This window comes from Puntigrus tetrazona, chromosome 16 (genome assembly GCF_018831695.1).
Source record: "Puntigrus tetrazona isolate hp1 chromosome 16, ASM1883169v1, whole genome shotgun sequence".
NCBI lineage: Eukaryota > Metazoa > Chordata > Actinopteri > Cypriniformes > Cyprinidae > Puntigrus > Puntigrus tetrazona.
Window position 1 is genome coordinate 22,106,064 of NC_056714.1, and position 288,358 is coordinate 22,394,421.

General features: G+C 37.0%; 8 protein-coding genes across 9 annotated transcripts; 3 read left to right on the plus strand and 5 right to left on the minus strand.

Moving 5' to 3' along the window:
• Window positions 1-18,632: 18,632 nt before the first annotated feature.
• On the minus strand, window positions 18,633-23,446 carry trhra (thyrotropin-releasing hormone receptor a). The gene is made up of 2 exons (XM_043260245.1): window positions 22,164-23,446; window positions 18,633-20,903 (listed from the first exon to the last, which is right to left on the minus strand). Exons 1-2 carry the CDS (start codon window positions 22,935-22,937, stop codon window positions 20,472-20,474), a joined length of 1,206 nt encoding a protein of 401 aa, XP_043116180.1. The 5' UTR covers window positions 22,938-23,446; the 3' UTR covers window positions 18,633-20,471.
• A 7,058-nt stretch (window positions 23,447-30,504) lies between these two features.
• LOC122360094 (transmembrane protein 74) lies at window positions 30,505-33,764 on the plus strand. The gene is made up of 2 exons (XM_043260421.1): window positions 30,505-30,671; window positions 31,914-33,764. Exon 2 carries the CDS (start codon window positions 31,973-31,975, stop codon window positions 32,813-32,815), a length of 843 nt encoding a protein of 280 aa, XP_043116356.1. The 5' UTR covers window positions 30,505-30,671; window positions 31,914-31,972; the 3' UTR covers window positions 32,816-33,764.
• Window positions 33,765-73,587: 39,823 nt separating this feature from the next.
• emc2 (ER membrane protein complex subunit 2) lies at window positions 73,588-102,541 on the minus strand. Of its 2 annotated transcripts, none has more exons than XM_043261302.1 (11): window positions 102,440-102,541; window positions 101,241-101,354; window positions 98,666-98,730; window positions 96,112-96,197; window positions 94,659-94,716; window positions 87,090-87,175; window positions 86,858-86,917; window positions 83,206-83,287; window positions 82,439-82,549; window positions 80,147-80,251; window positions 73,588-74,186 (listed from the first exon to the last, which is right to left on the minus strand). In XM_043261302.1, exons 1-11 carry the CDS (start codon window positions 102,477-102,479, stop codon window positions 74,100-74,102), a joined length of 894 nt encoding a protein of 297 aa, XP_043117237.1. In that variant the 5' UTR covers window positions 102,480-102,541; the 3' UTR covers window positions 73,588-74,099. The 2 variants fall into 2 exon arrangements, with proteins under 2 accessions (XP_043117237.1, XP_043117236.1); XM_043261301.1 differs by having other exon boundaries at window positions 102,397-102,488.
• A 12,269-nt stretch (window positions 102,542-114,810) lies between these two features.
• On the plus strand, window positions 114,811-152,703 carry eif3ea (eukaryotic translation initiation factor 3, subunit E, a). The gene is made up of 13 exons (XM_043261628.1): window positions 114,811-114,940; window positions 115,631-115,748; window positions 116,247-116,364; window positions 121,820-121,862; window positions 124,177-124,281; window positions 130,878-131,003; window positions 132,160-132,284; window positions 136,582-136,708; window positions 139,073-139,174; window positions 145,135-145,244; window positions 149,811-149,913; window positions 150,973-151,107; window positions 152,497-152,703. The coding sequence occupies exons 1-13, from the start codon at window positions 114,851-114,853 to the stop codon at window positions 152,533-152,535; spliced, it is 1,341 nt and encodes a 446-aa protein (XP_043117563.1). The 5' UTR covers window positions 114,811-114,850; the 3' UTR covers window positions 152,536-152,703.
• A 2,534-nt stretch (window positions 152,704-155,237) lies between these two features.
• rspo2 (R-spondin 2) lies at window positions 155,238-206,962 on the plus strand. Its single transcript, XM_043260352.1, has 5 exons — window positions 155,238-156,129; window positions 176,289-176,477; window positions 186,453-186,596; window positions 187,076-187,264; window positions 205,651-206,962. The coding sequence occupies exons 1-5, from the start codon at window positions 156,027-156,029 to the stop codon at window positions 205,770-205,772; spliced, it is 747 nt and encodes a 248-aa protein (XP_043116287.1). The 5' UTR covers window positions 155,238-156,026; the 3' UTR covers window positions 205,773-206,962.
• A 17,153-nt stretch (window positions 206,963-224,115) lies between these two features.
• On the minus strand, window positions 224,116-225,971 carry cd83 (CD83 molecule). The gene is made up of 5 exons (XM_043261610.1): window positions 225,863-225,971; window positions 225,669-225,784; window positions 225,277-225,511; window positions 224,893-224,990; window positions 224,116-224,799 (listed from the first exon to the last, which is right to left on the minus strand). The coding sequence occupies exons 1-5, from the start codon at window positions 225,903-225,905 to the stop codon at window positions 224,674-224,676; spliced, it is 618 nt and encodes a 205-aa protein (XP_043117545.1). The 5' UTR covers window positions 225,906-225,971; the 3' UTR covers window positions 224,116-224,673.
• Window positions 225,972-229,099: 3,128 nt separating this feature from the next.
• zgc:113232 (uncharacterized protein LOC541546 homolog) lies at window positions 229,100-238,037 on the minus strand. The gene is made up of 23 exons (XM_043261611.1): window positions 237,979-238,037; window positions 236,996-237,270; window positions 236,843-236,896; window positions 236,712-236,765; window positions 236,562-236,615; window positions 236,391-236,444; window positions 236,188-236,241; window positions 235,991-236,044; window positions 234,284-234,337; window positions 234,145-234,198; window positions 233,989-234,033; window positions 233,763-233,816; window positions 233,608-233,661; window positions 233,351-233,404; window positions 231,783-231,854; window positions 231,616-231,651; window positions 231,448-231,492; window positions 231,306-231,338; window positions 230,732-230,878; window positions 230,445-230,621; window positions 230,268-230,358; window positions 229,920-229,997; window positions 229,100-229,843 (listed from the first exon to the last, which is right to left on the minus strand). The coding sequence occupies exons 1-23, from the start codon at window positions 238,034-238,036 to the stop codon at window positions 229,641-229,643; spliced, it is 1,854 nt and encodes a 617-aa protein (XP_043117546.1). The 5' UTR covers window position 238,037; the 3' UTR covers window positions 229,100-229,640.
• A 3,549-nt stretch (window positions 238,038-241,586) lies between these two features.
• Window positions 241,587-244,980, minus strand: snrnp48 (small nuclear ribonucleoprotein 48 (U11/U12)). Its single transcript, XM_043261609.1, has 9 exons — window positions 244,747-244,980; window positions 244,251-244,358; window positions 244,088-244,148; window positions 243,898-243,966; window positions 243,138-243,320; window positions 242,666-242,787; window positions 242,412-242,512; window positions 242,172-242,324; window positions 241,587-241,786 (listed from the first exon to the last, which is right to left on the minus strand). The coding sequence occupies exons 1-9, from the start codon at window positions 244,894-244,896 to the stop codon at window positions 241,723-241,725; spliced, it is 1,011 nt and encodes a 336-aa protein (XP_043117544.1). The 5' UTR covers window positions 244,897-244,980; the 3' UTR covers window positions 241,587-241,722.
• Window positions 244,981-288,358: the final 43,378 nt, after the last annotated feature.

Below are 288,358 nucleotides of genomic sequence, written 5' to 3' on the forward strand. Positions count from 1 at the left end.
CAGGACCATGTTGTCTGCTTTATTAAACCTAATAAAAATATATTGCACTACTGATTTATGCCCCAAAAATGAAGCTTGTAATCTTATCATTATCATTTACTCACTATTATGTCATTCCAAACCTGTCTGACTTATTTTCTTCAAAAGAACATATTTTGAAGAACGTTGGTGTACCAGCTTTAGTTCCTATTGACTTCCGTTGTATTTTTTTGTCCATACAGTGGAAGTCAATGGGAACTGAAACTGCTTTAAAATGATTTCAAATTCATTAATTTAGCTTTCTGTATATTCCACAGAGTAAATTACATTATTTGAGTGGACTATCTCTTTAAGGATGCCAACAGAATTTAGTTAATTTACATTCACCTAGCAGGATTTTAGCCTGAAGACATAGTTTGTTTTCCTTGGTACATTGTTGTTGTTTTTTAGGATGTTGAAACTTTACCCGACATATCAAGTTTCAACTCCTGACAGATGAATGCTTATGGGTTTGCTATCTGTCAGGAAACACTGTCGGACTACAAAAACAAAACAAGCTCACCTGACAAAACTCACAATTTGGCTGTTTGTGGGAGTGGGATTTAGTGAGCATATGAGCCCTTGTTAGAACAAAGAATCAAAGTACAAGCCAAATTTGCAGTCCCGCTTTTGGCAACTCTTTCAATCACAAATGGGTGTATACAGCGACCATTATAAGTGCCTAAACGCAACCTGTGCACTTTATGTTTAGTAAATGGAGTGTCTGGAAGTCATTAAGGTGTTTGGTTAGGACACACATGAGCCAGGGTGGCATTAGTCCACTTAGGTGGTCCACTCAAAGCTGTCTTAGAAACTTAAGACGACGCTAAGGGTGAGTAAATGATGAGAGAACTTTCAATTTTGGTTGAAGTATTAAGGATACTGACGCGTTACCTCAACGCAACCTCTCTCTTTTACCCGCATATGCAATAAAGCTGGAGTCACAGTGCCTCACCATGTCATCAAAGCAAAATAAACGGATGAATAAAGAGTTAAACCAAGTGTAAACCTATGAGACATTGCAGGGAATTGTTTTTTGTTTGCGATTCGTTTCAGACTTTCCTCTGTAGCCATCTGCTAAAGTCAGTAACTGTGTAGTCCCTGGAGCCATGTTTATTCAAAGCCTGTATTTTGCATCTCTTAAGACATTTTGTTTTCTGCACACTTCTTTGAGTTGATGAAGTCTGAGGGTTCAGGTAAATGTGCAATATTTTCGTTTTAATAATTTCAAATATTGCAATATATATTTTTGCATTACATAAAATACAACCCTTGAGATTTTTCTTTCTCATTTGCTGTTGTATATATATATATATAAAACACAATTTCCTTAAATTAAGCAACAACCCTGCATAGTTTATTCTTGCTCTTTTATGCAGGTTTGTTCCATTTGTTTTTGCATTGACATTCAATCATCAATTCTTTATTATATTTCAAATGAAAAGGCCTAAAATTGTCAGCACCGATAGCCTCATTAGCACGAAACAATAAAACTTTACAATAAGGTGTCATTTGTTAACATTAGTTAATGTATTACCTAACATTAAAACAAAATAAGGAACAATACATTACCACATTTATTCATTTTTGTTAGCATGAGCTAATAAAATAAAATCATTAATTGTTAGTTCGTCTTAGCTCAAAGTGAATTAAGTAATGTTAACAAGTGCAACTTGTGATTTTAATAATGCATTAGTAAATACTGAATTTAAAATGAACTAAGATTCATTAAACAGCAACCTTTTTGTTCTGTTTCTCTTTGTGAATTATTTACCAAGCTTGTTGCTTTATTTTTTACACATATATTGTGTAAAATAATTGATAAGTCACTTGTTCCATTGTTCCATTGTTGGTTAATTTAATTATTTGAATAATATTAAAACTATGCCAAATACAGCAACACCCCTTAGCTATTTTGTAGTTTTTTTCCCTTCTTCTTTCTCTGACTCTTTTCCTGTTTTGCTGTGAGAACTAAATCCGTCTTTTCTTAACCGCCATAATGATGCTTTCCCGCTTATATATTTTCATATGAGGCCAAAGTGAATGGGCACTCGTTCCATTTTCAATTATTTAGTTTGCCTTGTTAAATATTTCTTTAATTATTTAATTAAACATTACCTCTCCATCTGCTCTCTCATATACACACTTGTTAAAAAATATTGCGATTTCGCGGCCACTTGCAAATGCGTTTAATTCTAAGTTGAGTGGCAGCATAAGAGCAGGCCTGCTGGTCCAGCGCTGTCTTCTCTTGCAGCTGTGTCCTGATGCACGCACTTCACTGAGAGGCTGATCAGCAGTCCACCTCTGCTCCTTTTCCATTCCATTAACATTTAATGCTGTCATCCCCGTCCTCTGATAAGCACATCTCCCCCACACCGAGTTGATGAAGGCCACTCACCCACCACACTTACTGTTACTCTTTTATTTGATCGTATGAATGCACTATTAAGAGATGGAGAGGGAGAATGGGTTTGGAGGTGAAATTAAAATGGATTAAGTTTAATGAGTTCTCACGATCTTTATGCAACCGTCCAAGTAACACATGGTCGACACTTTTTTTTTTTTCTAATAAAATGATGTGATTAGATAATTACAGTGCCGGACCCATGGCAACATGGTCACCATATTATATGTATTTTTTTTTTGTAATGCTCTCTTATCTTCTTTCATCAACGAGGTGAGGTCAGAATCCGTCGTTTCAATTGCTGTGGTTATTATGATGGCGATGGGTAGCCTCGCTCAAATCCCTGCTCGCCTGATTTCTGCGGTGGTGGTAACAGCGTCCATAGTGGCGCACTGCCAGCTAGCATCGATTCAGATATGCCTGACATTTTAGCCCGCGCTGTGGCAGAGCGACAATAACAAGAATGCCCACATCATGCTCTTAGCAGAAGGCTTCGGAGGTCGATTTGGCATTGTGCTGGTTCTCTACTGTGTTTTCGGAGGAGGTCAAAACGGTTCTGTGTAGAGCAGGAGTGCGTGTGTGCGAATGCAAAACTCGCCAAAAGTCTTTGTGATGCAGACTCCCCCACAAAGGATCCTCTCTGCTTTATTAGTGTGTTGTTGTATTACTTTTTAAAAGACGTTATTGTTTTAATTTTTATAAAGAAATAGTTCACCGAAAACGAAAATTCAGCTTTTCCAAACCTGCATGAAATTCTTTCTTCTGTGGGACTCAAAAGGTGCATTTTTTTGAAGAATGTCATGGATTCAATAAGAACTAGGGTCATGCGAATCAGTACTGGGTCAAGCTCCAAAACGACAAAAGGCACCACGAAATTATAGTACAAATGGTCAGCACGACTCTTTTACTAAGTCTATATTGGGTACATCACAACTTGAACAGAATAGTGTCTAAAATAAAGTTACTGTTCCCACTTTTGCTCTAGCTCTTTTCACAGAATAGAAAATCATTGTGTGGATGAATTACTGATTTTAACTGATTCATAAAAATCACTCTGAATGGTTAATTCGTTGATTGAACGGAAACTCCTTGGAGGGGAATTGCAGTGAATAATGATTTCAGTCTTTTAATCACACAAAGCTATTATACTGTATAGCTTCAGAAAATGTGGAATATAGAGCACAAGTCAGTTTATGATAGCTTTTAATGCTTTTCCTTTGTTTTAAGCTTCAAAGCATCAGGGCCTATTATATACATGTTTAGAACATGCGTGAGTAATTTATTTAATGGGATTTAAAATGCAGTGCTGGGAAGGTTACTTTGGAAGTGTAGCAGGCTAGAGATTACAAGTTGCTTAATTTAAAATGTAATAAGTAGCCAAACATTTTCAATAACTAAATGCTAGATAAATTCAGAAACACTTTATTTTAAGGTGCCTTTGTTACACATGTTTACTATTATAATAACAATTGCATGATTACATTATGCATTAATTGTGCACGATTGCATTAAAATAACCCTAAACCAAACCCAAATCCTAACCCTAATATAGTAAGTACATATAATTGATTAATATTACATATTAACAAATAATACCAACATATTAACATACAATACAAAAAGATATTATATTCACACTAACAAGGACACAATAAAATAAAGACTACTTTTCCATTTATTTTTACTTTAGTGCCTTTAGCTTTTTACTTTGAGATAAATGTTAAATAATAGAAGATATAGTTTAACAGTTAATGAATAAATAGTTTTTGAAATGAAATCCTTGTATAGCTATGACAGGAAACCCTGACATCTAACAATGCCTCGGAAATAACAGTTCATTTTATGAATATACATTTAATATACATGAACCCCAAAACAATTATTGAATAAGCATGTGTCTTATATTCTGTGTCTTATTTGTGCCTCATATTTTAAAGCAGTCAGTGCAATTTGGGAAATAAATCAATCATCTGTACGTGTGTGAAGATATTCAGATGTAACCCCACTTTTCAGTTGTTCACACTTAGAAAAGTAACTGTAATTTAATAATAATAATAATTTAGTAATTTATTTTGACAGGACGCAGTTACGTTTAGTTTGTAATTTAAATTACAAATTCTTTTCTATGTAGCTGTAGTTACATAGCGATATCTCAGGTAATTTTAGATTGGTTCCAAATGATCTGACGGAGGAGAAACCTGTCTGAAAATAGTCATTATTTTTGCTGTTCTTCAGAGCGATATTAGTGGCACAGAAATGATACTGATACACTTTGCCTGTAAATTGATGGCTACTGTATTTGTCCTGGCGACGCCGTGGGTGCTGGTTTGTCATAAATATGCCAGCGTTTATTTGGAGAGCTGATCAATGTAATATATGAATTCTGGTAGATTTTCATGTCACTTTTCCACGTAGGAAAGGTATGATCTGATTATTGGCTGACAGCAGAATCCACGTAATGCCCACTGAATACTGAATGAACATGACAAATATACTCTGAAAAGCACTTTAACGTGACCTTTAACCATTTTGGATCATCACAAAATAGGCACTCTCATCAGTATGAGCAAACAATGCCTGTGTAGTTGGATTTTTTTCTGGGAATATGTCCAATGTTTTAGGTTTATTTTGCACTACTGTCTGTCAGACTGTGTGCATATAAGAACCTCTGGAAACGGGCAACTTTTTTGATGAATAAAAAATAAATAAATAAATAAATAAAACAAAACAAATACACAAAAAAGCCTTCTTACATTGTGGGTGCACGCTGCTTTCTTTTCCTTTTTTCTCTTAGTTTATCAGTGCAGCTTTGATGAGTCCTTTTGTGTGCGCTCTGTGTGTTAGACAGACTATGTGAGGAGAATGTGCGCTCTCCTCCCGGTGTGACTCCAGCATCCATTAACCATTCTTAATCACAATAAGAGCTTCCCAATATTCTGAACATCATTGGGAGGATGAAAGGAACCTGCTGGGCTATTTTTGCTAGATGTTGTAAAGATGTACCACCCTCAGAAGTGAACGTCTCAGTTTACTGTTTGCATCGAGGTTTGTCTAACCTGCACTGTGGGAAAATGGTGGAAGTTGTTGAAAATTGTACTGACCTTAACATTTCAGTGAACGTTGCGTGTGCTCTTATGGTCTGGCTTCTGTTCTGCTACGCAGGAAGAGACGACTGACATGCAGGGTCTTTTTATTTGCGTCTTCAAAAATGTTCCTTTCACTTACGTCAAAACCTCACAGAGCTGAAAAAAAAAAACTTCCATGTTCCCACTGAGATGAAGTCCAATTACAGGAAGTGCTCTCTCAAAACAATAGTGTCAGTATGATTTTTATTTATTTATTTATTTTTTGTGTGTTCGTGTGTATCCTTGTGGGATAATTAGGGATAATTTAAGCCAGAATGCATTCCAGCATATAAATGAAGGCAGGGATTTAAAGAGTTTACACAAAAATGCTAATTCTGCCGTCTTACTGTTATGTCTTTGAAATTATTTATTTTAAATAATATCACTGCGTATTGATTTGAATATTAGTAATAATTATAAGGATTGCATTGCCTTATCAGTATCAGTTACACACACACACACACACACACACACACACACATATATATATATATATATATATATATATATATATATATATATATATATATATATATAATATATAGTTTATTTGCAAATATCTTAATTCCGAAAATTAACAACGGTCTTACAGGATTGGAATGACATGAGAGTGAGTAATTAATGACAGAATTTCCATTTTGGGGTGAACTAAACCTTTAAATATGGATTTTCTCATCGAATGCTGATGTATAGATATGATATGATATGATCAACTCAGATATGATCCTAACACACATTTAAAAAAATGTAAGCATTAGAATTTCCTCATTATATTTGAAGTCAGACTTTAGACACCTCTGGGATTTGGCTGAGAGCTTTCAGATCCCACAGGCACATTACAGTGTGGACTTCTGACAGTTCAGATGCCAAAGAGGAATCCCTTTGGGACTTAAGGAGAACAGGAAGTCAAGAGGTGTGTATATTTATAAACATTGGAGTCGGTGTTTGTGTGTGGAACTAAAGTTCCCGGTTTGTGACAGAGTGAACGCTGAATGTTGTTTTCCATGTTATATTTCAGTGCAAAACCTGCATCTTGTTTACCATCACCCACCATCTAGTTTAAGCAAATATAGTTTCATGTTAGACCTATACAGTGATTATTTAAATTAAGTAATTAATTTTCCCGGCACAAACACAACTCTTTCTATGTTAAATTAGACTTATTATAGATCATTCACAAAACTTTTACTACAATTAACGTCATGCTATTACGTCACAGGGAAAGCAGGTGGGTTTTGTACATTTAAAATGTTTGTGTACGTTTGCATCTTCAAATGATTATTCAAATCATTCAAAGACAAGTGTGTTTCAGCACTTATTTATTGTCATTTATTTAAATTATATTATTATTTTATTTATTTAGCTTTTATTTATATATTTTACTTTGATCATGTTTAACATGTATGTTTTTAAGATGGCTGCATATTCTGTAATTCATATGAGAAATTCATATAAATCCATATGCTACTTCTATATTAGTAGTTGCCATTCATTCATTCAGTGATTTCCATTAAATCATTTCCAGACTTGTTCACCCAGACATTTTGGATTTTCAGAATTTACTTGCTTTCAGGCCATTCGAGATGTAAATAAGTTTGTTTGAGATTTTACATCATTGATTGTTCGCCAGTGGATTGTTTGTATGTGAATGGGTGCCATCATAAGAGTCCAAAAAGCTGATAGAAAACCTCTGTAAGTAATTTATAAACCGGCCAAAATACAAGGCTTTCTGCAGTGAAAATGTTGTGTCATCTGAATGAGGAGAGAAATTTTTACAGATCACTATTTCACTGTAGCGATATGGATTAAGCAGTTTGCATTAGAGCAAAAAGTGATGGCTAATAGATGTATTGGTAGAATTATTTTGTACACACACTAATTACAGGACATTAGCAGTTTGGACTCTAATTCTGACGGCACCCATTCACTGCAGAGGATCCATTAGTGATACAATGCAACATTTCTGCAAATGTTTCAATGAAGAAACCTAATGGATGGCCTGAGGGTGAGATTTTTATATTTGGGCAGACCTTTCCTTTAAAGAATTTTTTTTGTTTTGTTTTGTTTTGTTTTGATATCATCTTTAAAAATGCCAGCACAGACAACAGACTTTGCAGAGCAAAAGGATTATTGGGCATGTTTTGTGTTCCATAGTGTTCCATAGTTAGTATCTATCCTGAGGATACATTCAGCTGTGAAAACAGATAGCAGGCAAGCATCTCGGAAACAGAAGCGAATGTGTTTGTGGTCCCCAGTCCTTCACAGAGCATAAAGATAAAGCGGGACAGACAGCCTGCCTGGTAGTCGTGTACACAAGGATACACCCTGCCGTAAATCAATTACGCTGTTTAAAAGAACAGGCTAATGTTTCCCTACAGTCAACTCCAATACCTTACAGGATTTTGGCCTTCTAAACATCCCTGTATGGGTAGCAAATATTTATCTTGTTACCATTAAGAGGGAGAGATATTTTTGATAGTGACGATCCTCCTTTACTTCCTCTTTATAAATGATGCAAGCGAGCGGAAGCACATTCTAAAAGTTGCATGTAATGAATTTCCATGTCAATGTGACAGCCACAGTACAGTTAAATGTCATCTCGTTGCCATCATTTAATTTTTCATCGTCCTATAGAGTATCTAAAAGCTAATCATTTTGTGCGAGGCTGTTGAAGTACTTTATAAAGCAAAATATTATTATGATTCATGTAACGATTAATTGAAAGGGTAAGAAGAATCAATATCTCCCTCGAAAGGGCTTAATTTAGTTTCTGCATTTCATCTCGTATATTGAAATTATTGATATCCCATAATTCTATTCCTCTGCTGTCTAGAAGAACTATAAATCTCTCAGCACTGCTGAATCTGGCCCGTCTGTGCAGTGTCACTGTAAATTAACTGCTCTGATTACAGGGGTCTAACAGACTATCACATATCCTGCAGTTATCCAGCTCAACAATGATAATGTGGATGGACAGGAAGAGCTATTTGGGGCTCCGCTCACAAAGTGAGCAATTTTTGGGGTCTATTCTAGCAACATGCGGTATGTGGAATGCCATATGATCTGAAGTCATATTTTATTTTTACCCTGATATTGATCTAGTGAGCAGGATCAGGCAAAGCACGATGCAGTGGCTACTGCTTCATCGTTATTAAGTGTCTAATGAGACTTCAGCGCGAAGCGAGTAAGCATGTTTTCGCGTCCGTGGAGATGTCATAATTATCATCATCATCAGGCCTGTTATTTACTTAGCAAGCTAAGTCGAGTTCATTTGCATTCGCAAATGAGCAGTCTAGCCAGTTGGGACATTTGCTAAAATGTTCATAATGATTTAATCGACTTCAGCTGTGCTGATTTAAGCCAATAAGGCCAAGGCAAAGTCAGTCATGTTTAGTATTATATACAGTATATAATATATGTATGTATGAACACACACATTAGCGATTAAAATTAGAGAGCAACCTTCAGTTTTCTTCATTTCAAGGTCACTGCTATTTAAAGTTATCCTATGCTATCCTAGCATATTTTGTGAATTAAATATTTTCTAAAGCGCAGCATAAAAAACTTCAGATATTTGAAAAAGGACATTGATGAAAATTAGAGAACACTTTCAGATACTTCAGTTATTGGTGTTATCATTAAAGCATGACATGTATGAAATATAAGTTGAGTTATAAGCTGTAAGTGCTACTGAGATAATATTGTTTTACGTATCTCTGGTTCTCATTCTTTAGAAATCAAATGTTAATATCAAACTGATCTGATACCAACATCAAACTACACTTCGCAATCATAAAATACAACCTTAACCATAGCTGTCCTAAAACTAAGCCTGTTCTAATCTAAGTTCAAATGTGATCTTTCGAAAAAAGGACGTTTTTGCCTCGAGAAGCCAGTTTAGTTCCTGTCAAGAACCTGTTTGTATTGGGGTTGAAATGAAAACGATGCGCATATCAGTCCAGTCCGGCGTGAGTCAAAGATGATTCGCGTCCTTTCATCTTCTCACGAAGAGGTGCATGAGTCACAGTAGCATATTAGTGTTTCCTTGGCAATGCAATATCTTTATTAGAACAGGAAGGAACAGGAAACATGGTTATTGGTCTCATATCACCTTTGTGTTCTTACCCTGGGCAACCCATAGGAACTCAAAGACCTTGAAAAAGAATTTCTTGGAAACTACATTATCTAAAAGTCCTCTGTCCAGAGCATAAGACGTCAGTGTATGGGGAAGCACATCTTGATGGGTTTTTTTTCAATCTTTTCTTGACATCCCAGGACTGTTTATCATGTTCAAAAACATGAACAGTACATTTTATAGAAATATCGCAATTCATTCATTTCTTAGCTAGCTGCGTAATACAAGTCACCTATGTTTAATAAACAACAACAGAATACAGCTGAACAAGATTCTCTAAGGCCTGAAGCCACACCCACTGTGTCTGTCATTTGCTCCTCCCATCACAATATATATAGAGAGAGAGAGAGAGAGAGCGAGAGCATACTCTCACTAAGCCTAAGAGCAGCTTAAGACACACATATAAGCTATTTCTGATGGTTGTGGATAATATGGACATATATTGTGTAGGAGGAGTCTTGTTGATAAGACATAGTGTACGATAAATGGGAACAATCTATAGGTCATCATTAAGTTATCTATGAAGCTTACCACCAAAATGTGATGCCAGGGAAAGTGTTGTGTATGCACAGACTTATTCTGATACATGGAGCTGTGAAACTGCTAAAGATGTTTTGCTGGATACAAATAAATTTGTCAATTTATTTTAATATATAAAATACAAATTCTTTACCATATTATGTAAATTCTGTACCAAATCATCAAAGGATTAATGGTGATTGATCACATTCAAAATTATTTTTTGTTCAATATATACACATATATTATGCAAACAAGTTTTTTTTATTTTGGATGGATTAATCGCGATTAATCGCTTGACAACACTAAAAAGTTCTAAATGATAAAATCATTTGCACTGTTCATTGGTTGAGCGTTTTCATGAATATTACATCCGTCAGGTGAGTGAATTGTGCTACCAGCATCTGTGATTCAAATTAGAACAAAAGGGAAATTGCTATTTTAGTTTCTAGCTTTCCTTGAAATTCCCCACAAGACGACTTTTAATATAATTTCAGTGGTTCGTTTATCGTAAGCACTTTGGTTAAGCCATTTTTCATTATCTTTTTCCACCAAATAAATAACAAGCGTTATTTCTTCCCCTGGCACAGTGTGGCATTTTAGACCACATGCTATCACATGCACAACAGCATCAGAACCATAATTCCACATGATCCATTCGTATGTGAGTCACATCCACAGTTGTTAGCGAGAGCTTTGAGCTGCATGGCTCTAATATGACAGGAGGTTAATGAAAAGGACTACTTGACATTTGAAGTCTCTGTCATTTTTAAAACATGCCTTTACCTGAGAAATTGCCAGCTACTTAATTACAAGTAGTAATTGCCTTCTTGCCACATGCAACCTCAAAATCACTGTAAGAGGATACTGGTTAGGAATATATGTTATTACTCTGGAAAACCAGATGGTCGCAAGTCAATAAAATAACACAATGTAACAATCACTCACTATATATATATATATATATATATATATATATATATATATATATATATATATATATATATATATTTATATATTTAGTTTATGATGCAGAGCAACATAATAGTTGCATTCCTGAATTAATAAGTGTTGTCGAACAAATCGGTTCAGTGAAGCAAAGTGGTAGAGTAAGAGGGGGGACTGGATTGGGTCTGTGAGCTGAAAGGTCTGAGAGCTAGGCCTCGAAGTCGTGATGCCAAAAGTGCAACGGCGCTAAATGTCCATGAGGCTACTGGTTAAGTTGTCCATGGTTGTCCACTGGGTAAATGTCCATGAGGCTACTGGTTAATTGGTTAAGTGAATGATTCAATGATTCACTCATAATCCACTTGGACAATTTCTGAAGCCGCTTGGGTAATTTCTTAATGAATTGGTCCGGTGACTGAATGAAAGGAGTCACTAATAAAGAATCATTTGCATCTTCCCTGAATAAATTAGCCTTTTTTAATCAACTGGTTGAGTGAAGTTGTCTCTTGAAATATCCTCTCAGAAAGTACTTTTTTTTTGTTATCAAGTAATTACATAGTGACCATAAAAAATATAGTATAGTATAGTATAGTATAGTACTATGCAGACATAGTACATTCATCATGTTTTCATTGTCATGTGAACTAGCAGTCATATTACTTCACTGCCATTCACAAATAGAGAGATTTCAATATTTATTTTTATAATTGTGTTAATGCTTTAGCAAAATTGTGTTACACAGTCATGCTAATAAAGCTTACTGAATTGATTTCAACTGAACTGAGTGAGAAAGAGAGAGAGAGAGAGAGAGAGACAGATTGTTCCTTATTATTTTCATTTCATAATTTTAATGTGTGGAATTATATTCTGTTCTTTCATTTGCATGTAAACCATCTAGTGGTGAATAACTAAAATGATAAAAAAATCACTCGCATTTAGCACTTGCCTGATCGTTCATTTTAAACACCCTGACATGCGCAAAAATATACATCACAGCAATTTATTCTTCTTTTTACTGACTTCAAAGGTGTATTATAGACCTCCACAGTTAGTGCTTCTTTTCTAAAGGCCAGACAGAAGAATTTCACTCTTTGGCGTGACCTGTCAAGTAGCCATTAGCTGACCTTTTGATAAATGACCTCATCAGTATGCAGATGAATGAACTCCAAGCAACTGACTCAAAGCTTGAGGCGACAGGGGTCAACATAAAGCCACTCACCTCTCCTAAATGCGTCTGAAGAGGTCAAAATTCAACACATTTAGACTTCTGTACAGGAGGATTTTAAAGCAGTCTGTGAAATGTGAGGCACTAAGGTTGTACAAACTAAGAGATCAGCAAGGCTGTGACGCACCAAAACCAGGTATGCAAGAACAAGAGACAGTGGGAGATCTAGCATTCGGCCAAAAATGGAAAATGAGATTCCACTGGGGGTCCAGTCATGTGTAAGGAAATATAATTCACACTAATGGATTAGATAATTAAATATAAAATGGTTTTCAGTTATGTGGAATAGCTTCATATGAGAGGCGTAATGTGATCAAATGCTTCGTATGAGAAGCATAATGTGATCAAATGTGAGGTATAAATTAATTCTTCGAAGCAGTCAAGGCTTATTCATCTCTGTCTGCATCAAGAGCTTTCGGAGGGGTGTAACACTGGTTTCACGCTAGCACTGCAGTTCAAATCTGAAGAAATGATTTGTTTGCTAATAAATCTTAATGATTATTTCTGTCACTTAAAACGCACATTTAAATGAACAGACACCATTGCCATCACAATGCTTCAGTTTGAAGAAAATTATATGTAGAAGAGTTTTTAAACATTTCAGGACGATAGTTTCATTTTATGAAAATTGTGTGTATTAAAAGTTAATAACTATAATATACCATGCACACTCTATCAGTATTGATCAAAGTCTAAATCCATTTATTGAACAAAAGATAAATGACTAAAGTAATCTTCTTTAACCATTGAATTAAACATGCATAAAATATCAATATCTGTCTCGTTCGACAGAAAGATATAGTGTATTTAATTTATACATCAGTATTCATTGTTGGCTTGAACATTGTAGATATTTGTTATGACTTTCAGCTCATATCTGGGTGTTTTTTGTTTCGTTTTGTTTTATTTTGTTTTGTGCAACATTTAAAATCTCCTTGACCTCCTTTTTTCATTGTTTTTCTGTTTAGTAACACAGAAATTACGGTGGATAAGAATCACATTTGCTTTGGCAAGAATCATGTAGGCATCACAGCAGCTCAAATCATTTTTTTTTTTTTTTTTACAAAAGATGGGAATTAAAACTCACTTGTCCATGAGTGTGTGTCACCTGAGCCCCCTCTTTAGTAGAGCGTTTGCTCTGCGAAACCTTTTTCATAAAGCACCTGTGGCTTTTTGTCAAACCCATCTGTTTCGTTTATTTTTATTTTGTGCATATATGCATGAAAGAATTGGTTGTTGAAAAAGTTGTAGATGTGAAATTACTTTCACCTAGATTTTTTTTTTCTGCAAAAAGCTTTTTGCTCAAGGTATCTGACTTTCGTTTGTTTTTGTTGTGCATGCATGTGTTAAAGAATGTGTTGTGGAAATCATTCAAAATGTGAAATTACTTCTAAATAGATATGTTAAATCGTGTCATCATCTTTAGTCTTTGAGTCTGAAATAATTTGTTTCACAGATAATGCTGTGAAAAAAGGGTAACGTCATTTTGATTTATTTTTATAATGCTTAATCCTGTTTTGTTTGATATACAGTAGCTAGAGGTGATTGACATTTATATTCTGGGCTTATTACAAAATAACCTTTACGGCAATGCTATGATTTAGGCCGAGTATGATTTGATTAATCTGTAGTATATGGCTTGTTTTGGCAGATTAGTCAGAGATAATCATGTTTTGTTGGATTTGTCCATCCACAGTCCAGCTTTTAGCACCTGAATGGACCTATCTGTGCTCTCTCGACCGAGTTCTTTTCCTCCACCAAGTTTCTTCCACAGCTGTCCACAAGAAACCCATCAAGTCAAGCTTTGACGGATAGAAATAATTGTTGCCTAGCAACACTGGTTTGAGATTTGTGAATGCCAATGAGGCTTTACTGTTCATTCATTGCCACATGGGAAAGATAGAGGTTAACCATTAATTTTAGGCACAGTTCAGGCAGAAACATCTGCTCAATCTCCCATCCTACAGTATATTCCAAGCACACTAGGTGAAGTGTTGCATGACACACCGTGATAAATTCAGAGATAATCCACAGAGAAAGTTTGCGTTTTCATTTCCTGTCCATGACACCAGCTTGGTTTATAAATACGATGACAACAATTATTGAGGCACATTAGCCTCATTACTGTTCATTTTATATGGTGAACTTAAGTAATGCTTGTTGTTAAACTAAGATATATATATATATATATATATATATATATATATATATATATATATATATATATATATATATATATATATATATATATATATATATATATATGGGCAGAAATACTTTATCAGGGGTAAAACACCTGGAATGTTCCCAGGGTCTTTTTTTTTTGATTATGTGATAACCGAGCTGTTGTGAATTTCCTTCAGGTGCTATAAAATGCCACACAAGTGCAAAGGAGCATATTTCCATTGATGTCAGGTTTCCGTATATACGTTTAAAGGTTACGGTTAAAAGCAACCCCATAGGTCATTAGTCACATATGTGTCTTTTTTCACAGCAACACCTTAGAATCAGAGTTACTTTGAAGAGCGAAGAAAGGCTTTAGGGTGAAGTTAGTATGTATGGTATTTATTCACACTGTATCAAGTGTATACTTAAGGTCTGAATGGCACTTTTGTTCTCGCTTAGTTAACAAAAGCCAATCAGAGGGAACTAGCCAATGACCACCGCAGCAAACCATTATTATACAGTCTCGACTCACTTTGTTGCCCTTGCGATAGCAATGCAGTGATTGCAGCTCTATTTAAGGTCTTTTGCATAAGCGCGTAACATCGCATGAGTTCATTGATAAAACTGTTCTTTAGATATTCTTAGAATTTCCTATAAAAATATTGTTAATGTGATATATTTAAGGAATATTGATAAATAGCCCTGAAGTACCAAAATGCATTATCACTTAGTATGGTTTATTATTTCTTATGACAACGAGAACAAAAAATTGTTTTCTAAGGATAGTTGACCCTAAAGTATTTTTTATGTAAAACATAACACAAGATATTTTGAAGGTTATTCTAATGCGTATTAATTTGTGGTTATTATAATAGGTGGGGAGGCTATTATAATATGTGTTTGTGCGTTTTGTATAACTGAATTTAATTAGCTGCATTATAATAAGAAATGGGCAGAGATAACATTAATGCTTCAGTGAGTTTGCAAGAGAGGAAGTGTGTCTTTGTGAGTGTGTATATGTGCATCACCCCTCACCAGCCCGGCTGACAATTTGAGCTACTATAAAGCTGAGGTTAGACAAATGTACTTACCTTCAGGCCATCGGATATGTAGATGAGTTTTTTTCTTCATCAGACCAGATTTGAAGACATATGCTCACCAGTGGATCCACTGCAGTGAATGGGTGCTGAGAGAATGAGTCCAAACACCTGATAAAAACAACACAATTTTATTTAATTTATTTCCTTTAATGCGGATACAGGCACTTAAGGGGTTACTCAACCCCAAAATGAACATCACTTTCCCACATGTTGTTACAAACTAGTAAAATGTTTAACTTCGGAACACAATTTAAGATATTTTGGATAAGAACTGTGAGGATTGTAACTGACCCATTGAAAAGTATTGTAAAGTATGAAAGACATTGTCAGAATAGTCCATCAGTGCTTCAAATGTAACATTATGAAGCTGTGAGAATACTTTTTGCATGAAAAGAAAACAAAAATAAATACTTTATTCAACAATTCATCACCTTAGTGCCATTTTGGAGAACATTTTTTGGGGGTAAGTTATTAATCACAGCATTTTTATTTTGGGGTGGAGTAACCCTTTAATGTATTTAAAATTAATTCATTGTCATTTTCTTGGCCTCACGTCATGAGATTTGTGTCTGTTGTGAAATCAGCTGGAAGTCAGAAACGGAATATGTCCAGTTCAAAGCATTGCTTGCGGTACTGAAGATCCCGTGTTTCAGCTGCGGATAGTTTTTAATATTTACCAACCGAGATGTTCTTCATTCTAAAATCTGCATGATTTCATTTGCATGTGTTGTACTTCTGACAGAAAAACATGAGGCCAACAATAATTTGATTTGAGCTTAAATTGCAGTCCCAGTCTCATATAATTGAATGTTAAGTTTGACAAGCTAGTCATGGAGAGTTGACATTTTTATGTGGGCGTTTGTGTCACTGCAGTATTTTTGTCGTGTTCTTATTTCGTTTGGACCGAAAAAATGTACAAGCCATGCCAACAGATTTCTCTGTCTATTATCCTGTAGGAGTTTAAAACATAGTTTTTTTTGTCTCATTTGCAATAGCGAGCAGCCTGGAAAGGGCTTTTTTGTGTTCTTAAGTCAATATTTGTTGGACATATTAGAACACAAACAGTTAATGTTTATCCTTGTTAAATCTGGAAAGGATTATTTCCAGCATGCCAAACACCCGAACCTCACGGCTTGTCCTTGTGTTTGATAGATCGCTTTGTATTGAATAAGCACTTAGTATGAATGGCAATGTATTTCAGACTCTTTATTCCAGTTGAGGCCATGATGTTATACAATGCAGCATCCTAAAATAGAAGTGGAGCGTACGTTATCTCCACTGGGTCAAGTGTTGACATAAGTGCATGAGGCTGAACTGGGCTGGAGCTGTTTGCACTAATCAGCCCCGTCCTGCTAAGCTCTGTTGCTGACTCTTGTGTCAAGACACCATTGGTTCAGATTAACATTCGGTCACTCTCACCACATCTGTTTGTGTCTTTTTTGGCCCTAGGTGTGGAAACCCAGCTGGTACGTGTATCCAATTAGAAAGCGCAACAGAAAATGTGGGAAAAGAAAGAAACATATACAAAGAAAGCGTGTTTTATTTTTTTGTAGGATGTAAATAAAACAAAGATTATAAGAGCATTTTACGAGATCATGAGTGAAAAAAGTTTCTGAACGATTTGTGTGTGTGTGTGTGTGTGTGTATATATATATATATATATATATATATATATATATATATATATATATATATATATTAGAATGTGATGTGTTACACTGATCGATTCCTGCTTTATGTTTTTATACCTTTACAACAAATCAAAATTCATTTAGTTACTTAGCATTGTTGTTTAGTTTTCCAGCACAAATATCTAAACATTGTTAAAGCAAAAAGGATTTACTTAAGATGCAAAAGGACATATAGTATATGACCCATGACCGCAAAAGAAGTCCACTTTACAAATTATAATTATAATAATAATCTTTAGGACAATATTTGGCTTTGATATAACCATTTGAAAATGTGGAAGTTCATATCAGTGCATATTATTGATAAAACAATTATATACTTATAGTAGGAAATTCACAAAATGTCATAATGGCTCATGAATTTTATTTATTATCCTAATGATTTGTGGCATGAATGAAAAAATCAATAATGTATTGTGTGTAATGTTGGCTATTGCTACATATACACATGTGCTGACTGGATTTGTGGTCACATATTAAATGTTTTCTAAAAAATGCATAAAAAAATTAGGTATCAAAAATGCAGTTTATGCTTAAAACGAGGAAATCAATATCTGCCTTTGTGGTAAGAAATATAATTTTAAAGGTTCACAGGCACTTTTCATACTTCATTAATAGATATATCTTCTTGATTTAATCATAAACAAGAATCAAACTAGATACCTTTAAGAATATTTAAACAAGATTTATATTGCTATGCTAGAATAGAACAGAAAACGATTAAAAGTGAATGATTAATAACAGAATTTTTATAATAGATGTAATAGATGCAAGGTCATGCTCATGCAGGCCAATTATACTTCACTTGCAATTTCAATCACTCTAATGTTTGTTAGTGCTCTTTAATTTATTACCCCTCATAAATTACTTTGTTGATAACCCACTTCTCTATACGGAGTGAAGATTTATTGTTATTGGAGGGCAGGAGGGAATGGTAATAAATGGCCGTTCAGGCTCATCCTCTAGAGCTTTCATATCCATCTTCTAGCTAAAAATCCGCCCTGCTCCATCATTTGGACTGATTCTTCAACAGAATGGGCCTGACAGGAAGGAGTTTGACCCGGAAACTCACGATGTCATAAACAAGTGTGAATCTTGGCTGTTTTTGTGTCACTTGGTAATCTGTGACAAAACAGTGATTTCGAGGAAATGAGCTGAAATCCGTTTGATGGGATTTTATGTTGCTGGATTACTGTCATGAAATTCTGATCCATTGCAGCTTCTCCACTAACAAGATATCTGAGTAACATTTAAAGGATGTTAAACCATAAAAATGAAATCAGGCAAAGAGGAATTTCCAGAAAACATTTACTACGAGTTTATTTTAAACAACAACTGTACAAAATACAAATACAAAAACGTGTTTTTTAATACAGCAATTTAAACACTACTAATAAGCAAATGTTACCTCCATACACGTTTTGCTTACATCACAACAGCTGTACATTTCATCCACTTAAGTGTTCACTGATTATGAGGGGGAAAAAAAAATCACAATCCATGTCCATGCAGATATTTTACAGCAGCCAAGTACCGAAAACTTACAGATAGAGAGCTGAAACATGTTGTGTTTTTATTTTAGAGAGAGAGCAGTATATATTTACAGCGGAAAATAATTAATTTACCTTTCCTATCCATTATACCACAAATATGCAAATGATACAGATACAAACGTCCAAATTCACAATCTTTATCTCCCCCTTATTTTTGCAGTTTATCGTCTGCAAAATTGAGCTCTGCTAGGAAATCTCATAGCCAGTGCGAGTATCATGTTTAATGTGAGAAAACAGCCTCAGCTGATGTTGCACAATACATATGACGAAAACAACAGACGGTTATTTACTCTAGTTTTAGACGGATATATTTGTGAACTGGGTGTGAATCTTGACTGAAATGCTAAAAAAATGTCTCTGGGTGGACTGTTGTATTTGAAATTTCGTAACTGTGTCTTTTTATACTTTGCAAAATAAAAAAAAAATGATTGGACAGGTTACTTCTCTATAGTAACTGAAACGACCAAGAGCCAAAAGGTAATCATCTGTCCATTTTTTTGGAGTGCTGTGACTGACAATGTGACAAGTGTTCCTGGAACGAGTTTTCCAGAGTGATTATTTGGTGGTGATGCATGCAGCAGTTGCCACAGTGACCACTGGCCATCGCTTTGAGTCCGCAGGTACAAATCTTCTGGCTGGAAGTACCAAAGAATTCACCCTTCAGCTCTCATTAGGGCTTTGGAAGAAAATGTAATTGTGATTGTATTTTGGCAGAGGGACAGAGGTCGTTAAAGGTTTTTTTTATGCCTTTAAACAGAAAGCTCATAAGTTTATCACAGTTTGGGAAGATGCTTGGCGTATGGTCTGTGCTCAAATACATGAAGGCACCCGAAATATGCAGAAACGCACTTGTGTAGAGAAGCTTTAACTGCAGACAAAGCCACTTTGAGATACTGAAAACACTGTCACGAGCTGCTCGCATGTAACGGAAAACAGAGCCTCGCTTCACAAAGGCTATTTCTAGTTCTTGTGCACTCACACTCCTGCTTCTTTTGTGGGCACGGCTCTTTAAAATATGAAACGCACAGCCATATCACAAATACAGCTGTTATTACAATTAATCGTGTGGCCTGATGGTCATTGCACTGAGTCCGAAATTTTCGTTGAGTCAATCACGTTTGCACGCTTATGACAATTTTTTGTTCGCCATAAAAAAAAAAAATCAATGGATCTTGGATCAACTGGATCAATTTCAATTTATGCATTTTTGCATCCGTAGCATGCGTTTTGATAGCAAATTATGAGGAATGTGAAGAAGAAAAAAAAACGCACACGAAAATTGATACTCAGTTTGCAAGGACCTTAACTTAACTCAATCGCCTCCAAATCAATACCATCACCGGGTCATGTTCAATCATCCATCAATAATCTGTCTATCGTCACCCATAATTGTTTCAGGAGCATTACTTCTCCTTCACAGACTTGGTCTACAGCTACTATGTAAATCTAGCTTATGGATAAATCTTCTTTGTTTGAAATGATTGTCAAAATGCTGTTTCCGTTGTACGGCAGCCAAACCTATAGGCCACTCAGAGGCACTACGAAAGTGCAAATTAAGGAACCTAATCAAACATACCAACCAAGGATCTAAGCACTAGCCAATCTGTCCTGACAAGCTAGTGAGGACTCTTTAAACGACAGCCTCTTCCTCTCGGGCAGAAGCTCTTTGGCGGCTCCACGGATGTCGTCTAGCTCAGTGGTATAATGGTCTGGGCTTTCTCCATTGGAGGTCTCCTTGATGACGCTGTACGTGAGGGCCACGCTATACGTGGGGGGCTTCTCGGAGCGCTGGGGACCACAATGGCAGAGCTTGTGGAAGGCGGCGCGAAACTTCTGAGACATGGCATTGTAGATGATAGGGTTGATGGCGCTGTTCAAGTAGATGCAGAGACGGCAGAAGAGAACAAACCAGGTGTCCAGATAGGCCTTCTCGAGGAAGGAATTGACCACCACCAGTGTCCGATAGGGCATCCACAGCAGAGCGAAGAGGATCACCACCACTGCCAGCATCTTTGTCACCTACAGCAAACAGGATGACAGAAGTTTGCAGTTATGTATGTAACTCTCTGATCCATCATAATTATATAATTTGAAAAATCCTCTATTTTCATAAAGCAAATTATCATTTTTTATATTTAATTCATAAATGCACTTTTTATAATAATATTTAACATGCTGCAGTTTGCATCATTACATCATATATTATTTCAAACCTCAATTGTTTAAATGAAATATAGGTACGTTTTGAAATTAATTTATATTGCTGCTTTAATACAGATTAATGTACGTGACTGTGTTTAAATACACCTGACTATGATCTAGCAGGATACCTGTTTTCTTATTAGAGAGGTACCAGCATGCTCATGTTAATTTCTCAGCCCGTCTTGCCCTTTTGCTACAGTATAAAGGTGATTGTCACGGTACAGCTGTTGTATTTGCCAGATTATTCCCAAAACACACCATAACATGTCACGGTTCATTTATTGTAGAGATTTGCTTCATGGATTTAAGACTGATTATATAAAGGTCATGACTGAGAGTTGTTTTTTTTCTCACCGTGTTTGGACAAGTCAAAAAGCCCCGGAGCAGCAACAACAACAACAACACAAGTGCAGTCGCTACGAGTTTATCAGATGCTGTCTAGCTTCACAATGCATTTGGACCTTTACCTGCTGGAGGCTATGTGAGCATCATTCACAACACATAACATTTCTCAAATAACCAGCGAACGCCTCTGTTCAGTATCAGAAATGTTTCCTGCACTTGGTTTCACCGCAACAGAATCTATACAGCGAGACGAATGACTCTTAAGAGCCGATTCTTTCATTTGAATCCCATACGCTCTTTAAAACGTAGAGCGCGACCAGTGAAGTTATATCCCCAAATGAATCTAATGAGTTTAATGAGATTTTAGGGAATCAGAATCTCGAACGAATGACTCTCAAGAAGGTTCTTTTTAAGTGAATCGCGCGCTCGTTAGACTTAAACAGTGTAGTTATTGTGAAATAAAAGGTTATTAGTCTTGTTGTAATGAGCGTACAATAATTCCTTACATTTATATAATCACATTTGTGTAATAAATATTTGATCTCCACTTTCATTAAAAGTATTTATACATTAAAATAATTTATTTTCGATTGATTGTTTAGATTAGACCGTCCGAAGCAAAGTGAAACGAGAACTGCATTATGTAGACTATGGAACCTGCAGGCGCACAATTACGCACAGAAGAAAACTCACTTCTGCATAAAAACAAAGCAGATAAAATCAGCACTTTACCTGTCTTCGAGAAGCAGCAGTTGTGCTGCTGGATGAACTCCGGGAGTTCCCATGCACGGACGACTCCTTTTTCCAGTTTCTTCGACCTTCCTTGGGATCCGAAGGGAGTGGGTTGAGGAAAAGAATCCTTGCGATCAATCCGTATAAAACGGTGGCCAGCAAAAGCGGGATAACGTAAAACACGGCATAATCTGTGAAATATATTGGCAAATACAGGTTTCTGGATACTTTGTAGGCGCATGTCACGAGGACAGCGTTCTCATAAATGTCCTCTTTCGTGTCGCAAAGATAAAACCACATAACGCAATAGAGGGATGTTAAAACCCAAACGAGAACGATGATCTTTTTGGCTCGGGAGAGGGTGCACATAAACTGCGCTTTTATTGGGTGGCAAATGGCGATGTAGCGTTCAATGGTGAAGGCTGTGATGGAGCAGGAGGACGCGTTGATGCCCAGGTACTGAAAATAAGTGATGGAGAGGCACCCGGCGTATCCGTACACCCAGTGGCCACTGAACAGAATCTCGGTGATGTTGGGCAGCCCGGCTGCAGTCAGGACCATGAGGTCCGCAACCGCCAGACTCACCAAATAACAGTTAGTTGGGGTACGCATGTGCTTGGTCGTTAAGACCACAAGAATGACCATAACATTGCCAACAATCCCAACTCCACAAATAAGAATCACTAAGAGGATGCCAGCGACCTTGTATTCGATATTATAATCAGTCCAAACCGCAGTCCCGTTGTTAAATTTTAATAAAGTGCTGTTCTCCATGTTCCCCTCGGTTTTGTTTTCTCTTTTGCGGAAAAAAAATAATAATATCACTTTTCAGTTCTCCAGGACGCGCGCAAAACGGTCATGTTTCAACATTCCAGAGTAAGAAAATTCCTTTAAGTCAAAATTCGTATCGTTTTAAACGTCCTTCTTGAATAAAACAGCTCACGGCAGACTTTAGATCTCAGCGATGAAAATGAAAGCGTCTGCGTTTGGAGCAGAGCCAAGAATTTGTCCGTGGTAATTTGCGTGATATATAAAAATCCTGTTCCTGGTGCGCATAACTGCAGAGAGCTGACAGAGGTGTTGCACCGCCTAGGGCTGAACTGGCTGATATGGTCTCTCAAAAGACCCCTGTAACCCTAATACGAGACCGAGAGCGTCAGTAAGGGCAGGTTGTGCGGTGCGTAATGCCGCAGCAGCAAACAAGAGAGGAAGTCTCTCCAATACACGGTCTGTTCAATTATAGGTTTCTCTGTTAATCTGCCAAAACCCCCTAAATATAGGCCCATTTCACATTCTAATTGCAATGTTCCTCTGCAATATGGTGTTTGTTTAAAAGTCAGTTTGCTTTGGGTATATCAGAACTGATAGTGCTTGCTTTTACGTTGTTTGTTTCAAGGGTTGTGATAAGGTTATAGATTGATCCAAGCCCAGGAAGACCGGCCAAGTTTGATTTCACCTGCAGAATTTACACCCGGAGGAGAGCTATTATTGACACTTAATGGAGTATTCTGAAAACGCACAGGTCGAAATATTCTGCAGCGTATGCTATGCATAATGACAGAAAAATCACTGCGTGATCTCATATACCTTGGGTGTTACAATTGCTCTTTTAAAATTGCAGTTGTACATACAAGTGAATTATATTTTTTGAGGATGCAAATAAAAATGATATCTGTAAAAAAAGAGGAGCTCCAGAGAAACAATAACCCAGCTGCCATCTTTAGAATTTTGAATTTGAACTTCCGTTTTTGCGGTAGCTCTACAACATCGCTGTTTAAGAGTAGGCTATTTAGCTGGAAAAGTGGATTTACATAGGCCTATTACGGAGTTGACGAAAATTAGCATAATTATTGTAATGTTCGACGCGGATATCACAACAAAAGCCAGTAGGAATGGCCAACGGCTTTGGAAATGCAAACGGAAGACAGAAGACTACAGCAAGCGCTCAAAAGGGGCGGGGCTACACGAGTTCACGTAGCCTAAATGCAGAAATGCGCGCGCGAAGGTTGGCTTTTATTGAAAAACATTATTTTAAAGTGATTTCATTTAGGCTATAATTCTTCTGTGGTGTTTTGTGGCGATTTCTAAAAACTGTATCTTTTCCGGTTATAGCTTGTTGCCGGTCGTCATTAATGCTTGATTGACGGAGGGTTTTTTTTTAGGTTGGTTCATCTTTCGTCTCTCATTCCTAATGTGTTCCTAAATGTTGTTGTTTTTTTCCTGCTTTGAAGAAACCAGACTGACTGCACCCTCGCCCACCTTCAGTAGCACCTCACTAACTCTGCAGCAACATCAAGTGAAGAGTGAACAAAAGAAAGTGAACCCCAGGAACGCATCATGACCTGATTGGAGTACCAGAGAAAGTACTCTTGGTATGTGCAGAGTGCAGACCAGCTTTCGGGGTTTCTCACTAAAGTTTTCAACCTTTCCCTGACCCAAGCCTTCACCCCTACCTGCCTAAAATCGTCTGTTATCATTCCTGTTCCTGAAACAACCACAGACTGTGGCTTGTATAACTTCAGGCCTATTGCTTTGACATCAGTGTTGATGAAGTGCTTTGAGAGATTGGTTTTGCGCCACATCAAGACCTGCCTCACTCCATCATTTGATCTCTATCAGTCTGCCTACGGGGCAAACCGCTGCACTGAGGACGCCATCATCATTGCCTTCCACACCTCAATAAGTCACAAAGAGCATGCAGGAAACTATGTAATTTCAATTTCATAGATTACAGTTCAGCTTTTAACACTAGGCTATTGTTCCTGATATCCTAATCAATAAATGACCAGACCTGCAGCTCCCACCTTCTATCTGGATTAAGGACATCTTAACTAATAGACCACAAACTGTGATCTTTTGCTCTCATGTATCCTCCTCCCTCACCGCTCTCACTATATTTACAACTGTGTTCCAATCCGCCACAAATAAAATGATTTAAAAAAAAAAAATTGCAGATGATATGACATTGGTTGGTCTTATTTAGTGAGGGGATGAGACAACATATAGAGAAGATGTGTGGCATTTAACAGTTTGGTGCGCAGCAGATGATCTCCAGCTAAACGCAACAAAAATGGAGAGTGACATCGTTTAAGTTCCTTGGAGTACGCATTTCAGAGACTCTTTTCTGGTTCATCGGCATCACAGCTCTGATAAAGAAGGCCCAGCAGTGCCTCTACTTTCTGTGAGTACTCAGGTTGGAACAAAAAATGCTGGTGTCTTTCTATCAGTCCACTATCCAGAGTATGTTTACTTATTCCATCACGGCGTGGTATGCTGGGAGTCATTACAGAGGGTCATTAACTCAGCTCAAAAGATCATTGTTTGCCCTCTGCCCCCCCTACAGGAGATCTCCAGCTCCTGGTGTGTCAAGAGGGCCGGGTCCATCATGTCAGACTCCTCCTACCACTTATTTGAGCTGTTGCCTTCAGGTAGGTGCTACAGATTGATTACGACTCGAACCTCTAGACCAGGGGTGTCCAAACTCGGCCCTGGAGGGCCAGAGCCCTGCAGAGTTTAGATTCAACCCTGCTAAAACACATATACTATGTATGTCTGAAGTACTTGAGTAGCTGGATCCGGTGTGTTTAATTAGGGTTGGAGCTAATCTCTGCAGGACACCGGCCCTCCAGGGCTGAGTTTGGACACCCCTGCTCTAGACTCAGGGACAGTTTCTTGCCATGGGCCTTAAGAACAGTAAATAATTTAACTAATTTATTCATCTTATTTTTTTTGCACTGTAATCTCGTATTTTAACACAAGGACAATAAAGCTGAACCGAACTGAATGTATATTAATTTTTTTAAATGATAAACAAAGAGCTACAAGTCATTCCGCTTTTCCATTATGCGGCCAGATCTATTTGTGGAGTTTATGACTGACGGTCGTAAAGACATAATCCATTATGGCCACCTTAAAAATGATCAACAACATTTCAGCAAGAGCTTCATACAGCGAAGTGTTTTTTCAGCTATTAGTCTTTCGAGACATTTGCGAGTGTACACAAGCATGGAAAAATGGAAGCAAGATCCGATTTATTATTCTAAATAGATAATGATTTGTTTGTACAATATATTTTCAACCATAAATTATCTTCGTTATAGATGCTCGCCCATTACCTTATGTAAATGTTTGACTTTTCATAAACGCCTTTACACTAAAAGTGTTTGACTGCCATCTTGTGGACATGTTAAATAACCACCCAAATTCTTTCTAGGAATGAGATTCGTTTAAAAAAATGAAAAGTGAACACTTTACTACTAAATATTTCATTATTAACGTCATTTGTTTAAATGCCTTGTTTAAAAGATTCCTAAAAACGATCACTACTTAAAATACTTATGGGACATTTTACATCACATTACTTTTTGGATGTTTTAGGTACTAGGATGACCAAACCAATAACAGTTCTTACATTATCTGGACTCTGCTCAAACTATGGCTAGGCAAAATTATGAGATGAATAACTTCTGGAAGCTATTTTTTAAATCAAATCTCCTTTTAAAAAGAGATAAAGGAACCCATATTGCATTGATCAAAGTAGACTTCCTGTAATAGTTCATCACCCAACTTCTCTGAAAAGAGCAAGCAAACCCTGCAAGAGATCTGAGAGATTATCAAGCTGAGACTCATGAGTTTATGTATACGGGAGCGTGACAAGCATTCGTAAAGACAGGGCTGTGATTTCATCATTTGTTATGGAAATGTAATGAATAATTCATAGTCTGTGGAACTGTATGAATCATTCATTCTTTAATTGAATTTGATTTCAGCAAACTTCAGAATTTAAAACACAAAGATGTTGTTCTGCTCTTAATCCGACACAATGCCAGCAGACCACTCAAAGCTTGGCAGCCAGCATCTCAAAGGAATAAATAACATTTCTGGCTGCGACTCAGGAATCTCTCATTTTCCTAATGACAAGAGCTCGTTTCTACATCCCACTTTGCACGTCTCCCGTCCGAAAGGCCGTGCACACAATGAGGTGAAACTAGTCATTCTGTGTGCTCCCGTTATTGGCTGCAAAAAAAGTCCATTCATATCAGAAAAATTAGATGAGTGCAGGTGCTTGGTGGTGACGACATTGACCCATTTCATCAAATTAAACTTATTGCAATAATACCTACATGTTCAAGGACAAAGGAGATACTTCTATGTCCAAGATTACTCTTATTCTAATAAAACTTTGGGACAGTGTTGTTATCATATTAAATAGATCAGGATGAGCTCATATTATGATACAATTAAAATATTTTGTTATCCTGTGAGTCACTACTTTCAATGACCTTCATAGATGATTAATAATTAAAAGGAGCTGTCCATCATTCTGTCTCTTTCAGTCTCTCCTTTTAAAAACGTTTCTCCTTTACCACATGCCCTAAAAGTTCTGTCTTATACTGTATGTATTTAAGAGGCTTAAGAGTTTAGAGTGGCCTTTGTCAGAGTATTATTTCTCTTTTTTCCCCCTTTTTTAAGAGCTTTCTTTCAGACATAAACCTCCTTATCCGAGACTTTTTATTTAGAATATCATACTACCATACTATTCTTTATTGCTGCAGTATATAATACTGTGCTCAATATACATATTTTCTATATGCAGCCCAACTTCCAGCATGATGGATGAACTGGAATATCAGTTGTGATTCTGTTTCTCTTTTATATTAATATTTTAAAAATAAATTATCTGTCTGTCATGCAAAATATTAAGATGATATTGGAAAACTGCTTGCTGTATTAAATTGCAATGTCATTGTTCACTGTTATTTTAGTAGTCCAACATATTATATCAGTGTTATTTTAGTATTTTTATTAGTTTTTAACATATATTTTAGTTGTAGTTTTAGTTATTTTAGTACATCAACATATCAAATTTTTTTTTTGTATGTTAATTTTTTCAGTCTAATTTAATCTTTTATTTTAGCTTTATTTCAATGACCAAAAACAATCTGACAATGTAGCTTACTGTATATAATGTTTGCCATGGAATAATGGCTAATGTTTAATTTACTATTTTAATCAGTATGAAGCATATACTGCACAGTGTTCAGTAAGTACCAAGCTAGTATTCAGTTGTGAACATAACTCTTGGATCACATGTCATGTGACAGACATGTTTAGCTCTGTGGGCAGCGTTGAGTTCAGCCTGAGCTCTGTGCTCAGCACCAAGGACAGCTCCTCTGTTCTCTACCTACTCATGTTTGTTTACCTTGTTTGCATTTTTCTGTCATTGAGGTTCTAATAAAGAACAAAATGTCCTCAGCATCTAATCAGTTTCAAAATCCCCAACAATATCCAGTATCCAGAATTATATATATATATATATATATATATATATATATATATATATATATATATATATATATATATATATATATATATATATATATATATATATATATATATATATATATATATATATGAACTTTTTCTGAAGGATCATGTGAATGAAGTAACTGCTTCATTAGCTTTTGCTTCACAACTGTACTTTGGATTTTAAAATATATGGAAATTGAATTTGTTTAATTATAATAATATATTATAATATTACTTTTTACTGTAATTTTTAATCAAATAAATGCAGTCCTGGTGAACACAGATAGTTCGTTCAAAACATAAAAAAATCTGACTTTAGTTTAAAATCAATGCAAAATTTAGTTTCCACTGGATTATATAGGTTAGCAGGTACACAAGTGAGTGTCATGTCAAATCATATCCAGATTTATTTCCTCTTGGCTCCTTTAGGTTGAAGTGGATGCACGTTGACCTCTGGGAGGCAGCTGGTGAAAATACTAACCTTACTGCCACAGACCGCCAAGCAAGCGTCACCACCTGGCTTCACACCCCTGCTTCTGAGAATCTGCCTGTCTTCCAGGTCCTAAAACAAAGATCCAAATGTTATACTCGTTTGTTCCAGTCATCTCATTACGAGGTTTTGCAGTTTAGAAATGATCACGTAATGCGTTTTATTTGTAATAGGTGATTGATGAACCTCTAATTTGCCTTTATTCATTCTTACACACGGATGGGAGAGCAAAGGTATGCGACTGCAGGCTTTTACGTGATGCCTGTGAGGTATTACATATTAGTGCCTACGTACCACTCAGTGTAACCACCTGCTCCAACAACATGAGGATAGATCGGTGAGCTACAGCATGCTTCTATACATTCCAAGGTGACTCGATTGATACCCAAGGCTCTGAAACTCTATTTCGCCCTTGGCAATGCATGCAGGATTGGCTCAGCTGGCAGCTGACGGTATGGAAATCTCAGAGGGGCATGCAGCAGAAAATAAGCTGTTCACTCTTCTGAGATTTCCGTCCTGTTGAAAATAGTCCAAATTGACTGCAGCATACAGCTACTCCACCTATGTTCATGAAGTCTGCAGTGACAGATGGGAATTCATGACTGTGCACCTCATACTCCCTGAGCCGAGCCTCCACCAGTCTGGGACATTAATCTCTGGCTGAGTAAGCCCCACTTCTCTGCAGACTCATCTATTAAATGGGAACTTGTCTGGCTTTGAGCCAAAGTCATTTTTTTGCATTGGTCAACACAATAGCACGTATATGTGGAAATAATATGTGTTCGTTGTCAATAAGGCTAGTTAGTTTTTTTTTTATTTTTATTTTTTTATGTACATTACTGGAAATAATAATTAAAAATAAGAATGTTAATGAGATATTGTGGTTCATGTCTTCAGCTTTTGATAACAGAATAGCAGCCTACACTTTTAAAAACAGGATATATTGTCATGAGTTATATAGTAGCAATAAATAATGTAAAGGTATGTTCTAATGTTAACAAGGTCATTTTGAAGAATATGATCTGGTATAGGCTGGTTGTGCAAATTAAAAATAGACTATACAGACCTCAAACTGACCAGTAATCTTTCAAGCTTTCAAAGGACCACGGAGCAGATGGTGTAGAATGGGTGTGGTTTAGCACAGTCGCTGCTCCTTACTGGTCGTAGTAGGAAATATCTCCAGGCTGTAGTTTCCAGTCATACGCCGGTGATTTGTCAACAAAATAATTACTTTTCGCTACCGAGAACTTAATTTACCATGCTTCCAGTACAATTTTAAACCTCTTATGTTTTACTTGAAAAAGCAAGAATGATGTAAATCAGCGAGGCGTAGATACCGGAGGACAATTTACGAACCTTACTACGACGAAGACTCTCCTTAATATTCATAACACGTCGCTTCGCCATTGGAACGTTTGCAAAAAACGTCACCAACGCCTAATTAATATTCAATGAGCAGGCATTCGCTATAGGACATCAACTAAGAAACGTCAGCGCAGTGCTATTAATATTCATACTAAAACACTTCCCCATAGGAAGGCTGCTGGAAAACGTCACCGCTACCTAATGAATATTCATAAGCAATCCTTTGCCATAGTAGAATTAGTAATTTGGCTATCAAGAGCTCAGTTCATCTTTAAAACGGAGCGTGGGAGGGAGAACGGCAGAGAGCAGCAGCCGGGAGGCCAAAATGTTCAGCAAACGAGAAGGTATTATCCAAGAATTATACCAAACAAGCAATATGTGATTTGCGTCTAAATATAGTGATGCGGAATGTGTCCTGTTTGTGCCGCTTTCGTTGCGGGATATTGTATGACCTATTGATGAGTGTAACGATGCAGCCTGATGGACACGTGCCAAAACTACTGTATTTATATGTGTTTATCGTACACCGGGTTAGCTATTTCTTATCGTATTAGCTATTACAGATGTGATGATTTGTGGGACGACTTTATTGTCATTTTGTTTTCCCAAGTAGTAGCTATATATAGACCTATAATCGATTTGAAACGTTTCTATAGTTACTAATATCCACACTTTTCCAGTTTATTGGTTTCTTTAATGTTGATTCTAAAGATTAAACTTAATTAACATAGATTTTTAAACAACTTTGTATGAACGTGAGAATGAATTAATAATAAAATGGGTACTCATTGTTAGACCACTTACACGTAAAAGTACTGATACTGATATCGGTCGTAAAAATATATAATCGATCTATACTGTGAAGTGTAGAGCTTATATCCCCATCGACCATGAGCCATGCGTTTTAAAAGGACTTATGGCTTATCTTGGGTTTTATACGGATTGCTTTGTTAATTGGATATTGAAGAAGTAGGGCTAATCGGTAACTTTAATCGTCTTTCATTAAAGAGGCAAAGGATTTCGTTCAAATACAGTCATTAACTGTTGCTAGACCATTGTAGTGCGCGTAAATAGGTTAGAGCAGTAAATAGTACGCATGAGTCACAGCTGTGCTTGGGACACGTGCTATATAGTACACTAGACTGACCTACAAAGAAAAATTCACTAACACTTTATAAGTGTAAATTTGGTTAAAATTTTGTTGGGAGAAAATCAGATAACTTATAATCTTTCACATGACAGAAATGATTTGAGACATTTCAGAACAAATCCTTGTGAGATGTGTACGGAAATGCTTGTCACATATATCTTTTTTTTTTACATAGCTTGTCAAGAATGAGAAATTTAATAGCAATAGCATGCTAGAGAAGTAAACAACAATCATGTGGCCATCTGTGCTCTTAAATGATTAGTATTAAAATATGAATAAATGTTTGTTGCAGTATGCTAATTAGATATCATTGCGTTAAAAGAAAAAAAAAAATTAAAACTGCAAATAATTGGTCTTAAACTATTCAACAGTCTACAATATAGACGCTCTGTGAGTTGAATTCTCATATGAAGTATTGTAAATGATGTGTTTGCAGGTATAGTGCGGATGGCTTAATGCAGAAAGAAACCAAAGTGATCCGTGGGAGTGGATCTGATGGCCTCGGTGGAGTTACTCTACATAGATAATAGAGGGGGAAGACCTGATCCCCCAGGGGTACTGGATTGGTCTTCTAGCCCCCTTCATGTTCACAGGCTAAACGGTTTGGTGGAAGAAGCTTCTCCCACTCTGAAGGCGCCTGCTTGTGAGGCACAGTGTAATTCAGCACCAAGGACGGCTCCCGTCAGAGGACAACATGGCCAGCACCGGCATCAGCCCACAGAGAAGGTCAGGGTGTGCTGTGATGAGGAGCTTGAGACCTCGTTCACTTATGTTGATGAAAACGTCAATCTCCGGTTGGCCACCCCGGACACGAGCGAGAAAAGCAACCGCCATGTGGCTTCGCTCCACGACTCCTCAAGCGAAATCCGTCCCGAGGGCCTCCAGGAGCTGTCGATGATGTCCGACATCGACCTCAGCTCAGAGAGTTCGGGCAAATCCGTGGATTACGGATTCATCAGCGCAGTCACGTTCCTGATTACCGGCATCTCGCTGGTGATCATATCGTACACGGTCCCACGCGACGTCAGAGTGAACCCCGACAACGTCTCCGCGCGTGAAATGGAAAGACTTGAGAACGAGAGCGCCAGGATAGGCGCGCACCTTGACAGGTGCGTCATTGCCGGCCTGTGCCTTCTCACCCTAGGCGGAGTGGTGCTGTCCACTCTGCTGATGATTTCGATGTGGAAAGGTGAGATGTACAGAAGGAAAGCCTTCGCTTATTCGAAGCACTCCACAAAGCTCTATGGTTCGATTAATTTAAGAACAAGATCAAGTCCCAGTCGCTCGTCGCCACCACATAGTTTGGTTGAGGAGGAGAATGGCGATGCCATTAGTTGACTGTTTTCTCCTTCTCTATTGGACTGCCAGTGTAATGTTGACCTTTCCAGCATGGCCAAAAGAGCTTGTTTTTTAACCTTGTGTCAGTGACGATTGCTTACTGATGCGGAAAAACACAATATCACGTAACGGATTTCTCAGGCTTCAGAAAGACAAAGCATGATATCATTTGTATTAATCATAAATATAAAAAGTTAATTTTTAAATAAACAGGTTTGAACTTTAGGTTGTGTGGCAGGAAGTTAAATGAGGTTTCTGATAGTATTCCAACCTTTACTTTCCAAGCTGAAAATAAGAGATCTAAAAGAAACTAAAAGTCCTGTTGTACAGAAACCTGCTGCTAATACTGACAATCCTACTGCCTCTTTCTTACTCTTTCAGAATACTGAAATGTTTCCACTCCATTTCGTCATGGTATGTAGAGTGATTGAGGGCCACGGTTTCTGGTTTAGAGCGCTCTAGTGTATTCAGATCATCAGAAAGCATTGTTCTGTGTTACACTGAGAAAATGCCAGCTTATAATTGGGATGTTTTTGCCATTTTTTTCCTCATATTGTCCTTGTTAGTTCAATGCGTGGAATGGGCCATGCAGAAATCTAATACTCCAAACCCCCCCCCCGCCCCCAAGTGCTAAAATATTTTATAAATATTTAATGGAGGAAGCTGCCACACAATGATTTGCTATCTTTTAGAAATTTAAATCCATCTCTCTAAGAGAGCAAAGCATAACTACTGTATCTTTACTGACACTGTATACACACAGTTGAACCTATAGGCTCTCAGTATGTAACAAGATATTGACACAAATGGAAAAAAAAAATGTCTGCACTCACAGGATTTATCATAAGACTTACAATATAGTGTATACTCTGATGAATAATGACAATTCATAAAACTTATAACTTAAGACTCACTTTCTAAAATGAAAATAAAATGATATTATTCTTGATTTTGTGTTTTATTTCTTGTGATAAATCAGTAGCATTTTGACTGCGATAAGTGTGACCACTTAAAACCTATACGGCATGATCACGAGTCGTCTGACTCTTAACTGGTTTTGTCCACGGTATCACTAAGGAAAAGCAAAAAAGACTTTCTGCTGAAAACATTTTAGCTTAAAAACTCCTTACCTAAACACTTTTGCTCTGGTGTTTGTATTGTATAATAGCAATGCCCAAGCAGCAAAAGAGTAGATGTTTCACATTTTAGTACAAAAAAAGTAATGTACATGTGACTGATTGTACGTTGCAGTTTTACAGGAAAATTACTCATGGTTCATAACATCTTCCTCGCAATGAGGTCTAAATTTTAGGCCTTTAAGAGATGAGTCATTGGTAATTGCCCGCACTATCTAGGACGGTCCTACCAGTCGTCTCAAAGGGAAATTAGAAATGTTAATAGAATCACTTTTAATGAGCTCATTTGAAAGCAGCGTGCAAAGGGAACACTTAGTAAGATTAGTAAACCAGAGCGCATATTGGGCAATTACCTGTCACAAAAAGACGCTAATGTCCGTCATCGTCTGCTGGAGATATATCAACAGTCTTTCACGCGCTCTACTGCAGTTTGCTGCGCGCATATCACAAATGACAATATTTTTACAAGCGAATATTTAACGCCATGTCATTAGCAGACGGTAACAAAATTGACGATTGCAAACATAAGACACGGTCTGCAGTGAGGTCCCCAACGTTATTTATAATGAAATTTAGGCTAGAATAACTTACGATATTTATAAACGAATGTACAATTAGACTTTTTTTATCCAAAAGTGAACAGTTACTTACAGAAAAAACACTAAGTCCAGTCAATACAGAAAACAGTAATGCTGTACATTTCAAACCACACTGTAAGGCACACCTAGTAGTATGTGACATCCATGACAGCTTGACTCCATCAGCCATATGTTCTAAGAAATCTGGGTTCTCCTCCATTCTCCAACATCATACATGATTAAAGAGACTGGGGGTTTTTCTGGAAAATGTGCTTAGCGCTGCAGACTTTACGGACGAATTGTATCAACTTAAACACTTGCAGCGTTTCCAATAAAGACGTTTTTGTGCAGTTGTTTGTTGTACACTTGGAACTCCTCAAGATGGAACACATTAACCTTACTGGAAGCTTTTAGTCATCTAGTCCTATTCCCTCATTCACTAACACAGGGATGCCACTTGTTCCTACAGAAATGCTCCAGTATTTGATGGAAAGTTGAAGTGTGTGTACTTGTACCCTTGGAAACCCTGTGGAATATATCCAGTGGTATTGATTTCTGAGAACACTCTACTGAGGCAGCCTCAGGGATCTGACCCCAACTCTTGGCTGCGTTTCCCCAGCATTATTTTTAGTAGCAGCACAATGTAGGTATTTGTATGGCTTACCAAGGTTTATTAACATTAGACTTGATATCTCTTTGTAATGTAAATTCAATCCTTTAATCTCTTTAGCTGAAATGGAACTATGTTCCTCTGCACTCTGCGTTAGCACCTAGATTAGTTTCTCCCATCAGCTCTATTAGCCTGAAGCATTTGTCATTATGAGGTGGAATAAGGATGCTTCTAAAAGCCCACGGGAAATCTCTGAGGGGCCTCTTTGGCTCGGAGAGGTTTCTACCTGTCTGAATAAACAATGTAGATTCAATTGCAAAATGGAAAAGTCAAACTTGAAGGCTCCATGCACACTTGTTTGAAAATGCTACTTTGCTTTCGATGCTGAGTCAGCAAAGACCATCATATTGTTCCACTTGCATTAAAGGTCTCCAAATAGTATCATTAGGAGTCTGTCATCTCATCCGATGCTGAATTAATAATAGTTTGCTTTTAGCTTAGCGGACTATATTAATTTTCCTAGAAATGTACCATCCTGAAACCATTAAAACACCTGAAGAGGATAATCAGAGTATTAGAATTTAATAAATCTTACAGACAGGTGTGCTTTAGCTGGCATCAGGTTTGTTTGTTCTCTTCTAAACAGGGCATTTATTATCGAGGCTAACCCACAAAAGTGCAGCATGCTTGCTTTTCAAGATGGATAGTTATACATAATAGAAAAGGATGCCAGTCGGCAGCTGAGGCTAGTGTCTCCAGAACGGCTCGCTGCGGTCTGTCCTGGCAAAAGGCAGCTGTGAAGAAACTAATGGTCTGTTTAGATCAGACAAAAGTGGCTGAAAATAATGCCCTGTCGTGTCAACACTGATGAGAACTCGCAGAGCATCCGGAAAACATTGCCTTTGTCAAATTTCATTTGCACTGAGTGTTTGGTATCTGCTGTGGAGTAAATAAGAAGTAACAAAAGCAAACAGACGGCAAACAGTGTTAAATTGATGTTAATTTTGTCTATGCTTTCTTACATGGAATGTGAGGAAATCTTTTCTTCTTTTTCATTTTGACATGTTATATGGATTTTTTTTTCTTCAGAAGACCTTCAAGGATCAAAATAACCTGGAATTGGCTTCTCTAGTCAAAATGAACTAAAATAAGCAGCACATAGCCTACTAGACAACATAGGATAATTAACAATTGCAATATAATGTTCTTAAATTTATGTCGGTGTCAGTTCTACTCTAAAAAAAATATTATTTTAACCTATCCTCCTGGCAAATAACTAGAACCACAGTTGAATATTTTTAAATAAAACTCTTAATAGTTTCGATGTGGTACCCACGAACGACCAGCAGGTGGCACCTTTAGATCTGCATAAGCAGAGTGCTGGATCTATAACTTAGCCTAGATTCACAGCTTATTTGATTTCATAAATTGCATGGTAGTATCAGATCCTCTCTGTTATCAGTTTACAGACATTTTATTTCACTCCCATGTGGTGAACTCTGCGATAGCAGATTTTAGATTAGCACATTTTTTGAAAGAATTCAGTTTCGCAAGTCTTTGCATGCAAGTTAACCACATTGTGGCCTATTAATCATATCTGACATAGCCAATGCAAACAAACAGCTTTAAATGTTTCCCGCTTATGCATCTGTAAAACGGCCTCATTACACGTAGCCCATGTAACTGCACAACAACCTTTTCCTCTCGCTGATCTTGTTATAAAACACAAACACATGCATGCAAGGGAGGTGACCTGACTTTGCATCTCCGTGCGCCGACTTTATTTAGGATCGCTTGTGTTGCATCAAGTCTTTCTCTCCACCACAAGAACCCTCAATGGAGCTACAAACAAAGAGTTGAATTATTTATTCCCATCAATAGCTGTTAAAGGATAACAGACCAGCAGGCATGTGGAACGAGGGTTTCCTCTCACGTATCGCAAGGATCAAGGCTTCTTTTGTTTGCATGCAGTGCTCACGCACTGTGTCAAGGATTACTGTTGCGTCATATTTTGTTTAGCGGTGATGTTGACAAGGTATGTGATGCCCTGATGTGATCTCGCTTAGGCCCTGCCTCCCCTCCTCCCCCTCGGTTATCTGTGGAGAGGAGAGGAGCGTTTGCGGGAATCACTGGTGAACGATCGTATCTGGGCCGTTCTCGAGTTTCTCAGCTGCACCGAGAACTGATGCTGTGCGCTGTCATCACTCTTAACCTTGAAGCCGGCCTTTGCGTTCTGGCCCTGACAGAAGCTACTGTAAACCCTGCAGGAGAACAGCTGATAGATTGTATATTTTGTAGTGAACAACTTAAAAATACACCGATACACAAACAATATCTTGTCATGTTTTGAGTCGAGTTAGTCAATGGCCTACACTATGACAACAATGCTTTCAGTCATTTTGAATCAAATCACAGTAAGTCAAGATATTGTTTGAACTACAAAAAAGGTTACAACTGACCTAATCTTTGATACTTTTTTTAACCAACATGCAAGAACATCTTTTGTTGGCATGTGACCAAAAAAATTGGAAAAATATTTATAATATATTATTTCATTTTTCTTTAATTATTGTATTTAAATAAATGTAATACAATTACAATATATTTTTTTATTTTTTTTTAAATATATAAAGCATACATACTCCATCTCCTTACATATCTTTTTTTCTTTTTTGCCCTACTCTCACACTAACAAATTAAATTCAGGATCTTCAGAGGAAAAGAAAGGAATAGTTGGAAATATGCTCAACATAAGGAAGGCCACTAAAACAATAACTCTGTTAAAATGACAGAGAAGATGTATTTGACCTGACGTCAATGATAAACCTTTGACTGGAAACGTGAAGCACCCTTCCTGTTTTGCCCTTATTGACGTATTTTTACACCTCCAGACGTACCAGCCTTTAGCAATATGGTATGAGACACTTGAGGAGACATTGTATATCATTGTATTCTTCTACTAATACTGTTCAGTGCTTTGATACAACCTGTGTTGTTAAAAGCACTGTATAAATAAAAATGATTGATTGATTGAGACATCGCCACTGTTACTGAACTGAACTGAATCAAGACTAAATGACTTAGGTTGAATAATGACACTTTATTATCTTCTGCTATATAGCTGAACTAAACTTGCTTCACATAACATTCACACTGTTATTGAACAAAACTAAATCAACACTGAACTAGATTACGCTGAATAATGCATTGTTGATTTTTTTAGAGCTGTTTTACAGCTGAAAATGTATTTGTTTCATAATAGAATTTTTAAGATATTAAGTGCTTTAATGAATAACAACTACGTACCTTTAACTTGTATTGTACCTGGAAAAATAAATATGCTCTGAGCAACAAAAAGACTGCTGTCTGCCATAACTCTCAAATCCTATTTGTGAGTGTGGATTTTCAAACTTGGAGTAACAAGGCAACAATATGTTCGGCAACAATAATTCGGATTTATGTCTTAGTTTGAAAGCCCTGCTGGCAATGTGCTTCTTTGAACAGAAATCAGAAGCAGGAACATTCTTCAAAAAAACTCATACAGATTTGGAATGACATCATAAATTGTTACAAGTTAGGTCAAGTTGTTGAAGCATCCAGAAACAGATTCCATTACCACAAGAACGAAGGAGTCATTTAATCGTTAATTTGAAATTCCATGAGAATGCATGAACATGACCAGTCTGTGGTATGACTACCAATTAAGTAATCAAGCAATCATTTACTCAAATTTGCCATTAGTTATTCAAATCCTAAAACTATGGGGTAAATTATCATCCAAGCTTCAAGACAATGGGCCATCATGAAAAAAACTATATATACACACAACTTTCTCCATTATATAATAAAATTAATATTAAATAATAACTGAAATCCAATTCTGGGCCCCTACACAATACAATGGGTTTGGAAAATGGATGGATGGATGAAATCCAATTCCTAACCTAAATTAATGCAAGGCAGACTTTGTCTTGTGGTCAATTAGCAATGAATATCATCTCTGTGATAGCGAAACTGATGAAAAATGACATTAGAAATGATAAATCATATGCCTAGCAGAGCTCCACAGAGAAGGGAAAAAAGTCTGCTTTGATTGACAGCATGAGCTTAATGCAAATCCCTACTAAGTCTCAGTTGTTATTGGTTAGTACAGCTGGTCTGATGTGCCGCATCACTCCCAGAAGAGTCCAGCTTTGATAGTGTTTGATAGTGATTGCTCTTGAGACAGTATGGATGATAAATCAGACGAATAAAAGAGAGACAGCGTGTACTTGGTACACTATGGAGTGCACTGACAGGTGTTTGGTGTTTAGCCCATCTATTTTCTTGTCCCAGTGGTTCCAGACTCTGTTAGAACAATGAATGAATCACCGAGGTGAGAAAGCGAAGAGGCTATGAGTCACCGGCCTTGTTTAGAGATAAATAAAAGGACTCCCTCATTTGTCTGACCGTGCCAAACTGGAGGGTTCTTCTGTCTTCTCCTCTTGGCTCAAGGTTGGCAGAAGTTCAGTTTGCGACGGAAGGGCTGGGCGGCGGAAGGGGCGAGCTAAACAAATCTCCGTCCTGACCGATGTCCTATTAGCTAAGGTCTGTCTGAGGCTCAAGATTTGTGTGTGTGTGTGTGTTGGGGAGGATGAGGATGACGTGATCCCCTTTATCCCAGCCAATAAAAGAGAGTGGCCAGCAAAGATCCGGTTCTGTACGTGCCGTCAAATTCAATAAGGTAGTGCTTTAATGTTTTCTTTTAATCAACCAAATTGCATTATACACCAACGGCGTGCTGTACCCCTCGACGGCTGCCCGACGGAGGAGAGGAGGAAACGGCAGGGGGCAGACAGGACACTTCGATCCTCTCACTTTGAACAGCGGGTGGATATGATGTCAGGCGGTTGCAGGTGGGATTTTTAAAGAGTCATGCAAATACAAGTGTAGGTCAAATGAGTGTTTAAACCAGCTCGGCCCTCTCGTCTTCAGTCTGCAAGGGCACCATAAACTGTAAAAGACTTAATTGTGGGAAGAGGCTAAATTCACTGCTGCTGGCATATGAATGTTAATAAAATATAAATGTAGTCTGAGATACGGTCAACCCACTTGACACATGGCTCATTCAGGAAATGTTAGTTTAAAACCTTGAGCATATCTCACTACGTTTTCTCTTATTTCAACTTCATTCTTAATAGTCATAAAAAAGTTGCAAAAAGGTCCAAATTAAGAACAAATAATTGAGAATTAGATATGACTCTTTTGATTCAGCTCTTTTTAGTCAGTCATCAACATACAGTGCATCTACGATTACAAATTAATGATTCTTTTGAATCGGTTCTTTTCAGTTAGTCAGCATTCACTGCATCTTGTGTATCTATCTCACACGTGGTGTGCTTATGAGACGCACCTTCTCTACACCTCTAAACTTAGCCATTGCATCTCTTAAGCCCACCAAAATACTTTCTGTGTATAAATAGCACACCATACAGAAACAGAAAACCATGCCTTTCATGAGATCCGGTCATCTACATTCAGGTTTTCAAAACCATACAGATGAGAGGTCAGTGTATTTTGATTCTAAAACGAATGACTCTTATTAGTCTGGGCTTTTATAGTATAGGCCTAAATAAAACAGCTTACAGTTTACAGCTTTTTGTTGTGCGTAAGCTGTGTATGCAGTTTTTCAAACTCCAGTTTGAAAGAGTAATGACTTTAGATTATGCAATCTATTAACCTACTTCTCAGCAGGTTGGGAGAAGTATTGCAAAGCAATTGCAATGCATGTTAAATGCATAGTTTTTTTACTTCTTGGCTGCATAAACCATTAAAAACTCAAAAATGTATCAAAATATACATTATGATAAGGGATTTTTTTCTTCATAGCACAGGCTATTTCCCCAAAATATTAAAAAAAATCATAGTTGGCCTAGAGTGAATAGAAATGTTAATGTAATTTGATTATATCACCTTGTCGGGAGACTACTACATGTTAAGAAGGCAATCTCAAAAACCTATTAGGAAAAAAGATTATTTTTAGAAACTCTTAAACTTTATTTGCAGCACTGCTACACAGTGTTCTTTAAAAGTATTTGCTGCTCCCCCGTAGATTAAGGAATTAGAATGATGAATAGCATGACAGTACAAGCGGTGCTCTTTTACAGCTTGCGGTGTGTTCTGACTGATGTTCTCAGCATGACATATCAGTACTATGTTGATCGAGTGTTTTTGCTGTCCCACAGACAGATCTCGTGTATTAACCACACACTCGCACACAGCGGAAAGGACTGGCGAATGCATTCGATCCTCGGGATAGAGGAGGAGAAGAAACTAAAGGGATGACTTCAGCCACAAAGTCACTTTGACACAGCGAATGAGGAATCAGGTAACGGGATCAGGCTTCATTAGGTGACTTCAGGCAAGCTGGCAGTCAGCCAGGTGAGCTGGACGCACAAATGGACATTGATTTTTCAATAAGGGCCCCCCGAGCTGTCAGCCAACCGTACCACACCGATACCCCTCCTCTTGGGGATTGGCCTTCGGCTACCTGACTAGCGGGTCTTTTTGGATCCACACTCAGCCCACCTGCTTCCTACCTTCATTCTAACTGAGAAGCAACCGCTCTGACCCCATTTGGAGAAATTGATGTCTTTATTCAAGAGCACAGCAAGAATTGTGGCCCAGGACTGCAGAGGTCATAGTCTGTTGACATCTCAGTCATATTTTTAAAGCTTGAGGTCTGCACCGGTTGCGTTGCGGTTCGTCTGTTCCAGGGCTGCTGGGGCCAGACACCTTTAATGTGTCCCATTCATCAGGCCGTCTCCTTGACCGCAGGGCACCGCTAATACTGGGCTGCCCTCCACCTGAACCCCCTCACCCAGCGGGTAGTACAGTAGTAGTTTGCAAAAGATTTATTCATCACTTTTTAAATATCAATTTGAGAGCAACCATCTACAACACAGAGTTTGCATATAGAAATAGACATTAGCACATTTACATGCCATGTTACCAGATTGTTGTAAGTTCCTGGAATTGGCCCAAGGAAGGCATCCAATGGTGGATGAAGGTTTCCTGTGTGTTTGGTCTTTTTAGTGTATAAAGTTATTCAATTTTAGGTTAAATTCAAATCTGTCCCCATTTTATTATAGCCTCGAATTTAGGTTGAAATACAAATTGGTTGTTTGTCTGTTTCCAATTATTCTTCTTATATTTGATTATTCTAGATATAATTATTTAATTTACTTGTTCATTCGGGTGCTCATGTCGCTAGCAAGGATACAACGCAATCTACTAGTGTCAATAATTACAGAGTAAAACAAAATAATATCAGATCAGGTAAATGTCTATTATGTAAATTACAAATCAAATCATATTAATCCAAAACATCAAATTCTCGATGATTAATTTAAAATATACGCACCTGACTTTAGGAAATACATACTATGGAGTGTAGAGACGCACACTACACTACGGGCCTTCTGGCTACAGAATCGACCTGAGACATTTCAAATGATATCAGACATGACTGTTCACTTTTCATTTTGAACTGAATCAAAGAAAAGATGGGTAGAGGGGTCCTGCACCTCCAAGCAGGGGGGTGTCTCCAGGATGCCCGTACGTTTGAATTGTCTGTTTATCGGGTTCTTTTATCCTTGCATTTGATAAATGCTACATTCTTCTTTTGGAGAAAGCTTCTAATAGGCCTTGTAGGAGAGCGGATGAGAAATCGATATTCACAGCACTGTAAAAATTATACAAGTTTCACTTACATGTAATTATCAGATTTCAAGCCGATTTACCCTGACACTGCTTAATGAAATCGATTATCTGTTGTGCAAAATAACAGAGGGCCTCGCGATCTATATTCAGGCCGGCGCTCTCTTGCAAGCTCATAAATTATGAAAATGCTGTGAAAAGTGGATAATAAATAATATTTATACTAGCTGTGAGGTAGAAGCCATCAGAAGCGTAATAAAACTTGACTTGGCTAATGCTTACTGAAACGGCGTTACTAATGAAAGGGCACTTGTCAACAACTATGAGGTCATTGCAAGCCATAATGAGATTACATAATCGTAAAAGTGAGAGCTCATGCAGATTTAGGGGACGTAACAAAAGTTTGAGGGTGTTTTGGGCTCTAAAATGACAGCAGGTTTTAACTATCCACAGCTGAGAAACTGATTGTCTAGGGAATACAAAAATAAAAAATATGCCAAACTACATCCCGTCATTACGCATGATGCAGTTGTATGTTCCTTTAGGGTACTCTGAGGAATTGCTGAACTGTGAAGAGGTATGTCCAGGTGTAGGGTTGGTGTAGGACAATAGCACATACAGTTTTTACAGTATAAAAACCATTACGCCTATGGAGAGTCCTCACAAACCAAAAATACCAACATGTGTGTCTATATATATTACTATTGTTAGATATAAAGGCACAATAATGAGAGATAAATCGACTGAAAATTACAACCAAAAAAACAACACTATATGGTACCTTATAAGTATTTTATTATCTCAACTCTGTATTCTGAATGGTGCTACAGTAAAAAGCGCCAGTATCTCACTGAAGCTGAATGTACTACTGTGCACATAAAATAATGGCGCCCCCCATAGTTTAAAAATGTTTTTTTAAACAACATGCATCTTTCATTGGTTTACTATATATTTCAGTAAGAGACATCATTAATGTTATATTAAGCTATAAATGTCTTAACACCTGAGAATACCTTTATATTCTATGGCACAATAATGAGAAGTAGTCACAATTATGCAAAAAATATTTGAAACCACAAGATATAAGTTGCTATAGATATAGTCAAACTTAAAAAACTGAGAATTATAAAAAATTGTGAGATATTGCTATTGCTACGTCATAATAAGAAGAAATAAAGTAAAATTGAAAGATACAGTGATGCAGTGTGGTGTAAAGATACAATTGTTAGCTAGAAACTGCAAGAGAAACTGAGAAAAAATTGGGTATAAAGTCACAATAAAAATAAACAAAGCCAGATTATTATCTTTTTTACTCTTACGAAGAAATGGGCTTCCATACTGTATCCCCTTAATTTGAATGACAATACGTCAAAAGTCAATAAATAACAGGATGTATCAATCATAGGACGTCATGGCACGCAAGGTCTCTCTCTGTTTGTCTTAGAGATTTCCCATATTTTGAGTGAGACAGAGAGACGACAGAGTGAACACAACACATTAATGATGTGAAACTGTATTATGTCAGTTGGGTGTAAATCATGCAGGTATGCAGCAGACCGTTTCGGAAATGAGCAGGCCATGTCAACAGTCCTCTGTGTGTAAAACTCCATACTTTCATTTGATATTGGGCTGTTAAAGAGTCACCTGCAGGGTTTTGGAACCAACCGATGCTTTGGCATTGGTCGAGTGCAAAGTGTAATATTCACATCCAGCCAGACGTGGATTTTTAAATACATTTTATTTGAAAACGATTTGCCAAAATAATCTTTTTTTCCCTTTACTGAACCCATCGCTCGCAGTAAAGTCAGCAGACTAGACGTAAAGCTCTCTTTACTTTACTTTGCACAGATTGTTCACTGCCATTTATTGCGCCAAATTACTCATGCTTTTTTGAATGTCACTTTTTATTGGGTTAACTACAATGAATTGGTTTATAGTTTGAAGACCACTTGAAAACCATGACTGTAATGGCTTTAGCAGTATTGAGTTCACTAATACTGCTTAGAGCATCACCATCCAGTTTACTTTGTCAATACAAAGTGTTATGCATAATTCATTCTAAAAACAGATCAAATTGGCCATCCCTTACTTATGTTTATGCTGTTAAAACCTGTTTTCTTCCCTTTCTCAGAAATGTCTGATTTGTGAATTAATTTTCTTGTGTTGATTAATTTCAATGAATCATTTGATCCAACTTACTTTTGAATCAGACTGATACAGGTTTCAAGTTCAACCCAACAGTTAATTCGGGGTGAATATCATGACTTTGTTCTGTTCGGCAAATCTACAGTACAGCTATGTTCGGCTAAGTATGTATGGACAGTACAATGAGTTTGTCCATATTGTAGCTTGAAAGCTCCAATTCTCATTAACTGCAATTAAACTGAGAAGAGCAAACAGTATTAAGTTCAAAATGTCTCCTTTAGTGTTCCACTGAAGAAAGTAAGTCAAATGGGTTTGGAATGACATGAGGGTGAGTACATTTTCGTTTTTGGGTGAACTTTCTCTTTAAAGGTTATGAGAATGTTTCTCATTCAGCAACTGAATTGTTTTTCTTAACATCCTGGATGACTTTTTTTTTAAGCTTCAGCATCAATTATCCTATGGCACGACCTTTAGCAGTCTGTTTCTTCATGTGATCTACACAAACACAAGCACGTATAATTGCCCCAAAATGCTCCTTCTTCACTATCTGGAAAGGGTTTAGCAGATTTTGGTCTGGAAAGCCACAGAAGTTGCCATTAGGCTGTTGAATGGGCCCGGCTCCCCTCACCTCATACGATTACCCACACATTTCTCAAACAAATCTCATCTGAAACTGTCTAGATTCCTGTAGCAATTAAAGCATTTCTCTCATTCTCTGGTCCTTTTCCCCTGCTCCTTTTGGCAGGAGAGGTGACCATGTTGGTCAAGTCATCTTGAGGCTCGCCAGCCAGCGCTGCCAATGTCGATTTGCAGGGCTGCTGAGATCCGACAAACAAAAGGAGAGGCGGATTATTGTGCAGAGGGGAAGTCTGGGGTTCTCGGAGTGTCGAAAAATGTGCAGGGTGTGCCATTGTTTCTCAACCGCCAGTGTTGTTTTGGCAGGTCTACGGAACCCTTCTCTTCCCTTCTGTCAAAAGCCTGAGAGAGCAGACCAAATGAAAATAAGGAGCGTTTGTGGGCTAAGAGTGACGTTGGCCGAGAGGTGGAATGGAGTGATGGAAAGAGGAGCTTCGACAGAGAATAAAGGCTGATGGCTGCCACATCACACAGGAGTCCCACATCCACGTATATCAAAAACAGCCACGCAGCAAACACCACAGACTCATGCAATACTGAATCGTGGTTTGTTTTGACGTTAAAGTGATTTAAGACATCGATTTAAAATATCATTATTCAACCTCATGATACAATACATTGGTAATTGACAGAGGCAAGTGAGACTCTAAGTCTCTGACACGCAGAAGGGACGTTTCTTGTTTTTCTTAAGGGCATGTATGAGCGGGAGAAAAGAAAAATGAAAATATGCCAAGTTAAACAGATTTGAAGTTTGTATTTTCATAATTGTCCACTTTTTCTGAAAAGATGAAGACTTCTTGCTTATGTGAGGTCACAATCTGAGGTCTGATCTAATGATGTTAAAAATGCACAAATAAATTACACTTTAAAATATATTTTAAAAAAGTTCATTTAAAAAAAATTGTATTCCTTATTTCTATATTTTTAATTCAAATTAACACAGCTGTACTGAGACCTCCTTTTAAAAACATTTAATATTAACATAAATAGTGAACACATTTTAAAAAGTGAATTAAAGAGAAAAATTAAGTTACGCACGATACGGGGATGCCACATTATTCCAAACACTGAAACAAAACAGCAGCATGAAGAACAAATAGTTAGAAAAAAAAGAAACAAATAGATGAAGCCATTTCAAAGTTATAGAAAAAATAATGTTAGATACAGCTGGTAATACATCATTTTCAATTCCAGGCAGTAAATAAGTAGACATTGATAATTATTAAATTCTTATATGATGAAGCCAGTGCTGGTATTTAACAACATGCAGACTGGGAACACAATAATATTCCCACCTCAGTGAGAGGTCAGTAAAGTTCGGACTATTTACTCCAGAGTTTTAGTATTTGGATTACGTTTCGGTTTCTCATGGGGAAGGTTTACACCCGAAAAACACAAACGTCCTTGTTTGAACGCTCGGATGCAAATTGACTGAATGATGTTATACTGAGAACTTTTTAATGGCCGCTGCGAGAGCCATGGAACGTACTAATATTACCTCTGAAAAGGATCCGTATTTTTGAAGCGGCAGTACAGTGGAGCAGGCCCGCTCAAACGTGCTTTAATGGACGCTAGAGTGGAGTTGTGTGTAATTACGGGGAAATGAAAGTGAAGGCGATACTGACAGCAGCGAACCTCGCTGTGCTAATGTAACACAACACTTCTCAGTTTAACACAGCAAGAGCAATATGAAAAACATCTGTTTCAACATCTTCCACTTTCCAAAGCACTTTCTCAAGCTGATTGGTGTATAAGAGTACTGATTGTGTTTAGCTTTTATTTGGCTGTTGGGTATGTTGGGTATGCAGAAGACGTTGAAGCCTTGGGTAGTAGGAACCTTTCTGGTATCAATCCACTCATTCTGCACTCTTTGATTTTGTTTTTTATTCTTCAATTGCTGTTGACTCCACACAGTTCAGACTCAAATTTTCAAATATTGATGTCAAAAGAGGAGGCTATGAGTTTGATAGAGGTCTGAGAAATCAACAAAAAAAGCTATCACTTTGAGGATGAGGAACATTTCTTAACTAGCTAAACCAGCAAGTAAATACTCTTAAATGAAAGCACAATAGATTTGGCAAACTACCCAGTGTGTTGTTGTGGCATTGAGCAATGTGGCTAATCACAGACATACCTGTTGATTTCTTTAAAGGCAGTGACCAACCAGAATTCACTCGCCCATCTCACATGTGCAGACATGATATAAATAAGTTTCATTGATTATAATGGGTAGTTGTCAGATTGCTATGAACTAGATAAATGATGTGGAATACGTTTTGCATACTATGATCCATTCAGGATTTGTATGAATCTTTTGTTATTTAGACACATAAGTGCTTCAAGTTTTTGGGAATTACATTCATATATTTATGCTGTAGTCATTCGCAAGATATCACTGATTGACACAGTGATAAGCAAAGGAATGAACGGGACAAAAATACCTTATTTCTAGAACCAGTCCCGGTCAGACTTCCACAGACAGTGTGTGTGAGCGAGATCAACTGACTTAGTTCACAGACTAAAAGTGTGCAGAATTTTATTAAGCTCAGGACATATCAATCAGTTGTTTAATTTCCAGTATTGCACAGTAGAAAGTTCAGAAATTAAAGGTATGTAATTTAAAGAATGGTTCTACAACTGATTGTTTATTTTTTGCTCACGGGTCTCGCCTTTAGTTATGATTCAAAACATTTCAAGTGACACTGGAAAAAGATACGGAAAACTTAGAAGAAAATCAGAAAATCATTCACATTTCTGGTTAAAAATAAAAGCCATCTCAAAACGGGAAGCATGACCATTCAAATCAGCAACAACAGTCAAAGCTCTACATGTTATCAAACGCAGACAACCTCTTCAAATTATTCTTGACTGCACTGTGTGGTGGGGCACTTATTGCAATCATCTGAATAGTTTTCTTTTGCCTATCTATTTATTTTTCTTATTTGTTATATGTGACTCTGAAACACAAAACCAGTCATAAGTGAAATCTTTCAAAATTAAGATTTATACAATACCTGAAAGCTGAATAAATAAGCTTAGAACTGAGACACTGAGAAAATCACCTTTAAAGTAGTGCAGATTAAGTTCTTCGCAATGATTATTACTAATCAATTAATTTAAGGTTTAATATATTCATTGTAGAAAAATTACAAAAAATCATCATGGGGTATGATATTTACTTAATATATCAGTTTACCCTAAGGGCATCTAAGGTGTATTTGTCTTTTTTTTTCTTCATTAGATCCAAGTTTGAGATTTTAAATTCAAAAGGTTGTAGTCTGTTAAATCATACCCATCGTAATGATACACTGATGACCTATGACACGAAACGAGCAGTTATAAACAGTATTTATATTGTTTTTTTTACCTCTTGAACACCGCATGTCTAAATGATCTGAGGGCAAGGATGCCGAAACTTCTCTCAAAAACATTAAAAATAAAAATAAGCAAAAAAGCAAGGTTAATAAAGACAAAGAAATGGGTGGGCAGTCAGGGCACCCTAAGGGGGCAAATTCTCTTCCTGACCATAGCTTTGGGTTCCCACTGTGTTTCCACTTTCACACAGCACTCCAGAACTCCAGGCCTCTCCGATCAGTCTGAACAGACTCAGAGTTACCCAGAAAATACAAATATTATCCTTCAGAAACTTAATATGCGGGCACGACTATGGCAGCTAATAATCTGGCCCCTGCCCTCGCTCCACACCTCCCACGGGTAGATGGCGGTGCAGGCATAAACTCCTACAGAATGAGAAGAATGCCTTCACACAGAGAGAAGGTCATTGGTTACTTGAGGGTCTTCAGCAAGGCCACAAAAACATGCTCCGTCTGTGAGAATCTGCTCACACACACACACAGCTAACAATACACACCCAATGCCTGGAACTGCCGTACGCTCAGATTACAGTGTTGATAGTGTACATTTAGTGGGAAGAAATAGCTAGAGGTGTGTCTACTTCTCCTTGGGCTGTGGCTGCTGGCGCCTCCATTGTTTCCTTCTGTTATTTCAGAGCTTAGAAACGCTTGAAAGTTGATTTTCTCTGGACTTTGGTGTGAGTGCTAACGGCAATCTGGAGGTCTACATCTTTTAGCCACATATCTGATCCTTGGTTTCCTTGACTTGCTTTCAAACAGGCCACACAGAGATAAAAACGTGGCCAACATAGTGTCACTGCCTGCTGTCAAATCCTGTTAGAGAGCTTAAAGGAAAGGGAACAGGCTAGTACTGAGAAGGAAGTGAGAACCTAGGAACTGAGAAGGGTCAAGGTGGAAACTTCATAAAATCGTAGAAAGCAATATTGTAGAAGCTGAGAGATAGATAAAACTACTAAGCAAATTAATAAAAATAAATAAATTACCAACCACATTATTATTATTATTAATTGTGTATATATTTTATACATACAAAATTTGTGGTCAGCAAGATTTTCTAAATGTGCTTGAAAGTCCATTATGCTCACTGAATTTATATGATTAAACAATTAAACATTTAATTTTATAAAATTACATAAATGTGGTCTAATCTGAAAAGACAGATGTTTAAACTAGCTCTGACTAGCTCTGATGTTTAAATGTGACCATGGACCACAAAACCATAAGGGTCATAAGGGTTTTTTAAAATTGAGATTGATGTATGGTTTGTTAGGATAGTATATTTGACTGAGATACAACCATTTGAATATCTGGAATCTAAGGGTGCAAAAAAAACTAAATGCTAACAAAATTGTCTTTAAAGTTGTTCAAATGAAGTTCTTACCAATGCATATTACTAATCAAAAATTGAGTATAAATAATAAGTATTAATGGTATTAATGGAATTTTACAAAATATCTTCACAGAACATTATCTTTGCTTAATATCCTAATGATTTTTGCTATAAAAAAAACTTTGGACCCACATTCTTTTGGCTATTGCTATAAATATACCCCAGCGACCTAAATTAAGACAGGTTTTGAGGTCCAGGGTCACACATATTGATTAATATGAAATAAAATAAAATGTATTGAGCTGTGATATTATCTGCTATGTAATATCAAAATACTGATGATTTGTTTTTCTCTGTATGTAAAAGTCTTTGTATATATTACATATCATAAACCTTGAAAATCTATGGTCTGACCTTCGTACGCCTCAGGTTTTTAAGCATGCATTAGCTACAGTACCCCTACGAACTTGGGATGGAAAGCCATTTAAACAGACTAAAAACAGGCCAAAAAACACAATGAGCTCAGCTCACTTTTAATGCCATTACACATCCTTCAACAGCCAATTTACATAGATAATCAATTAGGACCACCTCGGTAGCGCTTTTATTTCTTGTATAAAAAAGCCTGTATCGATTGTACTGTGAAGGATTGTGGTACATTACTTGGAGGTTGAGCCAGAGGCTGATGAGGACACACTAAATATAATCGCGGTCAAAACGATCAGACTTTTTCTGTTGCTTGAATGTAAATTTGTCGGCAGCTCACGCCTAGACAGCTACAAAAAGCACTCACTATTTTTACTTGCACATCAAAGGATCTCATTGATTATGTCATGCTCGTTGATCTGAAAGAATCGTACAATACATCTATTTTTGACTTTATCCGCTCTAAAGGTCTTTTGCATGCATAGAGGGTCTTTTATCAGGGTTGAATGAACAGAAACACCCTGATGGCGGAACTTTATTTGGAGTCTCTTGGACGTCATCGGATAATAAGTGGCCAGGAGCGGGCCTAGAACCCCAATTTTTTATCTGCCAAGGCCAGGACTATCATGAATGAACAGGGCAGGTTGAGAGGAAGCCCTGTAGTTTTAGTCAAACAGGAAGTGCACATAAGGAGCATGAGTCAATAGAGATATCCTCAGCAAACAATGTGTGAGAATGACCTGATTGCTCATTGATTTGATCTACTGAGCACAATGTTGTATTTTGGGGAAATCACATTGCATATCATGAGCACTAATGACAATATTTGATGTCGCTGATGTCCATGTTTGATTTTAGAGTGAATAAATGACCTGTTCATCACCAAAATCGTATGGCTTTAGACCTGAAATATAGCAGTGATGTAATAGCTCATAAATTAGTAAACAAATAAATACATTAACAAAAATAATAAGAGGCGCATTAAAAAAATTTTATATAAATAATATAAAAATATGATGTCATTTTTGTGGCGCTTATTAGGACATTGTGTATTAAAAGAAAAAAGTTTCACTCATTAAAATGTTTCACTTTTGGCAAAGATAAAATAACAAATGAGTGATAAAGTTTCACACAGAAACTTCATGATGGCATATGACAAATATTATTACTTGTATTTTTGAAAATGTTTAGCAAGAAACCCTACTCTATTACTGTGTTAATTTTGGATTTAAAGAATACAATTTGAAGTAAATAATCAACGCCAAAATAATTAACCACTTGCAGATGACCCACCATCCACTGTCTTTTAGCTTGCACTGAGAAACATTTTTCCATGCAGTTTACCAAAGGTTTCACCTTTTCATTTTACTCACGCTGACTTTGGCTCCAAAATGAAAGAATATATGCATTCCACAGTTCATTTCGGGCTATGTGAAAACATCTCTAGACTGACGTTTTGATGCTGCTCTCACAGCAGGCCTTCAACCAGGCATCCTGGAAAGGATGAAAAAGAAACCAAGAGTAGTTCTCTGGGAGAATCGGAGTGCTCTTTGCTGGCTCTGGCCTAGTCAGGGTTAGGTTTTGGTTTGAACTGCTTTCTTCAGAGTATTTGATTGAAGGCCATCGGGAAAGACTAAAATTCTGCATGGCCTCTCACTGCCATGGCTAGTCTGTGGCCTGACCGTTTGGAAAGCTGTGTACAATAACATTTTACTGAGTTCATAAACCTCTTGTGCATGTAAGAACCGCTCTCCTCCATAAATCTGAAGGTGTTTAAGGCACGGCTGTAAAGTTGATGCAGTGGGAAAGGGAAACGTATGAAAGGGCAAAACTCCAATGAGGCGCACGCGGCCAGATGGATCCTGCCTGAAATAATACACTTATTCTTGATATTAATCAAAAAGGAACATGACTTTTGCTTTCACACATAATTCAAGTGAGGCAGATGGAACGAATCGCTTAACGAATTGGATCTAACTACTGAAAAGGCTTTTTTTGTATTTACAGGTGTGAGAAATGTATTAGAGCAAAAAGTTTAATTTCTCTGGCAGTTTGGAAGTCTTTAATAACACATAGCCATGATTAAAAAATCACCGACTGGGGTCAAAAAGTCAGCCAACCCTATGAGGATATTGGGTTTGACTTGCTAATAGGATAGTAATAGTCCCTCAAACAATTTTTCCTGACTCTTTTTTAAGCAATTACACAGATGACGTCAAAACATCCTTTTTCCCCTTTCTCATTGCTTTCATTCATCTGAAAGCCTCATGTGGTTTTTAACTTGTTCATGTACAGTGTCACGCTGCTACAATACAGATTCTCATGCACTTCCTCTCATCATGTGCCCATGTAACGCATAACACCTGTTTCTTCGATCTCACTCCTTCATGCACAGACTGTGCTGCTCTGTAACTGGTTAGTTGTGCAGTGTGTGTGTGTGTGTGTGTTTTTTTTTTTTTTCTTACGACGCATTCTCAGTGGGGGCACCAAAGCTCATCCCTTATAGCCCAGAGTTTGAGATCCCACTGAGACCCATTTATAAACCAGCGTGAGTCATCCTCCTCCAGCCTGCCGGATATGCCGACTTCTTATTGAGGTCCAATGCAAGACACACACATATCTGCATCTGATCATACGCAGATGTTATGATCACAGAAGAATGAATGAATCATGCAATGGTTTGGAATGAAATGTAAGATCCAACCAGTGTCCAAAATAAAGCTTTTGCTGATAAATTAAGGGGGAAAATTCCATAAATATTTTTAATGGGAATGAAACTGATTATTGTTACATACGCTGTAAAAACATCACCTTCATTTCAACTTAAAAACATAAGTTAGTTCAATTGCTAGCTTAATTTTTTTATATATAATGTACTTGGTTGTACAAGTCATTTACAAATTATAATGTTAATGCAGGCAATTAATGTTTTCAGATTAACGTGTTAAAAATATTTGCAATTAATGCAGGGGCAAAGCTCTTATTTTACTCTTAGTTGGAATTAATCACAATTAATTCAAGAAAAAATATGTGATTAATTTGTTAATTTTTTTAATTGACTGGCAGCACTACTTTAATAACAAAGAAAGTTGAAACTGCTTAGCTAATTTTTCATAAGTTAAAACAAAAAGATGACTGTAATAATGTACAGTGTATTTTGGACCTTTGGCAATACAAATGTTTGTCAAATCCAAGTTATGGTAGATCCATAGACTATAAGGCTATTTTTACTCAGATTTGAGCAGGTTTTGAATCCAAAAGCACACAACTGAGATGAAACATTGAGAAGTTTATGATGCCAAAATAATTATTATTAAATAATTAATAATAAATCATTAATAAATGCAACTTTCTAAACCTTCACGACTTCTATCACATTGCTGTAGGGCGCACAATATGATACTCAATGGTAAGCATTTATATTACTAAACATTAGATGTAAACATGCACGTTTATAAATATATCATCACATCAGTGGATAGCATGGCCAGTTTAAATGTCACATTTTTCATTGCTCAGCATAAAACGATCACATGAAACAGCCCTGTTGCCTGGGAGGGCAGATCTATATATTGATCTGTAACTATAATGTCTCTGGCAGACCATCCTATTATCAGTCAAAAGTTAGTCTTTGAATTCTTAACAATCCGTCTTTGCATTCACCACTTAACAGACCTACCTACTTATAGGCCTAACTATACTTAGCTCCTTCTGGCATATTTCAGTAGCCATTAACATGCTGCAATAAAATATCAAGATTAGAAACTTCTGCGCCCCTTTTCAACAGACAGAAAGCCGAAGCAGGTGAACTGTTCTGCGCGTTACCACAGCTGAAAACACGCCTGCATTATACACCATAGGTGTGCATTTTGTGCATTGCTTGCATTTTGATATTCAGCAAATGTCTTTACTTGCTTCACAGAGGTGTCAAACCTATTTAAGAACCTCTTCATCAATTTAAAATAGTGGGATGCAGTTGCATGTTGGTTTCGGTTGACGGTGAAGGTGACTATTCATATCGGTGAAGGTTCATGTAACTATTCATATCGGTGAAGGTTCATGTAACGCTCTGTCCGTTATGAAACACACAATGGGGTTACTATTTGCAGAGTTAAAACGCTGCATATGAATCAGTGAGTTAATGATTCATCCTAAATTCAGACTGAAATATGTGGTTCTCGAATTGATTCATAGTTTTTTCCTCCCCGTTTTAAAGTAATAATTCAGCCAAAAATGAAAATTACTCACCCTCAAGCCATCCTAGGTATATATGACTTTCTTCTTTTAAACGAACACAGAGGTTTTTTTTCAAGCTTTTGGCACGAGAGCGCGAGGTCCAGCTTCTTGGCTCTAAAAAAAAAAAATATATATATATATATATATATATATATATATATATATATATATATATATATATATATATATATATATATAAAATTATAGGATGCAGTTACATGTTTGTTTCGGTTGCCTGAAGGTCACTACTTATTAAATTTAACGTTCTTTCCATTATAAAGCATGTTTGCATTACTATTTACAGAGTTATAAAATGCCACAAATTGTATTTGTTTTATATTGTAGTCATATATTTTGTTATATTAAATTACTTGAAATGATGTTTTTAAATTTGGAAACCAAAGAATCCAATGTCCTACGTTTATGTAACGTTAGTTAAATTACATCATCTTTCAGTTCTCACGTCAACAGTAGGCCGGTTTTGATCCCTCGGCCAAGAAGTACCAGCACCATTCCGGTGGAAAAGAGGGTTTAGCATTATGCTTCTGCTGGAATTCAGAAGCATGAAGTATGCGTTTGAAGTGATATTCCATGAATTAAAAAGTGCCTTTCGGTTAAATAATGAAAAAATTATGGAATCTACAGGTCCAAAACCTCACTTGGAAGAGATATGGCAGAACAACCTCAAGATTCCTCAGCACTATTAAAAGTGAGGTGCAGATATGTGCTGCCTGTGCATGAATGTCCATAAACAGTGCATTACAAGCCAGGTCAAATGGTAACTGAGAACAGGTGTGTTTTTGACATTCCATCAACTCTTATAGTTGAATTTGAGACATGCATTAAGAAACTGAATTTTTTTTTTTTTTGCTGCTGCTGGGAAAATGTTATATTATATTTTTAAAATACAAGAGTGAAGAAATATAGATGGATATTAGAGAGTATCGAATGAGAAATTATATTTAAATTGCCATCCCACCAGTTGCAGGCAATATTCCATGTGTCCTAAACTTCACGCTCTCTCACCTCCATCCAGAGTGTGCCGTCACTTGTAATGAACCTCTTTAGTAACTGTTCACCGTTCCTACTGTGCTAACATCTCTCCAGGAGATCTGCTTCACACACATCCTTCAGCTACAGTTCCTAATGTACACACGAAATGTTCATGATGAGCAGGCCCACACAGAATCAGAACGTCCACAGAATGCGATATAGAATTTAAGGCGAGACACTGTAGGTGAATAGGGTAAAACAATTACCTAATACATACTTACATAGGTGATTGATTATAAATGATACTTGCAAACAGTTTTTTCTAAGATATTAAGTTTAAATATGTAAACGAGGCATTATTTAATGAACTAATATGCACTAATTTTCTTTTTTTTTTTTTTTTTTGGGACTTTTTTGGGGGGGGGACAAAATGTTGTATATTGTCAATGCTGTATGTTGTCAAGCAAATTATATATGAATTCCTCTGTAAAAACCTTCAGGATACAGACAGGGATAAAAACTTAGTTTAGTGTGTGTAAGTAGTGCTACTGAAGTGAACAGTTTGGGAGAAGAAACTAATTTTGAGAAAAAAACCTATGTATTGAAATTGAAATCTATTGACACAAATTGATAAAGTGCTATGAAAGAAACACTTAACAGTGTCTTCTGGGTGTTTTCTTTCTACTAGTCTGAAAAAATACTAATAAATACTAAATAAAATTTAACAGGTGCATAAAAATACAAGGTTTTTGTCTGCAGTGTCTCCCCTCAAATGCTTCACAAAATTAAACGTTTTCTTTCCCTGGCGTATTTAGATAGTGCTTAATTTTGGTAACACTTTACAATAAGGTGTAATTTGTTAACATTGGTTAACATATTAAAATAATGTATTAACATAAAAAACAATGAACACTACAATTATTACAGTATTTATTAATCTAATGTTAGTTTATGAAAATATAGTTATGTTAGTTCACAGTGCATTAACTGTTAACTAACACAACCTATTTTTAATAATGCATTATTAAATACTGAAATTAGCATGAACTAAAATTAATAAATGCTGTAGAAGCATTATGTTTATTGATATTAAGCTTAAAAAAATAGAAAATATTTTTTTTTAAAAGGAAGAAAGTAATCAACACAGGTGAACAACAGGGTAAATAACAGAATTATTTTTGAATTTTATTCTCAGTGAACTCTCTTTCAAGGTCATCTGTGAAACAAGGTCAGACTAGTTATTTGGCATCACTGCACAGTGAAAAACTAAAAAAAAAAAACATGATTGCAATTCTGGATACTCATGACAAAGGTTTTGGCAATTGTGTGAACTTTAATTTAAGCTTGACGGGAATTACATCTGTAATTGATTATTAATGAAAACTCCAACCACACTGACAGCATGAAAGGAGCAGAAGAACAACATGTCAAAAAAATAACTGATGTGAATAACATTCCAGGATGGCCTTGGATTTCCCACAACCCAGGAAAGTCGTTCCCATCTCTTTATTAAGTAGGAAATATAAGAGCAGTTTAAGTGGACACAGAGAGCTGGCATTTCCTTGCATTACTTCCAGAACATCGTGTGATTGTGCAGGAAGGTGCAGTGGACTCCTGGCACCATTAAGCTACTGAACTATTAAAGGAGTTCTGTCATATTTTTTCATATTAATGTTCTGTCTTCGAGTTCACTTATTTTTTGTGCCAAAAACAATATTAATACAGTTTTTTATTAGCTCAATTTTCCACCCTTTCTGTAACCCTTAAAAATTAAACATTTTGTTTTATTTTTGTTGCCGTTGTGCTGTACATATTCATATTTTCCTCAATATTAAGCAGCATAACTAATTTCTTGATCAACAAATACATACACTATAAAATTATTTTCTTAGTCATAAAAAAATAAGATTATTTCGAGTATGTTTTACAAGTCAATTCTGTTTCAGTTTTTTCTACTAACAAAATGTAATATTTTATTTTAAAAAATATTTTTTCAGTCACTGATTTTTGAAGGATCATTACGTAATTGCTGTTAAAATTAATCTTTTTTATTTTTTTATTTAATTTTACTTTTAATTTAATTTACATTTTAAAACATCTCTTTACTGTATTTTTGTTTAAATGCAGCCTTGTTAAGTATAAGAGATTTCTTGAAACATAATACATAAATTAAACAATACATAATGCACATTAAATATTATATTAAACCCTTTACCCCACCTGCTTTTTTGCATGAAAATTAAATGAAATATTTGTTATACAGACAGAAGAAGCTCATTTTGAAGCTTGGACTTTTTCTCCCCCCTTGAGTCAGCTCCGCATCCCGTCACAATGACAGAGTGAAAAAGGCACCGTGCACCGCACATGCTTGGCTGGTGACATCAACTCAAGTCTGAAATTGTTGCAGAAACCACGTTTTCGCCATAGTAAGGTGGTGTATGTTGCCAGGCAGCATCAAGTATTAAGACAAGCAGAGTGAAATATGCCAGCACTTGATCTGTCAGAGGTGAAGAACGGCAGGGCTGTCTACAGGACGTTGTGGGATATGGAGCCAGGCTCATTAATCTCGTCTGACTGCTCCGTGTGCCGAGCCAGGGTCAGTGTGTGATCTTACCCCAGCACACATGCAGCAGGATTGGGCTTCACTGTAGCAGCGAGCCCTTATCCCTCCTCCGAATTCCCATACCAGCCGCCCCCAAAGCATCCCGCTCCTCCAGCCCAAAAAATGCTCTGGCAACTGGATTTTTCCTCAGATCAAATCAAAGAGTCCATATGGAGCGAACTTCACAATCCAAGTTCTCCTCTGGGCATTGAATGACAATGTGAGCAAAAGAGAGATGTTCTTATAGATCATATGCTAGAAACAAAAGCAAAAAAAACGTATGTGTATATATGTGTGTGTGTGTGTGTGTGTATTTTTACATGTATATACATTATATATAGAAAATGCAGAAATGTCATAAAACTATTAAACTCTAAGCAAAAAATTGGGATTATAGTCACATTAACACAATTTAATTTTTTGTTTAAAAGTTTACGTTTTAGTTATTTTAAAACCATGAATACTCTTTGTCACTTGCAAATGATATATCTGATTTAACTGAATTATTTTTCTCTCTATGTTGACAGATTCCAAGCTAAGAAAAATGTTTGTATTTTTGCATATTTCTTCACATATTATATTACATTATATGATGTTATATATATATATATATATATATATATATATATATATATATATATATATATATATATATATTTTTTTTTTTTTTTTTTTATTTATTTATTTTTTTTTTTATTTTTTTAGATTTGTGTAACAAAAAATGCTTTGTGATCCAACCTAGTTCAATAAAACCAGCAGTGCTCAAAGGCATTAATGTTTTTAAATGACATAATAACTTTGGTTTTTAATCCGTCCTTCTTGAAGGAGAAATTAGTCCAATTTGGGTTTTGAGGAGGCAGCCTCATCCTACCACTGGCTGTGGTTTTGTCCCTGAAAGTCAGTGTGTGTGCTTTCCATCTGTGGGTGAAGGTTCACTTTGGTATAAAATCACTAGATTTAGTAATGACACAGATGTTGTTTTTGGAGATAGTGTTGTTAACATTTTATTTTTATTTATTTTATTTTTGCCTGACATGTGACTAAGACTCATTCTTGATATTTAGAGGCCAACACTTGATTTCATAAACAAAAAGGCAGTTTCCAATTAACTGAAACGTCTCTTAAAGGAATAGTTCACGTTGAAACTAAAATTTGAATTTTATCAAGTTGCCTCAAGGGCATCTAAGGTGTAGGTACTTTTTTTTTCATTAGTTTTAAGTCAAACCGCTGTAGTCTGTCAGTTACATAATGGTCAGTATAGGGAAGTTTCTCTATGAGGTGAAAAAAAACATGCATGGAGAAATCCAAATTAAACCATACCTCATCGTAACGATACACTGATGGCCTAAGACACGAAACGAGCGGTTTGTGTGAGAAAATTAACAGTATTTATATAGTTTTTTACCTCTTGTACACCACCATGTCCAAGTGATCTAAAGGGCGCGCACGTTTCCGCTGCGTGATGTGTGCGCGCGCTCTGGTGTAGTTTGCGCCAGCACCGAAATCTCCAAAAAGAAGTGATCTCTCTGCGTGTATGCGTCACTTATTGTTGACACGGAGATTTTGGAAGTGTTACTAGTAGCAGACAACGTTAAACTGCGAGGACATTGACGACAGTGTCCCATCACACACCTGATTGACTGATTGACTTGCGCGGACTACGGCAGTGCGCGCTCACACGTCACGCAGCGGAAGCGTGCGCGCCCTCAGATCATTTGGACATGGTGGTGTACAAGACGTAAAAACGATACAAATACTGTTCGTTTGTCACACAAAAGGCTCGTTTAGTGTCTTAGGCTATCAATGTATTGTTACGGGTATGGTTCCATTTGGATTTCTTTTTTTCTCTCCTCTCATAGAAAATGTTCCCTATATTGTCCATTAAATGATAGACAGACTACAACGGATCTCAAAATTAGATCTTATGAAGAAAAAAAACACACCTACACCTTAGATGCCCTTAGGGTAAGCTAAAAAACTTCAAATTTCTCACTTTAATATGCGTTCCACGCAATCTACCGAACACACACAGCTTCAAAAGTATTTTAACAGACTGTGAAGTCATTTTTTATTTGCAGAATCCAATGGAATACTTACCTTATCCATTTCACTCTTAATACAAACTACTCAGCTTCTGTTTTATTTATTGTGGTTTTCATTTTTTCTTATCCCGTACATATATTCCAGTCAGTTTCACACTGTGTAATTGATTGAAATTCATATTGCAAAATTTGTATTACATAATGGCATACGTTGGCATAAGCAAACACACTGTAGTAGGTGGGCTATTTAGAGAGAGCCATCTTCCAACAGCCTTTCATTACCATTGTTTTCATTCAACCATCATTTATGTAACCAGCCAACCACTTAAACTGTTTGGTTTGTTGTCCAACTCCTGAATAGCTCTTTATTCTTCTCCATTTTCATTCCAAATGCGGTAAATGTTTTTGGATGTCTGTGTTTGTGCAGAACTCGAGTATCTCTAATTACGTTTTTGTATTATCCTTCCATCAAAAACAATCACTTTAGTCGTGAGAAATTAGTCATGGTCAATAGAAATCGTGAAAAAAAGAGTATTCTGTGGGTGATGAATACAGAAAACCAAAGATTTAATATGTGCACTTGATAAAGACTGTGCTTGGAAAGGAAAAAATCCAAAAGATACACATTTAATTGATCGACAATTAACCCCTAAAATTCGAAACGACACATAACTTCGCCTGCTTTTTCGGCGGTTTCTCGATAACAACAGCAACAAGGAGTTTGATTTTATTATGTTTGGCTCTTCTCGACTTGTTTATTCTGGTTTCCCAACATTAAAATTATTGAACTGTGGCTTTTTTTGGCTGGCAGGCCCTTGCGAAAACAATTATTGCTTTGTAAAATATACAACAAAGAGCGCAGTGTATCAATTACTACAGTTAAACAGGAAAGAAAAAGCAAGAGAGATGGAGCGTTCAGCAGCACTGGAGAGAGTATTTAGCTCTAATAATTGCGGAGGGTAATTGTGACAGTGAATCCTGCAGTTGGCCACGTGCTGCTGATGACTGCGGACAAAGACAGAGACTGAGTGGAACCCTTCACTATTACCTTGGCTGTTTGCGGTGGTCCCTTTGGCATCTCGCTTTCCCACAAACAGATGGTAATCTCTCCCGTCTGCCAACTATTTAGTGAGAGGAGGAGCCGCAATATGCTCCCTGCACCAATATTTTAGCATCAATCTCTTGTGCAGACACCACAGCATCTTCGACATCGTTGTGGACTGCCCTTACTGTGGTGTCAGATGGTATGATCATACTGAATGATATTCATATCATGGTCTGTCTGTCTTTTTATTTAAAAAAAAAAAAAAAAAAAAAAAAAAATTGACTTTTTGATTTTGAAAGTCTCTTGTTTTTACCGAGGCTACATTTATGGGATCAACATAACAGAATATATAGTGAAATACCTTTATAAATTAACTTTTACATTTATTTTTATTTTATTGCATTTTAAAATGTTGTTTATTCCTGTGATGGCGAAGTTGTGCGACACAATCTTTCACAAATCATTTATACTAATGCTCAAGAAAGGCTGTGATGCTTAATATAGCTTAATATTTAGTTTTTGGTTTTTTTATGAATAGTTCAAAAGGACAGATTTTATGTTTAAAATATATGACAATATTAGCGTGTTTGATTATATTGTAGGCTATATGTACATTTTTAACTTAAACATATAACAAATCCTAAAATTAAATATTCAGTTGAAAACTATAAATCCTGCTAATCAATTCAAAAAAAAAAAAGTATTATTGCAATATTTTTGCTTTACTCTGGAATGAGGAAGGGTTGTGGCCAAAGGAAGTGGAGGTAACGAAGCAGAACAACTGATCCATATGGACATAGTTTTCTTTCCTCTTTCTAATCAGTGCTATGAAAAAGGGGTAGTGAGAAAGATATTTACTACAAGAATAGCACATTCCAGACATGTACTTGGAAAAAAAATGGAGAAAAATCCACTGGGATGCATTTCAAGCATAAGCCTGATAGCTGGCGGAGAACAGCTGCTTGAACGGGATTCTGTGATGCCCACGATATCACAACAGCCCACATCAAACAGTTCAATCTCTGGCCTTGCTCGTGCTAAAAGAACGTGTTTGTCAACACGGGCCGACCGTGAACTGTTTATGTAAAAGTCATCACGGTTCAACCGTCACCCTGATCCTTGTATGCCTTACAGATGTGCATGAAAATTTGTCTCTCCGTGCAGAATCAAACATGAGACTTGAGAGGATGCTGAGGCCGTTCAGATCATATCTCTGAGGTTTTTGAAGCCTTCCATGTTTCCCAATTATTATTTTTTAAATTAGCAGTGGCCAATTACCTCTAGTTGTGTGGAGAATCTGAACGTCTTCCAAGAGGAAAAGTAAACAGCCTACTGGTAAATCAAACCATGCGTGTCCACAAATCATTTAGGCACATGTGGATGTCATAAATAATACTGGTGCTGGGTTGAGTGCAGGGAAGACACTGAAAAAAAGAAGAAGAAAGGGAAAAATGGCCTCTTCGTTTTGTAGGAGAGGTAACCGCCACTTTAAGAAAGTGTATGGGGTTATTTTCAACCAGGATGTTACAATCCTCAGACCTCTATCCAAACTACATGCTGCCTTCACCACAAAGGGCAGGGAAATTTGTTCCAAATAATTTAGTTTTATTATGATTGCTGTTTTTATTAACTGAGTCATTCTGCATTATATAACTAAAAGAATGTGTGTCAGAGCAAATACTGAGTACAGAGCAAATAATACAGTGTGTGTGTGTGTATATATACAGTATACACAGTACTGTTCAAATTAGATTTTTAACGTTTAATGAAGTTTCTCATTCATTTCTTATGTTTATTTAATTCAAAAAACAACAAAACAGTAATATTGTGACTCATTATTACATTTTAAAATAATGTCAGTCTATTGTAGTACTTTCAAATATTATATATTTATACCGCATACCCTATTTATCAGTCATTACTACAGTCTTCTAAAATGGTGATTTATCAATGCTGGGAAAAAGTTGCTGCTTAATTTTATTATTATTATTATTATTCTTATTATTATTATTATTAAACCCTGTGATACTTTTTCATGATTCTTTTGAATGAATAAATAAGTAAAAAGGACAGCAAAAATGAGTAAATACTGTTCTTTTTAACTTTTTATTTATTTGTTTCCTTATTATTTTATATCTTTAATAAACATTGCAGTGTTTATTGTACATAATTTATCTGTTCACATTACATAGTTTTTTTGTTTAGTTTTTTTTTTATTAACGTGCCATCATAATCTTCACCCTACAGTACATTCTTTCTTGTTTGAAAAGCCATTTCGCTAAGAATATATATTCTCCAATTCATGCCAAGTTCAAAATCACATCACAACATCAAAACGTATTGGGAATCACTCATAGTATTAACCCAGTACCTTTTAAACCCAGTTTTGCTTTCCAGGACTGAAAATAACCTTGAAAGCTGACATTGGATGTCAGATTTAAAGGTAGTTTAATCTTATTGTGAGAATTAATTGGTGGATCATGTTTCACATGCAGCACTATTGGATATATTAATGCACACATTCAACTGGATGTGCAAAAAACAATTTGCAAGTTATGCAAGTTGTCCCCATGCCTTAAGATGAGTTGAGATCCAATTCTTTCAGGAGAAAAATCTAATTGCTGAGTCACAGCTAAATGTGCGTGCACATGTGCCATACACAGAGACACATCAAATTAGACTTGCGTTGTTCACGAGATATCCAAACCAAGAAGAGGAAGTGTCAGCATCAAAGGAGGGAAATGTAGTGAAATTCCTTTCACCTCCAATAGCTGCCATTATGAATTCTACCTGGCACATATCTAAGACTCCTTTGTCCTTGAGCTGAAAGGCATCATTGTTTTGAAAGAAGAAATGAGGAGCAGAGTGAAATGCTTGTGAAGAAGTTAGTGCGAGAAAAGAGCTGGTGTTTTTTGAAACTCAACACGAACATCTTCTCATATCAACTCGACGTGCCTTAACCTGAACACTATTCACAAAACTAAGAGGATCTTGGTGAAAAAAAAGGAGATTTTCTTGCAAATGTGGATATCTAGTTCCTATTTGTTGATGGCATGCACAGTGTGTGATTAATACACTGACATTCAGGGGGGTCGACTTTTAAAAAAATGTATTTGTAGAGGTACTTTTCAGGACTTTCTACCCATATAAACATTGTAACATCAGATTAAAAACCTGACTGTTGGCATATGCCTATGTCATGGTCACATTAGTAACAGAGGTCTGTACAATCTGTGTAAAGCACTACTCACACATAAGCCACTTTCAAACTTTCGAACAATATCATCTGTTTTTTCTAAGCTCACACGCATCTACCACTTTAAACTGTCAAGCTCGTTATAGCAGGATGGATTTTCACTGGGTGTGAGTATTTTTTTAAATTGTTTATCAGACAAAAAAATCTTGTAAGTGATTTGAACAATATTATTTCTCTGTGCCTTTATCGTTGTAGTTGTGTTGTGGACAGTCATGTATTTTATTCAACAACCACATCAGCTCACTCTGTGCATCATCATGTCAGTAGGTTATCTAGTTTGGGGGGTGGGATGGGTTCTTTGATGCCTTTTGATAGAAAGAGAAGTCTTTGAGAGCTGAAATGCATGAAAACACTTTCACGCTGCATAGTATGTTTGGAGGGTTCTGGGTGAAATGGCTTGGAGGACAGAGTTAAGAGAAGTGTACGCCTATATAAGGAATTTTGTCGAGTAAATTATTGGGAAGATCAGTTCTGAATAAAGAGGTATTGGGGCTTAAGTTGGATCTACCTCCACAGACAACGGTCTGAATTTCTGGAAAGAGAAATGGGAGAGGACCCTGAAATGTGTTTGAAAGTTATATTAAATTGATTGCAAGCGGAAATCCACATGAGGCATCTTTGAAGTGGCATTAGCGCAGGAATGTGTGAACGGATTTAATGCAATGCTTCTGGAATTTAATTCCGGAACCGGCCCTAGCCCAGTGGTACTGTAGATTGAGATGGACATGCACAGCATTCATATAGATGATCCTGATTTTAATAGTGCAATACCTTGATGGTGTACAGTGGTTTGCATTGGAAAAAAATACTTCTGGTGGTATGAGATTGTAATGCTTATGAGCGTCGATTTGGGTGAATGCGAGAGGCTGGAGAGAAATGATGAAGTGAATTTGCAGACGCTTATTTAACCTGTTTTTGAACCAAGCAAATGAAATGAAATATTGAGATTATTTGCGAAAAACTGTTGCGCTATTGTGTAACCATAATATAATTTCTCAATTCTATTACACAAACTTGTATGTTAATCATGCGGTTGAATCCAGTTATTTATTAGTCAATTACTTATTGATAATTTTCTTTCCATCTTGAATAACATGAAGCTTCCATGAAGAATATTTATCCAGCGTTGTTCCCAAAGCTGTGATTTAAAGTACTGTTTCTCTGGCATTATCAAAGACACATAAAACATAATGCTGTGGCTTGGCATGATACACAGTCTAATGGTCTAACAAAATCCAATTTTAAACATCTTTACCAATTTTTGTGACCCTTATATTTCCTATTTAAGCCAATGCAGATCAGTGAAGTTTGATACCATTCGATTGTAAAGCAAAAAGTGATTGGGTATAGTGAGAAAGGTGGCTGGTAACTAATTGGTTTAAGTAAACAGTGAGTGGAATCTAACTTTTTGTGGATTTTTAGTGTGCTTTATGCCTATTATTGTTTCAAAATTCACAAATGTGCCCAGCGGGGGCGATCCACCCACAAATGCATGCAGCGATCTACAGGACACGTTTCACAAAGGAATTTCAGCCAAAGTTGTGTTTTTGAATATGTTTTTTAATTTATTTGATCTCATTTTATATAAAGAGAGAGGAAAAAAAGATTGCTGATACTTTTGCACACTGACAAAGAAATGATCAGTCTATAATTTTAATGGCAGGCTTATTTTAATGATGAGACTGTTAAAATAAGAGAAAATACAGAAAAATGCATTTTAAAAAGTTATATAATTGATTTACATATTAATGAGTGAAATGAATATTTGATGCCCTATCAGTCAGAATGATTTCTGGCTCTCAGGTGTCTTTTATGCAGGTCATGAGCTGAGATTAGGAGTACTCTCTTAAATGGAGTGCTTCTGATCTCAGTTTGTTGACAGGAGAAAAGACACCTGACCACAGAAGCACTTAATCAGTCAGATTCTGTTTTGTCAAGTGGTTTAAGTGGTTTTTGTTAATGTCTTACATTTATTTATGGATAATCTATTTATTTGGAATTATGCAACACTTCTATCTCCAAACTCTAAAGCTCCGGAGCAGGGTTTCATAACTCTAAAACAGTGATAACCCTGCTTCAGGTGCTACATACCTTAACCCAGGAGTAAAAGCGGGTTTTACCATTTACCATATCATTTTTAAGCTTCCGCTATGGGGGGAAAAAAGTCCAACCAGCAAGATAAACACTGCAATAATACCGGCCTCTTAACACGTTATCTCTACAATCAATAACAGGCAAAACATGCCGTAGATCATATTAATATTAATATCTGACCTCTGAATGGCGTCTGACGAGAATCAAGTCATAATCAAGTATGTATATTCATCATGTAGTCATGTAGTAAACATGAATACACAGCCTAGTTTTTAAGATCCCTATTAAGACCCTCAAGATCCAAATAATTAGGGCCATCAGACACCCCAAATCCCATATTAATTTGCACTCTTCAGTAGCACATCAGTAGCTCTTTTTATTGGCTGCAAGGCATCGCATGGGATGAGACACTTACATCTGAGCCCAGAAGATAATTTACTGATGTCTCAAAGGACCATGCCTTGACGGAAAAACTTTGAAATTTGGATTTCCGTTCCCCTCCCATAATTTGACACACGCCATGTGCTGTGACATACTGCTGGATTTGCCATGACAGCGAAGATAGGAAGAGAGCAGGCAACCCTCTCCACCAGCTGAAAGCGAGAAACTTGCATCTGAAGTACAGTGAAAAAAGAGATCATGTATAATTTACAAGTTCTGAGGTAAAACCGTGTTGTTAAAACTGACAGATCTGGCAGAATATATGCTGGACTTTGTACACAAGGTGAAGGATTAAACCTCATGTTACATATTGAATATAAATATTGCAAAGCTCTTTGATTTCGCCACATTCATCTGTGGTACACCCTGGCTGGTAGAACACATCGTAGAATTTTTATTTCCATCACATTATAACTATATTATTCCTTTTTCGAGGCGAAACCGCTGTGTATAATCTGCCAGTTGTCTGAGAGAGCATTCCACTTTGGGCTAATACATGTTTCATGAATATAAACAATAAGATTAGCATTGGCTCTGCTGAACGGCGCATTTTTAGCAAAATGCAGTTGCCTGTTCCAAATGAGTTCTTACGCTGAAACACTACAATATGAACAGCCGATACTAACCGAAAAAGGTATCATTGAAACTTGATTTAGCAATGCATCATGTCTTCTAGATAGACTAAAACGACGAAAGCAAACACTCTTTAAAGAAAATGGATTCGAGAGACTTGCATTTTGACAAATTGGATGGTATGTTTATGTAACGCTGGCATTTTAAAAGCAACACTCATGCGTCTGATTTCACCAGAGCGGAAAACTGCCTCTTGTGATAGCCATTCTAAATCAATAATGCTGAAAATAACTATTTTACCCAGTAGTCAATATGCTCTGGTATTGCATAAATGCATGGACAGTTCAGTAAATGAAGGGTAAATTCATAGAACAACCTTCTGCTCGAAGAGAAGAAAAAAAAACTAAACAAAAAAAAAACCTGGGCCTGTTTTTCATGGCTAGCCCTGTGCTTGAAGGATCATTAAATACGAAAACACATTGTTCCTGGAAATCGCGCATTTCACTTTAAACAACACAAGCGTCCAAAAGACAGATATCAGAGATGTTGAGTGAGTCCACATACTGTAGGTTCCTATGCATTAAGAAATTGGCCAGATAGCAAAGCATACTGTTTTATAAGCATATGGAACGTAAAGCCGCGAGGCGCAATAATATTTGCCTGTAAGTAATCACACGTATAGGCCTTACTGGCACCGATTTTTGTCATCAATACATTTTCGGATGGAAACACGCTTTTGATCCGTAGCTTTATAAAGCTCATGAAAGTCTTTTGATGGATGCTGACGTCTTGCTGTCTATGTGGAGAGTTTCCATGTTGGATATCAAAGAACCTAGTGGACTCACTCCAGCCAGAGAGAAAGAAAGAAGGACGACGGCCCACAGGAACTGCTGTGGTTTGAGAACATTATCTTGTCTATATTTATTTACTTGCTTATTTATTTATTTATTTTGTAGTGGAAATGTATTCACACATGGTGTTAAAAAGAGAGGGAGAAATAAAGAAACGTCCAGGTGCTGAAAAGAAAATCACAAATTAAATTTAAAAGCAAAAACCACAGGCAGATCGTTTCTGCAAACTATTGCCTTCCACCCAGAATCCACCCAGTTGATACAGTTGACAGATTTAGTTTTTTTTTTCTTTGCCAATATTTTATTTGTGGTTTTGGTGCATTCTTTACATCCTCTCTTAATTCACATAAAAGTTCTCTTTATAGTTAACATGGACTGGTATTACTTATATACAATACAACATTTTTTTTTTTTTTTTTGCATAAATTAATTGTATAATGTTTGATTTTTTTTAAACAACAAATTAATTGAGGTCTACCGAAATGGACTTGAAATGTCTGACAGTGCTTTGCAAACTATTGTTTAAATGAGTTGATGTTGGGCAAAAAAACGTTAACCCCAAAGTATGCTCTTTACACAAAATGCTATATTCCAAAAAGCCATACATTTAACTTTTCTATTAGTTAATAACATGCTAAACAATATATCAGACAAACTGGATAAAGGTAGGCACTGAATAAAGCAAAGTTTTTTTCAAACCATAAAAAATATATATCATTCTGTGAGGTGACAGAATTGCTGAATTAATTAGACTTTCTGAATACATCATTTATTTAAATCTGATTCAAAACAAAACAAGAATTACACTAATGTGTTGTTTGCACTTTAAAAGGACAGTTCACCCAAAATGTTCTACAGAAGATAGAAAGTCACACGGGTCCAGAACATGATGATGGTTACAAACAAAAGTATTCCTGTAGCTTCATAAAAACACTGACGCCGCATGGACTAATTTAATGATGTTTTCTAGACCTTGAATGCGGTGGTTACATTGGGGTTAGAAAGCTCTCAGATTTTGTCGAAAATATCTGTGTTCCAAAGATGATTTAAGGTCTTGCGGGGTTGGAACGAAATGGGGTTAATTAACGACTGAATTTTACATTTACAACTATTCCTTTAATTCTGGTCCAGAAATGTAATTAAAGGCGAAACACCTCACTCCGAGGCAAACATTGTTTCTTCACTGCATGGTGCATTGTGATATGACAAGGCAGGGTTAACGTGTCTCATTCATCTTCAGTCCTCCCAGCCTCATCCCTAAACCAGAGAGAGACAGATGTGCCGCGGGGGGAAGCCCCTTGCTCCAATTCAATTCTCTTGCCAATTCCAGCCACCCTGGGAATTCTATGGGGGAACCATGGGGAGACTCCCTCTTTCCTCACATTCATAGGCTCCCTGTGATCACTGCGTTTCTTTTCAAAAAATAGCACAGAGAGAAGTCACTTTCTACACATGGAGATTTATCTCCATTCGCTGTCTGCGGTGCTGAGTGTATGGATTACAGATGATTAATACCTTCACTGACTCATCACCTGGGGAGTATTCACAGGGGCTTAAGTGTATAATGCACAGCAGACATCCAAGTGTCTCCCCTCCGCCTCGACCCACCATTTCCCATGCAGTACTATGGTAGCCTGTTTCTGCCTCAGAAAAAAGGTTGTCACATTGAGTTATAAAGCGAAGTTACGAGTTTCTCATAATTGATTTTGCATCCTACAAAGTCGAAATTGCAAGATGCCAGTATTAAGGGCAGAAGCACTTCCGTGGTGACAATTGGGTGTCTTTACATAAATGAATTCTGCTTAGAGGTGGCATAAATACATTTACACAGCAATTGTAACTTGATACTAGGAGCTGAAAAAAAGCAGCTTCAGACCTTTAATCCAGCGTTACCTAATTTCGAGCTGGCATAAAATCAGGAATATTTTAACTGTAAGATATTAAGTAACAATTTGGTAAAACAAAGTCGAAATTACCATTAATTACCATTCAAAACCCGTAAAAGCTTTGTTTGTCCTCTGAACACAATTTTAGATGAAAATTGGCTTTTGCTCTAACCCATTAACTGCATGAACACCGTCAAGGTCCAGAAAATTATGAAAGCCATCATCAGAACAGTCCATTTGCCATCAGGGGTTCAACCTGTATTTTATGAAGCGACAAGAATACTTTTTGTACAGAAAGAAAATGTCTCATCCGTGTCTCTCCGTGTCATCGTAGCTCTATTTTGGAGAATATCCACTGAACGCAAGCTGCGTACGCTCTTGTGTGTCAGCCGCCCCTCAAACATGTGCCGTTTTTAAACCAAAGCAGAAATACACAGAGAAAATTTAACCTTGTGTTGCAGCTAACGCAGACGAGCATACACAGGTTGCGTACATGGGGGTAACTGATTAATTACAAAATTTTCATTTTGGGGTGGAGTGACCCTTAATGCAAGATTTAAAGTTATATGGAAAGTCACGATGTCACAAATTTTGCATATTTAAAGCTGTAATTTACAATAAATGCAAGTGCAAGGAATAATGCAATTGCAAGATGTAAAGTCATGTTGTGAATGTAAATTCAATTATGAAACAAAGTTATTAAAAATAATATGTGATTACCAGTTACATTTGTAGGTGGAAACTTCATCCATACATAAATCAGTGGAGCAGTTCTCAGGCTTGGTGTTCATGCTTAGACTTCAGTTGAGCTGGGACATAAACTAAAGGAATTAGAAATAACATGGACAACTAATCCACAGTGCTTTGTCTTTGACCTCAATGACATAGTATTTAAATGCCCCAGCTGTTGGATCTTTTTGGAATGAAGGAGAGTCTGGTCCAGCTGATTTTCCATCTTCCTAAGAAGGCACCGCAGAAATTAGAGCTGTGATTACTGGAACACTAAATCAGAAGCAGCCGTTTTCACTCTGTTTCTGTGTTGTTGTTGATGATGAACAACACTGTATAAACATGTTCCCATAAACTGTGTTAGCTTCTACCTGTATATAGCACGTCTCATGTTCCACCAGAGCAGCTTGGCAAATTCTTTTCAAACGCGGGATGAAAGACTCTTTCTAAAAACGTATTACTTTTCATGAAAAGATCCCTTAACTTGGATAAGAGCTAAGAGGAGGAAAAGAAAACCACCCTCCTGACTACAGATGGCACTATTGCGTTAAGTTAAAGGGCGGTTTTGTGGGTCTTGCACATCACTCACACATCAAAGTGATTGACATGTTCTTTTACAGACCACTTACAAGCCTTTAATGACCTTTACAAGAGAGGGCATTGGCTTCTTCCATTCCTAGGTTGCCTGGGAGACAAGCATCCACATGTAAATGATATTCTCTCTCAAATGAACCATCCTTGATGGTTCCTCAAAAAGCTACACTTCAATGCAGCGGTTCCTGTAAAAATAACCGCTCTGTCAGTCTCCCTCCGCGGTCCCCAGGCTTTCGTCGGTTCTGAGAGCTTGGAATGCAAAATCAAACACAGACACATCCACTGACCAAAGTATTAAAACTGATGAGTAAATGACTTTCACCGCTCCCACTTCAGACTTTCAAGCCCCTTAACAAGTCAGTCGGTCCACGAGGGGAAAAAAAAAAAGAGAGGCAATAAAGTCAACGCTCAACTTTTCCACCGGACTGCATGTGAAATTATGAGACAATTGCCACGACTTAATAAACAAAAGAGATGGAAGTAGCAGCTGACCCGGCACGGGTGAGTGAGAAAATAACGCTCATTTAGTTCCGAAAGCGATGTGACCGTTACAAATGAACACAGTAGGAAACCAGACCTACTTTTCACAGCCTCTCTCAATCTTTCCCTTTCAGCCACTTGAGAAAAACCCAAATTTATGCATTCAAAGTGCTTTTGTTTTAATTACCGTCCAAGCTTTTCTGACGGTCTTGCAGTAATTGAGGGGCACGGGTCCCAGTCAGATCGTCGGGAGCGAGAGACTGCCTGCTGCTCAGCCTTCTTTTAATGGGAAATTCTGTTGCTCTTAAGTATTTCAGCAGATCCCAAGCAGCTGCCCAATGGGGTAGTGTGAAGCTGGGGCTCTATCACTTCTTGAAATCTACTGAGGGCACATTATATGACCATAGTAATGGCGATTATTATCCTCTTTATTGCTATTATCATTCAGTGATCCAAGGGTGGTCCGAACAGACTTCTAACCGCTCATTAGATTATAGCGACTAGGAGAAGGGCTGATGTTTGAAAACAAGTAAAACATTCCTAAAAAACATCGGAAGAGAGAAAAATCTATGCATGGAAATAACTTGTCAATAAAAAACTACCAAAGTATTGTTATAATTAGTTAAAAAAAAAAAAAAAAAAATGCAGTCCATAATTTTGCTGAAAAAAAAGCAAAGCAAATCTCACAACTGACAATCTTCCAGTTGTGAGATTTAAAATGATTGGTAAAATATTCCATGAAAACAGAGCAAGACAGAAGAAGTGCTCCTTGGATCATTGCATTAAACATAATTGATCAATGAAGAGACCCACCAAAAAATTGGTATGGTTTGTCAAAATTGCAGTCCTTTATCTTGCTGAAAAAGCAACAGATTCTCAGCTGATCTTCCATTTGTGAGATTTAAAACGACTAGGCAAAGCATTTGAAAAAAACAGGCTGAGACAGAAGAAATGCTGCTTGGATAGTAATGGATAAAACAGATAATTGATCAATGAAGAGACCCACCAAAACATTGATATGGTTAGTCAAAAATGCAGTCCTTTATTTTGCTAAGAAAGAAACTGATCTTCCAGCTGGTTCATTTATTTTGCTAAGAAACAGATCAGTCATGACATCAGTTTCTTGCACATACACTAAGTACATTTCCATCTTCTCAGTTTTCTCTCTAATCGAACCCTTATAAACTATAAGAACTGACCAAACTAAAAACATTAGTAGATTTTCCTTTTCACGCTCACTTCCATCGCAGACGCATTTGATTCCACCAATTGACCCAACGATAAGCTCTTAATAATAAATAAAGGAGTGCTGAAGGTTGAATCAAGAAACTTGTGGAATGGTTCAGGGTTTCTGAAGCCTACCCGGAGACCTCAAAACAATACAAAGATGGAGGAACTGATATAGAGGAGGTTGGGTTGGGTGGTCTGGTCTGAGGGTGGTGGTGGTGGTGTACTATAGTGAGCAGGGAGAGCTGCCATGGTGTTGTGGTGACAGAGGTTGTGGGAAGGAGGGGGGGCAGAGCTGAGGTTTAAGACATGGTGATCTGCATGGACTCCAACATTTCCTCCACCGCCTTCACCGAGCATTTGTTCTCCTTCTTCCCACGGCCCGCCATCTAGGAGAAACAGAAAGAGAGAGAGAGAGGGGTTGATGAAAGGACATCATTCCATTTACAAAGTTTTTGGACGTATTACGTTTTAACACAAACACTGTGGCGCGTCAGACTCCATGACATACTAATGCTAAAAGACAAGTATTTGTGTACGATTCCCATATCTCCTTGCAGGAACTGCATTCATAAAACCCTTCAGACTTGTTCTAAGAAAGTGAAAAGTACGTAATGACCATTGTTACAAATATTTGCAATTTAAAGCCCTATCCCACAGCGGCTAAATTAGTGAATGCAACCAAAATAGTACATGGGATATTTTAAAACTTTATTCCTGGAGACTTTCCAGTACAGGGTGTAAGCAACCAAGGCTTGTATAAATGTGCTGGCCCTCATAAACATTGCATTCAGTGCATTTTAACATGTTCTGTCTGTTTCTTCCAGGAAAACCGAGCAAACATGATGACTTGCAATGGTCTGCGACTTGCAAGTACTCTAGCAACTAAAGGCTATTAGAAGTATTTTTATTTCGTTGACACAAATTATCCTGCAACTTCATTTTCTATTTTGGTTTAATTGAAAACTGGCTCAAAAATAGTTTGAATGGTGATGACGCTTTTGCCTGCACTACTAATTGAGATGCCGCCGCAGATGTCTCTTCGTTTCTCCTTGTTTGCCCTATGAGAGTAAAAGGATTGAAGGGATACTACGGCCTAATGAGTCACCAACTTACAAGCTCACTCACAAAGACCCATTAGCCGACAGCCCCCATGGCCAAGCGTACTTATAGGCTCTTGCCACATCCGCCTGTGACTCATCTGCTAAGAGTCCCTCTGCCTCGCTCAAACTGGACAAATTGAGCATATCGGCCAAAGCTCACTCCTCTATCCTCCCCTCCAGCAATTGACATAATAAACCAATCCACTATCCATTAAAGGCTGTGCTCTCCGTTTCTCCTCATTAGTCACGTCTGACGTCTGCTTCGTTTCCCCATCACCACAGCTGAAGCAGCGGTTGTGTAAGGTGTTTTGGAGGAAATTAAAAGGGCAAGGCTGGTTAGCATAATCCCTGCTGGTAGATGGTGTAACTACACCAAAAATGAGCATCATAAAAATACGGTAAACCTAAATGAAAAAATAAATGCCTTTGGAAACACCACTGGTTTTCTGAAGAAGAAATAGCTTACTTTAAATCCAGTTTTGTCCGTAATGTTTAGGATGGAATTCAAGCTGCTGTGGCAAGGCAGCCATTACTCCAGTCTTCAGCATCACACAAGTCTTCAGAAATCATTTGAATATGCCGATTTACATATATGCTCCATGTAAAGATGTCAGATTTAAATTGACCCTTCGCTAAGACCTGCCCCCCTTTGTTACTTTTCCTATGTCCAACAAGGGAACACATTATGTTTTCAACCAGTGAAAAATACATTGTGGAGCAAAGAAAAACAGAAAAAAAGTCTCTGCTATCCAATTTTGTCATTTTTGTGGCTTTTTAATATGTTGTGCCTCACTTCAAGTGGCACATAAAGCGAACGTCTTTTTCTCTTTACTACTTATAGCACAAAATAAACATGAATGAACATCAGGAATCTGTTTTAACCACAAAAACGTGTCAATACGCACCATTATTCAAGTTAAATTCCACCAAAATTAATCTACTCTCCTGTGTAATTTTTTTACAGATAAAAATGGCAAATTTGGTGTTATGATTGGTCAGATAAACTGTCAATCAAACTCTCTGCGAAGGGTCAGTTGTCTCAGCCTAACAAATGCCATTGAGATGAATGGGAATATTGATAGACAGCTTTCTCCTGGTATAGACCTTCTTTGAGGAAACATCTGCATCGTAATGGGATTTGGGTGTGCTTGTAGAAGGAAGGAGCCATCCATTCCAGTGAACTCATTGGGTAAACAGAAAAAAAGCACACAAAGCATGGCCGAGAGAGCATGGCAGTGCCGTTTCTGAGCTTGGCAGTGCATATCTGTGTCTTTGCAAGTAATTCATGAGTCCCACTGGACATATACACATACAGAGAGACAAATGTTATTTTCTTACTGGGAAACATCGCTAGATTAATAGAGTTGATATGTGGTCTGTGCCAGGCTGCCGTTCCCAGCATTCTCACAAAATCCCCCATTGTTGTGCAAGTGAGCTGTGCGGTTTATTCTGAATGATGAATTCCATCACGTTTTAAATGAGTGCAAAAGTCAAGGGCATCTACAAATGGCACAGAAGACTACTTGATGTTCAGCAGTCCAAGCGTATCATGCATTTCAAAACATGCTGACTCAATGAAAATGTTTGATTGTTTGATTGATGCATTGATTGTTGCAAACAAGCAACTGGGTAATTGTTATTACTCACTCATGAAATTAAGCAGTATGCGTTGTTTCTGAGTGTTCTATTATGATCGGACCCATCGTATCACTCAATCTGCTTTGAGTGAGGGCTATGGCATTACGCATCAGAAGCCCTCTGTAGCACCCTTATCCATCAGCAAAGTGAGTCATCCGTCTGTGTGACTATTATGAAACGTGGACTGACTCAGGCCTTGACAGCCGCTGTGGCTGAGTGATATCACCAGTGAATTATTAGCTCTATATTGAGAGAGAAGGATGAAGATAATGCATTTATGCTCAAAGTCAAGCACAGAAAGTACTAAGAAGGAAAAGAGGAGAAAGAGTTGAGTAGAGAATGTGCCATCAAATTCAATTCTAACAACTGTCCGAGGACATCAACCGTGGCCAGAAAGGCATGCAAACCAACAGAAGTTGGGAGGCACCGTTAACCTCCAGAAGACCTCATCAATCAAAGCTGCTCTGCTAAAGGGTGACTCAACTTCTCTTTGAAAGACCTCAGAAGTTCTTCAAAGCAAGGAATACAACAGGTTATGTTGACCTCTCAATACAACCAAGGTGCTTTCAGATACAGTGAACAAGGTTCAGGGATAAATGGCTTATTCTAAACAGCCTCAGGTTAATTCCTTATTGCATATTCAAAGCAGTTTCACCGTATCTTTGTCACTGGAGGACATGCATGATTCTAGCACAGTATTTCAAGCTTCCAACCTTCTCTTATAAGCAACATCAAAGCCTCTGACTCATCTTGTAGCTTGTCAAAAAAATAAATCAATGTATCATATGCAATACCTCCGAAGCACCAACATGGTCAGCAGAAACTGCTGTTTTGACAAAACAGTGTACATAATTTGTCCTAAACATGTTATGCACGGTGTTCACCAAAAAATAGAAATTCTGTCATTTTTCTGTCTAAACCAGACACAGAACCAATGTAGCTTGACCAATGCATATCATCAAACCAACCTAATTTCTTAATGTTAAAGCATTAAAAGGTAAAATAACAGTATGCCCCTCTGAAATGAATTCTGATACTAAAACGTTCTGTCTACCTAAATGGAAAACAATCTTTATGAACACAGATCGAAATGAGCTATATCACACATAGCATTTGCAAACGTCTTTTTGTACAAAACTCATGGTGTGAGCACTTGTAAATTCAAGCAGATCGAAAAATATGAATCTGTAATGAACAAATACAATTGACAAAGGCAAATTTTGGTTGAGTTTAATTTCACTGAGCTACACTTATCAAGTTCTGATGACCCGATCTCTTGACGTGATCATGTAGATGAAAAGTAATTGGTTTAACGCGTTAACATAGCAGAATTGAAATTTTGTTCAGTTTATTGAAAGGTTTATCCCACGATTATAATTTAATAAAGTATGTTTGTGCATTTTTATTCTGATTGAGGTGTTTATATGGAGCAATTTCATTCAGTTTGGACTTTTAAACCAATTACAATGCTCCATGTAAATGCACCTACTAATGCTCATGCTGTTCCAAAGCTGTTTAAACTTACTTACCCGTATGTGGAACAAAATATACATTCTGTAGAATGCATTGTATTTTTTTGTCCATACAATGAAAGTAAATGAGGTCTAAAACAACGGACCCAAATTAATTGCAATAAAAAAAAGACATTTAAATAAAATCAAAACAAATAACGGAAAATTTTCTTGTGTGTTCCACAGAAAAAGTCATACAGATTTAAATGCCAGACAGGTGAGTAAACTGCACATTAAAGTAATACTACATGACGTTAAGGTTTGAGTGTCAGAGGATTTTTCTGTCCTTACTGAAAGTGTTGTATAAAGTAATTATCAATGAATTGTTATTCAAAAACATATTTTAGGCTTAAAATAAAACCACATGGAGCATGATTTCTTTTCAATAAGATTTCACTGGACTACCAGGCACAACGCGACAAAAACAGGATCCAAGCACCGTCACAAAGTCTTGACGCACAAAGCTGCTGATGTTATGCTTAGGACAGTGTTAGAATGACTGCCATTCATAAGCAGTGATGTTCTTGTGAGCAAAGTTTCTCCTGAGGCATACAGATCAGTAAATGCAAGAATCAGAAGAGAAAAGATACAGAAGATGATTGTGTGAAGCAAGAAAGAAGGAACGAAAAGAACATTAATATCCGTTATTGGGTGGTCTGGAAATTCCAACAGAAACCCGGCCAAGTTTTAAACCACCCTGAGGCTAGTAGACCACAAGGTCAATATGTTACTTTTGAAAGTGGAAAACAGTCCTTGAATGTTTACTTCTATGAAAGAAATTTTAAAAAGAAACAATGCATATTTTATAGGCCCAGAAATTAATATTTGATAAAAGTCAACTGGATCCAAAGTTGTTTTAGGCCTCGTTGTCTCTCATTGTATGAACCAAAACAGTTAAAATATCTTTTTGTGTATGTTTGCCTGTTACAGGTTTGTAACGACATAATGGTGAGTAAAGGATGCCACTAATATTTTTCATTTTTGGATGATCTATGCCTTTAATGACAAGATCTAGTTCATTCTAATAAGACTCTTGTCTGGTGGTGAAACTCTGAAGAACCCCTCTTTGGAAGGGAGATGCCAACCAATATGTCAAAGTAAAGGGGGCTCCATCAAGAGTGTGTGACAAGAGTCCTCCAACCACACAGGAAACACTCCAAGGTCTACATTTGCGTGCGTGTGTGGCCCCTGACGGCCCTACTTGCTGACTAAGGGCCTCTTTATTACACTTTTAACTGTCAATCCTTAAAAAAACAACGTATATCATAACCCTGATGGCAGTTAAGATTTCTTATAAATGTATAATATTTACGTTCTGTGTACCATGGCAACGGTATAAACCGCTTTAGTGATACCATGCGCGCTGCACTTCACTTTTTCCTCTCTTCTGCTATCATTATTGCCTCTCTTTGCAGTCGTGGTGTGCACGCTGCATATTTTCCCCTTGCTAACTCCCGAGGCCTGTGTTTGGCACCAGCTGTTATGCTTCATAGGGATAGTGGCGCTTTAACATGCAGACATAGAAAACAGCTGCGTAACACAATGCCAGGCCCTGTGGGCTTAAGTCAACACATTAGCTGCGCTCTGCCCAGGCACGCGTGTTCAGCACAGACCCAGCGTGAAGGCATGGCATACGCTCACTGTCTGGGGATGTACTCCACTGTCTGTATATCAGACTGTGCCTGCAAGACAGAAAAGAAAGAACCAAGGCAGCCAAATGGCACCGCCAGTAACTAGGGCTAGGCAGCATGAGTAGGTAAAGACGGTATATCTATGGCATGACTTAAAGTGTTCAAAATAAAACAAAATACTGTAATTAGCAGTTGAAATACCATGCATATTTTATTTTATTTTGTTATTTTTTGTAGAAGCCGTTGACTTTTTTTTTTTTTTTCTTGATTCTGTGGTTAATAGAACGTTCAAAGAAACAACATTTATTTGAAACTGATATATAGATATATGTGTGTGTGTGTGTGTGTGTGACTATCAGTCATTAGGGTATTAGTAGACTGACTGCTTAATAACTTCTAACAAATCAATCAATAAATCGATAAATTCAGATAAACTAAATCAACATCCCTAATCATGAACTCTCACCTGATAGGCTCTGCTAATCTGAGAAGTGGCCCACGCTGCGTACTTCATGTTGTCCTTTTTCACCTTTGCGCTCACTTTTGGGCTGGCAGCGATGTGACTGGCCGACTACAGGAGAAGAGACAACGAACAAGGGGGTAAGATGGACCATAGTGTTGGGGGAAACACATGAAGATTAGAGTATCGCCATTCCTGCAAAGCGTCAATAAAGAGTCATGAGATAAATACCCATCGACTCCCACTTAAAGCCCACATAATGGAAGGGTGGCTAAACTCTGATGGCAATGGAGGGTATTTTTTAAAGGGTGGAAAATGTGATGGTTTTGAGCCTGGTTGAGTAGTGAAAAAAAAGCCAGGGCGCTGTGTTAACGCAGCTTGATGTGTCTCGCATCAGAGATAGGATAGGCGGTGCTGACAGGCCTGGGAGTGTCAGGGAGGCGGCGTGTGAACGGCATAGCGCAACGTGAATCATGCTCTCCAGCCGCTACAAGATCTCCGTTCCACAACCACAAATCCTCCATCTTTCCCTCGTTATTGCTATTAGACCCGCTCAGCAGAGCTAGCAGTACTCTGTCGGCTAGCATGAAAGCCATTCCCCATGGATGTGCTGAAACTTTAACTGCACACAATCAACCTCATCTCTGTTTCTGGCAGCAAAGCCCTCGGCTTCTGGATTCTGGGGTGTGTAAGGTTGGTGAGATGCGGCAAATAGGCCCTGTTAAGGAAAACTTTTGGTCATTTTTATACTGCTTTTCTGTTTCAGTTATAGTCTTTTGGTGAAAATGTCCTGCAAATTTAGCCAATATTTTGTCATTTATTCAAATTGATCTCAACTGAAAAATAAAAGCAAATATTCCAAATATTTCATGAACTCAAACATGTATCAACTGGACATTATTTAAATACTATTATTATTATTAATGATACTTTTTTTATTAGCTTAGGTTTTAGCACTGTTTGTATGTTATTAGTCACTTTTATTAGGTTCTATCTATCTTTAGTTCTATATATGAGTAACCATTTATATTAAAGTTTTGTTTTTTAATATTTCTATTTAGTTTTATTATATTTTAGTAGTTAACTTTATTTTATTTCAGGTAGTTTCCAAATCAACAATTACATGTTTTTTTGTCTAATCTTTCATCTAATATTTAAACAAACCAAACCAAAGCAGTCAAACCAAAATTTATTCCGACACCTTCACCGTTTCTCACATTATCACAATTTGCTATATTTTAGAAAATTGAACTCTTAGTTAAACTGTATCAAAACAAATTCATCTTGATAATATCAAATAACGTTGACAGAAAGGCATGTAATGAATTAGTTTGAATAGCTGTCAGTTGTTAGATAATAAATTGGTATTATCACAATTAAGTCAACAAATATCGATCAATGCTTAATTATACAAAAAGTTGTATTAGCAATTACAGAAAAACACTTAGTCAGGTAAAAGTGTTTGAATATTATTATTATTATTATTAGGTATCCTATTAATAAATTATTAAAGCCTATTTTTATTCAAACATAAAATAATTGACTTTTCATCGTAATGCAGGTATTTTTTAATTTCTTTTTGGCTCACCTTCATAATCTTTGACAAAATAATAAACACTCATTAACAAAAAAAATTTGTCAGTTGACAAATTCAGTCATGTTTGCCGGATGGTGTCGTTTTTTGTTACACTTGACCGTGTAACAGGCTCTCGGTTTTGTTGTACTGACCGACATCCTGCTCTTGCCGGCCTTGTTTCACGTGCAAATCGCACATCAAAGAGCGCTGATGACTGTCATGGTTCTGTGTTTGAACTACTGAAGCTTGCGTGTGTGTGTGTATGTATGTTTGAACAGAGGGCCTGTGTGTGGCTCCCTGTGCACCCTCTGTCGGCCTTCTGCCCCTGGCTGGCTGTTTGTGTTCATATGTCAGGAGTCACTTACAAATGATGCATTGGTGTTAATGGACAACTTCCTGTTTAAATAAATACAGATGAAAGGCTTATTCAGCGCACATATTGCTTGAACCTTTCCAGCAGAGCCACGTGTGACGGAGCGGTTGCCATTTCTCTACCATTCTTTTATTGTCAAAGGTTTGTTTATCTCTGGAATAAACAGAGAAATGCCCTACAAAAGGTCCGGCGGGTTACATTACAGCAAAAAAAAAAAAAAGTTTTTCCAACACAGAGACTGGAAACATCAATTGCAGCTGCCCCCGTGTGAACCAATCACTGCCTCTGGATCCCTTCACATGCACAAAAAACAGAAATAGAGAAGGTGTCTGTTTTCTGAACAACTCACCATGTAAAGGCCGAACAAGGCCCTCATGTTTCTGTTGTTAAGCTTCAGTGCCTGCGCAAAATACTTCCTGGCCAGTTCGAGGTTTTCCAGACCTCCCTGGGTGTACTTTACCTGGGGGAGTTTTCAGAGGAAACAGAGAGGTGATGTTGTGTTATAGGCACACTTAAAGCTGACATGAGATCTAAATAAACAGAGCATGATCTAAATAAACAGGAAAATCCTATACAAGCATACAACACGATGCAGCTAGACATAGAGTGCAAAAGGGAGTTCTAGCTCATATGGTTTATAGGGTGATGCAGTTTTCTGTGTCCACATTACAAATGCAGTATTGCAAAAGGCAAAAAAGTGTGTTGTGAATTTTTATCTATTTAAAAAAATATATATAAAAAATGTGATTTTTTTTTAAATACATCTAGAAAAAAATAGTTTGCCTATGCAAATACCGTGTATACACACACACACACACACATAGAATTTATTTTTTTATGTGGTTACATTCATATTTGTACTTTGTAACTCTGACTAATGACATATAATATAAATATTTTTTTTTTTGGATGTGTTTATTTTGGACTTTTCAGATGCCTGTTTTTTCTGATGAAAAACTATTTAAATGTTAATAATTTTTAATTAATTGCTTCAGATCGCACAATGAATCATTCTCAACGAATGCTTAAAATGTTTATTAAAAAAATAATAAATAAATAACCTTATATTAAAAAGTAACATTTATTTTTTGGCAGGGAGAAAGAAAGCTACTATACCTCAGCATACTGTTCGCAGTACAGGTGATTATGTGGATTCGTCATCATCAGCTCTTCAAGACAAAAAGCTGCTTTTGCATAACTGTGGGAAGGAAACAAGAGAGGGAGAAAAAAAATGAAGATCATAGAAAGCATCTCCCAGTAGCTTTGTGGTATAACATGCAAAGCAAAGCTTAATCTCATCAGTCAAGAGTCACATGACAGTCAGATGCTTCCCTTTTATTTGCTTTTATAAGGCTTAATAGACAAATGTTGAACAAAGCTTTGCAACAGAGGTGCCAACCCTGTCCTACATTCACTATCGCCAAAAACAAATCTGGTCTAGCAATCTGTCCCTGGCATCATCTCAAAACCGTCTTAAGCTCATTCTCAAAAGCCGTTTTCACATATCACAGCTGAGCCGCTGACCTCACACTAATTTACAGTTTCATGTCTCAGACACTCTCTCCATTATAAGTATACAACATGGGCCTGCCCTGCACATTTCCACAATGCTCCCACCAAAAAACCAAACAATTTCAAAAAGAACTTCAGGACTATTACGACAAAGCCACAAGACACAAAAATGAGCCAAATGTGTCCAAAAGCTGTGGACGGGGTTGAAAGGCTCGTTACCGCCTCAAGTCCCAAAAACCGCACAGCTTTTTTAGCTACCGTTAGCAAGCTTTCTGTCTCGTCCCATGCTAGGTCCACACATCGAGACCCACATAGTACGTGCTCGCGCACACATATCAATTTATCGCAACACATCAAATCATATAACAGAGCTGGAGTGCGTCCAGTCGAGTTATGGATGGTAATCTTACCACTGGCAGGAATAACGTGTTGACGCAAACAAGACTTTTTTTGGCGGCAAAAGACTTGCTGACTCTCACACGATGATGAGTCTATCTAGGCGTTTAGGAAATGTTCATGGGACTTTTAATGCAAAGAAAGCAGATGAGAGAGAGAGAACAACACAGACAGTCAAAGAGGTTGAAGGAGTGAGCCGGTGAGATCAGGCCACTCAGAAGGTTGAAGGCTGCTTGCAATTACCATTTCCGCTCCATAAAGACTTTCAGATGTGCTCCTGCCGTGGCGTAAACTGCGGCAGAGCAATGCAAAGAGTGAGAGACAGACATATGGAGATACACAAAGAAAGAAAGGCAGGCATCAATACACATCGCTACTTAACTCAACACCCACTACCTGAGCATTCAACATCCAGGGCCAACACAGCCAAAGTCTCCCATTACAGCACTTTTCTGTCCCAGGGTAACTGAAATTTAGATTTTTTTTCTCCTAATTTTACTTTAAATATTAATATTTGTTCGCATCCCAAAATGCTAACTTCAAATTTCACTATGTGATTTTAATTTATAGATAACCTTTACAATAATTCAAGTTATTCAAGTTATAAGTCAAGTCACATTTTAACATGTAAAGCCACATTGGAATTCAAATTTTGAGTTTTAAAATAGAATTAAATTGAAAGTAAGTACACTGAACAGGTTCACTGAAATAGAATATTTTAATCTCGATATACTAAAATAATAATTAAAAATACAATGATAAAAAAAAAACCTAAACGCACATACTAAATACCATACTAAAATTCCCCCATAAAAACATTTTATATGATTAATAAAACTATATTTCCCCGTTTTCCCAATGTTATTGATATTGGTATAAAGTCACACTAAGATTTATTAAGTTTTAATTCTTTCCAAGTTTTTCAAAATGCATAAACGTGCTTCCACTTTTATCTCCTGATGAACCTACAAACCTCTTAACCTAGTGTGGTTTAGAAACTTCACAGATTAGTGACTGAGTATACAGAGTTCCTCAAGACTTTCCTTTCTAGTACGCTCCATCAAACTGACTACAATAATCAACATTTAAAGTGGACCCAAAGAGTTCAACAAAGCTTTCCTAAGACAAGAACATATTTTGGTTTTAGAACAACTTTGATGTACAGTTTTGATCCACTTCAAACCTTTGACACATTTGGTTAATTCTAATTAAAAAGCGTCACCAACCAGTAGCCTACTTTTACTATGGACTTAGTGTGGATAGCCGGCCGTCACAGCTATGTAATCAGCTGGTTGGGTGGCGTTTGTTTGTCTTCATCTTGTTTTGACTGGTTGGGAGAATGGGTGCCACCTCATTCTCTTGGGAATTTCTCGTTTTCCCCTTTCTCCTGTTCTTTCACAGCGTGGAAGAGAGATGTGATAATGCGGGCTTTGCCGGAAGAGGAGGGAAAGGGAAAAAGCGAGTCTGTGACCTGAAATAAAGAACAGAAAGAGAAAGGGGAAAAAGGAAAAAGAGTGACACCGACACGCCTATAGATAGGGGGTTGTCAGAGAATGGTGCGATATTAGAAAAGTTGGGCTAAGTGGGTAGATAATCCTCTCACCCCTGGATTTCCTCTGTCTGCTACAGCAATAAAGCCCTTTACACAAAACCGTGAGGTATCCAATAAGCGGTGCTCTCACCGAGCGGCTGCATTCCTACAGCCAGCACCCTCCGACCGGGACAACCAACTTTCTCTCTCTCTCTCTCACACGCATACTAACACCCCGTAGCCCCCCTCGTGGACAATAAGACCAAAACAATTAAAGAAGGATGGAGGAGAGGAGACATAAAGTAAGTTTCCTGCAATCCTGATGCCTGGCAGAAAGTAACCCCTGGCAAAAGAGTTATCAGCAGGGGAGCACAGTCTTATCCCAGGAGTTGGAGAGGGGGCTCAAGGAACAAATCCTATTATAGCCCTACTCCATAGGACAAACAGACACGGAGCTTTAAGCAGGGCCCCTGGCTGAGACTGGCATTTCACCGTCTTTTACTCCAGAGGGTCCCACAGCTCTGCAGCAACCGTCGCACGTCAACCGAAGGTCCTGAGAATGACCTGCAAGATGCTGGTGAATGTGACCTCATAACCCTCGTAAACATCACATTCCGTGAGGACAACTTCTGGACATTTTACTCCCACATTGGTGGCTGATTAGATGTTTTTTGAAAACTCAAAATTGTGTAACAATACGCCAAAGTCAATCTGAAAACTAAACGGTACACAGTGAATCTGTTGAGATTTGTAATGCTCATCATTTTTTTTTTTTTCTGGAAAGATGTTTAACCAATTCTAGCTAACCAATTGTTTTCAACTAGTTGATAATTATTTACATCTGCCATTTACTGGTTATGCCCATAATGTAAAAATAATTAAGTACTATTTTGTCTAAAAATTATTAATAAAAAAAGGAATTATTTCAAAAGACACAAGTGAATTTAAGGCATCAAAAACTTATAAAAAATATAAAACATAAATATCCAATATCGACTAATACTGAAAAAACAACAACAACTAAAATCTGAAATGGTGCAAAAATAAAATAAAAGTTAATTAATTAATACTGACATCCTGATGAAACAAATTACTGCTTTTGCACGCACTGAAGTATGTATTAACATTAATTTTGCATTTTCCTGTTAAATTCATTTGAGCTAACTGAAACCCGGTACGTGGATATAAATGCACTTTTGCCTGGTTTTCACTTTTTAGAGAAGTGTATATGCTCTAGTTATGTTGACTGTTGATTAACCCTCATGTTTTTATCAACTTCTTGAAAGAATAAAAAAACTCCCAAATTGAAATTAGGTAAAAAATCATTACTCATGCTCATTGATGTAGAGTTCTGACAGCTCATGCCATGCTTCCTGATCTCCCACAAACCTGCAAGACAGAGTAGTGGTAGTTAGCTCATCAGAAAGGCCACTGTGAACAAAAGGGGGTTAGGGAAAGGCTTGGGGGCCAACTCAATCAAATGCAAAACCTTTTTTAATTAAAAAGAGGAGGGGAAGGAAAAAGTAAAGGGGGGGTCTAAATCCTCTTGTAAAACACTCACTGCTCCAGATATTCGTTGAGCTCACGGATGGCCTCACTGCTTTTGCCCTGTGCTCGCAGGATGGAGATCTTGCGCTTCCTTGCTGCCTGTTGAGTTGACCAACAGAGGATTAACGCTTTAGAGTTTCGAGTGTTTGTTAGCAACAGAAAAGAGCAAAAAGTGAAAGAAAGAGGGATGTGTAAATGATCATAGTATTGTGAGAGCTGAAGGAATCTTTGCAATCCCTTGGGGTTCTTCTGATCAGACTCTGAAGACAACAGCGACGGCAAAAACAATCTAACATAGTTGTATTTTACTGTCATCTTCTGAGATTAGATCAGATAAATACTGATTCAGTTTTAAATGCAAAAATCAGTTTAGATATATTACATTAAAGTCAAATATTGTCTGATTGTCACAAAACTATTTCAGTTTCAGAAATGTATCATCTGTCACTTATATATCCAGACTTCTGACTTGCAAATTGTGCTTGCCAAAAATCTGATTTAGCATTTTGTTAGTAATAATTATAGATGGGATGTTACAAAACAGATTTATTTTTGTGGCTTATTTTCTTTTTTTTTTATTTTACACACTTGATATTTCAAATAAAAAGTGGATTATTACAGAAAATATATTTTAATGAATTTCTTTCGAGTTTTAGGTCTGGGTGTACTATACAGAGCATATTTAGGGCTTTTCTGAGATACCAAAGGATGTTTCATCATGACCACTGCCTCTCCATGGTCTTCAAAAATGGCATATAATAAAAATTACATTATTTTAGTGACACTATTTTTAATTATTTCAAATCTGCCTAATTTTTAAATTGTGTCATAAATCAAGATCTCAGGAAAATGTTATGGGGCCTCAAATCAAAATATGCCTTTGTTATGCAAAACAGACTAAAAGCATGTTTATTATGTATTTTGGGAGACATATTTTTTTTGTCTTAATATTTAATATCAAATATTTGATAAAAAGTACAGAAATTTCCTGTCCTAGGTTGTGAATGTTACAATGTATATTTTAAAACAGCCTAAAAGCATATATCTTTCTTTTAAACAGAGTGAAATAAATGCTGTCAGTCACTGGACAGTTGCAGTTCCTTTTTTTCCCCCCTCCCCTGAGGCAGTGTTATAATAAACAGCCTTGCACCATCAGATTGTCCAATATGACATTTCCTTGAAAGCATATTATTACTGCATCCAAGTCATAAGTAATATAACAGCAGATACCAAAAAGTAATGTCTTTATCAGATTAGAAAGTCTGTGGATTCTGGCGCACGAGCATCAGCAAGGATGCTGCTCACATAAGGAAGAGCAAGTACCCATTTCAAGTGGTGAATATAACACATTGCCAAACAGCCGCGGGCCATATGCATTCACATAAACTTACAAAGCCCAGCTTGCATCAGCCACAAATGTCTGCCTTGTTCCGACGCAGAAGTGACCTTCAGGCGGATTAGAATCTCATCAATCTGAATCAGAAAGTATTACGCCAGGTTCGACGACTTTTCCAGGAGCGGCTCTTTTTTCCCCTTCGCTGGTGAAAGCAGAGCGAAGAGCTGTAGCTTTACCGTTAGAAGTGCCCCAGATATTATTTATGAACTGGCACTTGATAGAGTGGGTCTTCCCTACTACCACAGCACGGACCAAGCTCCATCAAGCCGGGCATGAGTCACGTCTGAAAGGCCATAAATCTGGAACTGCTATGATACCACCGCCACTCCAAATCCACTTATCCATCAACCAGGCGGCCAGACGAACCTGCTTCACTGGCTGCTCGAGCTAAGGAGTTGATGAACTGCCAAACCCCTACTGTACGCAAGTCTGATAGTACTTACTGGATCAGCGGAAGACATGGTTTCACATTACCAGGCTGCAGATGACAGGTGAAATAAGGCTAGAGCTACAACCTCAAGCTGTTTGGATTATTGTACGCGTTCTTCATCGCTATATAACTTTATCCTCCAAAAGTATTTAAAGAAACTGTGGAACGGAATCAAACGGCAATTCCAAATAGTTTAAGCGATCAAATTTTATTGTTAATGTTCAGTTTCTGCCAACGAACCGATTTCTTTGTACTCGGTACTGAACAAGACGGAAGGCTGCATGCGACCGCAGGTTATTTACTCGGCCCTCATATCTGTCTTTCGTTTCCTCTTAGTGCACTTGGCACTGACAAAAAACATACGGAGGCTGGTAGACCAGAGAGTCTTACGAAACTTTATTAAACAATGAGCTATTCCAAACCATTTCAGTCTCTTTATTTCTTTCCCTCCCTCTCACTTCTCTTTCGACGTGATCCAGGAAAGGCCAGCATCTCATTTTCATTCTCTTTGCGATTCTTACTTCTTCAGCATTTCTGAGTGGCTCTCACCGTGAAGGACCTGGCTGCTTCTATCAACCCCTGGCTCCACTTTCAGACTGCCGTTGAGAGCCCACCTCTAGGGATTTCAAAGGCAAACGTTGTTCCCACAGGGTGAAGAGGAGTTGACTCTAAGCTCTGTGGTGCACCGACACGACCTGACTTCAAATTCGTCCTCAAATAAAAAAATTACCTTTTAGTGCTTTCACCATATCCAGACCAAAAGGAACAGCTTGAGAAAAAAATTATCAGTAGCAGTCGATGAGTTCTTTCTAATAGTGTTTAAAAGGCTTAACGGTCCCATAACAGAGTTGTGTTTTCACAAAAGAAACTAAAATGTAAAAAAAGTTCAAATTCAAGCAATGCTAAAAGACAGATGATAATTCTGTCATCATTTGCTCACCCTAATGTCACAAATAATTTTAAAGAATGTTCCAAATGTACATGAAGTAAACCCATAAGAGTGTAAACCAACATAAGACTCACTTAGCTTCACTATATAGGCAAAAAATATCTTCTTTTTTGTGTTGCACAGAAAAGTCAAACAGTATTCTAAGAACTGTATGAAAAAAAACAAAAAAACAGTTGGACCAAAAAGTAGTGTCAGTTCAGAAGAAATCTGTTTGACCTTTACAAACTCCATTTTATTCTGCACTGTAATTGCGTGTAATTCTAGGGGTCAACCTCAGGAGGATTCTCATTGACCTCAATTGCTTTCACAAGCACAACCATGTTTATCCTGCTGAATTACAGGCAGAGTCAAAGTGCTGAAATTCAGTGAATGCAGTAAAAGCCTGCTATGTCAATCAGTGTTAAAGTAAACAGCTTGTTAACATTACACTTAAGTGTTTAGCAGTTGGCACTGTTTTAGGTGTGTAGAGGTAGACCACTTCAAAATAGATGATGGATAGAATGAAGAATAGACATGCTATCATAGAACGAGTGATAGATGGATAAATGGAAGAAACAACAAATGGATAGACGGAAAGAAACAGCAGACAGACAGATTGATAGAGATAGAGATAAAGAGATAAAGAAACAGACAGACCGAGAGAAGCCAGGAAGAACTTCTCCAAATCATTGCTGTAGGTATTGGACCATAATGAGCGATGGAAGGGCTAGGAGTTCGAACATTTTTTGGACACCGCCATGGCAGAGAAACCTTGAGCAATTTTTGTTGATTCAACAATTTTGGTTAATGGGTACCACATCTATTCCACAGCCTATAATTACAACAGTTCAGTTTCCAATCTCAGCTCCGCATGCTGGGATGCCTCACAAGTCCTCACAGTAGTCGCCAATTTTCCGCCATTTTCTTGGATCGTGCCCTCATCCCATTCCACTGAACATGTTAAAAAACACAGCGTTTAGATAAGCTTCGCATTTACAGACAGGTGACCTAGATGATGTCATCCCTCCTATACCACAACCTCTTGTCACCCCGCCTGGGATTGGATTGTGGGAAAATAGAGTCTAGCTGCCATCGCACAACAACTCTTTCATGGTTTTCTTCCATTCCCTTCCTCAATACGCATAGGATTTGATGGAAAGCGACATGCGTTTGGATATCAGGAAACAGGCAAATCTCTTTCAGGGCCATCAGAAAAATCTGGGCTGAACCTAAATGTGTCAGGGTGGTTCACATGGTTCGCGCCTACACCATTTCCATTAAGTGGGTGAATCCTACCAAGCCTTCCATGTCCTGTCAATGTGCATTCAGTATGAAGATAAGACATGGGATTTTTCGGCTTTTCACTGAGAAACGTGTCACTGATGGCCTGTTTTGGTTTTTGGACATAGAGAGCCACCTAATGATACGTCCTGAAAGAGTAAACTACTACAGCATGACATTTCACAGAGCGATCAAGCAAATCTTTAAGAATCTGTCAGCCCATTTCACTTCATTTCCCAGACTTCCTGGTTCACAAAAAAAAAAAAAAAAAAAATCATGGCTGTCTGAGTGATCATTCACAAATGCACATTTCCTTTTAGGAGATGATGGTTGCAGCCGGTTTCTGCGAGAGACTGATGAGGTAATGAGACGTGGTTGGACAGTATTTTCCAGCTATTTTTCTGCTGAACTGTGTAAAAGGACCATTTCATTATATTGATGATGACAATTCAAATTTGGGTTGAAATGACAGATCATAAATAAAAACCCAGTTTAATAATATTTAAGTTTAAGTTTACCCAGTAGATTTCACAAAAGGTATGTGTGTAAATATTATATTTCTACCTGCAGGTGTTTAGTAATGAAAGATCATATTTCACCTCATGGTTTTTATTACTATGCAAGACAAAGTTCACTTAAAACGCAAGACTTTGATGGGGACGTTTGCAAAAAATCGTGCTATTGCCACATTCTTTTCCAAAGCGTGTTTGGCTTGGATAACACTAGGACACTGGGAAACATTTCCCTGAGGGGAAATTTGTTTCATATCTTTTGGATGTTAACAGAGGGGCAAAGCGATATGATTACTAGATTGTGAAGAATAATGTAACCGCACTGGTTTGATGATATCCATTTTGCGAAGATCTTCTCAACTTCCCATTTACACGCCGTTAAATGTGCTTGCAATTTAACCTTGATCATGGGAATAGGGAGAGTGCCTCGGTTGAAATGCACAAAAAACAAACAGTGCAGGCCTCTCGTTTTCAGAGCGAGAAAGACGGATGGGAGCAGTTCGGTCCAACAGTAACAGATAGTTAAATAAATATCAATGGTAATGATATAACAAATGCAGGGACGAGAGGACGGAGGACAGGAGGTTTTTTTTGCACCCACAAGATGAAGACGGTGATAGCTCGAAGCAATAGTTTTAAAATGAAAAACGCAAAAATGAAAATCCTGTCATTATTTATTTACTTGTTCCAAACCCGCTTGAATATCCTGGCCACATTTCGTCGTAACAAAACAGAATGAGGACAGAGGCTTTCAGTGTCCTAAATTATTAAAAATAAATTAATTAATTAAAAAGTGTCAAAAAGTAACCCTAAAATCAAAAACGGGCATACAAGTAGTTCTTGCTTAACTTGGCAGGTTTAGTTAATGAAAGCAGCAGCAATGAATTTATGAATCAGATTGATATGGTATTTGAATTCAACTCCCTTGTTCAGTGATGCAGTCAAAATTGTCTGGAATGTTATCCGTCCAATGAAAGAGATAATTATCAGTAAATAAAGCATGTGACTTTAGAAGATTTAAAAAGAAAGTGTAAGAACCAAAATTGAGTTTTTATTATATTTTTGTCCTGTTTTTACATACTTTTTGAAATGTAACAACTCCCTATTCATTATAATTGATAGCAAAAGAGTGACATTAAAAATATATAAAAAATAAAAAAATCATGGAAGAATGAAAATCAGTATATGGGAGAGCAAATGATGACAGACTCTTATTTATGGATGAACTGTCACTTTAAGGCCAAAAGCTCGCAGAGAGAGAGAGAGAGAGAGAGAGAGAGAGAGAGAGAGAGAGAGAGAGAGAGAGAGAGAGAGATCACCAGAGAGAACAGGGTCCCACCAGAGTGCACATGATGGTTTATTGACTTTGCCAGCAAAGCTTCCATGTGTTCAAAACAGACAGACGATGAGGTGTGGAATCCGTGCACGATGTCCAAAGAACAAAACTATCTGCTTCATCACAAATACTTTGCCAGCCGAGAGAATATGTTTAAAACATCTAAGCAGGTCCATGTGTAAAGACGGCGCAAAAAAATGTGTTTGCGCGTCTACAGGGAAGGGCCAAAACAAATAAGGTTATGAAAACATTTTAAAACATTTATTTTTTTGCATGGCTGCACAGCCCTTATGTAAGAACGAAGGGCAGGTACAATATGTTTTGAGGTGATGGTGGAAAAATATTGGAAAAACATGGAGCATACTTGGATACTGTAAACCACTCCACTGAAACTCAATAAATATTAAGTGAATAAAAAACAGGCTTCATGTGTTACGCCAAGACAAGACAAATCAATAGCTAACGGTACATTTGGGCTTTTAATACCTAAGTGATCTTTAAATAATAAATAAAGACTGAACCACATAGTTTAAAGGGAGAGTTCATCCAAAAATAAAATACACTACCGTTCAAAAGTCTGGAGTCAGTAAATTTTTATTTTTTAAATGATATATTTACTCACAAAAGGAGCATTCAATTGATGGTTAAGACATTTATGTCGCGGCAGATTTCTCTTTTAAATAGGGGTTAATTCAGGATAAATGGACAATTTTTCTCCTGCCATCTCAATGACAAAATGTGCCCTAGTTCAACTTGAATTTAACCTAAATGCTGTTGTTTTGAACTCTCTATTCAAAGAAATCTGGAACAAATATATTAAGCAGCAAATATGTTTTCAATATTTACAAGTTGGTTTCCTAGAGCATGTTAGAATGATTTCTAAAGGATCATGTGACACTGAAGACTAGAGCTGGCTGATGAAAATTCTGCTTTGTCAATCCTTTGCCAGGAATGAACTACATTTTGAAATATTGATATTAAAATTGCAATAATATTTCACAATATTACTATTTAATCAGCATTGTTTTTAATCAAATTTTTGAGCATTGGCATTTTGAATGGTAGTGCAGAAAAACAGAACAAAATTTAGTTTGTTATTCACTGATCCTAACTTCACTGTCATTGAGTTGAACTCAAGAATGAGTACATTTTCGGATGAATCATCATGACTGGTTTTATGTACTAGATCAACCAATTCACTCAAACTACAAAAAAAATTGATTTGTGAAGAAACAAAACCTTATGCGTTTAGAATGACATATGGGTGATTAAACGAAGACCGGAATTTCATTTCTGGATGAACTATTCCTTTAGGGTTATCCAAAGGTTAAAGGTAAAAAAAACGAAGGGAAAAAAATTAGCACCCCTGGGACCTCTCCATGGAGTCTCAGGAAAAGCGATAAATCCCCATCTTCAAAAGACAAGGCATTTATTTTTGCTGAGGTTGCCCCTGCCGTGTTTAATACAACTGAAGTCCATAAATCAATGGTCTTTGTTACCTCACACACTTTGTGTGTACTGCGCTTTGCGTGTGTGTGTGTGTGTGTGTGTGTGTGTGTGTGTGTGTGTTGTGTGTGATTTTAGCAGCTGAGGTCACTGAGGGGAGAAAGCGTTTAACATATACAGCTGACTTTAGGGAAAAAAAAAAAAAACTTTTTTAAAAGAGCAAAACAACTTTTAACCACACTTTTTTGCTTACCGTATTAGTAGGGTCATCTTGTAGTATTGAGTCATACAGCTTATTGGCATCCTCATACCTTCAACAGAAAGATCATGTTTAAGGATAATCAACAGGAACACCAGTCATGTGAAATTAAGTGGTAGGGCTATCACATAAAGTTCACAGTAACCAACTTTTGTTTACAGAGCGGCTTGTTTCTATAGTGACCGAGGCTACGTATCCAAGCGGCAGAAATAAACAGTCATTATTGTACCTTCTCAAATAGCCAGTGTTGTGTGAGGTTTACTAGCTCCACAAAGAAACAGCGTAATCCACAAACGTGATTGCCTGCACTTTGATTTACCTCTAAACAAATCAGCCTGCACTTCCACCACAAATCAGGCATCGTTTGGAAGCGCATTTCGCTTAAAAAGCATTCAGAGGAGAGACGTCTATGAGTTACAGATGCAAAAATAAATAAATAAATACACCCGACGGGCCCTTCAACCTGAACCGAGGGTTGGAGAGCAGAGTGTTTGAAAAGACGTTATGAATTACGATGCTGATCTCATACAGTGTTTTCTGAAGAATGGGAGGACAATGCCACAAGCACTTCACTTGTCATGTCGAATGAAAGATGAAATCGAGCTCGTTTTTTATGAGGGACAACCTGCAAAGCTGATGCTGGCGCTGTATTATGATCAAAACCTGTTTCAGCCTCGCAACCAACAACAGAAGCTGCTCTGGTTCTTATTATCATTGAGCTCCAACGCCACTTCTCTCCTCACATCCACATTGGAGCTCAATCATTCTCTGGCACATCTCACATGGCACCAGCCGCTTTGACTTACTCTATTTATGTAGGATTCAACCATGTGGGAGTGGAGGGGAGAGTTTCATTTAAGCCGAGCGTCTGATGGCAATTAGACTCAAATTTGCAGTTTATTTAATCTGACCGTGCAGGCGCAATCACTCACAATTACGGAACAGCCTCAGGCATAACTGATAAACACATCGAAGATATGCTGCGCAGACCGAAACAGATCTGAAATCATGCTGAAACTCTATACATTAACATTAATTTACGAGTTTCTTAATTGTTTGCTCAAACATAGAGACAGGGTGAATTTCTCTCGGAGAGGAAACGCAGAGCATAGGTACTATGTTTACAGGTCTTGTTTTCTCAAGCAGGGAGACAGAATCAGAAAAAGCAAAAAAAAAAAAAAAAAAGCATAGAGGGACCCCCAGAATAATAGCGGGAAAGACCACTTCCGTTTTCAGAATTTCTCGCTCAGGCAAAAGAGCCACAGGACTACCGAGGGCTAAACTGTTCTCTCCCTTGCTTTTCCACTTAGCAGAAGGAACGGTGGCTTGCAAAATAAACAGCCTCCCTTCCCACGCATCCTGCCACTTACGTCCCAGAATCTCCCTCACCCTCCCTTGTAGCTAATCCAAGGCCGTGGTGTTAAGACGGTGCTGCGGTGTGTCTTACCTCTCCAGAGCCTCCAGCCGCATCCCTGCTAATCGCTTCACTCTGTGACTGTCTGGAAACTGCCTCTTCAGCTCCTGCAGGCAACTCTACGCAAAACACAACAACAACAGCGATGGGGTTAACCAAAAGAACATGCAACTTTTACAAACAAACAGTCTCCGTAAACATTCTCTGTCTTCCACTGGTCTGTCAAAGTCCTCTTGCTGTTGATTGAGCTAGTGTGAAAATCTACCTAATTTTTTTTTAAGATAAAGATAAATATTACAACATATTATTCATATTTTACACATTAAGATAAAAATATTGTAATATTTATACATTACTGTTACACTGTAATTATTACTGTACACTACTGTTCAAACATTATGCTCTTAAATGTTTTTAGTGCTGTCAAACGATTAATCACTGATTAACCACAAATGCAAAATAAAAGTTTCTGTTTACATTATATATTTATGCATACTGTGTATATTTGTTACATATTGCACGCTTATACTATGCAAGCAAAAATCTTTATTTTGGATGAGATTAATTGTTTGTCAACACTAATATTTTTTAAATTTCTTATGCTCCACAAAAAATTATTTAAAAATACTTATACTAATATCTTGAAATATTATCACAAATGTTTTTATTTGAATATATTTTAAAATGTAAAAGTCTTCAGTGACACATGATCGTTTCAATATATTGATTTGGTTCTTAAGAAACATTCCTTATAAATGTAAATGTTGAAAACAGTTGTGCTGCCTAATATTTTTTGCGTGAATTCTTTGATAAACAAAGTTCAAACTGCATTTGTGAACAGAGATAAATTAAATGTTTTTAAAACATTCTACAGAAATTCAAAAGCTTAGTGTTTCAGGAATTGATACATTAAATGCAACTGATCAAATATGATACAATGAAACGTGGAAAAAAACCTGGAAAAAAGTACTTTTTTCGTTTAAAAGGGACTAAAACATAGTAAAGCATTAATTAAAACAAAAAAAATACTAAAACATTAAACATAAGTCATAATTGTTTACCCCAAAAATTGTGCAAGTATTCTTTGCACCAGAGTTTGAGTGACTATGCAAAGCTTGCTAGATTATAGAGCACTTGAAAATTATACAACAACTCTCAAGGGTGATGAAATGTGGGCTTCATACATTTTTTTTTTCATCCACAGCATTTAAAAACTTTATAGATCTACTCTAAAAAGTGTGATGTGACTAGTTTGACAAGACAATATTACAGCTAAGGTTTCTGCTGACCATAAAATGAAACAGTAACTTTCCTGTCCACGGGTGCCATGATAAACAGGTCGGCCATACAGCTGTGAGGGAAGATGTGAAAAATTGCAAGTGACGTGGGTGAGAATTCAGAGCACTGCACAGCGGGATCCCACAATTCCACACTGGCTACTATAAAAAGCAGAAGCAGGATGCTACTTTTACCAGTTCTTTCCCACCGAGATGAACAGGCCCCTCTTTTTTCACACACTTATGACTTGGTGAGGAATGGTTACTGTCAAATCCAATGTTTTCTTGGTTAAGATGGAAAGTTTGCTCTGTGGCTTAGCCCGGCTGACCCATCATGCTCACAGACGGTTTTTCCCGCTGTTTTCCTAGCCACTGGTAAGAACCTCAGAAACTGACTACTGAAAGTGTCTCAAGTCAACAAGGAGGATACGGAACATCCCTGATTAGAATTTTAATCCATTTGATTGTTTTTATAACAACAAACCCATTGTTCAGCTGGCGGAATGTTTTTTTGAAAAAACATTCTATATTCAAAATTGTTTTATGCAACTTTTGTAAGTTGATGATTTTGAAAAACACACAAAATTATAGAAACGCACAAAAGAATAGATTTCAGTTCCAACCCTTAACAAACACACCTGTCTGCAATTATCAAGTGCTCCTTCAGATCCTAAAGTCCCGGACATACTTTAAAAGAAATCTTAGCACCTGTACGATTGCTCTTGGAAAGACTTTAAGAATTTAGTGAACATTCCCACAAAAAATTACAACGAAACTTTGTCTCAACCCAAGAGTTATTCAAAAAGTGTCCTAGAGAAATGCCAGATTCAAGTTTTCCAAGGTCATGAAAAGAATGACAGGAAAGGTAGAAAGCAAACAAATATTACACCATACTGCTGCTGCCTTTTGTTCTTCTTCTTCTTTCAAAAGGTATACAATAAATAAACCTTTGTTTTTAAATCAAACTTATAGGCTATGTCCGGAAAAAAATTTCAGTCACTCATACTTTTCAAACTCTTTTGGCCCTCAAACGAAGAAAGAAAAATAATTTTGCTTGAAGTATAACGGGTCTTAATTGGTTGGATCAGTTGTGTTTGATCAGGGTTGGAGCTGAACATTGAAGGAAGGTAAATCTCCAGAAACAGGATTGGGCAGCCCTGACATAGGACTTTTATACAGCGTATACCACTGTGAAGTCCGTAAATCTGTCCCTCACAGCCTTGTTTCCATCAACATCCATCGTAATTCCAGGGCACCTAACCTGAAAGCTTATAAGAAGAGCGCGAGAAAGTTACTTAAAGAAAACTTACCCAGGCCAGATCGTCACGACTGCAGTCCAGCGCTGCAATCATCACCTGCTCGTAAATTATCCAAACTGAACACAGGAGACAAACATACAACGACACCATATTAGGAAGTCCATTTTTCATCATGTTAGCAAAGATGACAAATGAAAATCGAGGCCATGTGAACTCCTTTCGAGCAAACTGTGACGTTTCTTCTCTGTATCATTAGAAAAGACAATCTTTAGGATCCGTCAGCGAAATAGTTTGTCTTCGTAATCTCCGGGTGTGGGCGAGCTGGCAGGTTTCGTGGAAACGTTCAGGAAATTCACGCCGCGCCGCCAAACAAAACTAAGACGCCGAATTTTGACAAGAAAACCTTAGCGTATTCATCACTTTTATGTATCAGTTCAGTCAAACACCGCAAAGGGTGAGCGAATTTCACCCTCTATTCGTCATGACATGCGTTATGTGCTGAAATTGCGCAGCTATGGTCGTCTCGGCCCAAGAAGTGCGTTGTTACTTTGACAGATTACAGGAATTTCAAATTCCTCCAATTATAAATGCTTAAGTAATTTCCAAGATGGCAACGTTTAATGTTCAACTGGCAACCGTAACAAAGCGAGTGGCTTTAGCTGCTCTATTTACAATAAAGAAAACTGATTAGGGGGCTTGGCTAATGGATCCAATTAATGAAATTAATGCTCCATGACAGACAAGTGTGTTTTGACAAGCATGCCCGAGTCTATCGGCTGAATGATTTCGAACGTGCTAATTGAGAAAGAACAATAAAATCCCACTGAACAAGAAAAAAAACTCATATGCCAAAACAAACAAACGCCTGGAGTTTTTTTTGAACTGTTTTTATGATTCCAAGTCTTGCTTTGATAATTACCATCTTGTTTCACAGCCAATTTAAGAGCTGGTTTCAATAAAAACAAGCTGTGTAAAGTATTTACCCTGCTCTTTAAGGACAGTATGAATCATAATCACAACAAAAAAATAAAAGTTGACCAAGCATGAATAAAATACAGCTCACATCACACAGCAAGCGCTCTCGGCCTGTGTCAAGGTGCAATTTGTGTAAAGATGAAGTAGATGATGTCGACTTTCCCTGATATTTGCATCGTTCTTTCCTTAATTAGATAACAGACCTAGATATTTGAAAAGCTTCCTATAGCCACAAAACCATCGTTATTTTTTGCTTGCTTATATGAGAGCATGTTCTGCAGTAAATGCCATATTGAGAGCTGTTTGGCAACTTACAGCTTGGATCTTTCATTGTTGTTTGCTAAGATTCCTCAAACAGTAGTGTTGTTCTCTTAGGAAAAAGCCAAAAGACATTTAATAATAGTTATTTGAGATTATATGTGGTTTTAAAATAACAATATGAATGAGGGGGGAAAAAAGAGCTAAATTCGATTTGTGTAGAAAAAGAGCCCAATTTCTCCAATTGGTAAACCAAAATTGTCAACTATAGGAGTGAGTTTTAGAGCCAGTATGAAGGATTGGATCACCTCTGAGATAATGATTTTAGCTGAACAGAGTTTTGGCTTTAGTGACTATGTTTGACAACACGATTGCAGAACTTCATCTGCTTGTCTGGCTTAGAAACCCATAACTGACCAAAGCAAATAAATATTAAGCCATCTGAAATGTTTGTGCTGTTTCCACTATAACCTCATTTCAATGTCAAGAGAAAAGCTGAAAAGTCTTTTTTGTTATCGGATCTTTAAGATGAGGGAAAGAAAAAAAAATTGGTGCTCTTTTCCACCTTCTGCAATAGTCATATTCTAGTGGTCAGACAATACTTTTGTTAGAGAAAAACAAGCCAGTGTTCAGCAACTTCATATGTGTTTTTATCACATTGTTTTTCCCTGGTTTTGGATCCTTCAACAACAACAAAAAAAAAAACGTTTAATTTTGAAATTTGGCATAAATGTTTTTTTGGGGGGTTTTTTTATTCTTGCCTAAAGAAAAATAAAGGTTAACAGCTTCCTTTTATTACTTTTAACTTTAACTTTAACTTAGTGAAGTTTATCTGTATATATTTTTATTTAAAAATATATTTACATTTTTAGTGGCTATACTTTAAAGAGTGAATTTAGAAACAACTTCTCAAGAGAGTATTTTAACTCACATTTTAATAGTAAACCCTTTCCGAGAAGTTGTAGCCTAAGCTCATTCCACTTTAAATCACTGCAGCGACAGCCATCAAATGACTGCTTTTGTAACAAACTCAACGCCTTTAATAAATTTCAAGACAATTACTGTCAGACTCCAGATCGCCTGCTGTGGGAAATGTTCCTATTATTTGTCTAATGGGAATATAACCTCAGTGTTTTGCTAGGACTATGATTGTTCCACGCAATAAAATGTTATGGCTATTCAGCCTATTTATTTGTTAAGTATCTGTCAGTTCTTCTATTGAAGGAATGAGCTTGTATGCGTATGTGCATGAGAAATGCATCTGATCGTTGCCAGGCAGACATCACCCCAAACCGGATCTAATTATAAAATCCATTAAGTTTATAATAAACTCAGACTAAAGGTTATTTGTGTTTTAAAACTTCTTATAACTTTTTACTGTAAATGTACTTACTGTCATCTCCCAGTTTAGATGCATGCTCATTAATCAGCTCTTCACCGACATCCACAATCTGCTCACTGTTCCTGTAATTCTCTTCTCTCCACTTACGCAGTTTGTCACGCATTTCTGAAATGCAATAAAGAAACGCATTAGTCTTTGGCTGAAACTTGATCACCAATTTATTTTCATCATCAATTATTAATTGCGAATACACTTTCTATATTCATCTTCCTCATTGGTTTCGGTATCTTTAGGGCTCCATTAGACAGGCATGTTTTCTGACTATATACTTAGCTTAAATAAATCTAAAAACAAAACTTTGTAGGATGATCTATTTAAAAAAAAAAAAAAAAAAAATATTTTCTAAAAAACAAATATTACAAACAGATAAAATGCCAAAAATCTCTCTCTATATTCTTAAAGCACATACTGTGGGTTTAAAGAAGTCAGAGCACTAACTTACTTATGATTTTATGCATATTTTATTAAATTTTCCCTCATTGCTAATTAAATGATCAGAAAAATTACTTAAGTAAAAAGTAACACCACAACGTAATAGTATGTGAAATCATTGTATTGCTAGCACTCTATCACAAGCTGAGAAACCAAGAGTAAACCATGCATCAAAAAATATATCAGTGATGACATAATCTAAATTAATCAGACGGTTATTAAAAATATCATAGCAATGAATTAAGATGTCAGATTTGTGGCAACAAAAGAATTTCCTCATAAAAACAACGGGAAATGACGATCGTCTCTAGTGAACGGAACCATTCTTTATTGTAGTTGAACAACATGATATTTAGGTGCAATGTCACATCTGATATGATCTCTGCGAATCTTCAAATACAGAAGGGATTCACCATAAACACACCAGAGAGTCACAAAAAGATTTACATTAATAATTCGCTCATGTTTTAACGTTACACTTCAAGTAAAGCCCAAAGTATTAGCTTAATACACAACGAACCTTTTCATCTTACATAAACATAAATTTAGATTTCTAGAATGCAGGTTTTGCTACTAAGCTGTGCCTTCATAAGCTAACTGGCTACGCAGATAGCATGCTGTCTTCAAAGAAAAACACGAAAAATAAGGCACATAGTTCGTAAACCCGTGCAAAATGAATAACTCTGGCATCAATAGAATTAGTTCAGAAACATACCGAATATCTTAATAACTGCTGTTAACGAAAACAAGCCATTTACCTTCCCAACTAACATCGTAGAGCTCCGATATAGACGACATGTTTTCCTAGTTCCGCCCCTTGTGAGCTGATTGGTGGATGACAGTGACGTCGTAAGTTAACGCCGTGAGAAGGGTCAATGAAGGGCACAGGCAAAATCCAACCTCTTTTTTTAAGTACAAATTCAAACGACATCCCAAAAACGTGTAAATATTTAATGTAATTTGGAATATATTAAATGTAGAATATTTTGCCAAAACCACAAATAACGTTTTAAGATGATGGACCACTTTGACAGCACAATATAAATATTACATATACAGCCTACATCATAAAAAAAAAACAAAAAAAACACAGCCTACGTACATACCTATACAAATATAGATATAACTGAAAATATGGGCTGTTTCAGTAATGTAAGTCAAAGATCGGTGGCAATGAAATCATTTAAAGTTGGCCAATTTAATTATTAATTATTAAGAATAATTTTTACAATTAAAAATATACTTATATAATATATTATAATATACTTTTCATAGTTTTATGAACTAAATAATGTGGATTAAGTAATAAAAGATAGACTTCATATTTAATTCATAAGGTTTATTCTTTTTTACTACCATAGAAAGTTTTTCTTGTTGTAGCATTTCTAAAGGTTATTGTGGTTTTATATGCTGTGTCTATTTTCTTTCTCTCTATGTGCTCAATTGGTCTCTAAGGAGCTGTGGATCTGGCTCAGCGTGTGATTTACTCTGCTGTGTCTACCACACAGTGCACTCACCAAGTGGACTCAGCACATGCTTGTTTATAGTAGCACGACCTAAACTTGATGTCATTCCTATTTGTGGCCGCTTGTATATTGTACAGTTTAACCCAGGGTTTGTTTCTTAAAGGACATGGTTGGCGTAGTGGTGTAGAAAGGCCACCTAGAAAATGTCATCCTCTCTATATAATTGTGCGGTTCATTGTGCTCTGTGCTCTGATGACTTGTGGATTTGGTCATTTCCAGGTCTCCTGGATGGCAGTCACTTGATATGTGGATAAGGCTTTTTGCTGGAAAGCTATAACAACCACATGAAAACATGCCAGTACAAGCTGTTGGGCAGTGTTGGGAAATAACTAAAACTTACACTATACTGTTTAAAAGGAGCAAGTTGGTTAATGCTTTTAGTATTAGATAACTCATTTACATGAACAGATTCAAACAAACGATTCACCTTTTTAGTATTCATTTCTTTGAGCTGACTTATTTACATGAACAGATTCACCAAAATGATTCACAGTTTTAAGCCTTTAAATATGAATTGGTGTGTTTCATCATATTTAGTGTACATTTGACAGGTTATCAAGTTTGACACTGTTATCCTAATTGAGGTTGTTCATTCATTTAGAACCTCTTAGTGTTCTTGAATGAACAAAAACATGTTTGTCTGACAGGTTAGTGTGTTAAGGTCACATTGTAATGCAAATAGCGACAGATCTCTCTTCCATATAATGGCATACAACCAAGTTAAAAAGATTATTAAAAAGTAAAAAAGTTTTTGGTTCGATCTGTTCACTTAAAAGGCTCCAAAAGGATGTTGTGATGCCATAAAAAAAACATTTTTTTTGTTCCCCAAATAACCTTTCAGTGAACTGATCTTAAATGAATCATTTTGAAGAACATTTTAAAAATCTAAAGAATCCTTTTTTCCAGTATGAAGAACCTTTTCTGCATTTAAGAGGTTCAGGATGTTCAGGATTCCTCGTGGAGCCGTTAACGCCAAAAACCTTCATTTTTAAGGGTGTTGGTTGATCTAGAGACTTGCATGTGAGACTGAAGAATGACTGCAGAGGTCTATCATTCGTAACCAGAGAGAAGTTTCACCGGAAGATCCAATTATGACATTTTATGAAGGTCAGAAAAGACCAAAAAAATACAATTCTATCTCACGTTGTGTTTGAACATAAATGTGTGTTGGCAGTGTGTTTTTTGAAAAGCTAAAAAGGCTTTTGTTTTACACCACATTTGATCAAATTTAACCAAAGTATGATATAGACATTTCACGAAGAGCCTAAAGAGTCATATCAACTCGTGGAAAATTGGCATTCGATGTCCCCTTTAAGGGCCCGCTGCTGACCTGCGTGTCAGACCAGAAGACACCTCATGTTCACAGGTCCGACAAGCTCTTTACAGGCGTCAGATTCATTTACAATTGGGTCTACGGGAAGTGAGGAAAAAGGTAGCACATGCTTTGTGTTTACTTTGGAGCTCTGCTTTTGCCAGAAGTGTCACTATAAGGAGAGATCAATAGCAGCCGTTTGAAAACCGAAATTGTGCTGCTTAACTACTGTGTGCGTAGTTTTCCGTGCTTTTGCAGCACCACATGTGACATGAGGTAGACCTGTGTTTCCCTCATATGCCTGCTTCCACAAAAAGAGGGCATTCACTGAAATACTCTGTTCAGACATTTTATTTTGATTCCTGACAGAAGCAGTCAAGGCTACTGATCTCTGACACAAGCAGTTATAAAGATGCAATTTGGAGCAATGGGTGAGGTGTTCTGTGGCTTTAAACAACCATTGCGCCTTTCCAATCTTTTTTTTTTTTTTTTTTTCTAGCAATATCTTCCAATTACAGAAAATGAAGGCAGATGCCATTTACGACAGTATTTGCTTTGAAAGCAAATCTCGACCCCGGCCTGACAGGATCGCTTTCAGTCTTAGACAAATCATACACATGACTTCAGCTGTGTGCCTGCTTTGTTGTAATGATGCTTCTTCCACTGCACCTTTGACCTCTAAACCTGGTCGTTGTGGCAAATTGCAATTATTAAGTAACACATTTTCTTTCTCACTTTCTTAATTGGCTCCAGCACACACATACATACAAAGACACCAACACATCTCTTGTTGCAGTGCCAAGAAAAACAACCCAACTCAACATAAAACCCGGTCTAAATGTGTGATTGCTCGTGGTAGAATGTCTGTCAACACATACGCAGGTTTACACGCTGCTGGATTGGACGTCATTCTTTCTCATTAAACTCAATTCAAACCCCGTCTCAAATGACACTACACTGTGAAAGTGAAAATGGGCAGTTGTTACCTTGAAGAGATATTTTTTCCCCCATGTGACTCTTAAAATGACTTTCATTGATGTAACCCAGTGCATTGTGGTAGAATCAATGATTTTAAATATATTTGACTTCAATATAGTTCATTTAGATGTAAAAAAGAAGTACTTTTACAATGTATGAAAGATGTTTTAAGTTAAATGACATCATTTAGGTAAGTAAATGTCTTGACCAAACTTGCCAGATAGCTTTAAGATATCAGTTTCATAAAAGTTCCACACAAATTTAATGCCTACATGGTTTTAATCAGGTTAATAATACATTCTTCCTCTTATGTTTTGGTGATAATTCTACGTGCTAGCAAGCTGTAATTCTGAAACATAAATAAAATCACATAAAATTGAGCAAAACAGCACATACAGCCTTCAAGACTTGGTACATAAAACATGAAAAGGGTAACAATCATCTGATTTTAAGAACTATCATTATTGTGGCTAACTGAATCAATCAATCAATCAATCAATCAGTTTGTGGTTATATTTGTATAAATTGAATTTATATATAGTTTGGGCTGATAATAATTATAATAACTGCTTATGAACTTTTGAAAAGTCAAAATCTTGTTAGAAATTTGAAATAAGTAAAAAGAACAAAATATATAATTTTCACCTGCACACTAATTTGCAAGTATTTTCTGATATGTATTTCAATTAAATAAAATATATGCTTATACTTTATACTTTTAAATTCATACCTGGAAGAAAAAGTTTTAAATACGAAAGATCACTTGTGACGAACTAGATGTGTGTTAACACGAATGTGCTTTTTAATTCTTATTCCTAATATCTCCCCAAAACATTAACTGCAGAAGTGATAGGAAAAAACAAAGGCCTGTTGAAAAGCTATTGCATTGTCTCTCTATACTCCAACATGTGCTCTAAAGCTGTAAAACCACAACCAAAGAGCACCTCATTTAAGCTGACAGCCTGGAAACCTTTTTCCTGTTGTGAAATACTTTTCGAGCTCACGACACTGCACATTATTCGCCGTCCTCAATTGGAACTCATTTCGTTTAGCCGAACACTTCCTGTGACCGAATGGGTCACGCCTCAGTTATTCTCAATATGCGAGGGGCAATAGAGCGTGACCCACAACTCACCCATGCCACTGTCACTCCTTGGCCCTGGTTCGCAACTTCTATAAAGATGTTTAAGAGTCTTCCCATGCATCTGCTGGGTTTAGCAAATCACAGCCACATCAGAAACGATACAGGACACCTACTGTAGCGACGCCAATACAAAGGAATGGCTGTTGTCACCAGTTCTGTAAACAGTAAGCACAATTACGAGAAACCGCTGGAAATACAGCTTGTTTTTATAGCACGTCTGTAATTTCCTCAACTTTACTCTGGCGGTGAAGAGCAGCCGAAGCACAATGATTTCACAAGACCACTGCTTGATTCTCCACAGAAATAGGTCTTCCCAAAGTTGCAGTATCCAAAGTAGCGGCGGTCTGGCCTTTCTCTGCTATTGTTGCAACTGAAGACATCTACGTCCTCAGGGGGTCGTCAATCATTTAGGGTTTTGGTGCATTGAAAAATGCGAACTTAGCGCCATTTCATTTTTAGCTATTTCATATTTGTCTCATCCTAGCTATTTACCCAGTTTGCAACCAAATGTATCTTCCTTTTCTCAGTGTTATGGTTAAACATCACATATATTTTTATCACAGGCTTTCCATACAGCACATTTCACTAAACGTATTTGATATAGATTAATCAATATACCAGCAGTTGTTGCTCATTGAAAGTTTTATAAATAAATGAAGAGTATTTTTGGTTTGGGGTTAGGGTTTTTGGTTTGGAGTTGGTAAGAGTTTTTAAAATGTTTCTGAAAGAACTCTCTTATGCTTACCAAGGCTCTGTTTGTTTCAGCAACATTGTGAAATATTATTACAACATTAATAATTACTTTCTATTTTAATATATTTGAAAATGCTATTTATTCCTGTGATGGAAAAGCTGTATTTTCAGAAGCTGTAACTCCAGTCCATTTTCTCTTGTGTGAAGCATTATGTTTTTTTAAAAAGTGCTATATAGATGAAAAATTTTACCACTTTAATAATCAATCAAATACGCTGATCTGATGAGCAAGAAACAGTTGTACAGATAAAATGTTATTGTGTTAATATTAATGTTCTTGTGAAAACTGTTACTGATGAATAGAAAAATCCTACTAAATAAAATTGTAATATTGTAGAAATTTTTAATTTGTATATTTGTAAATTTTATTTACAAATATAATATTAACCAATAGCCATTGCTTTTAGCAAACTGCAAAAAAAATTCACCCTAAAATATATCACATTATCACATTACTTTGGCAAATGGGATGAAAATCACATTTTCAATCGTATAAAGTGAATCACATTAAATCACTTTAAAATGATGTTAAGATCATAATACAACGTGCCTAATAGATCATAATACAACAAGCAAATCTGCCAAACAAACTGGCTTTGGACATATTTGTGCATGAAATCAAGTAATCATGGTTGGTAATTCACCAATAGCAGAAATGCAATTTAATTGTATAATTGGTTAATAGAAAAGGTGACACAAAGCTAATTATAGTTTATATTAAGCTTAAACTGTATAATGTTTATATAATTAAAATAAATATGAACATAAAATGTAAATTTTTACATGCACGTCTTCAATACTTTAAACATAATCATTCAACTACACATACAGCAAAAATGCAGGGGAAAAAAAAAACTTAACATTTATCTTTGGTGTTATTGTATTTTCTTTTTTACATTACCATATATATATATAGTGGAGGTTTCTTTCACACAGACACTCAAATGCACTTGCACATCCAGAAAAAAACATTATTGGAAACTCCGCTTTTCCATTAAATCATTAAAACATTTAAAATGTAGTCTTGACTTGAATTCTCAGAGCAAGCAATTGTGTTCTGGCTTACATGTGCGGTGCAGATGTTGTCTTATGTGCTCAGTGCAGTGGGAGGCTCTGTGTGAGTTTGCATTGTTTGCTCACCCCCTTGGCTCCTCAGATAACCCAAGTCCAATGGCATCAAATACGACAGTGCTGAAGTCAGCATCGGGCACGGGATAAGGGGTCTGGGATGGTAATTTATCACTAAACACGTTCAACGAGCGAGGTGATGCATATCTAAAAAACAAGGGGGGAAAATCATTTGAATTCATATCACTGGTACTGAGGCCCTGTGCGAAAGTTTGACTTTGAGGTATCATGCATGGAGGCATTCATCTTTAGAGGCAATTGATTTGGATTCATTTGATACTGCAATGAAAAGCAGCTGGATGACTTGTCTGGCACTGTCTACTACTTAATAAGGCAGCTATCAGTGGGGAATGGTTTTTCATGGAAAGTTTGGCTATGTTTTGCTGTGTATATCATCTTATTTCATTAGATCTTTTTTTCTTTGAACGTCATGAACTGCAGTGAGACACGTTTTTTAAATAATAGTTGAAAATAAGCTGTCAATATTGCCTAACATGTTAATTTAGTGCAATTGAAGGAGCAATTCAAACTTGATTGAAAAGAATGACTATAGTTGGGCTATTCAGCATTCAATTCCATGTTTTTAATCAATACCTTGCTTCTCTTAAGAAATGACTTTACTTTCCCACTAACAACTCAGGCCGCAGCTTAACTCTCAACTAAAATAGTCACAAATGCATCAAAAATGGTCCCAAACTTTGTGTAGGTTTATATGCATTTATGCAAAGTAGTGTAAAAAAACAACAAACAGTGCAAGCTTTGAATCGTGTACAAATTACTCATATGAATAGATTCTTTTGAGTCAGCCAAAAAGATTTGCTAATTCAAAAATTTGAAACAAACTGCTCGCATACTTCAGGTTAGCAGTACTTATTTAAGTTATGTTTTGTTATTTTATATGACAATGATTAATTAAAGGTATATAATGGTAGTCAGAATTATTCTAGCAAATATTCTTAAAATAATGAATATAACATAACATCTGGTTCTAGTGAGAGCATTTGTAATATTCAAATTGATAGTTCACTCCCTAAATGAAAATTTTTAAAGGGATAGTTCACCCAATAATGAAAAATCTGTCATTGATTACTGAAACCTTTAAGAGCTTCGATTATCTTCAGAATATAAATTACGTTTTTTTTTTTTTTTTTAAAATCGAAAAGCTTTTTGACCCTTCAAAGACAGCAAGGTTCCTACCTAGATCAAGGTCCAGAAATATACCAAGAACATCAACAATATAGTCCAGTCAGTGGTTCAACCATAATTTTACAAAACAGCGAGATTAGCTTCTCTTCTGCTTCAATCTAGTGCCATTTTGGAGAGTAGCGTGACATATGTGTGTTCTACGACAGCAGCACCACGCACACGCATTGTTTACATGCAGATCAAAGCAGACGCATGCATCGTCACTGATGTCACATCAAATACTTTGTCAATGTTCTCTGCATCTTTCCAGACCGTGAAAGCGGTGGGACCCTTGCTATCTTTGGAGGTCAGAAACTCTCAGATTTCATCAAAAATATCTTAATTTGTTTTCCGATTGTGAACAAAGATCGTAAAGGTTTGGAACGAGATGAGAATGAGTAATTTTCATAAATCATTCGTTTTGGGTGAACTATCCCTTTAAATGTAGTGCAGCGAGATGTTCCTTAGTCATCACCACACAATTAAGAGAAACTAAAATGGCATGTTTACAGTGGATTTTTACAAGCATCCAATCAAACTGCACTATGTTCCTGGCATATTTTTCTTCTTATGCACAGTGTGGGCCATGGCTCCTCATTAAGAATACCTTTATCTCTCCCAGGTTGGGTAGACTGTAAAGCGCCTGGCAGCAGCAGCCCATACAAAGAAGCCGAGGAACCGGCCAGACGTGGCTGCTCTGGGGACCACCCTCCAATCTTCCACCCCTTATGTAGTCAGATAAATAACAACAGGGGGGTCTATTATAAAAAGTATAATTCAATGTTCCATAGCTTTCTCTCTTTCTTCTTTCTTTCTTTCTCTCTTTAATTCATTGTGAGGCGGTATAACAATATTTAGATTATATTTATTGTATTATTATGTTGAGGTTGTATAATGCAATTTATAATTCTATTATTTGCTTGTTTGCTTACACACATATATATACACACACACACATACACACACACAAACACACACACACATATATACTTACACACACACATACACACAGTATATTTTCCTTTTTTGGGATTGTTTATTTGTTTACTGTTATAACACACAACCCTTTTTACTGGGTTAAACGCAGTACCAGCGCTTTTATACATGGCTGTAACTGTAAACCGTAAACCTCTATGTGTAATGGTAAAGTGTGACTGATATAAAACAAAATGCAGAAATGGTTTTTACTTACAATTCTTATGTAAGGTGCTGTTTTTTTTATTTTGAGGCTTGAGGTTTATGATAGTGAAAGGAAGAAAGATGTACATTTGTGCGTGTGCACTTGGAGTGGAATACTTAATTGTGCAAGTTATTATTTTTGTGGTCATACCCACCACTTTTCTCAGTTGGGATGGGTGGAGATGGAGCGTAGGCGTGCAGTATTCACTCCGATGTGTTGTGGAGCATCTGCATAGTGTAGTTTCCAGACAGAGGAGTTGTAAAAAAGAAGCAACAACATCTGGGGCAATCAGAACTTTTCCTGCAAACATTTTACTGTCTACCACAAACATTTAAACCATTCATTTCCATCTACATAAACACTGGATATCCAAAAACATCAAGGGAGATACTTTGCAAATATATTAATTGAGTCCGTTTTTTACATTTTGCAGTACTTTGCAGGGAAATATAGACCTTCAACCATGAGCTCATTCAACACTTCGTCAGTCAAATAAGGTTATAAAAATTTAGGTTAGATTTAGGTCTCTTTTTAAGAAACTGACTTTAAAGATCCAGAGGGATTTGGGTTTACTAACTTCATCCAATTGCAAATGCAGAAAGGCCTCTATTTTTCCGGAGCAATGGGTACGTTTCCCTCAAAGGAACATCAGCGATTTAATCACCTTAGCGCTCACAGTTTCCCGTGCATTAACAAAGCCACAATTTGGTATGATTCACCGTAAAACACAGTTCCTCTTTATAAATGGCTCTATTTGTGTTGAAATGACCTGTTAAGGAGGTATCAACGCCAAGAAAACTTTTTTTCGTGTCCGCTTGCGTTTGCATTGCGTAAATTATGGGTCACCGGCGTCACCTTGACTTGAAATCTGCAGCCTGCTCTTCAAAGGTGTTTTGGTGGCTTGTGTTAGTCACTGGTGGGTTTTTTTTGTCAAAGTCTGTAGCCACAAATATTAATAAGCAACGGTTTCGTATGTTCTGGAGTATTAGCCGACGTGTCAGTCTTCAGGAAATATTATTTCTCCATTTCCTCGTGTGTCACAAATGGGTTGCTTCAAAGCAGTATGCACTCATTCTATAATAGAAAGGTTTTTGTACACGAATTTAGCTTGATTCAAGTTTAAACGGACGGGCAAGTGAGCTAAAAAGTGAATTTTCATCACGCTCGCTGTCTCTGACTCTTCTAGCCTCAGTCTTGTTTGGTGGAGCGGGTAAACGTGGATTTTCCAATGCTGTGCTCCAGGGCCTCCTTCATTAAAATGATTGGCTGGTTGAAACAGGAGAAACCAGAGCAATTTGGCCTCAGAATTAATTTTTCAAAAGTAGTCTTAATGTCAATTAGTATTCTATTGCGGCGTTTAACCTATTGCTCCTTCCTTTTCCAGCAGTCTTTGCCAGCATTGGACTCTTTCTGGAAGCCATTGCCTTATCAAGTTTACAAGCAAAATAAAAAAAACTGTTGATTTTGTTTGCTGATTTCAGCATATCGGTTGCGTTCGCTCTAAAATATCTAATAAAATACTTTGCTGCACTCATCATTTTTAGAAATATAATAAGAATTAAAAAAAACCCTACAATTTAGAGAGACTTTATAAACTAGCAACTTATGTTTATATCACTTTCATATAAGTAATTACACCTTGATTCCCGAAGGAGACACTGGAACGTGTACTTTTTAAATAGAGACAGTGAGGAAAAATAATTCTACCTTAAGTGCAGAAGCATTTACAATCCCCAACATGGTGCCTATTTGCACAGTTAAACCAAACCACTTAGTAATAGCTGGTAATTTCCTTATGTTAAACCATGGATAATAATTTCACAAGAATTTTCATGGATGCCTTCCCAAGCCAGAGTGCCAGCTATAGGCTTGATGTGCCAAATTGTCGAAATGGGGAAAATCAGTTTTAAAAACAAATAAGTAAAATAAGAGCATTAAATAAACGAGATCCTTGCTTTTCTTTTGGAAAAGGTTGTCACAGCGGATGTGCGTGCATGCATTACTGATGCTGAATTATTTAGACAAAAGGAGTTTCTCACGAACTCTGGGAATACATGGTGGGTGCGACTGCAAAAAAACTGCTCAATACCAAAAAAAAAAAAAAAAAAAAAAAGATCAGATGATTGGTTTGCCGAGAAAACCTTGCGCACGCATAAAGACTGTGAAAATTGGCTCTTAGCTAATGGAAGCATGACATTTCAGCGTGATTTTTCCATGTTTCAAAGGAAGACGTCAGAAACCACGTTAACCTTTTAACCTCAAAAAACCAACACGTTGTCGTGTCACCAAATTCTATTCAAATCGGTGAAGGTTGGTCCAAAAAAAAAATTTTATAATTCAACAAAAATGTTTAACTATACAAGTTCTCAAACATACATAGGCTCGAACAAAGACGTCTTTAACTGTTGTTTCCCTTGCAGTACGCCTAGAGTTAACGGTTAAACAAGAGTTGGCCAAAGTGACAGCTTTACATTTGTGACTCATTCCACAGTCAGGAGAAAGGAAAGGTTCGACGTTACAAGAGGGAGATTGTTTTGGGATCCAGGACAGTGCCGTGTGGTTGTCAAGTAAATATGGTGCTGGTGGAACCTATTATAGATGGACCATTTAGGAGCTGATATTGGCTCTTCTTTGCAGTGTATGGCCAACACATGGGCATCTTTATGAGACAGCTGCTGAAGTGAGGAGTAAAACCCGCTGGATGCTCTTCTGCTCCCGTCGTCAGTTTCTCGGTTGAGGTAGTCACATACTGTATGATTATTTTGACAGTAATGTCATTGAGTGATTTTTTTTTTCCTGTTGGACCTGCCTTTTGTTTTGATCTTCAAGTGAAGGTAGCTCTGTGTTCCAGGAAGAGGTCACTTTCCCTGAGCCCGGTGAACTCTCGCTGATACTTGTCTGCTGGAGGAATTTCAGTGGGTTCTGGAAGGGGTCCATTATTTCAGCAGGATTTTCAAAATTCAGCAAGTTTACTTGGCAAAACGTGGCCTCTTTATGAATAAAATGTTTTATTGTATCAATTCTGCTGTTAAATTATAGAGTCTTGAAAGGTTTATAAGCATAGCTCGTATTTAACTTTACAAATAAATATCAGAAGAGATTGTTCTATTCTATTCTATTGTATACATAGAGTACAAATTAGTAAAATTTACACTTTAGTATTTGTGCACAAGAATTAAACTAAACTGACTAACTATTTGTGTACAAGAATTAAACTAATACAGCCAAATGTTCAAATATTCTAATGCAAAGTACATTTTACTGATAAAAATATATAAAATATATTTATTCCTCATATTTATTTTGTTCTATTTAACCATATTATTTTATTAATTACAGTAATTAATGCAAATAATTATATTTAAATGTGTTCCACCTAATTGTTATATTTGAAATTATTCTTAGAACTGCTGATTAAGTAAATAAGTACAATAAGTACAATAAGATAATTATTACACCTAAACATTAGCAAATTCTTTATTGTATTCTATTAGCACGTAGCTGGATGATAAGTTAAGTCATATATAATAATAAAATTCTATTTTATTTGTACATTTATTTTGTTGTATTATTACATTCTACAACTCTTTACAGTTATTAGTTAGTTATCTTTTGTAATATTTATTCTTACATATTCTATAGCAAAAAGTAGTCAAGTGTTATTAATAAAATTGTATTTAATTTACATTTACTATTTTCATATCCTTAAGTTATGTGTTTTCTAGAAGTGAATAAACTTGATAAAAATTACATTTTTGCATTCTGTTTGTTAGATTTATTTTATTACATTTTATCAGAGTAAATGTATTTGTTGAGTGAACATCATTCCGTTTAAAGCAGTATGTTTCCTTTGATACTGCGTGACGCTTCAACTTAGTGCTCACGGCGCCGTTGGACTGTGTGAACGCACTATATTAAATAAAGTTTTTCCGGTTTTGAAGCGCGTCCTCTTCCGTTGTCAACATGGCGGAATACGATCTGACCACCAAAATCGCCCACTTTTTGGATAGACATCTCGTTTTCCCACTGCTGGAATTCCTCTCAGTAAAAGAGGTACACGTGTATCTTACATTGGTATTTGAAAGCGTGCTGCAGCACTGTTTGTATGTAGAAGGCGACAAAGCTACTACCACGTGCCTGTAGCCACAATAGTGTTGCCGGTAGTCTGTAAATCATATAACTCATAGTTTCAGTCGGTAATAAACTAATAACAGAACAAAAAGTTTAACATGAGTAATAGACAGTCTTTTCATAGTATAACTAACCCCTTTATTAGTTATTTGCTAGCCGCTGGCTATCTCAAAACCCAGTACGCTGCCTAACTAGACAGCATCGAAGCTAGCTAGAAACAGCTGGCGGATCTGTCACTTTGCCTTGGCTTGTCATAGTGCTGTTTTAAAGTAGTATTTTTACATCTATTTAATTAAATCTGTGTACAACGACTGGTGTTGTGTTGTTGTCTTCATTGTTTTAGTTTTCACCAAGATATATTAACACTATACTGATCAACTTATTTCTGGCGCAGACAGATGAGGTTTTGTTGAAATCTATAAATAACCTGTCACAGTTTTTAAGATTTGTTGAAATCCTATATTGTTACGTGCCTGTATTTGTCAGTTAAAGTGTTCATGAATTGATATCGAAGTTATGTTATAGCCGTTTTGTTGCAGAAATAGATATTATAAAAGTCAACAGATATTTTGTTCTGAATGTATTTATGGTGTTTCCATCACTGTTTTCTAGATCTACAATGAGAATGAGCTCCTTCATGGAAAGCTGGACCTCCTCAGTGACACCAACATGGTGGACTTTGCCATGGATGTATACAGGAATTTATTTCCTGACAAAGAAATACCCAACTGTGAGTGGATTAACTTCTAATGCTCTTCTGCAATGAAAGATGCCTAATGTGATGCATGAGAGTTGCAAAAAACCCTACATCATCTTAAAATAACCTCAGGATGTTTTTTTAACTGGTTCATTAAAACTATATCAGAAAGAAAGATTAAAATAATGAATCAGACTTTTATTTGTGAGCATGAGGGTGGCAAATTTAAATAAAATATTTTCATTTTTATATCTTATTCTCATAACTCTTGTAATCATGGTCATTAGCGAGCATAAAGGAGGCCATGGCTTCTTGAACAGAAGGCTTTCTATCCTTCAATTCAGATGATCTCAGTTCTGACTCGTTTTCTTTCACCTTAGTCCATTTTGCCCGATGCCTATGTGTGTGAGACCTGATGTCGTTTTTCCTGATACTTATACTTTTGACTCCTTTTCATTTTATGTCTGAGGGTTTTAATGTCCTAAAATGTACACCGGACATGAGATTTATATCAATTTATATCTTTTGCAGCTCTCAGAGAAAAGAGGACTGAAGTTGTGGCTCAACTGAAACAACTGCAATCTGAGACAGAGCCCATTGTGAAGGTGTTTGAGGACCCAGAGACAACGAGGCAGATGCAGTCAACCAGGTAAATGTTGAAATTAAATGCATATGAATAGTCTAGCTCTTTAGTCGTCTGTCGCTTACTTTGTCTTTTTGTATTTAAATCATTTTATTGCTGTACCTGTGTATCTAAATATTGGTGCACATAACACGTTTAGATTGTGATTAAGTTATTCCATGTCGTCTCATGTGAGACATCAAAAGATTCAGCTTGATTTACTAAATAAAATGTTGTGCTATAAAACATTTGTACTATATTCAAAGCAAAAAGCTCTGCTTTAAAGTCAGAACAAATGTTAGTTCCGCTGAACTGTTTTATTTAATTTTTGTTGCACATGCCATTGTGGTACAGGCAAAAACCTGTTAGTGTGCCAGTGAAACAAATGGAATCAATAAACTCAATTTAAAAAAAAAAAAAAAAAAAAAAAAAAAAAAAGAAATGACAGAATCAAGAAATGTTTTTTTGTGGCTCATTTCTATATCCAGATGTGTTTGACCAAACAGATGCCCCAAAGTCTGTTACTTTGGATCATCTACCAATGAGGTATTTAGTACACGCTTTAGGGTGTCCTGTGGTTGTCTTGAAATTAAAAGCGACCTTTCTGTACTTTATAGTAGATTATGTAGACCTTTACTTGTCTGCGGTTTTTACGGGAAGACCGTGGACAATCTTTTAAATGTTATGACAGTAGTTTAGTCATTTTCTATTCCAAGCAACAGCTTAGATGGTACTTTACTTATTTTCTTGTTCATCTAATGTAAGTTGAACAGTGTTCAATTGCACAGTTTAGACAAGACAGTCCTCAGGGATGTGGGATGGAGCCCTGCTCGATGCTAGACGATACTCCAAACAGAACATTTGTGGCTCTTTTTCTGGAAGGTCGGGCTTAAGTGCCATTTAATTAAGTGGATGGCAGAACATCAGCAGGCATTTGTAATCACAATCGGTTTGTATTTGATTGAAATTGCCATGTGGATGAGTATATGGTTTCATTCTGCAAATTTCAGAAGAGCAGAATGCTACAGCATCCTGTGGTGAGTTCTACAGAGGCTACTTTTAAAATTTTTTTTTTCTGATGCTGAGTTTGCCGTAATTAAAATATTTTGGTTAAACTCAGTCCTCATCTAGTGCTTGCTTTTCTTTGATGGATGTTCCTCATTTCTAGCCGCCAGCCAATCTAGATGTTTTAGGTTTTAATATGTGGTGTATTAGGGATTAGAGATGTTTTTATTTAATTAAAAGTAGGTTGTTACACTGATCACTGTACTAGGCAGTAGAGATATTCTCAAATAGTCGTCTCCATTAGCAGTTGGATGGATTTGCTGGATTAGTAACAGTGGATTCTTGTTGATTATGTTGGATTGAAAAGACATTGTTCTGTTCTCAATCGGTCGCCATCAAACCTAGACAGAAGAGACAGCATAGCATTGACTTAGTGGCCGGTTTATCCACTGTATTTGATGTGATTTAGGCCTGATCTTGAGACCGCTATAGGCTTGAAATGTCAAAGAGTTCAAATATTTGATTCTCTGCCGATGCTCTATGCCAGGGATTTCCAAGCTGTTTTTTTTGTCAGCTAAATCTCTTTGGCTTGAAATATTTACCCTGAGATTTTAAGTAAATATTTCATTCATTTTACGACACATGCCCATGATTCTCTGATCTTTATTAATGATATGCATGCCAACAAATAAACTCTGTTCTTACTGTGATTCTGTCCTCCAAATCTTAAGTACACTGTAAAAAAAACAATGCTTGAAACTTGAAATAACTTGTTACACCGCTGCCTAACAACTATTGTTTTTTGCAGTCTAATTGTATATCTCTCCTCATTTAAAAACTGCACATATTGAGGCATCATATTCTTAGCCGAAACCATATGCAATGTAGGATAACCCCCCCCCCGAGGCCACGATCTGTACTTAGTTATTGTTTAATTGCTCGCTTTGACTAGCGCTAATACCACACGGGCTTCTATATATTTTATCAGGCTACCGCTGTGTGTTTGTGGTGTCTCTACAGTGAGAAATCTCAGTAGGTGGTATTGCCTTCCCTAGACATTTTTAAAGACCAGTTTGCGTTTCGTTTCTTCAAAACATGCTTTTATCACAGTTCAGGATTAAGTTTGTGGCGTTAGAACCAGGCGCAGTCTTAATTAACCCACTCAAATGGATGTCTGCTCTTCATTAACGAGCAACTTTGAAGTTTACTTGTTCGATCTGAATATTTCGGGTTTCGGAGGGCATTTTTCGGTGTCTGGAGTTTCACAGGCTGAGACGACCACGAGGAAGTGCAGATCAGGACTCGTCTTTATTTGTTCTTTTATTTGTTAATAGCTGCTCGTGTGTGATGTTTCTTTCAAACCGCATCATCGGATGTTTACCGGATTAGGTCTTTGACGTTGTCGCTCATGGGGCGGATGCTATAAGCAGGTGATATCATGTTTGGAAATCTGTCAGGACCATTGTCCAGGAGTGTTAGGACATATGGAGTGGCGATGGATTTTTTTCTTTAACAGACTGAGCTTGATGGATGGATAAGCTGTGCTGAATGGCCGAGGGCCGAGTTATCTCTCAGTTCCCTCAGCACCAATACATTGACCTCCTGCACAGTCTGTTCCTCATTTCAACCCAGACAGGAGGTGGTGAGAGCTGACGGAGTAAAGATGTAATGTCCTCTACAGCAGACAGATAAACATAGATTGACTGTTAGTTTTTGGAGATACTAGGTGAGGGCTGAGGATGTTGGTTGAATGCAGAAATGCTAAGGACGGTATAATGGGTCCCAATCAGCGAGAAGACAAGCAATTTAAAACAGTGTTCTAATCAGTTTTAATTTTAAAATGCAGTTTTAAACATTTTTTTAATTGCATTTCTTCTGTAAATCATTAAAGGAGACATTTTAAAGAATGTTCACACTGCTCTCCATGGAGTGCAATACATGGGGACTAATAAACGGTAAGCCTGTATGGTTAAATTAAAATGCAACTGAAGTTTTATCATCTTCTCTGAGCCTGGCTTGTGTGTAACATGCATTTGGAAGTGCAACAGTTTGTTTTAGCGTACTGGTTTTTGACATGTAGAATTTTAAGTAACAAAAAAAAAAAATTTATAAAAAGGTCAAAAATACACCATGAGAAGTTCATAAGTGTATTTTTGCTCATTATTCTAATCTTCTAAATCTTTGTGATAGCTTTGTGAACCGAAGTCAAAAAGTTTAAATCTAAATTTTGTTAATTTTTTTTGTCACATTTTTTTAGTTGTGGTCATAATTCACTTTCAATGTATTAAAAAGAACAGCTTGTACATTCAGTTATAAATAACCTAGTTGTAAAGATTGACATGAAGTTTTTTTTAAGTTAGTTATTGAACTGTTGTGTGCTCATGTAGAATGGGATTTTAGACCAATTAGATTTCACATGGGGTGGAGAAATATAACTCGGACAAATGCAGAAGTGCAGAAGCTGCTTGTTGTGGTTGGTTAGGTCAGTAAAATCTAATTTACATGGAGGAGATAGTTAGGTTTTATTGCTTATCACTGGTTAGAACACTGCTTAAGGAGGTGCCTCGTCTCCAGTCCCAGCATCTGTCAGATGATAGTATAATGGGACAGAAGTAGTTCTGCAGGAGAACGCCTTTATAAACAGCCTTTGAACCTCCCCACAAATAAAATAAACGTGAAACCTCCTCTTTCTGTCTGGAGCATGCAGTGACGCATGGCTTCATTTGCCAAGTTCTTCAGAGGCTGGCCACATTTGGCGGAGGTGGTCGTGTGGTAAGCATGCTTACCAGCTCCATTTTGCCAACACTCAATGATACGTACAAGTAGCAGTATTCTTACTCCATCTCACCTGGTGGGGAAACGGAGTGTTTGTTTAATTTCTTCTTTACCTTATTGCTCTTTAATGAGCAATGTTTCTTAAGGAGAGTAAGGCTGGTGATACAACCAGGTGAGAGACACGAGGCTGCGACTGATCTAAAATATTCAGACAGAAATGTTACAGGTTTTTAATGGGAAAGTGCCCAAGCAATGTTGCTCACTTGCTCAAAAAGTTGCCCTGTGTATCATCAGCCTAAGGCTCATATTTAGGCTTATTGGTTTTTCTAAACCCAAGTATTAAATGTTGGTGTGTAACTCATTCCGCAAAGTTTGTGCTCCGGATATAAATGATACCTTAAATCATGAGCCTGGTTGAGAAATATGTACTATTTCAAGCTATCAGATTTGCTATTTTTGCCTGGTTAGTGATTTAAAAAAAAAAAAAAAAAAAAAATATTAATAATCTAACTTTTATTGAAGACCATTAGGCGTATATATTTTCTTTCATTTTGGCATAGAGGTGAGTTGAGATGTTTCAGGGAGTTTTGAATGTCACCTGTATGATCAGCTCAGTGTTTTAGAGCACATTACCACTAAGTCACAGCTCCAACCTTCTGTCTTTTTTATATGAATTTTTATAGATATATAGATATAGAGATAGATAGAGATAGATAGAGATAGATAGAGATAGATAGAGATAGATAGATATATATATAGAGATATATATAGAGAGAGAGATATAGATATATATATATAGATATATATATATAGATATATATATATATATATAGATATATATATATATATATATATAGATATATATATATATATATATATATATATATATATATATATATATAGATATATATATATATATAGAGAGAGATATATATATATATATATATATATATATATATATAGATATATATATATATATATATATATATATATATATATATATATATATATAGATATATATATATATATATATATATATATATATATATATATATATATATATATATATATATATATATATATATATATATATATATATATATATATATATATATATATATATATATATATATATATATATATATATATAGATATATATTTATATAGATAGATATATCTATCTATATATATATTTATATATAGATATATCTAATATAGATATATATATATATATATATATATAGATATATATGTATATAGATATTACACCTAACTATATGTGTTTATATATTACATACAATATGCTGCTTGCTGATAAGTGGTTAAAACCTAGTTGTTTGAATGATAGTGTCAAAGATTGTTTAAAAGACTAGTAATACTACTATTTTTGTCATCCAATGATTGTTGTTTTTAAATATGCTTGAAACAAAAAATGAAATGAAAAAGGACAATGTATGGAGAAAAAAAAATTAAGTTGTATTAAACTAATTAATATTGTTTTGATGTTTGAAACCTCTTTTTGTTGTTGACCCATATGTGTATGTTTATTTCAAATAAATCAATAGAATGTTTATTTTATTTAATATTTCTGCTTAGATGATTGAGTTAATCTGAGAACATTTACCTTTTAAAGATATGTGTTTTTCTTCCACTTTTGCAACCTTAAGAAACCCTTGCTAACCCCAAAATGTTTGTCTTCCAGGGACGGGCGTATGCTGTTCGACTATCTGGCTGACAAGCATGGAGTAAGTACTTCTGCTGACTCTTCCACCCCTCTGAGGAGTTCTCATGACTCTTCTATGAACCCAGTGTTGTTTTGGGGGGCCAACCGGAGGGGTGGCCCTGAGCAGCAACACATTAAATGACTTCCCAAAACCTTAAGTCATTTTCGGGGATTTTATGGCTTGCAGAAATTTCTGTGGACATTTACATTCTGTGGCGAATTGTTCAGAATAAACGGAACAGCTCGGGACCCGTGGGTATGGCCTCAAGAATGCTGGGGATTCTATATTTGACTTGACGGCACTCCCACCCCAGCATCCTGAAACTGACCTGAGGCCTGTCCTCAGTGCACCTTCACTGCACAGGCTGCACCATCTTTACGACACGATTCTCGCCTTAACAGCCCTCTCTCCGCCGCCCCAGGAAGGCCCCTGTGGCCTTAACGACATCCACACCAGGGCTCTAGTTTACTGTGACCACACAAACACACACATACACACACAATGAGCTCTCTGTTGTGAGACTCTGCCAGCAAGTTTCCCGCGCATGATCTACTGAACTGTCTGTCAAACTGCTGGTACTCTCTGGTCAGTGCTGTTAGCTGAACTTGAGGGAGGCAGCTTGAAATGCTTTTCAAGACAATGATATTGAGGCCACATGGGGTCATGTGCGGTCACGGTTTTCCTCACTAGGTTCAGCGATGGCTTACAGATAATTTTTTAAGTAAAGTAATACACCAATCACCAAGATCACAGCCAATCAAAGCATTTTTAATATTTAAAATAATAAGACTAATAAGGCTTTTCTACTGAAATTACCTGGAACAGTATGTCCTTTTTTCCCCCAACAAGTCCGATAATTCTGCAAACAGCAGCGTACTGGATAATACCAGTCAGCTTGTGTTGGTTACGCCAATTTGATGAAATATAATACCAAACACCACTGCCTCTTTTTGTTTTCATTTAATCATATTAATAGCTGCCGTAATGTAGTTGAGGGAACATACATTGCAATGAAACAAAATATTTTATATATATATATATATATATATATATATATATATATATATATATATATATATATATATATATATATATATATATATATATATATATATAAATTATTGACTGTTTTAATTTTTATTTTAACATATTATTTAATAAAATGATCATTAAGTCCAAAGATTACCATTTAGATTTACCTAATGATTGCGTGGAACTCACATCTTCGAAATCAGTGAAGCACGTTTTTACATAGTGTCTTTATAAATAAACTGCATATTTGAGTTTTAAGCAGCTACATTCTTGCCTGAAATATGTTTAAACATTTCACCTTAAAATGTGTTTTAAGGTGTTTTAAAACACTGTACATTTCATGACACAGTAACTGTAATATTTTTCAAGATAATGCACATATATGGTGGTTGAAATACAATACTGGGTGAACTCAACTAGTCAGCATGTTCAGCACCCAAGTCTCACTCATGAAATTTCCATACCTTAAAAAAAAGCAGTACTTCGTGAGCAGGGAATTTCTGAGGGGCATATTTTTACCTGGAACTTTATTTACATGTGGTGGAAACTGTGGTGGAAACACACTTGTATAGAGCCAAAGTCTAGTTCCTGGGGAAAGTTCCTGCAGTGGAAATGGGGCTATAGTAGGGGTGCAACGGATAGTAGATGATCCGTGATCCATACAGACCAGTCTCCACAGTGTGGCATGAATGTGATTCCTGGATTAATGGTTAGGTTCAACCATCATAAAGTTAAAGTTATAATTTGCATTTAGCCTTAAAGAGACAGTAGCCTAAAAATACCTACTTTTGTCTGGTCTGCAAACAATGCAACGGCTTTAACAAAGATTAATCTGCATTTGACTTATGCATTGAGTGTTTTTGAGCTGTCATTTCTAATTGGATGCATGCGTGAGGACTCAAGGCCATGGCAGAGTGCATGTGTAGCATGATCAATCTTAAAATCAGTACCACTAACAGTTCACAGTTAAATCCATGTCCTTTTCTTGTAACCCGAGAAAATTAATCCATGGCAATGAACGTCGCCAGAGATATTTAACTTCTAGGATAAAACTGTAAGATTTATTAATATTTTAAACTCTTTATTTTTTTAAATATTGAAATATAACTTTGATTGACTTGGCTAACTTGTGTAAGCAAGTACAATTCCTATCTAGTTTTTATTTCATATGCTAATTTGATTACCATCATGCCTCAATAGCAAATAAAATGTATTTTGTAAATTTCATCACACACAAAGTGTATATTGTAATGTCTAATCTACTTATGTTGTTTTGCATTTCAACTTCTTCCTTTCCTTGCAGTTCCGCCAGGAGTATTTGGACACCCTCTACCGATACGCCAAGTTCCAGTACGAGTGTGGGAACTACTCAGGTGCTGCGGAGTACCTCTATTTCTTCAGAGTCCTGGTATGTGTCTCACCACGCCCCTGTCTTTGACAGATGACAGAGCTGTGTTTTCTAGCATTCTCCTCTGGGACGTTCCCAGCGGGGCAATTTTCAAGAGCTTCTTTTCATCACGACACCCTTTCATTTTCTTCTTCGCAAATTGAAGCCATTAAATACATTCTTGTTTAATAAGTTCTTGTCTAATGGACAAACAGTTTTATTTTGATGGAGAGTTCCCCTGTGAGTGTTAATTAAGCCAAACGGTCGCCCTATTGAGAGTTTGAATTATTGTCTCTGCTTAATATGGTTCTGCTTTTTTAGTATGAGAGTCTGCCAAATCCCATGAGTTACGAGCATTGCGCATGCACTTAACATTGTGTTTTTCAAAATGATGCAGATGAAAAGTGGACATGACTCGCTCACAGGTAGATTTTCTCAATTTAGAATCCAAATCCTTTTATTATGAAATATTGTGTCATTTATCCATGTTATCCATCTGTTCTAGCAAAACAGGGAGCTTTTTTTGCACTTGAGGCAATCCGAAGAACTAAAAGCTCCTGATCTATAATTACTTCTCAAAAGTGCCATCCCATGGCTTGTTAAATTCCTTGCAAGTCTTGAGTGCTGAAAAGAACCTCTTCAAGGACTTGGTTAAGAGTTGTTTCAGGGCTGTGTTTAGTGGCGGACTTCATAAGCTTATGGGTTTATAGGCAGTGCTGCTCCCCATAGATGATTGGTGGGGATTTTGTGGCCTAATCACTCTTGGTTTGACAGGATTCCCCAGTTTTTGCAAGGGTTAAAGGTTACACAGCTTGCTCCATATAATCCCAATGCACCAAAAGCAGGCTTTTCAACAGAAGATGACTAGAATTTTATTGAGCCAAAATCTTATTTATTAAAGCAGCGTTCACAATACAGTTGAAAGCAGCCCAAATCTTTATTTATTTATTTTCATTTTCTAGTCTTTGAATTATAATTAGAAAATCCAAAATATCTTATAAATTGTACCTTTTAGTTTCTGATCTGAGAATAAATCAGATGTACAAGACAAGTATTTTATTTATTTATTTATTTATTTATATTTTTATTTCAGGTATTCAAGTTGCATTTTATTTTTATCTCACCTGACATTTGTTATAATTGTGCCTCAATTAAACAGCAATAACGGCCAGTCACAGGTTGTTAAAATTCAGTTAACAGGAAGGTTATACACAGCCAAATATAGCTGCATGCTTTTACTATTATTATTATTATTATTATTATTATTATTATTAACAACTAATTTGTTTACCATTATGTATTTATAATAATAAATACACATGTATATATTATATATATAATGTTCATATTATTGTTTATTCATTTTGTATGCACTTATTAATATTTATGTATTTTAAGAAGATTTTAGGGGCGATGCTTTGAAAATGAGTGCTTACATTTTTATTTACATTTTTTTACATTACATTTGTTATAAATGCACTTTAATTCACCAGCAAAAATGGTCAGTGGTACAGGGTTAGTTATTTTATAATGCGTACAAATATGCCTGCATTTATTATTATTATTATTATTATTATTATTATTATTATTATTATTATTATTATTAATAACAACAATAATAATTACAACAAAAATAATGTAACACATTACCGTACAGTCTACTTATTAATTAGTCCATTTTATTATTATATTATTATTATTTTTGTTTTTGTACTTTAATATTTATTTTATTATTAATGTATATCATGTGAGCACTTTAAACACTTTTCTTAATTTTTTCCAAATTTCAAGTTTTATTAATTTTTCACCATTTGAATTATTGAGGCAAAAACGTAACATTCTGGGTTTCATTTATAAGTTTTAAAACATCCCAGAACATTTTTTCTACATGCTGGTTAGTTGTCGCTAGGCGATCCCCTGATAAGGACCTTACCCAAAAAAAAAAAAAATCTGATTTGAGTATTGGAGTTTTGTCTTGTGGTGTGAAACTAGCTTAGAGCGCTCACGAATGCCCTCATCTTCCTCTGAGTTTCCTGTATCAGGATGTCAACCCATTTACCTTTTTTCAGTGTTGTTGTCTGGATAAAGATCCAGGCGGTGATGCACCGAGGACTTGGATTAAATAATTTTCACCAGTGGAATACTTTTGGAATCAGATAATACCAACGTAGGTTTGTGGGGGAAGATAATTGCAGTTCACTGAGAGTACTGGCAGTATCCATGTTACACGTGCGTACTTCTTATTTCCTCTATAAACAAAGGGCTCATTGCTGGGGCTCTGGTGTTTGTGGCTTCTCTCCCACTGCCTGTAGAAATGAGTGAAAGATGAACTTATGGGGAAAAGCGGCCGGACGCTCAGGGCCCAGTGCAGTCCTGTCTAGCTAGTGGGGCGGGGGGCAAATGACGGCTGGGAACGAACAAATTGACCCTCTCCTTTCTCTCTGGCCGGAGTGTGTGGAGGTAGTCCAGTGTCTTAAAGAGAGGTGCCCATTGTCAACGCTGCCCTGGGCCAAGAGTGTTGCGAGAGGCTCCATGCCTGGCTAAGTTATCGGACTCCCTTGCCGCCGAGTGTTTCTCACGTAACCGCATAGCCTGCCTTCTCGCATGGAATGCACTCCTGTTTCTGCAGACCTGCTCTCACATATGATTCACTCGGCCTGCATTGTTGATTTTTAAAAAAGGCAGACGTTTGCCAAGCGACAATGAGTCGCCGTGGCAAAAAGGGACCGTAAAGAAATCTTTTTATTCAATTTGGAATAATCTTGGTTTTAGCATTTCAGAGGTGTGAGGAAGCCTGTGTTGTTTAGATTTGCAGTATGTTTCCCATTTGTGAATGATTTGCAGCGTCAGTCACGCTGTTTGTTTGTTTGTTTGTTGTGTCCCTGTGGTTTTCGTGGGAGCCAAGGGAAGGAACGGCCGACAAGCCTTGAATTACACCCTTCAGTTTTTGTCACCCTTTTTTGCATATTCATTAGTATAGATGCTTAAAGGGATACTTGAGTATTGTCTTCATTTACTCACTCTCATGCGGTTCCAAACCCGCATGACTTCCTTTTTTCTGCAAGTATTTTAAAGAGTGTCTATACAATGGAAGTCAATGGGGCTTAAAAAAAGACTAGACCCCATTGACTTTCAATGTGTGGCGCTTGACTTTCTCAAAGATACTGTGACAATTTTCACACTACAGTTAAAAAGTTAAGATTGGACAGGGTTTTCTTTTTGAAAGAAATGTCTCTTCTCACCAAGGCTGCATTTATTTGGTGAAAAAACATTTATGTATTATATTTCTATGGTGCAAAGCTGAATTTTCATCTACTGTTCCTCCAGTATTCAGTTTCATATGATCCTTCAGAAATTAATTAAAATGCTAATTTGGTGTAATAAACATTTACTACATCAGTGTTGACAACAACTTTTCAGGATTTTGTTGAATAGAAAGCGGTTACAAACAGTGTTATTTTAAATAAAAAGCTTTTGCAATATTATAAATGTCTTTACTGTGAAATGCTATCAATTTAACACGTCCTTGCTGCAGGCTTTTTTTCAGGAAATGATGAACTATATAGTCTACCCATCATTGGAAAACCACATCATTGACGCTGCAAACACATCAAGCATTTTGAGTAGATTAGAGCATTCACAGCAACCAACCTTGTTTACGCTGTCACTGCTTAATCTAAATAAACCAAAATAGCTTCCAGAAATTCTCTCCCTGTCTATGTTTTTAAGCAAGCTGTTATCGTCTCATTTAAATTTCCATATTGTAACTTGATACCTTCAATTTTTGGGAAGGCGTTTGGAATAGCCATGATGTAAAAATGGATTTAGTTGAGCTTTCTCATCAAATACCTGCCCCTTTCTTCTTTGCTTTTTACTTTTGTCCACCCCACTCAAGCCGGACCTCCCCTCTCCTCAGACAGCTCTTAGCATGGGAGATGTCAGGCTCTAGAACTCCTCTAGCGTGGGAAACACAGCCATCTAACGAAGGAAGCCAGGCTTGCAAAATCCAGACCTGAGGTCTTGTTACAGTGAGGGCCCGGTGCGAAAAGAGCAACTTATTCATATCATCTGTTAATGCAGGGATTGGATGTTGAGAATAAAGATTGAGTGTCCCGTCGGATCCCCAGCACAGTAAATTTATTGTTGCTGGTCAGTCAGTGAAAATGTGCCCATTTCGGGAGGCAGTGGAAACTCAAGGTAACTTGTGGAAAAACCCAGGTATTGAAACTATTCTTGCATGGCCGCTGCTGAAAGCCAGTCAGTGTGCAGAAAGCTGCCATAATGACATGGAGCGTGGCCAAATGTAGCAGGCAGGGACTTCCAGGGAAAAAAAAGGAAAAAAAACAAACACTTTTAGAAATGAAACGCTGACCTTTATATTGGCAGAGAGGATGGCTTTTTCCCTGGTTGTCCCTCCGAGCTGATCTCTGAGAGTTTTTGGGCTTTGACTGTTATTTAGGCGCATCCAACTTGGGAATTTTGATCAAAGTGCTCCAGTGTTGCAAGTGGAGCTGTGGTTGCATCTATATTGTATTTTTTATTTTTTTTTTGGAAAACAGTTGCATACTACTGTGTGTCTCTGTGCAAAAGGGTATTATTTTACCTGCCAGAAATTTAGTGAGCCATTTATTTATGTTGGTGTTATTTTTTTTATACTATTATTAACTGCTATTATTTTATACTAATTATACTATTATATACTTTAGTTATTGTATACTAAATACATACTGTGTATTTTGATATTGTTATTGAATACCTTATTTTTTTAGGCTATTTTTTATATTTTCTATAAATTGTACTTCTTGTTATTGTATACTCATGTATTGTACAGATTTCCATAGTGCTTTGCAGATAGCATCCTGTTTATGGTTTTCCTTGTGGAACTTGAGAGATTTGTCATATAATATCCAATGTTTCTCCTTGTCCATATTTAATGATTAATGTACACAAGAAGCACTGTATTCATTCAGTCATATTTCAGTGAATGCACGGCTGACTTCCTGGTTGTCTTTGTGCCGCTACGTCTGTCGTAGGTTATAATCACTCCACTTCCCATAAGCCTCTGGCTACAGCTCATCCCCCTTTAATTCATGAACACGCTTCAGTACTCCAGCAGCTCGCTAATCTGCAACACATTATCTCCTCACTTTGTTTGTTTTTGTCTTTTTAGCCATAATTTAAAACAGCTTACGTTCCTTTGAAGCTGATTGTCTCTGCAGTGATGAACCAAATCTTGTTCATGTTTCCATACAAGAAGCCGAGCGAGTGTCTTTCAAGGGTTTTATAACTCGATTCTGCAGGATGTTTTTCTTTTGCGCTAGATGTTCAGGAGATTATCACAATTACTAGTTAATCAAGTTATCTAAACATTATTTTCAAGGGCCTGTTTCTGCTTAACAAGACTTTGTTATTGGCTTCTGCTGTCAAAGGTTTTTAGTCAAGGTAGATGTGACGTAGGATCATAGAAGGAAAATTAAATGATTTTAATTATTTGTCCTTCTCAAATGGTTCTCAATTACTTTGTATACACATAACTATCCATCCTCACCCAGTTTATGTTTAGTTTGTTCTTTGATTTGAATGGTTTGAGTTTCTTTACCTAATGTCTGGACCTCATTTTCTCACTCCTCCACGAGCAGACATTTTGATTAGAGTCCCGCCACTCCAGTCCTGTCCAGATCTCTGTGTTGATCAAAGCTTGCAGACATGTGTTAGGGCCACTAACAGAGGCAGCAGCGGTGGCAGCACACATCATTAAAGACCCTCACCAAAGGCAGTGCACTAAGGTCACCGCAAGTCCACGTGAAATTTGGAGAGCTTTTCTTCTCTATTTTAGCATGTTGATGCTCCATTCCAGATATTAGAAAGAGTTACTCTCTATTATTAGACCCAAATTGATGACTGCTTCTGTGTTTCAAAAAGACATGTTCCTGTTGAGTTGTGATTTGAAGCCACTATCATGTTGACATGACCCTTCTTACCTTTGAGATAGCACTTGACCCCAAACTAGTTAAAGAGCACTTGTTTAACTTGCGTAATTATTTCCCAGCAATATCACAGACAAGCTGGCCTTTAACCTTTAACTCTTGTCTGAGGACCTCTTTGACCTAACAACCTCAAAAACTAATTTTTTTTTTTAAATGAACATTTGTTTGTGTGTTTTGTAATACATTTTAACCTTAATCATTAGAGGACAATTTTATATTCGTTTTTATTAGTTCTAGACATTACAAAATTGGAAATTTATTTATTGGGCTGATTTAGATGCCTACTAAAGGGAAATGCAAAATGACACAGCAATAACTCTCAAAATTACAACAAATGAAGTTTCATAGAAAGCTAAATGGTCTTAGCATTGGTTTCTTTTTCCCTTGCGAGCTCAATTCCCGAAGATGACATAATTTAATTTGTTTATCCACTGTAAATAAATAAAGAAGTTAGTCCGGCGAGCAACGTTGCCAAGAAAGCTTAACTTTTAGCTGCGGGAAATGGTAGAATCGGAAATACAGTATTCAGAAGGTAATCAGTGTATTATTATAGTGAGCAAGTTGATTGATTGTCTACCTTTGTTTACAGTGGGTCAATGTGTTTTTCTCTGTTTGTCTGTGTTTGTACAGGTCCCCGCCACAGACAGAAACGCGCTGAACTCTTTGTGGGGCAAGCTGGCCTCTGAGATCCTGATGCAGAACTGGGAAGCTGCCATGGAGGACCTCACCCGCCTGAGGGAGACTATCGATAACAATGTAATGCCCCGCCACTCAGAATTCAATACCGCACTCAGATTCCCTTACATAGGCCATAATATTGACCGCCTTGCGTTTCAGCACAGCACCGCCACTGTTGCTGTACCTCCCCTCCTCTCCTCCATCCCCTCAATTCCTTCTCACCGCAACTCACAAGTCAAGCAAAACCTTAATTGCTGTGCTATGGCGGCGCAGCTTGATTTTTAATTGGAGGAACTGAGCTGGGAAAGAAGGGTTTGGCCTGGGGAGAAGTATGAGTAAATAAAAAATTAAAGTCTTTGGACATTGTAAATTTCTATTCTGAACTTTGATTTGTACCGAGTCTGGAAGGCAGCGGAAGCCAAGTGTTGGTTTTTTCGGAGTCAGAAGTTCATCTTGTTATGATCAAGTCACGATCAAGAGAAGTCACGTTTTAAAGGGATAGTTCACTCAAAATACAATATTTTATTATTACTATTTACTTGCTTTTATGATATTTCATATGTTTTTTGTTTGTTGAAATTATTTCTCAAGGATGCTATCAAAAGTTACAGTACTGACATTTCTAATGTTACAAAATATTTCTATTGCTAATAAATGCTGTTAGGAATAGTTGACCCCAAAGTTTTTCAATCTGTCATCATATACTCACTTTTGAGTAGTTCCAAATCTGTATAAATACATAGGAAGATATTTTGAAGAAAGTTTGTAACCAGGCTGTTTTAGGTCACCATTGACTTCCATAGTAGGAAAAAATGCTATGGGAATCAATGGTGACCCAAAACAGCCTGGTTTCAAAATATCTTTGTGTTTGGCAGAACAAAGAAATTCTTACAGGTTTGGAACTTATTGAGGGTGAGTAAATAATGACAGAATTTTTTCATTTTTGGGTGAACTATTCCTTTAAGCTATCATACAAATTCAAAACGGCACATAAGCTATTTGGATTGTTTTATGGTACTTTAATGATGCCCTTTAGAAACTCAAAATCTCAATTCGCAATTATTTGTAATTTTCATGAAGCACAGTTTAAAATCTCCTTGTTTTCCGTAAAAAAACCCTCATAAGTTTGGAACAACATGAGGCTTAACAAATAATGACATAATCTTTATTTGAGGTTGAGCTATCCTTTCACTATTATTTTTAACACCCCATCTTTTTTTTCCTCTCTCTTCAGACTGTGAGTTCTCCTCTCCAATCTCTCCAGCAAAGGACTTGGCTGATCCACTGGTCTCTCTTTGTGTTCTTCAACCACCCCAAAGGGAGAGATAACATCATTGAGCTTTTCCTCTACCAGCCACAGTAAGCACCTTCTGCAGCTGCTCGTTTTCCATCTGGGATTTGGTTTGCTTTGGTTTGACTAATAAAAACGGATGAGGTAGGAAGAGAGCACGGGTCCAGGTTGGAAAGCCCACCGCAGTCCGCAAACAAAATTGCTGATGCTGGGCTCACCAGCCAGCCGCTCTTAGACCCACGACCCCAGCGGTCAGTGTGAAAACAAGCCTGGCAGTTCAGACAAATGCTGACAATGGCAAATGGGCTGCTTAACTCACGAGTTCAATGTTTTAAGCTTCTTTAAGCGATGGTGTTAAGTCTGGACAAGTCTGTCTTTATTTGGTAATTTTCAGTTTGTTTATGAACACAGAAAAATGTTTTTAAAATAAGTTAATGAATCACCTCTTTATTCATAATCAGGTATAACTGTTCCATGATGAAGAATAGGTTTCCTTACAAAACCCCAATATCTTGAATATAGTTTGTGGTTACAAATCCAAATTTAAATTTGATGGTCATAGAAACATGAAAATGTTATCCAACGAGATGGCAGAATGACTTGTGGGGTTTTTGGACGAATTTGCACAGAACATTAAGTAACCAACCTTTGGAAATAATAATTAGTCAATTAGTGATTTAGTTAATCAATGAAAAAAATCAGTATAAAAAATATATTGACACAATTTATAACCCTAAATTCACATTTTAATGTGTATGTGTAAAAATAGTTTTAAATACAGGATAATAGTTGTCAAATGGTAACAATTAGACATTTTTATCATGTTTATATAATCTATTAATAAGTATAGGTAATTTAAAGGTTAAGAAATAAATGAGAATCAAAATAAGAGAAAAAAAGAAAGTGAAGTGTTGTTTTGGACATAATGATAACACACACACACACACAAACACAACTTCTATAAAGATATACTGTATGTTGTTATTATTTTAATTTCTCACAATTAGGCATTAGAAAATGAGCTATAATTAGGGACCTTTTGTTGCTGACATGTCAAGGACACATTACACAGCAACAAGGTTCAGTCCTGTATTGTCCACTTGAGTGCAAAGAAGCTTCAAGGGTGTTTTAGCTTTATTTTCAAAAGTGGGTTGACACCAGGTGCATAAGGTAGGAAACTTGATATACTACATAATTCTACATTCCAACTATTTTAAGGCCACTCTTTTCCCCTAATGCATTATTGTGGAGCCTAATGCCTATACACTATTCAAAGACAAAATGGAATCTGCCTCTAAGATGTTGTTTTCCACCAGTTTCCACCAGCACAGATGATTAAGGGTGACCAGACCAATAATTACTCATTAGTACCTGACCATAGTGGGTGAAAAGACAGATTGAGGTGGCTTATTGTGCTGTCGCTAGCTGGAAAACCATATTTTGGTTTGGCTTTTTCCTCCTGTTCATGACCACTGTGCTGTTTTAAGGGCCAATGACCTGTGGCCGTGAACCTAGTGTGAATGTTTGACCTGCCTTTTGAGACAATTGCCTGGCTTAACAGCAGCCCTTTGGACGTAGGTGCTCATTATACAAAAACATTCGTTATGCTTCATTAAAACAGCCCCAGAAAGGTACTTGTAATTTGCGGTTGGGCTCATCAGATCAGAGGTCTTTCGATGCTGGCAGCCTTCGTTTTGCTTCGTTTTTGTGTTGTTCTCTCACCTCTCCTGCCTTCTGCTTTTATTTGCAGAACTGTGGCCATGAAGAGCAATCAGACCCTATAAATCTGAATCTGAATGTAATTTACTACAGATACACTGCGTTTTCAGCACCACAACAGTATTGCGTTCTTGGAGGGCGGATGCATTGATTGTCTTGTTTTAGTTGGAAAACAGCATCACGGTCTGTTTTTGACCCTGTGAAAAGACCTTTTGTTTTCTGTTCGTCTCCTTTTTGTTATTCTTGAAGTTTTGTTGACAATTAGACTGACATCAGCCTATGGCGTTCAGGTTCGTTTCATAGTAGTTTGGCCGCCGTTCAGGTCAGGGTACAGTCCAGTCCTCTCGGCCTGAAGATCGTTCATGATGTAGTCGTGCTGTCGAGCAGACTGCCAAAACAAAAACAGAAACCAAACTTTTTTTCAGTGCAGGAAAAACGATACCAAAGATAGGCTATCATATAATACGCTCCAACCAAGTCCAAGGGCAGTTCGAGAGAGAATATTGTCACAAGATGACCTATGATGTAGGTGCAAACAGGAAAGCTAATGCCTCCGAAACACTATCCCGGCCGGCGCAGAGTGGATTCAGAGTTTCACTTGATTTACCTCTAATTCCCCTCCTCCCTCCAGATGCATCATGAAACTGGAACTGTACCACCGTTCCTACCTTTTTCTCTCCCTGCTCTTTTAGAGCCACCAAATTAGGGCTGCAACAACTGATCGATTATAATTTTATTGAAGAGCCTCCATCAGTGTGACAACGGAGTAATGGTGCTGAAATTCAGTTTAAGAATATTATCCTGGCTTAAGAATATTATTACTTCCAAGCTTGGTAATTCTGATAGATAACGTGCATTATTTTGAAGCTCCGTAAAATGGATATATCTGCAAGTACTGCGACGTAAAACTAACTTATACTTTGCAGAACCTGTTGATATATTTGCAGAGTGAGCAGTTTATGGTGTACTTTTACATTTTTGGGTAGAGTATTAATTTAATCACAGGAATAAATTGTATTTGAAAATATGTTAAATGGAAAACATTTTAAATTGTAATGTTTCACAGTATTAATGTAGAGAGATGGAGAGCGAGAAAATAAAAAAATATAAATAAATAAATAGGGAGGTAATATAAATAAATGATTTCATTTTGGTTATTGAAACAAACCATATAAAGCAAAAAAAGAACACACAGGAGCTTTTTAAAACTCAGAATCAGTTAAACCATTGCGTCTTAAATTATTTTGAATTGTAACTTTGATAAAAATTTCACTGAAATGTTTCAGAAGCATCTAAAATTGTTTATTTTAGTTTTTTTAATGTATATTTATTTTATTTTTGCTTGAAACAAAAGATTACTATTATTAAGCAGAACATTTTACACCTTACTTCTACTAGTTTAGATTTATTTTTTGTAACAGTCCAGAGAGGTGAAATGGGAGCGAGACATCACGCGCTTGGGTCAACTGCACAATCAATACCATAATCCATTATTGAAGTAATTTTTAGTTGCACCCTCATACCAAAGCTCCGCAAGGGGATTGTGACGCACTCAAATTAAACTACTACTTCCTGTTTGCCCTCTTCCTCGCGAAGTCATTTAGCAACCGATTAAGCCGTATCATGGCTTTGGTCGTAGCTGTCGGGCTCGGTTAGATAATGCATTTTTTTTTCTGTTCAAAGACCAGATATGGAATCATGACTCATGTGAGCGGTTTGGCCATCGGAGCCTCCCTGGGAGAGCGAGTAGGTGTAAGTTAATCAGGAACACAGCATGAAGTGTTGTGGTTTGCCATGAAGTCAGACAACTACAAAGGGAGGAGAGACCGAAGGCTGCGCCAACTGGGATCACACGCCGCCGAAGCCCGCTGCCGTTTTTAGCTCCAACATCACAAGTGCCACAGGCCCCCTTGTCCCTTTAATTGTTTCGGCTAATTAAACCATCCGGCAGCCTTCCTCCTTTTCCTCCAAATGACATGTGTTTCTCTGTGCTGATCCGTAAGGGAGCTTAAGGGCCTGGCCAAGGCAGAGCAGCGCCACTTCCTCCTTGAAATTTAATTTGGACCTCGTATGGGGGATGAAGAGGGGGGTCAGAGATATTCGTACAGATACCACAGACGCGGAGGCCGTCCTCCAAATTGACTCGAAATGTTAAGTGCACTTTAACAGGAGCTCTCAGCCCTATGACAAGGCATCTGTTGTATGTTTTTTTTTTTTGGTCCATATAAGAAAGCTCTTGCATGTCTGTAGAGAGGGAACTTTGTCTTGGGTTGTAATAGTAGTGCTATGTAGCTTTCATTCTCGAAGAAGCCCACAGCTAGTTGACCTGTGGCTGAAAAACAAGTCCCTGGTGGATAGTGTTTCACTGCTCTGCAGGCCTGTAGCTGGTGATCCGTGTCTAGAAAGGGGCTTTTCCTTTTCCCTTCCCTCCATAGTGGGACCAATGAACAGAGGAGCTTTCAACACTCTCTGACTCTTGTCCTTCTGTTTATTGAGAATCTATTATTGAGAATGTTCACTATATGCAAACTTGCTGGAAATTGCTGTGAAAACGGTGTCCGACCTTGACAAATTATATCATCTGACTGGATCATAGCTGTCCTTCAGGAGTGTGACCATTGTTATTGTATGTTTTTCTGTTTGCAGGTACCTCAATGCTATTCAGACCATGTGCCCACACATACTGCGTTACCTGACCACAGCCGTCATCACTAACAAGGACGTCCGCAAGCGTAGGCAGGTGCTAAAAGATCTGGTGAAAGTTATCCAGCAGGTATTAAGCAGGACTTTGGTTCTTCATTTATGTCCTTTGTCCAGTCAATTTATATATATATATATATATATATATATATATATATATATATATATATATATATATATATATATATATATATATATATATATATATATATATATATATATATATATATATATATATGTGTATATATATATATGTGTGTATGTGTACATGTATGTAGGTTTATATGTATGATTGTGTTTTTGATTTAGGTATAAACATTGATCATAATTAAGTTTTATTATATTATTTATATTACATGAGAATTTTTTTATAATATTTTTTCTTTTGCATTTAGCTTAGTATTATTAGTATATTTAATTAGTATTAGTAAATGTGTTTGTGTATTTGATTAATTTGATATTTGAATTAAAAATATAAATATATAAAATAAAATGTAATAATGTTCTTTATACTAGTTTAATAACTTAATAACATGATGATAATTAACATTTTTACATTACATGAGACATACTTTTTTTTTATACATTTAAATTAGTGTTTTACTTTTCATTATTTTTTTTATTTTACAAACACAGTAAATGGAGAGTATGCCAAACTTTTTTTTTTTTTTTCTCCCTATATTACTCATATTTTACTCCCCTCTAAGTGCTCTCTGTGACTCGCATACGTCCTTTGCCGGAAGTCAGTTATTTAGGTTATAATTTTAACTAGAAATATTTGTTATACAAACCTACCAATCTGCTTCAGAGGACATGTGATAATCCCCAAAGGCGTATAGGTTAGTTTTACATTGCTGTACTTCCAGATATATCTGATTTAGAGAGCCTCAAAATCATGGTCACCATCCATCAACATTTTCAAGCTTGAAAAAAAACTGTGTTCTTTTGAAAGAAAAAAGTTATATACACCCAGGATGGCTTGGGGGTAAATAAAATATGCTGTAATTTTCATTTTATTTTAGTAGCAGTCATGCTGTTGGTGAGGTGGTGGTCTGTTTCAGAACGGTTTAGTTTTCTGTTGGTCTTCCCCGGTCATCGACATTGGCCTTGCATCTACTGAAAGATGTTTTCAATGGGAAACAACACTTTCTCTTGTGTTTAAAAAAAAAAAAAAAAAAAAAAAAAAGTATATTTTCATTTGAATTTAATACATCCAGCACATTGCAGGGAATCTTATACCTCACTGTGTCTATGGAAATGAATGAATGAAGAAGCAGTGTATATTGGCCAGAATATAAAAGCTCTGTTCCTCTATGTGCCTCCTCAGGCCGTGTGAATCTTGAACCCATTAGATTTGATGAATGGTGCTGGACAGTCTGATTGTGGTGTTCCGATGTCTCGATGTCCAACAACAGTAGCTTCTTCAGAGATCAATGACACTGAAATCCAAATAAGCGTGTCCCCGCAGCCTTTGTGTAATCACTTAAACATGTGTCCTGAGGTGCTCACTATTCTCCCTGCACAAGTTTCCTCTCATGGTTACTTAAGCATCTGTGGTATTTAGATCCAGGGAATACCCAGAGACTATCACATATCCAAATCAGACTCATCCCACCAGGTCCTCTGCTCTGTTTACAGACATGACACATTAGTCATAGGTTTTTGCCTATGTCATTATATTATATACAGCCATGTTGTTAGGATTGAAAAAAAAAAAAGTTCTGATCTGCTCACTTTTATATTGTTTGAACTTGAAGACAAGGGTTTCTTTCTATTATATAACACAAACGATTTTGTATAATGTAAAGGCTGTTTTTTTTCAGTAAGGGAAGAGTAACTACATTTCAGTCAAAGCGGGAATTTTTTATTTTTATAGTTTTCGATAATTTAAATTGGTAATTTAAATAAATTGGTACTTTTATTAAATGGAGTACTTTTTTAGACCGTTATGTTACTTTTGTAAATGCACATTTAGGAATTTAATTTTTATGTGAAATCGCAAAATCTACATGAAAATGTGGATGAAAGGTTGAAAGTAATTAAAATATTCCATAAGTTGTCCATATTTCCAAGTTTTCTTAAGGAACTTTTATTATTAAAAAGAGTTCTCATTAAATCAGCCGTATATGTTACATACTGTAGGCAAATTAACTGCCAGCTTGTGCCAATTAAGAAAGTAGATGCAACAGTTCGGCGACAGCCGCGTTTGTAACCACAAGATGAAAGCAGCTGCAATTTTGTGCTTGAACAGCTGATATCAGTTCTGCATGTAATGCTAAATTTTATTTGTTAATAAAACCTTACATGCGTGTCTTCAAACAAATTACAATGAGAAACACCCCAATTTAAAAAGTAACAGTATAGGGGAAAAGGACATGTAATTTGCGTGTGAGCTTTCCCTTAAATTGCATTGTTTTTGTTTTATCATCTTTTTAAGGAGTCATACACCTACAAAGATCCCATCACAGAGTTTGTGGAGTGTCTGTATGTGAACTTTGACTTCGATAGTGCTCAGAAGAAGCTGAGAGAGTGTGAGGCGGTAAGTTCCAGCTGTCTTTTCCTGTTACCTTTTTATTAGCTTGTTTCTCAGCGTGTCCTTAAATGCATGGCACACCCTCCTCTTTATAGGGACTCCGCAGATTGATTGTATCTTCTGTCATGTTCCTGTTTTTCCTAAAGCGTAAGATTCATAACGTAAGATTCATAAGGTTTCATAACAGGTTCCATTAGCGAAAGCTTTTGAAGAGACTATCCTTCTCCTAAGATGTTGAGCTCATTCTTCACTGCTTGTCTGGCCACAAAAAGCCTTTCGCTTTGTAATTTATTCAGATGATGTCTCAATTTCCCTAATGATGAAATGTGATGTCATCACAACAAGTCTCTGACCTCTGATTGGTCAGAGGCGTCCTCTGAATTTTCCTAGAACTGGTGATAGTCATTAGCGATGCAGTGTCTCACTTTTCTGCAGTCACAAACAGCCTACCCTTCTGTTTCGGGCCCTGAAAGGGGTCTTAAAGCACAGCGGTCTCTGCGTGCCGCAGTGTCATGGCCAGCTGTGGAAGTGGGCCCCTAAAAGAGCCTCTGACTCACCATTTGTCATGTTTTTATGATAGCCGGTAATTGTAAGATCAGTGGGATGGTTAACAAGAAGTGCTTTTGGTGAGCAGAGGCGGACACACGCACTGGAAAGAGCTTTCTGTGGTACAGACAAGCCAATGATCTGTGTTTTTGTTCCCGTTTATAAATGGTCTTCCATAATGGTCACTTCATCAGTTTTCACCCTTGCCCTGCTGTGTCATTCTTTCTGTTTTTACATTTAAACTACTGACTTATAATGCCAACACGGCACCGAAAAACAAAAACACAATGAAATAGAGTATCAAGCTGTGTTTCAAAGGAATAGCTCACCTCAGAAAAATCTAAATTGTCATTATTAAGACTCTTAAGTTTCAAAACGCCCAAGGCACTATTAAAATATTGTAAAAATGGTCAATATGACTTGTGAGCCATATTCCAAATACTTTTGTGTAACGTTTTATCTTGAAATTTGTGTCTGAAATCTTCCTCCAAGGTGAGCAGTCATCGCTTTGAACGCAGTCCGATCAAAATAACAAATGTGACCCTGGAACACTAACCCAGTCAGAATGGTCACATTTTGGGAATAAATAGTTTTTCGTTGATGTATGGTTTGTTGAATACAATAGTTTTTCGCCAATGTACAACTATTTAAAAATCAGGAAATCTACTGTCCAAAATACAACTATGTAAAAATCTGAAATCTACTGTCCAGATGAAGTTCTTACAAATGCATATTACTAATACAAAGTAATTTTTTTTAACCCAAACAATGTCTATTGCTACATATTTACCCCAGTGACTTAAGTTTTGTGGTCCAGGGTCACAAATTAATCTTTCAGAAAAATCCACTGAAAAGATCCAAAAGCATATTTGTTTATAAATCAGACATTGCAAATATATAAGAAAAAAAACATGAAAGGTGGATGTCAAGATTTTGTTCTATATTGCTTATTTTAGTTAGTTTAACTATTTCAGGTTTCCATTTGTTTCTTACACAAAGCTATCATATGGCTCCTGAGGTAATAAAATATGCTATACAAATAATAAAGACTACTGTTATGGTGCTTTTGCATGATCTTTAAATCTTAAAAGCTTTAGATTTAATCTGCAGAATCTTCTAAATTTCTCCTTTAAGTTCCACATTAACAAAAAGACATACAGATGCCTAGGGATAGTAATTGCAAATTGAAATAAATTACTGTATATAAATAAATTACTTTTAATTTTCACATAGTGCTTGTAGATGTTGTTAGAACTGCTAGTAGTAATGCAAAATTTTGAATATACTGTATATATTACAGGCTTTTTTTTATTGAACAGGGCTTCAAAAACAGTTCATGTGCTGTTTCTTTACAGTACATTGGTATCATTAACATAGTGTAGGAATAGTGCAAAAACTTTTTTGGTACCATGCGATTACAGACATTGTTGGCACTGAACCGAGATATATTCGCCATTCTGACCCTGGAAAACATTACATTTCGACCTAAATGCATTTGGTAAGCTGCCCCACAAATGTGCCAAATCTTAAACGGCAAAAAGTATTTTACTTTGAATAAGAAAGTCTCAGTGTGATAAAAGCCAGAAATGGCCTTCAGGCGCATTCTTGGTTGCAGTAAACACATTACATTACAAAGATTCATCCCAAGTGTAATTAGCTTGAGTGCCTTTAGCCTAGTGTGCACTTATGTCGAAGCTCATTCCCGTTCTCTAAATGATTATGAATTCAAAGACCAGTTGCACTGCCCATCTTCTGCCATTGCCTAAAATAAAACAATTCAGTTTTGTTTAGCAACAAGCACCTCATATGTTAAATAGCAGGCTTTTTATAGGAGACTGAAGTAACCCAACGTAATGTTGAAATGGGAACCTTCCTAAAACGCTGACATGATTTATAAACATTTACTCCTGTGAGAGTGCCCATTTGATCAGGCCAGCTGTTTTTCATTCTAGACATTTATCGTCAAGAAGCAAAGAGGAAAACGAGGCCCAAATCACCAGGAGTCGTGTTTTTGGTGGGGGTCTCTGCAGGTCCAAATGATCGAGTCATTTGGGAGATCTCTATTACACTTTGCATGCTTGGAGGCCAGGCTTTGTAAGGCTAGCAGTAATTAGCACACCTGCATCTGTGAGATCTCGTGAGAGCCCTCCGGCTACTGGACCTCCAGAACCAGGCATATTCTCCAACGAGAGCTCAGCCCAGACACTGCGCAAATGGTCACTAATTAGTCTTGACCCTGATTATGAAAGCCTGAGGCATTATCGAGATCACAAGCAGCAAAAAAAAAAAAGAAGTTAAACTGTGTGGCATGTGAGCATAACTGGCTAGGCTCAGATGTATGTCAGCTCTAAATGCTCGCAAATTCCCAGTCTGATTGAGCGGTGACTTAGAAAATCAGAGTTGCCCGTCTACAACAGCCCAAGGCTTTTCCTGTTAGGCTGCCGAAGCCTCACAAGTCATCAGACTGTCTGCGCTCGACCGCCTTTACGTGTACAAAAACAAACAACCTCTTACTTTCAAATAAATGAGGAGGGGGGGTTCAATTATCCAAATGCAGTTTTTTTTTTTTTTTTTTTTTTTTTTTTTTTTTTTTAAAGAAAATATTATTGAAAAGAGGTGCATGACCTCCCAAAATGTTATTCATACACTTTTATTAATATATATTTGCGTATTTGTTCATTGACACTTTGCACCATGTTAAATAAAAGTATTACGCATAACATTTATAGAGATCTAGTCACACATGTGCACACACACGCATATAAATATATATATATATATATATATATATTTCATCATTTTTTGCTTAAAAGAAAGTCTGTCACTTAATTTGAATCGTTATATTGCTACTGTATGTGAATATTAAAACTTTAAACTATTAAAAAAATTTATTTAAATATGAATCCTGCATGCAGTGGTAACCTACCCTAGAGTAATTGTATCCAACATAAGATTTATACATAAAAATAAAACACACACACATATATATATATATATATATATATATATATATATATATATATATATATATATATATATATATATATACACACAACAAACAAATGTATGTCTTGAAACGTTTGAATGTTGTTTATATAAAATAAGAATATAATTATTAATGTACGTGTAAATATTTAGAGAGAGAGAGACTCTGCCGATCTGAACCTGAATCTATAACTCCAAGTCTTTAATGTCACGTGAGCCATCAGAAATTATTTCATACTCAAGAATCATTTGTTGAACAGTTAATAAACTATTAACGCCTACTATTTTTGTTGAAACTGTGATGCATATATTATTTGATGAATAGAGAGTTCTAAATAACAGTGTTTATTTGAAATGGAAATATTTTGTAACATTATAAAAGTCTTTACTGTCACTTTTAATCGATTTAATACCGAATAAAAGAATTTTTTGAAAAATAATACTGACCCCAAACTAGATTTCTAAAACAACCTAAAATTACCCAAATACAGTACCGTTGTTTACAAGCAATTCTTCAGCATATCATCAGCACCCATGGCTCCAGAGCTTCTGCAGGCTTGTGATTCAATCCAACTGGACACGGTCCTGGATCTGTAGAGACTGACCGCATAAGTGTTCTGGGATTTTCTTCAAGCTGTGGATCATCACATTGCTTACTTTGCATCATGATTACCTTATCATGCTTATCCAGTCAGCTTTTTTAATTTTTCCTTCTTCACTTGATCCATCTCAGCAGAGTGGGGCCATTTGCACAATGGTTGAGGCTCATAATGCCTATGCTATGCATAAAACATTGACACAACCTTATATAGTCCTATTTTCAATCTTTTTGAAGACTGAAAAAAAGCTGCACTATAAGATTTCAGTAAGCTGAATTATTATTATTTATTTTTTTTGCTACTTTGAAATTGTCGTAGTGTTTTCCCCGTTTCAGAAAAACCTTGACCGTAATTATAGCACTTAAGCAAACTGTTATCAGCTTAAGATAAGACGTTGTCAATGATGAAATGTGTGGTGGTTGATAGGACCATGGCCATGTATTTAGGATTTCTTCAAGCAGAACCACAGAGATAGTAGCTTTCAAAGCTTAAGCTAACAAAGCGGGGGCTGTGAGCTCAGACGTGCACACAAAGTTGCGGGACGGGGTACTGCATGTGAACCGTGCTGGGAAAGCAGGGGCTCACACATGTCTTCAGCCGTGTGGAATGCACCGACTGTTTGCGTTTTGACTGCAAGGTAAAGCACACCAGGTCTCTGCAGGATGTGGAGGTTAGTATGCGGTGATCAGAACTCAGCTGCTGAGCGTCTGAGATTGATAGTAGACAGTAGTTGAGACGTTTGAAAGCAGTGGCACTGTAAATTGGTTCCACCGCGCAGCCCGGTGGACCCTGCGGCAACGGGCAAGACAAACGGTGATAAGTCACAGCCATTGCGGTGAATTTGGTGGCTGGCTCTGTTCCTGCCCTGTTTCATGTGGGGGCTGTGAAATTCCAAGATCTGCGGTTAGTTTAGAGTGCTGAGAATGACCCGTTTTTTTTTTTTCCTTCTCTTTTTTTTATGTTTCCAGATACTGGTTTTGTCCTGTGAGGATAGCGTTAAACACCACTGTATATGTGTTAGCTATAGGCCTCTCCTGCATTCATTTCCATAATTTTAATTTGTCTTGCTTTTGGCTTTTTTTTCTCATATGGTTTTTCCCCAACCAAGTGCTATTACAGAGACCTCAGTATGAAGTGGAACTGTTTTTATTTCAGTTCTGAGTTCATATAAACTTGTTCTGCTCATTGTCCAGTTTAGCCACAGTTTTCGGTGTTCCTGCAAATGTTGAGAACGAATGCTGCTCGTAAAACATGTGACAATGAGTGCATTTATATGTTTACAATGAAGAACACAAGAACATTGACATTAAAAAATCTTTTTATCAGAATGTAGACACGTTTTCTTCTGTTTTATAAAAAAGGATTTATATTTATGCTATTTATATTTGTCACAATATAAAACATGCACAACCCTTTTAAATATTTTTTTATTCAGCATAGATACATTAAACTGATCAAAAGTCACAGTGCACGCATTTGCACTGTTATAAAAAAATGCAAATAAATGCTGTTCTTTTAAACTTGGTTCTTCAAAGAATACTGAAAAAAAAAGTTTCAGAATGCAAAAAAATTCAACTGAGATCACAGGAATTAAATACAATACAAAAAATAATGCAGTCTTGAAGAACATAAGAGACTTACAAAATTACAAAAACTTTCAGATCTTGTGAAAATAAGGTGTTTAATTTTACATTGTCATCATATTTTAGGCTCTTAAACAGTAACGTTTGATATGCTCATTTTATTTGAAATTTTAATTTGAAATTTTACAATAGTCAGCATATCATTGAACACATATTTATGCATAGTGGCTAATGTCAGTGTTTCTTTTTAAAGGTGCTGGTGAATGATTTTTTCCTAGTGGCATGCCTCGAGGACTTCATTGAAAATGCCCGCTTGTTCATCTTCGAGACCTTCTGCCGAATTCACCAGTGCATCAGTATAAGGTAAGCACTTGGATTTCGGTGCATTACAAAATAATCTTGTTGGATCATATAACAAAACACTGAAGTACCATTTAAAGTCAACAAATTGATGATAAATTTTGTCAGGAATGATCAAAAAGAAAAAAGAAAAAGGTAGCAGGTCTGAAAATGTGTCCACAATGTGGGAACGCTTCCTGTTTCCTCTCTTCCATCCCCACTCCACTCTCTGATAAGTTTTTATTACCCAGTGTGCTGGAGGAAGCATGTCCAGAGACCGGCTGCCAGCACCTCAATCTCACACATGGAGACACGCATTCAGAACCAGACATCCCAGGCACATCCACCCATCTGTTTTGAAGCATGTCTAAAGGGTCTACATATTGGCCCTCTGGAGGATCTTAATGGCTGTGCCCCGGCTGTGGATAATACAGCGGATTTTTGTCTTCCAAGCACCACTTACTCTGTTATTGTCTATTACGTCGTCACATCCTTGTTAGGACTATAACATAACAGCGCTCTGAGATTCTCATGCGCGCCAATTCCTTCACAGCACAACTGAAGAGGAATATTGACACAATTAAACAGATTATAGAGACTAGTTAAGGTACATTAACAGTGATTCACGTTGACCATTGATCCACATACTTCAATTACCACTGACACGATGCATCTTCTGAACTCCTCATAGACTCTCTGGTCTGAATGCGGCAGGTGTTTTATTACCACTTTACTCCAGTTGCGCTTTTTTTATTGCCTCTTTTATGGTATTTATACGGCATTGTAGGCTTCCAGAGAAGACACGCAATGGTTTTAGTCCCCAAGATTTTCCATTGGTGGAAAAGAAGTGGTCTGTATGGAAAGGGAGGTTTGGGCGGGTGTCACCGGTTTCCCTCTGCCTGGTTCCTATTAGCCTTCCAGTGACGGGAGTGCAGAGCAGAGAGGCCGCGTTGCCCTCCTGCCTGTTTAATGAGCTTTCATAACTAGTAGTCTTTGAGCATCTGTCCTGCATTCTTTTTCCTGCCGTCGCCTCTGAGCGCCAAGCAGAAAGCACTTGACGGCAAAACTGGAGATCTGCTAACAGGTTGCATCTACCTCGGGGGATTTATGACATCCTGTAAATCCCGAATGGGACCATGTTCGCAGATGCACACGCTCACCCGACACAATATCATATACCACGTTTGATGAAAGCCCTGTGGAGGCTTTTTATTTTTTCTTTTATTTTGCAGTTTCTCCAGAAGTGCACATGCATAGTCATAGTCATTCGAAATCTGTTATTTCTCTTCTAACCGCACACCCGGCGATCAAAAACCAGCTATCCCCAGGTTCTCACACTATTTCCATGCTTCATTGTACAGCCTAATTGCTTGCTCGCATTTTCTGAGCTGTATAAAACTGAGAAGGGCTGGAGTCAAGGTTGAAACATGGAATGTGATCAGGCTCTGTCCAAATCTCCAGTTGCAGATAGTCTGGAATTGATTTGGAGTCCTGGCTCTTTTTTGGCAGTCTCGTTGCAATTGAATCCATTTTCTTGTCAAAGGCGACAAAGGTAATGCTGAACTAGGAAACTGAATTGTGATTGCTGTTTATCTGTTAAAGTTAGAAGCTCAAAGGAGTTGCCTAAAAGGCTGCGTTTTGTCGGTTTAGGGGATTGGAAAAAATCCATTTTGGTTTATTAGTGCATGTCACTGGTACAGTACGCAGAAGTCCTCTGCAGCTAATTGTGGACTCCAATGAAATGTATGCCGGTTTTGTAGCACTTTTATGTTTACAGTTGTTGGCCTTGAATGAGTAGGCAGGATTTTTATTTCTGTTTTTGCCCTCAGCATACACCAAAAAAGACCACAACTACAAATGGCTTTATGTATAAAAACGTCTGTGAAAAGGCTCTATTTGAAATCTGGTTTTATGACTTGCACTTTTGATGGCCTTTACATTTTTGTGTCTTGTCCTCAAAGGCTTAAATTCCCAATTTTGCATTCATTGGCCCTGATTTGAGTAGAGAGTCAGTGAGCGCTTATTGAGAATTTTAGTTTTTAGTTGCATGGTGTTTCCAATCTTGTCATCTGTAAATCATTGTGGTCTCTTACAGTCCACAGTAATTAATTTTGCAGTTGATTTGCAGGGCCGCTGATAAAGGAGGCATTGTTGGATTTCGTCTGCGTGTTTGTTCATTTGTTTGTTTTCCTTCCATTAAGGCCCATTCATACTAAAAGTGATAACTATAAAGTTAACTGTATTAGTGTCCATCAACACCAAAAGATGTTAACATTCTGTTTATAATAAGCATTTAGGCTGTCAAGTCATCTGCTGCTTTAAATAGTGTGGACTTCCCTTTTCTCATGGGCTTGAATTTTATTTTTTTAATATTAAGCAAATGTATTAAGGGCTATTTTTTCTTAAAGGTATTTATATATTAAGTGATTTTTAATTTATTATTAATTGTAACATGCTAATAAATTACAAATACAGTGTACGTATCTACCAATGACGTCTCTCTGCATTTTTATAAGAAAAAAAGAGCACATGTCATTGAGACTGCCAACATTTTATTCTATGTAAAGAGAAGAGGATGTTTTAATGAGATAAGGAGAATCACTTTTACCCCAAGCTATGAAGCAGGGCTTACTTTCAGTGATGTGAATCTCTGTGCCTTCATATGGAAGTGTTTAACAATGCATTTGTTTTGAGTCTACTATGTTTAAAACTTCTGTAGTGCAGGTCAGCACTGTATCAATTCGCAGCTGACCTTTTAACAGTCTACGGCTCCTGGAGTGAGACCGCTTGCCCCTGTCCCACCGGTCTAGAATCGGAATTGGATAAATCAACTGCGATGAGCCGCTACATGCAAGGGGTCGAAGTGAAAACGATCCTTACCCTCCACCCCCCAACCCCAGAGGACCAGGTTTAAGTCTGTGTAAAATGAGACTGCAGCGAGAGAAGTCAAGCAGCTTGGCTTAAACCGCCCTGTCAGGCACTTATGCTCGAGTGGCTCGTTCACCCAACCTCTTTCTTTTCCGTAATTACTTCTTTCAGCATTTGTATATTTTTGGTTTCAGTTCAGACTTTCATTCATTTTAGTGGCAAGCACATGCTCATACTACCTTTTCCCCCTTTCTCATTTTAAAGCTGGATAAAATTAGATTAGCGTGTGTGTGGGCTATTTCTTTGTGCCGAGGCTGTGGTTGACCTTGGTCTCTGGTTTAGCTTGTCCAGAGGGTCAGCTCCCTTGAGAGGAAACTCGATCTTATTTGTTTTGAGTCGATCTTTGACTCTGGCTTGACTGACATGTGTCACCACTTAATTAAACCAGTAAAATAATATTCACTGCCCCTTGCGTCACTAGAGTAAACCGGTACCAAGTTTGTTCAAGCTGTTTATTTATCATGCGATTCTCCCCTAAAACCAGTCATTTGGACTGATAATGAACCCTTTGGCATTTCCATTGATTTTTCTGTGAAAGCTCACAGGTCTGCTTCGTTTCAGACATGGTCTAGACCTCTAGGTCTACGGGCCTGTAATGGATGTACAGCTATCTAAACTTCCCAGTGTCTTAATTGGTTTCCTGTTCCTTTTCGGCTGTAATTGTTCATCAGCGTGCCGCATGCTTTACCGAGTGCTTTGGGGCTGCCGAAGAGCTTGGATTTCATGTCCTTGCTTTAACCCCTGGAGTCGACAGGCATTCCTTTTTCCCGTAGCGAGTGTCACCGCTTGATGTTGGACATGTGTTAACCATCACCAGCTTGGAACTCGTGATGTGACAACCGGCACATTCGTTGGCGGTTAGCTCTTAAATAATGAGCTTTATGACCAATCTAGCCTGTCACGCATCATTTTCTGAGGGTTTCACTGGGAACGAAATGATATAAGCTGTCATCTCTGCCTGTCTCCAGGCCCATGCTGTTGCCACGGTGGGTGATTGAGTTAACCTTTCACTGTGAAAGCATATTCATTGTTTGGAAACCTGGTGTGTAGAACAGAACGGGACAAGTCTGCACTTTCTGACTTGCACGAAATGAGCTTAGCCAAAAAGAGAGCCAGCTGCGGTAGTAGGATTGTGGATCAAAGAACACTAGAGCCCCTGCTGCCACCTTCCTCCGTCAATGACACATCTGCTAAGGAGACACCTGGCTTCATTTATGGACAGTTTTTCAAAAATGTCAGGTGGATGGGCAGTAGAAGTCATGCAAGTCCATGCAATGTCATTTTACTCTTGTCTGCAAAGTTTCAATGCTACCTTGACCTCATACTCACAAAAGCGCAATGATGTAATTGTACTCTATTTTTATGGGTTTCTTAGTGCGATTAGAATCACAGACTTGATTACATAATGCAAGGCATTTGTCACTCTTGAACAGACGTCTAAATGCTGAGGTATGACAGTAAACCCATTATCATCCAGCACTTTCGATCAGCACTTTAAAACTGCGTGCTCACACACACACACACACACACACACACACACACACACACACACACGTTCCACAAGCTTGTTATACACCTCACAATTTTCACGTAATGCCATCAGTGTATATAATGTTCTCCCTTTACCTACGTTTTGTCCTAATGGACTGTGTTGCCTTGCAGTATGCTGGCCGATAAGCTGAATATGACTCCCGAGGAGGCAGAAAGATGGATTGTCAACCTCATTCGTAATGCCAGGCTGGACGCCAAAATCGACTCCAAACTGGTGAGAGTCTTGCATATTTTATTTCACTCTTGTTTCTCTGCCTCCCTCCTCAGGTAGCGAACGATTGATAGATGCTGTGTTAGTGTACTTTAATTAGTCTGAAAATCAAATTCAGCCTCTTTTGTGCAGGGATTGTGTTCTGCTTTAAAACATAAAGGAGAGGCAATCAATTGCTTCAGTTATTCTGCTCAGTGCTCGCTTACTCACTATATCCTTCCTCGAGGGTAAGAGGACTGTCATTACAGTCCTGAAGGAGGGTCATTCTCAATATGGTTACATAGTCATGACAAAGATTAATATTGAAGACGGCGTATAGAAACCATTCTATAACCTTTCTTTGTTTCCCGTGTGTATGTGTGAGTATATGTATATATATGCGTGTGTGTGTGTGTGTGTGTGTGTATGTTTATATGCATGTATGTGTGTACACGCACTCTCTCACACACACACACACACACACACACACACACACACACACACACACACACACACACACACACACACACATATTAGGGCTAGTAACCGATTAATCTAATTAATCGCACATCAAATTTGTCACAATTGTCATTTTTTGGTGGGTAATCTATACCTTTAATTATTTTATTTATTAGTATTACTATGGAAATAATAAAATATTTCTTTGGTGAAATGCTCTAAATAATCAACTAAAACTGCCAGGAAGTGGTGGTAAATGTGTTAATGATTAAGTCACTGATTCGTTCAAATGGCAGATTCCAAAAAACTATAACCAGTTTTCTGAGGGGATCAGGCCAGTGCTGCTTCCTCAAAGTTTATCAATCTCACACGCTGTAATAGAACATTAATGTGCGCACAAATTTGAATGCAACAGACTGCACATCAGCCTGGTGTAATTAAAGTGCGTTTCAATGGCAAGTTTTTCTGCTTTCATTTGGTTTGCTTGATACGCAGCTTCCCCTCACTGCCTTATATTTTTCATCAATGAAATTATAGGTCTGGGGCAGGGCAAGTGCGTTCAGGAGGTTTTGAAAATGTCTGGTGTTCTCTGACTGTCATTTCCTCTCCTCAATTCTTTGGCAGGGTCACGTAGTGATGGGCAACAACGCCATATCACCATATCAGCAAGTGATCGAGAAAACCAAGAGCCTTTCATTCCGCAGCCAAATGCTGGCCATGAACATCGAGAAGAAGCAGAGCCACGCAAACAGGAATGAGGTATTCTTTTATCTGATCTCATCTCTGTTTGTCTTGAGCCCTGTAGTTTACACACACACAAATGATCTATTGAGAAGAATGTCGAGCGGCAGTCAGCCCAGAACACTCTTTACACGGTGTAAACCAGTAAGAGCAAGTTTAACAGAGTGAGCGCTTTCATCATGCCGTTTTTCTTCAAAGGCCTAATGACAAGGTAGCACAGCACAGCCATAAAGAAGAGGGTCTGAGTCCCATGACTCAGCGCTGCAGAGTAAATAACGCTTGCACACAATCGCACACGCTCCGTGGAGTTCCCTGCGTTTAGGAGTCACCACAGATGTTTTGCTTGGGGTCCAGTCGGTTTTCGTTTGATCTTGGCCTTGCATACTGATTGGCCCACGACAAACGTACCCTTGCTTCGTTTGAAAATAACGGCCTTTAAATGTCTCAGTCCCTCAAAACACGTCATTGACTCACTCACACAAACACCACAATGGCAAAGGCCATAACACACAGTCCTGTATTTTGATGTGTTTGGCCAGACACAATTTAATTTAACATTTTCACATTTTCAGAAAAACCCAATGGAAAGGTGCAAATGTGAACTCGGACTACTTGTACTTGCAAAATGACCACAGTTTTGTAGTAGATATTTTCAAGAGACTTTAGGCCAAAACCAGCAACAAGCACTTGCAGTTGCATTATTCTACAGTCATTTTTTTAAATAAATAAACATACAAACATAAAAGTAGCTAAAAGGGACCAAAGTAAATGGCCTTAATAATGGTGACATTTAATGTCAAAGCATACTTGGCTTAAAGCAAAATGTGATTTTTGTATTTAGGCTTCAGGATTCATAAGAATTGTTTTAATTTGAGATTATCATGATGGACCAAACATCTAAGAATTATATTATTTTATGCTACAATCCAAAGGCCAATGAAAACGCCTACATGGTTTTTGTTGAGGGTGCCACAGAGATTTTTATCCACCACTATTTGTCTTACTACTTTTTTCTTTCTTTTTTTTTTATAACTATTACTTTTTACATGTATAACTTTAATGCAAGAGAAACTTTCAATTCTGAGAAAGTCAGAATTTAAATGTTAAAAACTTCACAATTCTGAGAAGTCAAAGTGTGTGAAATAAACCTGCAGATGAAAAAAAATAATTATTTTTGTGGAAAAAAAAAAAAAAAAAAAAAACTTCAAAAATATCAAATTAGAAATTTCGAAATAAAATTTCAATGCCATGGTGGAAATGGCCTTTAATAGTGATGCTAACATCTGGGTTGGCCTACAAAGATCCATCCATCCCTGCAGCACTCTATAGCATGTTCATTCATCTATAATGAACTTGCATTTGTATTGGTTAATAACATCTTTGGGCTCTCTCTTCCTCTCTATTCAGACTCCAAACTGGGCTCCTCAGGATTCTGGCTTTTATTGAGTGGATCTTTGCGGACCGTGCGCTTCCATCTAACCTTCCAGCATTCCCATACTGCGGCCGAACATCCTGTTCTCCCTCTCGTGTGCCTCAAGGGAGCGAGACAGAGGCCTTATTTTTACACTTGGGTTCAATGCGTCTGGTATTAAATAAAAAACCCTTACAAAACCATCTTCACCTCATGCTTGCATTTTATTCCTGGACATTACGAATGGTGGTTGAGGGTTAAGTGGTTGTGATCTTTTGTGTAATAGATGAAGTTTTAATGTGCTCTGAGTCACTGAGTGGGACGGGGGTGGGGGTTTGTGCCGCTGCACATGTATGCGCCGTAATGATGAATGAGTGTTTAGTCTGCTGCGTTTACAGCGCTGTTATGTAGCGGCCCACTCCGCTGCGGCAAAGAGGGCACGGAAAGGTGATCGTCCCGACTCTCGTTGTCATTTTCGATGTTGCTCGTCCTTTTTGTTCGCAGACGGGCACGTCGGATGCGCTAGACAATCAACATAATGCCTCCCCAGCTTTCCCATCTCATCCCATCTTCTGCACGTGACACCTACAGTCAGCCGCTCTATATGTTTTCTATTTCCATCCCTCGCTCGCAGACGCTGCAGGCTGGGATTCGAAGCGTGTCTTAATGTCTGCTTTGGCCTCTCTATCAGCTGACATGTTTATGGGCCCTGTCTCTCTGGACGAGTGAAGAGGGGGCTTATAGCTGCCACAGCGCTCGGGCTCCTAGCCAGACATCTAAAACAACTGACGTCACCTTTACTTTCCCAGCGAGCGAGCGAGCGAGCAAGCGGCCGTGTGGGGAGGAAGGAGGGGGGGTGGGCTAAAGTGATTGGTTTACCGGTTCTGTGCCATGACACATTACGAAAATAAAACCCTCCTAGCCCTTAATTATCACATTCACCTTAGGAGTGCTGTCTCAGATGTTGTTTTAGTAAGACATCCAGACCAACAGCAGACGTGTGGCTGAGAAGGTTGTCCACCACAACGTCTGTCACTTCACTTAAAGTAAATAAACAAACACCCAAACGAAAAGGTCAACGTAGGTTTTGGTTAAAAGGGCTACATAATCTTTCCCTTTTTCGCATTGTTCACTGCTTGAAAAGGTTAAGGCATTTGTTCAAAAACAGGCCACATAATTAAAATATACAACGCATGTTCCATAATAAATTTTTCTCAGGATTATTCCTTGAGTTCTGTTTTCCAAATTTTGTTGTTTTTTTTTTTTTGTTTTTTTTTTACAAGAGAAGGCCTAAATTTTGACCAGCTTTTCTGTAATATAAGAGATCATTACAGAGTCTTTTCCAATGCATAAGCTTTGATTTGTCAGGGAATCATTCAGGTGCTTCAGTTTTATATTTAGCTTCTAGCATGCACTTAAATGTCTCTGCAGTAAATGGCTATAACTAATCTTAAACCATCAAGCAACCCGATACAACTCAGACGTATGAATATATTTTCAGTAAGATTTATTTTAATGAGAAATGAAACTATATTGTGTTTCACTGATAGAGACAAATAGCCGTCATATAATTAACACTGACTTTGGGAGAATTTTACTTTGATCTGAACATCAAAGAGCTCTGGAGGAGAGAGTGTCATCACTTAGAAATGACAAATGTTTTTTCTTTCTTCTCTCTGTAAGGGTAACGGACAGTCCGTGTAGACTCTATCAAATGCATATGTACTTTTCTGTGGTGTATACGAAGTGTTGTGTAACACCTGTATAAATCCGTGTATCTGTACCTGACTCAGGTGCTGCACTTTTTGACCTCACCTGAAAGAATTTGAGCCAGAAATAACGGGGGTGAAATAAGACATTTAAGATAGAGTCAAAAAATTTGATATATAAATAAAAGATTAAGTGCCACACCTAGTGGTCAAGCTGGGTAAAACATTTCTTGGGTTTCAAGCGATTTTTCTATTTTGGCATAGAAGCTTCTTGAGGAAATTGCCTCAGCAATCATTCTTTTGCATTTTAAACGGTTTTAAAACTTAAAATAATATTAATGTCTTGAAAGAGAGCTGTTATATTGGACCTGAAACGCTATATAAAGTTGTACTAATGGTAATATATAAAACTAAATTGCAGTCTTTTCGATTTTTCAAAATAGAATTTAGTTTCCAAATATCAATAAACTGAAATGTTTGTTATTCCAGCCCACGATATAATAAGAGAACCCTTATTTTTGCCTCTCGCGTTTTATGAATGTGTTTTTGAGTTTTCTGAATCCATTTATCTGATTTTATCCCTGTTGATTAAAAAATTAAACCACTCTTAAGTAGGTTTGCTGATCTTAGCAGATTTAAACTGGTATCCTGCCCGGGAAAGCTGGTGTCCAGCTGGTTTATTGAGTCACAAAGCTTGGCTTCCACTCCTTACTGGAACCAGCAAAATAATGCTTAAATTTTAGTACGTTTTTCCCAACAGTATGATACCAGTGAAACAAAGATTTCAGTTCTCAGGTACTTTATATACTGTATTTTAAGTTGTTTTTAATATGCTGTTACTACTTTTGATAATCTTTCTTTTCGTGTGATTTAAGAGGGGGGAAAAAGAAGTAAATATACGATAAAACCGCAATTCTATTAATTTAAGCCAATGCACTAGGACCCTGGGGCTCATAAAGTAGTGTATAGATACAGCGGGAGCAATTCCATTTGTCATCTTCTAAAACTTAAACAAGGAGGGGGTCAAACAGCCCTCTCTCCGATCGAGGGGCTTCTGAAAGTGCTCCGAAAAGCCCCACAAGATCTTGGAGTCTCCACGTGACAGCAGCGCCTATATAGCATCAGCACCAGTAGAGTGATACTCCATCACCAACCGAGCGCCGCAGCATATGCCACAGTTACACACACATCCTCACGCACCTCAAGGGTTTATTCTAGAGCTTTTGCAGACTATTGCATCCATGTGTTTTCTCGCTCTGTCTAGGGGACGAAGGGACTAAACTTTTCCTGCGAGAGGGATGCTGGATGTTCCAAGTCCGCTTTGGCAGTCGGAAGGAACTTGATGTATAGGCAAAGTTTCTCTTTTTTTGGACTGGACCCGCGCAGGTATATTTCTTTCGCTCCTCTCGTCTACTTTTGAGGGCACCCGCCGCGTCTCGTGCGCTTTTGGAGATTCGCTGATTCAAGATCTTTTGAATGAAACCGTTCGTCCGCAAACCACGTTGATCCACCAAGGTGCATTTGTTACTCAACCGACCTCAAGTTAAAAGCTTTTTCTCTCTCCACAGACAATAACGAGACACTTTTTAGGGTATAAAAAGTGCGTTTCGCTCTCTAAAATGACATTAACCGGTGGTGAAAGATGGTGTTTTCTCTACCCCTCTAATGTGTGACACAGCTGAGTCCGGACTCCTCAACTCTCCGCTTCTCTGTGGAAAAATATACATATTGAAACCTCATATACGGACCTTGCAGGCTCGCGGCGAGTACCTTTGACGCTTTCTACCGTGAGTAGGGACAATCACACAGCCGCCCAGATGCAGTTTCGTCTGTTCTCATTTGCGCTGATCGTGTTGAACTGTGTGGACTACAGCCACTGTCAGACGCAGCAGTCTCACCGCTGGAGAAGAAACAAAAGAGGTGAGGGGAACCGTGCATGTGGCTTCGATAGGTGCTTTATTAATTGTCTGGTTAGTTATTTAGCTGGCGCTTCTACACAGAGAAACTTACGGTCCGCGTATTACGGGGACTGTCCCACCTGGTGTTACGCTACCAAAAATTACCATGGTAACCGTGGTTACGCTTTCAGAATCTTTCTTTTTGGTAGAAGCGGTTGCTAGCGTCCAATGTTTTACAGCAGGAATAGCTAGTAACTCTAATACTATGGCGAAAACTGTCTTTATCCTTTGAAAGATTCTATGGTAAGGTTCGCCGTCTTGCTCAAGCATTCATCGATGTTCCTCCGGGCATCGCAACTTCTCGAAGTTTTAGGCTTAAGCGTGCATGTTACCAAAAATGCTAGAAATGAGATATTTTTAATGGCATTCATATAATTAAGCGATTTTAGGAATACGCACGTTGTTTTGTTTATTTTGGCATGCATGCGTGAATACGACGGTGCGCTTTTCCCCTGTACCTGAAGATCTTTAGGACCTTTAAGAAGGGAAGTTTGCATTAGAAGTGCGTTTCGGCATCAGTTCCCGTCAGAGAATGCGCACCCGTGAGGATTTTTCATTATAAAGGTATCTTTCTTTTTTTGTTTAATTAAGTTACGCCATTAATTTGTTATTAATAACGGCGCCTTAAACTATTCTCTAACCGATATCGGTATAAAAGAATTTAAAACATTCACATTTTACTCTTGGAAAGTATGGCATTCAAACATGGACGGCCGTTTTATTAAAAAAAATCTGTCACTTTCCAGTCACAGTTTCACATAAACTAATTATTTTTACATTTCAGTAAATTTAAAAGTTTGGTAAATTGCGCTAAATACAGAAGTCCTGTTGGTGTGCAGATGTAACCATAGCAACAGTACGCCGCACTAGTGCGTTCAGTCTACTAGCTAAACGTAATTGTCTGCGTACTATTTTATCACAGTATCACTTTTTAATATTGTTTTTTAAAGTTCTTTAGATACTAGACATTTGTATAAGTATGCTAAAGACGTTGTGCGAATCATTGAAAATGTTAAAAAGTCGACACTCGAAAACGACGAAAGTCATTGAATAATTCGCGCGCTTTAAAGCCTTGCTTTTATAATATGAGATCTAATAATGGTTCGGAAAGGTTGATTATTTCACATTTGCGTGTCTTTTTTTGGAGAAAATCAGTAACATACTGTATGAATAATCTTAAAGAATCTGGAAAATTCATTGTCAAGTAGGCTACTAACTGTTGATCAGATGATCCTCACGGTGCGGCGCTGTCTGGTGGCCATTTGATGAATAGAGCTTTCCTTTTCCCTTTTCAAATGCACTGACCCTCCTTTTGCCCTAAGCCGCTTTTAATTGATCTCTCTGTCAGACATTGATTAAGCTCTGAACAACTGGTGCAAGTATAACAATCCACTTATAAGAGCTGCAGGGATTTAACCCATCAGTAAATATGATGGTTGCCTTGCTTAGCCAAAGCATATGGACACAGAGGGGCTGAAAGTCAAACATTTCAAACTTCTCCATCCCTCCCCAAAGCCTCAAACCCTTGAACATCAGTCATTCACTGCATGTGACAGAACAACCGCCTCCCAATTGAACTCAAGCCCAAATAAAGACACTTGCTGACACCACGGCTGATATGCGCTCTTAAATCCTCAGAGATGTAAATTGGGAGGCATTCATAGATTTAATCACATGCATGGCATGCCAGGGGAAACCTCTGCTCCCATCTGCAAATAATCAGCCAGACACTGTAGGGAACTGGCACACACGAGTTTTCAGCCTCACTGTTTTTCTACAAGATTTGCGATTTCAGATACTACGTAATATAATTTTCTTAATAGGATCAAACTTGTTGGCAGAGGCAGACTAGTTAAGCATTTTCAGGGGGATTGGGGGAGTTTAATGGGGAAAATGGTGGCAGAAGTGCATCTGGAGGTGAGCGGGATCCTGTGTAGTGTATGTGTAAATGGTGACGCATTTGTAAAACATGCCTTGGAGGTGCAGGGAACTCTAAATTTGAGTTTGAACCGCCGGGCACCAGCGTGTGTGTGTGTACAGGGTTGTTGCAAAGAGTGATGCTTTGAAATGCCGCCAACCTTTAAATTTGCTTCATTTTTATATTTATCATACCGAGGGCTGTATTGCCGTTCAATTGAGTCTAAAATGCTGAAATGGTTTTCTTGCCCTCTGTGTGCTTGAGACAGCTTTATGTGCAGTGTTTTCTGGCGTGCTCGTGTGCAATCTACGATCCCACATCACCCCAGCGACTCAGTCAATCCTCTTGAACTGTTTTACAAGACTTTGTCTTAACTGCCTCACAACTGTATTTATTCTCATCAGATACTCCATTAAAGCTGAGCAGGAACACAAGACTTTTTCTTTAGTTTTTATTCAGTATTGCTTTCATTTCAGCTGTTTGCATCCACACAGGCTTCCTCAGATGAATATAACAAAGCCAAAAGTAAAAAACATATTAAATTTACACCTCTGTACCCCCCATCCAGTGCTTTACGGATGCCAGTGAGTTTGCTATGATATCACTGCTCGGCCCCGGGGTAATACTTTTCATTTTTATTCTCTGGCTAATGATGCCACCTGCTGACTACATAAAAACTGTGGGCTCACGTATACCAGCGGAGACCAGAGAACAAATTCACACACATGACTTTCTGCTTTGACAAGCCGGAAGCGGTGTTAATGCTTTAGCCTAGAGCTACCACTCTAAAAAGTCAAGAAAACAGCTTTTTAGTATGTATAGGAACATAAAATTTGGTCCTTTCACAGTGCACAAGCCATTTACTTGCACTTTAAGTGAAACTCTGAATTACGGGAGGCTAAAAAGAGGTAAGCTCTGATGAACGGTCCGATTAAGCTCATGGTAATGGAACTAATAGAAGTCTGTTTCCAGAGAAACACAGTCACGGTAATCCATGGGAAAGTGGAGGAGAGGAAAGGCTTAGCTCCATCACTGAGCTCCTCATCTTCACTCTCAAGAGATTAGGGAGAAAGCACCTGTATTTTAACACTATCAAACAGTTATATCTTAATCTGCTGGCAGCACACTCCGATTTGTCCCATTATGCCTTATAAGTTGTTTTGCGTAGAATTATTTAATAAAGAATTGTGAAATGCAAGAAGATCCGTTTATATGGTGCACAATTAAGCAATACAAAGAACATCGCATTTTTCAGACGTATACATTTATTTTTCATGCAATCAAAATCAATGTTGTTTGCATTCAGGTTTGGGAATGCATACAGGCTTGGAAAAGTTTAAGGGTGAGTTTTTTTTATTTTTATGTTATTTAAATGAGCTTCAATAGATGACAGAATTGTCATTTTTGGTTAAATTACGCCTTTCGTTGCATGCCAAAAAACTGGCCTGAGTGTAGGATGTAAAAGACCTCTTTGTTTTACAATGATCAGGTCATTAAAATTTGTTCGGGAAGACATAAAAAAGTAAGACATAAAGAGTAATGACAAAAAGAACAGTTTAGAGCTATGCTTTGCACAAGTTTACCCAAGGTCCCAGGTTTATGGGTGTAAGTGTTAATGTTGGCTTTTGCTATGTTCATGCCACTTAATGTTCTGATGAAGTGCGTGACATGATGGGTGACTCCAGAGTCCCTTTATTAAGAAAATAATAATAGCACTCTGCCACTCTTCTTTTGGAAAATGTGACATGTTGTTTCATTCTAATCCATATTTTAAGTGATGTTCTATGGAATTGACGTTCGTTTAGTTTGATCAAGTACGTCCAGCTCTCTCACCCTGCCATTCATTCTCCTGGCCAGGAGTGACTTTGTTATTCCAGCAGGTTAGGTGGAGTTGGTTGTGCTCACTGTGTCCCTCCCCTGTCGCACCGCAGCCGATCGCTTTGGTGAATCAATGAGAACTGTGTGTGCGTGAGAGAGAACATCATTAGACAGAGTTTATACTGAGGGAGGAATGGAGGGCATATTTGAGGAGATCAGTAAGAGATGGTTGGAGCACCATCACCTGAGACGGATTAAATCTTTTGGTGTTCTGAGGGAACAAATATCTGATGAGACTTCCTTCTCTCTTTCCGTTACCCACTTACACCATTTAGCTATCCTGTATACTAAAAATAAAGGTCTTTTGCATCGCCATTGATGGTTCCATCAAAAGCATTTAACATCCTCTAAACTTTTATTCCATCAAAGGATATTTTTTATTGGAACTAGACTAATACAATATTACAATTAAGAAAAGAATGGTTCTTTTAAGACAAATTGACTAAAATGTTCTTAGCATCACTGCGAAAATCCATTTTGCAATCTTTATATTTAATAGCGTGTCTGCACAATGTGGTGCTTGTTTATATAGATACAAGTGAGGCTACTCATTTTCATTGGAATTTGTAAGTCTGATTGCAGTCTCTTTAACCAATAACTAATATTAGATAACTAATACAATTAATTTAAACTGGTTTCAAAGTTTTGCGTCTTGCGTCCAAATGTTTTCTTCGTCACCAGGGTGCTGCCTCATGTTCCGAGCAGAGAGCCGATCAGCGTTGAATGCGTGCAGCTGAGTAAGATTTTGTAACACTTTCCACGCCTTTATTCGTCATGTCGCAACAGAGAAATACCCATTGTGCATTCATAATTTTTTTTTTATTATTATTGTAACGTACACATGGGGATCCTCACCACTGGCCTCAATCGTTGTCATCAGAAGATCCCATATGTTGGCAAAGCTAAATGCCAAACAGATGGTTTCCTCTCCGGCTACAATTTACCACACTGTAAAAGTTCATTATCGGAAATGTGAAATAAAATAGACTTATTATATGAATCTTATTATAATATGCTCCATACTTCACGGTTTTCAATCACCATTGGGGTGCCACAGACAAAAGGTCCAGTGTGCCTTTTAAATTCCAGGGATATATTTTTTATATGTTCACTTCTGTTATTTCCTCAAGAGCCAGCCCCCTGAAGTAATTTTACTTTAATGCATTTCTTATAAGGCTACTAAATATGGTAAGCCTGTTGGGTTTGATTCTCTTGAGGTTACTGAGCAGTAAAACTGTTGAATACTGGACTTGTTTCCAAGATGTGAACATAACACAAATTGTTTTAACATTAAACTAATGGATTAAAATGGTAACTTGAGTCATACAATGACACAACTAAGTTGTATTGAAAGGTGTTTGTTGAATAACAATATATTTAATTTAATCTGAGCTGTTTTTTAATTATTAACTGTTATTTGGCCATTCCATTGCCTCAATTTGTCTACATTTTAAAATGACATGTCCAGTTGAAAGTAGCCTCCTGCATCCTGTTCTGTTACACCCTGTCTCTTTGGTTTTGAATGCAAGAGTGCATGTACATTCGCACATCTGTACCATGCGTGTTATTCAAAAGCATTGCTTTTTTCATCAAGTGCTGGTTTTACTTGGTATCATCTGGACATTTGATGAAGTGAGACAAACATTGTGCATGTCACGGACATAGTTTTGCCTGTTCAGTAACAGATATTTGCTCTCTTCCAAACCCTAGTGGGCTTTCTCCATAGCCAGCATGTTAAGTGCATTTCCAACATGTCTTTTCTGAAAAAAATGTATCTTGATTATGCTTCCTTCTCAGATGCCAATTGTAGAATGGATTGCAACAGGAAAATGTATAAATAATATAAATAATGTCTATAAATAATAAAAATGTGTCAGGGTTTACATATTTAACCTGAGTTTTAGCGCAACTGCGTTTTAGTGGACATTTCACTTTGAAACCATGGCAAAACGTGCAGTAAGGCACGTAAAAACAGGTACATATTTTTATGAGACCAAGTTGTTCTAGAATGTAGCTGCCTATATAGCTGCCTATGTAGATAGGTACACTTAAAAGTAAAGGTGCAAAATAACCTTTTTTGTCTAAATGGTTCCATAAAGAACCTTTAACATCTGAAGAACCTTTCTGTTTTAAGACGGTTCTTTATAGAACCTTTGACTGAATGGTTGTTTGCGGAAAAAAAAAGTGGATCTTCTATGGCAGTGGTTCCCAGCCACGTTCCTGGAGGCCCCCCAACATCGCATGTTTTCCATGTCTCCTTAATCAAACACACCTGATTCAGCTCATCAGCTTATTTGTAGAGACTCCAAGAGCTGAAATGGGTGTGTCAGACAAAGGAGAGATGCAAAATGTGCAGTATTGGGGGGCCAACATTGCTCTGAAAAACCTATTAAGCACCTTTATTTTTATTAAAAGTGTAGGCAGTGAAAAAGTTTAGTACATTTTTTGAAACAGTGTGTAAATGTAGAGAAACCATGCTGTTCTTTTGCACCATGCAGTTCCATATGAATCACCCACCCCTCCCATACTGATCCAGCTATATGAGAAAGGACGGGAGAGCACAGACAGGGTAATGGAGTGTCAGTTGAGTGTGCTGGACATTTTGAAGAATTTAATTGGTGGTTCAAAGTGCTTTGGAAGGGTTGGAGAAATCGAACTGCCTTGAGTTGGCTCTCTGTATTCCCAGGTCTTGCCAGGCTCTACTCTGTACCGCATTTATGTTCGTTCTTCACGAAAGGCCGTCGGTCCGGGTGTATGCAGGCCTCCTATTGTACCTACTCCGAATCGATTGCTGAGGCCTTGTTGTAACGTGAGCTCTAGAGGCTTCCTCAGACAGAAACACACATACATAAGCAGGCGTGTGAGGTCTGTCTCCGGCTCTGATGGATATTTACATCCACGCCTACACAAATCGCTGGAACAACAACAAGGGGGAGCAATGGGCTGCCGTTTCCCCCTCCCCATCCCACTAACACCCGACAGATGGACAGGCCTCCTCTGTTCCCCTGCGCTTGATAGGACCTCTAATTACGCATCCACACCACATCAAACCAGCCATCCACACGCCTTGCTTTCAGTATGGTGCGGAAGTGAACCGGTCAGGGGCAATAAAGCTACACCGCTCGCTTGTAATTTGTCCGTGGATTGAGCTTGGGTCTCGTCCCCTTTGCCCTGTCATTGTGCCCGTCTTCATTGTGGGTCTGGGTCGAGGACGTCTGGACTTTCTTAGAACTTGGAAGGGAGGTCGACACCCTGCCTGCTGCCTGCCTGTGCAACCCAGAAGCCCTGGTGTGGTTTTAATCAAGGCCAGGCATGGTAGTCATTATACTGCCCTGGCGCTAAGCTCATTGTCTTTCTTTGTCTCTCTCCCGCCCTCCCTCTCTTTCTGTGAGGATTCAACATGCATCTCAGATGTGAAGAGGTCCTCAAGGGTCACTAGCCGTTGATGAGAAAGTGAGTGTCAGCGGTTAGTGAGCAGTAGCCAACATGTATCTGTAATCAGCGCATTTGTTTGGAGTCGTGAGTCATATGCGACCTCGCTTAATGCAACAGAACTAAACAAAAAGGTCTTCAAAACATTCTGTTCTCTATTAAATAATACGCTGTGTGCTTTTTGCAATGGGAAATGGGAAATGAATGGGCGATTTTGTGTCAATCTTATGAATTTGTTATGGCTAGGAGTATAAAATGCTCAATTAACTTCATTACTATCATGCCGTCACTAACATGGTTTATAACTTCTCTCTCACAGACAGAGGTATTGGTTCTCACAAGAGAAAAAAGACTTTTACTGATCTAAGGTACGCAGTAGCTCACACTATTAAAAAGTACTTTTTAGTATTTTTTTTAAAATAAAGAAATGTATCATAGTTCTACAAAAATATTAAGCAACACAACTTTTTTTTAACATTGATAATAATAAGAAATGCCTCTTAGGTCAGCATATTAGAATGATTTCTGAAGGAAATCAAAATATTCTACCTTGCCATCACAAGAATAAATAACAGTTTAAAATATATTAAATTAGAAATACTCTGAAATTTACATTTTTTAATAGTTTTTATTTTTTACAGTATTTTTGATCATTAAATGCACAAAAGTCTTTATAAAAAAAAAAACAACAACCCCAAATGGCGGAGTCTTATGTAATTGTTTTGTAATTTAATTGTATATATTGATGTTAAATACTTGCAGTTAAATTTGTAAGGTAAAGTCATTGTGTTATGACATAATGTTACATTGTTATTTTATAAATATAAGAAAAATTGACTTCCAAACGGTGAATCAGAATCAGGTTTTCCCAATGAGCTGTGTGATAACAGCAAGTTTCAGTCTAGTATTGCAGCAGTTATTGTAGAACGTTTTTTTGCGTTTGTCTTTGCTGATGCTGGTTTGTGTACATGCATGTTATGTAGTCTGGCATTGTGTCACCTAAATAGGAAACAACTGAGGGAGAAAAGCCCTGTTTTGTGCTTTGTAATCTGTTGCCCATAATTTGGGGAAATTCACAAGCTTGAGTTATGATTTTAATGTGCATGTGGCCTTCAAACGCATACCTCAGACTCTTCAGTTTCAGAACGCAGAGGACTTCAATTGTGGTGAGTTTATGCATTGTGCGACTTCAGTATATCTCTATTTATGTTCCTTTATTTTCCATTTGTCTTTAACTTCCAGCTGAGTAGCAGATATTTAGAGGGGGTCAGGCCAGGCGGGGGAGAATGGTAAAGGAAAGGTTAGGGAGGAGGGGAAAGAGAAAATATCCTTGTACATTTCACAAATTCCTCCTTTTTTCATCCTCTCCGTTATCCACTTGTATTACATCTTGGCTGACTTCAACTGTGTATTATTTTATCTGAACCAGAGCCAGACCTCAGAAGCACACCGTCTTCTCTTGTGTAAACAGCTGTCACAGAGAGGACGGTACGTTGGAGGTATCCACAGGCAGGGGTCACATGTAGTTTTCATGTTCATGTGCTAGTAATGGCTTTGGTGGCGACACTCCAGTAATAGTTAAAGTTTGTCATTCTAATTTACATGCACAAGAGTCTGCCTTTATGTTTTTATAGATTTATTCATTATGTCATATTCATTCAAGTCAGTTTTAGTCTTCTAAATGCAATTTCTTCAAGTAAACAATTTCCTAGTAACACTTTAAAATAAGCTGTCATTTGTTAACATTCATTTATCTATTAACTAACACGATATATATATATATATATATATATATATATATATATATATATATATATATATATATATATATATATATATATATATATATATATATATATATATATATATATATTTTTTTTTTTTTGAAAATGTGTATTACAATTAAAAAGTTTGTGGTTAAGTTACAAGATCAAAATGCAGTAAAACAGAAATATTTATAAATATTATTTTAAAATATTAAATATTATTAAATAAATATTATTAAAATATTATTCACATTTTTAACAGTCTTCAGCATCACACAAATATTCAGAAATCATTTTAATATGCTTATTATTGTAATTATTATGCAAACCGTCATCCTTTTTTTCTTTGATGAACAGAGAGTTCAAATGAACAATATATATGTAATATTATAAAAGTATTTTATAATAATTAAGTGACAGTGACAAATTTATTTGATCAATTTAGTGTCTTCTTTCTGAATAAAAGTTCAGATTTCTTTGTAAAATAAAAAAGAAATCACTTTAAACAGTAGTGTAGGTTGTGATATGTTAATGTTTTGTATATAGTTCATTTATCTTACAGCGATTACAATGATGCATTATCATTTTGTAAATAAACATTTTTAGCATAAAACGTCTTGGTCGAGATCAACACCACTTTAATTTCTCAAAGGCAAAAGAAGAAAGTTGCATGATGTGGCCAACGTGTTTATGGGAGTACGGGGCCGTACAGGGGCCGTATCTGAGATGTATCTGGCTGCCAGACAGGTCTGTTTTGGTAAGAGCAAGAAGAGGTTGAAGTTGAGTGATTATCACAGAGCTCTTTAGTGTAAGCTCTGCCCTGGGGAGCAGATGAGACGAGCGGCCATTACATAAAACCCTGCCCTGGTGTTCATTTGTATCTGGAAGTGCTCTGGCATGTCCTCGCTTGCCAGGTTTTCACAGGGATTTGACAAATTTGTAACAATACACGCAGATTTTATACATTGTGCCACCCATGTGTGCAGGAAACCGCAACTGTAGAACCTGTTTTTGTTATTTTCAGGCTTGTGCTGATCGTATTCATGCCGTTTTTGAAGTCGATGGCATGGGTGTTGCGTGGTATCCTGTTGAATTTTTGCTTAATTAGCTCAATAGAAGTTTTTGGAGGGTCTGCTGCAGCTATTTATGGAGTAGAAGACTCAGTCTTGGGCATCGGGCTTTGAAGTCCTCTCTCAGTGGTTGGGGCCATATGAGGTTCCTCGGCATGTTTCTCCCTGCCACCCCCGTGGTGCTCTCCACTTTTGACCTTATGGATCACTTCTGATCTGGCCTGGTAGGGAAGAGTTTTGCCAGGGAGGTGGAGAAGAGGTCTCGTTAAAGGGTTAATGAGGTAATACCTTTCATGTTCCCAGCATAGCACAGAGTCAGGCGTGAAGGCAAAACAATAGTTTTAGAGGGAGGTCTGCGGGATAGTGTGCCTGTATATGTATGTGTGGGTCAGTTTTATGTGCATTCATAACCCGTTAACTGTTTTCAAAACTTATTAAACTTATCGGGTAAATTATCTGTTATGTTAAGAATCTGAATGATTCCTCAAACTGTATAGCTTGAGAAGAGGTGTGCTATTACTTTTCCAAGAGATTCAACTAAATTTCTGCTGATAGATGATAAAATGAAAGAAAAAAACAGAACTGACTCATCTCTACCAGAATATCATTTAGACCAGTGGGTAGCAAAGCAACACACCAAATACCACCAATACCACCCATGTGCATTAGTTCTCAATCTTTTTGATTTAGAGGCCAACAATTTTTTAGAGCTTGGCTTTGTTAGAAGGACATATATTCTATTGCGTTTTATTACTTTACATTACTCACCCAAGTCTGGAAATCACTCTTAAAATGAAGCTTCCTCGTAAAGGTTTGGGGAACTGTGGGAATCCTGGTTCTTTAAATAATAAGCAACAGTTACTGACAGAGTAAATTAAAGTGCCCGGTATGGATTTTTTTTAATTACATGCAGTGTGTAACACGGCTCTAGATGAATGAAAACATCCTGCAAAATCTGCGCCGTAAATCTGAAAGTGTACCGTTTATAAAGGTATTGTCTCTGAAAAGAAAGAGTCGACTCTGAATCATTGAAACGCTGTTTTATACTGACTTCAGCGTGAAACATTAGCATATTGCCTGTCTACTTGTTGGCCTTTTTGCATTGGTTTGAATAAAAATGCAAATTCATTCTTTGCCACTAGGTGCCGCTTTTGAAATAGTTTTTTTAATTTGAAATTTGATTTTTAAAGCCCCCTAGTGGCTTCTGGGACCTTAGTTGACAACTAAGTGTAGATTTTTTTTGTTCTAATTCCTGTGTGAGTGGTGGTAAAATGCATAATTGGCAGCCCTTTCATTTTACCACTATGTTCTTCTAAACCTGTATAACGTTCCTGACTTTTTTTTTGGTCAAATGCCAAAGGAAATGATTTTTAAAATGTCTGAGGTTTTTCCCCATTAAAGTCTACCCGGTGTTGTATGGACCCCAGTGTTCTTTGACATATCTTCTTTTTCCATTTAATTCATACAGATTTTTGAATGATATGCAAGTTTTTGGCTGAAAAGGCACTCTCGAATAACTTTACAATACATTAACTGTATTGGATTGTAAGACTGCAGTGGTATTATTATGAAGCGTCATGAGATTGGATCACTGGCAGGTGGAAAAGAAGGGTCTTGTTAGGTCCACTAATGCTCAATGGTGTGAAAAAATCCCAAGCACGCTGTTTCTCTGATCTTTGGCCATGTTGTTGCTCTTTTTCAATGCAGGGAACTCACTGCTAGCTCCTTAGCATGTGTGTAGAACAGCATGTGTGACTGAATTGCGGGATTCAGAACCCATTGTGCCACAGGTGTGAAAATGAGGTGTGAGGTTTATGTGTGATAAATTACCAACAGGTGTGCTAATTTTAACTGTTCCACTTTCCACCCTCTCCACCACCACCCTCCTGTGTTTGCTTCTGTACCACTTTCTTTACACTGCTATCATGCTTTAAGGTCTTTTAAATAATTTAACCAGTCCAAAAAAAACAAACATTTTAAGAAATGTAAACTAATTAATGATTAATAAATACATTGTCTTCTTATTTGGTATCTTTCCTTTATTTTCTCATACCCACACCTCACCTCTTCTCTAGAAACCTGAGAATATAACAGAAGAAGAATTCATGGAGTGGAAAAAGTTGCTGACTTCCAAATTCCGTTCCAAAAAAACAGTGAGCTGTGCAGAAACATAAAGCATATCTTCTCACACATAGCCTGTCATGACAGATTGCCTTTTGCACCCTATAGAGCACCTGCACATCTTTGGTTCACACGTAAAACAGTCTTTTTTCGTGCATCATATCATACTTTAAGCATATGAACAACAGTTCATTGTACTTTAAAATTAAATTTTTTTTAAATGGACATTTTGCTATTAATGGTATATAATTCAGAGTTAAACAGGATATCCAACAAGTATGGCTTTTTATTCATAATTGTGTAACTATATAAATTTCTGAATAAGATTTGTAGAATATCTACCTATACAAAGAGATACACACACACACACACACACACACATATATATATATATATATATATATATATATATATATATATATATATATATATATATATATATATATATATATATATATATATATAATTCTTATATATTTATAACCTACTTTTAAAATATTCCTATTATTAATTATATTATGTCATTTATAATTTTTACAGTTATTTTAAACTTTTTTCTCATATTCCTACAACCTTTATTAAAAGTATATAAATAAATGTATAAATGTTTATTTATTTTTACAGTTATTTTAAACTTTTTTTTCTCATGTATCATAGAACCTACAACCTTTTGGTTAATAAAAGTTATATAAATAAATGTATAAATGTTTCATCAATGAGGGAACACTATAGCTCAGATTTAGAGACTGAATTGAAATGATTGGCTACCTAAAATAACCAGATTTATTACTACTTGAATGAATGCAACAAGTCAACAATAATCAGTCCATGTGTGTGAGCGCTCTACAATCTCTCTTGAGACTAAAAAGCCATGCCAGGGTATTAGCATACACGTCAGCAGGTTTGCCCTCCAGTCCTCTGAATCCCTTTTTGTCCTGCGCCAACTGCAAGCAAACGCTAACACCAGTACCAGCTGCCCGAGCTTACAAGGTATGTTTTGATATCAAGGCCACCGATTCAATCGCAGTGATCCAATCAACAAACCTATCGGTGCTTGCCATGTCTCCCGGGCCTGTATCACAGGAACACTCTCACTAAGCTAATAAGCCAGTGCAGTGAAACAAATGTGTTTGCTCAGACACATGGTGCAGAATCATTATAAGTAATGGGATTGCCCTAAATTGTAAACATATGCATACAGTACAATCTGTTAAAGTAAACTGGAGTTGGGGGGGGGACATGGAGGCCTGAATCCTGACTATTTCCAGCTGCAAAGTAGTCAGAGGTGAAGTCCAGCATATTTTCTGCTAAATTGGAGGAGAAATGTGCCTGTAGAGCAAAACATACTCTTGCCATATACCACCATTCTGGCTCTGGTGTACTAATCTTCAGCAAAGTGTGATTTCCATACCCATGACCATGACAAATAAAGTCAGATGCAACAAATGCGGGTGGATTGATGCAGTTTTCCATGTACTGTCTTCAACCATGTGGAACAATGTGGGGACTGGCACACTTTTAGTGGATGATCTGAAAGTTTTATTACATACTCGCAGTTTCTTTTCCATTGTAAGATGCAAGCGTTTCTGATTCTAAATGGATGGTTCACCCAAAAATACTTACCCTTATGTTGTTTCAAAGCCATATGGCTGTCTTCCTTCCACAAGTGGAGATTACAATTGAATAGTGAATTGTGACTGAGGCTGTCATTTAGCCTAACATCTCGTTTTGTATTTTACTGAAGAAGGTTCATACAGGTTTGGAATGACACAATGAGTAAATAATGACAGAATTTTAAAACAAGCCAGGCGATGAAGACTGACTTCATTCCCAGTAATGTGAAGCTTATTGCTCAATAACAGCTTTGAACTTTGAATGGTCTTAGTATATTGGATCACATTTTATTACTTTGTGCTCTGATAGATCAGTGTGGTGGATTTCGATTGGTGGTTTGAAGCAGTGTTGTTAAATAAAAATATTTTAGCAAATTGAAATAAAGCTGAAATAAATTAAAATGTAAATATTAGAATAATTAAACTTAAACTTAAACTGAAAAAAAAAATGTAGAAATGTATGCTTGGCAACTATCTCAATCTGAAGTTGAGCTGAGGTACTAAAATGACTACAACTGAAATAAAAATAAATTAAAGCTACAAAATATTAAAAATCAAATAAAAATGACAAAAGCATATAAAATTATTAATAGTGAAAGTATATATATATATATATATATATATATATATATATATATATATATATATATATATATATATATATATATAGTAGTGTTCTAACATATCAACCTATGTCTCAAAAAACATAAATTTTGCAATTTCAGTTGTAAATGATCCCATTTTCACTTAAATGTAGCAGTAGTGTTTTGTCATGTGCGAAGACGTACAAAGAATAATCTCCTGTTAGTCTTTCAAACTATTCTGAATAGTTGGACGAAGATCAAATTAATCTCAGTGTTGTAGATACTATGATTCTTCATGGTTTCCTCTTCCCGTTTTATAGTTTTTTCTGTATTTGGACTTTTTACTGCTTTTGAATCTTGACATATCACATGACGCATGATATCATCAAAATTGTAGAGACAGGAATGATGTCATGGGATGATGTCATAGGCATTTGTTAGTGTGAGAAAGAGAGATCACTGGAAGTTGTTGGCAGTGTTTGTTTGAGGCGGGGGTTTGCTATTTCTTCCCAGCTCTGCCGGCCCAAGGCGATGAACGTCACGGTTGTTTGAAAGTCTTTAAACATACCTTAGACAGTTTTTTTTTCAGTTGGATCTCACTCACACTGTAATTACTGTTGATCAGGATTCAAAACAAAGCCAGCCAAAGCTGAATGAAGGCAACACACTCCAACAATGCCGTCATATGTTGTGTTATGAGCTTGTGATTCGCATGAATGAAGGACCAAGAATTTTGCGTTTACCTGAATGAACCACAGTCTCCCCACAGAAACTGGGCACGGTGAAACTAGCACAGATTATTGTTGGACAGAGATTTCACTCCTTTTAAGTTACATTTCATTGCACTGTTGTCTGCAGATGAATATTTGTCAGCAGATGGATGCCGTACCTGTCATTTGATGTTCCTGAGAGATGATGTCAACAGGGATGTGCCGATTATAGATGAGAGAGAAAAGTAAGTGCGCATAAAAAAATGTGGCGAATGATGGAGAGGATAAGGGAAAGAAATGAAAACACAGCTAAGAACTAAATAACATCTTCAAAAGAGAAACAACACTTCTTTTTGCTCCCCCAACAAATCAAGAAATTCACCTCTAATCCATTCGTACTGCTGCTTTTGAGTTCCCTCACATAACCTCATGCTTGGCTGACAGCAAATGGTGGAGACAGTGTGACCGAACTGTTTGCTGGCTCTTTTACACAAAACAATGTCACACTCTATACAGTTTGCAGGAAAATTGTGTTGTCTTCTGATTAGACTGCAGTAAACTGGAATTGTTGTGATGTCTTTAGCACAGATGTTCAAAGAGGACAGGGCCTTTGTAAGAACAGTTGTTTAGGTTGTAGATGGATCGTTTAATGCATGATGAATGAAAGCACTTGCGTATTTTGGTTTCGTGAAACATTTTGTTATGGGAAAGAGCAGCTCATAGAGTGCCCAGGTTGTCAGGTCAAAATGCATTTGCAACCTATTTTATTACTGAATATGGGTGTAAAGCTACATAATTGTATTGATTATGAAGTGTGATAATCCATTATAATATATAATGTGTTAAACAGTCCATCTCATATTACTGCACGTGGCTAACAGGGGCTATCAAATGCTCCATTTAAATGAAGAAAGTTCTTGCTGCGGAGTTTGAGTTTCAGCATTATTATTAATAATAATTGCATGCATCCGGTCTACTTCAGTTCAATTTTGTTGTTTTCTTCCCAGGATGTGATTTTGATTCTAATCTTAAGGATCAATTGAGTACAGCCTATAGCAGTGATCCTCAAATCTGGACCTCGAGATCCATTTTCTTTAACCCTAATCAAACACACCTGAGCCTGCTAATCAGTGTCTTCAGGATCATTAGAAAATCACAGGTAGGTGAGTTTTATCAGGGTTGGAGCTAAACTCTGCAGTGCAATAGACCTCCAGGGTAAGATTTGAGGAACCCTGGCCTACAGTATAGTAAATTGTCTGCCATTGATAACACACATATCAACAGTTAACTAAAAAGAATAGTTCACCTAAACATTTGTGATTTACCCTCATTGTTCGAAGCTTGTATGACATTTTTTCCTCTGTGGAATGCAAATGGAGATATTTAGGAAAATGTCTGCATTTTTTGGTGTGGGTACTTTAAAGTTTTGAAAGAAAGGCATACAGAAATGACATTTTTGAGAGAAGCATATCTGTTTGTATTATTAAAGTATTAATAATGGTAAACAAATTTGTGTAATTTGTGTAAGCTCGATGTATTATTTTGGTGTCAATTTAGCGGTGGATTTGTGGTGGATGCTAAAATTATAAATGTGAAAAAAAACTTTCTTTAGTTCCATAATACATGCTTGACAGTGTAAGTTACACTTCAGCAGGTTAACATGACAGACTTGGTAAAGTTTAAAGCTCATTTTGGTATGACTCTTGGAACAAAAAGCACTCTTAACAGCCAAATTAGCCTTATCCACTGTAATTTACATAGAACTCAAAATTCTGCCAGACCGACATACATAATTAACATTTTAGAGTGACTTAAAAACATAGCCGGAGATGTTGTTTACATGTATGAAAGCCACTCGGATCGTTTGGTTTTTCTTGGATGGCTTTTTCAGTTAAATGATGAGGGCAAATTGCTGCACAAATAAGATGCAATAATAATTTTGACATAACTTTAATTTCTATTTAGTTCAAGTATAAATAGAGTTGAATGCAGAATATGAATAGAGTCCCACTGAGGCACTATTTCTTGTTTGCTTCCCCTCTTGGGTCCCAGTGTCTCTTTAAAACCCAATTTGACAGTGATATTGGAAAGCCATCATATTTTCTGGCTTAGAGCTTGAATTTGATCCCCTCTATGAATTGATGAAAATACGATGCGGAATGGAAGACTCCAGTCATAGCTTCAGGTATAAATCAGTTGGCGGTGAAAAGATTTCCGTAAAATGTGGAAGCACTGGGCCCTCAAGGGTGGCTCTTGGACACCCTTGCCCTAGACACACCAGATCCCAGCCTCCTTTTTGACATGCCTGTGGTTGGAGCTGGGAAAGCCGTCCTCAGACATGCTGCTGATCCAAAAATCTCGAATGAGGCAAAAAGCATCTTACGTCTCATACTTTTTCCATTGATAATTGCTAGACCAGTGAGAGCACAATCCCATCAATAAAGGTCTGAATGTCATTCGGTATAGTTGGTAACAACCAAACGCAAGGCAACGAGGGAAACGGCACTGCAGTGCCAGGCAATCGATGCACTGATTCGATCATTCAAGGTCGATCCTGTTGTTCAAGCTCATGTTGACAGCAGCAGTTAAAGAAATCATTTAACTGCCGCAAGGCTTTGCTGAAACAGCTCTGACAGTGGGATGAAAGAAATAACACCCCTATGATTAAGGAAAAGGGAAAACGGTTTGTGATATTGCCATACCACCCTCAATTAGGGAAATTCAATAAGGGAAACACTCTGATAGTTCTCAACTTTTTGAAGTTCCAACCTCACGCCAGTCCTAGTTTCCGCCTGTTCTCTGCACTACGATCGCAATCAGGTCTGAAGTGTGTGGGCTGAGTTGGGGAGATTTTTACCAATTTACGGTGAATGTCAGGTTTCTATAAACATGTTCAAACTGTATACCATATGTCTTTACGTGTGGTTTGGGAAAAAATGTGTCCAGATCATTTCCTCATCACAAAAACAGGTCACGTGGCATGCAACAAGCTACACAATAAAGTTGTATATTTTTTGTTACCATGAAAACAGCATGATACTCGCATAAAAAAAAAAAATCTATGTATTTATGTAAGCATCCTAATCTTAAGCTTTTTGTTACAGACCAGATGATTGCCAGCAGTGCATTGTTACAGTGTGAATTTGATTAGCACAATACTGCCTGTGTGGAATATAGATAACATAAATTTTGTTTGATGATTATGGATGTTTTTGAATAATTTAACATTAATAATTTCTTTAAAGAACTACCTCTATTACAACAGATAAAAAAGTAGTTGCATGTTGTATAAAACAGAATCTTGTACTGTGTCTTTGATCACATATTTAGTCCTCTGATCAAAAACAGTAAGTGGTTTTTAAGTAATAATTTCAGGCCTTTATCAAATCTGAAATGGTACATTAACATTAAAGCATGAGGTTGTGTTTTATTGCGCAACTACGTATATCTTTAGTTTTGAGGACTAGGAGAGACCTCATTCAGCTGAACATTGACATAAACATGCCAACATTTACATTAAGTGAACAGGGACCTTTCACTGCTTCTTGATTTTAAGGTGAATTCTGGAATTTCAAGGTAGCAAACTTTTAAGGACAATGATACATTGACTACAAATGGCTCAATCAAGAAGCAGACTGAGACACAATGAAGAAGTTGAGAAGGTTAATTGTGCTAAATAGCAAACCTTTATTCCTCTTGTTTGGTTTGTCCATCTCTCTTGAAGCTGTCTCTTGTATAATATTGAAGAAAGCGTTTATAAATGGCACTTATTATGTGAAACAGCAAATTTTTATCAGCCATGCTGAAATTTAATTCTCAGTTATTTATTCAGACTGAAGAAAAAATTATGGGAAAAAGGGAATGGGAAAGGTCAGCAAAGTGCATGATATTTTATAAAGCATTGTGGTGGGTCGTCCAGTTCAGACACTCTATCTTGGTTTGTGATATTTAAAACTTGGCTTCAATCAATAGCAATGTCTCTGGTTTGCAGCTATTGTGTGCGCCCAAGGACATTTTCCTGTAAAGAGGACGCTAAGGAACTTACATTAAGAGACCTTTATTGTGAAACGGTATGGTCGTTACTGGCTCTTTTGTCTTCTACCAGCAACATGATCCTGCTCAGAGTCAATGCGGTTTTGGGCTTTCAGCGGCTGTCTGAACTCTACATACAGGAGTTGAGCATTGAATCAAATCACGGTGCTGCTCACATTGAAAATGGTTTCCTCTGCAAAAACGTCAGGCCTCGCTAGTGTCACAGTAATGACAGTTTCTTTAGTCAGTGAAAGTTTTATGTGTCAATGAAAATGTCTGTGACAGTTCTATAGCGGCACACGTTTAACCGTTCAGCAGAGCACTTTGCAGTTAGCTTGCTCTGTGGTGTAGTGGTTTACAACTTAACGTTGCTGGTTCGGTTGCAAGACACAAGGCATGAGCTATCACCATGTTCCCTTGAGTGAGGCACTTAACCTCAGTAAGTGTACAGTAAGTTGTTTTGGTAAAAATGTGCGCTTTTGCCTTTGCTACTTACTGTACATTCTGTATATCCTTACTAGGCCAAGATTAAAGTTGCCAGTTGTCCTGTATTTAAGCAAAGTATTATAATTAATATTAATATTAAATCCATACAGGATGCAGTCTTCATGTACTTCAGCGTCTTCCTCCAAAACTCAAAAGCTTAAGAATGTTTTTTGCATATGTATTGATTTACTATTCAAAACACATTTGCATGAAAATGTCAGATTTTACCTATTTAGAAGACAGATTGCATGCAAGGGGAAATACAGACAATCTTATATTTTACAACAAATGTAAACTCAGTAAACTTGCTTTTTAAATGCATTGTAGCACTTAATTTCTTTACACAGTAATGAATGCGGTATTTTATTTTTACTTAGTGATCAATTATCACTAATGATTTACTGAAATAGCAAGTGACTTGTTAAAGAAATGAAGAGTGTTGGCAAATGAAGATGTTACTTGGTGTTATTAGCTGATAAATGTATCTTTTTTGTGTCTTGCTTCATTGCAGCTAGCTATGGAGCTTATCCCATCTGTAAAGGCTGCTCGGTGTGTTCCAAGGACAACGGGTGTATGAACTGCCAACCCAAGCTCTTCCTGTTCCTGAGGAGGGAGAGGATGAGGCAGTATGGCGAGTGTCTCCATGCCTGTCCTTCAGGCTACTATGGCATGCGCGGGACAGAGATCAACATGTGCGCCAGTAAGATCCTACACTTTCCCTTTCACATACACACACACTGCCCGTTTCGTAGCGCTGGTGTGTAGATGCTAATGCACAGACATGCTGGTTTAGCATGGATTTGAGAGAGGGCTTAGCTGTGTAAAAATCTATTTATGTGGTCACGTACTGTGAATACATTAAGTGAAGGAATACTGCCATGCATTTGATGTTCAAAACGCTTGTAGCTTGTAAATTTATTTTGAGTGAACTGACAAATCTGTTAATTTGGAAAGTTATGACTTTGCATATTGACCTTTCCCCCAGCATTTTCCATATGCTTTTAGTGGTTTAAAGACTTTCTGATCATGTAAGTCCCTTGAAACACTACTTTTCGCAACTTACATTTCATTGTAAATGCAACAATTAGTGATGTCCTGTATAATTAAGCCTGTTTCACCTGATCCTGATCAGACACATAAAGAGAACATGGTGACATAATTAAATACACAACAACATCCAGCAGTTCTAGTTGTATCAACTACTTTGTGTTGAAGTGTAGTCTATGCGTATGTTTCTCTAAATAAACACAGGAAGACATTTACTCGATTTCATTAATTGAGTAGTTAGTTGTTGGATGTCACTCATGGATGTCAAGAAACAACAGCAATACAAAATTCTTATATTTGTCTGAAAGAGCAATATAATAGTCCTATTGGAATTGTGTATCAGTTTCCTTCCATGCCCTGTATTTTATAACCTTATTTTAACATTTGCGCCAGGCCTGAGACACTCTGGACCTTTGAGGTTAAGTGAAAAGCCTGAGGTGTTGGCTTTGTGTTTCATGTGAAAACAAAACTCTAACTCTTTGGATTGTTAAGCCAAACTCCTGACAGACAGACTTAAAACCTCAGAGGAGTGTGTCAGGACCTACAATACTAATAAACCCAGATGCTGTACAGACACCCTTGTATAAAAATCAGTCTATTCTCACTCAGCAAACTTGATACAGATTTATCTGCCAATTTTATCAAAAGAGGAGGAGGGGAAACATTTAAACGCCTCATTTACCATAAACTGGCTGTACCGGTTGAGGCTACTTAGCATTACAGAGTTTTCCATTTCTTAACTGCTAATCAAATTCATCAACCTACATTTTGTAAGTTCTTCAGCTGTGGAGAAAGGAAAGAGGCATGTTGTTTTCTGAGACTGTGTCCTCCAACCATTCGTTGTCCTGGGTGAATTTTGATTTTAAATGATACTGATATGTGGCCAGTTAATCTGGATTCCTTTCATGGAGAACTTCTCCCAGAACAAAACCTCACATTGTCACGTAGCATCAAATCTCCTCGCAAAGCCTACTTTGATGTGATCGCTGTTTCAGTTATGACTTTGTAATCCAGCTTCGCATTTGACCCCCCTCCTTAAGTTATGCTTTTTCTGTCTTCTTCACTAAGCTCTTCATGTCTGTCAGTCATAATGGGATGTTCTATCAGGGTTAGTGCAAGAACTAATCGTCAGGTCACTGGGAACGATTTTGAACACATGACAGCCATTCAAAGTCGCTTTCGTCTTCTCTCTTGTCCAGGTTTTCAGCGCACTACGTTCTTCCAAGAGCCTGGAACGGTGGATTACATTGGAGTTGATCATGTTTTTAAAAAACAGGCTCTGAAATCACTTAAGCAGCAGCTGCTTATCATTAGACCCTAAGTGTGTGTGTGATCCTATCTCGTTTAAGAATGCTTTGCAGAATCGTCAGGCCTGAGTGAAAACAAAGGCAAAGAGGAGACAGGTTTGCACTACATCAGTGCAGACTCTTCCGATGGAGCCGTGGGGTGGGGTCGCACGCTTTTGAAATCCTCTCACCAGATTGAACACTCTGACCTACCTCTGGCGAGCATCATGTGCGTGACCCAAGCATCCCGAATGAGAAGAAGAAAGGCTTGTTTTTCTCTTCTATTCTGAACTTGGAGATTAAGCTTACTTTGTTGCCAAGAAAAGCTGTTTGTGAATTAAATTATATCTTTTATATATTTAAATAAATAATTATAAGACTGAACAACTGGCCTAAAGACATAGTTCACCTAAAATAAAAATTCTGTCATCATTTGCTCACACCTATGTCAATGACTTCCTTTGGTTCCACTTTAACTACTATGTACTTACATAAAAAAAACTTACATAAAAAATAAGCTAAAGGTACTAAAGGTTGTATTCATATTGCATTGCAAAACACTTTTGCTGTTATTAGGGTGGGATATGGGCATGGTTAGGGACAGGTTTTGGTGGTGTGGGTAGAATTAAGGGTGGGTTAAGGGATGGGTCAACAGTGTAATTACAAATGTAATTACAGGAATGAATTACAGCTGTAATTAGATGCAGGTATTTTTAATGTATTTTTTTATTATTGAGGTACAATGTAAAAACATGTTTGCACACTAAATTATTAATTTAAATGTAAAGTAGTTAACACCACTTAATATAAAGTAGACCCAATGACAGTTAATGGGGTCTTTCATCACGGTTCTTTCATAATTTTTTTTTTTAATTTTGGAGTTCCGTAGCAGTATTTATTTATTTATTTTTGGTAACTGAAACTCCATTCATACATCCATTTTTTACACTTATCCGGGATTGGGTCACAGGGGCAACAGTTTAAGCAGGGATGCCTAGACTTCCCTCTGCCTAGACACTTCCTCCATGCAGAGAAAACCTCCCCCTGGAGGCATCCGGGAGGCATCCAGAACAGATGCTCGAGCTACCAGCTGGCTCCTCTCGATGTGGAGGAGCAACAGGTCTACTCCGAGCTTCTCCTGAGTAACCGAGCACCTCACCCTATCTCTAAGGGAGTGCCCAGCCACCTTGTGGAGGAAACTCCACTTTTGGCTTCCTGTATCTGGGATTTTATCCTTTCCATCATAATCCAAAGCTCATGACCATAGGTGAGAGTAGGAACATAGATCGACCAGTGAATCTAGAGGTGAACTCCTTCTTTACCACGTCAGACCAGTACATCGACCACATTAATGCAGAAGCTGCACCGATCTCTCATTCCATCCTTCAATCCTTCAATCACTCGTGAAGATACTTCAACTCCTCCACCAAACCGAGGGGGGCAAGCAACCCTTTTCTGACTGAGAACCATGGCCTTAGACTTGGAGGTGCTGATTCTCATCCCAGCCGCTTCACACTCGTCTGCAAATCACCTGGTTTGATGGAGCCAACCAGACAACATCATCCGCAAAAAGGAAAGATGAGATCCTGGCTGCACCTAGACATCCTGTCCATAAAAATAATGAACAGGACCAAAAACAAAGGGCCAACAATTAAAGAAAACAGTTGGTGGGGAGTCCCTGCCTCAGGTGGAGAAATTTCAGTAACTGAAACTATTAGATTAAAAAAAAAAAAGAAATGAAATAAAAATATAAATAATACATGAAAAACTAGAAATCGAAAATAATAAATAGAATAAATGACAAAACATTTAAATATTTAAAAATACAAAAAATAAAAGCAAATTCTAATTATTAACAAATACTGTAATCATATTTAAATAATAATACAATTAATAACTCATTCAGGTTTAGAATAACACAAGGGTGAGGAAACAAAGACAGATATTCCATTTTATCCCAGAATTTATTTTAAGAGCAAAATTTCTCTAGCACAAAAACACAGTAAGATATCATAGTTAAACAACATCATATTTAGTTTATTAATACACCTAAATTTGCACTAAATGCAATTAAATAAAACAAACTGACAAACAAGCTAAATGCAATTATTGAAAAAGCAAAAATCTAGATTTAGCTTTTATTGCTAAATTGAAAAAATGAACATTTAAAAAAGCAGGGAGTTCCAGTTTGTAAGAGAAACCATCCAAATGAAACAGCTTGCCAAAATAAATTGGTCTTGATGGCATTATTTGAGCAAAACTTACTTGGAAACCATCTTTAATCATTACTTGATTGTTTGACTGTGCGCGCAATAAAATATGACATAAATTAGTAGCCTCTCTGCTGTTGGTTAGTTGCTCCCAAACACTGCTGCAGCCTACCACTGAAGCTAACCAGATAAAAAGAGAGTGTGGGAAGTAAGAAGGAGGAATAAATGCAAGAAAAGAGTCTCTGAATGTAGAGAAAAATGGTGCAATGATACCATCAGTTTTCTACAGGTTGTCAAGTGAAAGGCCTCTTCTTCATCCATCTTGAACCCTCCTTTTCTCCTTTTACATTTTTAGTCTTTGAGTGTCACCACAAGGAAACCCCCTACGCCCTCTTTCTCATGGATACATAAGCAGGCACATGAAAAGGTTCCAGGCTGAGAATTAGGATAAAACGTGCAAGCAGAGACTAGTTTCAACCATAACCTTTACAACAGCCATCAAGGTACTTACCAGCTTACTGATACTTCTCTTCATGGCGGCAATGCTGTGAGTTTTAATGCTGACTTTATGACTTTATGAAATATCTTTCACGTGATTGATAGCCTAATGTTAGTAAGCAGCCTTCCACTAAATAAAAGATATTGGCCCCAGATGACCTCCTGTTTGTTCGCATGTGAAGTTCCCTGTTCTCTCTTTACTCATATGGAAACCCTTTTTAGAGCTTTCTGATTGCCAATATCCTAGACGTGTAGTTCAAGTATCACAGTTCATCCAGGACTAGTATATGTGCCACATGAGACCCCCTATGTCAAGGATAATTGTTTCATTCAATTTTATGCTATGTTTTATCATCCCTGGTGTTGTAAAATCTGTTCCTATTGTTCTGTTGTTGCAAGTATTACTACTTTGTCACTATTTTAAATGGGCATTTCAGTAAGAGTGTTCGAAACCTTCCTAAGTTTCTGAGTTTTACGGGTAGTTTGGATAATCCAACGGGACCGAGGTGGACCTCAGCCACACGAAAGGACTTTAGCTGCCTAAATTGATACCCAAATGTAGTTAAAGAATCAACACAATTCCACAATATGTCCTTCCAATGAGGTAACGAGTCCTGTGCCGTCTGGGAAAGAATGGGCTGCAGTTAAAGTGATGTCATTTGGGACTTACAAAAGAACAGTTGCCGTTGGCCTTTCTCTCACACCAGAGAATTCGATTTGCCAGACAGTGTATGTGGTGCACCTATCCTTAACCCAGAGAGTTTTATTGGTCAGTTTAGTCATCTAGAATTTAGATGGCTCTTGTAAAGTTGAATTTAATATACTGAACATTTATAGAGACTTTAATAGTTGTCATTTTTGCTATGATTATAGTGGTCTACAAAAAAACAATAGGTTTTTGCCACACTTAAAATGAATGAACATCATTGCATTGAAACACAAAACATCAAACCAAGTCCCATCTGTAAACAATTGCTAGACTTTTTCTCATCCGCTTTTAGAATGACTTTCCAACCAATTGAACTTTCAACCACTAATGTTTGATAACCACATTATGCTTTTTTGTAAATTACTGCTATTTATGTATTTAGATGCTTAGTTTGATGGAATGACGTGCTAATGCGATAACATTTATACATTTTTAATTTGAGCTATCAGTGTCATTTATTGTAACTATACATTTTTGTTCGTCAAAAGTAAAAAATCACAAACACAGCTATAACAGGTCTATAGAAGTGAACATTGCACTAGTTTCAATCAAAGGTCAAACATATTACGAATACTTTAAACTTAAAGTTTAGCTTACCTGTTGAGAAGAATCTTTGCAAGGTCAGTTGAATCAACTGAAACCCAAACATTCAATCAAATTCTTATATCTTGTTTTACCTAATTGTCTGTCCCTGTGTATTTTGGCAAGTCATTAAATTTTGGCTTGCACATCTGTAATAGAAACTGAATTTCTTTTTCACTACCAAAACTAGGGACTGAATGCAATGATTGCACAAATATTTTATGGTTCTGGAATTTACAAAGAAGTCACAAAGCTGGTGACAATTGGTAAACTTACAGTTAAGTATCTAAATATTTCCTCTTTTGCAGGAAGCTGCAAATAGATGCTCCAAGGTCCTCAAGAAAAACCCAGAGGGCTTGTTGTACCTACTGGCACAGCAAAATGACATTTCTGGGTGTGAGAAAGCCAACCGCATGATGTGCTCACCATAAACAAAGCAGGTCAGACGGGACAGGCTCTTTCAGTGAAGCACTTTCAGTACGAGAAATGGAAAAATGTGGCCGTATTTAGCACTCCACAAGCATGGGCATCTCTTTAGCACCGCAGATGGCTGCCAAATACTATGCACTGGTTACTGTGACCTCAGGACCGGTTACCAAATTTACCCCTTGTTTACAAGGCGCTGCCATACAAGATTAAAAGTCGATTTTTAGTAGAAAAAGAAATCACTGTTACATGTTTAATTGCTTAAAAAAGAAGTAAACTTTCAACATCCCTGGCCAACGTGGTTCGCAGCTGCTTGAATATGACACTGGCTCAAATGTCCACAGTATAATTTGCTTTATTGTTTTTTTGTTTCATCCAGACCACAGCAGAGAGGCATTCCTGCCACAAGTCTTTCAGGATTAGATCACCCCTAAAGCTTGATGATTCAACTCAACATGCACTTGACTTGAAAACCACAGTGAAAGCCAAGTGGAAAAAAAGGACAAACATAAATCTCAAGCAACAGATTTCAGCAGAGTAGGCAATGTCAGCTTCCTCAAATCTTCTGCTTAGGCTTATTTTTGCCCCTCTTGCATTGCGTTTCATTAGATTCCCACAGTCTGTCCTTATTTCTCTGTCTGTACAAAAACAAGTGATTTAATTATGTCATATTAGTCTCCTGTTATCATCTAGGCCTTGAAAAGTGGCAGCAAGGTTAATCCTATTGGAATAGAAGACCACATTCATTGCATCTCAGCTCAATGAAACAACTCTTTTGTAGCCCAGGGGCTATCTCCAGTTTTAAAATGATTAAAATCATTTCTAATGATATATTATATGGTTTGAGATCTTTGATCTAAACCTTCTCGCTGATACGAATAAAGCTTTTGAACCCAAGCTCACGTTTAGACATGTATAGCATTACTAACTCCAAACTGATATTCCAACGCAGCGATTTTTGATATTGCAGCATCTGCACATGATCATGGAAGACAAATGACATTTCATGACGAGTCAGTCCAGTCACTGTCTGAGTCGTGTGCCAATAGTTGCTCTTTCGTTTTTTCCTCCTCAATTCCCTGTTGAAGTAAGCGATCCAAAAGGTGATGACAGCCTCCCTATGACTGCAATATATCAGGCGGAGGACAGAGGCGGCTTTTCTGTTACAAAGCTCATTTATTAGCTGTTGCTCCCTGTCATAGATTGGACATGTAGGGACATAGAGACTCCCAGAGCTCTGATTACTTTGGGAACAAAAGCGAGTGGATCCATCTGTGTGGCCTTCTTCTTCTCAGACTTCGCGCCAAGATCTCTACAGCACAGCGTAACTTGACCAGCCAGAGCACGTGTTTATCAAACAAAAGATGCAGTTCTGCCCCAGTGTCTTGGCTGATGTAAAGACAAGGGTGTTAAAGACAATGACATGATGAAGATGTACTTTTGGTTTTTTGTTTGAATGGCATGTTTTACATTCTTGCCCTGCAGCGAAATTACGAGACAACGAGGCTCGTCTCTTTAATCTGTGTGTCTCATCGGTTCAGTCTAAGTGTGTGTTACATTTGTTGCAACCATGGCTTAGCAGTCAAAATGCATGCAAACACAAGCAGGGTTGTTCATATGGGCACAACACGTTTGAGTCTAGTCTCCATAAAAGTGTTCAACAATAACTTTTTAAAGATTGTGTACATTATTTTTGTAAAGAAAGACACTGTGAAATGTTTGTGAGGAAAACATTTGTAAAAAAGCATAGATAAATAATAATAACAATGAAAACGAATAAAAATCCTGTGAAACTTTTGGCAGGGCAGAGCAGAATTAGATCTCGGCTGGCTGAAAAATTCCTGCATAATTTCTCCTTTGATTTCCTGTCTTCTCTCTGCTAATAATTAAGCAAAGAAATATTAAGGTTGGACCTATTGTGCATGTAATTAGGCTTAAGGAGTGTTGCTTGACATGCAGGACATACAGGACTAGAAATATTGGTTTTGAAATTTGTGAAAGGTCAAAAAATACCATATCACAGTCATTGGCCAGGGAGTGATAATGATGGTGATTATGGTTGTTGGACTGCAATATGTGTGCGTGTTATTTTCTCTGCATGAGATTGTTTGGACTGGTTAAAGAAAGCGTGAGAGATCAGGAAAAGTGGGCGGAGGCTTCAGGGGTTCAAAGGAAGAAGGGGAAGGACTCGTTTGTTGGGAAGGAATGTAGTAGAGGAGACAGGCTGGTTTGCTGGAGATGGTCTAATTAGGGGGGTGTGATGGTGAGAACCTTCACGAAACCCAGAAAGGGTCAAAGATTAAAGCATAAGCCTTATCTCTTTGTAATGTGCCAGATTTTCTCTTTTTAATGCATGCTAACCCGTAGAGCGGTAAAAGTTACCAACTTCCCGCTAATGATCCATAAACAGGTTGCCTTTATGTACCTGAGTGGAACCTGCAACCTGCTTCACATGGTTGTAGATAACTGTAATCTGAGATCCAGTGCCTATCAGGCAATCGGGCCTCTGAAGAAGCTTTTAAGAAGCGCCATAAATTAGACAGCTCTCAGTGGCTCCTTTTAATTATGCAGGCCAGCGCATCGCCCTGTTGGTGTGGCTCATGTAATTTTGCTCTGCTTGACATGCTATTTGCAGAGTCACAACTTGATGAAATGCTGGCACGTTGCCCTTAATATGCTGTGGCAGGGCGGGGCGTGGGAGGATCGGTACGGCGGTATTGCCTCCTTCACAGTATCATGACCCCCTTTTCCTTCCACCCAACTTGAAGTTAACACAGCAGAACTCCATCATGTTCCAGACTAAATCTGTTCACTTAGGCCTAGACTGTGACCTTTTAATGCCAACCGTGATTATGTGCTGAAACATTGCTCAAATTATAATGATTCTAAACATAATTATAACATTACAAATATTTTATGCTAAGTTTATGCTTAGAATTTGTCAAATTCTTATACTAATAATGACTCAGGTTATAAATAATAAATTATATTATGGTATGTTTTTGTTAAAAATGTGTCTAGATTTAATGGTTTATGCTAAGTTCTTGCTAGTTTTGTATAGCCAACCTTGCCTCTTTGAATGGCAAAGTTCCGGCCAAGAGGCCATATGATTGACAAGTAAAGCAAGTTATCATTTTTTTTGTTCCACGTCATGTTTAGGGGCATGGAAATGTCCCCGCAATAACAAACTGGTGTGTAAAACTCTTGGACATATTTTAAAGATGCCACAAACTTTAAATAGTTTTTTTAATTTGATTGCCAATTTGCTAATATTTTATAGTAATAATAATGTTGATAATACGTTCTTTTTACATTTAATTAAGTGTTATGCTAATAATGATTTTATGCCAAATTATTGTTATTTACTGTAAATTTTATTTTATTCTTGTTTATTACTTGCTAAAATGTAATGTTAATAATGATTTAATCATAGGTTTTGCTGTGTACATAAATAATGATTTCATATTACAATCCTGATAAAAATGATCAAAGATTTTATTGTAGTAGTGCTTTTATGCTAATAAAGTGTGCTAGCCCTTGCTTAGTCATAATAGCGAATGAGAACTTCTTCTAACTGTATTCTTGAATGCTTGGAGATGTTCTGCTTTCCTTTCCTGTGAAGGGGTCATGATGAGGTAATTGCTCATTCCGGATGTCATCACATCTTTGGAGTTCTATGCAGCTCTAAAACTCTCACACCGCACACTCCCTGGCTCAACACGAATGTCAGAGGAAGTTGCACTGGGATATCTCACTCCCCTATAAAGAGAAAAGCTTCACAGGGCATCAAAATGCCTTTTCCCCAAACCATAATCCCTCTCTCACGCCGATCCCCTCCCCCACCTTTCAGTCTGCTCCAGATGAGGAGGTTTTGTCTGCTGTCCCGACTGACGTCTGTCTCTCTTGTTTCTTCACAGGGTGTAGGATAGATAACTGTGAGGCCTGCTTCAGCAAAGACTTCTGCACAAAGTGCAAGCCTGGTTTTTACTTGCACAAGGGCCGGTGCTACGAAAAGTGTCCAGAGGGCTTTGCTCCCCTGGAGGACAGCATGGAGTGTGGAGGTAAAGTAAACCTTTTTTATATAAGACAACTGGAGAATCCAGGTGAAGCTGCTAGCTGTTCTGGAACATAATAACTGGTTTGTAATCGGTCCAAAATGGTCATCATAATTCACTTGAAGATAAATCATCTTCACTTCCATCAACCAAATGGTCAAACCAGTTTGTTGAGGTAAGGCTAGCTTTGGGACATAGTAGCTGTTCAATCAGCGAATGAGTAGCTTGAAAGAGTTATAACCTTTTTTGAATAGTTAGAACCAGTTACTAAGATCCAAATTACAGCTAGCAGTTTAAGATACATTTTAGACATTATCTGTCTCTAATATTCAGTCCACAAAACACAAAAATGTCTATTTTGTAACTTTTTGTTTATTAGGTCTAATATCACTGTATTGTATCTTATCATATCCAAACATTCATAGCCTTTATCAATTGTTTTCATCATCTAATTGTCTAAACTTTACTTCTGTTTCCCCCAATAGAGGGCTGTGAGGTGGGCCAGTGGAGTGAGTGGGGGACCTGTACCAGAAGAAACAAAACCTGTGGTTTCAAGTGGGGTCTGGAAACCCGAACACGGCATATTGTGAAGAAGCCACCAAAGGACACGATACCATGTCCAACCATCGCCGAGTCCAGGAGATGCAAAATGGCAATGCGACATTGCAGAAAAGGTGAGTGTATATAATTGAACCAGCATATGTGCTCGTGCCTTCAATACAAGCCCTGGTTTAAGAGAAAAATCATCCATTCCATCTGCAAATCATCAATTTCATGAGATTTCCGAATCTTTGCTCAAAGAAGGAAATATCACTGCTGCCTTTTCGTCTGCATCTCACCTGTTTAATCTTGAGTTCTGTTTTTTTGGACTGAAAATATCAGCCGCCCAACCTCAACCCCTCGATTTAGGTTTTCAGTGTCGACTGGCATTTTCATTCATGATTTATTAGTGTTTTTCCATGCTCACTTTAGCCAGCTCGCCTTAGGTTTTTTTTTCTCTCTCTTTTCTTGAGAGCGTATGTGTTCTCTCACTTATTCTCCTCTCCTCCCAGTGGAATTCCTTAAAGTATGAAGTGCAGGTTTCCTCAATGGTACTCTGTTTCCTTTCTCTATAAGAGAGTTATTTGCGGTAGGTGGTGCATGTATTTTACCACTAAAACGAGAAGTCAAATCGGAGGGAAAATATTTTTTGAGTAAATAGAGCCAAGGAAACATATTTTATAAGTGTTTAGTTTGAGAAGAGATGGGCCAAGTTTACTCGTGGAAATAATTACCGTATTCAGGAGGGCTTATCAGGGAAAATTCACGATGATAATTAATCGAGACGTTTCCTCACAGCTTTTTTCGTTCTGCTCACCTGAACAAACTTAAATCTTTTGCGGTCACTGACTTATGATACTGTCACACCGAGTACACATGTAATTTCAATTTCGAAGGTCAGTAAAGGACAGCACATTCACATCGAGAATGTTTTTTGACTGATTATGGAAAGGTTAATTGTCAACCCAGAGACCTGAGGCAATACAAAGTTGAACTTACTCAGTTTCCACTGTTTATTTAGGTACCTCAGTCTTGTGTTATATCTAAATTTCCATAAAGTCCACTTCAGTATCGGGTCACAGCCACTGAATTTTGCTCTATGAGCTATTACCAGTTTTGAAAAGTGCATCGTTATAACTGAGTCCATTCATCCTCACTCAAATCATTTGTAAGACTTAAAAAAATGGCTTATATTTATACATAGACACCCTGACAGTTGCTGATAGAGTGAATATGTTTTAGAGATGTCACATGGCTCTTTTCCCCATCCAGTGGTTATAAGGTGGGGAATGAAGGCTGGAAATAGTGATTTTCTGGCACGTCTTCCTTCTGTACCCTACGTTGGCTCTCTCCACAGGAATTTTTCCTTCCCTAAATTAGCTCCTCTTGACCTTTTCCAAGAGTATTTTATAGTCATCTTTAATTAAAAACTGGCATTGTGATTCATAGTTACTGGTCTCAATTATCTCATCTGAGGTCAGTGAGCCATTGTTAAAGTCTTAAATGAACATGGAGTGAAGCTGTTCCTTTGTTACCTTTAGAAAGCAAGCTTATAGAAGTTCTACTCGGTCACTTACAGAGATTACCTTTTTGAGGAAATACTTACAGTGCATGGTATTTGAAAAGTAATATTTATACATAATACATAATTCAGTACAGGTATCAGTGAACATAAGGGTAGCTTTCAGAAAGTGAGTCATTTGTCAGACTGATTCAGAGTGGTAGCTTATGTTTTTATGTTTATGTTTGGACAATCCAAAAAAGATTCATTACTGTGGGAATCAGATTTCACTTGTCATGCTATATGTTTTTGATGCATTAAGAAGAACAAGTTCAAAAGATTAATTTATTAATGAAGCAGGCTAAAAAAGAAATTCATTACAAAAAAGAAAAAAAGAGAAGTTCATGAGAGTTCTTTGATAGTGAATTATGCTGTATTTTTCCCTATATCCGACTACACTGATCATGTTGTACATTGTATTGTATTCAAGGCAATGCACTATAACTGGTGTTCAGAGACTACTAGTGAATGTACTAAAGAACTTCCATAGATATTCTATGATATTCTTTAGAAATAATTTTGTTATAGTCATTGTCTTACATTCCAGTGTAGGTACTATGTCATAGTACCAAGAGTATAGTGCAAGAGTGACCAGAAAGTAGCCAAAGCCTCTAGATAAGGATGAGGTTGCTTGGTCTACAGTCTTTATTAAATACAAGGCCAGGATAATATAGCCCCCGACTGACCTCTTACATTACACTGGATTCCAAAGACTTTGTGAATAAGTCCCTGAATGCTACCTAATACGACAGCTTTGCTCTGCAGTATAACAAATTACTTCGTGAGACATAAATAGGATTACAGCCAGACTATAAACATGTACGCATGTGTAAGTTTATGTATGCCCCGCTGCCAGCCAAATTGTTCTACATAAGAAGAAAAATGAGGCAAAAGGTGACTGTGGGGGAGTGTGTTAGAATACGACCCCGTTACCATAATGCACATAAGATGAGATACTAGACACCCGCCTGTGGAAATAGGTATAAGATTACGTAACAGCAGACCTTGCAGATTGCTATGGATTAGACGTAAGCAGGAAATACAAGAAGGTAAATAACATCAGAGGAATTCTACATGTGAATGTATTTCTGGCATTGTTTATCTGATCATCCAGCTTCCATTTCTCTGAGCTTAAATGTCACTGGACATCATTTACAGACCTTTAGCCCTAGCTTGAACTTGATGCAGATGCGACTTAAGAAACATCTGGACACCAGTCGTTTAAATTACCCACATGCACCATTGCAACAATAAGTAGTACACCCATTTTTCTGAAGATATTTACAGTTAGCCTCAAGTATTACTAGTGCTGGGAGAATTTGATTCAGTGTGATTCCTTACTTAATGACTCTCAGTTGAAAACTGTGTTAACATTAAATAATGCAACAGTTTACAAAGAATATTTTACAACAGTTATTAATAATATTTCATGTTAATTTTACATACACAAACACATTTTTAACGTTAGTAAAAGTTACTTTAACTCATCGGAATGCCACCGACATGCAGCTTTGCTTTACAAGCGTCCAAAGTTCAAATTCTGACCTGAGGACTTTTTTCAAATTTTAGTTGCTGTCAGCTTTGTTGTCATCATAATACATCATAGTAATAGCAAAAAATGTTTTTTTTTTTTTTTTAAAGTTACTTTAAAATGAACATTATATAAATGGTTGAATTTACATTTACATTTATCAGATTCTTATAATAATAATAAATGTAAATGTATAAATGTATAAATATAAGCAATAAATAAATAATATATAATAAATAAATATTAATCATATTATATTACAAAAAAATATATACAACTATTACTACTAATAATAAATGCTGTGAAAAAAAAACATTGTTAGTTCATGATGCATAATGAATTAAATAATGTTAATCAATTTGTAGTGTAACCAAAATATATTTGGTAATAATAATATAGATTTCAAATCAATTATTAATAAACATTATCATTAAAAGACATAGACACAGTGTATTTGTTTTACAAACAAATGACTGTTATGAACCAGTTCTTTTAATGAATTAGTTAACCAAGTCTTACTTTATTGGTGTGAATGAATCAGCTAAAATATGTTGTAGCAAACTACGGCTCTGTGTATTAAATGTCGTTCCAATTGAAAACGGGTGATAAGAGAATTATTGCTCATCAAAAAAACATCTTTATCAATGAGATGTGCATGACAATCTCATGCTATATATATTGTGCAGCCCTAATTAAAAAAATGATGCCTTCCCTTCTTGCTCGGTCTGCAACAGGTTGCACAGAGGTATGCAAATACATACATTGACAGGCAGGTTGGATAGCCTATCATAGTCCTCGGACCGAATGATAAGATTGGACGAACATTTATTCGATCTATTCCTACCACAGACAATATAAATAGCCTAAATATAAATACATTTAGACCACTTAACTTAGTGAGTGTTATTGCAACGTTTTTAAACAAAAACATCTATGATGCCTATTAATCATTATTGTTGCTAACTATTCTTGAATATCACCATTGTTCATTTATCTACTTAGGCTCTGAGAGTCGGTTGCCGGGCCGACGCTCGCTCCCAGCAGGCTAGACAGCCTCTTTCTGGCAGAGTACTGGCACTCCTCAGGGTGGTGTATAGAGTGGGCAGTAAACACAATTTATTAATAGTCGTCCGGCTGTTTGTGAAAATGAAATGCCTGCTGAGCTCCAGCTTGCACCTAACCCAGCCCCTGTCATCAGATCAACTGACTGACCAGCCACGCTAGAGAGAGAGAGAGAAAGAACAATGCTATTCTGCCATGAAAGTGCTCTGTAGAATGATATTCCAGCAGGGAGCGTCTGTCAGTAGTATCACTGTTTTGAAGATTTTTCTTCCATGTGCAATGGTTTTCCACAAAGCTTTTCTGCAACCAACTAGCAGCAGGTTACTTAGTGTCAATTGTATTAAATGTTGTGTAAACAACACAGACTGTTATTGCCTCCAATCATCTCCTTAATCCTAGTAGTAATTCCCTAACATTGGATTTAGTGTGACTGAGGTTCAGACACAAACACGACATTGAGACTTATTGGATAATTTTGCTATTTGAGGCAAAGCAGCTTTTAGATTCTCAGACAGCTAGAAATGGTGTATTGAGTGGCATATTGGTGCATTCATAACCACGTCTGCGCCATTTACAAGTAGCTCTATCGGGAAAAAATGTTACTTCAGGAACAAGTGAGACTGCTTAGCACAGTGATATGCATGCTTGACTTCTCGTAACGATTTTCTGTGGTTTCTAGATTCTAGCTCAGGGCCAAAGAGCCTTGCATGGCGTAATTGATTTCCCATTTCTGAAACAGGAGAAACATATAGTTTTTCCTATATGCCCTGATATCTGTGACAGTTCCATGTCCTTCTTAGGTAACTGATGATCATCATCACTTTTTAAATGTAACATCCTGCTGCTTTGGCTTCTTGCAAGAGATGAATTGAATTGAGAATTTATTTTTTTATAATTGAGGTAGTAAACAGGTGGCAAACAGTTTTGCAATTCGAACTTAAAATTAGATGTACAGTAAACCCGTGTGGTCCAAACCTTTTCTCTTCCAGGTATCTTGAAAAATGTCTGTTTTTGTTCTCACAGTGGGGTCATTGGGGTCCAATATTGTTTTGGACTAAAGGTCTGCATTCCCGCAGGAGTCCCGAGGCAACTGAATTGCTGAGTGTGGGGGGAAGATACTGATGTGTGAGCAGAAAGTGGGAAAAGAAGGGACTTTTGGGGCTCCCACAAAATATAAAGTTACTTAAATTCATTTTATGGGTCCCGTTTTAGATGACCTTAACTAATATGTGGTTGCATTTAAATGAAAAATTCACAAATTCACAATACACAGAGCTTTTCCATCACCATTGTAGCGCACTGCTTTTGCAATGTTCTGTGAAAATGTATCAGTTTTCTCTCAGATTTCCTTTTACTCCCTGAAAAAGTTATTACGGATTCATCAAGTTCACTGAAATTATCCATCCTCAATCACTTTTATTCTCTTTTATTAAGTTTGTTGACTTGCAGTAAAACGTGAACTCACGATGCCTTGAAAGTGGACAATACCGGCTTTTTTGACAAGACGAGTTTAGAACTCAGATCATCCTATATGTGGAGAATAATGCACAGCAAGTGCCATTTACAAGTTTTCACAAGTAAACTCTTCATATGTTGTCTTGGTATTTGCATTAGCACCACAGGGCCTTAAAGAAACAATATTTCACCCCTTCTGTATATGTGTACACAGTATGGCTAGCCCTCCTGTATCATGAATCTAATACTCCCTTTAGAAGTTGTGGAGAGATCAGTGACTGCGGAGGCGCTGTTTGTCTTTTATTCTTCGGATGAGGATGGACGGATATCCAGCCACCAGTAGCACTGTGAAAGAGCTCCACCCACACCCCCCGAATCCTATGCTTGTCAGTCCGGGCCAGTCTGGGAGCCAGATGGAGACTATGGTAAAGTGATGCCCACAGAGGAGTAATTGCCTTTAATCTGTTATTGAGGGAAGCAGGACGAGACCCGCAGCAAGGCATGCCCCTCTGTGCCACAGAGAAAACACTGGCGGAGTATCGTTTTAATGTGTGCGCGGCTTTGCGCGGCATTGGTGTGTTTATGGTTAGTTAGCGGACTGAATTTGGGGGCTTGGCAGGATAACCTTGTCCTCCGAGCATTTTAATTACGCGCCGTGATCTGACTCGGGGCCTGTGTTTAGTTTGGAAAACCAAAATCCAAATCCATACTTGAACGTCTTTTTAGTGTCAAACATTCCTGCTACATATGCGAGCTTCCACAGACAACTAATTCACTTCGCATGCGAGTCTCTTACGCTCGTCCTGTGCTGAGTGTCCCTCCAAAACAAATAGCGGACGCGTCTTGCCACCACTGCCGAGCGCGTGTGTGTGTTTGCACTTATTTATTTAATAACTGTCAGGCTGCCTCGCGCTTCCCACTAAAACTTGGGCCTCTCGCGGGAGAAAGTGATCCGCAGATGACGACTCCCGATGAGATCCTGACTCGGTGTTGAAATTCAGGAATGATAAATGGTGAATTATGCCTGGGTAATATTGCGGGCTATCATTGGATAGAGCAAGAGTGCAGTGTGCGCTGCTTTCCCAGAGCAAGTGGAGCTCACTAATTGGCTGGCGTGTTGGGTGATTATCCGTGCCTCGCGCCCAGGTCTGTTGTGACTGGTGTGCCAATTGACTAATCTTTCTTTAATTAGCTGACTCCGCAGGACTGACACGGGAGCAGGAGGCTGCTGTTTCACAGCCAGCATGCCTTTCTGCATTCACACAGCAGCTACCATATATCCTCCCTGTACGTCTGTTTGTACCCTTTTGGTCTTCTTTTTAAACTTTGTTTTGCGCCAATGCTAATGTTATTGGCTCTGTACGATTAATCGCTCACTTCTTTCAAACCGTTTGTCATTTGTAGGTGACACTGGATAGAAGTCTCTGCCAAACATAAATGTCCGGCTGAAGATGAAGTGTCTGAGAATGAGCATCTGGTGTGAGGTCAAATACTGGTTCTCAATATTTATTGATCCTTAATGATTCGTATTGAATTATTCATAACAAGTTGTTGCGATATTAATATTTCAGTCCACTGATTGCAAACTTTTATTATTTTGAGTTGGCTTTTAATAGTGCCTGATTGCAAGAAAGAATTTTTGGCACATTTGTAAATTAAAATCAATCCTCTGTCTATTTCACTTCATGTGTAGCTTGGCGTCATAAGTCTCAATCTCACTTTAGAATCTGCTGAATGTTTAGCACTGTGTTCACATAGAGTAGTGACCTCTAACTTGAAAGTTACTTTGATTGACCTTGAGAAAAACAGAAAATTGCAGCTTTTAGAATGAAAACTTTACGTTCCCCACTGGAAAGACCAGGTCATTGACGACATTTAAAAACCATTAAAAAATACTAGTAGTTGTCAGTCAGGAAGCATCAGTTCTAGCAACTTCTCACCTGCTTTACAGTTTGTGTCGCACCCTTTGCCTAAATTCTTGTGGTCTCTGAGGAGTTCTGCCAGTGGTAAATCTTCCACAGGGAGTGAAAGTCATTACTAGTCCCTGGCCGTCTTTTTCACTTTTTTTTATTTCTTCACAGTTACATTCCTTGTAGGGGGGAGAGGGGAGTCTCTGATTAACTCCCCACAAAGTGCCCTGCACCCTGACCAAAATAAATACGGCCCCTGTCATTCTGTCAGCAACTGTCTTCAGAGAGCAATATTTGAAACACCCTATGATCCCACCGACTTTTATATGGAGAATCCGTCGTCATACCACAGGCATGAACCCTAAACGAGTCCTGTAGAAGAGGGATTGGTATCTATCTATCTATCTATCTATCTATCTATCTATCTATCTATCTATCTATCTATCTATCTAAATAAAATATATGTTTTTTGTTTTTTTTTAAAATAAAGTTGTGAAAGTCAATCAAATCCATACCAACACTATCTCGTAACTAATTCATTTATTTTACGAGACTAATTCGTACGACCTCACTAGAATTATTTAGTACAATTTTAGTGACGGCTACTTTTAGGGACAGGGTTAGGTGTAGGTCTTACCTACAAATTAATACGAATTGTGCAACTTGTAAAATGCACATGATTTACCAAAAATCGTGTTAATTTGTACATGTAAGGTTGTACAAATTAGCCATATCATAAAATACATTCAAATTGCCATGAGATCGGCCTGTAGCTACAGACAACCTAAGGCAATCCGTGTTTATTTCGCAATATACATTCTAGCGACCATGACTTTCAGCAGTTATTCTGTCTCATGATAGTATCGTACGTTTGTCATCATGCTAATTAGGCTGCAATCATTCAGTGTTTGCCGTTTGAATGTGGCCCTTCTGTCCTCCAGGCCTCTGCGTAGCCCACTGCATGCCCTTCCGCAAGGCCTCACACACGCTTTCATCTCCACAGACACACATAACAGGCGTACACACATCACACATGACAGGCAAGACACTTCCTCCACAAGCCTTCAATAAACATGCATTCATACATTCCCACACATAAGCACTAATGTATAAGCTCCACTTTTGATAGTGTGTATGCTGAGGTTCCTTTTCATGTGCCCGCAATATCAGTGGGACACTAGCAAGGCCTAGACCACCCCCTCTTCAGGGCTAGCTGGGAGCGGGGTTTGACTTTCAACATCTGGCGCACAGTTGCACCAACTGAACCGCTAAAATCTTCTGTCCTCTCTCTCTCTCGGGCATTTTTATTGAGACATCACAGCTTGTAATCAGAGCCTCGCGATACTGAGGGAAGCTGTGGCTTCTGACCTGCTCATATCCAGAGGCTTGGACCAATGAAACAGACACCCAGACAAAACAAAGTGTCGTTTGCTGCTAGATTCCTGTGTTTTTAGGTGTTTGGACATCCAAGCTTGCATACACACAGCAGGGAATAACCAAAAGAGACTGTGTTGATTTACAATTTAGTAAATGCACCATAATAAACGCATGGGTTGTAAGCGGGGATGTGAAAACTGATTTGAAATTCAAGTAACAAACAGGATGGAGAATAAGAAGTACCACCCCGTCCCCCCTTGAGTATTCACAGAGGAACACTGCTTAAACATCTACCCAAATGTCTAATTTATATGGTGCAGTTGCTCTAGGTAGAAAACTCTAGTTTTCTTTTTGCTAAATTCATGCAGATTTTATTCAGTACTGTAATTTCAGTATAGTTAATAAAAGACATCCTCCCTATCCCAGTGTTTATACTTAATACCTGGATGTAGAACAAATCCCAGCTACCTTCTAGTTACTTTTGGATCTTTTCCCTGACATGCTCCTGTTTTTCTTACCATTGCTGTGGTGCAAAACCCCCTGACCTTGTTGGGCCTTGAAAGAGCTTAGCAGAAGTACTTTAGCAGAGCTGAGGAGAATTACTGGCACTGGGGCATTTGAATTGAGGGGGGCTCCATAGGTAGATGATAAAAGCTGTCAGTTTCACTCAGGTGAGTCGTTTGATTTTGACAGGATCTTTTGCACCTAGATCCTCAAAATGCACCTCACAGCCCCAGAGGCCTACAGATGCAAGTACAGAAGTTTTGTATTGCTCTTTTTTTAAGTTAACTCTCAAAAGGATACAAGCACCCCGTTTAAACAGATGAAAGGTCTTTGAAGGGAATTTTATGAATTGAGAAAAGGCGAGCAAGCTTGATGCTCCTGACTTCAAATATTTCACAGAAGGTCCCTCCTCTCCAAAACACACACACTAACACACTGTCTTCAGTTTTAGTGTTTAAGCCTGTCTGATTTGGCAGAGCCCGTCTGCCTCATGGGCACTTCTTTTTTATGTAGAAACCCACTCGGTTCCTCGAGACACGAGGCAGATTTCCTCTTCGTTCCCCATTGGAGACGGAGATTGAAGGCCTTGTTTCTGAAATGTGATATAAAGAACACATCATGCCGCACAATTTCCTCTTACATCCTCTAGAAGTGCCCTTGGGGAGTGAAGGAGCAAACAGATCTGAAAGTGCTAGGCGTACAGCTCAGAAACACATATGGCCCAGACAGGGCTACGACAGGTACGTTCTCGGCTCAAGATGTAGCCTGCAGGTTTCGCTTTATAGTATGGTTGCGCCTCGGAGGGTATTTATATACAGAACAGATTAGATTGTATGAATTTAACATGGACCTGAGTTTGAAAAGCCCCAGTGGGGACGGCGGCCCCAAATGTTTCCCATAAATTCACAATGAACCTTCGCTCTCCTGCCAACACAACCGCACATTGTGGTGTAAAATAGTATTACCTCTGCATCTATATGTATAGTACATGACAAAATCTGAGGCTTGGCCCCTATATAGGGGGGCTACGATGTTCTCATTTGCCGTGACGCACACACTTACAGGCCGCACTTCCCATCACCCCACAGCACTCGCAGGAAATGCAGCTTCAGGGGTAAAATGGAAAACAAATGTTCCATCAAATAGTTTGTGTAATTGTAGTGTGACGAGGTCACATCCTTGGCAAAGCTGTTGAAATTTTTCTTCTTCCTCTCCATTTTCAGGGCAAACATGAAAATGTGCTTTTAAACTTACAGTAATTGTACAGTTAAACATTGCGCACTGCCGGAGCGAGCGAGAAGTGATGGATTCCAGGGACAAGATATTTTCCTGCTGGTTTGTGAGGCAGTGAAGACAGAAGCCTTAATCATAAGCTAATTCTAGCAACCGCCTTTCTGGTACTATAAACAAAAGATGTTCTTAATACACTAAACATTCCTAGATGTTCATCGTAAAATGCCTGGGCATGTAATGCAACACATCAGTTATTTTCTTCTGACGATAGCTGAATTGATAAGAACCCCCGCTAGTATATCATTCCTCCGTTCTATCAGCACGAAACAGATGTTTACGTAAATCTGACAGATCAAAGCGGCACGCTAAGGTTTAAATACATTTAAGCGACTCCAGAAAAACTGAATACTTTTACCTCGGCTGTAGCCGTCGTTTGCCTTATCAGAAATGATGCATTTGTGAAATTGTAACATATGACACAAATTATGAATATGTGGTAATCCCTTGATGTCTTTTATCGTCCTATTTCCATTTTCTCAGTGCTGGTTGGTAATAGCGCTGGATGTTCGCTAAAATAGCGCAGAGGTTCTCTTTGATAAGGCTGTGGAAGCTTTTTATGTCGCTCGTCAGAAATGTAACATAACATTTAGGCAGTAATTAAATGAAACTAAAGCTAATTATGCCTCATTTTCTGAGGGACACAAGACTACAGCTCTATGTACTTAAGCCCAGATGTGGGGGTGAGTCAGGCAGGGAGATAGGAGACCACAGAAACTGTTTTGCAGCCTTCTCTATGGGTTTGCGGTGGCAGGCATATCAGCTTCTGTGTGTGGCATAGACAGCAGCTGGCATGACTGTGGTAACTCATAGTGGACACCGCTCACGTCTGCAGGTGATTGACTGATTTATGAACATGTTCATAGCTCTATATATTATTTACTTTTTTGCTTTAAAGTTCCCCTATTATGGATTTTTGAAAATGGCTTTTCATGCGGTGTGTAACACAGCTTTAAGTGAATGTAACATCCAACAGTTTTAAATCTCAAAGTGCAGTGTGTATAAAGTTATTGTCTCCCAAAAGAAAGAGTCACTCTGACTGTGAGTAGTTTTTTAAATGTTTTAAATGAAATCGACCAATCACTGGATGTGTTTGGAAAAATTAATACTTGATGAATTATTTGGGATTTGTTGAACATATAGTTAAAAATAAATTCATATAATAAGAAAATTAAAGTGTTTTTTCATCTTGTTGTTTGGGACTCCTAAAATCAAAATATAATCATTTCAAAAACCCATAATAGGGGCACTTTTAATATTTAACAGTTGCTTGAGAATTAGTACTAAACCAATGGAAATTAGTTTTGTCTTGTTTAAGCTATAATTTATTTTTAATTTATTGTAAAACATTTGCACGTCACACACACCCATACACATTGGGCAATGGGTTTAAAAAATACACTTCAATATATTAATTATATATTCTATGAAAACTTCTGCAACTTTTCTCCCAAAGTAAATGAAGCCTATTTTTGGGATGCTTTGATAGTTTTGATAAAATCATAAGACAAAGAAATTATTCACACATAATTTTTTTGCTCAATTTAGAATTGTAATATTAGTTTAGTTCATTGTAAATTTAGTTAAGTCAGTATTGCAATTTCTTCTTTTTATCGTAGTATTATAAAACACTATTTTTAAATAAAATAATATTTTTAATAGCTTTTATTTTTCTAAAAAATCATCCTCATTTATTGATTAAACGCAGGCTAGATGCTTTGTAGTTAACATATAAGCTTCAACATGTGAGTTTGATTGACAGGCCATCTGACCAATAATAATTGCAAATCTGACATTTTGTCCGATGAAGTATTGACATCTTTCTGTAGTTAAAACAAGATAGCCTTTTGACGTTCACTCATGTTATAACCAGTAAAGAGGAAGACATGATCTGTCACTACACATTAAAGAGCCACAAATCTATATTTACTTATATAGTTTATATATTTATTTAAAAATCAGCACGATTGCGGTGGGATTTTTGTAACGGGTCATTTTAAGTACATTTTAAATTTCATCAGTCTTACTATAACTCAATCTGAGCTTGAAAACTCTTTGTATCACATTAAAAAAATCTGTTCAGTCTTTTCCAGTTCAGCTCATGACCTAACCACCAGTTTAATTACTGCACCAGTCATGCGTGCTTTTGTGCTAAAAATTATGATCTTTATGGCTATTTTTAAAGAACTGATACGGTACACTCACCTGCTCCTGAATCTCTCTACAATTCTACCGTTGCTCAGAATTAAGACAGTAATGACCCACCTAATCTCAACTTTAGCTCTGAGTTTGGAATGCATGTGTTTTAAATCATTCCTGCTGATAATAAGCAGAGCTTCAGAGGGAGAGAGAGAGGAGGGGAGAGAGGTATGATCCAGAGTAACCTTGTTAGGCTAAGTGACACTGTGCAGAGAAGCTTCTTGTCAGCTGGTTAACAAGATGGACTTCTACCTATAAAGGATCATCTTCTCAGGGCAGTGTTGTGGAAACTGCTTTAATACTGTAACTTAAGCTACATGCTAATCGTGATTTAAAGTTGTTCAACTACACTAAAGTGTTTAGCTAGACAATGAGCTGCAAATCAAAAGTCACTTACTGCATTGATCACTTGCGTATTAAATGTTAGATTATTTTATATTTAAATGATTATTCAAATGATTGTTTTATTGATTTGCATTTATTATTTGTTGAATTTTTATGAATTTGTTCATTTATAAATGCATGTGTGAGTTAAGTACATGCCTGTTGGGAAAAAAGATTGACAAATTTTATTTTAGATACTACAATACAGCGAAAAGAGGAATTAATATTAGACAACAAAATAGTGCAGGGACTGAAATCAATTAATACTATTTGATATTTTTCTTTATTTGCTTTTTTGAAATTTCTCATCTTGCAATATCTGACGAGTAACTGTTGCTTTGATCGCTATAAAAAATCAGAAAAGTAAAACATTAATTAAGCCAAGAAATTAGTTCTCACCTTTAAACAAAAAGCAGTCATAATTTATAATTACCTTAATTTATATAGAAAATAGCTGTTATTAGACCAGTAAAACTGGATTACAGCGGCGATGAATAAACAGAGTTTAGTGCTGAAATGCTGCGTTTGAAACTGACTCAACGGTTTAGTGAATTCCCCCTCTGTGCTCTGCCAGGTTCGCTGGATCTCCTTCCAGACACATTGTCCACGCTGTAAGTCAAGGGAAGCTGGCTGCAGTTACGCATCTCTTCACAGCATTATAAATGTATGTGTTAGGAGGCCCTTAATGGCTGCTAATCCAATTTCTGCCACTGAAATCAAATCTCGCTGGCGCCAGCAGTCCTCTCCTTTACTCACAAATAATGACTTTGCATTTGGTGTCTTTATGAAAATGATGGACCACCAAAACTGCAGCTTTATATCATCTCCTACATCCACGAGAGTCCTTGTACCCTGTTTTCCATTTTGCGTCTTTCCTCCCCATTCTCTCTTTATCTCTTGCCGTTTTGAGCGGGTGGTGGGAGGAGTGGATGAGATTAAGGAGCAGCAGAGAAGGCAATTATTAATTGTTGATCCCTTGAAAGATGAGAAGGTTCTGAACAGAAGAAGAGCCTTCGCAGAGAGGCCCATTTACCGCTCGCTTGTAATGCTTTCCTGAGGTCAGGCATCGATTTCCTTAAACCACATGCTGTGCTGATAAGATTAGGCCTTTCGATTCCTGAACTACTTGAGTCATGCAGATGAAGTCACTTTGGGTTGAATTTGAAGGCTGTCTTGACGGATGTCTTTTCATTTGGTCACGGCCACTTTGACAGTGGGTCACTGCCAGGCCTGGAAAGCACTTTTTTATTGAGGAAGATTTATATTACAATAAAGTCAAGCATGTTTTTTTCTTTTTTTTTCTTTTTTACTGTTTCAATACAATATAATAACTGCGTATCTATTTAAATATAAGTATATTTTTATTTATTTGTTTTAATATTATTATTTATTAGAATATATTTATTTAGGCTATATTAATTTTATCTGTTTTAATATGAATATTTACCTATTTAAATATATTGACCGATTGACTGAAAGATCGATTGATTGATATGCATTTGGTTTATATTCATTTGGTAATTTGCTCATGGATTTTTTTGTATTCAGGGTGAGTTACATTGCATTCGAGGTATACAGTACCTTGAATGCGATGTAACTCGCTTTGGATAAAAAAAAAAAAATTAATACATTTATTAAAATTTAGTTTCCAGGAAATCGAACCCATATTATTAGAGATTTTCATCTTGATGAAATGATCAGAAATCTAACATTTATATGATATTGTGCATTTATATAATAACACTGAGACATTATCTTAAAGGCACGCAGTGCAGTTAGAGCCAGGTAGAAGATTGAAAGGAGAGAATAATATGTCAAATCGCGTGCTGAAGGAATTTGTGGTCTGGAGTGGAACTTCCACCCAAGCGGTTTACCGTGGGCTTCATTTCACATCACCAGGTGTTTCAGCAGATCATATCCATGCGTGTGGCAGAAAAAAGGAGAAGAAAGAAAGTTATGAGGAAATCATGCGGACGTACAGTACAGAGTGTGTTTCAACTTACACCTGTGTTTTCTTTTCTTTGCTTTTCTTTCTTGACACTCATTCACTCAGGGGAAAGCTCTCTCTCTTTTGTTGCCAAGGAGTGGTAATCAATTTTCCGTGCAGATATCGGAACATTAGAGCACACACAAGCACACTGTTTCTGATTAGCACTAACTTGTTTATTTGTTTGATGCTGAAAGTCATGTAAAACTGAGTGTCTTTTGGCAGATGCTTGTTTTATCTACAAAAGGAAAGCAATCAGTGTCGGAAAGATTTCTTTTTTTTTTTTATTCCACCAAAAAAAAACGAAAGAAAGAAAAATAAACCAATGTTTATAGATAAAAACCATTCTGGCATATGGTTGCTTTCAGCTTTCCCAATCAGAGATGCTAAAAACATAATTTTTCCCCTCACGTTTCTCCGCTGTAATTCAAACTGTGGGGTTTAGCGAAAGGCAGCGCTGTCTTGACCTCACTCTGTGAACTTTGCTAATTGGACTTGGCAATTAATTGTAAATATTAGATCAAAACTGCAAACACGGCCCTAATTCAAACAATCGTATGCCTGACATCAATTCAGGTTGAGACACATTAAATAGTTGCAGACATCTTGATATGATTTTCCATTTCAGGCGTTGTTTTGACCTGCACAGACATAAGGCTTTCAGTTAGTTTTGGTTGCCCTCTAGCTGTCAGTTATGAAATGTAATAAAAAATTTCCATCAGCATTTTCTTAAAATTCACAAACGAGTGATGAATTAAATTTAAAATGATTTACTCGACCCTGTTCAAAAATTTCTGAACTAAAATCAGAGACATTTCTGCGTTCAACAGTCAAATTTTAAATGTCACCATCTATGGTTTTTTTTTTTTTTTTTTGGACAAACATATTTTACCGTTGTACTTTCATGAACTATGGTATACTCTCTAGATTACATTGTCATACTTCTGTGAAAAGAATTCTAGTTGAATAGCAATGTCTAATGAGTTTCATTCATGTACACGTTATAAACCATGACATTCCTGAAGACACTTCCAGCCAGAAGAAGCCAAGAAGGTACCATCTGGTTCCTACAATAGCCCTTTAGAAAAACCTGTCCTGTCTTTTTGACCGATGCCTTTGGAACGATTTGATCAGCGCTAGCCTGAAGTTTAGCTCTCTCGTAGTTAATCACACTGCTCTCCACTACTATAAACAGAACTTAATGAGACAGGATATTGTTCTAATGGTTGGGAGGAAAGCACACATGTGCTCTGGCCTCCAACACAGGTCTTTTTAATGTAGACCTCTGCTCTTTACTGCCATCAAACCGAGCCCCTAAATTGATCATATTGCAGACTATGTTTATAAAGCACACGGTTTTGAATCAAAACAGCCTCTTAAAACGGAAAACGAAAAGAAATTGCCTGTGGTCATTGTGGACTTGCACGTTGTGCCTGGGCAAATCCGTTATAGCTCACTTGAAGCAATTGGAAGCGACATTTATCGAAGAGGTTCAACGGCTTCGCTGTTGCTGTTGTTTTTATGTGAGGCGCATGGAGATTCGGTTCAGTGAAAACTGAGTAAAATGGACCCCGAGGGCTTTTGCGAGGCGTTTCTGAAGGCATAACGAGCCGCCGCGTAAAGACAACATTTTTGCATTGTGCCAAATTGCAAGACCGCGAGAAATCAGTCCCAAAATAGAACGATTGTATTAATTGCAGGAAATTGCTGGTGGAAGATTAAGCGAAATTGTTACATTTTTTTTTTCTCTCGTGCCACCAAAAGAGAGCATTTTCTCAGGGTTGTTTCCACTTAAGAAAATCATTTTCTCAGAATTCACATCGAGGAGCTGGGAATGGCAATCGGGCAGCTGCGAGCGAGCCAAGCACAGGGACCGCGTTTGAGAGAGAGGCCCACTTGAGATAAAGTCACCACACATTATGCTGCCTTGCCTCATTTTGTGGTGCTAAATGGCCTGAACAAGTGCAATAATAAGACTGTGAGCCAGGCCTCGAAATACAGCTATAGAAAGATTATTTTCTGCAGCCTGTACGTGAACCGTAGCACAGCTAGCGGAGAATGTGTGCCAGATCGGGATCCAGATACCACCCGGCATCCAAGTCTGACTCGTTTTTCCCCTGCTGACAAATTTTCTGTGCCTCTCAGTCACACTTTCTCCTTCGAACGTTCACACACTCGCACACACACTCAATCATACGCACCTCGTTATCTTATTTGCCACTGTTGGATTTAGCAAGCCACCCTTCGTTGTGTGCGATATGCCACACAGCCTTTCCCAGAATGCTTTGCCTGCGACACCTGGCTTGCATTAATTCTGGTCTGAGAAGCCTGGCTGAGAAATGAACGAGTGTTATGCACTTTGCTCCACTGTTTTTTGAGCTGGAGTGTGAGGAGGGGAGAAGGGGTGAGGAAAGGTTCATTTGGTTTGGGGTTCTGCTCGGAGAGCTGCTGTCTTTAAATCATAAAAAATATCATTCACAGTCAGCTGAAGGTCTCGCTTGCTGTTTTAACGTTTAAGAAACTCCAAGAAAGAGTTAAGGGGAGGATATGTTGTCTTATTGAGTAAAATAACACATTAGTGTACTTTATATATTGCATATTGGCATATATTATATATTGGCAATTGCCAAAACTGCATTGTATGGATACATTTAATGCCAAAAATCTTATATTAAGTAAAAATATTAAGTAAAGATTGTGTTCCATGCATATATTTTGTCAATTTTGTACTGTAAAGATACTAAAACTTCCAAAAATCTCTCTCTCTCTCTCTCTCTCTCTCTCTCTCTCTCTCTATATATATATATATATATATATATATATATATATATATATATATATACTTTTTTTTTGCTTGACCATTAGAAGCATACATACTTGACCATTTGATCAGCATACATATTACTATATTATTTATTACTATAATATTACTGAATTTTACTGTATTTCTAATCAAATAAATGCAGGCTTGATGACCATTAAGAGACTTCTTTCAAAAACATTTTACTATCCATGTTCATGTGCATAATATCGCTTTTAATGTAAGTACAATTTAGTATACTTTTAAAAGATGGTGCTTGCTTGATACAGAGGATGGAAAACCTAATTATGTTCCGAAATAATGAATATTCTGCAACTGAAAACATTTGTCTTCTTAAGTATCAATTGAAAAGCCTTTTAAAAATGTGTGCGATCTTTCTGCCCCCAATCAGTCGAGACAAAAATAATTAATTTCGCTTTTTCTCTCTGTTTTGCTACAGGGGGTTCGGGGAAAGGCCACCGAACCAAAGACCAGAAGAAGAAGTCCAACAAGCAGAGGCTGCGCTTCCGGGCTCAGAACCAACACAGCGACCACCTCGCCTCTCTTCGAGCCAGCCAGTAAAAATAAATAAATAAATAAATAAAAAATAGAAAGAGCGAGAGAGAGACATTTCGATGGAACAAAGACCACAAAGCTGCTAACCCATGCTCCACACACACCTACCCTGATGAAAACACAAGTCGCGCATCCAAACGGGATTATTCACACTCATGTGGTCACACTGTGTCTCTGTGCCTCCTGCTGCTTCCCTCACCGGTGACACGTCCCCCCCGACCCGTGACCCCACTGTGATATCATGGAACACTATAGCAGCTGTTCATATAGCTCATAACTGAGGAGGAAGAAGAGAGAGACTGAGCTGGAAGCACAGAAAGCTTGGGCCTGGAGACCTGGAGGAGTCGAACGAGCACAGAGTGGCGAAAGGAGCAGAAGGGATTAGAAACGTGATTGACTGATAATGATGCCCTGAAAAACAAGAGAGAGACTTATCTGTATTTATGTACAATTTACACCATCCCCTTCCCTTATGAAATCAAGGCAGCGTGTGTCATGTATTGCCTTTCTTGTCCAATAGGTACTTTGTTTTTCACAGCAATGTTGCAAACCATGCATAGTTGCGAAATTATTATTCTCAGCACAAGATGTTTACGTCCAGACCGCTTTATGCTTTGACTGTATATTGTGGGTAAGAATCTTAGTTGTTCAACTAGCATGGCCACAAACTCATGTGTACATAGTTGGTGAGTTTATCTAATAACGGTAACATTGACGATAAATATATATATAAAAAATTACTGTATTTTCAGTATTGACACCTTCAGAGTTTAAATGTGTAAAGGGTTATAATACCAGCTACAGTTAAATGAATTTAAAAAGAACAAAAAGCTAAATAAAAAGCATAGCCTCCACATAGCTATTACATTTATATGGTATATAATTGATTTATTTATTGATCTTTTTTTATTATTATTATTATTATTTTTATGTTTGGTGAAAATGATGTCTCTGTACCTGATACTCCTCAGTGCTGAAGTATTTTTTCAACCACTTATGACAATACAAAATATCTCCAACAGTAGACAGCGATTGCGTCCGTTTTGCCGATAAATGTCCTTCAGAAAATCATTGTGTAAACCTGGTTTAGCATCTTGTACTTTATGTTGATCACACATCCCGCAGCAGCTGAAGTATATCGTCAACTGATTGATAATGTGTATATTGTGTGCTAATAAAACGCAGTTCATGTTGCACTTCATGGTGCCGTTGTATATTTTCAGAACTTTTGTCCAACCGTCTGTCAAGTTCTAAAGCTCTATTATGCAACGTTTGTCATTTCATAGCACACCAACAGATATTCCCAATTGGCAGCAGAGAATGGGGCTCTTATTGGAATGTGACATCATTCGGAGCAGCTGTAAGTCTTTCTGACAGGTGCAAATGGCATCAATCTGTCTATCATTACAGGCACTGAAACCACTTCACAAAACCTCACCGAATGAAAATGAATAAACATTTTCTTCAGGTAGGGTTCTGCCAAAACGTTTAATTTGAGTCACGGACAATTAACCTAGTGCTATGTTCTGTATAATCATTGCATCTAGAGAGAGAGAGAGAGAGAGAGGCAGGCCTAATCTTCCGTCTACATTTGTCATATATAAAAAGTCAGATGCACCTGTAAACCTAGAAATTATTTCCAGAAGAGAATAAGCATTGGTAATAAATAAATAAATATATAATTAAATCAACTGTTTACTACTTTTGCGGCATGAAAGTGGGAAGGAAAGACACCTGGACAAAACTGTTGAATGAATGAGGGAAAAAAAAGTAATCCATCTTTGAAGTAGGGTTCATAAACCCTCCATGTAGTGAATGCATATGTAAAATCTGCTACATGTTAGAAGCTAATGAAGTGCACACAGATGTCATCTCAGGGGCCACACAATCACCAAACCAAACTGTAAAATCATAGTCAAGAAAGTGGCACGCTTACGTGATTTATTAAAGAGAAGGCCTTCAGCAGTACAAAATTTGGCAACATCATTTTCTCTGAATAGTCAATCCCAACTACCATCTCATCTCATTCCAAAAATCAGATTTGTGAGCTAGTCGGATCTTTTCATTATGAATCAGTTGGCTAACAAACGCAGTCTGAATGATTCATTAGCTGATTGCACAGATCCAGTTGTCGAGTTTAAATCAACTTAAATAGAGCAAATTATTATGATTAAATAACAACTTGACAATGTTGTTCCTCACCCAAACTTTCTTATGAATTCACTGGAAATAAATGATGCACAAGTCATTTGGACAAATTGTACGATGCTGTTATGGAACTTAAGTGTCCTATTTGTAGGTTTGAAGCTTCCAACCATAAATGAAATGAGGAAAAAAAAGTTTTCCTGTTGTGTTCCACAGACCTCCGGTTTGATGTAAGGGTGAGTAAATGATGACATTTTTTACATTTATTTTTGAAGACAGTAATGTTTTATATCCAGGACACAAACACATGCTAATGGTAAAGTAGGCCTAGCTAATGTCTGTCCAGACGTTTGTGTTGCCTTTTTCCTTTTGCCATTCTGGATTCTCTTTTCATCACAAAACCACTTCTGTAAACTATGAGGCAGCGCCTTAAAGGCAGTGTATGATATTGAGGATGTCTGTATTTTCCTGGTGTGTGTCTGTGGTAAGAGGTTCTGGTTTAGTAGAGTCTATGGCTTCCTTTTAATCTGACGGAGTGCGTTTTCATTAGCTCCATTTGGTTCTATTATTATGGCACACTTCAAAGACTGAACAAGTGGAACCACAAACAGGAAATGCTGTTTGAGAGGCCTGAGTGCTAGTGGTCCTCATTCTCGTGCAACGCAAGCGTTTGCATTTGTTCCAAAGCAGATGCCGGAGATGGAAGTTATGACATTGCATCGCCAGATTAATAACTTTGCCTGGGACAATAAAAGTTGGAATAATTAGCTGTTTTTAATAACTGTGCAATGGTCCATTGGTTGCCTATCGAGGTAAAGGAAATCTGGGATCATTAGCTCTCACAATGAAAATGACACTTTTGGCAAGACATCCTGCGTGGATGTATATGTGTCACAATTATACAGGCCAACAGTGTCTGCCAGTTTAAAGTACAACTTTACCATATGTCATTGCCTAAAACATACAAAATTGGAAAAAGAAAGATTTATACAAGTTATTTATGGTCCTCGAATATGATTGGCTGAGAGCCTTTTCAGGGTGAGCCAAATTCTATAAGAGAGCTCCAAACGTTTTACTGAATCTCACAGCTTGCATTCTTACAGCGAATGTTGTGACAGATGCTCGAATACACATTCATTTAACTAATACTGTTTTCGTGTTATGGAATGTAGCTGTTTAGACTTTATATATCCAGATTGTTGCTATAGATAAAATCTTTTTTTAAAAATTAGTTTGCTGTGAGCTTCAGGACATCAGTTGCCGTTCAGAGAAGCCTTACCTCGGCCAGTTCTTCTGGAATTTGTTGTTGACTCTGATGTCTTTGTAGTGGTTAGACACAAGATATCATTTATTTGGGGTAAATCTAACATGCTTTAGCCAAATTGTTTTAGAGCATTAGCTTTTAGCAACAGTCCACGGGTATTTGTATTGTGAACCATCGCGATATGTACTGCATTGTACGTGAAGCAACGTGATAAAAACACAGCACTATGTATCTATATCAACGTGATAAAAATGTGACAGGGTTTACATATAGTGAATCTGTGTTTTAGCACCACTCAGTGGACATGTTTTGTGGTTTTATGAAACGCCCCCCAGTTGGATATTGCTCACACATGTTTGTTCATACATATTAAATATACACATTATGCACACAAAAACTAAAAAAGTTTATCTTGCATGTGATTCATCGTAATTAATTGACAGCACTGACTAAATATATATATATATATATATATATATATATATATATATATATATATATATATATATATATATATATATACGTACGTGTGTGTGTGTGTGTGTGTGTGTGTGTGTGTGTGTGGTGGGTGTAAATGGGATCTCAAGAGTTTAAAAGTCCTTTGGGTAGGTGATGTAATATCAGGTAATGATGCCATTTTTTGGGCCTGAAGTGTTTAAGAGGCACCATTGTGTTCATTCAGTAATGGTTTTAAAAGACCCTGTCTGTCTGTCCGTCACAGGGAAACATATAGCTCCATCCAGTGGTTTTAATGTAACTCTATCTGCATACTGTACATGTGAATTATGTCATTTTGGTGTTTTGATTCATTATAGGGGTTTATCAGAATTTGAGAAATCCTCTTTTATGCTTCTGCCACTGGAAAGGTCTGGCCCACTTTATGTTCACTTTCAGCCTTTGAGTCATGAGGAAGTAAAATAATATTTATGGCCTAATTTTTGAGCCTGGTCATCTTGGTTTCATTATGGCAGGTGCAGCGGTGGAAATGGCTCGATATGATTCCCGCTGGAAGGAGAAATTCTTGGCAGGTCTGGCACGGGATGTGATATTATTATGGGGCATGCAGTGCATGCATTATTCTTAGTGTCTTTTCCCTCCCCATGGCTAGTTTCTTTGCAAGTGACCACTGCACCGCCACACACAGTCAGCTGTTTTATTTCAGTCAGACAACCACAGAAGACCTTGCGTCTTCCGCTGAGGCCTTGAGGTCTCGTAATCACATCAGAGGTCAAAGCCGTGAGTCGACCGCATCATCACCACCTTCCTCTGGACTCCAGGTCTTACCAGAAGGATCTTTAACATATGTTCTTTATCAGAGCCGCTGAGTACAGTTACATATATTTAAAAGACATTAGCTAGAGCTCTGAGCTCCCTTTATGGCCAGACAGTGGTATGTGGAGACAAAAGTCACTTTTGGCCAAGCTTCCATGCCTGTTGCTGCGGACGAAATTAAAACCTCCATCACGATTCTGTGTTCTCGTTTTTTTGTTTGGCAACAGCTCTCCATTTATCGAATTTTATAGGGGTCTAGTAGCTACATTAGCTAACAGTTTCAAGGGAGGATTAATACAAAACAGCCCTTTTTGAACCATAATAGAAAGACTGCTGCCTATAGAATTACCAGCAAGGACCCAGAAGGGCGATATCAATCCCATAGCTGACACAAATAACTGAGGAATGAGGGATACTGTTTTGCTTTAGACATAGGGGACATTAAACTGGCATTTTGTATGTGAGGAACCTCTAAAAGGTGGTACAAAATGTATTACTAAATTAATTTTACATAATGCTTAATATAATTCCCTTTTTTCGTTGATTAAAGTGTACAAAAAATTGATCGGATTGAGAAATAATTTGCCAGTAATTATTTGAAGGTGAAGATTTCAGCCTAATTTAACCCCTGGACATAACATTACACTCGACAAGAGTATTTTATAGAGGTGAAACTGTGTACAGGAAGTGGCTGGAGGTATAAAACCTGACTATTTTTCCCACATAGCAGTTCTTTGAGTAGTTAGCAAAATCACACCTCCCTCATGCACTCACACTTACAGGTGGTCTCTGATAAAAATCACTCTCAATGTAACCACAGATTACAAAAGGAAACACAAAGTACTGCACACGTAGAGTTTAAAAGAATGCTGGGTTTATTAGCTGTATTACTGACCGTTTTTTTTGTGCAGAAAGAGGTGGCCACGCCGAGCTGCAGTCTACAGTCTCTGCTGTTTTCACACTTTTCTGGTGCCATAGCACTCGGAGTTTGTCTAACACCCAACTCTGCCTCTGCCAGGCCATCCTGTGCTTGTTTCTAAATGGTGTGTGAAATAATTTCTCGGTGTTTTGACCATTCTAACACCACAAAATTAGGGTACTAATGTGACTTTTCAAAATAAAATAATGAAATAATGTGACTTTGTTCATACTGTAGTTCAGAGGGAATCAATTTTGTTGCACGCAAAATGTTTTTAAAATCTGCTTTAAAAATACTTGGCATTAGCATCAGACCAGATTTGATTGAAAAAGCATAATTGCCATTTTACTCAGAACTTCGGTCAGTCAAGTTTTTCTTTTCCTTCTTAAACATGAGAAAGGTCCTGTGCTGACAAATGAAGGACAAATGGTCGAACTGCAAATAGTAAGCACTAACAGAAGCAATTTGAGCTACAACAATACACAATGTCCCTACGGTTATGTTTCAAATTCCCGGAGATTCTACTAATAAGACTTGCTAGACTGAATGGAGCTGTTTATCTCCTGCTTGGAGTACAGTTTATCATTTTTAGATCCTGAGAGGTGTCATAAATATCATTCAGCCGTGTGGCATTTATGTGGCTGACTGAAAAAGAAAATCAGAGTCCAGGTGAGTTTATTCTGAGACGTGATCTGTTTTCTTCATCAGTCTGCTCTTTATCCCCACATTACACGTTCATTACACTCTCCTCTCATCAGTGTGTCTGAAGCAGTGACAGGCAGTTTGTTGGAGTGGAATACCGACTGAATACATGCTATCACCAGCCTCTAAATTAATGGCTAGTGTTCTGTGCAAGCCTTTAATTCAAAACATTTTACTACAGTATGTGTTTAGCCTTTAACCTTTTCACAGAATGTTTGTAAGCTTGATGCAACCTCCCATGTATCTTCTGTCCTGTGTGTACGCCTGTCTACCAGCTTCAGCCGGTATGAGTCGTATTTACTTTTCTTGTTTTTCCGTCTCGTGAACTGAACAAGATTGTACATTTTCTGAAGAAACTCGCCACAACACAAGAGTGTTGTGGGTGGTTGCCAAGACATGGGTAGGATGTTATGGGTAGTTGCTAAGGCATGGATACTGGTTGTTAGGGTGTTTTAGGTGGTTGTTTGCTGCAAAGGTTAATAAATGGGTATTATATGTTTATTTGTAACACTTGAGCTTTAGAAAAAGAACTGTTTCATCGTGAAAAACAATTCTGAAGAACCCAACTGTTTTTGAAATAGCAGTGGGCATTGTCCATATGTATGTATATATATATATATATATATATATATATATATATATATATATATATATATATATATATATATATATATATATAGATAGATAGATAGATAGATAGATAGATAGATAGATAGATGCACACACCCATATACAATCTGATCCCAAGTTAGTACAAAAGCTCAAAAAAGTAAAAAACATCAATATAAATAATAATAAAAAATCTATATAAATGTCATGTTCTCTGGACTTTGTTTATTGTTTTTGTCGTGTTCCATGTGTTCCGTTTGACCTACTTTTAGTTAATTGTCTTTATTGTCTTCAGCTGTGTGTAGTTAATTTAGTGTTTTACCTGGTGTATTTAAGTCCTGTGTTTTCAGTTTCATTTGTCCGATCTCGTCTTTATGTGCGTGTGATTTTCACCTTATCTGCCTGCCTGCCTGTCTGTCTGTATTTATATTGTTTATTTCGTCATCTGAGTAGATTAAAACTCTTTATTTTCATTTTTACTCGTTGAGTGCTCTCCTGCTTATCACACGCGTGACAATAAACAGTCAAGTCAGTATAATAAATCAATTTCTCTGTAATTTCTCTTACAGAAACATTACAGAAAGAAAGAACGATTCATTGCTCGCTGGATGCTCTGCGAGAGATAAAGTGAAGTTCATGGTCTCCCCCCTGCTATCTGTTTGTGGTTTGAGCTGTAGTGTAAAAAGGGGCATGAGTCTAGGCGCAAGGCATGGCATGAAGCCGAGATCTGCCGTGCTGCTTAAAGAGACTGTTTTCTGGGGATGGCCCACCGCTCGGGGGCCTCCCTGTCTGAGAGAGCGGCTACGAGGCACCAGTCTCTGCAGGGGAGACTTAAGCTCCAATCAAAACAGGATTATATAGACCATAGTTTAAACGAGAGTTGTGCCCACACACAAAGACAGTAGCGTTGAGGCAGATGACATGGTGAGGGCAGCTTTCTCTCACACCACACACTGCCTACAGCTACAGCAAACCGGTTTAATCTTAGACTAGAAACTGAAAAGCCATTATACAAAACTTGTTCATTCCTAATGCTATTCCTCATTAACTAGCTCCCCAAAGATCCAAAAAACACAACGCAAAACTTCCTGCGCCAACAAGTGACGCACTAACAATTATAAAGCTAAAAGGTGCGGAAGGCCATTTGAGACTTTTGTTAGTTACACCGAACCCCGCCAAAATTTCTTCCCAGTGGCACAGTGCTGAATAAAACGACATTGTGACAGGACATGGGAACCCCGCCAACGCATCTGTAACACAGGAAGAAAATTCAACAGGAGCCTGCTGTAATTAGACTAATAAATGTTTTACCATGGATGTATTGGAAACAAAGCAGGGCTTATTGCAGCGCGCATGGCTTTCATTGCGAGACCATGTACGCGAATGATGTCTTCTACTCCGAGTCAAAGGGCGTCTTTAGCGCAGCAATGAAACAATTTAACGGGAGCTCGAGCTCTAACAAAAAATAATAATAATTTTGCTACTAACGAAGAAGGAAATGCTTTTCTTGTGCTATAATTGACGGATGTTAGAAAATTTGTATGAGGATTTTGTTTATTTCAAACCCGTTTTGTGAGCATATAAATCCTGATTAAAAATACATAAATGAGGCTCTGAGTGAATGTCGCTTTATGATAATGTGTAAAACATTTTGCGCAACGTCAGTTAAAAACGTGTCTGCTTCTGTTGCAGAATAAACTGTTAGAGAAGGTGGTGTGTTTTTGGTTTGATGTGGTGCTGAGGAGTCTGGCTCATTATTCGATTTGGCAGCAGAATAGGACCCGATTGGCCCTCTTTAATGGCCCTGGGGCCGCCGTATCGCGTTCCCCCAAGCTTTTATTATTAAAGATGTGGTTATTCAAAGAGTGTTGGGGGAATAAATAGTGGCACAGAGTGGGTCAGGAATTCATACACCACTGGTTGCTGGCAGACCAAATCATTGCCACATGAATGATGCTTACAGGTAGGTAGGTTAAAATTCGGGTTAGGCCCCAGCAAGAGCAAATAAGATTAAATTGGAGAGCCAGACAGGTAACCTGATGTTTGCATTTTGCAGTGCATTATGGCCTCCATGTGTATACTGTATATCCAACCTCCTACAGTAGCTTACATTGCTCTGTAATTTGCACAGACTGTGTCCTGGGATGGTTAATTAATCCTGAAGACCAAACCAGAAACAACTGCCTGGTTATTTTGATTGGGACGGTTATATTTAGCTGTCTGGCATGCCACTCTGAGGTGGTTGCTTTGGAAGGAACTGTGAACCTTGGCCTGCTGCGTTACTGGCTGTCAGAGCAGCACAAATGTCAGTCTGTCACGTGAAAAAAAAAACATGAGGTGTTTCATATCACCCCAAAAGGACTCTTCACTTAGACACAAGCCATAATAAGAGACGATTGAGAAAATCTGCACTTATTAAAGACCTGTGCGAGCTACACTAAACATAAAACGGACAGCCAAATGTGTCACTGCTTTTGTGGTAAAACCTTCTTTGCCTGTTATTTTCCGGGATTTCTCATTAGTCATGATCGCAAAGTCAAACGTTATTAATGCACACTTTTTTTTGAAAAGTTACAAATATTTATTTTATAAATATCAAAAATAATAATACATTTTAATTTATAACAAACATAATTAAACTGAATAACAGACCAGATAATTATTGGTTTACTGTTATACAGACAAATTGATTATAACGAACACTTGCTCCATCTTCATTTAATTTTAAAGTTTTATGGCTTTCTTTCTTCTTTGGAATAGTCATTTTTGAGAAAAAATAAAGAAAGATTTTTTTCAAATACAATTATTAATTAAACAATTAGTTCCCTTTCAGAGTAAAAATTTCCTCAATTATCCTCACACTCAAGATGATCGTGTCTTTCTTTCTTCAGTCAACTAAGTAAATTATCAGTAACTGTAAGTGAACTAATCCTTTAAAAGTAAATGGGTCCAGTGTTGTTTGGACCGTACAGCATTTATCAAAATATCTTCTTTTGCATTTTTATTTTAAATGAAATGAGGCTGAATAAATGATGACAGATTTTACATTTCTAAATGAATTATTTCTTTAAAATATATGTACGTTGGCATTTGAAATTGAATTGGAGTAGATTTAGAGCACAGATGCAGTGTTTTATCTTCATCTTTCCAGAAGACTGTAGCTCCTGCAGCAAGTAGCTTAAATAGACATACCAAAAATTGTGCATGTTTTATCCATCCGGCATGACAACCAACTTTCATAATTTAACATGGCACCTTTTACACATTGAGCATCTAATATATTTGCTCAGCTGGAATACTAGAATAGCATTATGAGCTTTGTTAAAGTGTTGAGTTGCAGAGAATCCACATCCACCGCACAGGAGGGGGTCTCTGAATAAAGAATCTATTGAGGAAATTACACGTCCTGCCAATGAAACATTCACAAACCCAGACTTTACCCTCTCATAGTGGAGAAATATTAATTTTTAATGCTGGGGAAAGTAGGTCTGGACAGACAATTTCATCTCTTGGTTAGTGGAAACTCGTCAGTCCGTGGTCCCTCCAAAACGGAGCTACAGCTGTCAAATCAGCCTGTCAGGAATTGCTGAGCAATTGCCATGGATGAAACGCTTTGCCAGGTTATACAGATGAAACCTGCTATCCAAACACATTTATAGGTGAAGGGACCTTTCAACGGCAAAGTGTTTAAAGCAAACTTCTCTCCATGAACTTTGTCTTAAAATAATACGAATGTTTCATACCAGTATATTGATGACCCTGTTCCTCGTTATAAAAAGTTGCTCTTTAGTTTAGCTCAAGACACCCCCACAGTGGCTGATATCGTCACCCTCATATTTCTCACTCAACCTTTGGTCAGTCAAAGTTTTAAATACATTTTATCATTTCTGAAGTAAAAGTACAAAGTCATAATCTGTGTACCATTACAAGCGGTTTTACGACTATTAGGACTGCAGCGAGCGCGTGAGGTTGCCATGGCAACCGCAGACATTACGCGGAATGTCGTAAAGGCCGCGTTGTCTGTTTCTGCTGAGATAGCAATAAACACGTTCAATAGAATGTACCGTAAACATGGTTCAATCGCGTAGTAGACTTTAAGCAAATATATGATGGAATTATTCACTGCTTTAAAGCTGATATCTGCTGGACAGTATACAATTTAAGTTAAACGCGCAAAAGCAGACTCACAAACACATTTAGTAGCGTTAAATCTTACGGAAAACGGCCAGTTAAGCAGTTCATATTCGAAATGTATTTCGATTTTTTTGTTCTCTGTATATTAAATTACATTTAGATATAAATGCTTTTTTCCTGGCATAAATTTAAAAAAAGTCTAAAACAAATGTTTTTTTTTTCTGCTTTGAGAATACATCTTCATCGACGTCTTCATCATGCTAGTGTTTGCGTATTTCATTTTATACTTGCTGTAGATCTGTTTACTAAATACTGTTTTTGACAACATTGAGAACGCTTCTAACAGATGACAGGCCCTTTACGCAAATGAGATTGGGAAAGTCATTAGTAAGTCGATTTTATTTATTAATTTATTTATATGAACCAGCATTTAGTAAAATCTTTAAATCGTTAAGGGGGCCAAGGCCCTGCAATCTCTGCCTATGTTACTAGTCATCCTCATACGATTATAAGGATAAACTTGAAAAAAACTAAACAAAACCCACACACAATGAAAAGTGACTCAATTATACTGCGACTGACCAAAAAACTGGTAAAAGTGTTTTTTATAAGTCATAATTTGCAGCTTTAAATGTGAGTTCCTAATGTTTTTATCTTAATTCTGTTTCGTGGGTTGGTCGCACAGATTTTCAAACTCTGGAAAATGGGTTCTGTGCCAAAAAGTTAGAAAAATCTTTGGTTAAGGGCTCGCTCAAGAGCACCTACTATACATGATATTAAACCCATTAAACAAGCTGACAGAAATTAGACAGTTAATGTAAATCAAATGATATAACTCAACATCATAAAGCTCTTAAAGATAAAAATTGAATGGATAAGCAGACACATAATCATATTCACAGTTCTTGTTCATTTAGAGACTATGTCGTAACATGGTTAGGCTCCACCAAGTGCAAATTACTCCACGTTATAGACTTTAAAGTGATCCCTTCCTTTTTTTCATTCATGGAACTGAGAGGGGCCACAAACAGATGAACTTTGTATGTATAGTGTTTCTTATATTTAAATGTTCAAGAGGACCACATTACCTTTTTTATGATTTTGATTGTAATAGGGTCTTATCAAAACCAGATGTATGTAGTAATAATAGGCAGCTGCATAACTCTGCCGCAGGGCTTTTCCTTACATTAAAAAAAATGAGCAAAAGGAAAACTTCCACATGCTAACATTTACACAGTGATTTCTTTTAATTGCACTCTGCTTTTTAATTTGCCTCGGACTAATGCTTTCAGAAATGTGCAGGAGGTAGTTTATTGAAGTTTTGCCTAATGCTGGACCATGTTTCCATGCATGTCCTTCTCTTTGGTGCATACCTGGCAACCTGCATTCCTTGTTTCATTCCCAGAGTCAAACGTGTCACACGGCATGTCGAATGAGCAGGCTTCAGTCAGTTCTTTGCTTCAAAGGATTACTGTAAATTAACATTCCTTATGTTGGGCTGCATGGACAAGTCCCAGTGAATCATGTTCGAGGCTCTGGTTGCAGCCTGGACCCAAGAACAGGGGTTTAAAGCTACATGACCTGCTATATACTGAAAGGAGCATTGTGTTGAATGCAGGGTTTCCATATACTTCAAATGATGATAAGTCAAGTCTTGACAGCATCAGAAAGTTCTGACGTGCATCTTGGATGACTTTTGGTACCTGAAATTAGAGTTTTCATGGGCCACGATCGGAAGGGCATCATTATCCTCATCAGTTTATCAGTTATTTATTTATGAATTGGGACTGTGTGTTTGACATAGTTTAATACCATCATGGTATAGACAAATGTGGGTGGTAAAGATCGTTCCAAAATCCCTGACAGAACACTGTAACCTCAACCGTTTCTTGATTTAAAAAAAAAAAACTTAAATTGATGAGAAAAGCAACAACATAAATATTGTGGGTATATTTATGGTTATGAGCTTCCAGTGGCGGTTCCTTCCAGAGGCTCTATATTTCCTGCTTTCAGCTCGTGGAAATGAGGGATTGAAGGCTTGAGGAAGAGCCCGGACCCCGACCTGCAATAAACCAGCTCTGCAGGACGACAGCCACGGCACCATCCACAGCCATCATCCAAAAGGAAAAAAGTGGGCAGAGACGTGTGCAGAGGGGAGATGTGCATTAGGAGAAGAAAACCCAAGAAAAACAAACGTTGATCTAAAGAATTATGGTGCAGGTTTATCCTGAGAGTCACAGCGCTACTGTATGTCTTCCTCAGCCCTGTTACAGAACCTCAATTTTCCATGTGAACAAAGTTCTAGTCAATGCACATATCATGCTACTGTAGGTGTTTGTACTGTATGTAATATAAAATGATTATTATCAGCAATGACCTATAGCTTTAACATAATTGCATAATCAAACTATTGGTTTCTGATGACGTTTCTAATAGTATATGCAAATGTGAATTGTAATGCGGGGACTTTACATATCTTTTTATGCTGATTTATAAGTGAAATGTCACATTATATATATATATATATATATATATATATATATAGGTTGATAAAAATAAAAAAGAGCAAAGTAAGGTCTGTTTATTTTTGCAATGATGTCAACAGAAGTAACTATGTAGCGTGAAAAAAGGATGCTGACATTTTTACTACTGAAAGACTGTGACGGCTTTAACTGAACACTGAATATTTTCTTCTTGGATAGCTTTTTGGCTTTCTCCAGACGCTTTCTTGGTCTTATTCTTAGATAATTGGCCATAAATTGCTGCTTCAAGCTGATGTGTTTTACTTTGTCTTGACTCTATTATCACTTACAGCAAATGGCCTCGCTTTATTCAGTACTTCCCCGGCTATAGGGCTTAAGATCGTCCATCTAGCCAAACTAAACAAACAGCACCATCGTGTGGTGAAAGTCAAGGTCAACCGTTCTGTAGGAAACTAGAGAAAAGTGGAGAAACTATAATTGCCTATTTATCTTGTTCTAACACAATAAATGGTCTGGACAGTTACATGGGTTTTAAAATGAAACTGCGTTTTTAATAATTATTTTTTAAGGAATAAAAATGTGCTCGCCTCTAGGCCATTTAAGATGCAGTGTTTATTTAATCATCTGAACAGATTTTGAAAAAATTAGCATTACACCACTTGTTCACCAGTGGACCAGTAAATGGGTGCCGTCAGAATGAGAGTCCAAACAGCTGATAAACATTAGAATAATATAGTAATAATCCACCAGATGACTCCATTTTATAAGTTAATGCTGTGTAAAGCGAAAAACCGTGTGCTTTTTAAGAACAAATCCATCAAGACAATTTATTGACAAGTCAGCTTGTCAACAGGTTGCACACATATCTTTGCGAGTCAAAGTTTTAGATGTTCAGCAGATGGACACCTTTATTCCCAGTTGGAAGCATTGTTGGTGGACCGTGATGATGCTCAAAACTCATGGTAGATAATTAAAGGAGTCCTGTGGGAGCCTGGCAAAGCCTCTGTCTGATGAAACCTCTTCAACCAAAGCCACAGTGTCTCCAGCACATTAGGCCTACAGTAGCAGACTCACAATAATGTCTCCACGTTATTATGCATTCTCAGTAAGCAGAAAACCACACTGCTGTCTCTCTCCGGTCAGTCAAACACTGGATTCTCTGTCATTGCAAACCTAAAGGACAGACAGCAGCAGTATCCAGGGATTACACTCAGACTGCTCCTCACACAATGGTAGGCTTCTTCTGGCTTAATGAAGCAGATGATGTTTAATCCTGAGATGGATGTGGAAAGATCAGAGAAGCCCTTGCGTCTAATTTAAGACACTATTACGGAAAGTAGAGTATCATTTTGGCCTATTTTGTTGCCATTTGCTACAGAAAAATGCCTCATTAATGCGTACGCCAGTTTCCTTCACACAGCCTCGATCAGCAAACAAATTTGACAACAAATAACTCTTACTCGTCGGTTCTTTTCAACGAGTCGGTCGAAAAGATTCTGGAAAGTCAGCGAGTCAGACTCGTTCTAAACTGCAACACATTTCTCGGTTATGTCTTGTGCCAAAATGACTCACTGTTTATACGACAGCGTAGGTTATCAATAAGTGCACATATTCTGTTCAACATCGTTTTGCTATCGCGATAGTTTGGTATGTATTTGAAGGGCTCATATGATGTTGCTAAAAGGAAAATAGTTTTGAGTATTTAGAGTAATGCAGTATTTATAGGGTGTAAGGTAAAAAAATAATTGTAAAAAGGCTGTATTCAAAATCGCCCCCTTACACCCTCATTTACTATTCCCTACATTAGTCCACACATTCAAGTTCATTAAAAGACGTGAATGAAAACGAGCGAGTGAAATCGCTTGCTGCTTCGTGTGAAACAGGTAACTCCATTGATTAAATAATTTATCTTGAAATCTGTCAGTTCTGTATAAACCGTAATGATTAATTTGTTAATCACTAATCAATGTTCAATGAATTTGTACCTATGTTGTTTTACGCTGTATTACGCCACGGACAAGTGCTTAGTAAAAATGAATAAATGGGCGGTTTAGCTGCAGGCTAAATAAAAAGGGCTGTTCCCTCGAATTGTGATTGGCCGAATGAAACAAGCGTGACGGAAATGTCCCGCCCCTTATAACGTGATGCCGTACAAAAAATAATTACGCTTCCAGTACAATCTTCCGAAATATGATTTCAGTCATTTATGGTAGTTGTTATTTAATTTGTTGCGTTACGTGGGGACATAATTACTAATTATAGTGACTTATACTATCTCTCTATGCGTCGCGTTGCCTCGCGCTTCGTAAACATTATCGTGTCTGTATCTGTGGTCAGAAAAATTACAAAAACTACTCTACACTGCTCAAAACTCGCTTTTGAAAAGTCAGCGGCAAAACCTTTAAATATGAAAACACAAGTACATACAGGAGTCAGAAGCCAGACTGCCCTTAAAAAGCTGGAATCGCTCCATTTTATATTCTCTGTGCATAGCCAGCATAGGCTGCTTCCCATTTACAGAATCAGTCTTCCATAAATGCTCCGAACAGTTGTGTTGAACAGTTCTGGAACAGCAACAACACTACATATAAACATTTGGGAGGTGTTATGAAAATAAACCCCACACAGTGACATAGAGATGTGGGGTCATGTTTAAACAAGTCGTTTTAGGGATGTGCGGACAAGTCACAACTTTTATAAGTAATATCTCTTAGGTTTTGAGACTTTAGTCTTTGCAACTTCAGCTTGTAACACTCCAAAGGGAAAAGAAAACTTGTAATCACATCATATTACCGTATTATTGGTTAATTGTAAGGTTGAATTACATAATAATAATAATAATATATATATATATATATATATATATATATATATATATATATATATATATATATATATATATAGAGAGAGAGAGAGAGAGAGAGAGAGAGAGAGAGAGAGAGAAGGATCAAACAAGAAAAATAATGTTTGGGTGAGATATTGGTACTGTAATCAACACAGTTTCACTTAGTTAAGCCATAGTTAGGAAATCTATGCACTAATTGAGGCACTTCTGGACAACCTTTTTTTAAAAAAGTTAATTTCACAAGCATGTTTAGAAAAGAGGAAAAGTACTGATGAAGGAGAAAAGAATAATTTATCAACTTGTGTTTACCCGCTCTTTCACATCTGTGCTTCACTGGATAAGGATCGCATTTTTTACTTAACACATACTTAATAATATCAGCCAAACCATTTGATATCATAACTGACTGGTGTGGTGAATAACTTGATTGAGCGCCAGTCATATTATCAAATCCAGTAAATGACTCATTGACGATTATAAGTCAAGGTTTATGTAAATCATGAGGACTTCATTTAGCATTTCCCATAGTGCCAGGTTTCCATTGGAGCATTATGTAAAATGTGGTTTGGTTTGTGTTACAATTCCATAAAAGTATGTCAGACCCAACATGAGTTTAAAAATGAAACACTCCATTTAAGCTTGAAAAAATAAGATCTAGAATGCTAACTGAGTGTTTGAGGTGAAAGTCGTTTCTTATGTTGTGGGTCAGTGGTTGTGGCAAAGTAGTTTGTCTTATTTTTTCATATCCAAGCATGCTTAGTATTACAGTCAGATGGCCGAGGAACCCCATCATCACCACCATCAATAACATCCACAAGTTCTGTGTTTGTATAATTTATAATAATGATATGTCAGGTTTGTGAGCTCATTTGTGAGCTTGATAAATGGCTAGACAGGGTCGGTTATGCTCAAGTGCTCAAGACAATTTCAAATGATTGAATTTACAGCTATTGGAGTTAAAACCTGAGAGGTTTGTCTGACAATTGACAGTGGTTTGGTTTTAGTTCCTCACCAACTTGAAGGAAAATAAAGGAATGTTTGGAAAATAAATAATGGATATTCCAACTAAATATATATATATATATATATATATATATATATATATATATATATATATATATATATATATATATATATATATATATAAAAAATGGTATAAAGAAATCAAAATGGACTAGATTTTTCAAAATTCACTAGATTTTTTGACATATAAGAGGTCATTGTGGTATAAAAACAGCTTATATTAAAGCGTGTGGAGCGTGCCACTTTATGATTTAAATGATCACCAATTCACACATAGCAGGGTTTTTAATGGAGTAAATTTTTTCTACAGCAGTGCACATTTGTCAAATGCTCAACTTCTTTGTACGAACAGATATGAGAAAGTAGTGTTTGTGGTTTTCCAGCCACTAGAGAGCGCCATGAAATCTTGTATCCTTTTCAGATTTTGTCTATAACTTACTTCCTAAGTTAATGTGTCATTTCTTCTATTGATTACTGCTGTTTTTTAATCGTAGAGATAAAAACTCTGGGTGATGAAAAGGGTGATGATTCATCTTAGAGATTAAAACACCAAACATACACTTGATTGCTCAGTTTCCAAAGTGAATCAGTTTCCAAACAATGATTTTAAAGAATATTATAGCAATAATGATATTCATAAGGATTGGAATGAACTACATTTTAATGAAACAGTAGGCTAACATTAGTGACAACAGAAAAAATATAGAGTCTCTTTTAATGAGTGACAGAAAAAAAATTAGTATTATATTACTCTAATCTAGAATACTGAAAATTAAATTCTAAATCTGTGAATTATACTTACATTTTTATTATTGTCACCAGCCACTTTATAAAATAATCACTTGAACTAATAATTGCATTACATTAATTGTGATTTGTACATTTTCTAAACATTTTCTAGGTTATATTTACAAAAAATAGTTATGTGTCTAGTCATAACAAAACACAAAATGTAAAGAAGTTTTCATCAACTTTATTCAGTAAACGCACAATACCTCCATATCATTAAAAAGAATGACATTGACATATCCCAAATTAATTAAAGGAAATGCATTGAATCATGTATATTTTTTAACAACAGGAAAATATTCTGAGGTAGTTTTTTTGTTTGTATTTCTATAAGCATGACAACATAAAAAAAATGCAAAAATTATCTAAAAGTGTTTTATTTGTCTATACAGACTGAGAACTTTACTATCATCTCTTTTCTTCGGTGGAAAACCTGTCGACATGCCTGAAAAGCGCTCATCTCCAAGCATAACATGCAAACATAGTCTTTCTCCACCTCCACAGTGTTCACCAACAAGCAACCATAATAAAAGCATATTCAGTTTGGTCTTACGGTTTCACTATGTTACTCTCTGAAGATGTTGATGCTGATGATGCTCTTGCACCTTGCCGTGCGTCAACCCATGGTTTTCTTCAGCACAAGCTCTGTAGACTCTCCATGTCCAGTGCACAAAGCTTCATTTAACTTCTTCTGGACACCACTCCATGTATCCTGGTTACCATCACACATACACTTCAGGCATTGTCTTGCATATCAAATGATTGGAGACGATCACGTTCTTGCCTTGATGCTGTATTTTCACCAAAGAGTCTTTCTTGTTACTTTGAAACGCATTCCTTAAACAAACCTGTGGTAAACATAACTCTGGTCAATAACTTTGTAAATACATACATAGCATCTATTTAAATAATATACTGACTTCAAGTATTTAAGTACTTACATAGCTTATGCAGAACATCAGGAATGCAATAACGAGTACCGTGATGGCCAGAACTCCATAAATCGTATCGTTTCCATTCAATTCATTTTTCTCAAACTCTAAAAATGAGAAGGAAAGAACAAAAAAAAACCCCACACATGAATATAAGATTATTAATTTTAAACTATTGCCTACAGTTGAAATGTACATTGGGCTTAAAAGTATTTGGAAGCCACAGTTAAAATGGTATAAAGGCCTATTGAATTAAGAACTAGTACACTTTTGTTTAATGTACTAGATGCACTTGATTCTGATTCTAAAAGCTCCAATGTTTCAAACATTTGTAGATTTTAAGTGAAGCTTGGGTATTAGTCGAAAACGGCCATTATGAATCCCCATACTTACCACTGACTTTTAGGAGGATTTCACCTTCTTGGTTCTGATGGCCAAGGGGAGCAGACAGAAAGCATTTGTATATCCCACTGTCCTCTGCAGTCACATTAGACAGAAAAAGGCTCATTGAGCTCTCAAACAGCTTGACCTCTCGTGCGACACCTTTATATTCTTCCACCGTGCCATTGTTATCAGTTAGTCTCTTCCTCACAAGTCCAGATAGCAGCTGATGAGGCTCTTCAGAAACCTGCAGAACAGAGGTCCGGCTTAAAGTTAAATGAAATTAATCGTAAACAATACATTTCTTAAAAACATACAGGGGCATATTTCAACGTCTTTTTGCGAATACGTGAGAGGGGAAAACGCTAGGTTGTAGAAAAAACAAGACTTTTGAACAAGACTACCTTGTACCACATGACGGAACGGTACTGGACGTCGGGCTTTGATTTCGCCTCACAGCTCAAGACGGCGTCCTCACCACTGAAGGAGAAAATCTCCCGCCGCGCTCCCTCCGCCACAGCTGTGAACAGAACACCTCAGGTCAACCCCGGATCAACAGCGTACGCGCAAAAAAACACTCCCACAGGTGGAGTCTTACCTAAAATCGCAAGACAAGCGACTAATTCGAAGAAGCCATGCATGGTGCTGACTGCAGTTTGCCGTCGACTCTGTGACTTTTATACAGTGCGATTAACTTTTGCTTTTGGGGAAGTGGGGGATTCCCTAGCACGCTCGAGCGGAGTGATGTGGCGTCATAACGCATAACTGCTGAGATGGATGGAAACTTTCAGTTAAACATCTATACATCTGCTCCGTCAGGCTAGCCCACGAGATGTGCTGGATAAAATACGTTTTTATTCCTTCCATATCGCTAGTAGTCGCACCTGGTAAGATGCTAATCTCCGTTTCGCTAACTTTCCACATTGCATGTCGCACGTTACTGTTGCTATAATGCTTGATGCTGTTCAATATTAATGACGCAAGATTATTCTCTCAGTACTTCTCTAGCGATCTAGCAAGTATAGGTGTTTGTGGCAATGCTGTTTTTTTTTTCACGTGCACGCTGTGTTGTCTGTGTTTTTTATTTGTTTGTGTAAATTTTACTTTAATTCCGCCTCTGTTGTGAATCCTATCGCGGTAGTTTTAAGCTGTCTTGCAATGTTTTTAATTCTAAGTGTGCAACTTAATGTTGCCAGAAAGTCATAAATCCAGTTAATTTAAAATATATTTCATCGAGAAATTAAACGTCACTTGGCGAAACTCCCTTTAGTATTGGGATTCCCCCATTACGTAATGTTATTGCAGAGCACGTTTTAAGTACGCCGCGCTTTTAATCTAATGCCTTGCTGCCCTCGTCGTCTCAGATAAATAAAGGTTACACTTTATATCACAGTTTATCAAGTGCATTGATTTTATATCAGGTTTGTCTGACAATTGACAGCGGTTTGGTTTTAGTTCCTCACCAACTTGCATCAAGCAGGAAAATAAAGGAACATTTTTTGAAAATAAATTATGGATATTCCAACTAATAACTAAATAAAAAAATGTTTTAAAGGGGTCATGAACCGAGAAAAAAAATCACTTGATTTTTTTTGACGTATAAGAAGCATAGTGGGTAAATGACCTCAGATCTCATGCAGGGTTTTTTTTCTAGGGAAGTTTACAGTTTCATTTGATATATGTCTTTTACTATGATGACATACAAATAATGGAGTAACGTTTTTTTGCAGCAGTGCATATATAAATTCAGCTCATTTCAAAGATAGTTCACAAATAATGTAAATGGCATTTGGCAAGACTCCCTTTAGTATTGGGATTCCCCCATTATGTAATATTGTTGCTGAGCAAGTATGCGGTAGTTTTAATCTAATGCCTTGCTGCCCTCATCACTTTGCATCACAGTTTAACTGCATTGATTTGATATCAGGTTAATATTTGAACTAGTGAGGACCAGTTGTCAAAATATTTCACAGTGTAACAAATTAGTCCTTAGCGTAGTCAACACAAACGCATGCAAAAACGTTAATAACAAAAGCTTGTGATTTTTCTTATGTGTTGCACCTGTATATGATAGTAACGGCAATTGTGAATGACACCTCTCTTCCCTCAGTGCTTGCTACAGTCACAGAGACGACACAAAACTACACCTGTGCTGAAGGGTTGCACCATGTACAGTCTGAATATGCCATGAAGAGCCCAGACTGTGATCAGTATTGGTCTGCAAAGGATCACGTGAGTAGACTGAAGAATTAAAGATCAGCGATAGATTGTATCTATGCTGCAGCTCACTGGCTTTCATGCTTTTTCATCCTTCAGTCTATTGCAACATTTCTGCAATCCACCCCAGAGTGTCATAGTCCATGCAAAGAGGTGTTCAACGGGAGAATTGTTCTGACTGACTGCGTCAATATCACCCTGGCTGTAATATGCACAAGCGTGAGTTATTTTCTCTGAAACGCAGGTCATGGCTTTTATGACTTCGTGGGCACTTGAATTGACCATTAATCTGCATTTGTATCTATTTTAAAGGATTATTTGACTGAATACCGTATACATTTTTACGGTAAGTTTGTTTTCTACCAGTGATATATTGTTTATTGGTGGGTAGCCAGTTTATTTTCAAACATTTGTTTTGTTTAGTTTTAGGTGAAAAAGTCCCTCGATCAATGATCAACCCTGCTAAGAGAGGTCACACTGGTAATATAAAACACTGTGTGTGTGTGTGTAAAATATATAATACTCTTTAGAAGAGAAATTTTTTGTTTCATTTTAAAGGATTTTTCGATGTTTTTTAGGTATTTTCCTGCCAATTACCTTGCTGGTCGTGTCCATAGTGATGTGTCTGCTATGTGTTGCATATGCATACTACAAAGACAACAGAAACAATTATTAAGCCACTCACAGTGGTATTCTTGCATCACCAAGCATGCCATGCCTGGGAAAACACGGCCCATCAATTCCATTTTTTGGTTCTGCTGAATGGCATACTACAGATGCATACTACAAAGACAACAGAAACAATGTTCAAGTCATAGTGATATGAGATAAAAAGATTGTGGAACTGTAGCATTCTGAAGCAATAGCTTTATTATGGTAGGGTTCCTTTCTATGTGTTTAGAGTATATAGTACCTCATATATATATATATATATATATATATATATATATATATATATATATATATATATATATATATATATATATATGGTTAGAAATAGTACAGGATAGCATAGGAATAGTAAGTGTACAGTACATGGAGTCACATGAAAACATGTTGTTTGATGACTCCCATTTTCCAAGTACGTATGATATTTTACATATAATACATTGTACAGTTATGGCCAAAAATATGATCAAAGGCAGCAGTGAAAATTTATCTGCATTGGTGATCTTTTTGATCTGTTGATCATTGTTCAGCCAGACAGAAGAATTTAGGAAAGAGAAAGCTATTTTTTTCATTAGTATTAGTATTCTAGGATGAAGTCAAATTATGATGAGAAGCCAGGAATGGTAAATGAAAATGTTCTGGAATGTGGTTTTTTGCTCCTCTGTGATGGTTCCACAAGGCATTGTGGGTCTCAGATTCATTCATTTTCCATGGTGCAATTATAGGACTTCACTGTAAATATTTTCCATCTACCTCTGATCAATTAAAGTGCTTTTATTATTACGGGTAATAAAATATTAAAATAATATATTTTACAAATATATTTCCATTTTGAAAATTGTGCTTGTGAAATGTTTATTTGAAAATGCATTAAAATGCTTTTATTTGTGGCTAAATGGGTTCAAATGCACTTTGAGGTAACTTTATAATATAAATCTTTAGTTCTTCTTTTTTTGGTACACTACACTATAATGATTACATTTATTGACATTAATATTTCCCTGTCATAAACAAATTAGTTCTGCCTTTCATAATTTATTCAGATTTTTTTTTTCCTAAACGGATTTTATTCAAAATGCTATGATTTCCTGAACAATGACAAGCAATTTTGTATTTACACTATATTCATGCCACACAATAAAACACGGCTTAACACGTTTACAAAAAATGATCTTTAATTCAGCTTGAAACAAGACAATAAAACATAATATTTCAGGACACAGTATGTATATTTAAGATGCTTTACAAAATTATTTACATGTCTGTACTGTATTAATAATGAAACTAAAACATTGTTGAAGAATGAAACCAAAAGTGCTGGTAGTTTTCGATTGTTTAGTTTCACTGTTGGACAAATCTGTAGTGATTTGATTTCCAGTTCTTGGCTCCAGTCTGTCTGTATGTGATGTCTTCCATCTGACAGCACTTTTTTTCATGGTCTCTGCTGGAGATGATCTCCTGTCGCGGCTCACTCACATTCGTCCCTGTTGTCAGGCCTGACCGAGAGGGCCTTTGACCAATCCCATTTCTTTGCGCATTACAGGCGCGTGAATGCTGCAGTCTCGTGCCTCACACACGCCGGGTATTCCTGCATCGCCAAGCATGCCAGGCTGACCCACAGGCCCGGGAAAACCGCGGGGTCCTCGCGGCCCATCGATTCCATCTTTTGGTTCTGCTGAATGGCCTGGCAGCCCTGTTTAGAGAAATAAACCAGATTTAACTACACATGTTCCACGGTTATTGAAATAGCAGACAGAAAAAGATCCTACCTCTGGGGCCTTGGTGACCGTCATGCCCTGGAAGACCTTTTCCAGAATCACCGCTCTGTCCTTTCTGACCTTTAGGACCTTTAGAAAAAAAAAAGAGATGTATAAACTCTTTGAAATGAAAATTCTGTCATTTAATCACAGTCATGACATTTCAAACCTGTATACACAAAGGAAGATTAAAAGAAACTCTTCAGTTAACAACATTATCAAAATATAATTTTTTGTGCCTGTGTGTTCAACAGACATAAACAAGTATTGGCTGAGTAGAGTAAATAATAACAGAATTGACATTTTTGGTAGTTTATATTAAAATTAAAAAAATGTTTAATAGTAAAGTCACCGCTGTACCTTTGTCCCCTGTAGCTCCTTTCTGGCCCTCTAAACCTTTCATTCCTTGAGGGCCTCTTTCTCCTTTAGCACCTACTTTTCCTGCTTTACCCTGAATGAAATACAGTTTGTTATTTATTTGTTTTTTTAAGTAAGGGTGTTTTTCTATACCAGTTGGTGACTCATATATCAGCTCACAGGTTTGCCCGAACTTCCAGGGGGTCCTGTGACTCCTGGGGGGCCGATGAGGGTACGGTTGTTGATTGGACAGCCCTGTACGCATTTGGCACGGATAGATGAAGCATACTGGGAGATCTGAGCAGTGACCACACCTTGACACAGCTGCAATATCTGCTCATCCGTCAGTCCTGGACCCTGCACAGTTGTTCAGTTGAACAACAGAACCAATATTTTTATTCAAACCTAAAACACATTCATATGCTCAAAATTAACGTATTGCTCATAATAAACATGATGATACGCACAGGTTCACCTGGTTCCCCTTTAGGCCCACTCTGTCCTTTCCCTCCCTGGTCTCCTATAGGGCCTTTGTCACCTCTGGGACCTGGAAGACCTGGAGGTCCAATAGGACCAGGAAGCCCATCACGACCGAAACGACCCTTAACCCCTTGCTACATCACATAAGAAAAAAAATCAAGTGATGAACAACAGTTACAGAATTAATACAGACTGCAGTTTATTTACACATTTTTAAATGCTTTTACATATAATTGAATAATTTTACATATTCAAGTATTTATATGTAATAAGTAATACAAGTATTTAGTAGTCAATATTTGAAGTGGATCAAAAAATAATCAAAGTTGTCCTAAGACAACACATTTTGGTTTGGTCTGGTTTTAGTTTTAGGATCATGGATCAAATAAGCACGCTACAATGATGTCTATAGGATCATGTGATAATATGTCAATTAAGATGAAATGAGGAAACAGTGCAGTCCATATTCAAACCTGCTTCGTTCTACGTCATGAGCTTGTGGGCTACCGCTGTGCCATGCTGTGACGTAAAGTATTATTAAACCTCATCAGCGAGACTAACCTGTCCTTTGTCACCACGAGATCCAGCGCCTCCCTGTGAAGTGAAATAATGACGAAATTGTGGTTAAAATAACAACTATGGTTAGTGCAATGGAAAGAGGAAGAGAAACTGTGATGGTTAGTTCAGAGTTTAACAGCCGTACCTTATCTCCTTTAAAACCCTTCCCTCCTTTGCGCCCTATTGCACCCTGCGAGAGCCATGATTAAAAAAAATTATTAAATAAATATAATTCAAAGGTGCCTTTTATGACAATGTAGCCACAAATGTTCATGGGTAATATTAGACTGATATTATGGGTTTTTGATATCACCTTTTCACCATCTGATCCTGTTTCTCCTTTGGCACCCTATAGATCAGAACATTGTATCATTATTTTCTCACTGTTCTATTCAAGCATCATTTCAACTGTGTCATCAATTAGACAATCAAGTATTCCATTATTTAATTGATTAATCATTCAGAAAATCAGTTACACACTGTTGGCCCAGGTAAGCCTTTTGGTCCAGGTTTCCCCGGAACCCCTGCATCCCCGCTGTCTCCTTGTGGACCCTATGAAAAAAAAAAAAAAGTCAAATAAAACATCAAATCAGTTGCTCTTTTTAACAGGGAAAATGCCCAAGTTGTTCTTGATATTGCAAAACATACAGTATTAAACAATGTTTACAGTTCTGCTTTAAAGGGCACATATTAGGCCCACCTTTATAAGATGTAAAATAACTCTCAGGGGTATCCAGAATATGTCTGTGAGGTTTCAGCTCTAAATAACCCACAGATCATTTAATATTTTGTTTTGAAAATGCCTAATTTAACTGAAAACAGAAACATGCTGCTTTCATGCATGTCTCTTTAAATGCAAATGAGCTGCTATTCTCAGCTCCCTTTTCCAGAATAGGTCTGTGCCTCAGGCACTCTGCCAAAAAAATCCCATCTGTTTAGTTTTGAATATCATGTCTATATCTTTAAATCCATATCAGTTTAAACATCTGATTTTACGTATGAGATATTACGTATGTGCCAGGATGACACAGAGAAGTTGTTGAATAAAGTCGTTGTTTGTGTTTTTTCTACCTTGATCATGTTAGAATCCTTGCTGTCATATCATAACATCTGTTCTGAAAAGCAACACAGGTCTAATGGAATGACATGAGGTTGAGTAATTAATGACAGAATTTAATTTTGAATTTTGTTACAGGAAAGGATGAAGCTGATTGGTTGATTCTTGTCACGTGACCCACGGTGCATTTGCGGCATTCAGAAAAGTTTAATTGTTTTTATTTTGATGTGGCGCAGACGCACCGTGAAAAACGATAATAACATGGTTAACAGTGTCTGTCAGTTGTTGTAGGTGGAGTCTGTAAAATGTGAAGTCACAGTTGTTCCGAGAGACTTATGATTTTTGTGGATTAAAAGGAACTGTGGAATTTTTTCATTGTTTACACAAACTGTCAACACGCATTGGAAACATGGAAAAATGAAAATTGCATCATAGGTGCCCTTCAAGCATTCAAATGTTTGTCACATTCAAATGAATTATCTTTTATATACCCCTTTGTGGTTTAGACTAAACTACTCATTTATACTATGGTTATACTATGCTATGCATGGTATAATACAGTAACATTTCCGTTAGGGGCAAAAGTGAAGGGAAAATCCAAATAGTTTGATGAGTAACTGAATGTTTTAGGAAACATGTTGAGTGTAGTGAAACTGCAATGGATATAAATAGAAGTCGTAGTTTCACTTTCAGTCTTGGGTCTGGATACTGTCTGGTAAATCCCCCAACATGTAGGTGCATTCCCCTCTGGAATAATATAAACAAAACAACCAAAACATCTGGTATATGAATGTCTGGTGATTTCCTACCTAAAAAATGTTGACTTACCGCAGAATAATAATATGGTTTTTGTTTTGATCTTGAAAAGTGTCATATGTCAAGTCAACTGAACATCCTTGTTTGGCTTCACATGTTATCACAAGTGTGTCACGCAGTTTTGAAATAATAAGGAAGTGTAATATCCCCCAAAAGGGCTAAATTCACAGCTTACCACAGTTCCTACTCTTCCTTGTCGCCCCCTTTCACCACGATCACCTTTCAAACCCTGCAGAAAAGAGGAAGAAGGAAATTTATAAACTTTTTGCAAATTTTGAAGAAAAAAAAAAAAAATTTAAATAGTTTTCACTTGTTAATTGATAGTAAACACACACACACACACACACACACACACACACACATATATATATATATATATATATATATATATATATATATCATATCACTTTTATTTTATTTTTATTTTTTTACCTTAGGTCCAAAAGTTCCAGGCACCCCTTCAACTCCCGGAACACCCAGAGGTCCCTGAAAAATATTTTATAAACAATTTCCCCCACAGAAACAGAACTTCAGGAAGTTTTTTTTAATTGAATAATTACATGCTTCAGCAACATTTTGTTACTCACATCCTCGCCTGGCTCGCCATCACTTCCTGGCAAGCCACCTGCACCTTTGGAACCCTGAAGATAAAAGCAAGAAGAGTGGGACCATGCGTTAGTCACCAAGTGCTGATTCAAGGCAAAACTTTTGGAATTATGTCAAATATTACGTGTTTTTAGAACATTATGAGTAATGGTGGATCCACAGTTTAAGTTGCCGATAACCATGATAAGTGATTTTATGAGAACAGACCTTCGGTCCCGTCACCCCACGGCCTCCTGGCACTCCTGTATAACCCTGATAGTGAAGTGAAAGATAGTATTACAGTAAGATTACTACAGGGATTTACTGATGGTACATTATGAGTAAGAGAAATGGAAAGACAAAGTTTCTGAGTGATTTTATTACCAAGTAACCCTGCTCTCCACGGTCTCCTGTGAATCCAGGTGCTCCTGTCTGACCCTAATTATGCAGAAAATGATGGTTTATTCAGCAACAGTAAAATAATGTCAAACAAATAATTAGTAATGCCTGTCTTGGTGCCAACCTTCTGTCCTTGTTTTCCTTCATGACCTTGTTTTCCTGTTTTGCCAATGGAACCCTATTGAAAGATGGGGAGATTTCAAATTGATCAGTTACACAATGACCTGACAAATAAAAGTCATACGATGCGATTTCAAGTTTTCCTTTCTCTTTGCAGTGTTACAAAAAGTCTCAAAACCAAAGAGATATTCTTTATAAAAGTTATGACTTGCCCCCATGCCTTTTTTAACCACGCCCCCACATCTCTACATCACAATGTGGGTTTATTTTCATAACACTGCCCAAATGTTTACATAAAGATAGAAGGCGGAGCTATTTTTCTCGCTTTACTGTTGTTGCCAGCGCCATGTGTTTTGTTGTGAAAGTGAAACTACTTTCTTTGTGCTTCAAAAGAGGACACAACTAGAAATCAGATCTTGAGTTATATCATCAGCACTGTTCCAGAACAGTTCAACGCAAATATTAGAGCGTGTTCAGCACATTTACGGAAGACTGATTCTTAAACCTGACAGAGCAGTCTATGCTCGATGTGCATATTCTAACTTTACAAGAGCAGTCTGGTAGTTCTGAATATTCAGACGCAATTTTTAGCAATGCAGTGCAGAGTAGAGATTTCTGTCACATGCTTGTGGTATTCGGCAAATAATAATTCACTGGATAGCTGACCAATTAGAGCACACATTGCTTCTTAGAACGATGAGCTTTGTAAAAATCCATGTGTTTCAGGGCAAAGAGAAGTAACAATAATGTACAGTATGTGGAAAATAATTGAACCTTAAAGCCCATAAACACATTGCTTTACACCAAATACACAAAATAATGTTCTTTTGCCAACATCATATGTACCCTTTGATATAAATATTTAGGTTAATTTATTTGTAAATGTTTACAGACAGTCTATATAAGTGCTGTAACTGCATTTTAATCACTTTAAGCTTGTTTGAAATCACTTAAAGGGATAGTTTTCCCAAAAATACCCTCAAAATTCCATACTATAGAAGCCAAAGGCAACACAATAACGGTTCAGTTCCTTTCTACAAAACCTTCTTCAGCAGAAGTAGCTCACGCAGGTTTGGAACAAGTTAAGGGTCAGTGAGATTTAATTTTCGGGGTCAACTAACCTGCAAATTTATGATTAAATAAAATCTCTCAATTGAGTGGCACATGTATAATTAAACTACAGGTCTCCACTTGAAAGGTCATATCTTACTATTAATATGACATTATTAATAACAAGAAACAGAAGAGATAAAACGAGACAAATAAAACAAACAGAAAAACTCCCCCTCACATGCTAATGGGAAATGAAACTCGTGACACTGACATTTAATCAGAATGGGGAAGCATTTGACATTAAAACACAGATATTTATGTAGATAATTGATATGTATTTTTCTTCTCTTGCGAATGTCTAGCTATTAACTTCATGTAAATATAGATGTTTGCATAATAGTCATTTAGCTTAGTTTATTGAAGGAACAGTCCCTCTTGGAGGCAAACACCAGGTTATGGACCTTGTTCAAAAGCATAATGTTGGCATCTGTACACTTTTATTGGTAGTTGAAATAGAGACTGAATTAGCTAGCTAGCTAAATAATTAAAGTAAGTAAATCTGACCTTAAACCAGCAACCTACTGATCACGTTTTGTTCATTACATTTCATCAAGTCCACCACACAACAATTAAACGTTTATAGAGTAAAGCGACTTACCTTAGTACCTTTACCGCCTTGTTTTCCAGGTTTACCTTTTGCACCAGCAGAACCCTGTAATAGCAGATGAATTTCAAATGGACACATCACATGGATCTACTGTATGTGTATGTGACCTATTGACTGAAATGAGTATGAAAAACATTCAAAGAAATGCTGGTGTTGATATGTGTTCATGAAGATGCTATTTTACTCACAGTCTTTCCAGGAACACCCACTCCTCCACGCGGACCTTCGATTCCAACATCACCCTGCATGACACAAATAAGTTGTAATAGATTATACATGCAAGCTGAATATAATTCTGGATAATCTTTTATACACATATATCATGAGACATATAGCTCTGCAACGATAAAGATCAACCCTTTTCACTCGTTCTTTGGTAAAAGATCTTCACCTTTGATCCAGCTTGGCCAGTTTCACCAGGGTCCCCTGGTAACCCGTGAAAGCCCTAAGAATAAAATCAAAAATACATGTTAGGCACATTTCCGGGAATTAGCTATTACACTTAATTAGCTATTACACTTAATATAGGTAATAGCGAGGTTTTTCAAAATTCTTGGCTCACAATTGCACCAGAGAAACCAGATGCTCCATCCTCTCCATCAGGCCCAGAGTCGCCCTAAACAGAAGGAAAGTGAGGTTAGTAAGGTGAACAAGTAAAGTCTTGTAGTCTGAACAGCATGTGCAAGTTTAGCAAGTGTTTCCTGTCACCTACCTCAGGACCGGTGTCTCCTCCTCTTCCTCTCACTCCTTTGGTTCCTTTGTAACCCTAATAAAGCAACAGTCTTGAGAACCTTTGCATTGATTGTTTACTAGGAACATTAAAATCTGATACTTTGCTCATACCTCCCTTCCTTGAACCCCAGGAAACCCGTGTTTGCCGTGAAGACCCTTAGAACCCTATGAGCAAACATAAAAATGCAATAATCAACTGAAGAATGCATTAATCTTTAAAAGAAAGCCACCTTTACTTAATACAAAGGCACGGCAATTATCAACCTTAGGTCCAGCAAAGCCTCCAAATCCAGGCTCTCCTGCTTCACAGTCACATTCAGTCGGTCCCTCCTGTCCCAGCTCAGCATCCCCTCCATAGGGGACCTGTGTTATCAAGGTTTTATCCTCTTTGGCATAATCAAAAGACTCCACGGGTGTGTTGTACGGATAAGTTTCCTCAGTGATCATGGTGACCACGGTGGCTGCAGGCGCATAGGGGTCAAAGCCGGATGCTGAGTGTTCATCTTCACTGCCACGTTTGGACTCTGCAGGATACTCGACTGAGAAAGTAGATAAAAAACAAAACAAAACACTGAGGCGCCCCCTGATCCTGACTGGATATACTAATATAAAAGTCACGATGACTAAAATGTTTAAAAACAAGCCTGGGATATAATGTTATATATATATATATATATATATATATATATATATATATATATATATATATATATATATGAATACATGAACTAAATTATTTTATTTTTTGTTTTACATTTTAAAAAATGAGTTTTTTTTCCCACAAAAACTCAACTTAAAAATACATTTATATATATCGTTTGTCTTAGATATGGACTGGAATGCACAATAAAAACATAATTCTTTAAATTGTTATTTATATATAAATGATCAATACATTACATAAAAATGTAATATTTACATATTTATTTATTTTATTACTTTTTATTAATTACATTTACATTGTATTAAGACTATTGAGGATATTTTAAGGAGACACAATTAAGAAATTTAATTTACAAATAAATTTGGAGATTTTTATTCTAAAAATCTCTTATACTCTGTTATTGTTTATGTATATATATATATATATATATATATATATATATATATATATATATATATATATATATATACATTTTAATTTGCACCTATGCTTTTTCATTTGCATTTCATTCCAAAACCAGTATTTAAGTAGCAGCAGCAGCAATAGTAGTAGTAGTAGTAGTAGTACTAGTAACATCAGTTACCACTGTGAGTGTATCCAGATTGCTCATCATATCGATCGACTAATGAGCCTTCATACATGTGTTCCTCTCCTGTGATTGTAAGAGAGAGGGGGAAAAGCTAATTAAAATGTTTTATTTGCCATTTATACGTATCTTACAAATGCGAACATGTTGGACACATGATAGTCTCACCTGATTGCAAACCAGAATAATCGTGCTGGGCCTGAGAGGTCAAGACACACAGCAGGAACACAGAGCTGAGTGACACAGCCCACACCTGACATCAGCACAAACACAAACATCATCAGAAACACGCAGACTAGTACAGTAATGCCATGGTGGAAGTACAGAAAAACCTAAATGCAAATGGATTCACAAACGTTTACTGATAGAGATACTGATGTTCTTTTTAGCTGTTATTTCACCAGTGCAAAGGTCTCCCCTTTATGATGTGGTTTCTCAAGAAGTTCAGGGTTTTCCCTGTCACCTACAATTTTTTCCCCTGTCACCAACACTGTTACCTACAAATTTTTGGCTGTTAAAAGTAATTTTAATAAAGGCTTGATTTAATAATAATAATTATTTATATATATATATTACAGTTCCTTGTTCAATTGCTATTTTGTTGGAACAAATAAATATGCAGTTATTGAAGCTGATCTGGACTTTTTAAACCTCTTTGCTTAAATTAACCCTCTTCCTGTTTCACACTTCCTCATGTGATCAGCTCAAATGGCACTGATGAGGTAATGGAACATGTTCTATCTTATATAAAATTAATAAATAAAGCACCGAATGAAGACAGATGTATCAGATATGCCCAGATTTAAGTTATTACCAGTTATCAGTATAGGCTATGGACTTATTATTATTATATTTTTTTTACAATGGGAGAAATAATAGATTTTTCGAGCAGTGATGTGTATAAATATCATTAAACCATGTTGACAGAATGGTTTATTAAAAATCTGAGGCAGGAGACTTTATGTAGTATACAACCCCCACCCTCAATAGGACATGCCTTCATTTTAGTAGGAGCTGGTAATGCTGATCTCCCTCTAGTGGTCATTATTAAACAGAGCAGCACATTGCTGAGGATTTTATACAGGAATCCCAAGAAAATAGCTTCACATTTTTACAAACATGAGACTATCTAGAACTGTATCACATGCTATATCTCTCAGCATCAGACTTACTGAAGGGTTCCATATTGTCACTGCTGAAGACTCTACAACTGTCAGCTGCAGGTAATTGGCGTTTGTCTTTGCGCTTTTTGTATTAAATTGAATTTGTTTGATAAAATAGCCAATCAAGTGAGGGTATCTGAGCGCTGCACCACGTCCCAGTTCTCAGGCTGCTCTCACATTCCAGACTAGACTGCTGAAACCCTTGATAGTTTGTAAAAAAACTCCCTCTCTCTGTGAGACAGCAGTACTGCATGTTCACACAGTACACACACACACACACACACACACACACAGCATTTGACCTTTGAGCTTTCCAACAAATACAACAAGTTTTTTCTTCAGGTCACTTATTTAGCGTCATTAAGTTACAGGCAAAAACAAAAAAAAGGTTCACATTTAAATGTGTGTGTGTGTGTGTGTGTGAGAGAGACAGAGAGAGAGATGGTTTCCACAAAAAAAAGGTCACACTAATAAGATATTTTTTGATCATCAAGTAGCAAGATATTAGATATAAGATAGTAGATATTTTAAATGGTAATAATAACTGAATAATGTGTTTATACAAATAGTAATGTATTTGTGATTAGATAAATGCAGCCCCGCTGAACATAAGATACTTATTTCATAAACCTTTGAATATGCAAATTCATATGAGCTCACATTAGCCAAGAGAATGGAATATTTGTACATTTGAAAATGCATTTCCTACACAGCATATTTTAAATGGAAATATGAATTTTAACATAAGTAACATAAACCTACAAAGTATAACAGTTTAGACAACGACCAACGATACACAAAGAAAGCCATATCTTGACAGTGTGTATATCAGTCATATTTCTTCTAGTTCTCCACAACCTAAATGAGGGTAGTATCTCATGCAACCAAAAGCACTGGGTCCTCAGGGACACAGAGGTGCAGTATGAGCGATATACACGCTTCTATAATCTCCGCCTGCTTCAAATCTGGAACTTTCCTTTAGAGGCTCTTGTAAATTATTATTGTACTAAAATCTGGCTAGTTTAACCCACATGAGATTTTTATGTTTTTTTTTTTTTTTTTTTTTACAAGTGCCTAATAAAATAATCACATAAACCCAATCAAAAAAGTGTATTTATACAACACAATTTATAACGGTCTTACACGCCAAGTCATTAATGGCACACATAAAGGCTCATAAAACATGTTATTTCCAGCTACCATTACTGTGGCTTGTAATAACTTTACTATATCTTTGGTACTATTTTGGCAGACTTGCACAAAAATAATAAGCGCTCCGTGCCTAACAACAAACAAAGCGTTTGATATTAAGAGAATTCTCCTCATTGACCCACAATTTAATTGGTTTTTGCAAGGACTGTCCTCGAAACCAACCCGTATGAATCTGACAACATTGTATATGACCGAGACAAACCTACACACGCAAAGTTGATTTGATTCCTGCTTTGCATAAACGAAACAAATAGAATTCCCCTTCAATTTTAGGTTCCCATCCCAGCAACCTACCTTCACCCTGGAGGCTCCCATGGCCAGCAGCCTCCTGCTCAGGTTCCAGGCACTGTTCAGACACCTCGTATCAGCACAGTCAGGGGGTCTGTGAGAACGCAGGCAGCACTGCTTTAGTGAGGGGCTGCAGTGGTCCTCAAAGCATTCTCCCTCCTTGCATGAGATGCTGGTCCCGCTGTGCCGAGAGAGACGAACGGACCTCCTGATCCCTCACCAGAATCTCCCAGGCTCCCACCTCTCCTCAACTGGGTGAGAAATACCCGAGCCTTCACCAAACAAACACACTCCTTCATTGGACTGAGAGCAATGAAGAATAAAGGCACTGTAAAAATAATATTCCAGATGCAAATTCTTTACTCAAACTTTTTTTACTCGGAATGAAATATTTAGCAATATTTTCTGTATCACACATGGTTTCCACTACGATTAGTAAAGGCTGAATTTCAAGCTTTTTGATATTTAATGACCTTTTGACCTTCTTGAAAAAATGTGCCGTTGCTGTAACAGATTTCTCAAAATCCATTTTAGGCGGTTCTCTCTCTTAGCAGGAGACGGTAGGGCCGGCATATCTAGTGAACAGCTATGAATAAGGTTAAAACCTCGAACTAGCATATGACATGCAGGCTACCAATATAATGGATACATCTATTTAATAAGGATGCATTAAATTGAAATACATTTACAATGTGACTAAAGATTCATAACGGTTAAATTGTGTTCTTTTTAGTTCTCTTTTATCAAAGGAAAAAATATATATATTAAGCAGTACTAATGTCCTCAACATGGAGACTGAATGAAAGTGCAGATTTGTCATCACAGGAATAAATTACATTATATTTAAATTCACCGGTTCCAAACTTTTGAACAGGAATGATCATACAAATCTATGATGGCATGAGGCTATAATAAATAATGCGATAAAAGCAAATACACAAATATTTGTAATTTTTTTATTATAGCAATTTCATTGTAGCATACCATCCGATAAAAAAAAAATATGGAGAAAACGCAGATGCAACTCAGAATATCTGAAATCAAAACACATTGATTCCTGATTTGTTAAATTAAGACTTCAAGATTTATTTTTCTTCTTCTTTTTCTTATGATGTCTCTGCACATCTGGAGACCCTGAATCTCTGAGGACAAAGAGAAACATAAAATGGTCATAAAATGATATAGCCATAAAGTATCAATATTATTATGTCAATAAAGTAAGCGTAGTGAGACATTTGAGTGTAAAATAACAGTATAATAGAGTATAATAAGACATGACTATGAACAGTATATATATATATATATATATATATATATATATATATATATATATATATATATATGTATGAATGAATGATGCAAAACATCATTTTAAAACAATGGTGGACTCATTAAGTTAATTTCTGATGAGTACAAATTTGTACAATTAGTTTTTTTCCACTTTCCTAATTTAAACTTGGACCAAATAATCACTTTTTTAATTAGTGAACATTAAATAATAAGCATCAGTATGTTTTATAGCCTTACCTCCTTTTGTTTTTCCTCTCCCGGCTACGCTTGCGACTACGACTGCGGCTACGGCTGTGTTTGCGGTGCCGTTTGTGCCCATGCTCGTCTCGGGAGCTGACACGAGACTCACGTGACTCGACGGATGCGGAGCGGCCCCTCTCAGATGCCCCTCTACAACCAAAAAACAACAAAATCAATACCAGTCATTCTGTGCTGCTCCTATCAGGGAGGAAACTACACTGAAACCAGACATGTTACCTGTGAGATGACTGCTGTGACGCTTTGACCTCCTCATCCTTCACTTCCTGCCAAATCCTGCCTAGTTCTCCAGAGTGGATATCAATCACCTCCCGAATTACCTGGGAAAGATAAGAAAACGCATACAGTTAGGCAGAATATTCTCTATGGTTTTCAACACAAATCACAGGCACCCAGCAGAAAGAACAGACATAATAACAAAAAAACATAAAATAGCATTTTGTTGGTAAGTAGATCCATCACAAATCACATACCTCAGTGTAAGACTTCTTGGTGATGTGAACATTTTTCGCTCTGTAAGACTGTCTGCGCCTCCTGTAGTCCCTCATTTCAGCCAAGACCTCCAGATGAGACTTTGGTCCACTCTGTTCTTCTCCTGTAGAATGCATTTCAAATAAAACATTATTCTTTACATTTAGCAATAATCAGGTATTATCGATATGTGAGGTCAAAAAAAAAAGAAAAAAAAAAGATGAATTGAATTGAAGCCAAAGCCTTTGAAAGTGAAGGCATTTAGAAGATTTTCCAATTTTGTTGCAATTTAGGGTCTTAATGGGCCTCATGATGCAGCTCTGCCTCAAGGCTCAATGGGCCTCATGATGCAGCTCTGCCTCAAGGCTCAATGGGCCTCATGATGCAGCTCTGCCTCAGGGCTCAATTCCCCTTAGATTAATCCATTATCAATGATCAGGGCTAACGTGTTGTCTTTGAGTGTAATTCAAGTACCTTTTTTAAGCTTTGCAACAAGATCTACATAAAGATCCTCGTTGTTGGGTTCTCTCTTTGCACTCTGCTGACTGGCTTGTTGTATCACATGATCATAGATGGCCAATCGGTCAGCCACAGTGAGGTCACATAATGCCCGCTTATGATTCTGAGGGACGTCAGGGAGATCTGTAGATGTGTCACCTAAAAAAAATTAAAACAAATTTTTACACGAAACCACAATTATTGGTAAAAAATACCTAAACACATTTGAACTAAAAATTCATAATTAAAGTGTTTATTTCTAAAACGTGTTTCCATATAAAATATGAATCGACCAGTCAGCAAAAACTAAATGCAGTCCAAAATTGGTGAGAGAGAGAAAGAAACTCCCAGCAAATAATGGGGCAAATTGACCCTGAGGTTTCTAAAGGTTTTTCTTTGGATTTTTGTCTTGCGTCTATGAACGTGTGCAACTAATGTGCAAGATAAAATCTTTTATCAAACAATATTAAGAACCAAAAAAAAGGATATAGAGCCAAAGGATACAGCAAGTATATGTGGTAATTTGTCTAGACCAGACTTCCTTTAATACTCACCCCTGTTACTGGGGAAAAAAAAACAACAACAAAGAGAACATATAAATATCGAAGACTTTTGGGAAAAACTAAATCAAGATATCATTGATACATTCTGGGACACACCATTTTAAATATTGCTTATTATCCTCATGAATGCTGACATTTTCCAATCAGTGTATAGAGAGAATCTTAAAACTTACTTGGTGTAGATTTCATAAGAGGGGCATTCTCCCGGGTCTGCCGAATCACTTGATGAAATGTATCTTTGTCTGTAGGTGATATAAGTTACTGTCACACAACTGCACCTGGTTTCAAAATTAGGGCTGTAGAAACCATAATACCAAATACACAAAGGCAGGAAAGGTGTTCCACTCATTCAAAAAAACTCACCAATGGTAATCGAAGGAATGCTAGCGTTCTCGTAAAACACTGAAGGATCAAACATTTCAGCCTGGAAACAAATGGAAAATAAACAAAACAAAACAGAAATCCCATTTTAAATATATGACAAGCCCTTTTGCTGTGCCTGGGATTTATGTGGTTCCTTACTTACCTTTTCCTCTTTCGAGTATCCCATCTTACTGAGCCGACAGGATGCTTTGTGTTTCTCCATCCTGTCCCGCGGGACTGTGTGGTTTGGATCATATGGACACACTTCCATCTTTCAAATCACAACACAGTAAAGGGTTAATATCATTCAGCTTTCAAAGCAAAGAGAAGTAATTCAGCTGCTCAATATTTTAGGGACTTAGGGTATACCTGTTAATCTATATGAAGTATTTAGACAGGTGATTTACGTGTAGTTATTGAATATGGTCATTTTATAAAACCAAAAATAACAGCAAATCAAATGGTTTATCGTAGCTATCACCTCATTCAGTAACCTGATCAATGGACAATTATAAACAAAAAAATCAATAAATGTTCTCCCACTATTTGAATGTGACTTCATATTAGTCCATTATGAATTTACAATACTATACTCATTCATACACATCTGAATAAGCCATTCTCGTTATAGTTTTTTTGTGTTTGGCTTCTGTTTCTACCTGAACGGTTTGTGAATCTAATTCCTGACTCCATCCCAGCGCCTCAAACAAACCCTTTAGTTCTGCTTGACAACTCTCTGTGAAATCCGTGAGCTCCTGCAAACTCTGCATGCGCTCCTGGAGACCCAACGAGAAAGATGTTTCACACATTTTACATCAGGAGTCCTCAAAAACAAGCTTGTTGTTACGCGATTGCCTTCGCGTGCGTCCGTCGGCGCTTCGAGATGACGTAACATGACGTAGCTTCGAACTATGGTTGCCACAACCGTTCAAAAAACACATACATTTTATACGAAATTGTTATAAGAGATCACTTGAATAGCATTTAATGGTGAATGCGAAACGTTTTTTATCCTACTAAAATAACTGTATTGTTTTGCACAGTTTCCCTAAACTGATGTTCAGTTGTTGATATTTTTAAAGCACAAAACAACCAGTGGAAAAAATGTAGTCATACTAAGTTTTTGGTAAATTAATCGTTAAACGTTATGAGATATATAAAAACATCCGTTTAAGAGCAATGAAATACACTTTTGTTATATAACCAAGATTATAAACATGAATACCTGATCAATCGGTTTCTTCATTCTTATAACTGCCATTATTTCTCACCGAAATACAGAAAATCATCATGTTCTTGTGTGTAAACACTATAAAATCCCTACACTCAACACTATTATAGCAAACTGTACTATTGGAGTTGACCACCAGATGACAGCACATCTTCATTTAGTGAGCAAACGCGTTCTACATTGTTTTATTGTAGCTTATTGTTGGAGAGTCCATTATGAAGGCTATCAGACTGCCTACGTTGTTGGTCCAAAATAACTCTCATTGAAGACTTTTGATTTAACAATATGACTCACTTCATAAAGCAAGCAAAAAGCGTGGTATCAGTTCATTCTCCATCCTCAAGATAAGTTACATCAGGGAATCTCTGATGCTTTCTCTATTGACTGGATTTATTTGAAGGACTTCGGAAATTCAATAGCATGTCAACATAATTATGCCAAACTGAACGAATCGCAGTTTTTTTTTTTTTTATAACCTTGAGATATATGTGGCAATTAAGTAACTTCCTTTTAAAGATTTGTTAATGAGTCAGATGCTTGATGCATTTCAGGCATTCCGGCCTGACTACATACTGAGTCAAGAATAAGCCGAAAGACCTCTTGAAAAGTTTCTCCTTTGTTTCTCCAGAAATAGAGACATCGGTATGGTAATAATGGCGCGTTCTCATTTCATGGGCCATCTGTAGATGTTTTTTTTTTTCTGTTTCCATATTCACTTCCTAACTAGTGTGGGTGTTCTGCCCTGATGCCATGTTAACGCATAATGACGATAGTAGTGTAACTTTGCATCTCCCACGCAGAAACAAGTTAGCACTGACGTCTGCTGGCTGAGCTCTAACACCTGCATTAAGAATACCTGCGGAGGAAAAGATAATTGGTATCTAGAAAATTCAAATGAGATATCTAAAAATACACTGCATAGAATTAAGAGCCTTGGCTCTCAGTTGGTGGAAAAACAAGTTTTAAATGTCACATTACAATGTTTCTAATACTATATGTTGTCCAGATAAAAGCTGGACATGATTTTTTTTAGCTTTTGTAACAGATAATTCTCTTTCCTTTTTTTTTTTTCACATTTTCCATCTCGGACTAGAGTTATGTTGGCATTTACCTGCTTATCATTTAGCACGATATCATTGGCTTTGCTTTCCAACCTTCAAGTCACTCACAAAATAAAGTCTGACCTTGTTTTTTTTTGCCACTTTATTACTGCTAATAGTCACTACAGCACTTGTGTGTTTTTTTTTACGTTTAAGCTTTTAATCCCAAAAGTCAGCCCAGGTTTGTATATGTTTTTGTTTCTGTAGCAACACCTCTGATAGCCTTTTATTGAGAAGCAATCAAGTTTGTCATGAAAAAGGAAGCAATTTTCTCAACCCAGACACTGTAGACAGACATCACCGGACAGCAGAGGCTGAAGCGGAAAAGATTTGTGGTAATAAAAGCATGTCCCACTCAGAGACCCTTACAGTTCACTCGATTTTCTTTTTCACACAGATGCCTTATTGCTTTTCCCTCTTCTAGTTCTCCGCGTCTCACTCAGCGGACTCTGCCATTGAATGTATTTCGGTCTGAAAGCACAAAAGAATGTCCTTTTCGATTAGCTCCAGCCCTTGAACTATCAAAATTACCACCTCGTGGACGAAAATGATCACAAAACAGCGCTGGGGTGAAAAAAGAGGTGCATGTCTCGGGACTTCACTCGTTCAGCTCGCGTCTGCAGCATGGAGCTCATAGTCGGCTGGATTAGCGCTGGCCGCTGTTGGAAATAAACGTGTGGCCTGTGGCATACCAAACGCGGCCTATTAGTGTGCAGCCCACGTGGGCAACTACACTCTCAAATGCTCGCTCTGCCTCGCTCTCTGCCCTCACCCCTCCCGTACTGTCTCTCTCTCGCTTGTGTCTCCTCTGGCTCAGTGGTGTGTTTCTAAGAGATAAGACCCTTGCTCATTTCACACATGAACAGAATGGGGGGTGCTGGTGGAGGGAGAGAAAACAGAACTCTGATGGCAGAAGAAATGCCTCACCCGGTAACTCCGCCCCCAGCTGCGGCGCTTGATTGGTCTGTCCCAAAGGTGGGTGTGTTTACAAAACGCAAGAACTGACTAGTTGCAGAATTGCGTTTAACGTCTCGGTCGCATTTATTGCAAGGTCATATTAGTTCAAATCAAGTTTATTCCACTTTATCACTACAGTGCAAATTTAAGAAAAAGAACAAAAATATAACACTTACAGAGCTAGTAAAATAGCAAAGTAATGCTATTTTTTTTGATATAATAATTAACAATTATATTTGGCAGACACTGGTTTTGTATTTGTTATAATATAAAGTCTTTAATATTTATTTAGATATTTCTTTCAATTTAATAAATTCTTGGAATCCTTACTTGTTTTCTTAGAATTGTGCCGTAATTTTGAGTTATAATGTCAGAATTGTACATTGTCAGAGATATAAACTTTCAGTTCCGACTTTATTTTTAAAATGACGAGATTGCAGTTGTTTTATATAGACAAAGTTGCGATATATAAACTCAAAAATCTGGTTTGTATTCTCAAAAATGTGAGATATAAACTAAAAAATGAAGTCAGTTTCTGATATTTGCTCTCAATTGCAAGTTATAAAGTCAGAATTGTAAGATATTAAATTTAGAATGAATACCTTCCTCAAAATTGGACCGTTTATATCTCACAATTCTGACTTTATAACTTGCAATCGCTAAGTTATATCTCACCGTTCTGAGAAAAATTGTCCAGATAGAAAAAATCGCAATTGCCTCTTATTTTTTTAATCAGTGGCGGAAACAAGCTTCCATAGAAAGGCATTTGTCAGTTCTTATGCAATGATTTTAACATGTTTATTTCAAGCAGCCTTGTCAATTTAAAGGCCATTTCTTGAGGAGACTCCTCCTCTGATGTCTCTGGGGCTTTATGAAAAGTAATTGTGAGGAATGAACTGCCTACAGTCTGTTGGCCTTGTGACAATCAGACGACACATGAAAGGAGTTAGTCATGCAAATACAAGTTAATGAAGTGTTTTTAGTCCCTTAAGAAGGACCTTTTCGGGTGCCTTTGTCTCTATTGAACATCCTGTTCGTAACACAGGTTGCAGGCAGGAAAAGAAACTCAATTTGAGCAGCATTTGTACATTAAAAGCCTTGCACATGAAAAGAGTTGCTGAGCTTTGCTTGCGAAATAAACCGCACAAAAAAAAAAATTTTTATTTCCACAGCAGAACCAACACTCTGAATTCATGTTTACTCGAAAAGCTGGAATAATTTTATCTGACATAGTGCACATTGTGTGTTAGTTATTCCCCGGGTTGAATGAAGCAGAAATATTGATGACATTTGAAGAGCTGGAGCTCTTGAAAACTCGTTCAGTGCACTCCAATTACATCTGAAGCCTGGGTTTTTCTTTAATTAATTGCTCAAAATCATTGATGACTCCATTACAGAGTGTGAACAGCTAGTGTTGACAGGAATCGTCTTCAGTCTGTTGCGCGGAGTTCGTTCACGATGTAAATTTGCTCCCCGCTCAACTCATCCCCAGTGGTAAATTAACAGAGCCGAGGTCGATACGCCTGCAGCACATCACTGGATTCAATGCAAAATTGCACTGCTGCCACTTTCTCAGCAGAGCAACGACAGAACATAGCGATTCGGTGAATGAAGAGAGCATCAGCCAGAGCATCAGAAACTAACAATCTGTTCAGATGCTAAGTTAAAAAGAATACAGACAAAAGCTTTCAGCGCAGCCATGAGCAGGAATCATATAATTAAAGTTACCATTCAGAGCTCCTGCTCAGTAATGAAAGCACAGGGTATGCAGGCAACTGGAGCGCTGCAACTGATTTCAGTGAAGAATGATCTCAGAAATGGCCCACCTGAAGATCTTCCCCTGGTTAACTACTGCAGGTAATCATCAGCAGGTAAAACCAATATCCTCTATATGGATAAATGGCGCTTGTGTTTACCAACTGAGCTGTGAATAAGTACCTACTTGCGTTTTTATTCTCAGTATTTGTATTTAAAGGAACAGTTCACCCGAGAATTAAAATTCACCCTCATGCCATCCATGGTGTATGTGAGTTTGGTGTAATCGTGTTTGTACAATTACTGTGCATTTCATATTTCTTATGTTACCACATATAGTCAAATATAGTTATAATAGTATAATATAATAGTTAATTTGCCAATTTAGCAGACATTACAATGTCAGAGTCAGATATTTATAGAATATACACGCGTGTATACCAATGTTTAATAACTGATTTAATAAATTCTTTTGAATGTGATAGCTTACATAATGAAAAATTATTGAGAAGTTCTGAGAGGTTTGACAGTTTAAGTAAGAATCAGTTTTGATCAATATGCCTTACTGTTTGCACACATGTGGAAAAGCATTTGCAATTTGCTCAAATCAATAAGAAATTCCAATGGGAGATTAATATGTATAGGTCTAGCATCATTTAGAAGACTGTCCAAAACTATTCTAAACAAACATGTCTGTAGATTTTGATGTCAGAAGACAATAGGGGATGGACTTTTTCCACAAGTACAAAAATGAACTCATCAACATATAAAATAGCATGAGGTTAATTAAACTTTAAGCAATTTTTATTTTTGGTTGAAGTATTCATTTAGAAAAAGAAGAAGAAAACCCAAACTCTTACAAAAAAAAAAAAAAAAAAAAACACAGTCGAAAATCACCTTGAAATATTGGACATTTGATATCCTCTCAATAGAAGTGTCTGAAGCTAAAAATAAAATGGAGTCTGTGCCTATTATACTCCATGTAATATCTGTGAAATCTCTTAACTCTGACTGCAAAAATCTGCAGACTAGTTATATTAGTCAACTCCCATTGACTCCTCCAGACTGCAAATCAGAGATAATGAATTCCAGTCATAAATAAAACAAATACAATTAAATTATAATGGTATGATTTGAGCATACAGCATGTTTTAACCTTGAATACGCTTATGCAACGTTAAGGTCACAGCGGTATCAATTAAAAGTCATAATTGTACATTTTTATTTTTATAAATACTAATTTCTGTCTCATAATGTTACGATTTTATTAACACAATTCAAAATATATGTCTATATCAAGCTCTATATATATATATCGGCCCACCCACAAACATAATATCTAGTGTGTGTGTTTATGTCAAACTAAAACAATGTCATCTAACTAAGCGGTGTTGATATTCTGCAAACATCTCTTTTAAGTCATATGAGTGAGTAAAAATAACAACACTATTTTCATTTTGGGTTAAACTACCCTTTTAAATGTTCCTGTCTGTCCTGGGCTTAACACACTTGCATTGACTTTTATGTGTGTTTGACAATATAATTAGTCATCACCGGAGTAGTTAAACCTCAGGCTTTGTGAAGAGCACTTTGATACGGGTGAAGCAGACTTGCTGTAAGCTAGACAGACATGTCATTAGAGTGGTCTTTGTGTTTGTCCAGGTCCTGAGTACACGGACACGTAGAAAAAAATCTCCCTGACATTAAGCAGAGACGCGGATATTTCTATTTTGAGGCACATGCTCATAATATGTTCTCATTTGGCAGCTTCACCAAGGTTATTTTAAAGAGATGGATAGAGCAGGACAAAGAAATACGGATCATTGTTAAATTCATACGAAACCAGATTTGTTATATAGATCCTTCCCACATTTTTATGCTACATTTAATTACCGTCTTATTCTTTTTTGCACAGGAGCGACATTACGTAAATATGCAAATTTTGTGTAATAGAAGTGCAGAGGAATTAAATACGAGTGCCGTATTTAATTAGAATATTTATTTGCATAATATTTGTACAGAGTTTAAATTTAAGTAGGTGCCCACTGAGCTTTTTATTTTATTTTTTTTGCATAAATATCTGGTTACTGCGCTCTATTTCGACGCAGACCAACACAAGCAATTGGGTAAAACTGTTTTGTGTCACAATACCTCATTGTAAAAATCATAAATTCGCAAATTCATTATTTTCACAGCCTCTTGCAATGGAGATATATCAAACGCTGAGATTAAACTGTCAGCATTGATTTTAAATGCTTTAATACATGCTCAACAGTTATTCAGTGCAGCAGCAACTAATTTCTCTGTCAAGCCACTGCTGGGGGCCGACAGAGACTCGGGGCACAGGATTAGCAGAATGACAGAGCAGTTATTAAATCTACAAATCTACTTTCACAATTAAACGTGCTGTAAAGAATGGGGGGTGTATCTAAAGACTTTTTTTTTGTCACACCGGTTCCTGCTGTTTGACCCATCGAGCCCTAGAACACATATGCTAGAGGACATTATACAATAAAGTGCATGATTAGGAGATATATTTATTTAGAAGATGCTGGTAAACAGGAAAGTTGCCTTTGTCAAGGGCGTGCAGATGCTGCACAGGGTGCCAAATGAGTCTGGACCACCTTTTTCGTTGAGGGAATACCCTCAGGCGAGAAGCATGCCATTAACATGGCAGCAATAATGAAGGTGGAGAGGAAATAATTAGACTCGTAGAATGTAAATTATGCAGCCATTAATCATTAAACTGGGTCAGTATTAGCACTCACCGAAAGTGGCAAACAAACAATGCTTTAATTATTAGCCAATTAGGTGGTTAATAATGCTTTTCAGTGGAAAGATGGGCCTTGCTGCCATCAAATACATATTTTATTATTGTTTTTTTTACTGTTTACTTGCAGAAGGTTGTAACTGAGATGCCTATTACACCAGGTTAGTTAATAAATATGAATTTAAATGTGTCAAGCAAAGCAAATAGAAATATACCTTAATCTCCTGGAATAATATAATAACTTAATTGTTCAGTTTATTTATAAACTGTGTTTTATAGATTTTTGTATGGGCTTATATAGGCGTGGTGTCATAGCAACAACATGATTAAGAATTCTCATTATCACCTATCTTAGTTCATGTGCATTCACTTCATTGTTCGTGCAAATGCTATAATAAAAGGTGTAACGTTGTGTGCAAAATAGTTTAACTGGATTTTTATTGTTTTAAAAACATATTCATGTTAATCGCACAAAACTGGACCAAATTGAATGCACTTTCACTGTGTTTTACAGGTAAAGGATTTCATTCTCTCCAACTCCTTCAAAACCACTCACACCAGTCCGGAAAGCCAAAGCACATTTATTAATTCATTTTTTAATTGAATTTTTCCCACAATTTCTCTGCTTAGTTAATTCCCATGCTGTCCTCGGGGTGGATGATTGGCGTGTAATTACTAGCTGTTGGCACAGACAAGACCCAGTATGTCCTCATTTTTTTTTCTCCCCTGTCTTTCTTTTTATTGTGGATCCTTTTTTTAAAACTCTCCTTCTGCACTTAAAACTTCTTCCCAAAGTCATCTCTCTCTGACTCTTCCTTTTCACCTCCCCCACATATCTTCTCCATCTTCTCGTGCTGTTTAATAGTTTCTATTCTTCCATTAGCCAAACTGCCTCTCTCATTGAGGGTCCGTGTGGGTGTTTCCAAGTAAAGCCTTCTTTATATGGCATAACAAGAGCTTTCCTCATAATAATTATTTCTTCTTGCAGACCTATCAAACTGGGCATCAGCCCACATGGCGTCGCAGTTGAACTCCATTCTTTCAGGACACGTGTTAATAAAACAAGTGGCAGATAACAGTAATTACCACTCAATGGCTCCGGTTCTCTAGAGGGGCCACGCAGAGGGAGACTCCAGGCCTGCGTGTTAAGTTCATTTAAAGGGTTAGCTCACCCAAAAATTTACATTTTGTCATTATTCACTCTCCTTCCTTTTTTCAGTGGAATGTTTCAAATGTTCATTTTTGTAGGACATCCCAGCTGCAACTTTAAGTGAAATGAAAGTGAGTGAGGACTTGGGCTGTCAAGCTTTAAAAAGGGCATACAATCACCTCAAAACCATTATATGATGAATCAGTCAAATTTGTGAACACTTGACCACTTGTCTACTTATACATAAATCCTATAATGGTGAAATGGCTGATTACCCATTGAGGCACGCTTATAACGTGTGTAGAAATGCAGGGTTTTACAGTTTTATTGACTCATTCTCAAAAAACCCCAAAATGGCCAAATTGGGTCCCACTTAAGTCCTGTTCTCCCTTTGAAAAGAATCAGTCGATCAACTGATTGGCTACTTGTTAAAGGGATGCCAACAACTTGTGTGAAGACTTTAGATGAAGTCTTTAGATGAAGTCTCTGAATCAATATAAACGGACAAATGTTACATTGTAATAATTATGATCGAAAGATAATATAGCTGCCTTCATCAAGTTCATTCTTTTTGTTTGAATACATGGAATTTATTAACTGCATGGTGTGCATTATGTAAGAGCTGTACATTTCCACCATGTGGACATTACTTTGACATAGTGTCCTCTTATAACAAGATTAAATTACTCTTAATTGTAATTCCAAGAAACATGCAATTACTGTAAATTTGCTTTGAAATTGTGAAAAATGTCACATGAATAAACTTGAATCGATTTGTTAATCAGGTAAGGAATGATTTATATTTTGATTTTGGTCCCCAACAGTTTGTCACTTTCATTGTCATTGCGCATTTATTTTTACATTAATTGCTCGACGACACCCAAACGATTCACTCAATGATGAATTTTTTTAGACCCCTCCTTTGCGTGATGCTAATCTGCATTTCATCATGTATGCAATGCCTGATAATGCAGTGTTTGAAAGCGCAGTGATGTATCTGTGTGCAGGGTTACTGGGGAAATCACTATTTTTACTGCTCTAAAATTGACACCTAGTGGCAAAGAATGAATTAGCTTTTTCATTCAGATCAAGGAGAAAAGACCAACATGTGGGTGGGCAGTATGCTAATATATCATGTTGACGTCAACATGAAACGGCTTGGGATTCGTTTTAAAATCGCCTCATTTCAGTGATCCAGAGTCGACTCTTTCTTTTGAGAGACAATAACTTTATATGTGGTGCAATTTCAGATTCAAAACTTTGGACATAGCATGAAAGGTAATTTTCAAAAATCCATGATAGGGGCACTTTAAAAGAATCATTCGTGATTTATGTCAAGTACCTAAAATTTCAGTCTGTTTTTTCACACAAAGATAACTTAAGTCTTAAAAAATATTGACTTTTATGGTGCTTTTTGTCATTTTGAAGCTTGACAGCCTCAGTTCTCATTCACTTTGATTTGGAATGAGTAGAGGTTGATTGAATAATGACAGAATTTTTTATTTTTGAGTGATAGGCTACCATTCACACTCTTTCTATACATCCATCCATCCATCTACCACCTCTGTCACGCTGTCGCTTCTCAGTGTCCTCCCTCAATCACCAGAGTATTAGCATAAGTAATTACAAATTCATGTGTGCCTGCATGGGTTTCTAATTTAAAATAAATGTGTTGATCTCTTTGATTCGCTTTTAGTTCAGAGCAGCCCGTCTTGTACAATTAAGATAACAGGGGTTTGTGATGGGCGTCAGCAGAGGGGGGTAATTGGAATTCCTTCCCTCTTTAAGCTGTTATCTCTTTTTGTTTTAAAGTCTTCCGAGCTTTCTGAAGACTCCAGCGGCGGCTCGCTCATGCTGCATATTGAAGTCTGTGTGGCTATCGCGAGGATCCTCAATGAATGGTGTTTGGAGCTCTGTGCTCATGTAATTCTATTGATTTCACTTCAGAGGAAATGTGTGTGAAACACAGGGATCCATATCCACTTAAACCTCAGAATAGCGCTTCGCCCTGAATAAGAGCGAGATGTAAATACACAATTTAACATTGCTCTAAAACAGCCGTCGCCTCTGACTGAAATCACAGCGAAGTTGATTGTATTCAAATGAGTGTCAGAGCTGCACTTGACATGCATGCGTTCACAATAGAGCTCTCAAGCTTACGATATAGTATGCCTTGTCAAGAAAAACTGACTTCACAGGAGCCATTTTTCCTCCAATGCTGCAGTAAAAAAAAAGAAAGAAAACCAGGAGAGAAACAACACTTTCGATTTCAGTTTCAGTAAAATTAACCGTTTTAGTAGGCGTGGGGGAAAAAAAGCGATTGTCCGATGCATCGCTATTCTCTTTTCAACTAATATTAATAGTGATATGCTGTTAAAGCAGATCTTTGCATTAGTGTGAAAAAGACTTGCTGATGTTTATGATGTTATCTGTAATAATCAAAGAGCAAGAACACAGAAAAAAAGTCTTTATATACCTGAAGCCTTCCCAGATAACGAAATTGTTTATTGATTGCAATGTGCTTATTTGCTGCCTTTTATTGTTTTATATTATATTTTTACATTTTATATTCATTTATATTTTCACCTTTAAAAATACAACTAAAGAAAGTTTGTAACCAGGCCGTTTTGGGTCACCATTAACTCCCAAATTTTTGTCAAAATATCTTCCTTTGTGTTTGGCAGAACAAAGAAATGCATACAGGTTTAGAACTACATGAGGGTGAGTAAATTATAACATAATTTTCATTTTTGAATGAATTATTCCTATTGTTGTGTTTTTATAGTTAAAAATATAAATTAATATAAAATGTAAAAATCTAATATAAAATAATAAAAGGGAGCAACGGCATACCAAAAGAAAGGTTTAAGAGAGAGTGAACTATTCCTTTAAGAATATTTACATTTAAAATACACATTTACATTCATTCTTAAAATAGAATTAACAAAAAAGAATGCAATAAAATTCAACACATATATTTTATATTTTAAACTGGTAAACCTTTTAGACCAAGAATTGTTTAAAATAAGATTGTGATTACCAAAGTTGGAATTGGTTGAGTCAGAAAAATATGATGATATATGTGTAAAAATGATATTTGCTCACAGTAAAGTACTTAAAATAGGCCTATGTATAAATACATAAAATATGTATTAGTCAAAAAAAAAAAAAAAGATTTTAAAGTAGATTTAAATAGATTTTAGATTTTAAATGTGAAGGAAGTGGAACTATTAGTACAATATAGTAATGGAAAGGTTGTGGTTCATGTGCTATCATGTTTTTTTTTTCCTTCAATCTATACCGAACACAATGGAAAAAATATGTGAACCCCCTGCTATTGCTTTTTCAAAGGCTAACTGAAGTAATGAGCAAGTCATTGAGACGATATTAAAGGCATTGTTTAGAGCCGCCCTTACATTTACAGTATAGGTACAATATTGAGTATTCGACATTTCATTTCCACCATTATTATTATTCAGTATGTTGAAGCTGATTTATGTCTGTCTATATCCGAAGCAGTTGGATTGCCACTCAATATCCAGCAGACTGCAAGTTTCCTTCAGCCGTGACAAGTCAAATAAAATTATAGGATTACTAGAGGGAACATTTTCAAGGGCTAAGACACAAAGTGGGGAAAATGGAGAGAAGTTAAAGCTAGAAAGTGCGAACTAGAGAGAAAAAGACAGAGAGAGTAAGATACAAATTTTCAGAGAAGCCCAGGGGTAGTTGTTGTTCAACACCTTGTAAGAAGATAGTCCCATGCCCATGGCTTTACCCACAGCTCCCTATTTTGCATGAATTAGGTTGTCAAGGCCTGGAAGAGGCAATCCGATTCTGTTCATCATTCTGAGATTATTTCCAGTTGTCTCTGAAAGCCACAGGCAGGAGCGCTTGAAAGAGTCGCTTATTAAACCTGCACCAAAGGGGAGGAGCTGAAAGGCAGGAGCAGACTCTTTTTTGAATGGCTCTTCTGACAACGTAATTTGCATTCTGTAATTAACTGTCTCTCCTGCCCCCCCACCCCTTTCTTCTCCACCTTTCTTGCACCCCCCTCTGCACCAGAGGTTAGTGCATGACAGTTCCAAGTCTGTGAATTAGGTCTGTGTTGCCCCGGTAACAGGTCTTTATCAAAGACCAACACGCTGAAGTAGGAGGAAAGCTGATGTCTAAACGAAGAGGTTTTTTTTTTTTATCCCGCTTACTATTTGCCTCTTCGCCCTTTTTGTGTGTGTTTTCAGTGTGCGTGCAGAGCTACTTTGAGAAGGGCACGTATAAGCAATACGATGTCAGAAAGAACAAACTGTTCCAGAAAGAAGAAAATGTGACTGTGGACAAAATAAAAGATGTAAATATAAAAACTTATAACTTTAGCTCTTTGCATTCCAATGTCACTGCTGAGGTACAAATAGCAATTCAAAAATAGACCTTAGGAATGCTAAGGGTTAAAGTGTTTCACGGACAAGGCTTAAATATAAGCTGGTTAAAACAAGCCAGTGCCTTTGTTTTGTCTTGAGATGCACAGCAGTAATGCTTTTTTTTCTAAAGGCATGTTAATAAAAATAACTTAAATGTTCTTGAACTATGGCCTAATCCTGGTTTAGGTCCTGTCTATAAAACTGGACCTTTAAGTACTTGTAATTAGATTAAATTACATTTAAAACACTTGGAATCAGACTACAGTCAATTTAAATGCATAATTGCATATTCAATATCAATACATTATTCATAATATATTGATTATCTGTGATTTTGACAATTGGAAAATATTTCCTTTTTCTTTGCACCTGTATTAATAATACAGAATGATGTTATTTAAATCACTGCGATAGACAAGTTAGCTCAAAAGTAATCTAAAAATAATCAAAAAGATACATTTGAATCAGTAACAGATTACAATTTATAAGTAATTTACCCAATTATAAGTATTTCATCCTTCTCATGGACATTTATTAGTTGTGAATGTTTTAAGTTAAATCTCTTTTTTTGGGCTCATTTTATATTTATTTTGTAAATATACAAACAAAATAACAACAAAATATATAAAATGATACTATCTAGAGTAGTGTTTATTGTATAAGTATTGTATAAGTATATACATTGATAGATAGCATAGCATAATCCAAAAATAATGTCACTATATCCAAATATTGTATATACTTAATAAAGAAATATGCTATTCAAAATGAACACATTTTATGGCTTATTATTGTAAATATTGGTATAGATGATATCATGTATTTTCATAGCAAACCACACAATTATATTGTAAGAAAATAACATGGGGTATATATGGTGAGCAACAGGCCTAATGTGATAACATAAAATCACTACTGAATATTTTTAATATAGCATCATATTTTAAAATAAAATTTATGGACTTATTCAAAATAAACACCAATTTATGGTTTATTTAATTCATTTTTGGTATTTCATAACCACCTAACAAAGTTCCAAAGTGGCCCTTTTACTCAGTTTCAGAGATTATTTTCACCTATATATAAATCTCCAGGGTTTTTAAAATACATTAAACGTAAGATTAAACAACCCCAAATTCAATCTTCTGTCACCGCGCACAACAACCTCAGGGATCGGGGAAATTTCATGCTGTACTCTGATGCTGTTCGTTGCTATTTAGTTTTTGGGAAGAAAATAAAATCAAACCCTCCGGGACCTTTAGCTGTGAAAACAGCAAGCGAAGCTAATATTTAGACAGGGGAGCGTATAATCGTTAACATTCGGCCTTCGTTCACCACGTAACTGCTTGTTCCCCCGTCTGCACTTGTGGCTTCCCGAGGTAGTCAATCTGCTCACCACCACTGAAATCGATAGGCGTGAGAGTAGAAAAGTATGAACGGTGTGGCGAGATCTGCAGCTATTGTCCTCTTTAACCTCTCCCCTTTAGTGTGAGAGCGACCAGGGGCCATTATAAAATGTTCAGAGTAATAGATATTGAACTAGCATTCCAAATGGGCTGAGCGAAAGGTAATCAAAGCATTCAGTAATTACAGTGTCTTCTCTAGTCCTCCCCCAAAAAGACTCCATTATGTCCTTGTTCTCCTGATAATAATGAAACAGGTGTTCGACTGTGTGTGTGTGTGTGTGAAGTTCTTTTAAGTCAAAGGACACAATTACATCGGAATTGCTAGCGAGGCCTATTTGCTTTCACTACGAGAGCCAGATAATGGCAAAAGTTTTTTGTTAGAAGAAAGCGAGCGCGCTTAAAAAAAAGCGGTTCCTTATTCGTCGTGAAATATAAGCGAGAGGAAACGGATATCGAGATACGAACAAATTATTTTGCATCAAAAACGTATGCTTCGTAAAGATTCGAAACAAGTCTTTTTGTGGTTTCAGAGGGACGCATTTCACTTATGTCTTCCCGGTGCCTTGAAAAACCCATTTGTTTATTTTAACACATGAAGTTAACCACGATAAATTAATACATATTGAAAAACTTCCTCTTCAGGTTTCAACCCCTATTATAATGTTTGTTCAAAGGCAACTCTGAGTCCTTGCCAAAATGGTCCATTGTCTGGTCTGAGGGCTGAATATTATTTCTTTATATCTGAGGAGAGCAGCTTTTGTGGCACGTAAGTGTCGCATTGGAATTCTGCTCAGGACCAGACCGCTGTCTGACTGTCATCCTTAATATGGATGGTGCCAATTAGACCACAGCTACAGAGCCTCACACTCTATCACATAGTCTCTTATACAAAATCCACTTTAAACATTTAGCCCGCTACACACTCATTAATTCACACTCAAAGTTATTTGTGACACAGTTTATCCCTACGATTTTCATCACAAGCCAAGGATCATCCCAAAAACAATTCTATATATAGTAAATCTTAATATGTGCACACATATAAAAAAGAAGGACCAAAAAATTAAATCTCTGTTATTTTCACCAAGGCTATTAAAAAAGTGCATCTGAAGTATTTGTACAATTTAAAATAAATATTTTTTTATTTTATTACATTAAATCATTTTTATTTGAAAATGTTATGGGATAGCAAAGTTGATTATTCAGCAGTCATTAATATATTATTATCAAGGATGATGATGTGCAGCTTGAAACTAATACATTTTTTTAAGGATTTTCTGATCAACAGATAGTTAAAAAGAATAGCCTATTTAAACATAACATTATTGCCATTATTACGTTTTTGTTGAATAAATATATGACTGATTCCTTTTTTTAAAATAAATGAATAAATAAACATGAAACAACTGCATCATCTGCATTTGATCTATGCTAACATATACCATGTGATCTGTTTTATGGGCATGGTGTTTGTTCATTCTCTATTCCACTATTACCGGCAGCTATGAGATATCTGGGTGAGAAATGTACGGCTTCTTTCATGCTCTGTGGGGCAAAGATTAAAAAAACAACAAAAACAAAATTTAGAGTCAAAAACACACAGTACACCTATCTTCAAACATGCACACTGACCATTCCAGACATGTTTGTTTTTTTTGAGTTCAAACATTTGAGAAAAATTAAAGCGAAACAAATGACAGTATTCAGATGCACAGTGCCTCGTGGTTTTCTTTTTCCTATAGTCGCTTAATTAGTTTAAGCCCTGGTTAGAATAATTGTGCAGAAGCCAAACAAAAGAAAATTATCCTGTCTGATACTTTCCAAATTATAAACAGAACACCCAGAGCAAGTTTCACTTAAAATTGCCTCCTGATACAACACCACTAATCATGAGCTGATTCATAACAAAACTTGCATTCAGACGCTATTTTAAAACATGCTTGCTTTATATTTTTTCCATTTAAGCTGGTACTTTGTAATTGTCACGAATCCAGACCATCAATTAACGTTTTGGGATGTGGAAAAAGTTAAACTTTATTTGAAAGTTTCCTTGTTACAGTGTAATTATACTTTTAGTGGTTACACTTTATTTTGCTATCCACTATTGATATTATTGTACCGTAAATATCTTTGTAACTACATGTCAACTAATTTTGATTAATTTGCAACTACTAACTACTAACTCTGAGAGGGTAGGTTTAGTAGAAGTTAACATACATACACACACACACACACACACACATATATATATATATATATATATATATATATATATATATATATATATATATATATATATATATAGATACAGTATATATACACACACACAGTGGACAAAATAAAGTGTTTGAAGATAGTAAGCCAACAGTCTAATAATCAGCTCTTTGGACTCTCATTCTGACGGCACCCATTCACTGCAGAGTACCTAAGTGAATAATTTCTCCAAATCTGTTCTAATGAAGAAACAAACTCATCTACTTTTTGGTTTCACTGAAAGTAAACTATTAGCAAACTTTCATTTTTGGATGAGCTAATCCTTTGATAAACAACAATGTTTGAAAAGAATACAAAACAACTGACTGGTATATAAAGTATATTTCTCTCACCCAGCATAAAAAGTATCTCTTCTCTGGAAGTAACCACAAACAAGTATTCAGGTATCATCCACACAACACAACGTTAACATAACTCTACCCTCGTCTCTCCTCATCTTCTTACATTCACTCCATCAAAGCTATCCTCCGAGCAGTCGAGGTGGGTACAAAGAGAACTTCAAACTTGAAAATCCAACAACAACATCAACAAAAAAAGCAATTTCCCAATTTGTTTTATTTATGTGACACACGTTTCTAGCAGGGAACTTATCTGCAGGCGTCAGGAGGCCTGCGAGTGGAGGAGCACCTAATCCCAAACAGAACGCCTCTGCTAATCTTAAATGGGATGGAAATCCTGGAGATCCTGAATAACTCAACACGGCCACTTGTGTAACTATGGACGAAGCAGGAAACAATCATTTGACAAATGTGATAACACCAACAATAGCGATTTGGCAGCTGAAACTGCGAAATTTGCCTGTTGCAGAGTCGCAAAACTGAATCAAATTTTTAAGTTCCAATCCAATAAGCTTGGATCTAATTAAATGAGGATTTATGATGCCACTTTAATTAGTCTATATTATATTTTGAACAATGCCATCTTTAATTTTGCTAACTGCCATCAGACTTGGATGGGTTTTTAGATTTTCCGTGATTATCTCATAATGAGTTCTGCATTGATGTCTTCATATGGCCTGATGACATTTCCTCTTTGGTTTAATGCCAGTATGTGATGTTCATCCGACAATAATTTGTCTTAAAACCAAATCTATTAGCACTACACCTACAGGGAAGAATACCAAGTAGAAAGCAAAGTAGAGGACTCTTTTTGTACTTTTTTGCCACTTTATTTCTAGATAACTGTGTGTGTGTGTGTGTGTGTGTGTGTGTATATATATTTTTTTTTTTTTTTTATTTCATTTTATATTGTTACAAAAAACATCTAGTTCAAATAACTATTAGTTCACAGCTCTAACAACCAATTGTAGGCTTTTATTACTCACTTATACTATAATACATTCTTCTAGTTCAAAGCAATAGAAAGTATTTGCACATCTCCGTCTCCATCTCCATCTTTTTCACACTTCCAAACTAATTTAAGCTGTGCTTGCACATTGACACAAAAAGTTCGGAACAGGCTGATAGAAGTTTTCTTTTCTTTTCTTTTCTTTTCTTTATCACACCCTAAATAAAAATAATTTATTCCACATCATGTTCCAGATCTATATGACTTAATGTCTTGTCCATATATGCCTGGATAAAAACTTTCCTAACAGAAAAAGTCTACAAAGTTGAACCATAGCAGGATGGTCCACGACTCTGTCACATTCAGAGACTGCCTGAGGAACAAAGCAGTGGAGGAGACGTTGAAGTGTCAAATAAGGGCAAAAGGAGGTAAGGTGGAATAGCGGGACAAGGAGTGAAGATATGAGGTGCAGTTTAAATGAGAGATCAAAAGCTGGCTCTCTGTCTGGCTGTGCTGACTGTGACAAAGACAAATCAGACTTGCGAAGAAGAATAGGGTCAGGAAATTGTCATATACTACTTCAGACAGAAGTTTCAGATGGCAAAATCATCTTTTTCTATCTTTAAAGCCTTTCCTGAGCAAATTTTTCCAGGTTCGGTACAAGCTAAGCTCAAATGACAGCATGATAACAACAGAAAATAATTTCAACTTGCCCCTTACATTTAATTAAATGGCGGAAGCATCCAGTGACTAGTTACATCAATACATCAATAGGTGGAGACTGTATTCATTTCGGAAAAGCACTCATTATGTTTCAAAGTAAGACACAAAAATACAGCAGTTACAACTACTATTTCTCGAAAGGGAAAGACTCAGTGACATTTTCGACGGACAAAAGGGACAAAAGGGACAGCCTTTGACATGAGTCACACCAATTAATTGAATAATTGAATCATTTTTCTGATTCAGTCAAAACACTGATTCATTCAGAATGAAATAAGTGACTCTCTTGTATATATTTAGAATCAGGAACATCTTTGTGTATTTCCTTTGCCAAACAAAAACCCTTATAAGCTAAAGTTGTCAGATATTTAGCTTGTTTATTGAAATTAAATCAAAATAATAAATAAATAAATCATGGTGATGAAGGTAAATTAAAATATGAGACATGAGCTTGATTTTATCTGATCAGATCAGAGTGTGCTGCTGACCCAGGTAACAACTCCAACCTACTGTAAAAATGATCTGCCTGTTGATGATATACAGTATTTACTTTCTTGCTTTATTTTCTCTTTTTATAAGCAAAAGTTTTTGCACACTTAGTTGATGCCAAAAAAAGGCATATGTTGCAGGTGGCACGGTCCAAATGTTTGTCTGTACCTCAGCCAATTTCAGTAAGATAAGCTGCTACATTGGACGTTCTCCTTAAACAACATTCTTTCCAGATAAATCTGCAGGACTTCCGTTAAAGGTGTGATCATGTCTCAAAACTTCCCTGCCTCCAGGCAGAAAAGGGGGGGTGGGAGCATAAGTGAGTCAGACACTGAGATAATCTAAAGTGCAGGTAATCACAGTGGCGCTTTGATCATTCCTCAAATGTTGTAGAATAGGAGATGTAACTCACCGCGAGGGAACTGTACTGATGTAGAGACCTCAAGTGACTTTCAGCTGCTTTTTTTCTGAGGTTAGCTTCACAAGTTGGTGCATTTCTTGAAATAGATAGCCATTAAAGGAGAATAATGCCTTTTGATGATATAAGGTACAGTTCTAGCATCTATCAACAGGGTGTAATATTACCATGAACTGTATAGACAAAAGATAAGATAAAATATGCATGAATATAACTAGAAAAGATTTGGAGCATTGCATCACTAGCTCACCATTGGATTCTCTGCAGTGAATGGGTGATGTCAGGCATTTCAAAGCGCTAATAAAATCATCACAATAATTCACACAAGCTCAATGAAGTGAGAAGCGCCAGATAACGCACGTACGTCTTCAAGATGTCTGTTAAAGATCTCTTGATCTGGAATGCATCTGCTGTTAAAAAAACGTCTGGCAGAGATCTAACAGATGTCAGTTTTCCATACATTCAAAATGATTAACATCTTAAAGGCATCTAATAGACGTCTATTTGACATCTAAGAGGAATGGTCTTATAGACGTATTGTAGATGAGCAAACAACCTAAATGATATGACGAGACATCTGCGTGCTATCAGGGCTGTGTGCTTGTAATAAGCAATTTATCAAGATGTTTTTTTAAACTGTCATCTCATCTGAATAAGGAGAGAAATATGCTTTACAAGCAAAAACAGTTCTAAACAAATATGTTGCAGAATTTTGATGTGAGAGGACAACTTGAGATGTTTCTGCTGGAAGAGGCATTATTATAAACTAAAGCAAAGGTTTAGGTTAAAAAGCCCCAATGAAAGTCCCAAAACACACAAGACATTAAAGTGTCCCTATTATGGGTCATATTTTCGTTTTGGGAGTCCCCAACTACAGCGTGACAAAAATCAAAAAAACCTTTCTATGTATTATACTTTAATACACATTTATTTTTAGCGATTCTTTTTTTCCAAACACCTCCTTTGCTTGACGCTAAACTTCATGATTGGTCATGATGATGTAATTTTGTCATCAACATGAAACGTTTTAGGATTCCATGAGTCAGCGTCAGCTGTTTCTTTTGAGAGACAATAACTTTGTACAAGGCGCACTTTTCAGATTAAAAAATGCACAGGATGTTTACATTGGCATATTAAACACTACATTAAAGGTAATTTCCAAAATTCCATAATAGAGGAAGTTTGATACATGGATAATTGTGATGTTTTTATCAGTTGTTTTTCTTGAGGATGGTTAAAATCACTATTACAATGTTTGTTTGCTATTGCTGTTTAATTTGTAATCGTCATTTCCTGTTCAGAATACTGATGAATTGAAAGGATTTGTTGTGAACTGAAGGGAATTAAATCTTGCCGATTTAGCAGTATTTTACATTATTTCTGTATTTAATAATAAAATGTGACATATACACCAAAGTGACGCCAGTTCCGATTTATTTTTCGGAAATATGGTACAGGCCTGTGCAGATCAGGTAATGATGAAAACACACTCACAAGATCTTTCTAAAAAGAATCACAGTTCATTTCAGAACATTTAGCACCTAGGTAGCAGGTCGGTTAGTGAATTGGATTTTTGCATTGAAATCACAATTGAAAAAGTGGTTTAGTAAATCCTCCCTTCGATTGGTCAGAGATCAAAGTGACCTAGTTATTTCCACCCCAGTTATTATGTGTGTGTGAAAGAATGACCTTTCAGTATCACATGAGCTTGGACACGGTTTAAATGCCTCTCTACTCTCTCGGTCCCCTCCATTTGACTGTCTTTCAATACACAACCAGCAGCAGAGGGCACCAGTGATCTTCTCAAGCGCTGTCCGCTGGCACAAACCGGCTGGCACCAACTCTGCAAATATCGTCTCCCACTTGTGTGTGTGTGTGTGTGTGTGTGCGCGTGCATGGGTGTTTGTCTTTCTATAAATTTGATGTTTAGATTTCTGTGAGATTTGTTCTCGCAGCATTTGCACAGTTCATGTTTGTGGGTGCACCTGTGACAAATGCTTGCGTAGCAGTATCTAAGTACACGGGTTTACATAAATGTATGTGGGTGTTTCTTCAACCCAGAGCTCTTTTATGTCCGAGGGGTTGATTTTCCGCCATTTTTTCCACCACAACGAATTGTTCTGCTCTTGATAAAGTGTTTTTTGTTCTTTTGAAAAGTCCCTTGATTACTAAACAAGCAAAGAGCACCTTGAGGTCAAAAGATGCAAAAAATTGAAAGGAAAAAAAAGATGAAAAATCTGGATAAATGCATTTTTGTATTAAGAATTTTTATTGTCTATCAAGCTATAATTTAGTCAAATTATACAAAAAAACATGAAAATATTACTGTATAAAATATATATATACAAATTAAAAGTTGGTCATTTTATAATAATAATAAAAACTGCCATTTCAAATGTAGAATGCTATTAAACATATTGCGCAAGCTTTTCAAGTTTTTCGAAAGGGTAATGACTTTTACAAAGAAAGTAAATAAATAAGATAATTATGCATGTAAATGCACTGTTAGGCATTGTTAGCGGATAGGTCACCCAAAAATATGAATTTGCTGAAAATTTAATCACCCTCAGGCCATTCAAGATGTAATTTAAATGGTGTGCAGATGAGTTTGTTTCTTCAGATTTGAAGAAAATTACATCACTCACCAGTGGATTCTCTGAAATGAATGGGTGCCGTCAGAGTTCAAACGGCTTAAACAAGTAATCATCATGATTCCAATCCATCAATTAACATCTTGTGAATCGAAAAGCTGCATAAGAAACAAACCCATTATTAAGATGTTTTTTTTTTTTACATCAAACCATTGATTCAAGCTAATTATGAGTCCTCTATCCATAATAGTGTTTGATGAAAAAGTGAAAAAGTCACCTCGTTTAAATCAGGAGAAAATATTCACCAATCAAGCACTGTCTCCAAGTTCAAAACAGTTCAAGAAACAAATATGTTGGAGGATTTTGATGCGAGAGGACAACGGAGAATGTTTTTTCGTTTGTTTTGTTTTGTTTTCCACTGGATAAAGCATTATTATGGATTAAGAACTCGTATTTCGGCCAAAAGCACATGTTTAAAGTTAAAAGGACGAACACATTTTTAACAGATGTTTAGACTCTCTTTGCGACGGCACCCATTTCCTGTTGAGGACACATTGGTGAGCAAATGATGAAATGTTACATTTATTCTGATGAGCAAACAAACATTTCGGATAGCTTAATGGAGAATGCATTTCCAACATTTTCATTTTTTGAGTGAGCTATGCCTTTAAACTTGCGAGTGTGAAAGTGTGTTTATGAGAGGGCGAAAGGTCAAAGCGGGCATAGTTGAAGAAACACCCATTACACACCACATAAACAACCACAACTGCAGTAAAAGTTCTTATCTCGCTGTGCTCATTTTTATCACATCTTGTGAGCTGACCGGGGGTCTACAACAAACCTCCTACAGCTCCATTAGTCTGGCCACCAGCCCTCTGGAAAATTCTGTATCGCTGCATCTCCCGTTTCCCTCCTCCTTGGGGATTTTCGCTTCTTATCTCAATGAAATACATTAAAAGGAAGATTAATGTGGGAGACCTTTTAGAAGATTCAAGAACTTGCAGGAGGGCGAGTCCTGGGAACCCTACCACAGGAGCAGCAGATGCTGAAAGCATAAAGAGACTGACCATAAATTCCTTGGTTTTCGTCTATGTGAGATCATGAGGTTGTAACTTGTAACCTTTAATAAGCCCCTGTGCTTTATGAATTATTCAGAATTGAGTGCTTTCCCCTTTATGGAAGAATTAACCGTGTCTAATACTGAATGTACAAGACTATAATGCAATAAACAAGACAGGACAATCCCCCCATAATAGATAAATAGTCATTTGCAAGGCTTCCACGCAAAGCATACTGGTGTTGCAAAAACGAAGATAAACTCTCACCTTCACTTGACTTCTGGAGTTTATGTGACAATTTATTAACCATTAACAGCCATGCATTATGAAATATTATTATCTATTAAAATACATAGAATATCCAGTGCTCCAAAACTTCAAAATTGTATTTATAAATATTCTTCCAAGACATTATCCATTAATTGTACAGACATTTCCTTTAATTCATCAATCAATCAATCAATCAATCAATCAATCAATATAAAAAAATAATTAATTTCAAACTTTATCATTATTGCCTAGAAATATAAATTGTGAAAATATAGTACTCTTATTTAAACGACGAAAGAAAATGCTTTAGAAATGGCAACTATTTTCATGTAAACTGATTGCCGATATTTTATAGATTAAAAACTGAAAAAAAAACCAACAGGAAACTAAAAACAATTTAAGCATTTAAGAATTAAATTTTAATATTTTGCTAGTTGTTAAAGATAAAACTATACTATTACGATATTACATTTTTTTTTTTAATATTTAAACAAGCATTAAATTAAGGTTATCTAAATTTATAAAATGAGCATGCATAATAAAATACCCAAATATTTTCCTGTTTATAGTTAATCTGTTTCAAATAAATTTGAAACTTAAAACAGGGAAGAATGAATGAATGAATGAATGAATGAATGAATGAAATCCAGATTTAATGCAGAGGGCAAGCTCTGTGAACCAACTGATCTTCAAACCTGAACAATGAGAAGTATGAAAAAATGATCATTCCATGTTAGAAATTCATAAAGAGTAAATAAATCACAACAATACAGAAATAAATAAATAAATCAGTGCAACTGCATTAATACAATGAATGGAAAACAGATTAATAGCTCTGTCAAACATGTATCGATTAGATGTTTGCTTCTCAATTGATTTTGGTCATAGCTCAGATAAATGAAAAAAAAAAGCAAAAAAAACAAAACAAAACAAAAAAACCAAACACAACAGTCTTTTACCACCAGACCACTGAAAGAAACTTTCACCCCCTGTCTTTCTCTTTTCTCTATCCTGTTGCACAGTGGTAGAGTAATTGACCATCGGAAAACCTTGGCTCTCAGAGTCAGAGGATAATATATCAGTCAATAACCCTGAAGAAACCATTAAAGCTGGAGAATGTTAGCCAATCTCAGGGAAGAAAAACAAAGTTCAAGCCTCTGTAATCTTCTCTTTAAAATGATCAATAAATCAAATTAAAGTTTGGGGTGTGTGAGGAGGCTAAATAAATCCTTGTAGCCACCTGCAACTTTAAAGCCTTCAAGACCTGACATTCGACACTCATGTTCGCGAACGAATCCTCACACACAGTACGCATAGCTCAACAGAAGTCCTGCATTACAAGCACTGCAGAATTAGGCCTGTCATGTTCATAATTCATAACCGCACATTCCCGGCTTCATTAATATGATATCGGAGCAAACGTTGACAAATAGCTCACCCGATTTAACGCAGGTGTAGAAACAGGTGCCCTGTCTGGGACTGGCTGAGCTGACCACCAAACATTTCCCCTTCTGTTTCCACAAGGTGTCCCATCATAAATTACTCATGACATCATATCCTGCGCACACGATGGCTGCATGAACGCAGAGTAGCTTTCCTTGTTAACACTGAAGCAAAGAACTCTAAATCTTTCATCGGTCTTGAATTATTAAAAAAAAAAAAAATTGGCTGAGTAATTGAACGAATTCAAAGAAGGAAACGCGTCCGCTAAAACGAGTCACATCTCGCAACTTTGTATTTTTTATATGCTTTTCTGTGGCAAAGCAGAGGTCGCAGTTCAGCGGAGGCCGTTGGCAGTGCATTGTGGGAGCTGTGGCGTGACCATGGTATGAATGTTTGAGGTTTAGCGGCTACGGCGTCTCGCCATAAACATAATTATCTCATTATCTACTCCCCATCCGCGCGTATCATCGTTACACACATGCAGACACACTTGTTTCAGTGATTTTGTGTGGGGTGTAATGGAGTTTTCTCATTAGGGGGAGTTGTGGGAGTATTTTTGGTGTATAATGATATGAAGAGGAAGGTCATTTTTCCTCCAGCAGACTGAAACGTCAGGCACCAGTATTCAGTCAGTCAGCTTTCTGATGAAATTAACGGCGCTCTTCACCCATCTTCTCCCTCTAAGCAGATTACGGCACTTCAGGGACATTATTTGCACTGTTTATCACTTCACACACCAATTGAAATGAAGTGGAATCTATGGCAGAGAGAATCTGTGAAAAAATCAAGCTGTAGTTTGCATAATGTTATTAGGACACCATCCTCAGGTGGACATTGGAATATACAAAAGAAATATATATATATATATATATATATATATATATATATATATATATATATATATACACACACACACACACACACACATATATATATATATATATATAGAGAGAGAGAGAGAGAGAGAGAGAGAGAGAGAGAGAGAGATTATTCATTTCTCATTCACAAGCTTGCACTTTGATTCGATATAGATTATTTTTCAGGTAAAAACCTCCTCAACTAATGTATAATATAGCCTACAGGAGAGTCCGTTGGTACTAAATTACTTAAATATTGAATGTTAAAACTGAGTTTTTAAAATAATCAATACCTATTTTTACTTCAATGGTTTATATATATATATATATATATATATATATATATATATATATATATATATATATACGTTTTTTTGTCATGTGCCATGTGTTCCGTGTGACCTAATTTAGTTTATTGTCTTCAGCTGTGTGTGATTAATTTAGTGTTTTACCTGGTGTATTTAAGTCCTGTGATTTCAGTTCCCTTGGTCTGATCTCGTCTCTATGTGCGTGTGATTTTGTCTTATCTTGTCTTATATTGTTTATTTCATCATCTGAGTAGATTAAAACGCTTTATTTTCATTTATACTAGTTGTGTGCTCTCCTGCTTACCACACGCGTGATATATATAAACAAACATAGGCTAATGGTGCTTGATGGATTTATTCAAAATGGATATATTGTACATATTTAGCAAAATGCCCTTCTCTGCGGTTTATTTTTTGAACTATTGAGTTTATGGTCACATGGTCACAGAATAAGTTTTTCTTAAATGTAAATGTGATGTTACATGACATTGTTTACAAGCCATTATACCACAAGAAAGATAGACCTTCACAAAGGTTGAGGACAAAATTGTATATGGCAAAAAGTTGTAAGACATTCGAAATCTGAAGCTGAAGCAAGTACAATATAAAGCCTTAAAATAATATACTGCTGGCTAATTCAGGAACAACACAGAATTATAACTGAAGTAAATGAATAAATATATATAAGATGTATTAAGCTTTACTTTAACAAAGACAAGTATGCAAATGACATAACTCCACAGAGTGCCTGAATAAAAAGGCTTTTTCGAGTCAGCATTATAACGTTGAAGGGATAGTTTGAAAAACTCTGGCAACTAAACAGCTGACGATAACCATTGACTTCCGTAGTATGGAAAAAAATACTGTAGAAAGTCAACTGTTATTATTCCAAACATCTTCTTTTGTGTTGAACAGAAACTTTAAATTGCTCCTAAAATTTATTAGTAAACTTTAAAAAGCCAATAATGAATTAAAGAAAAAAGCAAAAGCATTTGCACATTAATAAATAAAACATTTGTTTTTTGTTATTTTCTATTGTGTGATCCAAACCCCTGGATGATGTACTTGAACGCTCTCACATTATTTACAAGCAGTAAAATAATATAAAAGATGGTACTAAAATAGTGCAAAATAAAAATAAATCAAACTTTTTTTTGGTGAGTGGTAAAGGGAGGATTCGGGACGAAATAACCTTACATTGTTTACTGCAGCTGCTGTTTTCTGCAGACGTGAGGAGAGATCCATAATCGCACATTTTTAAGATGCTGACAGCTTAATGGCATTTTAGACCGTATGGAAGACAGGGAGGCGTGAGTGTAGCAAAGCCTATGGTGTGTAAGAACACTTACACGTGTAAACAGTAAATATCTTGGGCCCTACATAAAGCACTTTCTGAGGTGGCGATATTTTACAATCCAGCAGAGAAAACTGAACACAGATATCTATAAATCACTTCTAGCGTCAGCCACTCCGGTTCAAAAGAGTACCGCGAAGCCAGCAAAAGACTCGGCGTGAATGAATGATGGAAATAATGATCTATATCTGACCAAAAATGATCATTCTGTGATCCGGACTTCACTTTGTAGCTCTGAACATGACAGGATTCTTATTGGTACTGAAGTTCTTATTCAGGAACTGTAGCTCAACCACGGCTGCATACCCTCTCTCTCTCTCTCTCTCTCTCTCTCTCTCTGCTCAGTGCACTGCGGGGTGTTTGTATGGTCTTGAAGATTAGAGGTGACAGCGGTTCCCATGTGGCCTCTCTGGGAATGCTGTCAGACAGCTGCACTGTACACACATGCAAAACAACACACACACACACACAAACAGTAAAATGAGTAAAAAAAAAAGACTGTAACTCTGTTCCAACTGTTGCTTTTTTAGTGTTAGATCAAAAACACTGACATTTGACACAGTCTTACAACCGTTTAGAATCTTCTTCTGAGTCACTGCATGTCAACACACATACAGTGTGTTTTACTAATTCAGCTCCATGCTGTTTAATGGTCTTTTCCACAGTGGGTTGTACTTTTATGACATTTTAATGGTAGTTTTTTTTTTTCTTCTTCCATCTGTCACTGACAAAATATCTGATCTGACAGTGGATTGAGTGTTTAGTATGATTGACAACTCTATTCTCCAACAGAAAGCGTCCCACAGTAAATCACAGGGATAAACTTATGGATAGATGCTTCTGTAATTCATTTCTATTTGCCCAAAACACTCATGTTCAAACATATAGACTCAGTAGCCAGACAGGCCTATGTCTGTTTGTTTTAATTTTATAGCTTTAAATTTCATTTCTTACTCAATATATAGTTCACGTGTTTTATTAGTAATTTATTTCAATTAACAAAAGTTTATTTTAGTTCATGTTAAATGTTTCTTTGATTAAATGTTTTGTGTTTTTGTACTAGTGGTTAGTGCCTAATTGTCAGACTTTCACTTAATTATTTTTATTTATTTATTTATTTATTTTATTACTTGCTTCCTTTATATTAACAATCCCTGGTCTGAAAAAGCATTTTCTATTTTTCCTTTTTCTTTTTTTCTAATTAAATGTGTAAAACAACCTAGACTGGTACATTTATCAGAAGTAAACAAACAAATGGATGCAAGCTAAGTGAAACAGTGTAGGATGTCATCAAATTGCATGTTGATGAGTGTGCAATTATAACAAATAAATAAAAATGTGATTTAATTCTGACCTGTCTATGTTCATACTGTGACATTGCAAAAAAATGGTTTTCAAACTGGGTGTCTGTAGAAAAGACCTCAGAAAATTGTGTAAAATAGAAAATGTAAAATAAGTTAACAAATCTGTAAAATTATTAAATAAATTATTTCAATTTGTAATCATTGTATCTCTTAAAGGTATTTAGAATATTACTTATATATATTAATATTAATATATATATATATATATATATATATATATATATATATATATATATATATATATATATATTTTACATAATATAATATATAATGTGTATATGTATATTTAATAAGTATATATAAATACACACACACATATTTAAATTCATTTAATTTATATATATATATATATATATATATATATATATATATATATATATATATATATATATATATATATATATATATATATATATATATATAAATAAATGTAATATATAAACATAACATATTTTTCTTAAATATATACATGCATTTGTATGTATTTATATATACATAATGAATATACACATGGGGCAATATTTTGGAAGCAATTCATCTTCCAAAAGCTTAATTGATAGAGAGAGGGAGAGAGAAAATATCACAATGTTTGTTTTTTTTTTTTACATATAGCTACTTTTATATTTTAAGAAGAGGTTAAATCAGGAACGAGGGAACTCTTAATCCAACAGATCTGCGTCGCATAAAAAATAGCATCAGATTTGTCAGCCGAAGACAAAATTGACTTGTATTGTGAACTGCATTTAAAAAAAACTGCAGTCCCTCTCCCTTTCCAGAAGCTCTTCTCCAGTCAGGCTGAAAGGGCCACTCATTCAAACGGCGCATGTTGTTTTATGTGGTATATGACAGTTGTCGGGGGAGTGCTGTGTGCTGGATTTAGAATATATCTTATACCCAGGGTTGTGGATAATAGCTTACAAGGGAGGCGTATGATTGGTAACGGGCGTTAATGAATTCCTGTGTAACATCTGCCGAGATGCACTCCACATGCTGGCTATTAAAGGGAGGTGATGGAAAGCATCTCTTTCGGCAGACATTAATTGCTGCCTCCGCCAGATGCCAATTCTCCCTCCCGGTAGGTAGTGCTTTGATAGACAGAGCGGACTGCTCTTGTCTGACATAAAAAGAAAAAGACTGAAAAATGATGCAAGAGCCCAACGCCGTCTCTGTTGGCCTTCGTCACACGAACTAGATTTTTTCATATACCCGGAATGTTCGGAAAAGGCTCCGCCCCTCCGTTCAGTTTCCCTGGGATTCCCTGGTGTTCTGTAATTAGTCGATTTAACATTGTTTGTCTAAACAAAGTGCTACATTGATAATTTTCGCAGCGTTGCGCCGGTGTTTGTTTGAACCTGACAGGAGAGGAGGATGGCGGGGCTGGAGTAAAACCGCTGTGGGGGCGTTTATGAGTCATGCTGCTGGTGAAACTGCAAAACAGTGATGGGCAAAGCTCATTAGTGACCTTGAATACAGCAGAATCTGAATCACCACGCAGAACATTCTCGCTCCTTTCACGTATTGATTGTGTCCCAGTCGCCCTTGATGGGGTCCTCAAGTCCTTGGACTTAATTCCTTTCACTCTCATTCTTAAGGAGTCTTGAAGAAAAAAAACTTCACTTGGTCGCTTCGTGGAATGAATTATTGGCTTAACCTGCTGGAACAATGATACGAATTAGTCTGCTGTACCATTCACTTAGAGGATCAAACCACATGCACTTAGCATGTGTTTTACAGCTTCACCAATCATTTTGAGCCATTTCTACATTAGCTAATGCGCAAACTACAGGCACATTATGATGAAGAGCCTATGCATTACTGCTTCTTGATTTTGACGTAAGAGTCTATCATAGGGTGCAAATTAAAAGGGGGGTTTGAGGGAGAAGGGTCTGGCGCTCTCATTTAACACTTAAGCCCTTCCAGAGGAGTCAAAGCACAGGAAGGCGTTTTAATTCTGTTTACACTGTATAGTTTATTAAATTAAAATATCTTCATAAGGTTTTTACACACTAACATTCAAGCGTTTGAGGTTAATGAGATTTTTTATGCTTTTGAAATGCTCACTAAGGCTGCATTTATGTTTAAAATGCTAAATAAAACAGTAATATTGCAATAATAAATAATTTTCTTTTTATAATTATATTTTAAAGCGTAATTTATTTTTGTGATGGTAAAATGTTTTTTCAGTGTAAAGTAAAGTCTTTAGTGTCACTTTCAGAAATCTTTCTAATTTGCTGATTTGGTGCTGAATTATTTTTTTTTTATTATTTTTTGGCTTTTAGCAACAATAATGTAAATATGTTTACTGTCACTTTTGATCAATTTAATGCATCTTTGAATAATTAAAATATGAATTTCTTTAAAAAACAAACAAACAAACAAACAAAAAACTAACCCATAACTGTAAAATAATTAAACTGATTTTAACAAGGCAATGTTCTTGAGAGCATTCATTTTCAGCTTATTGAAAGGCTTCATCTGTAATGGAAAATTCATCCAAATGTAAAAAAAAAAGCTTTAAATGTGTCATTAAAAATACAGAAAAGCTCAAAATATTAAAAAAGTTTCAAATATCTGTAATGAAAAATACAGAAAAGCATTAAAACCTAAAGTCAAAACAAACAAAAAGAAAATTGTCTCCCAAAATTTGCTAGAAATTTCTTTAAAAACCTTGAAATTCTTTGTATAATTCATGCACTGCTTTCAGCACTTGTTGGAATGCCCTGTTTCTACCTCCCTGAGATCTCCTGGCATCCCCAGCATGTCATTGCTTTGACAACTACCCTTCTGCAGCCAATTTACACACCTGCCGCGTGAATGACAGTAAATCAATACAGGCAGTGTCACATTTTGGCTGCAAACGTACTGTCCAGTCATGAAACTGGGCATGTGTGAAAATCCCCAAGCATGCTGTGAATTTGGATGGGTTTCAGTCCTACAGTTGGTGATTTCAGCGTGTGTGCGTTATGTGTGTTACGCTGTTTAAATAAGTGTGAGGTTAGGACCGGCGCAAGAGAGAAAGGCATTATCTGTTGTCACAAAATATTAAGAGCTTGCAGATATAACAAGCTCAAAGAATTAACAGCCTTTGCTGATTTGTATTTGGAAAACAAGATAAGAATGTTGATATTTAAAGAGCCATATTAAATATTAATCATTCATATTGTAGCTGAGCTATTATTTCTTCTTTGCCAGCTGTTAACTGTTAAGGCTGTAAGGCTTTAAAACAATCTTCATTTGATGTCTTTTTTTAAATAAAATGTTTGTTGTACAATGTAAATATATATTAGAATTTCAATTAAATTAGCAGACAGTCACTGAAATGTTTAATTAAAATGTTAATTTAAAAATCCTTAAATAGGATTTTTATACAAAACACTCCCTCTCTCTTTCTCACACACAGACACACACTCACACACATTACATCACTTTCTCACCAGAGGATCCTTTACAGTGAATGGGTGCCATCAGAAGTGGATTATTGTGATGCTTTTATCAGCTGTCTAAACCCTCATTCTGACGGCACCCATTCACTGCAGAGGACCCATTAATGAGCAAGTAATGTTTCAATAAAGAAATAAACTCATTTACATTTTAGGTGGAATTCATATTTTTGGGCAGAATTTTTTCTCTATGTTGTTGAGGCAAATTCTAAACGACATGCAACTGCATTAACGTGTTCTTCCATCGTGATGGAGGGATCTTTGGATAGAAAGCAAACGCTTCAACTTTAAAACAAAACGCTCCTCGTCCTCAGGCAAAATCATGCAGCTCTGTCTGATTTCGCCTCTACCCACAACCCCTCCTCCAGTGTAATCTCCCGAGCGCCATAAGAGTGCAATCTATGATGACCACGCGCTGCTCCGGCCCCCTCATGCGGCACTAACACACATAGGAGAGCCCATAAATGCTCCTCCATTCCACTCTCAGAGCGCCAGCACAGGCGTCAAGGGACAATATGATTAACCCCCCATGCCACGGTTCACCAATGCCCGCCGGGCAGAGCTGAGAGCTCTGCTAAAGAAGGGACATCCCTGGAGAAAACTCCACCCCCGTCCTCAGTGCATACATACCCACACAGTGTATAGGATCAGCCGCTAGTCACTGCACATTCTGCAGCAGTCAGCATAACGCTATCCAGAGATAAAGAGTCGATCTAAACTGACCAATCAAGATGTGACAAATCTTGTCGGTAGGCATGGTCTATTCTAAGATTTAGTTTGCATCACTTTTACTTGTGTTCTCGTATTATTACATCATAAAATAAAAAAATAAAAAAATACCTCAGGCACCCTTATCTAAGCTGTAAATATGATAATTCAGAAACATGGTATTGATGTCAACCATTTACATATTCTGGCAACCATAGAGATAATCTGTTGATACATCCCTTCAAGCAACTGTAACAGCATTATGGAAGGAAAATAAAGGCAGAATCTACACTTTGTTTATTCACTTTATTTGTTTATTGAGATCTATATGCATCAAAATCTTTGGGATCATACAACACTAAAAATATAATAAGGGCCTCTGAAAATCTAGCTTTACTATCACAAGAAAGTGTTTTATTTCAAATTTGTTAAACAGGAAAATAGTTATTTTAACTTGTAATAATATTTCAAAGTATTTGTACAAATATCACAGTTTTTACATTTGTATTTTTGATCAAATAAATGCAGCCTTGGTGAGACATATTACTGTTTTAACATAAAAGACTGATAGATAAGTTTATGTACTGGGCAGACAACATTTTATTTCTTACATAATATGTGTGTATAGTGGGTATATTATAGATACACATACAGTATATACTCATTTACATATATATACTTTTATATTTTATATTATATAAATCAATCCATCAATCGCTTTTCTTTATATAGCACTTTTAACAACACGAATTGTATCAAAGCACTGCACAGCATCAAATAGCTGAATAGTGATAATAATGTGACAAGATTAAACACTTAATTTATTTTAAAAAAATTTTTTTTTATTAATCTTTGTAATAAAATTGATAATCGCTAGAAATTAAGTGTAAATATAAATATATTTAATATTTTCTGAAATATAGACATGCATGTGTTTGCATTTATATATATATATACATAAACACAGTATACAAACACATTGTGAAAACAAAAACTTTTTTTGATGCGATTAATCACTTGACAGTACTAACTTTTATCAGTTCATGCATTCTATGGCATTGTAGATTTGATTTCCCTTTTTCTTATTTACAAAACGCTATAACGATGTAAAAAAAAAAAAGAAATAACAATGAATAAAAAAGGAAAAAAATTTAAATATAAGTGGGCAGAAAACTCTCTAAATAAATTGTAGTGGCACACACTCACTCAAACGTTAATTCTTAAATTGTCAACGAAAAAGAAAGAAAGAAAAAAGAGAGAAAGATACAATTTATTAAGTGAATATTTCACCCAAAAAAATAATATTTGCTTACCCTAAAGCCAAATTCCGAGAAATTTAGCAGTATATCGCTTGCTCACCAATGGATCCTCTGCAGTGGATGGCTGCCGTCAGAATTAGATTATAGTGATGTTTTTATCATCTGTCCGGACTGCTAAAAACAAAATCCACGGTCCAGAAAATCCACATGACTTCCAAATGCCACAGGATCGGGTTCAGTCCAACTGTGTCTTGGCTATGACCACATCATTAATGAGCCACCGCTCCAACAGCTACAGACAAATTGTGATCTCAGACAGCAGCGGCTGAACATTTCAGAAAGCGCTGAATCTCATTCACTAAACCTGCTGACACGCTGTCTGAGAGAACCTGTGAGCTGATCTCATTACTTGCTTATCGTACCTGAGTCACATACTATATAGACAGCGACGGCACGCATTCAATGTGCGTGTGCAGGTGTATGTAAAAGTGTGTGACACGAGCACATGGCACTTCTATGTGTGGATAAACGAGTCCCCGATCTGAGGTGGGAAAGCAATCGTATTGTTTAGCAAGAAGAGAGGCGTCCGGGGTCAGACCGCATCTGCAGAGCGGTAATAGATTAGAGGCATATCAGGTGTGGATCCTGTAGACAAGTGGCCCCAGCGTGTGCTCTCCACTCGCATCTTTAATTTCACTCACAGCGGGGCATTAATGCACCGGCTACAGAGCAAAACAAAGATACGGCCTAAAAGAAATAGTTCTGGAAACCTCAAGTATGGTATTTATATGTAATTTTTTGTGGAAGGGTATCTGTACTGTACACGCGTGAGAGGCATTTGTTGGTTTATAGGGAAATGTGTGATGTTATATAAGGAGAACTGCTGTTGTTTGTGTCTAATCCAATGAAGAAAGAAGAGTTTCATGACAGGTCTCTTTCTGAGAAACACCTCCTGTGGAGATCGGCTCAATAACAAGCGCCCGACTATTAACGTGTTGGACAGACTAAAACAGAGGACATCATACAAAAGGAGAAAACATCATCAACTCGGGATTCTCAAGGAAAATAACCATAAAAAATAACACGAGCCAGTTATCTATGTGATCTATGTGATAATTTGAAAACTAGAAATATTTTTGTTACAAAAACCCATTGATCTGCTTCAGAGGACACGTGATAGATTCGTTTTATGCCGCATTACTTACAGATATATCTGATTTACGGAACTTCAAAATAATGGCTGCTATCCACAAGCATTGCCAAGATTGGGAGAGCCAGGATGACATTTTTAAAAAAACTCCAACTGTGTTCGTCTGAAAGAAGAAAGTCATATACTTCTAGGATGGCTTCGGGTGAGTAAAATATGGGGTCATTTTTATTTTTGGGTGAAATATTCCTTTAAGCTGTTCCAAAGAAGATAAATGTTGGTATCCAAACAGTTGACGGTACCCATTGACTTTTCACAGTATTTTGTACTTTTCCATACTATGAAAGTCAATGAGGACCAAGGGTTACACGCATTCTTCAAAATATCATCTTTTGGGTTCAGCAGAATAAACTCTTACAGGTTTGGAGCAACTTGAGGGTGAGTAAATGTTGACAGCATTTACATTTTTGGGTCAACTATTGCTTTAAATGTTATTTATTTTCTTTGTTGGTGAAAAGAAATAAAATGTTGGATTCAAGTGGTTGTATTTTAGTTCGAATTTATTTATTTATTTATTTGCTATTTGCTTTTGAGATCACCTTAACACAGTCCTGAATGGGCAAAAAAAGAGAGACAGATTTGCAAAAAATAGCCTAATATTAGTTAATTTGATGGAGTTATGGTTATGTGTGTGTGTGTGTGTAAGTGTGCGCGTGTATGTGTGAAAATCAGCTCTAACACACCTGTCAAATTTACGAAAGCACTCAAACGTCAAAAGTTTCATAAAAAGGTTTAATGGCAAAAAGAAGTATTCAAAATACTGCCTATTATTTAACTTAAAACCTTCAAAGGAGTAAAAAAGGTGGAAATCAGAAGTAGGCACAACATAATATATTCAGAATTACTCATAAATGCGAAGCTGGCTGTGAACTGAAGAAATAGCTCTAACCTGTCTCAGGGGAAAAAAATGCCTTAGTGTCAGTCTTCCTGATAAATAAGGGATAGTACTAGACTTCTTCACCTTACGAATGTTTCTTGAAAGCAAAAATGCTACAAAATGCAAATTATATTTTGTAAGAAAGCGTTAGGTGCTGTTTTTGGAATCAGCACCCCAAATGAAGTTTTGTATTTCATTCAACAAATATGACGCAAGCCATCTTCTACACTTGCTGCCCTCTTAACAAATAATGAGCAGCTTGCATGACTTGAATAACAGGTAAAAAAGAAAAAATGAAATTGAGTACAGCCATCCAACCCAAAACAACACCCTAGCTATTTTCCAGCAACCGCAAATTAAATACCATTCAAACCTTTTCTGCATGGAAAAGCGGCGCTCTTTATAATTCTATTCAGGTAATGCTACCATTAACATAAAAAAAGTATTGTTCCAAATCACAAATCATCTGTAATCCCAAATTCTGCATTGTGCATTGAGTCCCGTGTTAGCGAGGCTCACATGCAAACTTCCCACCAGCCCCTCCTAGAGCATTTGGCTCCACTAATACTGTCATTTGTCCTTCATCCCGCCGACCGTCAACGGCGGAGTAATTACATTTTAAACGATTCTGCACACAACTGCTGAGGCATTACGTTTTTAATTCGCACAAATCACACAGAGAACAAAAATCTAATGGGAGAAGGGGGATAAGAAACATTCATTCCGTGTTCCATTCCCTGATAAATGCGCACAAGTTATCCGCGCCTCTGGTGTCCATTTATAACATTTCGAATATTTATTTATTTTGGCAACTCTGCATAATCATTTTGGCTATAGGTAATATCAGGAAAAAGTCAGAGTTCCGCTATATGCATTATTCATAGAGGAATGCAGAGGGAACAGGATTTACAAGATAGAACTGAAATTTACCAGAGTCATCTCTCTCTTTATCATGCACAAAAGCCTCTCGGACAAGGAGAAAAAAGGCCACTAGATAGAACTGAATGTGTGTAATGAGCAAAATTATGGGAGGATGAAGTAATGGAGATTAATAACTCACTATAGCCTATTCATTTGCATCTGAAGCCAAGTCATGCACCTTGTACTTAAAAATAACCTTCCGCCGTCTGCCTCTTGGGCCAGATTTACTTGCTGGGACTTAAACTTAGTCGACTAGCAACCCGTTTATAGCCTCTCACGTATAGCAATTATTCTAATACCATTTAATCAGGATATAATTGTACAGGACCCTAAGAAGTGGAAAAGGCCAATCATTTTGAAGTGACGTTTTCCGCTGTGAATTATTTTCTCATTTTTTATCCTGCTCTCTTGACCACTGTGTCTCACTCGCACGGGCTCATTTGGAGGGTAAGGTGCAGAGCTGTAGATCAGAGATAAATGACTTCATTAAAGCGTGGCTCACACTGCGCCGGAATGATTCCCGTATCCCCGTCGTGCCACGAGAGATTATGAACTTCATAAGTCAATATGTTTCGATAATAGGATAATGCTTGCCCGTTCTCCACCTGAAAGATGGGGTTCGGATGTAAAATGGACATAGGTGTTTGCACATGTGCATTAAAGGGTACGTCGGACGCAAAATTCACTTTTACATGGCGTTTGCATATAAATGTGTCTGAGCAGTGCGTGCAGAAACCAGCCTACAATTATAAAAATCTATGTACTCCTCCAATGTCCAAAAAACCTAAACAGTCAAAATTCTCAATAGTTTGGGATTTTTTTTTTTTTGCACAGTATAATGTCGTACTGCTCAGGCTCCACCTTATTAGCACATTTCTGCCCTCAGTCAGTTGTATGCTGTATGCCAATTTCACTCTCATCAAAGCCACCAATGACGCAGTATTTTTATTTATTTATTTATTTATTTTAATGGTAATACACCACTAAATACACAAAAAAGTCCATAGAGGGGCAAGGTGAGCTCATTAGCATTTAAAGAGACATGTAACAAAATGGCTTGCTATGAACAGAACTGTTTTAAATATGCTTTTCATGATTTATAAGTTAAAAAAGGTTACATAATATAAATAAAATAATGCATAATACATTTAGGATAAAATATAAAAGCAATAGTATAGTAATATAGTAGTCTATTTTTGTATTTTTTCATATACAGAGTAGCATGTTTATATATATATATATATATATATATATATATATATATATATATATATATATATATATATATATATATATATATATATATATATATATATATATATATATATATATATATATATATAATTTTGAATGATGATGATGGTTATTATTTCAAAATCACTTATTTCATGTAATGTATACACACATATACATACATGCTATTTATAACAATATAGAATTATTATTATAAACCCATATATTCATATCGAGCCATTAAGAACATAAGCAATTTGAAATGTTTTTCTATATCATTATGATGTTTTTTATTCTTTTGTTTATTAAGAGCAGTTGTTATTTAATATTGCAATTGGCATATTTTGTGATATTTGTTTTACATGATTTTTGTAGGTCAGTTCTAATTTCAAACATAATAATAGTAAACAAGTGGCTTGGTGAGTCTTTTGACTGTTCTTGAGAAGTGTAAACGGTTCAAGTTAAATTAGTTTTTATTTTTGTTATATCCTTACAAATGCAACGTTTACATGTCAAATCCTTTGTTCCAGTTCTCTATGGAAAAGGTGGAGAATAAAAAGGATATAAAATATTTCAATTTAATTGTTTTACTACTGAGTGCATCATGTAATGATTCACTTAGATTTTTCATAGACATACTGTAGATGTTGTAAGAAAAAGCCTTTTTGAAATCTAAAAGTACTTTTTTATGTTTTTCCTTTATTCGTAGATGTAATGCATTTTTGATTGCTCAAATGTAAGCATTAAGTGAACCTAAATGACTCACAGAAACATTTCAAATCTGGGCAAAACAAGATGTTCAAAAGTGACAGCTCATGTTGAGTATTTCCACTACTGGAACTTTTTTCCTCCTTCACAGAGAGGTTTCACCTGGGATCTGAACTTCTGAACACCTGTTCAAACACCTCCAACCCCCGGGGCAAGCCTCCAGCGACCCTCTGCTTCGCTTTAACCGTAGAGCAGAATGATCGAGCAGAGACTCTGCGGTAATTGTACAGAGCTCCTCTCTCAACCTTCCCTGTCAGTAGCAAAAAGGAGCCCATCGCTCATTGCTGCCATTACTGGCCTGCATGCCGTGAATAATGCAATTTGTATCCTCCATGGAGCGCATCCAAAACAACAGCCACTCCAATAGACAAACAGCCCATCTGAGTGGAAATCCACTTAAAGCAATGGCCAGGCCAAATCTCTGGGTATTACACACATGTCTACGACCTATGAATTCACCCCTAAATCTCACTGTTAACTGTGTGGAATGTCATCACCCTAATCCCAGACAAATTCTGGTCAAAATTCCAGTCAACGGAACCTGTTGCTGGTTTAAGATCAATGGAAGGAATTTCAAGAGCGTTAATATGATCATTTTCCACACAAGTTTATATGTGCTTGGATCGACATGAGGGTGAGCAAATAATTATTTTTTTTTTATTTTGAGGGAAACTGTTCCTGCATATGTTAAATATCTCTCTAAAATTATGACATTTACCATACTGATCTGACAATGATATTCACCTCAGCATTCTAAAGAAAATAACTTATTTTCACCACTAATTAAATATTTAGTGCCATTATATCTTACAATTTGTTCTTTTTTTGCGAGTGAGAAAAAAAGGTCATAAATCTGAATTTATATCTCACAATTCAGACCTAGTTTGTATCTCACAACTCCCAGAAACCCAGTAAAAGTCATAATTGTGAATTATTTATATATATATATATATATATATATATATATATATATATATATATATATATATTCAGTACTAAAACAAATCATACATAATTTCAGTACAAAAAATCATGCATATGAAAAGACGATTATTAAATGCATATACCAAGAATATTCTCAAAATTCTAAACTGATAAGAAAAAAATTCTAAACTCAGCAAAGTTCAAAAGGATGTATAAATATGACCTCTTAAGATTAACTTTTTTTTCTTTTTATTAAAGAGTTGTGACTCATATTCATGTGGTAGGTACTGCTCAGTTAATTACTGGAAATTAATTATTTAAAACTTTTAAATATTTAGATGATCTAACCCATGATTCTGGAAGATGTATACTCACACAAACACACGCTCTGTCTTTCTTACACACACACACACACGCACACGCAAGCCTTCAAAAACAACAGTGCTCTTTATGCCCTGCTGGGAGATGTACAGAGAGGTGTTAGATTTGTTGTACCTGGGTTTTAAAGGTCGGCAGTTGACCTTCTCTGAGCGCTAACAGCCACTGGAACTGAAATGAATCTGTTTTGGTGGGGCAGGTGAGAAAAAAATCGTCTGGCTTCAGAGGAAGTTTCTCAGTGAATCATCATTAATTTTAGAAACGGCGTTAACCAAAACCGTATGCGTGCGGAAATGTGTGCAAAACAGATTGCATATTAATTTAAATATAGCAGTTTCAAATATCACAGACAAAAGTGCTTCACGAATGTTTCGGTCGTTCATAAACTGAAAAATATATAAATTTTAAAAGTGATTAAATGATATAATTCCTCTGTTGTGTGCGCGTGCGTTTTCGATGATTTTTAAGTCATCGTCCTATTTTGAACAGTCCTTCAGAATTCTCTGTGAAGGTGTAAAACTGCACAATGCCAAATCTTCAGTGCCACAGCAAAAGAAGTCGACATCCGTTTCACTGACACGTTGCTCTCAACTGAGCTGGGATGCACAACATAATCCTTATATTTCCCCAAACATACTGGAGCTCTCATCCATGATAATTTGCCTACACTGATCCGAACAGGATCGTTCCATGCAACAGGAGGCTGGGCAGAATGAACAGGTTTCATACCCCATGTGACTGAATTATAGCAGAATATTATCTCCACATGTGTAGAAGCTTTTTAGCTCTCATGACTGCACAACGGCCCTCATTCCCCTTCGGTCTGCCCACCGGGAGCCGTCTCTCTGAGGCACACACCGCCACGACCACAGACTGCTGTGAGATATTACTCTTGCTTTATTGGGCTCAACTTGATGGGTTTCTGTAGCACATCAAACAACCCTGCAAGGAGCACCTACATCCTTGTCGTTCCTGTTATTGTTTGTTCTTTTGCTGTTTCTTCCTGTTATTCTTTGTAGCGGATGACACAGCTGGAGACTCGTACGTGGCAAGGACAATGTAAGAAACAAAATAAAAAAATGCACATTTTTAGAGTGAAGGGAAAAAGTATTAGCTTCGTGGATTATTACCACAGGTCCCTGTACTATTGTCATCATGAGAAGTGGCACAGGAGAGAAGCAGATGGCATGTTGAGCTTGGAGAGCAGAAAGGAGCCAGAGAAGGAGACAAGGGCTCCAGACAATGCTGGAACAGATTGCTGTTCAGATGAGCTTTCGCAAGCTCCAAATGAAAATGAGCTTTTGTTTGAGCTGTCTTTTTTGTGTGTGTGTGTGATGGGCATGATACTGCTCATTAAATTTCATTATTGAAACACGAGAAATCTGGAGCCAGTAATATCCCAGGTGGCGCTCTCCTAAGACGGATATCTTCTGATTCAGCACATCTTACTGAAAGTTTTGAGGCTGAATGTTGGGTTAAATGAGAAACACCTGGAAACGTCACTATGGATTTGTGAATTTCGAGTAACTTAGAACCTCTTTTCTTTCTTTCTTTATTTTTTTTTAAATGAGTTGAATAGAGAGAACAGGAGATGATGGGGAAACTGCTGGCCACAGCTAAAACAGGATGCTAGAAACTCATATTCATTTTTCATGTACCACATTTCAAATACTTTTTAGTCATATTAAAGGAAAATTGACTCGCCCTCAGGCCATCCAAGACAGATGTGTTTGTTTCAAAATCGGAACGTTTTCATTTTTTGATAAGAGAAGAATAAGAGAAAAGTAAATAGCAAGAAGATGTTCAAAAGGTAATGTAAGCAGTTAAACATTTGAAATACTGTAAAATGTAAGCAATGCAAGTTAAGTGTTAAATTCACTTTATTGTATTAGATCTTCTAAAGAACTTTTAATACCATATGTGTTATATAATATTCTATAAAAATGAATATATATGTATATATATTACAGCTTCTGACCCCAGTGTGTTCAGATTGGAATCATTTCTGAAATAAAACTCACTGAGAAACATTGCATGGCATGACTCACCTTGCTGCAGACCCCTAAAAGCTCACACGCACGCGCGCGCACACACACACACACACACACACACACACACACTTACACGGTTCACTGTCCCGCTCAGCTCAACTCAAAGCTTTCGACCTGCCTTATCACGCATCGCACACACCTCCCTCCTGCCATTTCTTTTCCCCTTACATTTTTTTCTGTTTCCATTTACCCCGGCACCAATATGTTTTTATTCCATTCAGTCGTTTGTCAACCTCTGTGTAGTACCGAGGCGAGCAGTAGGCAGCAGGCAGGCTTCCACCGGCGAATACTGGCTTATTGTACACACAGCCCCTTCTCGGCACATATGTCGGGGGCAGAGATAGCACAGAGATGTGTCTCCGCTTGGTTCTCTCCTATCTCACCCAAACAGGCATATGCAGAGCTTTGAAAAAAAAAAAAAAAAAAATACAAAACAAATCAGAACAGAAAAGGTGTTTTTCTTTTTCCACTAACTGTCGTGAAGGTAAAAGGTAGAAAAACAAAACTAAAATATTTTTACGCTTTCGAAAGATAGAATTTTTTAGAATTCTTTAATTAAAGTAGAAGCATAAAATAGTGAGGGGAAAGTCAGAAGTTGAATACACACGATTGATTTAGCTGCAGTGATAATTACACCCCAGGACCATATCACTGATAGACTGAGTCATTATGTAACAAGATTAGGAAATGAGGACTTAGAGTTTCTTCTGTGGAACTTTCTGGCTTTCCTGTACAAAGGGGATTTACCTCTCATAGAGAGGGCTGGCTTATTTGCTTACTACATGGCTTATTAGCTGATTAGTAAGCAAGCAATTCCAGCTGATAACTTGTAAAACGTAGCCAAACCTATATACAAATATCTATGAATAACAACTGTTTTATAAATAGGACTATCTTCAACTATGCAGGTGGCCCTGTGGACATTTCGAATGTCTAACTCCTTTCACACTCTCAATTGAATGAATAATATTTATTGTTGCATATACATTATTCTTCTGTCATTTTGTCCTTAAAATCATTAACACGTCCACCGAGATATTGCTTCCATTACATGTCTAATAATGCAGTGCGCTTGATAACATTCTGTTGATGAAATACATGTGGAGATGATGTTTTAAAGTGCCCCTAACAGTTCATATTTTGGTTCTTTATAACATGCATTTATTTTACCTTCCTTGATCAACGACTCCCAAATGATTCCTTCAAAGATTAATTTTTCCAAAGCCCTCCTTTGTGTGAAGCTAATCTGCAGTGATTGGTTGACTGGTCTCATTTTTTAGTTTCA

Coding starts and splice junctions, on each gene's coding strand:
- trhra (XM_043260245.1), bottom strand. CDS start 22,937: ATGGAGAACAGCACTTTATTAAAATTTAACAACGGGACTGCGGTTTGG. Junction 20,904..22,163: donor CTGCTGCTTCTCGAAGACAG/GTAAAGTGCTGA, acceptor TGTTTGCTGTAG/GTGACAAAGATGCTGGCAGT.
- LOC122360094 (XM_043260421.1), top strand. CDS start 31,973: ATGGCCTCGGTGGAGTTACTCTACATAGATAATAGAGGGGGAAGACCT.
- emc2 (XM_043261301.1), bottom strand. CDS start 102,454: ATGTTAGTTGGGAAGGTAAATGGCTTGTTTTCGTTAACAGCAGTTATT. Junction 98,731..101,240: donor ATCTAAACTGGGAGATGACA/GTAAGTACATTT, acceptor TCCTGTGTTCAG/TTTGGATAATTTACGAGCAG. Junction 86,918..87,089: donor CTCAACGAATATCTGGAGCA/GTGAGTGTTTTA, acceptor TCTGTCTTGCAG/GTTTGTGGGAGATCAGGAAG.
- eif3ea (XM_043261628.1), top strand. CDS start 114,851: ATGGCGGAATACGATCTGACCACCAAAATCGCCCACTTTTTGGATAGA. Junction 124,282..130,877: donor TCTATTTCTTCAGAGTCCTG/GTATGTGTCTCA, acceptor GTGTTTGTACAG/GTCCCCGCCACAGACAGAAA. Junction 136,709..139,072: donor TGGTGAAAGTTATCCAGCAG/GTATTAAGCAGG, acceptor CATCTTTTTAAG/GAGTCATACACCTACAAAGA.
- rspo2 (XM_043260352.1), top strand. CDS start 156,027: ATGCAGTTTCGTCTGTTCTCATTTGCGCTGATCGTGTTGAACTGTGTG. Junction 156,130..176,288: donor CTGGAGAAGAAACAAAAGAG/GTGAGGGGAACC, acceptor GCTTCATTGCAG/CTAGCTATGGAGCTTATCCC. Junction 176,478..186,452: donor AGAGATCAACATGTGCGCCA/GTAAGATCCTAC, acceptor GTTTCTTCACAG/GGTGTAGGATAGATAACTGT.
- cd83 (XM_043261610.1), bottom strand. CDS start 225,905: ATGCATGGCTTCTTCGAATTAGTCGCTTGTCTTGCGATTTTAG. Junction 225,785..225,862: donor CGCTTGTCTTGCGATTTTAG/GTAAGACTCCAC, acceptor TTCTGTTCACAG/CTGTGGCGGAGGGAGCGCGG. Junction 224,991..225,276: donor AATCCTCCTAAAAGTCAGTG/GTAAGTATGGGG, acceptor TCTCATTTTTAG/AGTTTGAGAAAAATGAATTG.
- zgc:113232 (XM_043261611.1), bottom strand. CDS start 238,036: ATGTATGAAGGCTCATTAGTCGATCGATATGATGAGCAATCTGGATAC. Junction 233,405..233,607: donor CTGGAACTTTTGGACCTAAG/GTAAAAAAATAA, acceptor TCTTTTCTGCAG/GGTTTGAAAGGTGATCGTGG. Junction 231,339..231,447: donor AGGGTTTTAAAGGAGATAAG/GTACGGCTGTTA, acceptor TTCACTTCACAG/GGAGGCGCTGGATCTCGTGG.
- snrnp48 (XM_043261609.1), bottom strand. CDS start 244,896: ATGTGTGAAACATCTTTCTCGTTGGGTCTCCAGGAGCGCATGCAGAGT. Junction 244,149..244,250: donor GATACTCGAAAGAGGAAAAG/GTAAGTAAGGAA, acceptor ATTTGTTTCCAG/GCTGAAATGTTTGATCCTTC. Junction 243,967..244,087: donor CATTCCTTCGATTACCATTG/GTGAGTTTTTTT, acceptor TATCACCTACAG/ACAAAGATACATTTCATCAA.